The 288358-nt window shown below is 38.6% G+C and overlaps 2 protein-coding genes across 7 annotated transcripts; one reads left to right on the top strand and one right to left on the bottom strand.

Annotated features, from left to right (window-relative positions):
• Window positions 1–133194: 133194 nt before the first annotated feature.
• GDAP1 (ganglioside induced differentiation associated protein 1) lies at window positions 133195–165937 on the bottom strand. Of its 3 annotated transcripts, none has more exons than XM_051769043.1 (6): window positions 165850–165937; window positions 145950–146142; window positions 144572–144745; window positions 141920–142014; window positions 141341–141455; window positions 133195–136590 (listed from the first exon to the last, which is right to left on the bottom strand). In XM_051769043.1, the coding sequence occupies exons 2-6, from the start codon at window positions 146053–146055 to the stop codon at window positions 136208–136210; spliced, it is 873 nt and encodes a 290-aa protein (XP_051625003.1). In that variant the 5' UTR covers window positions 146056–146142; window positions 165850–165937; the 3' UTR covers window positions 133195–136207. The 3 variants fall into 3 exon arrangements, with proteins under 3 accessions (XP_051625003.1, XP_051625009.1, XP_051624997.1); XM_051769049.1 differs by lacking the exon at window positions 165850–165937 and adding an exon at window positions 165259–165463; XM_051769037.1 differs by lacking the exon at window positions 165850–165937 and adding an exon at window positions 146345–147527.
• JPH1 (junctophilin 1) lies at window positions 165547–248284 on the top strand. 4 transcript variants are annotated; one of them, XM_051768646.1, is made up of 6 exons: window positions 165557–166048; window positions 171778–172534; window positions 220710–220828; window positions 237675–238336; window positions 245618–245713; window positions 246268–248284. In XM_051768646.1, exons 1-5 carry the CDS (start codon window positions 165670–165672, stop codon window positions 245696–245698), a joined length of 1998 nt encoding a protein of 665 aa, XP_051624606.1. In that variant the 5' UTR covers window positions 165557–165669; the 3' UTR covers window positions 245699–245713; window positions 246268–248284. The 4 variants fall into 4 exon arrangements, with proteins under 4 accessions (XP_051624625.1, XP_051624606.1, XP_051624597.1 ...); XM_051768637.1 differs by having other exon boundaries at window positions 165558–166048; window positions 245879–248284; XM_051768657.1 differs by having other exon boundaries at window positions 165559–166048; window positions 247577–248284.
• The last annotated feature ends 40074 nt before the right edge of the window (window positions 248285–288358 follow it).

The following is a 288358-nucleotide window of genomic DNA, read 5'->3' as shown; positions in this document are numbered from 1 at the left end:
AAGGTAAGTGCATATTATTGCATTGTATAGCAACTCCCAGGAAAGAAAAAACAACTCAACAGCATTTAAAAATAAGTTGGCCGCCTTTTTCTCCTGAATCTGAACTGACAATACCCAAAATTAATGCACTTCTATTTTCTCTGTTACTAATTACTTACTAGGAGTGAAATGAAGACAACATTATAATACATTTCCCTTTAGCTGAAAAAAATTAATATTTCATGAACTTATAGATTTTTAAAATATTATTCCAGGTATATTTGCCTTATTTTTAAAAGTAAAATTTGTCGCTATCTGTTCAGTAAATGAAGGTTTATTAGATACCTACTTTAAAAAATACTTTACTGGAAACACTGTGTTTACAAAGAAAATATACTACACTTCTAAGAAGGTGTTCTCTTCAGAAGAAACCATGTTCTTTTGTGATGGTCTAAAAATTCTCCCAAGTAGGTGAACTCTATGTGCACAACACTTCTAAGAGGACATGTAGGCATTGAGCAAAATCCTCCAGAAGAATTTTGATCATGTTTGAATTAAACACATGAAGTGAGGGGAGTTTAAAGACCCTCTTGAATGGCCACTTAAATCACAGCATGGAATGTCCCTGAAGCTGTGGAGCTTAACCAAATTCATGCTAAGGCACTATGATGTAAATGAGACATAAATAACTAGATAACTGTTTTGAGAAGATCAGTTCTTTTCATCCTAATTAAACTCTTTTAAAAGCATTTTTTACAGAGTTCCAGGGCTCTTTAGTATCTTTAGGAAACTAAAGTCTGATCCAGGTCATTTTGGAGTCAAAGAAAACCTTGCATTAACTTTAGTAGAAATTAGACTCCTTAAGAAGCAGATGTGCTTACATTCCACTGTCAAAAATAGGAGCTAAGCATCTGCTCAAAGTTAATCACACACTTAAACACTGTCCAGGAGTAAGGTCATAGTTGCCAGGACCTGATCTTGCAGCACATACAAATCCAAATGATTAATTGTTTGGTTTACCTGCTGGATAAAACAAATGTAACAAGAAATAGAGTGTTTGGAGTTTTATGATTCATTTTTGTGCTACTTAATAAAATTTTGCAAAAAAAGAAATCTATCACAAATACACAGAGTTCTGTTGAGTTAGTGAAATAGTAATACAAATTACTATATATTCTCACTTATTTCAGTTTGAAAACCAAAGAATACTACTAACATAAACAAGATATAACAGAAAAGCATTGTGTAACAAATAGACATACAGACAAAGAACAAGTACGGTCTGTCAAGGAAATTGAGGTTACTTCTGAAAAGTACACATTGTGTCCTATAAACATAGATAAAACTTAGCACAGGGCAAATAAATGTTCTCCATATATAGATAGGACTTCATGAAAGATGATGAAATGAAAATTAAGACTGAGAGAAAATTTGGTAATATATGATCAACTGGTCATTTTAATTACTGGAACTCAGATAATCTGTCCTCTTCTAAGTACAAATTTATATAAATTAGAGGAAAGTAATGGAAAGAGGGAATTATGGGAAGCAAAGGGGGTGACGATGTAATGGAGATTGTGGAAGGAGGATGCAGGTGTGCAACTGAGAACAGGAAGGGGAAGCTACCTCAGATGTAGAACAACTATGTGCTGAAGGTGTACCAGGTGAGATTGATGCTTGTGACACAAAACAAAAAAATTATTGTCAAAATCTACAGGAAAAAGGGCCCAACCTTTAGCTTGTCTCAGGGAGACTGGAGAGGCACCTTCTGCTTTTACTTGCTATTATATTCATGCACAGTCCTATGAAAAATTATAAAATGATAAACTGGCAGCTAGTCACAAGGTTTTTCTTTAACCCAACAATATAGACACAACAATTCTACAGGTTCAGACAATACATCACCATTTTTACAGAAATCCCACCAATTTAATGTCTTTGACAGTAATCTAATGGGCTTTCAAGTAAATTAAGCCACAAATAATCTACAAACTTCAGAAAATGGATACTATTCATGCACATCAAGTCTCAAGCAAGGCTCATTCCAGAATTTGTAACTGAATTTTTGCAAAACCCTGCATTTATGTACATATTAGTCCATGAGAATTTGGGGGTTCGATTTCTTTTAAATGTAGCTTACCCACCTCAAAGATGTAGAATATATTATAAAACAGGCTATGACATCTTAAAAATTCAGGTTGCTAGTGAAAAGAACTAAAAATATTGCTATTATAATCTCATTCTTCAAAGTCAGTCTCATGATATCTGGATCATAGTGTATTCCAAAGGTTAAAGCTGTCATGCCTGATGTATCAGTTCCTTGTGTAAGCAATTTACAGTTGCTTAGTTGGTAAAAAACAAAAGACAAAAATCTAGTCCCACAGCTTTCACCTAAGAGAAAGAGTCTACATTTCACCTAAGCTGCTCTTGCTGGAGAACTGAAAGACTGTCCAGAACTCTGGGGATTGAAGCAATATGCTTTCAGGGTCTGCATCATGTGTTTCTATGAGAATATTCTTGTTGCAGCTGAATCTGATTCAAGGCAGGCCTTAAAGTATCAGGACCCAATCCACTAGCATCCGTTTCTACAGGCATCTTTTCATTCTTGCTCTGAAGGTATCTGATGTATGGCAACTGTGCAAAATTATTCTACTCCATTTTCTGCATCATTGGGCAGTTTCACATACATTATTTGTGCCTCTATCTAGCTCTTCCTTTTTGGGATAGCTTATTTTGCCCAAGTTTTATTTGAGTTGGTTTCTCTGGGCATTGGGCCCGGTTTTTGTTTAACTTTGCTCTTAAAAGTTGTACAACAGCCCAGATGTTCTTTCCAAAAAAAAAGGCAGCAGGGAGATTTATACATCCATTTTAAAAAATGATCTTGTTGTAAAGCAGCAGAAGGGATAATTTGTAAACCCGCTGAATGCATTTGTATGGTTTATAGCAAAATTAAACTCCATTACTGTTTGGGACTTGGGTTTACAAGGCTAACAAAAATGCTGACAAGGTGGAATAGAAAACACAAGAGCATACAAGAAATGTTTTGGTACTGGAACATTAATTTTAAATTATTACTAAGCAGAAAGTAAAAAACCTTTAGTAAAGATAGATCTAGCTTATGCCTATATCTAGCTATGTCAGAGACATACATTTATATTTACCTCCAAAGGTAAGGCTGATGAAACAATACAAATCAACAAGAGGTTCAGAAGCTTTTACTGGACCTAAAGTAAAAGTTTCAACTTAAAGTACAGATTTAAGAATCGGAACAGTACGACTCTGTATGGCAATGAGTAAGCAACTGTCAAAAGAGTGTTTCAAAAGAGGTGCCAGGAAAAATGGAATAGCAAAGCAGGAACTGTACCCAAAGGGAAGGGACAAAGCAACAAAAGTCAAAGAAACAACTGACCCCCATAAATTACTATCAAAGAGTGGTTACTCATGTATTTAGCTAGTGCCACAAGTGACATCATGAGCTGACATTACCAATAGGTTACTACTTTCCCAGTCAACAGTAGAAGAAAAAGTTCAAAAACATCTTTTATCAAAGGCTAGCGATAGCATATATGTTTTTTTGAAGCCAAATCCTCAGTTCTGAGAAAGAAGGCAAGATTTACCCATAACATGGGGTAAATGCCAAATACTGTAGAGACAGAAGGAAACTCATGAGAAATGCTAAGAAAGCAAGGTAGAATATAAGGAATATACAGGGTCATTACAGCACAGAATAGTTATTTGGTTTCTAATTAGTCCGGGCTCCCAGTGCTCTTCTTAACACCCCTTGAAAATGAGCTCTGCACAGAATCTCATCCGAAAATGATCCCTCTCTAAGCAAATTGAGAGCATCAAAAGAGGTGTTGAATCCTAGAAATGCTTTAAACACTCAAGGCAGTACACTACTCTAGTTTACAGATAGTTTGGCTATTCTGAATGTTGAAATCATGTAACATTAGCTTATAAATATTACTGCCAGTGTGTAAAACAAACCTAGGCTTCCTTGTGGTTTTTTTGAAACTTTCTTTATTACGTATACAATTTTGCTCCTTGGTTAATGATCACAGTATAGTCACATTGTCTGTGTTTGTCTGTAAATGACTGATTGCAAAACCCCATCACCACTGAAATTAAACAGAAGTCCTTACAACACCAACCATGACGGAAAAAAATATTACTTCCACAAAACTGTAAAACATTTAATTATTCAAAAGTACATATGTACAGTAGAAATATAATTTGTAATTTAAAATGTATCTCTCAGAGAGAGGGATTAAAAATCTTCTCCTTTCTTGGTGAAAAGATTGGAACCCTTCCCTTCCCACAGTGAGACCCAGAAAGCCCTGCCAAGGTTTTTCCCTCTTATGGGAATCACAACATTTTCTCATTGCTTTTCCTCTGAAGAAACCTGGGATCTTCTGAAACAATTTCTATTCTGCCAGTTTCCATGCACAGCTTTAAAACAGAAGTCCTTCCTAAAAACTCAGGAAAGAGATTAGGATTCAAGAGAAAATGAAGACTGACAGCAATATTACAGAAACTTGTGCAATAATGATGCGTAGAACAAGCTAGATCAAAGCCTTTGAAATGTTTATATTTTTTTTGTAAATAAGATAAGCAACCCCTATTGTGCCTCAGTCTAGTCAGGAATGAGTTCATATTTTCACTCTTACAAAGCCAACGTTAACAGTAACTGCTGTTAAGATCAGTGACAAAAAAATAAGCTAAATCTCCATAGTTGCAGTTGCAGTAACACTTTCATCTTTGGAGGAGTCTATCACCTTTTTTTTTCCTCTCTTAATAAAATCAGCCAATACATACAAAATCCATGTTTGTACAGACAATCATTCTATTAGACTAGTTCTTGAAAGGCAAACTTCAGATGGGAACAAAGGTTTTCTCTGCTGAGCTCCTGGTGAAGTTCTACTGAATTTTTCCTGGATTGACTTGGTTTGCCAAGAAAAGAACAATAGACCATGTGCACCAGTTTTTCATGTGTCACAGCACATAACCCACAGTTTCTCACACTGACTTGCCTCTAATTTAACAACATGAGCCGGCAACTGCTTCTTATTCACTATCATTGATAATACAGATATTTTTCTGGTTTTCATTCTTTTTGGCTTTTATTCCTAAAGTGGAACAAAAACCCGCCACCCACCAAATTCTTAAAACTGAGTCAGCTATACCTGTAGCTCACAAGTGGTAGTGTAGAAATTGGATGGTCAGATAACCAGGGTTCGGTTTTGCTACAACCTGTAGATTCATAAAATCTGTGCTGCCCATCAGGAAGATGGTCTCAGAAACGAAGAAACAAGATCTACCTCTCTTCCTGAACATGGTCTCCCCGAGACACCTGACATTTCCTAAAAGAATTTTGGCTGCAAGGCTGGTAGTCTGCCTGGGATGGAAGGGAGCACTCTCATGAGTAGCCAGGGGGTCCATCTAAGAGATTTCATACTTCATTTATTCTTAAAGACCTAAAATCTACTGCATTAAAAGACGGAAATGCATGATTATTGTCTCCCATGGGACACCATATCAGATTTGCAAGATTTAGAAGTGGATGATATTTCTGTATTATGTATTGTTTCCAGGAAAAAAGGCCTAATATTATACCTGAAAATCTTCTGTGTTGTTTCTGCCTTTCAACAGTAATAAAGGCTCATTTGTTAATAATTCTGATGACAGTACAAGAGGCAGATTACACTTTACAACTGAACCTCCTTTTACTTGCCTTTACAGCTTAATGATTCTTCTGAGGGACTGGGGGAAGAGGTGAGGTTTAATTTTTTGTCGTGAAGTCTGAGGCAAATAATCACTAGATCACATAGTCTGACAACTTGTATATGAGAACACATTTAATATCACTCTGTTACTATCCTAGTGAATCCAGTGTGCTGGATTAGACAAAAGCACTTTAGCTCTCAAGAGATTTATGTGTCAGGAACAGTAGGAACTAAAATATCTTCACACAATCACAGAACAGCTGAGGCTGGAAGGGACCTCTGGAGGGTATCTTGTCCAACTCCCTGCTCAAGCAGCGCCATTTAGAGCCAGATGCCGAGGACCATGTCCAGATGACTTTTGAATGTCTCTAGGAAGGGAGACTCCACAACCTCTCTGAGACTTCACTGGAGAAGACCCCTGAAGCACCAAGAAACTGGTTAAAAAGTTTCCAAGATGGCAGTTTCTTCTTTAGCCGGAGGTGAGTGTTTTGTCATCCTGAACTGCAAAAAACCCTCCTTATAAGACTATAGAACAATAGAATTTCATTTAAAAGGTGACTAATTCGTATATAACATTGTTAAAAGGTAATTTAGGCTTCAGTCAAAAGAAAACAAACAATCAAAGAATGTTTTGATGAACAGAGAAGTGCTGATTTTCTGCACTAACTTTCTGGTTGATGTAAAGTACACATTTCTTATCATCTCTGTAACTATTTGGCAGAGGGTTAGTTCTCTTATTCTTGCAAGTTTTCATGCACTTCAGAATAGCAACCATGTGTTTTTCTTAAGCTAAAGGGTTGGGGTTTTTTTTTTGAGAGAGAGAGAGAACAGTCATTTTGCTAAGGAAAATGTTAAGGTTTAATCCACTTCATCTCAGCACAAACTGAGATCCCATAAATTTAATTTCAGAGATAATCTAAAAGTCTAGAAAAGATACAAAGATGAGGACTGTTAGCATGATTAATATGCTGGCCTGGATAACAACATATCCTTAGTAATATTTCAAAATATCCATTGACCTTTTACAGAAGTCCTGATCTTTGCATGTTGGAAGTCTCCATCTGCAAAAGAGAGCTAACACCTTATTTATTCCATCCTTCATAATCAGAAGGTTATGGAAAAGATAGACTGTTCTTTGGTAACCTGCGTGGCAAGGCCAGATCTCAATTTTAGCTTGAAGCACAAGTAAGGCACAATTGTTCTTACTGTTCTGCTTTATATAAATATCAAATTTTTACAGAGCACAGACATTTACAGCAAATGAAGATTCATGTTGTTAAGAAGTACCTATGATATTTCCTGGCTTGTGTCTATCTTATTTTGTTCATGGTCCCTGTGTAAATGCAATGCCATATGCTACAACAGGAATGACTATGCAGCACTTTCTCTTACTGGAAGACCATACTTGAAGATAAAAGTTCTTCAAATTCTGTTTGGATGAATGCCCAGTTAATCAGCAGGAACATGTTGTTCTATTCCACAATTACGGAACATTACAACCTCCATCTCTTAATTCTTTGGATGACACCTCTGCTCAACAAAATGTCGTGTTGGCTTTCCAATTAGACACTTCAAGATTATGAAGCTAGAGAAGGAATATCTGATTCTGAATGCGAGGAAGAGATGTTGGTCCTTTCCACTTTACATTAATTATGTTAAGGGTTTTCAGTCTTTCATTCCAGACAATAATAACAAAACACAATCAACCCCATCAAAACATTTTTTTTTATTTTCATAAGCCCATTCTGTTTAAATATGAATTGAAGTATCAATAACTGGTTTCCTGAGATGTAACAAACAGCCTTGTGGATTCCTCCAAAGTCCAAAGAGAAAAAATGTTACCATAAACTCATTGTAATTATTAGTGATGTATCTTCTTTATCTAATATCTATTTTAAAAAAAAAGAAAAAAGAAAAGAAAAAAAAGAAAAAAAATTTGTGGAATTTTTTCTTCTATGTTTAAGTTGGTTGAAATTACCCAATGGGTTCAGATCTTACTGAGAAGGAGAGCTGGACAAATATAAATATAAAAAAAAGCCTTTTCCCTCTAAAAATCAAGATAAAAATGAATCAGTAGTAATAGAAGTAATTCTTTGTAAGGCATTTGGGTATGATGCTGCAAAAAATGTTCAGGCTTGAAGACTAAAGGTGTATAGAAAGTGGATGGTGAAATTTTTATATTTGACTGCAGTAATATTTTTAATAGAATAATTATTTTACAAATGTCCTTATCTCTCCATTATGATTGGGCAGAAGTACTGAAATAAAATGTCAGATTTTGCCATTTCAGAATTGTGAGGAATCAAATTGAGGCAGGAAGAAGCAAACTGTTTGTGAGAAAAGCACACAATTTGAGTTTCTGAAGTTTGTTTCCTGACTTCTGTTGGTAACATATCTACAAAAAGACCTTGGGAACAGTGAAGTTAACCATTCACACTGCACACAGGCAAAGAGATGCAGAGTGCATAGCTGGGCAGGGGCAAAAAGGCAGTCCATTATTTCCCTGAAAGCAGCTTTAAACCTTTTGCAGAACAGACAGGACCCTGGTTACAAATGCACAAACCAAAGCACTTCAGAGTGCTAAATTTTGCTGGCTTCACCCTTAACCATCATAATCTGTCATAATTCTATTAAACTCAGTGGAGATATACTGATCTACAGCATCAGACCAGTGACTTTACCTCTAGGTGCTGGAGTATGGTTTGGGTAATCTGGGAGTCTAGGTGTTTCATTAAGCCAAGTTCTCTGACGTTAAATTACCAAATCGAAAGGATCTGCTTTGTTTGATGGCCTTGGCTAAACCACCCATAGTTTGCATGTATATCAAGGAATTAAAGTTATAAAAGCATATACACCCTTCACCACATAAATATAGAGCATATGATATGTAAGTATTTTATAAGCATTAGTAGAAGATGGTAAAACCATATGTGAATAATACCTATCCAGAAGTCATCAGTTTATAAATATTACTCATAAGAAACCTATATATAAATACTACTCAGTGCACCAAGAACTGTGCTACGCATATCATCTATGTATGTGGGCAAGGAATTGAAATGTCTCAAAATGAATAGTAGAAAAATGGACACTGTGAAAATACTAAAAGAAAAATAATTATAAATATAAGAAATGGTGAGAAAGTTCTTTGAAGTAGAGAGCATAAAGAAAGAAGGACAGAGTACACGGAAAATTATATAACATAAAGTCATAGAAATCACATGTATAAATTCAGTAAATAGAACCTAGTAAAATGAAGCTGTCTAGTCAAATGACTACCCATCAATGACATGTTCAGGAACCATGTTATATAGCCTCTCTGGAAAATTTTTAAACAACCATTACAGTTTCTAGGAGAAGAGGCAGAGAAGCATGATAAAGCATAGAGTACAGTAAATGTTTCTCCTTTACAATGATAGCAGTTTCATGGTTGCTTCAATGCACGGGAAGTTATGACTGTTCTTTTAAAAAATTATCCATTCCCTCGATCATACAAATAGTTGTTCTTTATTTATATTGCATTTTAAATTCCAAATGACAGTTATTATAATAAAAACCACACAAATGAAATATTTTGCAAACTTCATTTAAAATACTTCAATTAGCAAATTCTCACATCATATTAGCCTATTTTCACAGTTTGCATCATGCACCTAGCTTTTGGTTGTCCAGGGATGTCAAGCTCCACCTTGGCTTTCAATTTTTATTTCCTACAACGGGGTTTAAAGCATGAGTTCCTCAGTAACTCCTAAGCATAGAATCATGTATTTTATACTGCAGGATATCGGATCAATTCCATTGCTCAAGTCTTCAAGGACATTAGGCTCTCTCAGAAATTCAGAGTTTGTTCACAGAGAGAGTGCTTCCTAGTTGTGCCTGATTAGCCTTTTCTTCAGCACATACTATTTAAGCCAAGAACATTGCAAGTTTTTAAAGAACTCTGAAGGGTTCTTTACCTCATATAATATATGCTTATAAAGAATATAAATTATGAAAGTCCGTTTCTCATTGATGACTCCACTTCTAATCTTCAGTTTCTCCAGTTTTGTCAGTAATTTCTTCTGTTATAACATATTAATTTTTTCACTGAAATTCAGATATGTTATTACTACATCTTTTCCTTTGTCTAGAATTCTGTGTTATCGCTCATTTGTTTAGTATGGCACAATCTAAATGGGGTAAATATATGCCATATATTGCCTCAATCCCTTTTTACTTGAATCATCTTAATTACTCATACCTTTAAAATAGCATTGAATACTATTGAAGACATACTAATAGAATTGGAATTATCAGATTATGTTCTTTCTTTATAGTTTAAGAACCTCCCTTGTTATTTTCTAGTTACATTGTCCTAATCCCTTGCCAATACATCTATTACCCCTTTTAGTTATTTGGTCTTTGGTTTCATATGCCTGTTTTGAGAATTCTGGAAACAGATATTCTCCAGGCCTCAAAATTGGATTATTTTAAGCATTTCATTTTCTTTCTATCTCAGCTGAAGCAAGTAATTGAATTAGTTTCCTATTTCATTTACTCCTAGTCTCAGTTCTTACCACAGTGCACAAGCATCAATTTCTTTCTTTATTTCTGCATTAGAAGAATTCTTTTCAACTTAAGTGAATATCTCTTACAAGTTAACACAGCTTGACTTTTGGCAGTCATATTTTATCCTTCCTGACCTTTAAGACAAATTTTCTTGACTGAGTAGTGTTATAGTCTTATATTATCCCCCTTTTTTTTTTTTTTGAGTTTCTGCTTGTTCTTAATATCCTTCTTAAGATTATTATGAAATTAGACCTGGAGACTTTCCTACCTGCCCCAGCGTAAAGCGATAAGTAAAACTGGCCCAGCTCACTTGTTAGGGTTCTGTGAGAAGTGAGTAAACATTACATAGAATAATCATTGAGTTACCTTGAGTTTTATTTGCTTTATTTTTTCTTTCCATTTAATAAGTAAACACTAAGCATCACCTATACTGTTCTCATTCATCACTCTCATCTAGTCATTATTCATCCAGTCTTGCCATGCCACTGTCCCGGTGTAAAAGGTTAACTTTTACAATAGCTTTGACCAAGTTTCTGGAAGGCCAAGTATCTTTTGAGTTCTTCTTCCACACTGGTGCTAACATAAGCCCAGTTTTAGGTGCAGGTATGTCGGCAGCTCTTTAGATTAAAGACTGTTGGAGGCTCCAGAAATGTAGAGACGAGGCATTTTGACCTTTGTTGATATTACCTATATCTTTTCAAGTAAAAACTGAAAAGGCAGTCTCTCCTGCTTGCACCCCTCTGATAGCACGGCAATGTCTTCTTTGTATTAGGAACCAAAACTGAAGACAGTATTTCATATACAGTCTCTCAAATAGAGGAAAATAATCAACCAGCTGAACATAATCAATGTGCTGTATGTATCCTTGACCAAGAGAACCCAGCGAGCCAGCATAAGGGCACATTGCCGCATCTTACCATCCCTGGGAGTATTTAAAATATTTGTATATGTGGCACTTAGAGACATGCTTGATAGGTAGACTTGGCAGTGAAGTTAATGGTTGAACTCGATGAGCTTAGAGGTCTTTTCCAACTTAAATTGTTCTGTAATTATCTCATATTCAGCTTGGACACCAAAACACCCAGATCCTTTTCTGTGGAATTGCTCTTTACAAGTCAGTGCCCTGTATGTATTTCTGCATGAGGTTATAACATCATGTCACATCAGGTGCAGGACACTGCATATCCTTTTGTGAACTTAATGAGACTTCTACCAGCTTGTTTCTCCAGCTGGTTGAGGTCCCTTCTGAATGGCAGCTGCATGTTCCAGCATGCTGACCACATTCCCAGTTTGTTATCATCCATGAAATTGCTGAAGGTGCACTCCTTTGCACTGTCCAGGTACTTAATAAGGACTTTAACTAGTATGAGGCCCCGCATTAACACCTAGGGAATGACACTAGTAATGGACCTCACATACAATTTGTCATTGCAACACTTTAACACTGACCCACCTGGTTCATATCTCTTCAGTTTGCTACGTGGGTACACTCTCCATGTTGAAAGCCTTGCTGAAGTCAATATAAGTGATATCCAGTTTAATTTGTAGTATTCATGATATGTAATTAAAAAAAAATGATAAAAAGACTCCATCAAAGTAACCCTACAGGAAGATCACCAGGAAGACTCAAAAAACCAAGGATAAAAAGGACAAATTGATTATTGAACTCAGTGTTTAGGATTGCCTAGGAGCAATGAATATGAACTACTAAAATGTATTCCATGCAATTAGGCTTTTCCACCTTTTTACCACTACGTGTTTCCTTTAGTACACAAATATATACTTACACAGGCAGACAGGGTATTTTATAAAGGCCAGTTCTAAAACCAAAAAATTATTCAGAGGTAAACTTTAAATGACAACATGTGGAAGCTAATTAAATTATCTTGAAACAATGCAGTTCTCTATTCATGAAGGAAGTCTAACTTACTATAAAAAAAAGCAAGGAAGCCTTTTTTCAGAACTGACAACATAACAGTTGTGCATTTGCAACTGATACTAAATCTGAAACAGAATATATGAGAATAGGTCTATATGAAAAATTTTGAAATACAGATAAGCCTGAAGGTGTAAATGAAAAAGTTACAAATAGTTGTACAACAGCAATAATAACTGAAATTTTCTATATGCATATATATTCTTTGAGAAATTCTGAATGCAGATTTTTAAGAAATCTGAGAATCCTTGTGTAGTTTCAGAAGGTTGGAGACAAAATATGGCTGAATCATGAGATCATGGGTGGTCATGAGTCCTTTCTACTTTTGAACCTATGCATTTTTCTTGAGTTATAATGGCTGGACTATGAAACAGGAGAACTTCATTTTCTGGAATAATTTAAGGAAAGAAGTTTGGGTTTGTTGGAGTTGGGTGTGGGGTTTGAGGTTTCACCTGGCAATTCTCCTCAAAAGGAGGAGAATATTTATATCTGCTATTAAATTTTGGCTCTTAGAACCTAGAGAACTCTCCATAGTCTTCGTTCTTGCTAAAGCATCATTCCTTATTGAAGCAAAAAATATTCACACTATGGTAACAATACCATTGCACGGACTAGAACTGTGCTAGGCTGAGCATAGAAAGAAAAGTGTTGCTTCTCCTGAAGGGTGAACTTTTTGCCCCTTGAGAGGTAATGTTATATCTTGTTATAATATCTCATTCAGATAAGATGAATCTGCCTCACATTACCAACATTATCAACAGGTAAAGCAATTTTTTATAGACTATTTCATGACAATCTTATAAGGTATGTAGTCAGAGAATATTTTTATCCTTAGAATATGGTACTGAAAAAAAAGAAAACTGATGAAATTTTTAAAAATCATAGCAGAAACAAACTAAAAGGAGGAATGTTTCCCCTCAATGGACATCCTGTTTGGGAAAAATGATCAACAAAACTCTGGGATGTTAAAACAACAAAAAAAATTACTTGTGCCCTTTGGCAGTACTATCTTCCTACAGTTTTATGTAACACATAAAAAAATACCTATATTTTGGGCCAAATCCTCCTCTGCCACAGTAAACCCCCTGGAACTGGAAAGTATCCACAAAAAACTCAGAGAACTCAGACCAGTGGCATGTTTGCGTGCTCCATGAACAAGCAAGAAATTCATCTAGCTAACAAGCAAGTTCAGGGGGACCATTTGCTGGGCAAACGTTACTCATTTGTAACCTTGACAAATTAGTCCACTCTTGGAATTTGTCCAAGAACTAGTTTTTAAGGAGACATTGCAGCCCAAGGATCACTCAAATTCTGCTCGCTGCAACTGTTTATTCGAGTAACTAGTATTTACTACCAAGTTTCCTGCACTCTGTGTCTTTCAGATAGAGACTGTTGTCTGTTTGGATGATCTAATATTTACCAGCTCTGAAAGCAGAAAGTAACTCAGCTGCAACCCTCACTTTTGTTCAAGAATTAATTTTCACTGCAAACTCTGATTCTACAAAAAATCATGTTGTGCAACTTTTCTTAAGCATACACAGGAAAGACATAAAAAGTGGTGCAAAAATTAAGACTGTTTGTAGCTATGTGGTCCACAGATAAATCATACAGTCACTACCACATTGTGTATGCAGCCACAGCAACACCACATCACCTCCCCGACTTTATCATTAATCCACTTAAGTCTGTTTCATTGATTTAGAGAACTCCTGTGGCAAAACCCATGAAAAGTTTAAAATTAGCCCTAATATTATATGCTGGGAAATGACAATTCCTGTTCAAGTAAAATAAAGATTTATAAAATAATCTAGAACTGTTGGGGGTTTTTTGAAAGACAGATAATGTTAAAGATAATGGTAGATGTTAGAAAACATCTTTGAAGGAATAAGTTCGTGACTGTGAAGATATACAGAATCACAGAATCATGGAATGTTTTGAGTTGGAAGGAACCTTAAAGATCATCTAATTGCAACCAATCTGCCATGGTCAGGAACACCTTCCACTAGACCAGGTTGCTGAAAGCCCCATCCAACCTGACCTTTAACTCTTCCAGCGGTGGGGCACCCACAGTTCTCTGGGAAACCTGAATACCTCTGAACAGAATCCGACTGACTGAAGCTGTGTTCGCATTGCTCAGGGAGCTACTCTGGTAGGCAACCTTCTACCCCTGGCAGCATCTTACAACAACCAAGTATATAGCAGAAATTCACACAGTTAATGAATGCACTTTGGTCTCACTACTTTCCTTCTGGCAGCCCTGCCGAGCAGACACTGTAGTTGATGACAAAGCTGTCCCTGTTCTCCAGCCATGCCTGAACCTCTGTCTCAAAGCTATTCCCCTGGCCTGTAGGATGTTGTCCTTCTTAACAGTCTTCCATGAAAATAACTAACATGGTTCCATGTGACTGGAACAGCTACAAAACAAAAAATAATGAAGTTGAATAGAACTATGTCTTGGGTGAAACAAGGATTTTATCGTGTAATCATGTTCCTGAAGCCTGGGGCAGGGCATGTCAACCTACTCAGCACAGATCTTGTAACTATATTGACTCAATGGGGCTTTGAGTATTGTTTTTTATTTTTATTTTACCTACTAAGTGCCACAGAAAAAAACCAATGAGTCGTCCAGTGTGGAAGGGTTTGGGGTAATGACAGGTAATGACAAATTTGACTGGAATGTGCCAGATGGAATTTATAGCCATCGTTGCTGTTCAGCTATTAATTGTCAGGCTCCTGTACTTACCATGGGGCTTGCTTGCCTGTGTATTAGAGTCTAGTGCTCATCAGTCACTGCTCTTTTTGCTTTCACTGCTGTCTGTATTGCTGTGCTGCTACACTGTTTATCGTCTTACTCTGCTGTGCCTGGGAACATTTTGATAACAACAATGGCAATGTGCCTGGACTGGCAGATGGCCAGGGCATCACTGGTCTCTCTGAGTTGCTGTACTGCAGAGTCTGGAAATCTAGTGTGAATTCAAGTTGAAAGAACTGTGACCTGTGAGCAGGACACCCCAAAGCATCTGTGGCCATGGATATGATTGTGCCTCAGCAGGTACACTTTGAAACATCAGTGGCTGTGCGTGAGGTCCTTCTGGAGCACTTGAAAGCATCCATGGATAAACTCATGACAGAACAGGTACACAGGGATGGCAGCTATGGGTAAGGCCATGTTGGATCATGTTTAATTCTGAAGGGACTGTGACTGTGAGTAAGGTCATGATGGAGCAGGTATCTCTGAAAGCATTGTGGCCCATGGAGAAGGCCATGCTGGAACAGGTGGACCTCAAAGCAACTGTGACTACAGATAAGTCCATGCTACAGCAGATATACCCCTGAAGAGACTGTGGCTCCTAGATAAGGCTCCACATGGAGCAGGTACTCTCTTAAGGAGCACCCAGGAAACTACAGGCCTGTAAGCCTGAACTCAGTGCCTGGCAAGATTATGGAGCAGATCATCCTAAGTGCAATCACACAACAGCTACAGAATGGAAAAGGGATCAGACGCAGCCAGCACAGGTTTAGGAAGGGCAGGTCCTGTCTGACCAACCTGATCTTTTATGATCAGGTGACCTGCCTGGTGGATGAGGGGAAGGCTGTGGATGTAGTCTATCTGGACTTCAGCAAAGCCCTTGTCACCGTCTCTCACAATATACCCCTGAAATAGCTGGCAGCCCACAGCTTGGACAGGGGCACTCTGTGCTGGGTTAGGAACTGGCTGGAGGGCCAGGCCCAGAGAGTGGTGGTGAATGGTGCTGCGTCCAGCTGGCAACCAGTCACTAGTGGTGTCCTCCAGGGATCAATGATGGGCCTAGTTCTGTTTAATATCTTTATTGATGATCTGGATAAGGGGATTGAATCCACCATTAGCAATTCTGCAGATGACACCAAGCTGGGGGGAGTGTTGATCTTCTGGAAGGCAGGAGGGCTCGTCAGAGGGACCTGGACAAACTGGAGAGATGGTCTGATTTCAACGGGATGAGGTTCAACAAGGCAAAGGGCTGGGTCCTGCACTTTGGCCACAACAACCCCATGCAGCACTACAGGCTGGGGACAGAGTGGCTGGAAAGCAAAGCAGCAGAAAGGGACCTGGGAGTTTGGATTGACAGGAAGTTGAACATGAGCCAACAGTGTGACCAGGTGGTCAAGAAGGCCAATGGCATCCGGGCCTGTATCAGGAACACTGTGGCCAGCAGGACCAGGGAAGTGATTCTTCCCCTGTACTCAGTGCTGGTGAGGCCAGACCTGGAGTACTGTGTCCAGTTCTGGGCCCCTCAGTTCAGGAAGGATATTAAGGTGCTGGAGCTGGTGAAGGGACTGGAACACAAGTCCTGTGAGGATAGGCTGAGGGAACTGGGGTTGTTTAACCTGGAGAAGAGGAGGCTCAGGGGAGACCTTATCACTCTCTACAACTATCTGAAAGGAGGTTGTAGCCAGGTGGGCATCAGTCTCTTCTCCTGGGCAACCAGCAGTAGGACAAGAGGGCGTGGTCTTAATGTCCGCCAGGGGAGAAATTTTTTACAGAGACAGTAATCAGACATTGGAATGGGTGCCCAGGGAGGTGGTGGATTCACCGTCCCTGGAGGTTTTTAAGATGATACTGGATGTGGCACTTAGTGCCATGGTCTAGTAACCATGGCAGTGTTGGATCAAGAGTTGGATCAACCCAGTTGATTCTATGATTCTATGATTCTATGATTCTAGTGGACTGCAGTCTGCAGATAAGTCCAGGCTGCAGAAGGTCAAGGGACAGAGTTCATTGCAATGTTAAACCCTATGATCTGGTCCAAAGGGAACAGGGATGGGGATTCTAATGGAAATACCTTTAAATTTTTGTAACTCAGGATTTGAGTTGCCTCAATATATAGCAGGAACAACCCAAACCAATGGAGGACAAGTCTTACAAGAAGTAGTGCAAGTTCAGCAATGACTAGACCTGAGTTGACTTTGGTGCCCAGTAACACACCACCTCTCCTATCCTGAGTGACCACTTTAACAGATGAAACCAAAGTCATGGACAGAATTAACTCCAGGGACATTTTCTGGATATTGGTGGATGTTTTATGGACATTTTACAGGGGTGGTCTGTAGATTAAGGGTCTGTAGACTAATATCTGTGTATTATGTCAAGGAATGGGAAGGGAGGTGGTGGTTAATGAGGTTGTATTGGATACTGTAGGACTTGAGCACGATGTAAATTGTGTGGAATAAGGGGAGGAGGATGTGCAGGTTTAAGTTGGGGTAGCATTAATTTTCTTCATAGTAGATGGTGAATAGTAGTGGGCTGTGTTTGGGATTTGGAAACAATGTTGATAATAAAGGGATGTTTTCCATGTTGCTGAGGAGCACTTACACAACATCAAGACTTTCTCTGCTCTTCACTGTACCCCACCAACATGCCAGGAAGCACATGGGAGGTTGGGAGATTGGGAGGGGACACAGCCAGGATGGCTGACCCCAACTGACCAAAGGGATATTCTATCCATATAACATCATGCTCAGCTTGCATACACAGCTTTTGCTTTATGTATTAAACTGTATTTATCTCAACCCACAAGTTCCCTAACTTTTACTCTTCCCATTCTCTTAAAAGTAACAAAATCTGGTGTAACTGAGCAGTTTAGGCACAAGAATTCAGTTTTATCAGGAAGTCAAAGGTTTGGAAGAAGAAATATGAAAAGGTACATAGCTTGGGTTGCAGTCAATCACAGTGCACAAGATACAATAAAACGTGTCCATGAAAGTGATGAACATAATTCACCCTGTAGAAAAATGCTTAAAGTTAAAAATGTACAACCTAAAAATGGCAATAAAATCAGAAAAGCATTTTCTAAAGCACTAAAAAAATAAAAGGACTAAAGTACTAGAATGAAGATAATTCCATTGGACTGTTATGGTGCATCCAAATATCTATAAAGAAAAGATATGTTTTTTCTGACAGTACAGCTCTATCTTTGAAAATAATTAATAGCCAAAGGTTAGAGAACAAATGAGCATTTTACAGTAGGGTTTGGTCTGCAATGAATTTGGAGTATATTGTTTTAGTGGAAATAAATTTGGGATTTTAATGGCATATTAGATTGAGGACATACTTGATGAAAGATATACAGGCACTTCTTTGTAAAGACCCTGGTCAAGGTGAATGTTTGACAGGAATGGTGTAAATCCGAGAGAGGTTTTTTTGTATTTTTTTTAATTTCTTCAAATTCCAAACAGTCTATAGGTTTTTGTCTTTAATCTCTTAGTAAAACTCAGAACTTTGTATGCTCTGTGTTTGGGCTCAAGAATAGAAAGTATAAAGATCATTTTTTTAATCATCTCTACAAACTGCAGCAGCTAGTAACTCTCATTACATAAATGACAATCATAAAATCCACAGTCAAAACATTCAAAATGTATTTCCTGCAATAGAACGTATTTTTATATTTTGTATTAATTCACATTCTTTTGATCCCTTAATAATTCTTAATGTTAACCTTTCTTTTCAGTTTTTGTAATCTTACTTTTTTTTTGGATGAAATCTTAAGAGAGTGAACATGACTGAAATAATGCATATATCACAGCTGTGCTTTTGGGAAGATGAGCAGCTGAGAGCGAGACTGCAAGCCAACATTATGCGTTCCAGCAAGACCTTGTTCAGTCAGAAATGCATAAGCCACTGCAATCAGGATCACTATCATCCTTAGGGTACCCTGTACCATCATAGACCACTCCACTTCTACAGATCAGGGACAACAGAAGTGTTGTAAAAGTTCCTATGAGGACAAAAAGTTCTTGTTTGTTCTTCTCAGTGAGGGAAGTCATTAATGGTTCTCTAAATACTATGAAGATTGCTAATGTTTTAGAGGATATCAGTTTTATTCTAATGATTGCTCCTCTCAAAGAAAGAAAAGGAAGGAGGGAGGAAGGAAAGAAGAAGAGGGAAGGAGAAGGAAAGTGGAAGGGGGCAAGAAAGTGAAGTGGGAATGAGAGAAGGGTGCAGAAAGGGAAGCAAAAACATGGAGGGAGGGAGGAAGGGAGGGAAGGAGGGAGGGAGGGAGGGAGGGAAGGAAGGAAGGAAGGAAGGAAGGAAGGAAGGAAGGAAGGAAGGAAGGAAGGAAGGAAGGAAGGAAGGAAGGAAGGAAGGAATCTCTTTCTGAAAGGATTCTGGTCATATTTTCCGTATGCTTTATGCTTGCTTGGAGTTTTAGTGAAAGAATAATAAATTGGTTCTTGATTAAACAACTGTGGAAACTGGAATCTTGACAGGATATATTGTAAGTTAAAACCAAAACAATTTGCAAGCCTCTTGACTCTGTATATAAATAAGATATTATGAGCTCCAAAACTTAATAATGATTTATGCCAATCAATCACCAGATGACAAGGGACTTTGCACAAAATAGAAAGATGGATTACTTCTCTGTTTTCAGCCAACAGTTACATAGGGGAAAAGCAAAAATTTTAGGTTGTTTTGGACATTTTTCATCCTATCTTGTCATTGAGAAACACACAAAATATAGTACATGTCAAATGAAATCTCAAATATTAAAAAATATATTACGATGTACTCGTCCTGTATCTTAAGCCAGCTTCATTTTCTCAGCTGAACTTTGAACAATTAAATTTGTGAATCTCAGTTTTGTAAGGCAAGCAATCCTTGGTTTAAAACTTACATAATGCTGACTTCTGCCAAAACTCTATTAAAACATAGACTCTCATGTTTTACACAGGGTACAAGCTAGCATTTGTTTATTCTGCTGCTTTAGGGAAATGGCAACAGTCTGATGTGAGCAATGTCATCATTGCTTTCAAGTTGGTTTCAAAAGTTTTCAATCTGCTTTCAGATTTTACAGAGACGCTGAACAAAGCAGCATTTCAAATTTATATTTCAACATATGTGACTTCTGAAAAGATTAGTATATGTTGCTTCTTAGTAAACAGCCTACCATTAACTGAAGTTGTTAAATTTATTTTCCTATATATGAATCTCTTAAATCCTAGTTTGGATTTTCATTAGTGATTACCATCGTTTGGCTGTTGCAGCTTCACTGATATTAACAGTATTTCCCAAAGTTTGGAACATAGCAATAAACTTCCTCTTCCTTTTTACTTTACCAGGATATTTTATTGACCATTGACCCAGAAGCACCAGTTTTCTGGTTCCACTCCATGTACACAAAGATAGTGCAGCTATGCCAGCAAAAATTTCTTTACTGTTGAATTTACCCCTGAGGCACAGGTAAAATTTTGCTGTATCACTAAGCTTGGCAAAGGGTATTTTCAGGATGTCAAACAGCTTATTGCCTCTTGAGAAACCCCTGTACACCTTCTATATGGTGTGAAACCGGCTTGAGTGTTGGTGTTGCTGCAGAACATCATAGAAGAGATAGCATCAGGATACGGTGCATATTCTTGATTAAATCAGTCTCAGACTTTCTATTCACTGAAAAACTTGTGTGTATGGAGGTATGCGATGAATTGCATCCAAAGAATATTTATACTTCGAATTTCTTGTTTAAAATCCAACCTCTATAACAAAAAAAACAGCTGCATGACCACCATATAAAATTTTATGTTCATTGTGTGTTATTCAGTAAAAAGTATTTGAAAACTCAGAGAAGTGACTTTCTAAAAAAAACCCTTTCTTGTAAAGATTGCTGAAAAGGTTCAGAAAGCTAGGAAAGGTTCAGAAAGGTTCAGAAAGTGAGGAAGTCTTTGGAGGAAAAGCTGACTACATTACTGGCATGCTAAGGTTAAAGAGTGATTGCTTTTGCATTTTCTCTTTAACTGATTTTGGTTTTCATGTAAATGTAACATAACATTCTTCCAGTTCCTTACAAATGATTCTGTAATAAAAAAAAATTGTTCTCCCAAAATATGCCCTTCATGGAAACTGTCCCCAGAAAAGTTAGAGAGGGTTGAGGGTTTTTTTTTAGATTAGCCTTGTGCTGACACTACCTTTTCATTTAGTGATGCCAAGACTTTGAACAATGGGCAAATTGATGTAAGCTGTGCTGCTCACAAGTTCTCCATTGCTTCAGACTGTTGACATATTTTATGGTGAGGCAAAGTGAGTAGAAAATGTTGTCAAATTGGAGTGATTTACACCTTTCTTGAGGTGTAGATGATTTAACAGATCCTTATCATCAAAAGCTATAGAAATGGTTATTGAGATGCAGAATGTGTAAAATCAAATAGATCTAAAGTAGTTAATCTTTGCAACATGGACAAGTATGAAAGTAGTCCAGTTACTTTAAAGTCATATATACAATATCTGGTTTTTTGAAGGAAAAAGGGTCAAAATATGTAGCTGGCTTGTAGTCCAGTGTGGTTTTTGAGAAAGTCCCAATTCATATCTGAAACTAGCTACAGCAGTAGTTCTTGCAGGGCTTCAGGCAAGAAGGGAAGATGCAAAGAGAAGCAATTGCCAGTGAGTTATTCAAGTTCTAAGATATGTTCTCCACCAGTAAGAAAGAGACAGTGGAACCCAGCAACACCATGCCATGTATTCTTTATACTTGTGCTTTACAAGTAGCCATGTTGTGCATAAACTATTATACATTTTCAAAATCAAAAGTGTATGTAATACAATAGATCTTGAGAAATCTCCAATGTAATCAAAATGTGTAAACTTAAAGAACGAGACTACGTGTTTTATGCTATTTGACTTTCAATCAGTTCCTTGGTTTCAACATGAACTTCAGCCTTGTAACTCTTGTATTTTTCTTTACCTATGAGGCAGCAGTGACATTAGTAACATTATCTGCTGACCAGCTAAGACAGTCTTCCTTTTCATTGTTATCTTGTTTGATCCATAATGACAGTGGAATTTGATGCAGTAAGAAGACCTAAATAGGGTATCTAGGGGAAGATGAAGTTATTTTGAGGTAGTGTCTCTCTCTTTTAGGTGGCTCCTTTTATATGCTTTCCCAGGAAATTTGTTTAACACATCATGAATAAATGAAGTATAGGATCAAAAGACCTCTACCTGAACACTTAATAAAGGGGTGATGTTATGTTTACATAAATTGAAAGAATGGCTCCAAATTTTTATTTTGCATAAATATTTTGCATGTATTATGACCCCACCAGTGGTCCCTTTCAACCTTAACCACTCTGTGATTCTTCATCTATATACATGCATACATAAAAAAGAGAAAAACTTTCCTTTGTACTTCAAGACATTTAGGCAACCATTTTTAAAGGCTTTACAAGCAAAGAGGTTGTTAACATAGAGGAAAGCTGTAAATGGCAAATTTACATTCTGTAAATTTATAGTTTCTGGGTAGTCTTAGAATACATGGAGCTAGTGCTGTATAAAAATGTGGAGATGTGCCTTAATTTACACTTTCCTCTGTCACAGAGAGGTGTTAATTTTGAGGCTGTAGGTGCCATACCTGTTCTAGGTAATGTACACTGTATGCAGAAAATTGCTGTCTGTGCTAAAGGCACACAGCTAAAACTGAGTCATCCTGAAAAAGCAGACATTTACTACATTGGTGTGTATCTTCAATACCTGGAGTTCAGATGTTTGATGTTATTGAAGTTATCATCATCTAATGAGTTTTCAAATGCAATTAAAACCAGTAGCAGAGATTCACTATGAGAATCAGACCATAACAGTGACAATAGTGATTGGATAATTCTCTCAAAGGGAGAGGTCCATGAAACCATATCTAAAACTGTTCTTTGTCTTTCATCTGATGCTTCTGCTAGTGTCAATTTCTTAAAATAATAATACACCACTTTCTACTGTTTTTATGTTCCTTTTTTTTTTTTTAAAAAAAAGGGTCCTTTGGTATAAGAGATATTTATTTGGGGTTAAAAATGTTTATGTCTTTAATATTTTCTCATATTCCTATATAAAAACTAAAAAAACCCCTTATTCACAGTTAAACTCCTCATTTAACATTTGATCTCCTGCAACTTCTAGAAGTGTACTTTCATTATCTCTAACCCAACCTACTGGCTTTCTTTGAAATCAGAAATAAGGTTTTGATTAGAGTATTTGGATAGCCAATTACAACATAAATCCTAGCTCAAAAGGCCACATAAATTTAAGAAACAGATTTTACTTTCTCACCTTATGGTTTCTGCTTCAACACATCACCACTTTTATTGTTTCATATGACACAGAGCCAAAATAACTGAAGTATTATAGTGAGAGTGGTTTGAAAATAGATTTGACCATTTGAACCAAAAAAATCCTGAGCTACTTATACCTTGCTCTTATTTTTTGTGTAGTGATAGTTTTGGAATGGCTTTGGCTTATTTGATTTGCTTATCCTTGAATCTTTTTAGTCTGTACATAAAATATTTGCTAAAAATATTGCTAAAATATTATATCACATCTTTACATGGCAAACACATGATAATATCAGTAGAAATTCAGAAACAGAACTTTAAAATTTAAAAAATATCAGAATTTCACTGTTTGTTTTTCCAATGTACCCACTAACGATGTATATAGAATGCAACTAGACAGAACATTTTGGATTTATTACTTTTAGTTATTTGCATCTATTTGTACAAGTTCAAACAGGGCTCTAGTCAAACACACGGTGGGTTATAACTATATTACAACTCACACAAACTGACAATATAACCCAAATAAAAATTACAGTCAGTTTAGTTATAAAAATATCGGAGAGAAGGCAAGGCATTTGTAAAGAGGACTCATTATTATTATACTTAAGCTGATTTATGTCAATAGGGAAGCAGTTTGAAAATAAAAGTGTATCTCCCATTTAAATAATTACCAATTCAATAAATGTCTGCTTTTTGCATCTTCCATGATAGAATTGTTCATGGGCTAAACAGGAGCTGTGAGATAGAATGGATGTAAACCATAGAATCGCAGAAACAGTACAGTTGGAGAAGTCTTCATCTTTTTCTGCCTGTCAGTGGCAGTTTTTTTGGTTCTTTTGAAGGCCTCCAATTACATATTTCACAATCTCCCCAGGGAATCTGTTCCGAGGCTTGGATAACCTCAATGTTAGAAAGTGTTTTCTACTGTCTAGGCTCTTTTTCTGCAATTTAACTTTTTAGCCTATCCACTGTAACTCTGAAAAACAGTGGTTTCCCTTCTTTGAGAATTTTGCAAGACTATAATCGTGTCCCCTTTCAACTTTTTCTTCCCCAGGTTGACAAGCCTTGGTTTTTAATTTCTTCCTCATGTCACATCCTCTTGAGTCTTGTCTTGGCTCTTACACTCTACCAAACTGCCCTCAACTGAACTGAGTTGTTCCCAGGCTGCACTGTCTCAAGCTTGATACACAATCCCAGCTAAGGCTTTCAAGTACACAGTTTTTAGGGGTCACTTTAGGTAGCTTTCAGGTTATCAGTTACCTCAGTATTTTTTTTCATCTGCATGTTATTACAAATATTCAATTAGCATGTGATCCACTCTTTCCTTCAGATTGTTTCCTGAACACCTATTGACCTTCCAGGTTCTCAATACAGTATGTAATTTTCTTGTTATTTCTGAGTAAAAGTAGATCAGTTCCTTTCTGAGAGTTCTTTCATGGTAGTGCCGTGGTCTAGTAACCACGGTGGTGTTGGATCAAGGGTTGGACTTGATGATCTCAGAGGTCTTTTCCAACCCAGTTGATTCTATGATTCTATGATAACAAGCAGTCTATGCTGACTTACATATTTGGTGTTCAAGACAGAATATGAAGAATACTTATTAAGTAGGATGTGCTCAAGCATCCTTCTTGTTCTCTGAATGTCTTTCAATGTCTCTGAATGTGTTTGAATGTCTTTCACTGAACACATCTCAATTTATCATTCCTCTGAATATCTCTTGTAGTATAGCACTTCCTCTCTTTGTCCTAGTGCTGTGTTGGTATTGTCTTCCTTCATCATTTCATTCATTCTCTACTTCCTAAGTACTTTCTTGTTATGCTTCAGATCCTGTGTATGTTTATGATTCAGGAAGTTTATTACTGAAACTGTTCTTTGGTTAAAATCAGCACATCAGTTTGATCCTGACAGAAGCTAGAGACGACAACAGACACACAAAGAGGATCTCCTTCCTAAATTGGTCATTCTACATAATTTTTTTCAGGTAGTATAAAGTAAATGTATCAGCACATGCATTGCTACATCCAGTCTGATGTGAAGCAGCTATAAATCTCTAAAGGAAGGTCTGAGTATGAAAGAGAACAGCCAGCCAAAAGTGCTCACAGACATCACTTTCTATCTGGAATTCCAAAAGCCTTGGGAAAATTCACAGAACTGTTGCCAACCCTAAGTGTTACCAGCATATCTGACAGTCACATAATGTGCCTTTTATTCTCAATCTCCTTACAACCTTCAAGAATTTTAATTTAATTAACAGTCATCTGAAATATCATACAAAGTAAATTTAATAAGGTAAACATTAAACTATCCTTGTATTTTCTAAAACATTATGAGAAATAAGTTTTCATAACTGGTCACCTCCTCAGTGAAAGGTGATGCATATAATCAACAAAGAGAGTAAGCTGGAACACATTGGAACAGATGGAAAGGCAAGACAAGTTTAAAAGCAAAGTGCCTGCCCATGATGTTCCTCAATAAGCAGTGCAGATAAAATTTTAAACTCAACTACCCTTCCTTCCTCCCTTTCTTACAGGAATCACTGTCCCTCTTCCACCTTCTCACTTAAAAGCTAGGATAGACACACACACACACACAGGTGTGTGTGTTCATGCACACACACTTCACACTTATAGTACTTTTGTCATTTTTGAAATTGAAACACACAACACTTAATGCTACCAGCTGATGATGTGGATCTCAGATCTTATGGTACATACATTTCTTATGCAATTAAATATAAGAAGATATAAACCCGGATTTACCACTACTGTAAGATTATTTATTTCAGCAGAGTTAGACTCTAAGTGGGTGAAGATCAGATGACCATTACTGAAGTCTGAGATGATAACATCAGCTATTTAAATTAAGCTCTAAGACAGCCTTTTTCCTTCTTTGAATCTCTTACAGTTCAAGAGAGTTTTTTGTGGATGGGTTTCAATTTATAAAATCTAAATTAAAAATAGTTATGAGCATTATTTGGATGCTAATTTAGAGAAACTGCCAAGTCTTACGAGAGTTAAGATTCTTTCTAGTCATAGACCATAGTTTGTTTTTTTTTATCTTTTTTCCTGATAACAATAGTATATATATATATATATAGCTAACTCATTATCCAAGAAGAAAGTGTATTGGTCAAAGCTTTCTGAGGGATACCCGTTTTGAGCCTTTTTTTATTAGAGCTTAACCAACTATCTCCAAGTACTACTCTTAATTTCTTGCCTTTATGCTCCTGTTTGCAATTTTTGGGGTTTTTTTAAGTGTTCAACCCCTGAAATTTTTATTTGCTGTGAAAGTTTGTATGGAGAATTCATAAATCTTTAGTCTCTACAAAAACACTCCAGCTACATTAGCTCCAAAGAAAATTTAACATTGTAACCTAATATGGGTTCCAAAGTGCAAACACAAGGTAGGGCAGCTAGCAGAGTTAGGAAGTAGTGGAGGAGTGCATCCAGAGTTTAAGAGCCTTGCTTACAAAAATTTTAGAAAAAGGCAGTTTGTAACTGATTTCACAGCTTGGATGGAGGCACTTTGAAAAGATGACCTGTACAGAGCCAGGGCCAAAAAAGAGATGTTATTTTAACAGGAAAGAAACTAAACAACTAAAAATAATATCTTGAGACAGTAATGAATCTGTATTATATATAAAAAAATATATCACTGACGGTACTAAAAAAAAATACATAACTTACATAAAGATGTGGAATCACAGAGCTCTGAACATCAGACAAAATGTAATTTGATTTCTTAGGCAGAAACAGGGCACTAGTTAAGGATGTCATTCTACCTAAGTTCTTCTAACCTGATATACAAATTTAGTTAAAATTTAGCCAACCTAGATGCCCCTCAGAATTCAATTACATGCTTTGCCCTGTGTCTGAGAAGTGCTTTAACTATATTTTCTGTGATCAAAATGTTACCAGCGTTAATGTAATTGCAACTAAAAGAACAAACAAACCAAGAAAAAGCATGCTAAAAGGAGTGCAAAAATGTTTGACATATCTGAATCACTGAGAGCACAAACTGTGAAGTACCTGCTTTAGAATTGTGTCCTTGGAGAATGTCAGAGGAATCAAAGTATGGACTTTTCTTAATAGAGAGAAAAAAGGAAAACATAAAGTCATAGAGTAGAAGCACATCTTCTTAAAATACTCAAGTAAAGTCATCTTTCAAAAATTATGCTTTCAAAGATCTTGCTTCCACATGATTTTCAAAATCAAAGCAAAACCAATTAAAATACTCTTTAAATAGAAAAAATTGAAAAATTTAACAGAAAAAAAACCCAAACAACAAAACTCCTGAAAATCCCTTACACTGGCAAAACCTGTAGGTTTTGGGTCACTACCACAGCTCAAGATTTCCTTCTGCATTCTTGTAGTTTTTCAAAAAATACGTGAGTCCATACTTGCTGCCAGATACTTTCTTCACAAATATATGGTACTACTTCACTGTGGGCCTGTGAAGTTTAGTGGAAAGAGAGTCTTCCGACTCCTGAAGAACCAAAATTGATGAGTGAGGTGCAGGAGCACTCAGAATGAGAGGGGTGACCTTATGCCTAGAATTTCATGAAGAGTGGAGGGATACTCAAGTTGCCTAAAGCCAGATTAAATATTAGAAAATTTAAAGACAAAAAAAAATTATTACTATATCTTTTTATAAATAAAAAAGTACTTGTTAAAAGACAAGAGGTACTGAAGAAAGAACAAAAATAAAGCAGTGAAAATCAAGACTGTGCTTGGTAATCAAGTTCTTCCTTAGCTGCATCACAAACATCTGAGACCTTTCCCAGCTGGAGTACATTATTTCACCCTCCATCATGGCTGGTGCACCCTGAAAACTTCTTAAAATTCTTGTCTGCTCCTTCTGCTAGCTCTTTCTTTTTCTTCCCTTCCTCATCCTATGAAAATAAAAGGCTTTGCTCTTTTATATATATACCTACTGAAGTCAGAATATCCACTTTTGTGTATAGCTATTCCACGCAGAATCACTTCCAATGACATGTTGGTAGGACATTGCACAGTAACACAGATAATAAATATTTTCTTCCCTATTTCTTCTTAAAGGTTCTTAATTAGCATCACATTTTTAGCTTTATTAACACATCTTCTTATATATACATTACAACCTTCTAAAGCCATAGCAGCAAAACTTCATAAATCTTGTATTTTGAGAATCAACTGTGTTGGTGGGCTCATAGCATCCACTCCAATTGAGCTCTATATAAAAGAAATTAACACAGTGCCACACACTGTGAACATGGGTTTGGGAGCTTGGTTGCATGAGTTACATCAACCCTCATAGGGAATCCTTTTTTGAGAGTATGTGCCAATAAATGTTTCATTGGATCTTTCACCTTCATTCAAACCCATTTTAAAAATAAGAAATGCAATCTAATTCTGAAAGGTTTATCATTTTGATTCATTATGTTAGTCCACACTCATCATCATCCTTGAAAAGTCATCTAGGAGCAAAGTTTGGCCCATCTGAAACTCATACTTTTGGGTTCGTATGAATTTCAGACCAGTATAATTTGTAGCGTTATTACTGAAGTTTTAGATGAAGCTTCAGTGTTAGAAGCCACTAACCATAGCAGTTAGCCCACCTTCAATTAGCTACCTTCTGTTAGAGTTTGGCAGTTAAACTCTCTAAAAGATCTCCGTGCTGTGTGCATAATCCAAAACCCCAGAGCTTTCCTGATCTTTCCTTTTCTTGGAAAGAGAGACCCTCTGGTGATAGAAAGAGAAACTAAAGATATTGAGATTTGTTCATGACTTTAAATGTTCTCCCTTTGGCCAGGTAGTTAATGTAAGAAGAGGAGTCATGTTGACCATCATGCTGCAGTTGTGAAAAGTTGGTTGCCAACAGGTATAGAAGTGCAGACATGAGGAAAAAATGAACATATAACATAATGGTTCAGCCCCTTTTTTATATATATTTTAGTTTCTTAGGCAGAACACTATTTCTTGTATTTTCCAGCTTTTAGTTCTCCTGGCCTTTGCAGCTGTAGTATTCTCTTAGCATCTTTTCTTTGCATGTTTTAAACACTTAGCACAAACTTCTCTGAACTTATATCAGTCAGATCCAATCCACTCCAAATGGGTGGACTGTGATTTAGTGGAAGCTCAGTGGCATAATATCTACACATGGACATAGGCTAATTAAAACATATCCTGCATAAGACAGGAAAAGGCTGAAAACGAGAAGGGGAGAACACATAACTAAGCTGCGATTTTTTTGCTTCTTTTGAACAACTTTCCAGCACATACTAAGTAAATGAACCAACATACTGCACGGATCAGCAGTGGCTCATCTGCAGCTGTGCATGTCTGCCACGTGTCTGCTGGGGTTGCTGTTCCTGGCACAAGTACTGCTACTATAGCAGTTGCCGTTAATGCAGCTATGAGGGTTTCCTGTGTCTCTTTGGCAACTTGAGATGTTCCAGAAGTGCAGACTTATACATCAAGTAGAGTAGAGATGGGTGTCAAATGGTAACAAATAAGGTGAAAGAATAGCATGAAATTAATAGTTTGCAAATTCGACAATTTCCACTGTTACACCTCAAATCCACCCTCCCGACATTGTCTGATGCATCTTGGGTTTGGTAGGATTTCAGGTCTGCTCCCAAAATGTACAGTAGGTTATGGTGACATCATGGCACAGCAGTCGGTCCTGGCTAATAGTTGTCTGACCCTGGTACCTCAAAATCTTTGTAATGTTCTCCCTCAATTAGTTTCAAAATCTGTATCAACAAGTTTTATAGTAAATTTATTTTGTTCAAAGAAGTGTACTTGCTAGTACTTGGGTTACAATTTTTACATTAACCAGAGCTGTAGCCATCTCTTCCCTCTTTGCAGGACAGAGTGGTGCATGAGTGCCCCTACTCAAATAATATGGTACCAGTCTCATCGTTGCAAGTTCCTACTATCACTTTGCAGCTGCAGCTCTCCAAATAAAATTTTCTGTCACTCACCTGAGTCACTTGCATAGGGTTGTTCAAAAATGAGCTAAAAGCACAAGATTTTAGCCTTGCCAAAAGACATTCTCTGCAATGTATTTAATCTATGCAGCTCAGTTTTCTTATTTTTAAATAGAGTTGTTTCATTCCATCTGCCTACTGTTGATAGTAGAGGACTCATGCTTTAACTTCACTTAGAGATCTTCAAGGGGAAACCTTGTGAAAATGCAGAATATAAATTCACACTGTAAGGATAAGCCAATATATAACATTCATACTTTCTTGGCAAAAAATAAATTAAGGTACATCTTTATAGAAGACATAGTAACCTAAAATAAAAACAGCATGAACCAGCAGTAGTCTTTCACAGAGAGAAATCTTGGTTATTTTTTTCATGTAAGTTGATGGTTGCCTGATTTTTGACAGATTGGATGTTGTTAATGTATTTCAGCACTGTCAGGTCAGTGTAGTCAGATGTTTACTGGAAAGTATCAGGTGTGCACAAACTCCGTCCTTTATGGCAGAGACTAATTTGATATCTATATTGATATATGTGGTTCTCCATAGCTGAAAGATTGATGGGACAGTAGATTCCAAGAATAACAAAAAGTGATGTCTTTTCAAGACCTCTACATGTATCCTGATGAGTTCTGTAATGCAATTCTCTGTACAGTAATGAAAGAGAATTTGAAAGGGTCTCAGTTGTTTATGCCTGAATCATGCTATTCTTTCCCTCTGCTGAGGATTACCTTCTCCTTTGCATTGATTCAAGAAAATATTTTAAGAGTAACTAATAAGAAACATGCTTATATAAATAGATCAGGAAAAGTTTTAAATATTAAAGACTTATGTAAACCAAAAACATGGTAATACAATCATATATATCAATTCCTCTGCATAAATCTTAGTCCAAACAGTTGAGCTATTCATAGTATATTGAGTTTATATTATTACTCTTTCAGGCAGTAATGGAGACAGTTGAAACTTCAGGGGTATCTATGGCCATATATAAGTCATTTAATGAAAAGAGAAAGGGAATCAAAAATTCTTTAGGCTACCAGCAAAACTTAGTAACAAACTGCAATGGGAAATCAACAATGACAACTGATTCTGAATGAAATATTCATGTGCTTCAGGGACTGCAAACTGGTTTTTCAACTCTTTAAGGTCATCTGGAATTTTGAAAAATTAAGGGGAAAAAATGAGATAGCATTCAACATACATAAAAAGGGATGTATAGCACACTAGCAAATTAACGCTCAGTATTGGTGGGACCCAAGTTCAAGTAGGTTCCCTCTGTAGCTAATAAAAAGAAGAATATTCCCGTAAAAGTTGCCTTAGAGTGAGACTAACGTAGCTCCATTCTTCTTACAAGCTACAGAGAAAAGGTAAAAAGTCTTACTTAACAAAAGTAAATCCTTAGGAATACCTTGCAAGACTACTATTTTAACACTAAAAACCTTATCTTCACTCTCATCCTTTATCCTATGTCTCTATTTCTATATAACCATGAAATCCATTTGCAGTAATTTCTGTTAATCCTCTGAGAATCCTTATAATCCTTTAAGCAGAGTGTGTTTGGATTCTTGGATAGAGTCTCTGGCCCAATGGCTCCTTTCCTGAATTAGTTTTCATTGAAACATCTAAGGAGTACGGAAGTATTAATAAATAAAACAGCAAAAATATCATCAGCGTGTTTTTGATTACAGCTACCTCTTAAATCTTTGACTGGTTCTTGACAGCCAAATTCAGAATGAACAGGAACATATATCAGTTATAGGTGTTTCTGCAGAAAGTTATTTCTCTTTGTAACTAAACAAGCCATCCCTTAGCTTCAGCTGGTATTTTTGTGACTAAACATGACAATGCCTCCCAAAGTGGCCTACTCTTGGTCATCCTCTTCATTGTTCAAGGGTTACCTACGTCATCTCTCTTTTCTTCTCATTAACAATGTAGCCCCCATAAATGCACACCAAATAGCAGTAAAGGACAGAGGAAAGGACATTAAAATAGGTCTGTGTTATAATTTAGTTCTTACATTAACTGCCTGGACAACTGTTGCTTAAGACAATTTCTGAATTTTTGACTTATTATTACATTTTTCATCCACTCTTAGAGCGGCTGGAATGACAAGATTGCAACTTAAAACACAAACAAGACTGTGACCCACCAAAATAACAACATTTATTCAATTAGTTCAGAGGTTCACTATGGCCCCTGGTTTAACTCCGTCATGGTATGGATCAGTAGTCACTCTAATCTACAGTGAATAAATGCTAGAAAAAGTTAGCCCACCTATTTTATGGACTAAATGCAACATCACAGTTGTAGTATATTACAGATGTTAGCATTAGGAAAGGAATTACCACAGCTGGGTATCATTTGAGCTTCTGAATTCTATTGTGAAAATAAATCATGTTCATTGTCTTCACAATATGGAAATAGGCCTGCCAAGGAACTATCATGATGCACATCCTTGAAGCATGATGCACATTTTGATATTGCTGTATACTATGGGCAGTCTGCCTGATTGTTAAAAGTCAGAGAAGGAGCCAGAGATACTGTACCACACCCTAAAGTCAAGACAACATAATGACAAACATGGCCCAGGAGACCTCCAGTTAATTTCTTCCCTTTCCTCCCACTTCAGATTAAACCCATCTTTCCCACCTGACAGAAGTCCAGAATTCATATGCAGAAATAATTTCTATACACATTCTTTTAATATTATGGCTTAAAAAAATGTCATTGATCAATTCAGGTCTGTATCTTAATGTCCCAGCTGTAAAATGGAGATACCAACATCTCTCTGGATCACAGAGCAATATTAAGATGACTGGCTATAGCATACATCAATTATCAGCTCCTGAAGAAAGCCTACAAGAAAGATAGGGAGAGACTTTTTGCAAGAGCATATAGTAACAGGACAAAGGAGGAATGACTTCAAACTGAAAGATTTAGATTAGATATTAGAGAGAAATTCGTTATTGCAAAGGTAATGAGGCACTGGAACAGGTTGCCCAGAGAATTGTGGATACCCTGTCCCTGGAAGTGTTCAAGGCCAGGTTGGATGGGGCTTGGAGCTCAGATGTCCCTGAGCACAGCATGGAGGTTGGAACTAGATGATTTTTAAGCTCCCTTCCAACCCAGACCATTTTATGATTCTATGATTCTCTGATCATGGCAGATGTAAAGACGAGAGAGAATATTGCAAACAGAAGGAAGTATCAGATCTAGACAGCCGTACCTCAAATCCCTACTCTCCAAACATACAGCATGCGTAACAATTTTGTTCAATGAGAAAAATAAAATCTGAAATGAAATTACTAACATTTGAACTGACTTTCTCCATAGACATTATATCTCACATCCTTTGGCTGTGCTGTTTAATATGTCCATATGCATTGGCCATTTCCCAAGGGTTTGGAAAGCATCTGATGTAATGTTCAGCTAAACCTTGGCATTTAAGCAAACCAAAATCCTATTTCTTCCAAAAGTAAAGAAACTAATAAAAACATGAGATAATTAAAATACCCCAAAATATGCTGGACAGCTAGACAACTGGGCTGGTTAATGGTTTGCAAATATCAAGGTAATATGTTAATTTACAAGTTACTCAAACTTACCTTCTCCTCTGTATATAATATGCAAATAACACTCAGAAGCAATGTGTACCGGCATATTTTTAGCTTTCCAAAACAAGCTTCTCCACTTCAGTTTATTTGAAATCCAGAGTCTGAGGCCCTTTTCCTCTGTTTTTCCATTGTACAAGACAACAGAAACTGGGTTCCAGACCAGAAAAATTTCAAGCAGCAGAAAACATGGCAATGACAGAACCCAGACAATACCCATGTCCAACAAATTACTTTTCTAGTCCAACAGGAAAAACTAAGAGTAAGGTTCTTGGCCAGAAGTATGCAGCTTGACCTACATGGGATTTTCCCCTTTGGTTTTCTGTCTTCATATGAAGCATGGTGGGATGTTGCAGCATTTCCAAACCAAGACTGAATTCTAAGATTGTTATCTAAGTTATTTAAGATGTTTGGAGTAGACATCAGGGTTTTGCTCTTGATTTACACAGCCTCTAATAAAATGAATTTCCATCAGTTTCTGTGCTACTAGGAGCTAATATAGTTACAAAGAAATGAAACAAACAACAATACCACATAAGTAAGTGATACCTGAACCTGATGACCCATTAAAGAGTTGGACTGGAATCAAAGATAGTTTTAAAACAGTGAGAGCATTGCTATCAACTGTGATGCTATGGAGGTATCATTCATAACCAAAAGTAAAACAGTTGCTACACTTACAGAAAGAAATCCAAACCCTTCATTCCAACATATCAGAGACAGCATGATACAGTGCTTTTTAGGGGTACTATACTGCTGAAAATGAACATATATTTACCTTAAGTAAATATAAAATAAAACACATAAATCACTAACATGCAATCGGAACTCTGACGATGCAGATGTAACTTCCAGATTTAAAAGTTGAAGATACATCTCAAGCAGATTATCCGGGTCTGTCAAATCAGTACTCAGAGATGCAGATGGTTTTTATTTCCAAAATATTAATCTTGTAGACACTAAATTGCTCTTAACAAAATATTTTCTTGTGCCCTGTAGATTTTGACAGACTTGTGTTATCTCCAGTGTAAAAAATGTGGAGGCCACTAGAAAGGCCAACTTCAATATTAAATCTTGCAATTACTCTTCTCCAAAATTCTTGAAGTTGTGCAGAATGTGACTGCATTTCCACCTCCTGCCCCATAAGTAAAAATAAAAAAAAAACCTATAAAAATTTTGGATTACTATCCTAACCATTGTATTTTCTCTCCCATGGGATAGAAATGTTTTCTATTACATGGTCTGACATTGCATGCCATCAATCACTGATTATGTTCCTTTTGCCTCTATCTCCTTTCAAATTTGTGTTCAAATGTTTTGTCATCAAAAATATACTAACAGCACCCAAGAATTCATTAGCACTTTAGACAAAAGAATCCTTACCCCAGCTGTCAAATACTGCAGAGTCTGCAATCAGAAGCCTTTTAAATACTAGATCTCACATGTACAAAGGCTCTGCAGAACTGATCCATACGAAAAAACAGTTCTGAGTTATTCCCTCCAACAACGTGAGATGAGCTCTGGGATGAGTTGCCTTTGATGAAACAGTATCTGACATCTCTATGTGGAACATAACATCTTGTACACCTTCCTAAAGTCCTGACTTGCTGTAAAACCCATGTTCTCACACTTTTGAGATGTAGGGTCCCTTCTAACTGTTTTAAGGTTTCGGTTCAGAAATAATTCTACAGCCTGATAAGTGTTAAGACATCACATGTGACACATTGCCTTACTGGAGGCTCACTGTCCAGCCCACACTAGCCATAGTTTCCCAAACAGATCTGGGAAAAGATAGTGAGCCTGCAACACACACTAGAGCTGCAGCTCCCTCCTTCCATAGTGGTGGGAAGGATGAGTGGAGACATATGAACCATTTCAGTGCCAAACGCTTTATCATCATGTCTGCCAGCTGCTTCCTCTGTGATAAGGGATGGTCTCCACTGACTGTGAAACTAGTAAAAATCGCCAATTTGACTTCTGCTTATCTTCAGTAGCTAGAAACACACATGCAAGTACTCTCCATTTTGCCCTGTAACTAGACATGAACTGAGAGTACAATATTATAATGACTGTGCTTACATGATCTATGGACTATTAGATGCTACAAAGCACTGTAAGGAAGTGACAGTGGGACTCACATTCTCTTCTCTTGGGGAGCTAAGCACAAAACCTGCCCAGACATTCTTGATGCCTCACTGAGAAGTAAAGAGCTTAAAATAAGAATCCTCATGGCTTTAGCTTGTGAGCAGTTGAAACACGGCCAGCACAGTTCTTCAAAATCATTATTTAAAAATAGTCTGTGGGAAAGCCCCAAACAAAATAAATATTTTTTATTTGTAATATCTGTTGTTTGGAACAGAGAGAATAGCAGCTGGTACAGAAAGTGCCTCAGAGGCACTGAATTACAGATTACATCCTAATAACACAGTTTCGAAAGCTGTGTTCCATGGGGCTGGAAAACAAATAGGTAAGGCAACAATATTTACTTAGGACGAGATTCTGTCTTTCTAACTCCCATTTACTAATACCTTCACATTTCCTCTGGAGCAAAGGTTTATAGGCTGCATCAGTCGCTTCAGTGCTCTTGCCACAAATAAGGTGTAGGTTTCTCACTGTACTCCTACTAGGCAGGTTGGCTGGTCCAGAGGAGATCACACTAATAGACTTTTCTCTTGCAGATTTTGAGAAGAATAGTGCTGCTGCCTCAGAACCAGTTCTGTGCAGTCTGCCTGTTGGCAGGGGCACAGGGGGAGGGAAAGATTTTGGCATACTCTTATTTTGAGCCATTTCCTGCAGCTCACTTCTTTTTTTGGCCACTCAGTCCCACAGTTACATTAAAACTGTATATCCCATCCTCTTTAGGCAGAGCTGAACACATACTTTACAAACAAGAGGTTTCAGATGGTGTTTGGCACCAGCAGGATAGGCTCCTTATATTTTCATCTGGTCTTCCTCTCTGAAATACACCACAAAATCTTCCAAATTAATTTAGTGAGCTGCGATTAGAAACAGCAAAGCACTTACACATCTGTTTCCGCATGGGTATCAGCAGTGCCAATAAGGCAAGTATTTTATACTTTTAGGCAAACTGAAGCAGATATAACAATTGTCTTACTCCTAAAGTCAATATTCAGAGCAATAATGAACTCAGAACAAAATTAACTCTACGTCACATATAGCTAAACTACATATTTTTGCGTTGGAGAGATTGTAATGAAGGGAGTGAGCTGGGCAGGAGGATAGAGGTAAAAAAACAAGGAAAGAGGTGTTAAGCTCTGATGGCCTTCATCAGTAAAATAGTTCCCTAAAGAGATAGTTTGCTCAAGCATTAAATCTGAAATATTTTACTCTAAAAGACTGGAATCCTCTAGAGCCAAAAGGTTCAAAATGGCAGACAACTTGTTACACCATTCTTTGCCTTTGATGTACCTGGCGTTGATCTGCTGCACATGAGGAGCTGGACTTAGATCTGCAGACTACTGTGACTCTACAGTGCTGTTTCTTTTTCCTGGAAAAATCACATGAAAACTAATCTTGAAGCCAGCAATCTCTCTGCTAACACAGTGAACTCCAAGGCAGGACTTGCACATATGTAGTGGATTGTGAGATTATTGAAACGGAAAACAGCAACTTGGTTTTGGAGAATCACTCATTTTTCTGGCTCTATCTCTATCTCTGACTTTGGTGGATATTCTGCGTTTAAATGTTAATTTTTCTCAACTTAGTTCATGCTAGAGTTTATTTCAAACACAAAATAATTTTAACTCCAATGGAGTTGTCAGAGGAAATTATTTGATAAAGCGTCTGTCTCATGGTTTCTTTGTTATCCATTGGATTATTGCAGTTTGATATTCAGTTCTATTTGTGGTACAATATTTAACTGAAAATACATTCTTTTCCTGTTCAATCTATTTTTCATATATTTACACCAAGCTTTTGCCATCAATAGAAACACATCATTCAGGTGAGAGGGGAGGGTGAGTCAAAGAAGATCATATTTTATGAAGTATTTTTTTATTACCCACAACTTTGAACCAACAGTTCATGGGTAGCATTCAAACTACTTTATTTTGAATGGGGCGAGATATTTTGGTATAGTTGTATTTGTCTGGCACCACAGGCCATAACTGGATGCCCCAAGCAGTATGCATTATTTTCCTCAGGATAACCAGTAGGAGGTATCTGCTGATGACAACTCAAACTTTTCCTATTTGTGCATTCAGACACCAACTCTACAAGAAAATGAATGTCAAAGACTACTTAATCTAGTTGACTATGGTCAGGCACCTAGATTTCATATTAAGGTAATGGCTATTCTTATTAGTCTAACAGTGTCAGGACTGTCTTTTCACATGTGCTTTACGTGACTACTCTATTCTGTCCATCACATGAGGTATCAAAACATGTGAACTCAGAAACACCCATAGTGGGTCATACCACTGGTTCATCTTCTCCGCTATCTCCAGCAACAGCCAGGAAAGACAAGAACAGACTGTGAAAAGGTTGAGTGCTCTCCTCATAGATTGGGAGTTTCAAAAAATCAATGAGTTAAATACTTTTAAATACTTACATATCGGAGGACAGGCATTGTGCATTTACTAAAGGTTTAGTGGCCTCTGCCGGATTATTTGCCTAATCCTTTCTATTGAGGCCCATCACAGTATCTTCCACAATTTCTGTTTCATATAAATATAAATCTTAATTTGTACAAAGCCTTTAAATGGTAATTTTGTTAAATATTCTTCTGTTCTTAAACTGTAAAACATAATGAATTTACTTTCTGCTTTTCATTCAAGACTTATAGATAGCAATATTTTATGCTCCTCTTGGTTTTCCTTCCTTCAACACAAAGAAAACCTAATCTATTTAACCATGGCTCTGATCTTTCTTTTCATCCTTCTTTGTACCTTTTTCAGTTCCACTGTTTCTGCAGAAACAGTACTAAATATTCACAACTTGCTCTGATCATGATATGGTACTAAATATTCAATAACTCTGAAAATCCTGGGTTTTAGCCATGGAGATTAATAAAATCAATAAAGGATTAAAAAAAAACTATGTATGGTTCAGTTTCAGCTAAACTCCACCTTGATTTTCAGTTATTTCACAGTTCCCTAAATTGTATCTTTTTCTTTTTTAAAATAACTTCACAAATAGGACTTTTTCTGAGCCATTACCATGATAGTTTCTCCATAGAAACATGTTTATCTGATCTTATTCACCTTTCACCATTTGCCAATGTTCCATTAAAAAAGGCAATAAGTAAACAGGATAAAATCATTTCAGATGAAATTTAATTCAGAGGTAAGGTTAAGACCTCTAAAAAATCAGTGAGAAACGGGTGCTTGATCAGTCTATATTTCTACAATAGTTTCTATTGATAGAAGAGTTTTAGCCTTATGAGTTTTACCTTCAGTCTAACCAGGTTGGTTTTGATCTCCATCTTTTTATCACTTTGTTTCCAGAAATATATGAGACATGGGGTGCTTTTTCATACTTACTTTGAGAGCTATTTACAGTCTATGTTAAGGCCTGGTTTTAACCAGGCTGTAAAAGCTCTTCATTTTCATATCATGGTTTCCTATATGGTTAGACTTATCTTTCAGAGAGCTTTTCTCCATTAACCTACAGGCACCAGGACCACACTGTGTTCTTATCAGCAGCTCCTTTGTGTGAATCCCTGTGGGAAGGCTTTCAGCTCTGGGGTTCACTGGCTTTCCTGCAACCACAAATAACAGACAGTACATGGTAAAAAACGTTATTTCTCTTAATACTTTTGGGTCCAGTGGTGGAAGTAGAGAGCCTTGAAAATAAGATGATTGATAAATTCTGGTGAGATCTCTCTGTTTACATCAATTATAGTTTTACAGAAAACTGAAATCCAGTTACTATTTGATCATTTTCATAAGATTATTCACCATATATCTCATGTTATGAAAAAGCTTTTGCCATTGGCATGTCATTATCACATTGCTCCTTCTGGTGGCTTCCTTCAAGCCACCTAATCCTGCACATTGTTGGAGGTAAAACCTAGACTTATAGTGTGCTGTTCCAGTTCTCATGAGCTGCTGTCTTTTTAAAAAAGTGGTTCTGATTTCAGAAATATGTTGTATTCCTCCAGAGGGTGAAAACCTTTCTTGTATAATGATACCATTTACAATAGTACTATCAAAAAATAAAGAAATAAAACAATCCCAAGAACCAAATTTTATTCGTCACTACAACTTCCTAGTATTTCTTGGTATTTTGTAAATGGGTAAATTCAACTATTCAAATATGGTTATCCTTACTGGAACTACAAAATAAGTCAGAAGGACACACAATTGGCAGGTGAACCAGAGGCTAACAATTCCTTTCTAGATGCATCTTGCAAACCTTTCGAGTGCCATGAAAGCAGCAGAAACAAACCCTGATCTCTTGCTGGAAGACTGGCTACAGGCTTCCCGTTACTCAGAACTACTTTTCTTAGAAGCTATTGTCCAAAAGATTGTAAAAAAATCAGTCCTAGAGGTTCTGATGTTCTCAATTGCATCATATATTTTGGAGACCCATTAAAAAACTGCAATTACAAAGTGCTTTAGATCTTCTAAGATCTTGGTAACGCATTAGTTCTGAGCCTGGACTATCTTTTCACTGGAGGGACAAAAAAACATTCATCAGTAGACTATATAAAAGGGAAAAACAAAGAGATTAATGCTTTTTTACATATAATATTTTAAACATGATATTTAGAGAAAACCGTACGAGTTCAGTTTGGTTGCCCAGCCAATTTTATAGATAGACCTAGGCTCCATTTTATTAACTGACTACAAAAGAGTTTCATTTAAGTACCATTGCCATATGTGAGTACATAGTCCTTGTGATTAATAAAGCAACAGAGCATGCAGCTTTATCCTTCATCTTTGTTTTTGCCTGAGAAAACACAGTGATTACTGAGAGCACGGTAGCTTGTGACTGCTTTTCACCCATGCTTTCCAAAGATTTCTGTAAGGTATCCATCAATGTGGTGTCAAGTAGTTATTCAGTGGTAAAATATTGCTCCCAGTTCATTGTATCATTTCATCCAACTGTATTCTCTAGAGAATGTCTAGTGTTTGAAGACATGATTTTCACCTGTGCTCCTCAGATACTTAAGACCAAGGCAAGAGTATGTGATTTTTTCTTCTTCGGTAAGCTGCACTGAATCAAGCTGAGTAGGCATACTCATACACTCATCTCAGGTTTAACCATCTAAAGGATTAACAGAGATTTGATTAGGTTACTGATGAAAAATTTAGTGCTTTAGATTACCAACTTAGGTATTTCTGAATATTGGTAGATTTTTCAGGACAGTAGTTTTGATGTCATGGATCAAAAAAAAAAAGATATGCAGGAATGATATTATCACCCAACTAAAGTCTTGGGGATTGGGTTTTCAGATGTTTTCTGTTTGGTCTTTTTTGTCCTAAACCTGATCTCTGTCACTGCAAGGAAGTACACCTGGAAAATCCATATTTTGGATTGCTACGGGCTCCAGTATGTCATAGAAGATTATAACACTTCGATAACACCTTCAGAGTGTTATCAACCTTCATAGTAATCAAGCATGTAATTGACAAAATCTCTGAAGGGTTTTTTTAGGTTTTCTGTTTCTAGAAACAAGAGAACAGGATCTTACGAACAATGAGAAAATGCTATAATTCTTGATTTCTGAGGTCACCAAATTCTTAGGTAGGCTACTCCTTAAAAACAGGGTAGTGGATTTTTTTTTCCTTGGTTGAAAACTGCACAAAACAGCTTCCTATCTCCTCATTTAATGTGTATTTTGGAGTACATGTTCTTCTGAGTGTTCTTCAAAAGATGATGCTCACAGAATATGGGGTTTATTGGTAATAATAGTAGTGTCTTGAATACATATAGACAATATGAAAGCCTAATTCCCTCACAATAAACTAAACCTTGTGTTACATACAAGATGGAATCTGACACCTCTAAACCTGTTGCTGATCTTTTTGCTTAGCTGTCATCAAGAAAAATTAAATACTATTTTGCTCTTAAAGTGTTTTGGGCTTTTTTTTTGTTAGCATTTCACATCCTAGACAAATACTTAGAAAAGACAGAGATGACATACACATTTTACAGAAACTTCCCCTAATAAAAAGAAAATATGCCACAAACATCTCAATGCAACATGCATTCAAAAGACCTGGAGTCAATAATGCTCATTCTCAGGTCTGGTATGAAGCAAAGGTGTTAACTGTGGTGAAGACAAAAGCATGTAGGGATACAAGGGGTCTCTGAGACGTGAATGACCACTGTAAGACCTGCTTTTAGAGGAACAAATTTGCTGTGGACCAGACAGAGGTTATGACAGAGGTCCTGGCTGTACTTGGATCAATAAGCTTTGTCTCAGTCCGCACTGGGAGTTCTTAGCTGATAAAGCATTTTGCAGGCAGACAGGGCAACAGAGCATCTCAAGCTTCTCTAGAATTTGGATTTGGTTAGTACTTTAGTTCACCTGGGTTTGCTTAAAAATTACAAAAGCAAATCTGTCAGAGCAAAGAGGCTTACTCTTTTCATGGCACTGACCTCTAGTATTAAAATTGTGAGCGTAATGCTGAAAGGGCACTGCTTGAAAGAATCAGGGTGAATGGTTTACTGGTAGTAACCTCTAAATTTAATGCTTTAAGTGGTTTTACAATGTTTCTTAATGGAGGTATTGAATGCAGTTATAAAACTATCAGAGACTTACAGAGAGGTTAGAAATTTCTTTTTGAAAGATAAGAGCACTGAAGTGAACAGATTTATACTGTGTCAGCCACAGACATTGTGTCACAGTTTACAGAAAAACAACAAAAAAAAGCAGGCTATAGGAGTATTGCTAAGGCTATTGACTGTGGGAAGACAGGAAGCCTCCGAAGAAAATATATGTTCATTGCTTTCCTTAAACCAGTGATGTTTAGAATCTAGTCCATCCAAACAGTTTGGTTCTGAAAATTTACTTACTTTGCATAGGGGAAAGAAGTGCAGGCAATTGAAAAATTGAAGAATGCTATCACAAAAAAGGAAAAAAAAAAAGATTTCCAAGATTCCATGTTCCTCATTAATCCGTAAAAACGTATTCTGTAAAGCACAACCTGACCTGACCTCTTCTTTTCATTAAGTGGATTGATTCCCTGAGTGGTCTACATCTATTTCTGGAAAGTACATAAAAAATTAGACAAAAGTAAAAGAAACATGATGGGGCAGGGGAGAGAAAATATGGAAGACTGGTTGAAAATCAGTAAGAAATATTGCACACTGAAAACTAGATCCTTTGGCTGGCCACCAAGGGCTCCTTTGGAGTGCTGTTTGAACACAATTGTGAGTTATTTTCCACTGATCTACTACACTTGGTATTCTATGAAATATATATTTTCTTTCACCTCAGTTTGCAGTGGAGATTTACAGCTGAAAATAACTGGTTTCTGTTTTAGTAAAACCTAGATGGGTGCCACGTGGTTTCAATTGAAATCTTCTCCCTAGTTCCTATGCCTGTTATTACAGTGATTTTATTTTTTTAAATGTAAATATAATGTCAGGTGATGTTAATAATGTTATTTAGAGTGCCAGGACTGGAAGTGATGACCTCTGAACTTACACATTTTATTAAATTATGTAAAATACTTTGTATAGAATACTTTAACAGTGTTGGATTTACAGGAGTCCAGCACAACACGACGATGCATAGTAACATTTCATTTTTCACTCTTTTATTTCATGAGAACACTAACTATTCACTCTGAATGTCAGAGTTACTTGAAGGTACACAAATTCCTTTACCTGTGAAAAGACACAGTTGTTAGGCTTCCCCATGCTTCAGCCTTTTTCTTTGTATCTCAACGCTTAGCTGCAAATAAAAGCATTCTCCAGATTCCGATTTTGTTTGTGTCTTGTTATTAGAATATTTGCAAGCATAATGTGTTTTGCAATTTCTGAATGCTTACATTTGCTGTTGGAACAAACCTGACCAAGTCATTCAACTAGGCTACTGAACAGTTAGGTTGTAATTACAACATTTTTGCTATAAAGTAGCAATTCCTGATGTCACCAGGTCAACATCAAATTGCCAGACAATGTAACTGTCCTGACCTAAAAATCAATTGATCAAATAAAATTACCTATTTCCATTTTTTCCACAGTAATAAACCACTAGATTTAGAAAAACCCACAATAATCCATGGTCAGATAAGTATATCATGGTTTTGGTGGCTGTATTACTATATTTCAAATGTTTGGGGTTTAGATTAACTGCCTGTGACTGCCTTGAGCAATGGTTATTTTCTAGTAGGCCAATCTGCTGCTTGAGCCCAACACGCTACTGGACAGTGCCTTGAACATCACAGTTGACATTTATGTTTCAACAAATCTTCATAGTCACCATAATAAGATTACAACAGCTATGGAAATTTATGGTTCAAATAAAAAATTTTTTCTCTTTTTTTCCCCCTTTTTTTTTGTTTTGTTTTGGACTCAAAAATGCAGCCTCCAAGCATATTATTTTCCTTCTCCTGAACTGACCTGCCAGTAAGTAGCTTGGCAGTATACTGAGGCCAAAAAATCTGCGTGCATCTTGGTAGTTTATGAGTCTTGTACCAATGATAACATTTCTTCCTCTTACCAGCAAATGCTGACAGCTGACACTGAAATAGGTGTCATATGTCTGTCTCTTTCCATGCCAGATTGTCACTGGGTTTTTTTCATTTTTTGGTAGCCTTTTTTTGCCTTTGTAAATTGTGTATTTTAAGAATCTTCAGTTTGAGAAAGACCATTCAGGCTTTGCCTAACAGTCAATCTTATTTTGATAAAGATTGGAACATGCTGATAAAGTGTAGAATTTCCTATTTACTGTATGGGTGTCTAGGCAGACATGTTGATGAGAAATAAATGGATTGATTTATTAATTTGCAAAAAAAAGATTTTTTTCGTTGATATATAGTTACTACAAGTCTGACCAGTCAAGTATTTGGATGGTCAGCCCTCATCGTCAAGACATTAAGTACATGCACAGCCCCTGAGCAGCAACGTGGGGTTTGACACTACAGGATTAAAGAGGCTTTTTAAGCTGAAATCTGCTATTTAAAAACCACTTTTTATTTCTTTTTCTTTATGGGGTGAAATTACCTATTTTTCCTCTCCCATTTTAACACTATTTTGGTGGGATTGTGACTGCATGTCACCTTGAATAAACAGAGGTATGGATGGTACTTCTTTAGGTAATTGAACATTAAATCATGTATGAGTTGCTCAACCATCATGTTTACTTCTGGATAAACACTCTATCCTGTAAGGAAAAATACTGTAGTATTGTATATTACAAAGGTTGTAATTAAGGAGTCAGCATTTAGGGGTTTCTGTATAACCTACCACAATAATATATAAGTGCAAGAGTATATAAATGTTATTCCAAAGTAAAATAATTTTTTCTAAAATGATTGATGGATTTTATTCTATTCTTTGAGTAAATCTTGTAAACAAAGTTATGAGGTCTGAAACTTGGTATTTTTAAGAATGAATAGTCTGATAAACTTTTGATTTGACTATTGCTGTATTCATTTGATGTTTTGACTAGAACTGAATTAATAAACCAACAATGCTTTGAATAAATCTACCTTAATTTGCTAAATACTCTGCATGTTCTAAGACCATGAGAAAAAAAAGTGGGTATTTTTCCATATTTACAGTAGGTCACAGGCTTGAAAGGACATGACTTGGCACTATCCCTTAATTGCAGTCTTTGATCCTTTCAGCAATTAACTTCATAGGAAACTGGAGGTTTTGCTTTCATGTGTAGATATGTATATACCAACGTGCATATTTCCATGTAGGCAATTGCTAGACTATGTTGTGGTCCAAGGCCATTTCTTTGGATATCTGTAATAAATAGAGGCTTTATGTAATAATCCACAAATATCAAAAAAGGTTCTGCTAAAAGCCAAAGTTGTTCAGCTCCAGGAGAATGCTGTGCATTTTTGTGGAATCAGGCTAGCCTATACAAGAAGGGAGTTATTAGAATTTTTTCCTTCCTTCTCTCTTTTTTTTTTTTTTCATATTTTTTTGGTAAAACCAGCAGTTAAAAAAATTTCTGAAATACTTTCAGCTGCACGAAAGGTTGGAAAAAGTTGTAACTGCTGCTGGAATTCATTCACAGAATGTTTGTAATTCACTTAATTCTTGGCTAATAAGTATCCTGAATTTGCTAATGACACTATTCCTTTCTCATGTGTTCTCTTTTCTTCTACATTTTCATTCCCTTTGCATTGATTTCCTTGATTTTGCTCAGTTTACTTTGGTCCTGCTGCCTACCCAAGTGTTTTATTTACTACTCCTCAGTACAGGTTCTTACTTCACAAAGTGCTGACAGAAATAAGCTGAAACGCCATCTCATTTTCACTCTACGACTCCATGTCAGCTCATGTACTTTAGCTTTAAACTCCTTCTCCTCTCCATCCACTCTCTGCTCCTGCATTGGTCCCGGGAACAGAGTTATGTATTTATTCTATTCTGACATGATTGGTAATAAGTTCAATTACTTTCCCCAGGTCGAATCTGTTTTGCCCAGGACTGTAATTGGTGAGTGATCTCTCCCTGTCCTTATGTCAACCATTAACTTTTTATTTTCTCTCTCCTATCCAGCTGAGGAGGGGAGTGATAGAGCAGCTTTGATGAACACCTGGCAGCCAGACAGGGTCAACCCACCTCAAGTCTTTTTCTGTCTGTGACCCAGCAGTTGAATCAATCTGGTTATCCCTCTGTTTACTGTGGGCCGATTCCCCAGCTTTGCCTCCTTCCAGAGGGGTATATATATGTGTGCATTTGTGTGTGTGTGTAGCATACATAAGTTATGTATCTCCCTTCTTTAATGCTTTTGGTAGTTTAATGCTCTAGATCTTTCCTCTAATGAGCATCTGTTAGCATCTACACTTATTAAAATGTTTTATGATAATCTGCTGTTACACATTTCTCCTATTAACTGTCCTCCCCCCTTTCAACAAGTGATAGTACAAGACATTCCAAACAACGTCGTTGGAGCCTGTAGATTAGGAATGTGGAAGGTATTATGTGCCAAAACCAGTGAAGAATATGTTCCAAATATCAGCAATAGAGTCACTTGTTTAGAATTTAGATTTCTAGTTTTGTATATGTTGTGGACAATGACATTTCTGATTCTTCTTTTTTAACTGAACCTATCAGTAAAAAAAGAATGCTTAGCAATAGAAAAGCTATTTCAATCTTCTTGTATCAGACCATGTCTAAACCCCTTTAATCCCTTTCCCCCTATGTAATCTTGGTTGAGGGAAATATTTAACCCATTGGGCAACGGTAGTAAAAACTTGTGTAATTCCCTAATTAACATAGCTCGTCCTCCTCATTAATATGTCCAGCCCCAGATGCCTTTAAAATAGTGTTCTCGTGTTCAATAAACTATTCCAGTTCCCCCATACTGGAACCGTGTCTAGCTTTTATTTTTCAGACTGCCATTCTTCTGAATATGCTGCTTTAGATATATTATCTCTTACCAAACACACTTCCTGAGGTAATTCAAAAAGAAAATTTACATGTTATTGTTACAAGGTTCAGATGGGATCCCTCAGATTTTATTCACTTGTGACAGGTCATGTCTTGTGCTCATTATGCAAGTTTGGAGCACAAATAACCCTCCCAGGTATGAATTAGAACTTTATAAATTTGTCTCATCCTCCCAGTGTCTGAGTTGATTCTTTTCTTATTCGTCCAAGAAAGAAAAGATAAGGTTGAAGAAATCCAGCCAGCAGTGTAAGCATAAAGTCCATATCTGATTAAACTCTAACTCAGGCTTTCAAAAGACATTACAGTCCCAAATTTAAGACTAAAATCCTTTCAAAAGTGGTAACCTTTAGTATCTGGATCACTTCCAAGCAGCACTTGGCATATCTGATACCTTTGATATGTCACAAAGGATATTGGTAAAGTGTTGCCTCAATTTGTGCACCTTGGTGGGGGCTGTGGCTTATCTTCTCTGGTTTGTGTTATGCAGGAGTAATGTCAAGCAGAAAAGTGGAAGGTATATCCTGTTTAGTGGCTTACTGACTCATCTTGACACATGCATAACAGATATTATATCTTATCTTACATTGATATGGGAGCTATTTTATAACAAAGTTTGAGCAAATCAGTTTCCATTTCTTGGTTTTTGCGCACTGAATCTTACTCACAATGTAAACTAAGAAATGTCTCTGTTGAACCTAGAAACGTGGTTGGTGGCATTCCTGAACCACTGAGTTGTTCAAAGTTTATCAAGTGAAAGTTTCCTCCTGTGAAAGCCATGGGAAACACCTCTGGGAGGGGGAAGATCAGTAGCAGATTGATGAGCTCTGCCTGGCAGTGAGATCATTTGACACCTTCCTTTTTCTCACAGAGCTCTGAAAGACATAGAAGTGGGGATTGTGGTTGGTAAGAAAAGAGAAAATAGAAAGAGTACTGCCTAATACAATTTGAAAAAATGTTAACTCTGTACCCTTCACAAGATGAATGATAGTTCATGAGAATCTACACACTACATCATATTCCTGCTCTCTCCTTGACGCCAGCCCTTAGAGAACAGCTGGCCTTAAATTTCTTGTCATTACTTCAAGTGAAGAAAAAAAATATATGAGAAAGGCTAGGAGGAGTTTCCCAGTCATTTATCAGACAGGGTTGTCCTCTGTGCCAGTAAAGCTGCTATTTATATTTTTCATCTCTTTACTTGATCACAGTCCTGACAATCTCACTTACTGCTTCTCTTCCTCACTTAATCTGGTGTTCCTAGACTTAAGATTCAAGCTTATTATAAAAGATACAGGTGAATTCAAACAGGCATAGTCAACTTTGTCAGACATTTACACCAGTCAGGTAGAAATCCATGGAATTCCTAAGTGTTACCCCTAACTGAGTATAAATTTTTTTTCCAGCAGTCGATTCAGTTCAGTCTTCTGAATACTTCTGTCTTTCCTAGTTTACAAAGATGGCAGGTCTTCTCAGAACCTGTGTCTTTTTTTGTCCCTCTGGACATCTAGCAACTAAACCACCCACAGATCTACTGCTTAACAGCTTCCTGACCTAAATCTAACGTCACAGGGACAACAGCAATTGATTCTTACATGTAACAAATGTCCTACTCCTTGAAAAACTCACTCCAGTTTTAGCAGACCTAACTGTGGTTTCTTATGACACAACCAGTTTCCAAAAACACCCTGGTAAAATTGGAAGCTCCATTATCAACAACCTTTCTAGCTGGATAAATGAGTCCCTGTCAAGCTCATTATCAGCACAACAATCCTAAGTTTGACCATAGCTACATATTAAATATAAATCCTTTACCCATTCAGAGATTAGTATAGACCAACAAAGTATTTCTACTCAGATAAAAAATCAGGTAAAAGGATTATATTCCAGCAATCAACAACTGCAGAGGCAGCATGCCACATCATTTTATACAGCTTACTACTGACCTATCTAAAGAGTTGTCTACTTTATTATGGACCTAGTCTACTTGGCAATGACCATAGTGCTTGGAAATCTACAATAGCCTTCTTTGGACAGGGTTAGTAAATCATTATCATGAGGATGAACTAAGGCACGAAATCGCCCTTTCCTTATGGCATTGAAGACGGTCAGAGCCCTCCTAGTTACCTGGCTTTTTCCCTAGCCAAGGCTGGTGCCTACTTCATTGCCTCAACAAACTACCAGCTGATGTTGCCAGTGTTCTGTACCCAGCTGCACCAGCTCATGGTATATATGAGGCACAGGCAATTCATCTCAGACAGCGTTATTCATCCACTGCTCCTCTTAATATCACTCTATCCTTCTTCACCTTTCAACATGAAATGATGCATACACCAACTTCTTTGTCTTCTACTAACTTGTTGAGTAACCCAAGATGCTCTCAAAATAGTGTACAATAAATCTGTCTTTAAAGATAATTCCTTCCTTCTTCCAGCTATATAATTTGGGCAAAATATCTGGATAATTGAAAATTGTCTCAGTGGTTGCTAGCTATCCATCCCTCACTCCTTCCAGAAATTATCTCAACCAGTGCCATCTAGCTCATCAGTAAAAGGAGAAGCCATCTAGGTGCTCCAAATTATGTAATTGATAAATGGAATATTTCAGCATGGGATGTACCTGTTCTGGGCTGAATCAATTCAACGGTAAATAAGATTACTGTTCAGGGAGATTTGCAGAGGCTAAACTACAATGGGAATGAAGCTAAGGCAAAACCATGTATGAACGAAAGAGGAGTCAGCTAAATGTTGCAGCAGGTGATCCAGGCTGAGGATAGAACTGAGACTGGCCAGACAAAGAGATTGCAGCAAGATAAAAGTGTATGAGTGAGTTGGATTGCTTGAGGATTTTGCAGCAGGGTTAAATATGGACAAATGCATATGGTTAAATATGGTTAAATGCAGTGGAAATACCAGGACAATTTCAGACTCTTCTGAGGCTGAACCTGAAACCAACCCCAGAACCCCAGTATGTCATTTCTGCTCTTGTCAAATATATATGTGGCCCAGTGCTTCCCTGCAAGAATTGATTACTCATAGCTCAGTCAGCAGATATTAAGGGAACAGACCTACCCTCTGAAAAATATCTGGGAAATTTCAGCTTCCAACAGCTTCAGCTCTGTGATGAGATTGTGTAAACTGTGTGTCCACAAAGGCTTGTAAATATATCAGTGGTGGGTGGACTTTCATAGGTAGATTTAAAAGTACATTCTTTACACAAGGGCCATCATTCCTCCAAACCTCAAATCACTTCTGTAGAGCAAACAATGTAAGAACTTTTCTAAGAGAAGACGATCAAAATAATTTCAAAATCTTGAAACACTTTTTTTAACACAATTCTTGGAAATTGCTGGCAATTTTTGGCAGAAATTTTAAAAAAAGGTTCCAGTTTGGAAAACTTCCACCTAAATGGTCAAATTTTGGCAAAGTCATTATGTCATTATAAAACAGCCTCCAGCTATTCATGAGAAAGTGTCAGACAACCTTAATAATAGGCATTGTTATCAGCTGGGCTATAATATACATAGTTGTGTGCACATATGCTGATATAGCTAACTATAGAAGACATTTCTGTTTATAAAAGGATTTACCCTTCCCACACAGATGTAAAGTGAATGTATGATGGTCTGTAGCACTAGGAAAGTTTTTATTGGCAAGTGTATGATATGACTGCATTACCTACATGTGGCAAAGCCATGACTGATTTAAAAACATCATACCAAGACAAATGCTGAGCCAGAAAATACCGCTGTGTGTTTTGTCTCTATCATATAGTTTAGAAATTGTTTAGACAGTTTAATTTTTGTTGTTGTTTTTATTAATACTCTATTTCATGTCTTCCCTTTCCGTAACTGCTTTCAGTGAAGGAAAGGTAAGTTGATCCTTAGACAGATGAATATCAAACAAAATGTATACTTTTATTTGAATCAAAAATATGCTCATTTTAAGATCTGAATTCTATTGCTTACTAGAATCCAGAACAAACACTGTTTATGAACTCTGTTCATGGGATCCTGAAGTCTGTAGCTATGGTGATCCTTCAGCTTCCTATCTATTTAAAAAGAGACTCACTTCTCTCTGATGCACTGGCAAAAGAAAGTGAAAGGTAATATGTTTGAAGCAAGAAAACAAGAAAATTCTGTACCTATGTAATATGCTTGCATATTATGTGATTATAAGGGTAAAATATCCTTGTATATTCTCATCTAGATAGTAGGAGGAAATAAATAGCTATGAATGTATTGGTGAGGGAGTTGTGCAACAGCAGTCTTACTGCCCGGTACTCTTATTACCTGTGAGAAGTTGCAGTGCAATTAGGCCCCATCACATCAGACTGTCAAGAATTTTTTAGACTTTTGTCTGAGAAAAACAATCCCTGAGCATAAGATTTCAATGCACATCTCACCCAAACTGATTAAGCAGTACTGGAGAAACACACAGAGGTCATCACAGAGGCAGGCTGGTTTTTGCAGAGGCACATCAACAGATACACCCAGAGGCAGGGATCTTTTTGGTTTTAAAATATCTCGAAAATTAACTAGATATTAAAAAAAATTAAGAGAAACAGATTATTGATGTAATGTCAGCTACAGTGTGATTTTTCCATTTTAGGTATTGTATTTAAATTTTCTATGCAACTAGCCTGTGAAATGTTTATCTAAACATCTTAATTAGAGTAAAAATATTCAGACAGTCAGAATGTCCTGTCCATGATGCTGAAATTACTTTCCTTCTCCCCTCTTGTCATCTACTAGCTCCAAAGTAATTTGTAGAATCATAGAATGGTTTTGGTTGGAAGGGACCTTAAAGATCATCTGGTTCCAACCCTCTTGCTGTGGGAACACCTTTCACTAGACCAGGTTTCTCAAAGCCCCATCTAACCTGACCTTGGAAACTTCCAGGGATGGGGTATCCACAACTTCCCTGGGCAACCTGTGCCTCACCAACCTCACAGGAAAGAATTTCTTCCTAACATCTAATCCAGATCTACCCTCTTTCAGTTTAAAGCTATTACCCTTTGTCCTATCACTACATGCCCTTGCAAAAAATCATCGCTAGTCTCCACCTGGGCATCGAGCTGTTGACTTCAACTCTGAGTGAGGGTCTTCCTTTTTTCCCTTTTTAAAAATGGGAGTTATATTTCTTTTGGGGTCAGTGGAAAGTTCACTGCCGCTTCTCAAATATGGACAGTGGCTTAGTCACTTCATCCACTAATTCCCTCAAGACCTGTGAGTGCACTCATCAGGTCCCATGGATTTGTGGACCTTCAGGTTCCTTTTATGGTCTTGAACCTAATCTTCCATTACAGTGGGCAGTTCATTCTCCCAGTCCTTGTTTTTGCCTTCTGCGACTGGTGTGGCTGGAGTAGATGGTGAAGACTGAGGCAAAAGAGTTGTTGAGTACTTCAGCCCTCTTCATATCCTTGGTAACCAGGTCTCACATTTTCTCCTAGAGATGGCACACATTTTCCCTTGTCTTCCTTTTATCACCAGTGCACCTACAGAAGTTTTTCTTCTTGTTCACACTTGAATGTCCTGCTTGGCATTTTTTTTTTCTCTACACATGAATTTCAGGCTTTTAAACACAGTTCTATACTTAAAAACTTGATGTTCGTTGTCTAGGTCATCTTAATTGAAGCTGAAACTTGATGTTCGTTGTTTAGGTCATCTTAATTGAAGTTGTTCTTGAAAAAATAATTTTTGTCCAAGATATTCTCTGTGTTCTATGATACTTTAATTTATTTTTTATTTATTTTATTTATTATTGTGACTTGCTTTCTTGAGCATTGCCTTGAGTGCCTTGGAGGGGTTGAAAGTTGGTGGCTAAGTAAATAAACTTAGCATTGTTCGAGATGTTTGTTTCATTTGAGGGCCAAATTCTGCTCACAATCCTGAGGAAATCCTGCTGTCTTCAGTGTGATTGCCAAGGAAAAAGGAAAGCAGGCACTGGCCCCGAATCTCTTTTATAGTATTTTTTTTTTTTTATCTCACAGCTTTACCATTTTTTATGTAAGACAGCCCTTTAATTTGTAGATGGTCTCCTAAATTTTCTTTAGTGGAAGGAATTATCTATCTTCTCTCAAGACTCTATTCTACCTCTGCACAGATGTCCTGTTAATCCTTTCCGTTATGGACATTTAGCAAAACTTAAGTTCCTACATCAGGCACCCAAGACATGCTGTACCAAGACAGAGGAAAAATTCTGCTCCAAATCTGAAGAGCAGGTAGCAAAGATATACAGAGAATGCTAGAGGAGATGAAGTAACACTAAAAGACTTACTGTAAGCCATTTTGTAAAATTCTTTACAAGTTGAATCCTCAGCAGTTATTCACTTCTTTCACACAGTATCAGTATGAAAGTTCTATTCATTTGCTTATTCTGTGGTTTCTGTTTTCATTTAAATTATTTTAAAAGCAGACATTTAAAGTACTTTCTCCCCTAAATAAGAGCCTTAAATTTTGAGTACCCAGCTCAGGTGTTGGACGGGTGCCATCCATGCCATTCTTCTCACTGGGAGGATTGACAGGCTCTGAGAACATGCACCAAGCAGACAAATGTACAACTCACTAAAAAGTTTTAAAAACTGCAGAACACACATTTTGATCTCTTTAGTGCAGCAACATTGACTCTATACCTCTATAGTAACTGAAAAGGTGTTATTGCTATCTAAATAGTAGTACTGGATATTCAGATCCAAAAAATAAATGCTCTAAAGTGGAAAATGCCTGTCACATAAGACTCTTGCCAAGAGGCAAATACTCAAAACAGATGGGAAACAAAATCCATGATTTCTTGCATAGTGTATAAAATTATTACATATTAAATGAAAAATAAGAGCAATATTGCTACCATTCACATGATAGTTTATGAAAAGGTAGTTTTCTGCCATCAAAAGCTACATAACAATTATAAAAATAATTCCAGTACCAGTTTTAAAATAAGTTTGTCAAACTATTTTGATCCTTTTCAAAAGGACTCCATTATATCTACCAACAGTTTTTACTCTGTTTTGTCCAAAAGTTATATTAAGTGGGAAAAGAAGAGTCCTTTCAACAGACTTTCGGTAAAAAAAGGCTTTTGGTTTGACATAGACTTTGTGGATGCTGAATGTTTTCCAGGGTCCAAAAAGTGCTTATAAAAAGTTATGAAGAAAATACCCACAAAAGTGGTTAAAACACTTTTATGACACCATATCTATCTCAACTGGTCCCTATGACCAAAATTTTCGGAAGCTGGGAGATTATACCAAGTGAGTATGCTTTTATTAGCTGGTCATCTTGTCCTCCATCAGTGACAGACAGATATCCGACATGAGGCCAGTGAGAACTTTGGTTTGATTTGGTAGGTCATTCTGAGAAACACTGTATCTTGAAAAAAAAAAGAGATTTAAACTAGGCAAATGTAGTTGAAATCTGAGATTGCAATATGCAAAACTTTTTGATCAAGTACTTAGCTGGAGTACCTTACCCTCCTTCTCAATGTCTCCTTGTCCCAAACCTCAGCTTCACTTTGACTCATAGTTTAATATGTAATGTATAACATTTCTTACATCTCAAAGAGATTGTCCTTCTTTTCAATGATCACTGTGTTTTGCTTACTGAGTGTATAAGCGAAGCTTCTGAAACTTAAAACTCAGCCAATGGTATTTAAGATAACAACTAGAGCTGTCAGGGAACCAACAACAGGGCATATTAACATGTCACTCAGTAAAGCATTATCTGCTAATTAAATGGATAAATAAATAAATAAATGGAACATACTACGAACAAGGTGTCTAGCAGAAAGCCTTTGCACACAGAGTAAATCACTGATTTGGGGTTACATACGAAAATATTTGCATAACAGAAGACCTGAACTGTGCCCTGAGCAGAGCTCTGCCAAGTTACACTGTGTAGCTGAGGAGAGCAGTGACTGCCACAATTGTCATACGTGATTTAGACAATGGTGTATCTGTCTGTATACCACTTGGGTAAGATCACTAACACTCCTGTAGTACCAGCAACAAATATCAGAATTTGAAAATAAATTTTCAGGTAATTTGAAGGTAGGGGTCCAGTAATCTCTTTTTGTCATGAGGGGTGACAGCCACAGAGGGAGCAAATTCAAAGGAAAACAATTATAGGAAGGTGGCTTTGTGGTATATCTTTTTCCCTTTGCCTCAAACAGAAAACTACTCTAGAGGATAATCAGCAGCTTATACATATGAAAATGTTGGTTTTGTAGCTACACCCACCAGAACTTCAATGTCTTGTCCTCTCTAACAGAAAAATGAGAGAAGCAGCAAACAGAAGAGATGGCAAAAGCAGGTTCACAGGAGAAAATACGAGGAGGAACTTAGTGTGTTTATTTAGTATGTCTCTACATATCAGTTTACTTATGATCATTAGCTCTTTTAAAAACATTTTCTAAATAACAAGAGGATAGAAGAAAAATTAAGCAAGTCTTAGAAAGCAACTTTACGGCTACAGTACAACCTACCTCTTGTAAAGCTATTGTCCCTTAAATATCCCATCACTCTGCATAAGCTTACAAGAGGCAAGTGCACATGTTTCCCTTTTGAGGTTAATTACACAAAATTAAAGCTGCTCCATGACCATAGGAACTAACATTTGGTCTTCAGTGGCTTTGTGTCTTGTGGCTGGCTAAATGTTTCACTGAACCATAACAAGGCTCTCTAGTAGAGAGCAATTTTGACTAACAAGTGGGTTTGTCTGGTGTCTGGTAAAGTTCAAACTCACAGTTCACTCTTTCCCTATATATTGGTCATTCAAAGGTCTCTCTCCATTTATTCCTGGCTCATCTTGTTACTAGTCTGAACACAACTACTATTATGAATGATTCTGCCTGGTTTTCCGCAAATGTAAATGGCAGGATTGCTAACAATTGTGAATTACCCCACAAACCAAATTAATGGTTATAAGACACACTCTTTTCAGATCCAGCCATTTACTGAAAATTAATTTCTCTGCCCGAGTCACTACAAGGGAAATAGCATCCACATCCAAGCAAGACCTGAAGTGTTGTGACTAGGAGATACTGCCAATATTGAAAGTCCTTTCATTTTTATGCACATATTGCACATTACAGGTAGAAAAGCAAAATGACACCAAATGACTTTGCATGGGAAAGAAACCTGGCATAATACCAGTTAGAATATCTGCCAAAATATTACTTTGTTTAAATTGGCCTAATGCTTTTCAGACCCTGATATCTTTGACTGATGTCCATGCCAAGAAGATTATGAAGTGCTGAGTTGTTTAAAAACTCTGCATCTTGATTTGCATTGGTAGCTTTGCCTTTCAAAATGTGGTAAAACTTTCTAATGTTAGAATAAGCATATAACCATGACAATCATATAGGTACAAAAAAGAGAATTCACAATTGTTCCTTGAGTCAGTCATCATAAAGGCTTGGACAGCTTAAGATAGGCTCTAATGAGAAAGATAAATTAGGTTTATTCTTTTCCTCTCTTTGGTAAATATTCAGTCAAAAGAAAATCCCATACTTTCTCCTTGTAAACATTGTAACAGAATTGCCCTACATTAATGCAAAAAAATATGCTCTAATAAACTTGAAAATTGTTCAAGTCAGAAAGGCTTCCGTGAATATAAATGTGTATTTTGAAAATCTTGTCTAATTCCTTTTTGTCTGGAGTTTGGAGACCAACCTGTAGTACTAATTTCTAGATTTCAAACACAAAGTAGATTTTTTTCCTTTTAATTTATTCTAACTAATCTTTAATCTCTATTATCAAATTGTCTGTAATTCATACTGCAATTATATTAGTGCTAATGCTTGTAACTCCCCTAAAATCTCACACTTTATGTGTGTTTACCACAACTGAAAATTCTATCCTATTTGTAACCGGGAAACTTGATTTGTAGGTAAGTTTCATGCATCAACCAGTCAAGGAGTAATACAGTTACTCATGACAGTGAATGGGAATTTTTGGATTGAAATACCACACCACATATAATCTGCTTCTAGTAATATTTTTAAAGGGATGTGTGAGAAAATGAGAATCAGATATGGTCATATGACTATGCTTTGAGATATATCCTGACTTTTTTGTTTTCGCAATTGAAATTGGGATTTTACTTTTCTGTGTTCAGTTACATAGAAAGATTCAATTAAATTATGTCAAATACATTTTTAGTGTAAGTATCTAATATTTTTATTATTTATCCAGAAAGGAACTTCAAGGAATGTTTTTGACAAATCTTGCTGAGATCTTTTACCCTTTGCGATCAAAAGAAATAACATCTGTGACATCTAATAGGATTTGAAAAGCATCTGTACTCAAAAGAGAGATGTAGTTAGCCTGCAAACCACATAAAATCACCATATTTGTTCAGATCTCCTCATCTGATAGTAAAAAGGATTAACCAGCCCCTCCATGATGTCAATAATGAAATCTATGTATTTTTAAATAACAAATACTGAGTGTTTCTAGTACCCATTGATGAGAAGTCTGCAAACAGAATGAGTGCTGAATACAAGCAGTTGACTGGAAACATATTTTCTCAGATATAATGCCACACTATAATTAATTACAATTTTGTTAACTATAGTCCTGTAATGTAATCGATTATGTTAAATATATTAATGTATAACAATTATTTAAGACAATTTCAGATTTCAAATTCCACTTCCACAGACAAATGTTCCAGCTACAGGAAATCTCAATTACTACATTTTGATGGTTAGCATCAAGTTTTTTAACATTTAGAAATTTTATGAAATAAATTTATTAAGGAGCATTTCTGCTAAAAGGGTGAAAAAATCACTTGAATCTCAGGTTGAAGAATTGCATCTACAATGTGCAGCGCCCAGTGAGAGTTATTGTGGGGCTGCCGTACAGGAGGGGGAGTTGTGGAGTGAGCACATTTCAACACAAAATAGTGCAGACAACCTCAATCTAGGCAACAGCACACAACTCTAAGAACCATTAGAATCATAAAAGTTCTTCTAGAAAAGAAAGGCTGCTACAAAACATAACTGACAGAAGGTAAAGCAACCTTGGTAAGTACTAAACATCTCCAAGAAGGCAGGAAACAAAAGACAAAGTTTTAGAATGGTGGGCAGGGAATAGATGAACCAGAATGAGTTAATAAAGGCTGTTGTGTAAGAGGTCTTTTCAAAGATTTGACACGCTTTTCAAAGGAATGTATTTCTCTAGCACACACTGGTAATGAACAAGGTATGCCATTTAGCTTTTGAATATATGTCTTCCAAACTTTTGGAACTTAATTCAGCCAGATTTTTCTGAAATCTCCCTAATTATGTGACAAGATTTTTATAGTAAAAGTGAGATATTAAAAATATCCATCACTTCCAAAATATATGCCTCCAACAGTGTTTTTGGCCCATAAGACAGAATACTAGATACCCACTAGTAAACATGCATATGCCTTATTTAACCTAACAAACTACAGAGAAGCTGACACTTTCCAAGGTATCTTGAGAATTTTTAAGTTTTCACTACAATTACCGCTAGGCCCTATCTAAAGAATGAGAAAGGGATTATTATTTTGTCTTGTCTGATTTTAAACTTGTGTGATTAAAATATGATTTGGAAAGAAATTCGGGGATTTTTTTTTTATTTCTGACATCATAAGCCTCTAATTCAGCAAATTCCATAAGCACGTACTTTCTTTGAGGTCTATCAGTAGTCCCACTATTCAGGAGCTTAAAATTAAAGACACTCCTAAATTCTATTTTGCCTGAGACCTTAAATTAAGGCTAATTCCAGTTAAGTGATTAAAGTCACACTAAGCTAGTAAGAACAGAGACAGACTCTTGTTTAAGCTTTCTGAGCCCTGTTGAACGGAGACTCTGATGTTTCTTGGTATTAGATTCAAAGCTGGCATAGGAAATCTAACTTAGTTTTGCTCCTAGCTTCTAGTTCAAAGGCATCATTCTTCTGTCTCTTTTTTAAATACTTCAAAAGCATGCAGACTTCGCTTAATCAAATTAAAATATGGCAATGCCATGTAAAAGGCACTTTCTGAGAATTATTCCTGTCATCAAACACTAACATTACAACACTAGTATTACACTCCGTATTATACAGAGGAATGTGAGTCCTGAAGGGTCAAATTCTATTTGTAATCACATTTAACATGGGGCTTGAAGGAAAGGTAATGTTCTGGGATTCCACAAAATGGCTGCGTAAAAGAACATTTGGGTTTTATTTTGTCACAGTTTGATATTTTGTACAACTGTAAATTTGGTTTCTGCTGCTGAATTCAAACTTTTTTAACTTTAGTATCCAAAGTAATGTATAACTAAAGTTTATCTCTAAAGAAGTACAACATAGGAAGTTATAATTGTATTTAAACAACAAGGTTTTGATGCACGTGAACAACTGTTGCAGCCTAACCACATATCTACACACAAAAATTTCTAGTTTCAAGATGGAAAAAGAGTAAATAGCACATGTAAATGCACAAAGTGTTGTGCAGAGACCACTCACCCAAATTTCTCAAAACACGGTCTCAGAAGACAAATGAAGGAAAAGGTTTTCAATCTGTCTTTCCCAAGTTAAGAGTTCTGTTTCCCTAGCTGAAGACAGTGCAGCCAAAAAAAGCAATTCACAGTGTCTTGGTTTAGCTGTTTGTCAGGGAATACTGTGTTTGCTTTATGATAGTTGATAATAGTCACAATATTCAAGTTGTTGCAACTCTGGAAAAAAGCAGTAATGAAAAAACATTTGGTCTGAAGGCTAAATACAAGATACTGACTATTTTAAACAATACCTCAGAAGTCCTGCAAAACTTTAATATTTTTCCTCAAGTATCTGTCAGTCTACTCAACTCCAACCATTGAAAGGTCAGAACTTAAATATTTTCATCTTAGGCCAGGATGAAAGGTGAAATGCCAAATTTCTAGCAAGAAAAACTTCAAAAATTTTCGTTCAGAAATTCCTCTATGACTTGGTTTTTTTATTTGACGGATTTAACAGTTTCATGATTAAGTTTTTGAAGTGATCTGACATATTCAGTTAGTTTAACACTCAACAAATATGTGTTTTATGATAAATCTGACAGAAACCAATCCAGAATCAAGATTCCATCACTTTACACATTGAACCAACAGGGTAATAACATCTTCCAAACAGGACTTACAATCAGGATTAAACAGTTAAGTAAAATACACAAATAAAAGAAAGTGGGGTGGGAGGGGTGAGGAGGAGTGGCAGGTGGGGATGTGTGGAGAGAGAATGTTAGCAGAATGAAATAATACAAATTTTAAAAAGTTCAAAAGCCTTGGCTTTCCTACATAGCAACCTTTACAATGCAAATCTTGTACTTAAGGAGCCTTCACTAGCAAGAAGTAATTTTTCTCTTTTTAAACTAAAAGCAAACATCACCAAGCCCCAACATTTTTACACTGCAGCATCAGCTAATTTTCAAGTCCATCAGACATTTAGGCTTGAGGCTAAGACTAAGGCTAACACACAATGTAAACCTCTCACACACACTTTAAGACAAAATCTATATAAGTAATTCTTAAAATAACATGCAAATCACAGTTATCTCAAGAATACTGTAAGAACAAAAACAAAACCCCTCCTGAAAATGAGCCAAACTACATTCATTGATCTCTTTGGTCTGTTAGTAACGGAGTTTTTCTCCTCTCCACATTTATCCCCACATTTAAGCAGCTCATTGTGAAGAACAAGTTAAGCCAGCTGCACCTGTGTTCAGTTAATTAGGCTCAAAAAGGAGTGTTTTAGCCTTGACTGATGTTTTGACAAAGAGTGCTGTATTCTCAAAGTGGGAAACTGCTTAAAGGTCTGCATGGTTTGCCGTGGCTGAAAACAGCCACAAAATGATAGTGTGATTGTGTGAAGTCAAAACCTTGGATCTGCAAAAATCCCGGGAATTCTAGTCAACTGAATGACAACACCAGCTGCTGTTTACCAAATCATGCTAATAAAAGGAAAACGCGGAGAGAGATCTGGAGAGAAATCCCGAAAACTGAACTGTGTGTGTGCAGTCCCATTCAACCATCGTCAATAGCTCATCCCATTCATGCAAGCAATATCTGGTCCATCTGTGAGATTTAACATTTTCTACTGCTCTGTGCCTTTTGTGTGGCTGCCGAAAGTACTACTGCACTATTCCTTAAACACCAGCAATGCGAGCGAAATATCAGCTACGGCCAATGCATATGCTAGAATAACAACAAACTTCTGGGTTTTGTAATGTATTTCTGTTTAATATCTTATCTTCAATATTATTTTGCTCTATAGATGTTAGGGAAAAAAAGATGAGAGAATCAAGTAGATTTCTTTTCGATCTGCTTGGCAGAAACTTTTACTTTAAAAAAAAAAGTAGAAACATATGGCTGAAGAAGACCATATTTCTGATCACAACTTCTCCAGCTGCAACCACTCCACAAGTAGTTTGTCCATCAGAGACCAAAGGGACATAAGGGACTCTGTACTCATGACCGTTTTCTTGGGTCATGAATGAATCATTAGAAACCATAAGCAGCATCTGCCAAACTCATTGGGCTGACCTTCTAAAGCCTCTTAATACATAAGAATTATGTAAAGTGTGCTTCCAAATTTTTCAAGCCACCATATCAAATGTTCAGTCTCAAAAATACAAGTTTAGTTGTTGGCTTTTTTCCAAGTAAATAATGTGAGCATTAAAAGAACAAGAATCGCCAAATGTTCTCTATCTTTCTCACTTCTTCACTCTTCTCCCTCTTTGCTTCCTTCTCCCTCTACCTTTTCTTTTACTAAATGTGTTGTTAAAAAGAATAATAGAGGAATTAATTCATAACTTTCTCAGACAAAGAAGAGAAAAAATATGAAAGGGAAAGTAAAACTGGCTATTAAAGAAATGAATAATCAGTCCAGGTTAACTCTAGAGTCTGACTAAAAGACAAAGGCTAAACAGTATAAGTCATAAAAGCAATTATTAAAACACATGTCAGTGTTAGTTATCGAAGGTATAAAATAATGCTTTCATGGATCACATGCATTTCTCCTACAGTTCCTTACATTTCAGTGACAGATGGCTGGATTTATTACAGAAACCAAGCTAAAACCCTCCATATATTGCAGAAAAGGTGCAACTGTGTAAATAGTTTACATTAGTGCTTTCCTACCCAAAATGAAAGGGGGAAAAAAGACGCACAGATAGACACATATATAACAATTGAATACCCTTGGTTAAACACCTCCCATTTTATCAATTTGTGTTGGAAGCTAGTCACAGCAAGGTCTGCCTCACAGTCTGCTACAACACTGTGTTTGAGACAGTGGACCCACAATATTATTTAGTTGGACTACATGTACAGAAACTATCCAAGAGAAGAGAAACCTGGGATGCTGTACACCCCAGTCCCAGTATGGTGGTTCAGCTCCATCTGTCTATGATGTGCAGTCTATGCCAAGAGAAAGGGAGTACATACTACACCAGTGTTGTAGTCTTTTATAGTCACGTGAGCATATGGAACAAAAACTTCCTGAACAACCTCTGACATTGTTAAAATACCCATGTTAAGGAAAGGTAGTCGGAAGGACAGGATTCATAGGACAAAAAAAAATGGTGAAAATTACATTAACAAGGATTAATATGCTGCCGTGGATGTGGAGACTTCTCTGAGTAATGCCAGGAAGTCTGGATATTTTCCCATCCAGAGTTCCTCAGAACTGCAAATCTTTTAAGCACAACTCCCTGAGGAATAAGGCACATGAGATAACAGGTAGAATAACAGTGAGAAAAAGAACACTATATTTCCAAGTACTGGAAATAGAATTGCCATTAATATTTGCCATCCTTTTATTATGTCAAGCTTATACTTCGTTCCCTGATCTTACTAAGAATTGAGTGAAGAATGGTTGTATTTGATCTGTTGACTGCTGTGTAAGACTAAGATAAACAATGAACTGTTCAATTTGTTCTATTCCTCTTTTAACTTTCCCATGCCTGCCCTCTATGCTGCCTATATAATTTGCACTACAAACTAAAAAATTCAAGAAAGTTTACTAAAAAAAAAAAATCAAACCAAACTAAACAGAAAAAAAACCCAAGAAGAACAAAAACAATAGAGGTGAGTTGACACTTAATTCCAACAACAGAATTTCAAGGCTTGCAGTTAAGGTACAGGTCACCACAAGCTGAAAGACTCAAGATATAGAGGAAATGTTTACTGCTGAAATCAATGTAGTGTGCTTTCTCATATCATGTGGGAAGAATAGCCACGCAGGGAAAACCTCCCTGTGGTGAGGCTTAAGGAGTCAATATGATCATATGAACTCTCCCTCCATTAGAAAGCCAATGGTCCTGTTCTGAGATTTGGAGGGGGAAATGAGAGCATGGGAGAGGGGGAAGGGTACTTTACACTCTTATGTTCTACTTTTCTTGTTATTTTTTTCTCTTTTTCTCATACTCCTTGCATCTTTGGCAACTGTGATGTAAAACAAACAAAAGACAGCCGAAAGCAGGTAGTGAAATCAACGCTGACAAATGCCTCCACATCCCTAGCTGCACTATTAGAACATAGGCTGCATTTGAGGGCCTCTGTTCATGAATGTCTGAGTCAGCACCTCAGGCAGATGTTCCATTTTCTGGCTTGTTTCTCTTTCCTGACCCCTTCTTTGAACATTTTCTTCTATGGTCCTTCAGGAAACAGGAGTAGAGTGAGTAGCAACAGAAAACCAAGAAAGTCCAAACCAGCTCAACTATCTTCTGTTTTATCCCAGAAAAATGAATACTGGTTTTCACATAATCTAAAGGACAGTCAAAGAAGGGAATTTCCCTATAAAGCTCTCTGCAGATAAAAGGGAGAGGGATAATGTTTAACTGCAAGTTTTACTTAATATTGCAAGCAATTTACCATTTTCCCTTGAGTCTGTAATCGAAGGATAGATTTGGAATAGCAGTTATTACAATGAGAGTTTGCCAGCAATAACTTGAAACGAAACCCCAGACCATGCTTCACTGTTTATGTTGTAACTGTGAACATGGGTTATGTTAACATCATATCTTTGTTGGGCCCCACACACCCTACCTTCAATGCAATACTTAGCCTACAATTGCTAAGTAAAAATAGAACTGGTTTGTGCTTTTTATAGTTTAATGTCACCATATAAGAGCACATCCTCACTGCTTATACTTTTGATGAGTTTTAACCATTTTCTTATTTGAATAATTCCCTGTTGTGTATACCTCAGAGACTTTTGCTGGGGAAAGTGTCAGCTAAGGCCTTCAGTCACTTCCAAGAAATATATTTCCAAGAATTTTGATTAAAAAGTGTTGAGACAAGAAGTGAAGCAAGATGTGATACTGAGATGACTGGACAAGAGCCCATGGGGCACAGAGCCTGCGCAAAGAAGGATAAGCAATTACATTATTTATCATAATGCACACTCATAAGGAAATTGAATTAAGGTAGTAAAGTGAACTTGCAATTCTTGGGCTTCATAGTTTATAAATACTTGACTTGCAATGTTAATATTGTTATTTTAATGTGCTGTTTTGGTATACATCATTTTCTAAGACATTGCTGTTACAGGAAGAAACAATATACTTCTCTTCGTTGTGAAAATGAACCATTTAGGAGGTTGTGAATCTTTACCTAGAATTCAATTTTTATCTGACAGTGCTACGTGCGCATACTCGTTTGCTGTACTGAAAATGCATGCATGGTTAGCATTCTACTTAGAAGTGCAGTGCCACTTGTAAGCAATCCCAGATATACAGTATTTCTGATCTACTGTCTCCAGAATAGGGGATCACTCTTGGATACATCTTTAAATAAAATTAAATAAATTTAAAATAAAAAATTTTTAAAGAAAAATGAGGCTTTAATTTTTGCATGGATAAAAAAAATCTTATATGAATATTTGTAAATTATGTCCTTACTTAAGTAAACTTTTGACAGATCTAGGCAATTTGTCATGTTTTTGGTTATAAAATACAACTTAAATAAATTTAAAAAATAAAATAGAAAAGCTTCCTATGTTTTTATAATTATATGGTGAAACAAAAAGACGATTTTTTGAGTGTTGATTCATTTATTTCATAATCTACTTACACTACAGAGAACAAAAAGAGAACAATATTTTTGTGTCTAAAACCAAAGAACACAGTCCCCATAAGACTGAGCTTCTTCAATTTCCACTCCTAGCAGGGGACTTAGCACCTCAAAAGAGTAAATATAAAAAGAAGGTCATGGCATTTTCAGGAAAAAAGTATGAAAGCAACATCTTTATTCCAATTCTCTTAAATGGTTCATTTTCACTATGGACAGAGTGTTTTGTTTCTGTACCAATATGCTTTGTATTAAAAACAGAGAGATGCAAGCTGTTCTCTAAAAAAGAAATTCAAATCTCTGAGGAAATGGTGTTCAAAATGTGAATTATCAGTGTAAGTGGGAGGGAAAAATCTAGGGCAGTGTTTTATGACAGGAACAACAATGCAAATGCATTTCCATTCAACCACATCAGATCCACTGACTTCGGTGGGTTGTAATTTCACAGTTCTGAGATCTTTTTTTAAAAATCATTTTCACTGAGTGGGTATGTGTAATACTCTCATCCATAGGAGTGCATTATTAAATAATTGTCCAGTAATAGGATAGCATAACTGTTAGGTGTTTGGCAAAGAACAGAATTAAAAACAGCAAGTCCAACACTGATAAATAACTGACTACTTTGACTGGTTGATTTTTACTGTACTAAATAGTTTGAAGAAGCTGCAGAATAATGAATTTAGTTCTGTACACCTTGGGCCAGGCATCTGAAATAAATATTTGCAGAAATACGAACCCAGCGTAACTATACTAAGCTTCTTTTTCTGTCCAGAAAGAAGTTCTGAGGAAGGTCTGATGTATGTATTTTCCCTTTTCTGTAACTTTATGCATGTATTTGTCAGAGTGCAGAAGCTGCTGTCCTGTTAATCCAACAGCAACAGCTGCAAGTGTTCCTCAATACATACCTTGGTGAGATGAACAGGAGTCTGTTCCTATTTGTCCTATGTAAGTATTTATTACTTTTTGTGCTGCTCTGTCCTCTTCTCATCTCTGTCTCTAGGACTGGAGAAATCAGAGAAATGCTCTCTTACCAGTCCTCCAAGAAATGAGTCCACCAAGTAGGTCACAAAAACAGCTTTACCTAACAAGCCAAAAAGAAAGAGCATTAGTTTCTCAAGAGGGCCAAGTTCAGGACTTCTCCATAGTTCCCATGCATGAATTAAAGCAGTAATGGCCAAATGAACATAGGGTGATGACCAATCAGTGAGCCAAATGCAATAAACAGCTGCCAGTAACATAAGAAGTTGTGAAATGAATAAAAAGAAAACCGAAGAGAAGTAAATCTTCTGTGGTTTCCAGTGGTCATAGTTCAGAGTGCTACTGCAAGAAGGACATGCTTGTTGTTTTTTACCTTCTTAAAGACCCTGAGGCCTCCCAGTTATACCACCCCTTTCCACAAAAGCCACCTGAGTTGGTACAGTTTGGCCCTAAAATGGCTAAAGTAGAAGTACCATAAGCTTCATTTTTTCCCAAAGCACCTTGGTTTTCAGATGACTAGGATTCTTGCAAGACAACCAGGAACACTGAACTGCTGTCTGACATTATATTACTGCCACAACTAACACAACACATTATTTCACAGTATATGTGCACAGGAAATCTAAATGCCATTGTGCCTGTAACTTTCTTGCTACACTGAGTGCTTTCTGTTATTCCGTAGTATTGCAGGTTGTTATTGCCCATGAACGTCTTAGAGCCTTTAGTGTGCAAACTATCTCAAAGGCATGTGGTCTTATTTTCCTGTGTCTATTGCAAGCTGAAAGATAACTTATATAGCTCAGTCTCAAATATCTACAGTCATTTGAGCTGACCAGTTTATCCCACCTGGCCTCCAGCTTCAGCTGGAAAAGGGTATGGGTCCCATATCATATCAGTCAGTGCCATTTGGATGTCTGAGATACCAAAGGGAAACTCAAATGCTACATGAGTAACTGAATCCATCCTTAACTGAGTCTTAGAAATATGAACATTAAAATGCGTGTCATTAATGAGATTAATTTTTCTTTTGTTTTGGCCTTACTCCTGTGTTCTACACTTCCATTTGTCCTGCCTCTTCTTCAAATGGCTTTTCCCTCATACTTAGGTCCTCTCTTCCAGCAACTGGCTTCCAGTTCAAGTTAACGTGAACTGCTACCCCAAATCATGCCATCCATTTGTGAGTCTCTCTTTGGGTACCATTGAAATGCTGAATTACTCTGTGAAGGCCTGTAGGAGAGTTACACATTCATGCTACCTCACAGAGTTCAGTGCAGGCATGAACCAAAGTCTCTACCTGCTCTGTCTGGTGGAGTACGGCATGAGAGCAGGGTAAAGCATAGGTCTTATTGGGTACACTGAGAATGGCTTACAGATACTGACCCAAGGCTAACCAGACCTCTGCTGTCTTGATTATAAGCCCTTTCTGCTTTTGATAATACCCTGGAAGGGGCCAACAGCTCAAATTTCTTGCCTAACATCACTAGAATATTTCTTTTTCAGAAGACAGATTTTGTTTCTATGATTCTTTTTTCAAAAGTAAAAATCTCTTCATTCTTTAAGTCCATAATGATCTCTATAGTTTAAGGAATGACTGACTGACTTCCAAAAATACAATACATTAGTTTGGCTAGTTATTTACCATTATTTTATACTGTTACATCAGCGAATCACCCAGCAGACTGATAGAAAGTAGTAGTCTTAAATGTAAGTAAGTAAATGGGAACAGTATCTTCAGCTGATGAAGGAAAGGAAGTTATTTCAAAAGATGTTTTCAATGCAACATCACAGAGCTTCCTGAATTAGCATGTATTTAGATTTAATTACTGGAGAGACTATTTAAGAGGTGGTTTCAAGACAGTTGGCTACAAAGTGGTTCCAGATGTTGTCAGTTACACAGTGTGTTTATTAAGCCTTCTTTTATTTTCCATTTCAGTGTGTGCTAAACTGCTGGTTTGTTTTATCCTCTTATTCTGATGTCAAAAGGGTTCAATGGTAACAGAGACAATGGAAATAAAAACAGATTATAAAGACAACCACTATCCAAAAGGGCCTTTAATTTTATTACAGAAATTTCATCCATTCAGTCAACAAGTCATAAAACCTACTGGACCAGACCTTAAAAGATGTGCCTAGGTATAATGCCCTTGCAGATATACCAATTTATAACAGCAGATGGTCAATCCTCTGTTTGTGCTGCAAGGGATGTTCACTCACATAAATGTTCATCCTCACAGCCCAGGATATCCATAGATCTCTTAATTAACTACTTGGATTTCACATGCAGAGGACATGCAGGCTGTGAATGAGCAGTTGTGGAGGCAGTGTAAATTAAGGTTGCCTCTCTGGAGCCACAAAAAAGATATGCAGAAGATTGGATCCAATGTATCTCATTGATATATGTCACATATGCTCTGCAGGTGCAAATGATTGTTCCTACAAAATCATGGCTCAATGACTGTATTTTAAAATGTGCCAGAAAAAAGGCTGAACTAATAAAGATACATTAATTCTAATCACGGTTAGATGCAAAGAGAAGGAAACATGATATATTCATTCCTCCTTTAAAAAAAAATCCCTGAATTTCCATGACCTAGGGAATTTTTAATCTTTTTAGCAGCTAATACCACCAGTTAACTTTTATACTTTTCTCCTAAACAAACGAACAAACAAAGCCAAGAAAAAACCTCCAAATGAACAAAAAACAAACAAAAAACCCCCAAATGTAGTGGTTTAAACCAAGTTTTTCCCCTGAAGCTAAGAAAGTGGTAACCCCCAAGGGGTGGGAACCCCTGGAAGTTTTGAAGTTTTGTCCAGTGGGCGCTCCTGCGAAATGTAAACATACCACAAGCAAATGGAAGAGAAGAGTTGTAGTTTGGTTGTTGTAGGAGAGGTGGCCATGTTGTAGAGCCACGAGGAAGGGACTCGGAGCCCCTTGGAGGGCCCTGCCCTCTCCCAGCCCCGGCTGGGGGGACTGCAGAGACTTGGAACAGTGTCAGACTGGGTTAAGTGTCTGTAGTTGAACCTGAAGATGTTTCTCCACTGGAGCAGCAGCAGCAGCAACAGTGGCAGACCTGCACTGACCGGAGTGGTGGCAGAGAGCCAGGAAAGATAAGATGTGGCAGAGGCATTACAGCCAAGCAGGAGAGACACAGTGTTGTCCGAAGAAAGAGAGCTAGCAGCAGAGAGACAGAGTTTGGGGTAAGAACCGAACTAGACCCCCAAACTCCTTTGAGACCCCTCTTGGAAAGGAGGGAGATGGACTCCTCCTATTAAGGAGAGGAGTTTTAGACATGCAGCACCAGAGAGAGAGGAGCTAAGAAGCTCAAGAGTGTCCTGGGAAGCTGGACCGGGACGGAGAGGAATGCGGGGGGAGTTGACCTTGGCCCCCCTCGCTGCTGCTGACAAGCCTGGCAGCCTGAGACGGAACACAGGAGCTCTGGTAGAACTCTTGAGGCAAAGGCTTGCAACTGAATGCTGCCCAAGATGTTCTGACTCAGGGGTGAATCCCCTGAGGAAGGGACTTTCACGAAGATGCCCCTGCATTTCGTGATATCCCTGTGGTGATGCGAGTCTTGTCCCTGCTGGCAGTCCACAGGTGAGGCCTTCGCTTGGACCGAAGGAGAGCCGAGGGGCTTGGAGACCCCCCTGTGTATATTGAAAAGGGATCCAGCTACAACAATCCAGTTGCAACTGCTGCATGCATGAGATGAGGAGAACCCACTGCCTTAGAAGATACTCCTGCTTAGAGACTGGAAGGGATCTGTCCTTCTTTCTCTCCTGGACTTTTATTTGGAGGGGAGAAGAGATTTGATCCATTGTAAATACTATATGTCATGGTAGAGATAGTTGTGATCGTGTGTATAATGTGCTATAATATTTATTTGTACAGTCATTGTAATATATTCCCTTTCCCCCATTCTGAGTCTGGTGTGTTTTGTCTGGAAAAACCCATCTCACATTAGGTTGAGATGGGGGAGGGGGCTAGGACTAGGGAATTTAGATTTTGGGGCTATCTCAAACCATGACACCAAACAAACTTGCTATTTAAAGATTTCATAAATTTTCATGGCACAGGCTGCTAAAAGCCAGGAAGTATTAATACTGCATCCTCAAACACGTGGAATGTATGAGACTGTGACCTTTGTTTTAAGACGCAGACACTCTTGTGACTAAACCAAGTCTGCTGCTCCCCATGTGCAAATTTTAGGCAACACATACATCATTTGCAACATCTTGCAACAATGTTTACACACCTTGTAGCATTTTTTTCTGTGGTGGATTAGTATTCAAACAGTAAAATCCACTTATGGAATTTTCATGCATGAGAGAGTTGACTTTCTGGGTTTCATCCTTTCTGTAGAATTGGAGTAAGGTTGACTCTAGTTTTAGTTTCAGAAGGATTAAGTTTGAACTCTTTGGACACAAAGTTTTGTCTCAAACCAGCACTTAATTTTCATATATTCTGTCCAGCTTTAATCACACAATTTACCAACAGAAAAAAATCAGGTAGGTATTTTAAGCACTTGACTCCCACTGAAAATCTTTGTTACTCTGCACCTCTAAATAACCATTTTTCTACTCACTCCCAGAGATAGAAAAGTAGGTGAATAGTTCATACAAAGTTTGGTGATGGAACACTGTTCTTGAACCAGTTGTTTGTCCTAGAAAAATTGAACATTTCCAAAACCTAAAAATAGCATAGTCAAATAAATGCACACTGATTGTTATACAGTTTTACCTATTCTTTCTGAGAAGTTTTGAAGACTAGTCTAGTTATGGTTGACACATGAAGCAACAGGCCTCGTATTTAGTTTTTTCCCATATTCCTAGAGGAAATATCCCTTTTAGGTTTTTGTCATGAATAATAGAAGCTCATTAGTGGATTGAGAGAAAAGACAGTAAAGAGAAGCTACTGACCACAAATATGGTCTTTCCTAAAAGGGTTAATGAGCCATAAAACAGACAAATAAATGCATATGTAGAAAAAACTAAGAGAATGTAATTGCGCAATAGCCACAAGTAAATGTACCATGTAAAGAAACCAGGACTGAAATAACACAGAACTGGGAAAACTGCAGGAGTAACGTAATTTCAGAGCAAAAGTAACCCTTTTTTGGAGGTCACTTAGAGGTTTCTCTGTGTGGTTTCACTCTCCTCCTTATTCTGCACTACTTGGGGCATAAACCTACTAAGTGTTACATCGACTTAGCTCTGGGAGTTAGCAATGTCCAATACTTGGTTTCGAAATACTCTCCACCTGACAGTTTCATCTGTAGTAGGTAAACATGCTTAGCATTTTCCACTTTGTTCTGTTGAACTATCAGACTACTTTCTTGCATATTTGTATCCCTTTGTGGAATCTGAATTTGTGATGATTATGCAATTCTCCTGCTAAAAATCCCAGCAGCTCTTAGCTTCCTTCAACAAAGAATCATTGCTGACACATACTCAAATTGCCATTGACTGGGACCCCTGGATCCCTTTCCATGGCACTGCTTTCCAGTATCTCGTTCCCCAGTCTGCACGTACATCTGAGGTTCTTCCATCCCAGATGCAGAATCCAGCACTTTCCCTTGTTGAACTTCATATGGTTGGTGATTAGCCAGTCCTCTCATCTGTTAAGGTCTCTCTGCAGGGCCTCCCTGTCTTCGAGGGAGTCAACAGCTCCTCCTAGTTTTGTGTGGTCTGTAAACTTGTTTAGTATCCCTTCTAGTCCTGTGTCCAAGTCATTTATGAAGATGTTGAAGAGCACAGGGCTGCACTGTGCCCTGACAGCCGTGTTCTGGGGCACATCAGGCAAATCATTCTCAGCCAGTCAAGGGAGAGGATTGTATCACTCTACTCTGCACTGATGCGGCCTCATCTTGAATATCATGTGCAGTTTTGGTCACCACAATATAAAAACATATTAAGCTATCAGAGAGCATCCAAAGGAGGACAATGAAGATGGTGAAGGGCCTTGAGGGGAAGCCGTATGAGGAGCAGCTGAGGTCACTTGGTCTGTTCATCCTAGAGAAGAGGAGACTGAGGGGAGACCTCATTAAGTTACAACTTCCTTGTGAGGGGAAGAGGAGCAGGCACTGATCTCTTCTCTGTGGTGACCAGTAACAGGACCTGAGGGAACAGCCTGAAGTTGTGTCAGGGGAGGTTTAGGTTGGATATTAGAAAAAGGTTCTTCAGCCAGAGGGTGGATGGGTGCTGGAACAGGGAAGTGATCACAGCACCAAACCTGACAGAGTTCAAGAAGCATTTGGATGATACTCTCAGGCACCTGGTGTGACTCTTGGGTATGGTCCTGTGCAGGGCTAAGGGTTGGACTTGATGATCCTTTCCAACTCAGCATATTCTGTAATTCTTTAATCCTTGCAGCATTACCAATACAAAGCCTTCACTAATATGTACCTATATATTTTTCAAAGCCCATGTAGCTTCTCTATGAAGAGTAGAACTCACTGCATCCCTGCTACCATTGATGCTTCCCAGCCATGTTTTTGTGAAATTGGAATCTTAGAAAAATAGATCCAAAAGAGAATTGAAGAATTCATCCAGTCTATACCACTGATCTCCTCTCTTTCTTTCATGTACAGCTCAGGAAATTACAGAAAAATCACCCTCTCAGTACACTCATGAGAAGAATCTGTTCTATAAAGACCACAAGCCCTGCAATGGTAGCCTTTGGAAAAAAGCAGACAGACAACCTGCCCATACTCTTTCGGATTTGAGACAGTCTCAGGAAAGAGTTAGATATTCACATTTGGCTCTGGTGAGAAGCTAGCGGCAAAGGGCCCAAATGCTACGGTCAAATTATGAGTTTGCCCATGAAAGTGAAGACCTTATAGAAGCAAGATGGATACTCTGCCCAGGAATACTGGGAACTTGTATAACTGAAGAGAAAGGTAGCCTTAACATCACCAAAAGGGGATTTCTTCAAAATATCACATAAAGAAAATTAGTTACAGGAGTATGAAAAAGGCATTTCATGACATATTCCTATTTCACCATTTCCCTTCCTTGGTTTTATCACCGAGAGGGACGGATTTGGCTTGTTATACTGCAGCCAAAAGTTTTGACTGCCATTTAAATTGCTTACTGCTCTTCATCATAAAAAAGTTTTTAAAAGCTCTCTTCAAACACATACTTCCTCCTCTCAGAACACAATTCCTGTAGAGTCTTGTAACTGTCTTGTTACTATTTCTCAAGTCTTCACAGTCAAACTCTTTAATCATATTACGGATTCATGAAAATAAAGTATGCAAAGCCCACTTTTAAACATTCTAAACTATGATGTTAATAAACTTTTCCTTGATCTCTCTCCCATCAGTCTTACTGCACCGTTATTCTCAATTCCTTCTCTACTTGACCTCCGTCTGTACTAAAATGCTCAGTTAATCCCACAGCTGTGACATCTCACACAGACAAAAACAACTGAAGCACAAAAATCTTAATCCTATTACAGAATTGTAGAAGATAGATGCTATATTCCATAATTAACTAATTTTCTTTAGAAATACTGCACTTTGAGTTTGGTCTTCCGCATTCTTCTAAATAATTCCTCTATAAATACAGGACCATGGCAAATCAAAGTAGCTTTCAAAGCATGTCTTCCTTCGTGACCTATATTCTCCTCATCGTTGGTAAAATTCTACCAATTTTTGCGTTTCAAAAACTCCAAAAAAGCAAGCAAGTCTCAAGGACAATATAATATCTTGAATTGCCCTAATACATCAGGATGTTTGAAAAGGGAATCCCTAATTTGCCTAAGAAATATTGAGCTGCATTTATTTCCAGTATGAATTGGAAAATAATCTCTATCATTAACTAATATAGTGAGATAAATGGAATTTTATTACATAATTCAAGTTAGGCTTAACAACTTGGCTATAAATAGTGAGCATTACAGTGTCTCTGGCATACTTACACTCCATGACTTCACTATAAATGATTAGAAGGTCATACTAAGTTAAAACCCAACTCTGATGCCTCGTTTATTATTATACTTTTGCGAAATTTAACCTCATTTTGAAGCCTCTAAAAACATCTCTGTTTACTTCTCATTCAGAAAGAAACATGCCCATTGTGATAATTTTATTGTATTGGATGTCATTAATGACAAGATGTTAATTTGTTGCAAGCAAAAGGTGGTTTTTTCTTTGAAGAAGGCATAGCAGAACTGTTGAAGTTCTGCTATGAACTTCAAGAATACATAAAAGCATTTATATTCTTCCTTCTGAAGTGAGACAGGAACAAAACTCTCTGTAAATATGAAAAAAAAATTTAAAAAGTACAATATAGTGTAATCGGGGAAAGAAACAGTCATTGGAATTTCCAAGTGCTTTATTCATCATTGATTACAAGTTTTCACCATATCCTTTCCCCTGGTTCAATCCTGGACTTGTATCAATATTATTTGAAATGTGTTCACCAAACACAAGCATAAATATAAACCATAACAGTGACTAGACTCAAGACTCAGACAAAATTTCATTTCGCTGTTTTCCAAGTTAGTCAGACAAAGATATTTCAAAAGACTAGTAAACAGACCCATTGTGGCCATATATAGCACCAAATGATTACAATAACATATGGATTTCCCTTTGATTTTTCCAGTTTTGTGGGTGCATTTTTGACTAGTGCTCAAATGCCCTTTCTAACATACAGTAGCCTGTGAAGAACATAGAGCAAAACTGCAGACAAATATACAAATTTTCACTTTCTGGATTTGAAACAGAATAGGTTCTGCAGTTTGACTCCATGTCAGCAATGTTTACGAGATGCTTTGGTTTTATGGTACTCAGTAATGATTAGTGAAAACTGTCTGCTAGTATTACAGTTATGAATAGTCTTTAAGAGCATCAAGGTTTGCAAATATTAGAATAAGAAGGTTGTGAGGTAAGGCAAAGAAATGCATCTTTTCCCCAGACAGACAGTTGACCCCAACTTACCCTAACAACAATTGCATTGAACTAGATTGTTCCGGAGGGTTTACATCCTTAGAGTCTCTGACTCTTTTACTTTTCATCTACAATAAATCATAGGGTGGTGTCTTACTAGCTAAAGAGAGAGAAATGCTGTTAATAGTTTCCAAACAGACAGAAGATTTACTGGAATTCATGGGTCACAAAATCCAAACACAGAAAGTAAAATCGTTATTATTTTGGCTTTGAACACTACTATCACATCATTGATAAACGTTGATACACCATACAAACTCATTTGGATACATTAACAGAAACACCTCCATTAGTAAAAGTGGACCACGTGCAACCTGCACTTGGACTTCTATTTAGAGAACTGATGTGTTTTCTACCAACATAAACTCAAGCACAGATAAACCACCAGTAAAAAAGGTTTTTGTGCATCATCAGGATCCTTGGTTGTTCTCGGCTGTGCACTAATGTGCAAGTTTTGTCCACAACTTTTTCATTTTGTCTCAACAACATTGGTATAAAAGCAATGTTGAACACATCAGCAAATAAATGAGTCCTATTTTTTAATCCACTATGTAGTTTTTGAATAATTAATTACATAACTCTAAGAATGGGTGTTTTCCGCAAATATTTCTTCTTTAACCACACATATGGCATGTGCCTTTGCATTTCATAATATTGATTTCACTCTTTCATAATTGAGTACAGTTCTGTCCCTACCACTATGCCAGAAAGGCAACAACAGCAACAAAAACATACAAAAATCACTCTGTAAAAGAATGTGATTGCAAGCTGTTTCTCTTGGAAATAGACACAACTTCAGGATTTTTCCAGTTTTCTGTAAAAAGTTCACCTACTAGCAATCTTAAATGAAATCTGTACAAAAAGAGTGCCTTCTTTACATGAAGACATAATACCTGTGGTGATGATAAATACTGAACAGAATGTAGTCCATTATGAGAATATCACATTTCCAAGAGTTTTTCATCAGAATGAAGTTTTGTTGAAGGTTTTCCAATATTTTAAATGTGATCTCCAGGTGCTTTGCTAATTTTAAACTTATTCCTGGAATTTTTAACCTTTTTTATATTTTTTATTGAAAGACAATTGATTTCAGTTCTTCTTTTTCTGAAAGAAATGAATTTTCTTTCCTCTTCTTTTATCTTACATTTATTCATATATCTAATTTATAAACTTCTGTTTCCAGTGTAACTTTAGTAATTCCAGTGAATATCACTAAACTTGTGAGGTAAATGTTCTCAGGGCACAAGCCTGAGCATAAGTACACAGTTCTCCATGTTGCATAGCTGTTAGCATTGAGCCCAGCCCACTGACACAATTTTGGCTCATGCCAGAAGGAGCCAGAAGGCTCAAGAGTGGTTTGTGGAATACTGTGAGCTGAGGACAGGACGAGTGCACCATGGTCTGATGACAGCCTTGTCCTACCTCTTGGGCTCAGAGGCAGAGAATGGATTTTTCCCCATTTTATTTACCAGAATACAGGGAGCCAGGGAATCATCTGAGTTTCTAAGCATAAGCGAGCACAGTCATATTTGCTGCAGAGGGCACTGGGGTCTTATCCTCTGGGAAGTTTACACGAGCTGAAAAGAAACCTGCAACCTCTGAACAGAAAAATCTCCCAGGACAACCCTAAATGCCACCATCAAGGAGGCAGCTTAGAAGATCTGAACCAGCTCTAAACATGCTGAAGCCACACATTACTTATGTGCTGTGAAATGCGATTTTCATCCCCATGGCTAGCTATTGCTTTGGACCACGTGCTGAGAAGTGCCAGATCCCAGCAGTGATACAGCACCAGGGATACCCGACCCCATACTGCTGTGCTTCCCCAGTTCAGACACAGTCAGGGGGCAGCTCAGTCGACAGGATGGAGCTCTCACTTTGGAAGGGTTTCACATGATGCCTACACCCATGTAAATATTCTACTTGTAACAAAATGCCTGAAAAGGGTCAATGCAGGAGCAAGCTAGAGCCTGTGTTTAAAAGATGTTGTTCACACAGCCTAAAGTGCTATGTGTGCTTTCCCTAATATTAGTCCTTAATCTTGTTCCAGGCAGTCTGAAACAGAAAAAAAAATGGCCTTCTAGAACTGAAACCATGAGCCTTTACACCAAGGTCCACACATTACACAATAATTTCTAAAAGGCAGAGCAATGTCTCTAGGCTATTGGGGAAATGTGAGCGGTCATCTGGGACAAAAATAAAGGCATTTTTTTACAAAGGAGCAGTGAGTAGGATGGGAATGCAGCTCCCACTGAAAGTCAATGGGAGTAGAGACTTGAAGTAATTCTGAACCCTTTGAAATTCTCAGTTTATTTCAGCAACCCAAAACCACTTAATAAATCACAAGACCAATGAGGGAAAGGGAAAAAAGGGAAAACCTATCCCATATAAAACTGTAATTTCTACTAATTCCTATGTAGGAAAATTTACTAGTAGTCACTTCTTCTGTGAAAAGAAAAATCCTTCTATTAAAACAAAAAGAAATCACACTTTTTTTGGCATTTATAGTTTAAAATATTGGTAATTCAATCTCCATATTTTAGTTACAAATGTCATCTCCACCCTAGAAAACAAAGCAGGGAACCAGATTCTCACCAAATACATCAGGATTAAAAGTATTCACTCTAGAATAAAGGCAACATGGGAGAGGACAGCTAATTCATCTGAGGATTATATTTAACATTCATTTCTCAGTAGGAAGGTAGAAATAAAAGCTAAACCACTTTTGTGAGCTGGTTTGACCCATTTTGTATCATTTTCAAATGCCAAGTCCTGAGAAGTTGCAACCAGTCCTTACACTAGCTTTTGCAGCTGACACATGAAGTCTACTCAAGAAAAGGAATTTTCAATCTCAACAGACTGATAAAACAACCTCTGCTCTAGAAAAGTTTATCTAGACTAACAGATGAACTCTTTTTATTGCTGGCATTGAGAAACCAGACAGTCTCCCTGAAACTAACTCACTGAACAACTGGCCTAGATAACTAAAAAGACATTCAGTAGCAGGATAAGTTTTGATATTTCTTCTGCTTGTTGGACCATTTACAAGACAGAGCTATGATATGACAGGATATTTGGGGGAAATCTTGATAAAGTAGAAAAAACCAATGTCTTCCTTTGCTTCTCTGAACTTCCAAGTAGACTGTTGCTGACTTCCCTTTCTGTCCTAAAGAAAGATTTTACAACACTACACTCAGGTTCTGGTCTGACAAAAAGCTCTTTCTCTGGCCTTTTACCCATCCATGATCAAACTTCTTCTCCTCCCTCACCGTTTTTTTTCCAGAGGCTTTCCTGTCTGACTCTAACAGCTGTTTGTCCTTTACAGGCTCTGTCTTCCCACAGCTCACAGCTGCACTAACAGATTTTTCCAGCTATCTGCCCAGTCTCTGAGTCTTTCTTTTGGCTCTCCAGCAAATTCTGAATCTCCACCTGCATCTCTGGGTTATCCCCAACACTGAGTGGGATCTTGCTTTAATTTTACTGGCACCAATTTTTAATAACAATGCTCACTCTTTTTTTTTCTTTCTTTGTCTTCACCAGACCAAAGGAAAAGCTAAGACAAATACAAGATGAAACAAGGATGTTTTACTATCAAACAAATGATGAATATAAGTCACAGAATCACAGAAATTAAATCTGGAAAAGACCCACCCGCTTTTTGGTCATCTTGTCTGTCCCCGTCATTGTAGGACTGTTCACCACGGTACTTTTAAGGGCAATAAAGCACTAAAATTAATGGTTATTTGACCTTTTACTATGGTTCATAATGATGTTACTGTATTGCTTTCCAGTCTATTTTTTCCTGTGTACACCAAATTAGCTTCATTACTTCCCTTTTCACCACCACCCAGAAATGTTGTCTCCCTCTGTAACAACACTGATTTGTAACAAGTGAACCCAGATCTTCTGGAGTGTGAAATTCTTTTCTCTGATCTTGACTTGATCTGTCTACTACAAAAGAAACACAAACATCAAATTCTAGAATACAAAGCACTTATAAAGATCAGGACCAATGGTGCTCAGTTAAAGGAGAACTCCTTGTTCTTTGTTTGCTGATCCCTTTGCTCTCTTAGAACCATGGAGTCAGAGAACAACTGTGCTTGGAAAGGACCTCTGGACATCAACTGATACAAACTACCACCCAAGGTAAGCCCAGATCTAAACAGCATCAAGCTGTTCGGAGCTTTGTATGGTTGAGCTCCAAGGATGGAGAGTCAATGATCTGCTTTGACAATCTGTTCCATCAAACCACCACTCTCACTGGGGAGAATTTTTTCTTTCTATCTGATTGTAATTTCCTGTCTAGCAGCTGCAAGAGCAGGGTTGTTCCCCAAAGAAAGGCAAAACAAGCAGTTCCCCAAGGAAAGGCAACCTTCCTTTCTGCAAGAAAAGGCAGAACAGGAATTTTCAAATGACAGTTTCAGACAAGATAGTGAGTGTCTTCCAGGGTCCATGTAGAATCAACAGAAGACAAGAGAAAAATCTACCTACAGTGTAGGTCTGGAGTCCATCCTGGAGAACCAGGCAATAAGCTGGGACAGCAGGAAACAGTCCTGTAGCTATAACGCAGCTCAGGCAAAGCCTGAGGGTCTACACCTGTCCTTAAATGAAGTCTCCAGGCAGGTTGTGTGGATGGAGGCCTTAGTAAAGATGGCCAGGACCATTGAGGTATATCAGTGCATTGACAATGCTGTCATTTCCCTTGCTGTTCCTTACATCTACTGGTTCTCTTCTTGTCACTGTGGTCCTCTGAGCAGAGTCTACCTTTATCTTCTCTGCAATCACTCACTCACTGATTAGTCTTCTTTTCTTAGCCAAAATACAGTTCCTTCAGGATTTCATACACCATGTGCTTCAGGTGTTAACCATTCTGGTGGCTCTCCACTGGACTTTCTTCTGTGTGTCAATATCTTTCTTGTCTTCAAAAACTGGACAGTGTACTGCAGATGTGGTCTTCCAAGTACAAACAAGAAGAACCCTTACACCTGCTGGTTATCCTCCCTAGACATCGCCCTGCACGACACCTACTACGTAGTTGCACACTTCCACTATGTACTATCTATGGGGGCAGTATTCGCCATTCTAGCTGGCTTCACACATTGATTCCCACTGTTCACCGGCTACACCCTTCACTCCACATGAGCTAAGGCCCACTTTGGAGTAATATTCTTTGGAGTCAACCTAACATTTTTCCCACAACATTTCCTAGGCCTAGCTGGTATACCACGACGATACTCAGATTACCCAGATGCTTATACCCTATGAAATACCCTATCCTCCATTGGCTCCCTCATCTCCATAGTAGCTGTAATTATACTAATGTTCATTATCTGAGAAGCCTTCGCATCCAAACGGAAAGTAGTACAACCAGAACTTACCTCTACAAACATCGAATGAATTCACGGCTGCCCTCCTCCCTACCATACCTTCGAAGAACCAGCCTTTGTCAAAGTACAAGAAAGGAAGGAATCGAACCCTCATAAGCTGGTTTCAAGCCAACCGCATCAAACCACTCATGCTTCTTTCTTATGGGTTGTTAGTAAAATCATTACATAGCCTTGTCAAGACTAAATAACAGGTGAAAACCCAGTACATCCCATTCCAACTCCATGGCCAACCACTCTCAATTTGGTTTTCAAGACGCTTCATCCCCTATTATAGAAGAACTTATTGAATTTCACGACCACGCCCTAATAGTCGCTCTAGCCATCTGTAGCCTAGTCCTATATTTACTAGCTCTTATACTTATAGAAAAACTATCCTCTAATACCGTCGACGCACAAGAAGTAGAACTTGTCTGAACAATCCTACCCGCCATTGTCCTAATCATGTTAGCCCTCCCATCCCTTCAAATCCTCTATATAATAGACGAAATCGATGAGCCTGACCTCACCCTCAAAGCCATTGGCCACCAATGATACTGATCCTATGAGTACACAGACTTTAAAGACTTATCTTTTGACTCTTACATACTACCAACTACAGATCTACCACTCGGCCATTTCCGCCTCCTAGAAGTTGATAACCGCATCGTCATTCCAATAGAATCCCCAATTCGAATTATTGTTACAGCTGATGACGTTCTCCACTCCTGAGCTGTTCCTAGCCTTGGTGTAAAAACCGATGCAATTCCAGGACGACTAAACCAAACTTCCTTTATCACAACCCGCCCTGGAATCTTCTATGGTCAGTGCTCAGAAATCTGCGGAGCCAACCACAGCTTCATACCTATTGTAGTAGAATCAGCCCCTCTAACACACTTCGAAAACTGATCTTCACTTCTAACATCCTAATCATTAAGAAGCTATGAACCAGCACTAGCCTTTTAAGCTAGAGAAAGAGGATTATTCATCCTCCTTAATGACATGCCCCAACTAAACCCCGCACCTTGACTTTTTATCATACTTACTTCGTGACTCACTTTTTCTCTTATCCTGCAGCCCAAACTCCTACTATTTATCCCAACCAACCCTCCCTCCAACAAAACACTACTCACTACAAAACCCCACTCCTGAAACTGACCATGAACCTAAGCTTCTTTGATCAATTCATAAGCCCAACCCTCCTCGGAATCCCTCTTATCCTCATCTCACTGCTATTTCCAACCCTATTACTTCCTTCTCCTGGCAATCGATGAATTACAAATCGTCTCTCAACTCTTCAGCTCTGATTCCTCCACTTAATCACAAAACAACTAATAACCCCATTAAACAAAAAAGGCCATAAATGAGCCCTAATCTTATCATCACTCATAATTATACTTCTAGCTATTAACCTATTAGGCCTCCTACCTTACACATTCACACCTACCACCCAACTATCAATAAACCTAGCCCTCGCCTTCCCTCTATGACTTGCCACCCTGCTAACAGGCCTACGAAACCAACCCTCAGCTTCTCTTGGACACCTTCTACCAGAAGGCACCCCAACACCTCTAATTCCTGCTCTCATCATAATTGAAACAACAAGCCTTCTCATTCGTCCTCTGGCCTTAGGAGTTCGCCTCACAGCCAACCTCACAGCTGGACACCTACTCATCCAACTCATTTCAACAGCCACTACCGTCCTCCTTCCCATCATGCCCACCGTGTCTCTTCTAACTATAACTATTCTACTCCTCTTAACAATTCTAGAAGTAGCCGTAGCAATAATCCAAGCATATGTCTTTGTACTTCTTCTAAGCCTTTACTTACAAGAAAACATTTAACCCTTAATGACACACCAAGCCCACTCATTTCACATAGTAGACCCAAGCCCTTGACCCATTTTTGGAGCAGCGGCCGCCCTCCTCACCACCTCTGGACTAGCCATATGATTTCACCACAGCTCTATCCAACTCTTGCTCCTAGGCCTACTCTCTATAGTTCTAGTGATACTCCAATGATGACGTGACATCGTACGAGAAAGCACATTCCAAGGCCACCATACCCCCACAGTCCAAAAGGGCTTACGTTACGGGATAATTCTATTTATTACATCCGAAGCATTCTTCTTCCTAGGATTCTTCTGAGCATTCTTCCACTCCAGCTTAGTTCCCACCCCAGAACTCGGAGGGCAATGACCCCCTATGGGGATCAAACCTCTAAACCCAATAGAAGTTCCCCTACTAAATACTGCTATCCTCCTAGCTTCAGGAGTCACTGTTACATGAGCACATCACAGCATCACAGAGGGTAATCGAAACCAAGCTACCCAAGCTCTACTTATAACCGTACTATTAGGATTCTACTTTACAGCACTTCAAGCAATAGAATATTATGAAGCCCCATTCTCAATTGCCGACGGAGTCTATGGGTCTACCTACCATACGTAGTATGGTTCTCTTCATAGCTACTGAGACTTGAGTAGATCGATTTTTATATAGTTTTGTAAAAATAGCAAGACATCCCAGACAGGGTCTTCAGATGGTTCTAATCAGCATCACTCCAAAGAGTTCAAGAAACTCTACTAATATAGACCATCTGAGAATCTGGTCCCCTTTATGCTAGAAGAGAAGGAAAGTAATTTTTCTTGGTTTTTCTTTGGTTCTTTAATATGTGAAAAAAGAAGTATATTCACTCTGTGTGAAATTCATCCTGCCTCAAAAGCAGCTTGTGTCAACCTGTGCACCAATGGCATATGTCTTAAGGAATTTATATTCTTGCAGGCAAAGATTGCTTTATTCTATATCTTAGTGAATCCCTTCACAGGTGTAGAAAAGCCAAAATTCATATGAGTTTGGATGGGCAGCTACGAAAACAATGGTGGGCCACTGACCTTTCCAAATTCATTCCCTAATCCCATAAATAATGGAGACTGGAGGAAGGTCCCTGAATTTAAACTTTACAATTGAATGTAAAGCCACAGCAGGGTATGTCAGTCAGAAGGTTGTGTTTCAGGCAGGTAGCTGCAAGCTTTGTCCTTGCTTGGAGCAGGTCAACCATGTGATAGCAGTAGCATGTCCATGCACCCAAGCCCCACAGTGAGGTACAGTGTATTACATTAATCGAAGTCACCTTTTCTGGGTCAGAGCAAGTTCTTGTCACACCACTTTAGAGTTCAGGAGAGTAAAACTACATTTGCTTACAACATGCAAAGGCACGTACCCAGTTATCCGTGATCCTACTGTGTATTCATGGAACAGGGAAGTAAGGATCTAGCCCAACAAAACATTCAAGCCCAAGACTAATTTTCAGAATATGAGAAGTCAGTAAGACTATGCACCTGCTTTCAGTGAAGTGCATAATTAAGTGCTTTGCTGGCCCATGGTCTCACATCATGGTGCACTGGCCATATTCCAGGCTGAGTCACGGCTACTACATTCTGCCTATGTAAAATTCTACTGCCATTCCATATTTCCCTTCCTCTGAATCAATAACAGGTTAAGTGATTGGGGCAGAGCAGTTCTGCTGCACAGCTGACTCCATTCTGGTAATTGTAAAAGAATCTCTGTGCATCTGAGCTGGAAAGCCTTGCATGCATTTGTTGCTATATTCAACTGGTAACGTAATGTAGTGAGCATATGTGTGAGGAAAGGAAAGGGCAAGTGGGTCTCACAGATGGTAGAACAATTTTGTTTCTTTTTAAGGAACTCAGAGAAGAGCTGCCAAGTTCCAGCCACAGAGCTGAAGCAGCTTTGTTCATAGCAAGAAAAAAAATATTGGACAGCTGACTGTACAGTGGTTGCTTTCTCTGTCCTTTATTGTCCATCCCTCCCTGTCCATAACTGCTCTGTGACTTGTGTTGATGACCAGTGCAAATGAGAAGCAATTATTAGGGAGTAATGCCTTGACAATGCACTGCAAGTAGGATGTGCGTGGGCAAGGCTGTTGTATATTGAATGTGGACTGCTGATCCATGTTTTTTGCTCATCTCTACCATGTCATTGGGGTATCTTTTGGTATCTCTGCTGACAGCAAAAGAAGCTCACCTCCTTTTTCTGGTATTGAAATCCAGTTATGGTCTATAAATGGAAAATATTAGGAAGGCTGGTGTGTCTCTACTGCTGGTGTATCCCTGCTGCAACAGGGACAAATTTGCCCAACACGGAACAGAGCTAGCTGTGAGTCTCACGAATCAGCCTTCCTGATGGCAGCTGAGTACTACTCCCAGCTTAAAAAAGGGCTAAAGAGGCATATGAACAGGAAAAGAAACAAACCAAAAGTTTAACTAAACAACTTAGTACATCAGGGGAAAAAAAGGAAAGATAGAGAAAGATCTTGATTTGAGTTCAGGGTAAAAGTTCATGTAGTTCTTGCTGTAACTAAGCCATTTCACACAAACCATCTGCAACTGCTCTAACGGTCTCCTTATACTTTGTCATTAAAATATCTTCAAGTGAGTAAAAATCTGATTTTTATTCAGGTAAACTACACTGTTTTGGACAAAAATCTCTTAAATCTTTTCCCACCCAATCATTCCCATTTTTATAGCCAAGAGACTGAAGCCCTTGGATGGATGTTCAAGAGCTAAATTGACAAAGTAACGTAAGCACTGCTAAAGCACTATAATACAACTCTCCATTTGTGGGGAGGATTATCAACCACAAGCCAAAAGTCTAAGCTTCTTACATAATGGGTTGGGCACTTCCAGATAGTATTGAAAAGGCAGCACATGAGGGAAAATATCTCATGCAGCCAGCTAGAAATGCCAGCTTGGTATAGTAAATCAGGAAGAGAAAGGAAATAAACTTATGTCTTCCAAAGCCTAGAAGAGTGTGCTAGCCATGAGCGGCATACTAAAAAACCAAAACGAAACAAAACGGAAAATGGAGACGATACTCACTGAGTCACTACCTCCACCACTGCCTATTTGTTGAAGAACCAGGGGTGTTTAGTGTTTTCAGTCTGCACCCAGGATTTTGGTTTTCTTGGGTTACACAGTCAGAGGAACAAAATACTTGACTATTTGTCAGGCACCCCACTACAGGTGACAGTCAAAGTTAAGGCCTTTCTGGGTGCAGTTCATAAAAGAAACATAAACTTGTATGGAATGTGAAAGTTGAAGGCAGTGGTGCCTACAGATTTCAGCTGCCTACAAGACGGAAATTGCTCAAGAGGAATTTGAGGATCAGAACTTTTCACTTTGCCATCTGCTGATGGGGTTAGATTAGTTAAACTCCAGATCGTTGGGAGATTTAGATCTGAGAGCTCTCTCTGTAATCTTTCAGTCAAGTAGAAGAGCATAGATATTCTTTCACATCAACATTTCCATTTTCTCTCATCTTTTTTGTTAGCTGTGTGCTTTCTCCTTGGTCTTTCTCAACAGATCCAACTACACAGTCATTCCCTGAGGTAGAAATGCTGTCAGATTCCATACAGAGCTCATGTTTGCTGGCACTGTCTGCACCAGAAGCTGTGCATGGAGATGGTATGTTTTCCAAAGCTGGAAACAGCTTTTGCATGCAGACTATTACCCTACAGTAACATTTCTATGCAAATGTCCATGGAAGAGAATTTATTTCATTGGTTTTATCGTCCAGAATCATCTGGAAAATCCCATGTTTAATCCTGTTTAATCTAATAATTACTAAGTTAGCCAGATAGTTTGCTATAATGGAAATAATTTTTTTTCTGTATAGCCCACCATTAGAAACAATCCAGTCCTCTAGGACTGAAGGCCTTCAGCTCCTACCAATACAGGGTGTGAAGAATAAAGTCAAACTTCCCCTTTATTGGAGACATTCTTTGCTTTGCCATTTTTACTTCTGGTTGTGCTTAGGTTCAATCAGAAACTTTAAAGGACATTTTCATAATGGCATATTGATATTTTCATAATGGCTAAGGCAGTGGCTCAAATGGAAAAGATTTTTTGACAGGATAGCAAATGACGTAAAGAACACACAGTCATGGAAAAGAGACAGAAAAGAAATCCAGACAATGGAAGCATGTGCAGACTCAATGTGTTAGTGTTGCCTTGAGTACAAGATGATAGACAGGATGGATGAAATCCATGGGTAGCTTTAAAAACAAAGAGGTCTGATTCTCCTTTTTTTTTAATTGCAGTCAATTCTAATAAAGCCAGTGAGTTAACGCAGGTCTAAATCTGATGTGATGAAAAAAGAATCAGCCCTCAGGAATGTAACTTACATTTTAATTTGATGATGGAAAGGAAGCTAGTGAAGGGGATACAGGACAGAGGTGAAAAAAATTCTGAAGAAAAGAGAAATCTAGCCACAACATTCTGAGTGCTCTGTACTTTAGAGAACAAGCATTTAAATGGGGACATGAAAAAAAAAGAAAGGATCTGAAATAGTAAAGAGAACAAGTCGTTAAAACTTCAGTAAAAGTTTTAGCTGAGAAATCTAGTTCCTCGTCAAAAGTTAGACGCTTATAATGAGTACAATGAGGCAATCATTGTTTCCATCACTAAATGGGGGACGTTCAGTTGAATGATACTTTTCTTTGCACAACTTTGCACAACAGATGAGCTGTTGCCTTCTGCTGGTGGCCATGACTGCAGTTCCATCACATCTCATGCCTTCAGTAGGAGATTTGCTCCTTTGCCTCCTTCTTCTCTGCTTCCCCTTCGTGCTCTGAGGAACTTCTCATATCTCAATCCAATCTGTACAGTCTCTGTGGGAACACCTGTGGTAGAGGTAACTTGCAGGCTCACCCTGTGATCTGCTGCCTGTGCCAGGACCAATGGAGAAATGAAAAGCCATGGCTCTCATATACATTTGGACTATTCTACAGATCTGAGGTGCTGCCAGAAGATATGTTCAATTCAGGTCCAATCTAATGCTGTGGCTTATTCTACTTAGTCAGAGAAAGCTTACAAAATATTCAGTCCTCCCTCTAATACTTAGAGTTTCCTACAGTTGCATCTCAAATAGTCTTCCAATTGAGTGTATATAAATAACCTTCTTGGAACCTGGAATAATTTTTATCTTTATGTATCCCCCACCCAACACAGCCTTAACTGCTGTCACACTGGTAGCTTGCTTCTTACAGTATTCTGTGTTCTGCTTCAACCTATCTTTCTTTAAAGGCTTTATTGCATACATGACACACTAGCATGACATTGTAGAAGTTCCTGTAGACAGATAGTATGATATTGCAGTCAGCTTTTTACCATGAATACCTGAATGAGAGAATTAGACCTTTCCTCTTATCCCGCCATCATTGGTACCACTAGTTTTGCAGTCCAATTAACCCATTCTCATTGTTGTCTTTCACTATACATATTTGACACTATGTGAGGGCAGGGGCCAAAGAAGCTCCAGAGCTCTGCTAAAATGCATAAGTGAGCCCTTAGCAGCCTCCATTAGCTGCCACCAGCAACAATATACTGTTGTGATGAGTTTGGGGTGAAACTTTGTGGATGCTGACAGTCATAATTCAATGAGGAAAGATGAGAAGTTCTTACTGAAGTTCAGAGCAGTAAACTGTGGGAGCCACCACCTAAACGCAGCCCATTTGCAAGACCCATGACACAATAAGCTAATGACTCATAGGATGTTTCAGTGGGTGTTATTTAATGAATTACATGAAATACAGAAACAGATGGAAGCCATTGTGAGAGAGCCCAACAAAAGGTCAAGCAAACAGTGAGAAAATTGCTAAAAAAATTGGCCCTGGGAAAAAAAGAGAAAGAGTCTGAGCACTTCTTGGGCAGGATACTCTCAGGAAAGAGTGTTTGAAATTGTACTGCAAGAATTTATCTTCTATTGTTTGACTTAAACTGTATTCCAGGATCAAGGCGGTCATGCGCTTATGCCCTTGAAGACAGAATAGCAATGAAACATGATGAAGCCTAACTCTTCTCAGCCCTAATTCTATTGACTCTTCTGTGGATAAATGTATCACAGAAGTCACCTTTACTTTTGCAAGTAGGAATTAAATATCCATTTTGTCAGAAGACCTTCAAAATATCCCCCCCTTTCAAAGAGGGGTGAATTGGGCAGTTTTCTGAGTGACCTGTTTTCTTTCAGTGAAAATCTTCCTGGCAGGAAAGATGATCTAATATAAATCTTACTTTTCCCAAGACATTTTGGATTTTGTCACTCTTTTAAAACAGAAGAATATTATCCATGTTTTTCAGCTACCAGAAATTAAGTTTTGTAAGGCAAAACTCCTTTTCTTAAGAAATTGAAAATGGTGAGAAAAACCACATATACTTATAACCATAACCATTCCATTTGAAAGACAAAACAAAAAAATAGGAGGTTGGCATATCTATTCACATAATTTAAAATATACCAGGAAAAGGCTGGCTGTTTCCCACTAGCATGATTTTCCATTCCCTATACCTATCTCTGTATTGAATAGAAAATGTATTTGAATGATAAACTCTACAAACAAGCCAAGTTCTTTTCTCTCTTAAGACACAGTAAATCAGGAATTAGTTGACTTTTTGTTATATATTCAAGATTCGAACCAATGAAAATCTGAGCAGAATTTGGCTGCGTGTCTCAGGTGTAGTTTTATTTATTATTGGTAACGTGGTAATAATGAAAAAAAGCCAACGAAGATTTCCTAGATGTGAATTGTGCTTCCCTGACAGAGAGGGACAAAATGACATATTTTTTCTCTTAGTTGTCAGTGTTATAAATTTATGGGAATGACAAAATCTTTTCTTGAGTGGAGTAGGATAGGCTGGAAAAGATTAGTGAAGTGCCAGTTGGAGCAAGGTAGAGGATATCAGTGACATAGAGGGGCTGGGAGGTATCTGCAAGGAATTAGAGGTTGAGGTTCTCTCTCTGCACCATTTGCTTCTCTACCACCCAGTGCTTCCAGCCAGTCTGAACTTCCTTGAGTGGGTAAAGAGAATCTGGTGCCATAAGAATATAACTCTATGAGGATCAGGACAGGGTAGGGTTCTGGACCAAATATCTGACTGCAGCTAGTTTTGTTTTAAGTATGTGAGAGATGCAGCACTTCTGTCTACCCAGCCCCTCACAGCACTCCCAGACTTTACCTCTCTCCCCACCAACATGGAGAGCGTAGGCCTGTTCAGGAGACAGGGAAGAAATGAAGAGAGAAGGACAGGAGGAGAAAAGTGAGGCATTTGCACAGAATCACAGCACAGAATCACACAATCACAGAATGGCTGAGGTGGGAAGGGACTGCTGGAGGGCATCTGGTCCAATTCATTCCTCAAGTAGGACCACCTAGAGCCAGTTGCCTAGAGCCATGTCCAGGCTGTTTTTTAATATCTCTAAGGATGGAGATTCCACAACTCCCCTGGGAAACTTGTAACAGTGCATGGCCGTCTCTACAGTGAAAAAGTGTTTCCTGGTGTTTGAAGGATACCTGCTGTGTTTCAGTGTGTGTACATTGCCCCTGGCCCTGGTACTACACACTGATGAAATGAGCCTGGCTCTGTCCTCTTTGACTCTCCCTTCAGATATTTAGATACATTGATAAGACCCTTACGAGTCTTCTCTTCTCCACATTGAACAGCCCCAACTCTCTCAACCTTTCTTCGTAGGAGGGGTGTTCCAGTTTTTTCATCATCTCCATTGTCCTTCATTGGAGTCTGTCCAGTATGTCCATATCTCTACTAAACTGACAAGCCCAGAACTGAACCCAGTACTCCAGCTGTGACCTCAACAGTGCTGAGGAGATGGGAAGGTTCACATCTCTCAACCTGCGGGTAACACCCCTCCTAATACAGCCCAGGACATCATTAGCCTTCTTTGCCTCAAGGGCACACTGCTGGCTCACGTTCAACTTGGTGTCTACCAGGATCTCTAAGGTCTATCCTGCAAAGCTTCCCTCCAGGGTATTCCCCAGCCTCTACTGGTGCACAGGGTTGTTTCTCCCTAGGTGGAAGATGTGGCACTTCCCCTTGATGAACTTCTCGAGGTTCCTTTCACCCAATTTCTGCAGTCTGTTGAGGTCCCTGTGAATGATGGCATGATCCTCACAAGTCATCTGCAAACTTGCTGAAGCACACTCTGCTCCATTATCTGTGTAACTAATGAAGTTGTTAAATAGTCCTGGACCCAGTATCGGCCGCTTGGATATACTTCTAGTTACTAGCCACTGGTGGGATACACTACTAGTTACTTTTTTTTGTAAAGCCTCCAAATCCCAGCAACGTGGAAGCAAATAAAGTAAGGCAGAGTATGTACATGCATCTCCTTTCACACTTACAGCATATTCTCATCACCAACAGGGGGGAAAGGAGCTGAGGGACAGGAGGAGGCCAGTAGGAGCTATGCAAGCAGAAGAGCTGTTAGAGCTGCTCTCATAGCTCTAAATGAAGCCTGATGTACTGTTAGGCAATTATTCCTATAAGCTTTGCTAATGTTTTGCCCCGGTGTCACATTATGAGTGACGTCAGTAAGGCGTTATCTAGCAACTAAACTACGATTGCACTCTGCAACATGCAATTTTACTGCATAATCTGTGAGTCATAACTATGTTCTCTGCAGCTGTTCTCCCACTATTCAAAAGTATAACCCCTTGACTGCTGCTGAATGTACTCATATTCCCACATCAAGCCAAGACGACATATTAAACACCACAATGATGCATAAAAAAGTCTGGTACAGTATTTCCTGTCTTTATGGCCATAACAGAGGATTACCAAACAGGGTAATGTCCATTCTGCTCCAAAACACTGACCTCCAGTGGCCAAACCAGATGTTGTAAAATACAGCCTCTGCTTTAAGACAGATGTGTAATCCATATAAGTGTTTCTCTTTCCACTACTACATGTTGTGTGATGTAAATATTTTCATAAATGAGTTGAGCACAGGGCAATCACCTTACATCCTGGGGCTGTCTCAAAGCACAGTGCTGGCTGGAGCACGTTTTACAAGATGGCATGGGGGTTTCTTTTGTTTACACAGTGAATGCTCGTAACCAACAGATGGACTAAGTTGCTCACAAATCTTGCAGAAAAGACTGCAGCTAAAAGGAGTAGATTTTCAAAAACACTAATGATCTAAATTCACACTAGCATTTCTTTTACTGTCCTGAAGGCACTTGCCCATGTGTTTGAACTGTTTGCCTCCGGAGCCCTTTATGGTTTCCAGAAAAATACCACTGGGACAGTCCTGATTTTCTGTGGTCTGTCCTACTGGTCCAGTAAAAAACTAGAAGCCCCTTAAAACAGCAAGATTTCAGAAGCAACTATGATGTTTTACACTGGGTAGATTTTACAATTACATTTAACAAGTAATTGTTGCAGCTAGGGGTATGAATTGAACAAAGCCATGGATGTGCTCACAGATGTTTAAGCAAACCTCGCTTTGTTTCGCTTTACGTTTAAGTGCTAATTCCACACCAAAAATAAAATGTGGTAGCTCAGCTCATCCAGCACAAGGAAAATCTAGTGGAATTCTTCCATCACCTCATAAGCTAACAAACAAGCTCACACTCAGTCTTTCAAGAGATGTGTAACGATTAAAGTCCCCTTTGCATTCCTCTTTCCAGGGCTCAAGTTGGGTCAACCAATCCTGATGTGTGTTTCCTACAGACATGGGGCAAACCCAGGGCTAGAGCACTAATCTAGAAAGGAATTGTGAAATTTAAAAGCCTAACCCCCATACACTCCTTTAGGTATCTTCATTTAACTGAGAAACAGTGAACTTTAAGTTTTTGTTTGATTTTGAACTTTAGAAAATGCTGTCTAGACACATTAAAGATTAGAAAAATGTTAGTCTTTTCCAGATTTTAATCACAAGTAGTCAACTGAAGGAGAAATGGCAAAAACTCCATTAGTTTCTGTTACTGCTTAACTCATTTTAAATACTTTGCATTTAAATACCATAAGTAGGTGGGAAGTTATGGTTCTTGGTAAACAAATGAGAATATGGTTTTACTTCACCCTAAATTTTAATATGTAAAATTTTTTGTGAGGTACATGTACAAAGAGCAGTTTCATACAGTGCAAAGGCACCTGAGCTCACCAGACCTCTGTAAAGAGAGGCACCTGTGTCAGAAGCAGTACAGTAGTACCAGTACTCAGCATCCCCAGAGGTATCAAACTTGTTTCCAGTTCATAGCAGGCTCAGCAACAATGCTTTCCTGAGATGTACTCCACAACAACGTCTAGGAGTGCCAAAAGACCCATTTCCTTGCAGGGCTATCTGTGTTTTTACACACCAGGAGAGAACAGAATATGCAGCAAGATGGGAGAAAGTGTAGTTGAAAGACTCTCATCCATACATGCAAACCCCAGGCATGAGAGAGTAAGTATATCCTTGGTGATTGCGTGTGTGCGTGTGTGTGTGCATGTGTGTATGTACATGTGTGCAAATATAGGCAAGGACCCGAACTTGACCATTGCTGCTTCTCCACCAAAATGGCTGCAGTACTGCAGCAGGCTGCCTTGAAAATCTTATGCTGAAACAAGGAATATGATTAGTTCAGACTGGAAATGCCAGCCCTGAGCAGCTTTTGAAGTGGAACATGTGCAAAGGCGTATGTATGCTAAGCATCCTTGTTCTCTTTCTCTGTATAGATGCATAGATGAGATAGACACTAAATTTAGTAGTTGCTATAGTAGAAAGTGTATTATTGTTTTAAAATCAGGAAGTAACACATTCTCTCTGTCATTCAGTATTTACTTTTATGGATTCTAATGTATGTTCAAAAACCAGGTTTCAGACAGGAGCACTGTCAATGATTACAGGGCTTTTTCCCTTTTTCCTAGAATTGTCTTCCATGTAATGCCTTCCAGACTAGCTCAGCTTTTCATAAACAGTATAGTAAAACTATAATAGCATTGCTGCAGGTTTATTGAGGGTAAAGCCGTATCAACTCTGATTGGCTGTTGGCTTGACAAAATTTGCCATCTGTATGATGCAAAGTCACTTTTTCTTTCTTTTTTCTTTTTCTTTTTTTTCCCCCCAGCACCATCCAAATCTCCTTCTCTTTTCCAGAGTATTTATCATTTGCCAATGTTTTTTTTCCAGTGCACTTAGTATAATATATCCCTGAAGCAGAGAAACAGCTATATTTTGACATTTGGCAAAAACAAAGCGCAGAGAATAATGACTCAAAACCAAAGTAAGACAATCAGACTTGTCTTCTGAAAGGTGCACAAAGAATGAATACTCATGACTGCAGGCCAAGATTTTCAAATCTGGAGGCCCAAAATGAAGCACTGAATGAAGAGTGGCCCTTTTCTGCCTCACCATATAAAACATTCTGAGAGTAAGACCACATTCCTGAGGAATATCTAGAAAAGAAGCATTCAGCTTTACAGTTTACTCTGTCTTTTTGTGTTTTTTAAATAATTCAGTCAAAAGTAAATAGTCTCCTTAAAGGAGAGAAGGCATTTCTAGCTAAAGAGTTGTTCTTTAAATATCATATATAATCTCACAACAAAATAAACTCCTTGGCATTCTTACAGTTTCTTAATGCATTCCAAGCGTCATCATAGCCAGCAGAAAGGAAAGGTAGAAAGAGTCTCGGGTTCTGGAAACCAGAGGGACAACACTAAAGCACAGACTTCCAATTTAATTAAAGGCTAGGAAGCCTTTTGTTGGTAGATGAGTACTTGAATTAATGAGTTCACAAATAGAGCTGGCCAGGGAGATGAATTTCCATTCTGCGATAATTTCCAAATTACCAGAATACTTCTCATCCTGCTTTGGGACGAAAAGCCAAACACTGGAAAATTTTCACAGAACTGAAGTCCAGCCATATTTAGTTTCAGAAATTCTTAAACACAAGGTGTTTCCAAAATGAAATGTGTTTCCTAAGATCCTTGGCAGTCACCAGCTGGATTGAACACATTTATTGTTAATAGTAACAGTAACAGCTGTGCATTACTGAATACTAGTCTAAAGCAAGTTAGTGTAGGGTTTCTGCATAACCAGTATACTATTACTGTGCTAACTGCAGTTTGCACTGGCCAGGGTTCCTCCAACATCAGCCCCAGAGCAGCTCAAACAGAGCTGTGGAACTCAGAGGGCTTGGAACCTTTAACCTGAGGTCATTCATGCAGTAGAACTTGTTCAGAGACATGGCACTTGGAAACCATCACACAGTTCCCATCTTCAGGCCACAGAGATCCCTGCACCCAGGATAGGTAGTTTCTCCAGCTAACTGGAAACCCTGGGACTCTCCGGTCCTCAGTTCATCCTTTAGGTGCCTCCCAAGGAGGCAGGAAAGGGACTGACTGGGAAAGCTGGCAAGTTTCTAACCAAAGCCTGCCCAGCATTTAAAGTTCAATTTCTACCTGTCATCCACCAACATGTCGGAAAAGTCTGTCCAGCTGCTTCCCCACACTCTTTGCCACTCTCCCTTTGTAGGAAGCACTGCATTAAGGCTGTGTGCAGTTCAATTGCTCTGGCAGCCTGCTCTGGCTGTGTTGGAAAGGATACTTCCTCAGAGCATGCCCTTGTGCAACATTGTTCCACAGAAATAAAACCTTACGTGACCCAAACACTTTGAAGTCTACAACATGAAACCAGAAACGTCATACATCTTACTTTACAAAATAAGCGGTAGCAAATACTATTCTTACCAAAGAACCTATTCTGTTTCCTGTATTTTAAACTTACTCTACCAGTGGGTCAGCTGATGTCTACACCATTAGACTCTTCATCCTCTGCCAAAATGATAGTCTCACTGCTGACTGTAAAATCTCACAAATCAAAAAAAAAAAAAAAAAAAAAAAAATAAAAAAAATTACTTATGGATCGTTTGTCACCCCTTTGGTATCTGTGGGTCATTCAGTTCCAGCCTGCTCATTTTTTCTCACTTTTTGAAAAGGACAGACTCACTGCTGAATCTAAAATCTGAGCAACTGGTCATTTCAAGCAAGCACAATTTCTGTGAAAGACAGTGGAGATAACCTGTGTCAGCTCTAACATCATCTGTGAGGATAAGATGGACATTTCCTCGGCAGACTTACATAGCATGATTGTTAACAGCTTTCCATATTAGAAGCCTTGAGTTTCCCTAAAACACAAGTCCAACTACCTCTATCTGTTGTCTTGCAATGAGTTGACCCTGCCTGGATGTCAGGTACTCAGCAAAGTTGCTCTATCACTCCCCTCCTCAGCTGGACAGGGGAGAGAAAATAGAACTAAAACCTCATGGGTCAAGATAAGGACAGGGAGAGATCACTCACCAATTACAGTCTTGGGCAGAGCAGACAGCACTTGGGGAAATTATTTAATTAGTTAGCAATCAAATTGGAGTAGGATAATGGGGGGGGGGGGGACCAAAACCAAAATAAATCTTAAAAACACCTTACCTCCCCTACTTCTTCCTGGGCTTTACTTTTGTCATGGTTTAACCCCAACTGGCAACTAAAAACTATAGCCACTCTCTTACTTACCCCTGGGGAATGGGGGAGAGAATTGAAAGGGTAAAACTGAGAAAAGGTGAGGGTTGAGATAAAGACAGTTTAATCGGGAAATCAAAAGCCATGCATACAAGCAAAGCAAAACAAAGAATTCATTCAGTACTTCCCATTGGCAGGCAGGTGTTCAGCCATCTCCAGGAAAGCAGGGTTCCATCACATGTAATGGTTACTTGAGCAGATGATGCCATCACTCTCAATCTGCTCCACTGTGGATTTACATGGGCTGCAGAGGGACAGTCTGTCTCACCATGATCTCCACCATGGGCTGTAGGTAATATCTTCTCTGGTGCCTAGAGTGTGTCTTCCTCCTCTACCCTCACTGACCTGGGAGTCTGCAGAGTTGTTTCTATCACGTTCTCATTCCTCTCTTCTCTGGTTGCAGTTGCACCATTCCCTTCCCACCCCCTACCCCACTTCTTTGATATGTTATCTCAGAGGCACTACCACCATTGCTGATGGGCTTGACCTTGGCTAGCAGTGGGTCCATCTTGGAGCCAGCTGGCATTGGCTCCATCACACATATGGGAAGTTTCTGGCAGCTTCTCACAGAAGCCACCCTTGCAGGCTCCTGCTGCCAAAACCTTGCAAATCCCATACATGACTCTCTATTTTTCCAATAGAGGCACGTGGCCTCTCTACAAACGTGCTGCTTTCCTGGCTCTTTCAAAAAGTCTCCACTCTCTTTCAGGCAGAAATTCCACTCCCTTACTGTTTCCCATACTACTCTCAGTAAGTTGTTCTTAACTTTTGGCAATGTTGTTTCTTACTGTCTATTCTATCCAGACCACAAGCAGTTTATTTCTTCACCTGGAGACTCCTCCAACATCACAAAGTTGCAGAAAGATGGTAGAAAGCTCCATCTCCAGCTATCTTTAAGAATTAATTAGGTGTACAACCTTTGATCATGGACCATCCTGGCAAGACTTTGTTGCCAGATGTACCGCATAGTCAGTTAGGCATGACTTAGAAGCTTAGGACATAAGACTGGGAGGAGCATCAAATCCAGTTTCCTTTTACTTAAGGAAACAATTTACTATAATTCCAGTCCCGCAATTACCATGTAATTCAATTTCTTTTCAGGCTTCATTTTGGTAGGCTAAACAAACAAAACTATCTTGGAGTTTGTCTACATCTGAGTCACAGTGCCAACCTGGGCAGCCACAAGTCAGGTCTGACTCAGGAGTCATGTCAAAGCCTTCACACGCACTGTGCCGGAGTCAATATGCCCTGCTGAGAGGCTGGGCATGTTGTCTTGGACACAATTCTGTGCTAATGCTACTCTACGGCTGTTCAGAATGTTCCTGGGGAGATTTGTAATGAGACCACCTCACGAGATGATGCCCTGCCAGGAGTTTAAGACCTGCTAAACATGTACCCAGTGATGGGCAAGGGAGGAGCTGATATCCTGGTGAGCTGATATCCTGGTGAGACGAGAGATGGCTTCTGCTTCACTGAAAAAACATGCAAGCCTATGGCCAGCTGTTTTGCACATGCCAGACTTTTCTTGGGAAAGGTAGCGTCACCTGGATGGAAGCCAGATTGGTTCTTCTGAAAGACAATGTGTGGTTCTAAATCATGGAGAATCACAGTTCTGGGTCATCAACGGGTACTCTGAAACATGATTATTTTTCTCAGTCAACGATTTCTACCAAAAATATTAAGTAAGTTTGGTCCAACATAGATCTTTTAGTGACTTCCTGTCAGCCTCAGAGTTCCCTTTTAAGCAAAATCCATGAAGTTTTCTTTTTAGCCAAGTCTTTACTCACCTTGCAGTTTTTCTTCTAATTCCCATTTATTTCAGTTTAACTAGTAATTTCCTATGTGGCAGCATATCAAACGCTTTACTGAAATCCAGATAGATATACTGTATTTCTCTAGTCTAAAAATCCATTTTTATTAAAGAATAATATTGGGCTAAACTTCAAGATCAGTGTCTGGTAACCTAAGATTGCATTTTATCCTATTTTCCTTTTACCTCCACGTGCTTAATTATTTTTTCTTTAAAATTAGTTCCTGGTTTTTTAATACATTTCAGGCCGTGTTAATATGTTTGACATTACCGAGAACTTTCCCCCCTCTTTTCTGTTCTCCATTTCCACAATACTACCAATTAGCTCAACTTATTAAATATCATTGTTAGTTGGTTTTGAAATGCCAGTACCTTCACAGTTTAGGCTAAAACTTAAGCCCAATGAGTTTTGCTTCCTCAAGTGCCTTAGATTCCATTTTTGCCTTTTCAGACATTAGTTGTGCTGTGTTCAGACCCATGCGCTGCATCACTGCCTTTACTAAAAACCAAGACTTCTTGTTTCATGAATTGTGATGGGCTCTGGTCCAGTCCCTGCTAGCCCCAGGTCTGTGCAACCACAAAGCCATCTTATAATGTCAGCTCAGAGTGATTTTGTTCTGTGAGATGACACATCTTGCTGTGCAGGAGTTTACTTGCTGTTTATAGATGTGTTACTGGGATTGTTTATTCAGAACATTGTAGACTTCTGGTGTGTGACACATATTGGGTTGTTGAGAGCACTATATTTCTCACTATTTTAAAATCACAAATAATTTAGAGTTGTCTGCACTCATAAAAGTGTGAGTACGCAGGAAAAGTTGACCTCTCCTGAAGCTGTGTGTAGGTCTTGGAATAATCTGCAACACTACAGCATTAATTTTGATGTTTTAAATATCAGATTGATAACAGAATTCCTAAGAAAGCACAGTACCACAACTTTATGGCAGCCATATGACTAAATCACATGTGAACTTGTTGTTCTTGAAAAGGCCAAAGAGCTCTTAAATTCTGGATTTCTTTCCAAATAAGAAACAAAAACCAAAACAAATCTCCTTGTTCTTTGTTCCTTATTGACTAGACAATAGGAGGTTACTTTGAAATGGCTTTGCACTGTTATTATTATTGGAAGGCTGTTTTCTACAGCACAGTCTTCAGAGTCTGTGAAACAGCCTAGGAGTTCTCAGCCTTTTATACTGCAAATAGGATTTCTTGAAAAAGAAACCAAAATTAATGCCAAGATCAAAGAAGCCTTCATTAACTTTTTGGCCCATATTTTTCTAAAGCACCTGCAGTGATACAGGAAGAAAAAAATAAAAATCAACTCCTTCAGAGGATTTTCAATACAGGCTGTTAGTGAGCCTTTGTGAAAAATGCAGACAAACACAGAAATACACACACACCTACAAACACAAACATACACAGACACACACACGTCAAGTAAGAGGAGCCAAAGGAGCAAGTTACCCTGACAATAAAGTGATGTTAGCCAAATGTGACCTAATTTCTCCACAGAATTATCCAGGCAGAATTGCTTCCAAGGGATTTGCTTACACAGAGAAAAATCCTCTTTTTGGTATCTTCTTCATGCTGATTTTTTAGGGGGAGGGAGGTGATTGTTTATTTTAGTTTTTTGAAATTGGCACCCCAAACGTTAACCCCTTTTTCAATAAGTTATAATGTAGTTGCTTACCCATTTTTCCAAACTACCTTAGTTTGACCATGAAAGTCTGTATTTACTCAGAAAAAGTGTCCTAAGGCTCTACTCACATTAAAGTTCTTTTGTTCCAGGAACCATGCAACACATGTGAAAGCATGGACTTTCCCCTAAATCACGGGCAATTAGTAAAAAATCCAGTCAAGATAAATCTGGATCAGAGCATGCAAAGAAATAGTAAAGAAGAGGATGGAATCTTGGCTACATCTGTGTACGTTAGAATGATTTATCGGCCCATTTTTTCACTCTGAAATGTAGAAATAAATTAAATGCGCAGGAGATAGCTAGGAGATGGCAAGTTGACAGTCTCCTCAAGCTGTCATTTTACTAGCTTGGCAAATAATAGAAAGCAAGATTCTGGGGAAAATTCTTAAGTTCTAAGAGGTCATTTGGATGATTCTAGAAGGGGTAATTTCCCATGTAGATAAAATATCTGCTACACTGCACCAGTACGAGTGCTGACCTTTGGGTAAGATACTAAAAACTCAGATTTACTTTTTATTTTATCTCCATAAGATGATTTTATAAAATAGTTATTTACAATCATTTGAGAATCCATAAAGTGTCTGGGACATCTTCACAAAATGGGAAAATTATAACATACAGAAGAAACAGGAGACCGAAACCAACATGTGGGTGGCAGACAACATACTCTAATAGTACTAGATGATTCTGATTGGACAAGCAAACTCAGCTCAAATCTTTTTGTAGACTGGAGTAGAATGTGGTTTCGAAGAGCTGCAGGTGTCTTGAAAATTTAACTTTGCCTCATTAAGCCTTCATACTTAACGAAGCTAGAGTTCATAAAACAAATAAGGATATATAAAACATTCTGCTGGGAATGAACAGTTTCTCTTCCCAACACCTATCCACAAATACCCATTGGTGGAACTGCTCTGTGATGTAGTCATTCAACACCATTACTTCTTCCATTCTCTGAGCCCTGGTAAGCCTCAATTGCAAGTAATGATCCAATCTAGTCTTACCTTACTTTACATTTCAGTACTTTGTCCCTTCCTTTCCTTTCAGAATAAAATAATTGCTTCTACATATTGTAACTCATCTTGTTAACTAAACTATTGATTTTTTTTTTTATTCTTTGGCAAATTCACTTGGTCCTTACTGTCTCTTTCATATTTTTTCACACATTCCACCATGCATCGTGAAGATGGGGTTTGGACAGCTTAAATGTACCTTAGGCACTGTTTATTTGTCAGGTTTTCCTTCTCTATGTAAAGGGTTACCTGATTGCTATTTGGCTTTAAGATCACGGAGAAAGTTCAAGATGCTAATCCTCCCTCAAACAGCCCTCTGCCACTCAGTATCTCGTCGGGTATCCAACCTGCATCTTATTTCTCGTGTCCAGACAAGCTATTCAGTTCAAAGTCCAAGACATGTAGGTACATACCATCTTTGCAGCACTTCAGCACTGTTACATGTCAGGAGATGATTGTGATCCCAGTTATGTGAGCCAAGGTTTAGGACTGATCCAAACTATGCCTCTGCTACTTCAAAGTCCAAACAAATAAGCAGTAACAGAACAAGTGTCACCATGGAGATATTTCCTTCCTTTTTCCATGCTGTCTCACACTAGGAGCTCTGTAAATTAAAGCTCAGTAGCATTGAGAGATTCTGTCTATACTGATAAAACTAACAGAGAATACAATGGATCACAGTGAAGGCCCACTGACAGCAAAATCCACTGATATTGGGCCAGGTCTCCTACAGTGTTAAGGGCAAAAGAGTCCACACTGTAAATGTTAGACAGACAGGTCATTGATCCATTTTTTTTCCCAGTGATTTTCCCAGGCTTAATGCCTTCTCCACTCTTCCTGACTACACCCATTATCTGTTCCAGCAAATGACCTACCACACAAGATGGATTTTATGTGACATAAGCCTTTGGTGTATCAGATATTTTCCCATAAATATTCAGTTTTTCCACCTAGAATTTCTCAAGGCAGACTATTGCTACAAAGCAGAAAGATATTGAAGTCATTATGGGCTCCACATTTCACAATGGCAGAGAATTTGCTTTTAAATATTTTGGTTTCACAGAATGAAACTGAGCCTCTTTTGTTTGCCTATACTCATTTGTTTGAAATGAGATCTCTCTTGCACACTGTGTCTCAACAAAATGATCTTTAAATGTTTCATGCAGCTTGCTTCATTCTAGGATACTGGCACTCACCTCTGGTTTATGTTGGGAATTCTTGTCTTTTTTTGGCATCTTAAAGCACATGCTGCATCCCACTGTAGATGGACTAACTCCAGTACATTTCAAACACTGTTGTCTTATTTTCAGGTATTTCTGAGGTTTGGTAAAGTCCTTGTATCTCCCTTCTAACCTAGGAAGTATTTTAATACAGAGATAGGTATTTTTCTTTCATAAGATTTTTAAGTGGCAAAAGACAAGGGAGGAAGAAGTTGGCAAGCAACTGGCTTCCTAAAAATTAATCTGAGATTCAACTGGACTTTATGTATATTTCAAAAGGATGGTTTCAAGCCATGTATTTTGTCCCTCTTTTCAAATCTACATTCTGCCATGCTCCCTATGTGGCTGTATCTAATATTTTGACCAGACATGACTGCAATTTAACAGAATTCAATAATTGACTGTTCGTTAGGAATTATTAGAAAGTCAGCAGTTTTGGCCAAGACCAAGGACAGCATTTAGGAGTCCCAGGAGGCTTCATTTTTCAGGCAAAGCAGGTCTACAGATATGTGGCCCATAGATCAGAAACGGATAGATGAGAAGGAAAGCTTAAAGCTACTGTTACTGCTACTTAAATATTGATTGATAGCACTCTTATGACATTTGTTAAAGAGAAGAAAGTGCTTAGCTCTCCATTTATCAAATGCCATTCAACCATCTGCTATAAGCATTCCCCCAAGCAGGGCTGTCACGCAGATACCTTGGCTGAACTACCTTGCCTTGAATGCTGTAACAGATACAGTGGGCTGCAGTGAAGTGCTCTGAAAGGATATCCTATCACACGCATTAACAATTTTTCTTAACTTGAAAACTTAGTTCAATCCTTGTTGGTCATGGTCAATCTAAGTTGACAGGGTTGGTTTGTTTGAAGTTTTTTAATATGCTAAGCAAGAAGGATCAGTTTTATGGATAAGATCTGGCAGTTTCATGGACTTGGGAAGAATTCTCACCACCTTTCTGACCTTTTGCTTAGAAGCTATGGTTACATTTTAAATATCTCACTCTAAATTATTTCCAGTTTTCTGAATTTATTTATTGAACCATCGCATTCCAGAAATTCTAGTTCCTTGGCATTTAAGCCATGGGATAACTTTAGAGAAAAAGTTTCTATAGATTGTAGACACTTTTGTCCACAAAATCTCACATTAAAATCAGGGTGAGTGGAAAGTAGCAAAAATATTTTTGCAGATTTAAAGCCTGCACACTTGACAAAGCTCTTTCATTTCCCAGTTCTACAGAAATTCCTCTGCCTTACTTGTGCTGATGAAAGGACTTATGTGATAGTGTTTTCTATGGTAACAAGTGACAATTACTGGCTCATGGGAACCCTTACTATAATCTTCTTTACCACAACTCCCTACATTGATACTTCTTAGCCCAGAAAGACTGGGGCAGTTACAATGGCTATGGAAAGCCTTAGGGTTTTTGCTCAGCTAGGCACAGATTTCTTCTTACTTCCAGCTTTTGACTTTTTCCCTCCTGCACAGTTGTGCATGAATAATATGTACATCATGAGGGTGTGTTTCAAAGGAAATGCACTACTTGGCAATCAAGGAGGAAGTACATACTGTGCTTAATGAGTAGCTGGCATTTAACCACACATAAATCTATTATAGGATTAAAAATCTATCACAACATAAATTTTTTATGGGATTGAAAATCTATTACAATGCCAACCATGGGAAAAGAAATACACACCTGCAGAGAATACTTGGTGTGTGTATATACAGCCCCATCCACTCTTGCTGTGATTACAGATACATGATCAATGTCCTGAGGCAGTCTCTGAGAAAATGAGGAACAAATGTTTAATTCTTGATTATATTTGCAAACAGAGGTTAAGGAAATACCAGAAGCAAAACTTTAGGATAAGTAATAATAAACAGTTTGGTCAATAAGTACAATTAGGCATTAAAAGTACTTTTCCTTGCATTTCTCACACACACAGAAAAGTGGCTGATGGTCTGCCAGTCTGAGAGACTGAACCACCCACAGCTGACTGTCTCTTTTATCCCCAGTTAAACTTCTTCCTTAGCCTTTATTCTATTTATAAGTTTTCATTTTAGATAATTTATTTTTAAATCTGACATCTAGGTCACTGTGGAAAGAGTTAGCACTGTATTTTCTTTTTTGACTTGTTGGTTTGGGGGAGGATGTTTCATGATACAAAAACTTTTCTGCTGTTCACAAATAATTTCCTGAAGTAAATCTGACCAGCTTAAATGCATCTGTGTGATTATTTCTGCATTCATATACATACAGTTCTATATGTTTGAAATTGTTTGTATTCGTGTTTAAAGGTATATGAGGTATATAAAAAGTTCTATGACATATTTAAAAAGTTATATGTTACAGATGATCTGAATGAATCACAAAATCATTGAGTTTGGAAGGATTGTTGACTTCCTTTGCTGCAGAGGCACGTTACTGGCAATAAGAGATTCAAATGTCCCTTGTGCCACTACTTCCCTTTACCACTAAAGAAAAGGATAACTTTCAGCATCCTCTCTCCAGTCTGATCATTAGCAAATACCTGTCCTGAGTTAAAAAGGGTTTTCCCCTAGAGTTGGAAAGTGGTTTGTTGATGGAAGGGTATGGACAGATTGCTCCAGGATCAATATGATCAGGCAAATGTCGGATTTATTAGGAGAAAGACAGATTATATAGTGCTCATGACGCTCAGCTTCTTGTTCACACAACATTGGTTACATAAGGAAAACATGCTCTGCTGTTCCCTGCTAATTGGACCACAACAGGTGGTCATAGGAGATGAGAAAACTTTATTCACCTCCCAAAACTCCTCCTAGGTATCTTGGCACAAGGCCTGCAGCCATATTAGTGGCGCAGCATTTTTTACTATCTGCACCCAGCCATGCCAAGGTGAAACACACAGAAATGTAAAGAAAATTGCTCACACAATTTTTGCCTTACGACAGTGGTTAACCCCGGGGGGGGTGTTCTTGGTGTAGAGCCAATCAGAAGCTACAATTTGCCCCTGTGAAATTAACATATTACAACAGACCAGAAAAGGAGACTGGATTACATAGTTGGAAGAGAGGCAGCCATGGTTTGAGATGCCACATGTTTGAGGGGGGGCCAGTGAGCCCTGCTGGGGGGCCAAGGCCCCCAGCCCCCAGTTGGGGCTGCGGAAACCCAGAACAGTGTTAAAACTGGATCGGGTGCCGTGGCCAAGGGCTGGGGGAGTTTCTCCACTGTGAGTGGGCAGCAGAAGACGGAAAAATGGTGGCAGAGACAGTGCCGAGTGGAGACCTGTGGCTGAAAGCCAAGAAGATAGCCAGCAACCAGCAACATGGCACATAGCCAGGCTGAGAGATGCAGAGATGTCCTGCAAGGAGGGAGAGCTGGCAATAGAGCAGAGAAAACTCAGCAGAGACTGTTTTGGGTAAGACTAGATTACCTTCCCAAAACCCAGAGACCTCTGAAGAGGAGGGGTGGGCTTCCAAACTTTTAGGGAGTCCCAAAATGCAGCAGCAGCTAGAGAGAGAGAGAAGAGCTGAGAACTCAGAGACGTCCTGTGAGTTGGACCAGAACGAAATGCAGGGGTAGTGACCTTCCTCCCCACACCCCCTGCCACACTGGCAACTGAGATGGAGCAAAGAACTCTGTTAGAATGCTCGAGGCAAAAAACTGAACTGAGAGCCCTAAACTGTTCTGACTCAAGGGAACTTGACCCCTCGAGGAAGAGACTTTCATGGGATGCCTTGCACCCTGTGATATGACCGTAGTAAGGTGAGTTTTGTCCCTGCTTTGCAGCCCACGGGAGAGACCTTCGGTTGGAGTTGAAGGGCCAAGAGGGGTGAGAAAAAAACCCTGTATTGTAATGGAGATAGAGAGACACATATTTTCCAGCTACGACAAATCCAGCTACGACTGCCGCCTTGAAGAGGAGAGAGACTGCTGCCCTGAGAGTGGAAAAGACCTTTTCTTCTTTCCTTCTGAACTTTTATTGGAGGGAAAGGAGGGATTTGATCTATGTAAATATATTGCTTTACCATAGGAGAGATAGTTAGAATTGTTGTATGTAAATGTATTATAGTATTTATTGTGTTAGTAATAATTTTTTATATAATTTCCTCATGCTAGTAGATGTGTTATGTCTGAAAACCCCTCTCACATTGAGGCAAAGTGTGAGGGGCTTAGAAATTGGATTTTTGAGGGTCTCAAACCATGACAATACTGCAACTGTGTTCTGCATCTTACAGGATAAGACTGCTATTCCACCAGTAGCAAAACATTTACTTCCCAGTTCCAAGTAAGGCTCCTCAGAAACATTCAGCTTCAGCTTCAATCCCAATTTCCATACTTCCGTCTTGGAGCAGGCTTGTACCCCTTCCGGCTCTAGCAGCAGGGTTCAAGATTTCTACCAGCCTTCACTTCAAGGCATGCTACATTTTTTTCTTCTCTGGTAGGAACCACTTCAGGTGAGGTTTTAGGGGTTTGGGGGATTTTATTTTGCTTGTGGTTTTTTAACACCTGTGTTGTATTGTGACTTCCCTGTTCACCTGGCAAGACAGAAAAACAGAAGTCTACTTCCAACCAGCAACTGAAACCTACAGGTAAAGGTCCTGTTGTGGCTCTGTAAAAGATTGCAGATTGTCAGCCTGGTGAGTTACAAGCCTCTCTGATGAAGAAGGGATAAGCAGATTTATGTCTCAACAATGAAGACTAGACAAAATGACAGCGAAGACAAAGGTCTTTGTCCTTCTTCCAATCCTTCTGATGGAGTAGAATGAACATGGGAGGCAGGACACAGAAATGTCTCGTGCTAAATTTATTACACTGGTTTTGCACACATTATTATATAGCAGGAAAGATTTTATATGGGTACTTCATAGTTAAAATCAGTATTATCAAAACTGTATTATTTCCTCAATAATAATGTGAGCTAAAGCACATCTTTCCTCTGAATACTTCATATTATAGGATAAGATTGCATTGCAAGTACAATAGTTACACTGCATTTGGCATAGTATCCATAATAACTCATGTTGCAGACAATTATCTCTCAAGAGACTATTGCTTATTTAGCTGAAGTTTTGCGGGTGGGATCCAAACATATGGTTGGCACTCCAAAAACTGTTGTTGAAGTGTAAAAGACTTGACAGGCTGAATGGGGTGCCCATACGGGCACCCTGACAAGAATTCTACAGGTTCAAGCTGACAAGAGAATAATAAATTGCAAACCGAATTGCCAGGAGCATCATGCCCTCTTTTTCTTTTTTTTTTTAACTCTTGCATGCAGGTTTCACTGTTGTTTCCCAAGAATTCTAGAACGTTAGCAGAAAGAATTTGCTGGTTCAAGTTCCTTGATAACAATTCACTTTGGTGAGAACTGTTTACCTTGGCAAGAGGTTTTCAATTTTCCAGCTATCACGAACACGTGCGGCCAAATTCTGAACCAACAGATACTTTATATTTTAATGGTGCCAAAGAAAATAAACAAATATGTACAAACGATTTTTGCTCTAAAAAACAGTTCACAATACATGGTCCCATTGATTTGCATCAACAGATACACACATAAAGTGTTTAGTCCCATAAGAAGCAGCAAAATTCTCTTTTCATCCATCAAATGGAAGTACATTTAGCTGCAATTATTGCAAATTATTTCTCTTTATTTAATGTTACACTGGAGAAATTGGACAGTTTTGAAGAGACAAAAAGCAAATGGAAAGCAAGCTGATGCAGTCCTTGTAGAAGCCTCTCCTTGTCTGTCAATGATGCCAAATGATTTGCAACACTGATTGAATGAAAATTATGCTACATGAAGAGAAATCAAAAAACATCATAACAGCTAACTGAAGATCAATTGAACTCAGATAAGTGCAGTTTGAAATATCTTGATTAGTCTACTTGGAATTTTTACAATGTGTCTCCTTACAGAGGACAGTTTTGCACTCACTCCATAGCCATCAATATTGAAAAAGAGCCTTTTAGTGTTCAGCAGTTTTGTGGAATCAACAAAGAAGTCCAAAAAGAGTACAAGGAGAAGAAACCATAAAAGTAGAGCAAAGCAACTTCAGCGATTTATTTTAAATATTTCTTATTTTAATCATACAATAGTTTAGATTGGAATAGACCTCAGAGATCCAACTGTTAACCCAGCACTGCTGATTCCACTACTAAACCATGTCTCTAAATGCCACAACTGCACTTCTTTTAAATACCTCCAGAGCTGAAGACTCAACCACCTCCCTGGGCAGCCTGTTGCAGTGCTTAGTCACCCTTTCCACAAAGAAGTATTTCCTAATATGCAATCTAAAGGTCCCCTGGTGCAACTTGAGGCCACTTCCTCTCATCCTATCGCTTGTTACATGGGAAAAGAGATCAACCCCTGACTCACTATTGCCTCCTTTCAGATAGTTGTAGAGACAAATAAAGCCTCCATTTCTCCAGGCTAAACACCCCCAGCTCCCTCAGCTGCTCCTCAGACTTGTCCTTCAGACCCTTCACCAGCTTCATTGACCTTCACTGGACTCACTGAAGCACCTTAATATCTTTCTTGTCTTAAAAGGCCTGAAACTGAATACAGCTGAAAAGATGGATACTCATCTTCAGTACAACAATTGTCAGATAATGGTTTATTACAGCTTCAGTTACCAATACTGCACTTCAATACAAAAATATTTCCTTTTTTTTTTTACCTGAAAATAAAAGATTCTTGTTAAGCAAATTAAAAAAGGCGCTTTTTAAATTTTAATTCTTCTTAACATTAGAAGTCATAGAATCACAGAATCGTAGAATAGTTTGGATTGGAGGGAACCTTAAAGTCCCATTTAGTCCAATCCCCCTGTGAAGAGCAGGGACATCTTCAACTAGATCACGTTGCTCAGAGCCCCATCCAACCTGATCTTGAAGGTTTCCAGGGGTGGGGCATCCACCATCTGCCTGGGCAACATATTCCAGCGTTTCACCACCTCACTGTAAAAAATCCTTCCATATATCTAATCTAAATCGACCCTTCTTCGAGTGTAATCACTGAGATCTGAGGACGCAAAGACTTTTTGTGGTAATTGCCTCTATTAACCAAGACTCATTCCGAAAGAGTCCTTTCTTATGGATATCTCTCGTTAAATTATTAGTTGCACTAGAGCAGTGAAGCACCAGAGGGAGCTCCGAGACAGGCTCACAGCCAGAGATACCCAAAAAGCAGAGGCTCAGGTTGGCCATAACTAAGCACAAACCGGTATGGCTGCGAGGGCTTTATTGACCTTCAGTGCTGTCTCTCATTATCATCACGGTTTATTATTCTGAAGTTGATAATACTGTAATTTGCAATAGGTACCAGATTTTCTAGTGATAATACAACTGTCCCTTGCTGCCTCTCCAGTACTTTGGCAGAAGAAAGCTGCTATGGCATGAAGATGGGTCTTCCTTATTGGGAGCTTGGATGATTGAATGATTAAAGATTATTTTGCACATATGCACAGGAGGCAAATTAAGGCTGCACAAACTGTCTTAATTCATGGGTTTTTTTATTTTTTATTTACTTCAAAAGGCTTGATTCTTCAATGTTAACTTACTAGATGCAATACTTTATTGTACTCAAAAGAATCTGATAGAGCATTAGACTCATTTAGAAAATGAACAGGTGTTTTGTGTGCCAAAAGAGATGATGAACTCCCAGAACAGATACTGCAAAATATTAGGAAACAACTGGACTGTTACAGCAACATATCACCTGAAGAAAGCAAGCAGATCAACATAAAGACTTGGTTTGGTTGCTCTAAAATTATGAGGAGCAATGCATGAGTGGAAAGCCCTATTTTTGGAATTCAGTCTCTTTAGAAGTACTCCCAGGAGCTTTCAGGTTACAGAATCAGGATTGTTTCCTTTTCTTTTTTTTTGGATGTGTTTTATGAGGTTCTTTGTACAAAGACTTTATCTTATTTGTACTGCAAATAAAAATGTTATAACAGTTAGAGTTTATGGGGAGATGCTATACAGCAAAATGAAAGAAATAATTCATCTGCAGATGCAATATCTGTACAAGTTTGTCCTCAGAGACTACTGGATCAGGTGATATGATTTTGCAGGAAAGTAGCAACTAGCAAATTTTTTAGGCAAAGAGAATTATCACAAGTAGCCTTGACAGCCTTCAGGTGAGACTCTGACATAACTCAGAAGGAACTATCTTACTACAGCTTATCTCTGTCAGTGGTCAGTACTATAGACTGCAATGTAAAGGCTCCTAAAAGGTATTCATGATGTGAACTTCCTCTAGAGAACTTTTTCCACAAGTTAACAGTTGGTCCTCTAAACCATAAGAATTTATAGTGTTTAGCCTATAGAATTTTAGCTCAGCACTAAACAGAGAAACTGGCATTAACAGATCCTGAATTCTTTTCAAATATTTTATATATAACAGAACTTTTCTAATAACATCTGGAGGGGTCGGGATAGGTATTTCTCAGTGTTTCCAGTTTTCATCCAATCATCTCTCAACTCTGTTAGAACTTTTTCAGGGAAAAGCACCTGAAAGTCAACAAGAAGAATACAGAAGGAACTCACGGTTCACCATTCTGCTTTCTAGTGGTTCTTACCCCTAAATTTAACAGTTCCAAATTTACTACTACAGCATTCAGAGACAAGTATCTGAAAAAGATTTTAATAAGGCCTGCCTCTCTTATCTTTGCCCAGGTTTTTAGACTCTTCCTCAGAAAAGAAACTTGCTTTCAAATTTCCCTCTGATCCTTTTGCTATATGTTCTGCCTGATCACTTTCTCCTCATCTGAGCTTCTGTGTAAAAAGTGTGTTGCTCTGTAACAGCCACTCATTGGATAATGACACTCTGCCAGTTTTATGAATAACACTTTCAACCAAGCCCTCACCACAAAATCAACTACTTTCTCCAAGTTCAAAGTTTCCATTTGAAATCATATCTTTAAAATAAAATTATATTCACAACTAGACAGACCTCCAAGCTAAACGAGCTGTTTTCCCTTTCTTGTAATATCTCCCAGGTGGTGTTACTGTTTTTCCTTCTCTGTGCCTCTACAGGCATACCATAGCATTCTCCTACATTGCTTCATTTTATTTGTCATTCACTGTAGGAAGTGTAGGATAAGCCTTTCAGTCCAGTCTCCATCTAGGTCTTTGGAGATGACTGCTGATCTACAGCGCTGTATAAGCATACCTTGAACTGTGAATACATAATGTGAATTCCAACATCCTCTTCTTCATTAAATCCACATTAAATTCATAAAATCATTGATTTCAATAGACACTAGAATCCTAGCATAATAATAATAAAAAAAAATTCTGATTTCTCTATTCTCAGATGTCTATCTCAGAGCTTCAATTAAGTTTGAAAGCATCATTGTGGTTCCTTCAGATACTACAAATGCTCAAAAAAATAAATCTACTAATCTATATTTAATTTTGGGGTTTTTTTCCAAGTACCATGCTGAGGTTTTTACTCCCAAATGACTGTTGCTGCTATCATACGATATTTGATTATTAGACCTTGTAAGGGCTAAGAATATAAAATAAATATTTCTCATAACAAAATAACAAAATATTGTCAACAGTAAGACCCAGGATTTCATTATGTATTAGGGAGAGGTTTGGAACATACTGAATCTGAAACCATGACACCATTGGAAGCTCAACAAAACTGATATTTATTACCAAGAGGTGGCCAACAAAATGAACAAACCCAAAAGGGAGGAAGGAAGAGAGAAATAAGCCCCCAGCACGATCTCCCCAGTCACCCAGCTGTTGCCCATAAAGTTAACTTACCAACCTAGCATGCCTGTAATTACCAATAGCAGAAGCTGCATCCTTGGAAAGTCAGTAAGTTCACAAATTGGCAGGTGTTCCTGCCAAAAGGCAACGTTGTCCTTGATGTGAAGCTTGCTAGCTTCCAAAGAAGAGCTAACTGCTTTTATACAGTTAACTGATCATGTCTATCTAGGCAGGTGTGGGCAGCACCGCCTCACCAGAGGTTCTCAGTCCCACCGCCCCGGTTACGCAAGTGCATCCCTTCAGCGCATGTGTGAGTAATTTGGAATTTCCCTTCTACATGCGCAGTATGCTTCAAGGGTCTTTTTTTAATTGAGTCTGAGGGCGTTACTTCATCATCTCCTCTTCGGTCTCTCCTTCAAACATCCTTGACAGACGATGAGCCAATCACAGAACACCAATTAAAACAGTTTATGCAAGAAACTCTCCCTCCAAGGACGAAATACCCGTTTATCAGTGCTTGTTTTCTCATAACTTGGCAGGGAAAGAACAAAACTTTTACACGTGACTGGGCCAAACACAGACCAGAAGTATCAGCGTAAATTTACCCTGATACACATTAACTTCAAAATTAAAAATAATAAGAAGAAACATTTCAAGATGAATTACAGTTATTTGGAACAAATTCTGATCTGCTGATTCTTCAGGCATACAGCAAAAATACAGCAATCCAGGAATAATACACTTCAGACAGTGCATGTTGGTATGATTACTGCACACCTCAGGTAATATTATAAAACCTAAAGTGAGTTTTTAACTTGAACCACCCAAGAAGAAGAACTACTCCATCAGCATTGCCTGGAAAGTCAGCATGCTGCTGTGGAGAAATTAAAGCAGACCTGTGTATGCACTTAGATCTAGGAAGCTTAGGAAATATTGCTTCTTTTTTTTTTCTTTCTTTTTTTTGTGAAGGAGAGTCATAAAACACACATTTGCATAAAACAAGGTGTTGGTAAGACACAGCAACTTCAAATTATCTGTTTAAGAAAAGAAAGAAAGAATCAGGAAGATCTTGAATGTCCAGGATGGAATTTCTAATGTGAGAGGTCACTCCAATGTACTCCAACTGTGAGCTGATAGTAATCTCCAACTGAACAAATCCGAGTCTGGCTCACTTCTGGAAAAGGTTTCAGGAAAGCTCTCTCAGGAGTTCACCTGAACTCCTGCTTAATCTTGAGTAGAAAAAATGGCCTCCATTCTTTCAGGAATAAAATCGAAAACTCTGTTACCTAAGTGGATCTCAAATGGCAGTAAACATTCATGTGTATAGTGTTAATCCACACTTGCCTTCAGAGACTTTTCTCTCAGTTCTCTGTTTTGACTTTTAGATTAAAGAAAGGAATGATGATAAGATAGAAAGGAGAGACACAACGAAGCTTAGAAACCCCTGTTGACCCCCAGGGTCATCTCCTGCTCCTTCCAGATTGCTCTGAGCACTTCCAACTACTCTCTCCTGATTTTAGTTCTCAACAGTTGTAGGGAAGAACAGAAGAGACTTCATGTGCAAGTTGGGAGCAAAAACAAAAGAAAAGAATTCATTTGTCACAGAGTCAAAGTAGCTCTTGATACTATTGGGTACAACTGCATTGCACCAGAAGTAGTGTAACAAATACAACAGCACTTCCCATTCATCAGAACCTATCAATTTAATAAAATAATAGAAAAATGGCTGTAGTCCCTGCAAATCTATGTATTCATTGTGGGTTAATGAAAGTTGAATAATGGGTTTGCTGAACTAAACTCAACCATCAAGTGCACAAGTCTATCCTGGCCTGGCCAGGATTTTCAGCATTACTTGGTCTTCTGTTCTCTTTGGCACAAATCACAGTTTCTTTCACTTCAATCTGCAATTATGTTTCACATGATGAGCTTCAAATAGAATAAAGCAAAATGAATCTATTAGATGTTAGTATAAAAATAAATCTTAGTCATCACAATATTTAATTAGATTTGCAACTCAACTTGTAAACCTAAGTCATAACCTTACTCAGCCTTCACTTCCCTGAAGAACTCATTCCAATATTTGACAACCCTTTCAGTGAAGCAATTTTTCATAATATCCAATTTAAACCTCCCCAGGCACAACTTGACACCATTTTCTCCTAGAGGCTGATACCCACCTTGCTGCAACCTCCTTTCAGGTAATTGTAGAGAGTAATAAGCCTTTTTTCTCTAGGATAAACAATTCCAGGTCCCTCAGTTGTTCCTCATAGGACTTATGTTCCAGATCCTTCATCATCTTCATTGCCCATCTCTGGACTCACTCCAGCATCATAATGTCTTTTTTGTAGTAATGGGCCCCAGACTGGACAGAGGATTCAAGGTGTGGCCTCACCAGTGCCGAGTACAGCAGGACAATCACTTCCCTAGCCCTGCTGTCCACACTATTCCTGACACAAGCCAAGATGTCACTGGCATTCTTGGCCACCTGGGCACACTGCTGGCTTATGATTAGCTGGCTGTCAACCAGCACTCCCAGGTCCTTTTCCTCCAGGCCGCTTTCCAGCCACTCTGCCCCAACCCCTGCATGATGTTGTTGTGACCCAAGTGCAAGATCTGCAACTTGGCCTTATCGAATCTCATAGAATTTATCTGAGCCCCCTCATCCTACCCTCCAGCAGATCCACATTCCCACCAAAATCCTACAGAATATAACTCCATTCACCACCACTCTCTGGGCCCAGCCATCCAGCTAGTTTTTTGCCCAGCAAACAGTGCACCCATCCATGCCATGAGCAGCCAGTTTCTCCAGGAGATGGTGACAAATGCTTTACTGAAGTACAGGTAGATGACATCCACAGCCTTTCCTTCACACACTAAGTGGGTCACCTTGTCATAGAAGGACATCAAGCTGTTCAAGCAGGACCTGCCTTTCATAAACCCATGCTAGCTGGTCCCAATCCCCTTGTTGTCCTGTACATGCTATGTGATGACACTCAAGACAATTCGCTCCATGATCTTCCTGGGCACTAAGGTCAGACTGACAGCACCCTGGTTCTTCATTACAGTCCTTCTTGTAGATGGGTGTTGCATTTGTTAACTTCCAGCCACCTGGGAACTCCCCAGTTAGCCAGGACTGATGGCAAATGATTGCCTATTTTGAAAATTTGACCTTAATACAGGGACATTAGACAAACCAATTTACAGCAGAATGATTTGGAGGGAAGCATTAAAATTTATACTGTTTTTTAACTTTCTTAAAAACACTGTCTAAGCAAGCCAAGCTCTCGCACAACAAAATAATTAAACGCCAACTTTCATTCTTTTTATGTGTCACCAGTACCATGCTAACCTTAATTGTATGCTCAGGGCCACAGCCAAGGATGTAGGGATGCTTAAAGGATGTGTAAAGGGGCAACAAAAAGGTGTTATTGCTTATTGTTGTATTATTTACAGCAAGAGAAATGTGAACCCTACCTGGGATCCTCATGCTTTCATGTAATATTGGATGGAAAAAGAGTGGTTGGATTTGTATTTTCCTTTCTTCATCAAATAAAAGATTCTAGCCTCTTCAGCTCCATGCAGTTACTTTATTAATTTTTCAGGTAACAAAATTGTGCATTACATTTTTAGCATCCACATTCATGTTCCCTTTGATGCACTAATTCAGGATCCAAAATTTCACAGGTGTATCAGAGAACAGGCAGCAACTTGAATCTAAATACCTACATGCAGCTACATACACATCAAACAGATACTGTATTTTCTTACCTGAGCTGTGTAGAGTACATCAAAGTAACAAACTGACTACTTCAAGTATTGATTTCATTCCATAGTACAGCACAAATCTAGGCCTAATAAAGTCAATAAAGACAAAATGAAGTCTTTTGCCTAGTTAGTTCTTTCCTGAACTAATATTGGCCCATAAGACTTGTTGCCCCACAAGACTTCTAACAAAAGGGTGATTTAACAAATAGCAACACATAAAAGAATGAAATTCAAATCTGTCACAAATAAGCCAATTGCTATAAAATATCACACAACAAGTTAACATTACACACAAAGAAATAAGAAATCATCTTCAACTGTCCACAAGCATGCTTATCAGAAATTGGATAACAGCCATGTTATGGAGGAGTTCAAATGCATGTTTACATCTGTCCTCTAAAATTATGTTCTTTGGTACCATTCAAATAACATGAACCACAAAAAGACTGATGTAATTGCCCTGATGGTATATACAAATTGTATTTCCTCCTGGGAGACTGCTATCTGTTACTGATGATCTGCTGAGAAAATCTGCCATTGCCAGCATGATAGTTTCATCAGAGGGCAGGACACAAAGGGACATGCAGTACTGCAGAGCCTTTCATTAAATGATAAGAAAATAACAGAAGTTTCAAAGTTTTTTTGAGAAGGATGAATAAATGGAAATGCTGATGCAAACACTGTGTGGATTAACAAATGCACTAGTCAGAAATGTCCTCAGCTCACCCCTCATCATATTAGGTACTCTGACAAGTAAGAAAGTCTGCTGGGGAAAAAACTGGGTTTTTCTTATTTCATCTGACTCACTTTCTTCATCGTAAGACTCCAGTATCAGGTTCAGTTACCAGGTTTCAGTAAAATACAGGGCCTCAGCTGAGCTGCAGGAACAGGACAGGAACAACTTTCAAACTCTATCTTGCAGCAGTTAAAATGTATTCGCTTGAACATCTTTCATTACCATTTGAGAGCATTTTTCAGTTTGCATTTGCAGTGGGCTAGGAGTGGTCCCCAAAATGGTTACTGCTGTTCAGCTGATGCAAACCACTGTAACTCCATCCATCTTGAGTACTGGAAGCTCTAGGACACTATTATCACTCAGTTGGCTGCAAAAACCCCAGCAAATAACGATTACTGAACTTAAAGGATATAGGAAAAGAAAATTACAAATGCCAAGAAAACCAGAGGAAATCTCAATGGGTATGTAAAGCAATAATATGATAAGCTAAAAAAAAATGTATTCAGATCATCTAGTTCTTGTACAGCAGCATCCCAAGGAGATGCCCACTTCCACATCTCAGATTAAGGATGCCAAACTAGTGTCAATACCCTTGAGTTTTGAATAGAGAGAGGTGTTTCCTCCTAACAGAAAACAGATTTAGACAAAGGTAAGAATCAAGTCTTCTAATGCTCCTTCCCCATCCTATCAGTGACCTGCTGTGCACTTTTTATCACACTTGGGGAAAATTGAGAAATAATACAATTGCATGTCTGTAACTGCCATGATTCAGCCTATTTGCAGCTGGATAAACACCAGGTCATCCCAACAGTTATATGTTACAAATTCTAATTTGTGATGATTAAACTAGGGGATGGTACAAGAGACGCCAAGATCTAGCGCCAGTGAAACCATTAGGAAAAGATTTCAATACTGAATCTTGTGAAAGAGGAATAGACTCTATACTAAAAGAATAGAGGAAAGAATATGCTAAAAAAAAAAAAAAACAAACAAAAAACCAAAAAAAAACCCCCAAACAAACAAAAAACCCCAACAAACCAAGGTTTTTTTTAGCTAACCTCTCAATACTTGGGTATTATGGGCTGCCTTACTTCTTTAATTGCATAAAAGGCACTTGTCATTGTGACCTAGTGCTTGCAATTCAGCAGTCTGACTTTTTTTTATGACAGAAACACTGATAAATACAACTGTTCAGTTTTCCCTCAAAATATGTCCTGAAGAGCTAGTGTAGAGGAAGACAACACTTTTTTTAAACTCTGAAAATATTTATTAGAACATAAATCTTCTTAATATAGATGGTTTCAACTCTCCTTTCAATCACTCAACCATTTCCAGCAGCAAAAATTGCCACGCTTCATGTCTACTCCAGCACATCGGCTCATTGGCTACATTAGACGTGCCCCTCTCTGAGCATAACGAAAGCCAAAAAATAGCCTAGACTCCCTGAAATGAGAAACAAAACAAAGGAAAGTTTTATTTCACTGTTTATCGGTTGTGTTTTCCACTCTGAAAGTTCAGGAGGGATTCAGAAAGTACCCTGGGCATCACCAGGGAGCATTATGGAAGCAGAAAGAGCACACTGAGTGATGCTGTTCCCACAGCCACGTTGCCTCCATCCCTAGGGTGTTTTCTCCCAGTTTTTCTCCCTACCCTCACTCTTCATCTCCTCCAGACTCCTTGGAGAGCATGTGCCAGCTGAAAAGCTCATGCAGTGGGAAGCTGTGTGGGTATGAACTAGCAGGAGGAGAACTGGCACAGAGCACCAGCAGGGTCACCTGACTGAGGCATAGCAAAGTATGAGGACACGGGAATTGGGATATATTGTGCACACAGATGGGGAGGAGATGGCTTGTCTCTCTCCAGGCAAGATGGCACAACTAAGGAAATGAACCTGAATGAGCCTCAGCGGCTACAAAGATGATGTTTGAGGAGGTGGAGGCTTGAAAGCTTTATAGTGATAATCACAGGTTTATTTTCTCCTTTCCTTTTAACTTCTCTATTCCTGTCTACATCTCTGTTGTTCATCCCTCTCCCTTCTGCTGAAGCATAAAATCAAGCACATATCTTTACTGCAACATAGCGTAGCTACTCAACCTTCAAACCAAATCACAAGGCACATGAAGCTCAGATCTGTTTGTTCTCTTCAACACAAATGCCTTTTAACCTACTGTGGTAGTATATTATTTAAAAAAGTGTAGAAGAGCATATTGAGCATGAAAGGATGCTGTGCTTTACATTCACACCTCAGGTCATTTCACTGCATGGAAAAAACACCACATTTAAAGGAAACAGAGTGAGCTGTTTGCAAATAGTTGGAATTTAAATGCAGAATTAGGAAGAGAAGTGCTAATATTTATGACTAACCAGAGCACATGAGGCAAACCAGTCTGCAATACTTTTCATGTCTTCCACCACATAGCCTAAGTTCTCCTTCAATTTTTAGCTCTGTCCCCAAATCAAGGTCATGACTGTTTACATCCAGATAAGTTTGATGTTTTCACTAAGATTTTTACTAAACTGTTAAATTTCCATGCAGGATTAGTGACAATTAAGTGAAAATTTTCAACAAGGTCTGCCTCAGTCATTTATACCATATCAGTTAAGATGCCATCATACCCAAAAAGCCCTTTAGAATATCTGGCTATAACTCAATAGCTCTTACTAGAACAGTTTTACAGAATATTCTTTGACACATTCCTACCATAAATGTAAATACGGTATTTATGCTTCATGGCATAATCTTCAAAGATACATCCCAATTAGTCCAGGGTTTCTGCATTATAGATACCAGAAAACTGAATTTTCTTAGATATCAAGAATGGAAAGAGAGACTGAGATGGATACCAGCAAAATAGAGAAGAGTACTTTGCCCAGAGGGAAAGTAAGCGTTTCGTGCAGTAGATACATGTTTTAAATGAAACAAAAAATGACACCTTAGACAGGATTATAGTGGCCTGGGTATAAAAAATGCTGAGCAGCACACTGGTCCTCCAAGGGAGAGATTTTAGGAAACTGATATCTCCAGTATGTAGGTAGAAAATGTAAAGAGTCAATACTGAACTAAGGAATTAACTGAGAAAATCCCTCATCTATTGACTCCTTCTTTTTCACCATTGTTTTCTTATACATTGCAAGATTATAGAGTTGCAAGCCTTTTGCTGTAATGAATTTAATTACAATGCTGGTCTGAAATAATTTAGCTGTACTATTGTCATCTTGCAATTACTCCGTTAACTATGTTAACTAACCACAGATGTTTCCCTTGGCTCATCAGTGATTCTTTCTGCACTTATATTCATCTTTGGAGAGCTGAACCCTTCCTGGAAGGAGTGCAGAATTTTCATTTATCTTGTTTCTCTCCAAGAAAGTGTAGCTGTTGATAAGTATCAGAGAACTTGACTGCTTTCGAACACCAAATGTTCCTGCCCTCTGCTCTGAAGTTATGTGTTTTTCTAACCCAAAACTTGGTTTCATCGAGGATAACTTCAATTCAAAAACATGATCTAAGCTAACAAAGATTGCACTGCAAAGATAAGTATTCCATAGCTTCTCATAGCATCTTTCAGATCAGGATCTCAGACTTTAGAACATTTAAGCTTACTTAAACTTTACCCTCTGTGAGAGAAAAACCGTCTCAAACATGAATAAGTGGAGACAGAAAACATTTACTGTCCATGGCGTATGTACTGCTTGAAAGGAAATTTAGTGAGACTGTAAAAATTTTGGGAAAAATATCTCTCTTTAAATGTGTAATGCTGGACTTACAGCATTTATCAAGGCCACTTCATTCCTAACGTGATACTTGCTTTTAATCACACGCTGGTTTCAACTCAGAAACAGTCAATGCCCAGCTTAAGAAAAGGATTTCTTAAAAAGCATTCTTAAAAGAAATGCATCACTTGCAGCTTAACTTGTTTGCCTTATTCCTTAGTTGATCAGAGATCAAAGACAAAGGATTCTTCAGACTGAAAAGGAAGAAGGAGGAAATGGAAGAAAAAAGGTTAAAGAACTATTTGCAGTCACCCACATCCACAGCAAACTGGCTTTTTCCCATGTCACCTTAAACTTTTGATATATTGATATATTTTGATACTGCTTAGAAATTCACATATCCCCACAAAAGCTACAGAGAGTAAAAGTAAAATAATTTTTCAATTTAACAGCAAGAGCTGAGCATTAGTGACCATTACCATCATGTGCAGTCAAGTCTATCATTAACTATCTTCAAGGAAATGTAAGCATTCACTTTATTGCCAGCTGTTGGTGTTACTTACTATCAAGTTGACTAAAGCAAATCAAATGCCAATGAACTCACCAGAGAATAGCAAAAGAACAAGAGTCATATCTTCCTTTTCCTTTAAATAAGTTATGTCAATGAGAAAAAAAAAAACAACAAAATATCCACATCACCCATCTGAGAAAGGGAGAAGAGTTTGAAGCATAATGTTATTCTATCATGCCACGGCAGAAATCATTACTACAGCACTGTGATTATTTTTTTGTGGTGTCAGAATACAGTGGGAGCATGTCTCAGCAATTTGCAATAGAGTATACATTCTTAAATTTCTACTGAAAATCCAACTATCATTCCATTCATAAGCACTGGCAGAAAACGGGATAAAGGCAACACATGCTCATAAAACAGTGTCATGTTACACTAGTGTATTTTCCAAAGCATGGAGGAAGTTGCACTTTATAATAAAGTATATCTTGGCTTTTGTTAGTTATTTGTTGAGTTATAATGTCAACATTCATTCATGGAGAAATACAATTCAGTGAAATTATTATGTGTTACATTGACTTGTTCAGGCTGTCATGGGAAATCAGAACCTATATGGATTTGTTTGTAAGGGCTAAAGGTATCACCCACAAAATAAAGAAGGAACCATTTCCTTATAAATAGCATAGGACTTGATTGCTTCAACTGGCAGAGGCAGGTGGTATTAGAGAGTATGAGAACTTAGTCTAAAACTAGTGTAATGGGGTGTCAGATCTTTATTGCAAACAGAAGTTGTAACTGCTGTCTGAATACCTGACTAATCAGCCTGTTAAATGATTCCATAGTTTGAAAAGAGCTCTTAGAAAATTCTCTCTGATGAAAGATTAAGGTAAGGTGATACCTTGACACAAGATTAAAAGAATGTGAGTGAATTCAACTGACAACACCAATTCAGTTTTCCTAGTGGAAGTTTGGACTTCACTGAGTTTTGAAAAGTCATATTCACTTAACCGAGATCCGCTGCCTGCCTACCCACGACTTAGGGGGCATGTCCTAAGAAGGTAAGCAGTCCATTATTTTTATCAGTCACTGACACCGTAAACCATTGGCTTCAAATAATATCAGAGATGAGTTTAAAATTGCACTTTAGTAATAGAAACAAATAGTAAATAGTGAGAATTCTTTCTCCATTGCCATTATTAACGAGAATTTTTTCTTTTAATCTACAGGTGACGATATCTTGATAGGGGTTCATGAAAGAACCCATTTTCAGCTTTCTCCAGTCCAAATGCTTCTTGAAGAATGGTTGTCAAAGCGTCTGTCTCTTGAAGGTATCTCAATGGGTGTCTCTACCCAACATTACATTATTTTGTATACCAGTTAAGGCCTACTTATCAGTAAGACTCACTTGATACAAAACCTGGAGCTCTGTCTTTTACCTGAGTACCTGCATAGAGCCTGGAGGCCCTCAGAAGGACAGAAATACTTGTTTGAAGTAATTTTCAGTATTTGAAGTCACTGTCAATAAATGCTGAAACATTTTTTCACTGCTTTTTCCCTAGCAAGTGTGAAGGACATTCAAATCAAACCAACAAGGGGGAGATTCAAAGAGACAGTTTATACACATCATGTATAAGCTATGAAACTCCTGGACAGAGGATAGTGACTATCAGAAGTGTATATAGGTTTAAGACACTAACAAATACGTTGACAAGAAATACACAGGGGGATTAAACACACAGAAACCATTTCTACCTCAGGATGTCCCTGTGCCACAAACCATTGTCAGATGGGACTTTTATCAGAGCAATTGTCATTGTATGATTCCTCTAATCTTAACTTCTTTCCTAGGCATTTTTTTAGGCCATTGCTCAAGACAAGAGAGTGACCTAATACATCTTATCAGTTCTGTGGATCAAGTGAAATACCTTCTAAGTCCAGACTCTTTTCAGTTTCTGGGCTTTCTTTCCTTAGAAGGAGCTAAGAGGGAGGTCAAGCCCTGGTTCTCTCTTGGTTGTGTAATCGTCTTTAAATGTTTACCCATCTATGGCTTATCTCTGACTACTTTTTTTTCGTTTGCTTTTCTTACAGCCCAGTGTTTAATTAAACAAATAGCCCAACAGTCATCCCAACGGTCATGTCAACATAGTGTGTTCATTAACTATTTTTGCAGCTCCTCATCCATCACTGTGGATATTAGAGCTTGACCTGGACATGGAAACCATTGTCTTTAAGAACAAGTATCTGCATGGTTTAATGTTCAGTCAGCTGAGTGTGTTTGAAGTGATGATAAGCACAGCTGGTCTTATCTAAATGTGGAAGAATATAATCTAAACCACACTTCAAATGCATAGATTCAGGTCTTCATTTTTAAGAAGGTCAATTAACTACTATAATAGGCTAACAAAGGAAGTTTGTTTCCTGGCACCTTTATGCCAGGAATGTTTTAGTCAAACATGTTATTCAGTGAGAGGCAAGTGTGACTTGGAGCAAAGAGATGAAGGGGGTAAGAATATTGATGGTTTATATTATACTACACTACATGTGACATTAAAATGATCCTTTCTGGCCTATATAAGACATCCTGATGTCAAAATCATGTTCTAGTGGTGCATTCTTCCCTCTGGTTTAAATCCATTTAAACATGATGACTTGGATCATTCATAGATCTTGTTAAATCTTCCATCAGATTACATAAATTGGTAAGATCAGATGTAAAATAAGAGAGAAGGTAGGATTGCCTTTCCATTTTGCCTTTACTTATCTCTTTCATAGTTCTTTTTATCTCCTGTTAAATAACTGATTGATAACAGATTTACCACTTAAAAAGTAGTGTCTGATCTACCTTTTATTCATGACTCCAAAGATTTTTCTTTTTCAGCTGCCATAATGATGTTTTAAAATATTTTCTAGTGATTTTGTATTTACTTGCCCTGCAGTTCTTCATTCAAACACTTCAGTGTTTATGAATTTTCAAGCAGCAGCTGTAACTATACTTGACACCAGAAACAATACATCTTATTTACATGTACTTTTTCCCAACAAAATCCCTCTTTTCTACCTGTCAAGTTCAATAAAATAACTGAAATTCTGGAGATAATTCCTCATGTAATGATTGGGGTTTTCCAACTGTTTTTATTTTCCTTGCATTGTGGAGTTGTCTGTAACTGCTGCTGTCAAATGCAGTTTTGAAACACGATAAAAAGGCACATTTTCTTAATTTTATAAGTAAAAACATTGTTTGCAGCTGCAACACTGTTCAGTACTTGATCTTTAAACCTTAGTGAGAGGAGGTAGATCATCCTTCCTCCGTGAAGGGAGTGCTCCAGGTATAACCCAACTAGAACTAACATTGCACTGGGCTGGCGGGGAGTAGCTCTGTATCCCAGTGCCTGGTGTCTTCCAGGCACCCAGGACCGGACAGGAGGAGAGGCAAGTCATGTGCAAACCAGCAGAAAAATTTGAGGAGAAAGAGTTAAAAATCACAGGGGGTAAAAAACTCAAAATGGCACCATATGCAGTAATAAATAGTGCATAATGGAAATGGAGGCATAAGCTGGATTTTAATAGCAGGTTATGAGATTTAATTATATGTCACTAAAATGAAATATTATTTTTCTTTTTGAAGAGAAGGATTATATGTATGATTACAGTTCTAAAAACCAAAAAGAAAATAAAATTGACACACTTATTAAAGCACAGTATCCAAAGGAATCCCAACCCAAAGACTATTTTTTTACTTTGTCTTGTTAACTATATCATACATTTTTCTAAAACAAAGTTCCACAGTGTCCATAGTGGAAAATACTTCATGAGAATAGGTCCTTGAAGTACAATCTAATTCAGTGGCAGATATTCCAAAACAGTCATACATTGCAAAATGTATTTATACCTACTCTGTAATGCTGTACAGAAAATAAATGTCTGACCTGTGTTTTTTAACCCACTGCACTAAATTCAATCCTGAGCAAAGCTCATAGGCATGTGCATCAACATGTTGGGGTTTGATTTGCTTGCTCTAAAGGCAGCATTTCTGATCCATTGGCCCAAACAGCGCTCTCCATTGAAGCAAGCAACTCAGCCACAGCTAGTTCCCTGGTCAGCACACACAGCACGAGGTCAGGGGAGACTGGGACAAGGTGATCCTCGACTGGTGTGTCACCACAGATGCAGTGCCACTGGCTGCAGGGATTACACACATTAGTCACCATGCACAGCGTCTGCAGGGCTGTGGAAAAAGAAAGGCCCTCAGCAGAGAGAAACATACCTATGGCCTCCTGTAGAGCTCTGTTATGCTGATGGTTGTCACTCAGGAGTGTCCCTTCTTCAGTGGTGGCCTGCTGCCACAGTCCCTTAGGAGTGTGTGTATACTCTCTCACAGCAGTACTCAATTCTGATTCCTAAATACATCTGAGGGGCCCATGGGCTCCTCTAACAGCTCAAAATTGTGGTGCACACTAGGGTGCTCATGCCAGTCCCAGAAGCATCTGTGGCTGGCACAGGGCAGTTCATGGAGCCCAGACTCCTGCTGCCCACACCCTGCCATTCATGGCCAGCAAAGCACATGTCAAACGGCTGAATTGAAGAGCAAAAGAAAAATGACACTTCTTCAATGGAGGGATCAAGCAAAGGGATGTGGTTCTCCCAGTCACCCAGCCTCTGCTCTGTTTTTGAAGGGACTCTCCATAGCCTGTGCTCCAAGGCTCCTGAGCAGCCCAGGCTTATGCAGTGGTCCCAGCTGATGCCCTGTGGGAGGGGTTGCCATGTTAATGTTAATGGGGGGACTTGTTATTGCTTTTGGTAATTAGAATGGTACTAGAATTTACTCTTAAACTAGGACTGAAACTATTTTGTCATGTCTGGTGTACAATACTCCAAAGCCAACAGTGTCACTCATACACGATGTCATCTTGGCAAGAGGGAAGCTTTCAAAAGTAGACTCTGACATGACAATTTTTATTTAAATAATTCATGACAGTTTTCTTCATGGTCAAGAATCCCTTTTGTGAATTATCACATCAAGGGATAATTAGAAAATATAAAACAAGTGGAATGAGTAAATGTTCTTTTCTAATGAAAATCAGAATTGAACAAGGAGTATTCTTTTGTGACTGGGTTTCTACATACAGCAAGGGTGCTTATAGCAGTACAGATGGCTTGTGATTCAACCTTAATTTAAGTTTCTGGCTGGATTGTACTCTGTATCTACAGGAATTATAATTTTAATACCAGTCTTGTGTTTTATTCCAAAACTGTTGGAGTTGTGTATTTGTTTACATATTTTGATCCAAGATAAAATCTCAATGACAGTAAATAAACAGTGTCATGAAATCACTATTTATTTACCACTGCTAACAGAATTCATTTGGACTGAACAGTTTTTCCAAAAGGGTTTTTAAGGGTTTTGTGGGTTGGTTTTATTTGGTTTTCTGTTGACATTTTTTTAGCAAGTGTTTAACTTTATTACTGTGCTACTGAAAATGCTGTCTTTGCACTGAATACTGCTTTCACTTGTTGTGTCCTTCTGTGTAACAGAATTTTAGTTAGCAAACACACTTTGAAAGTAGGTGTTCCAAGTACTGTTATTTGCTTATAATCTCACCTTTGGGGAAAATATTTATTGGGGTAGGGCATCCTGTGGAAATTTTCTCCTTCTGTAAAATACAACATTTTAATAGTTTTTACTCTACTATTTTGTTCTGTTATTTTTATAGGCTTATTATTGCATATAGTTACATTACCGGAATATATACCAGGAAGAAGGAAAACTTGCTTAACCGGTAACATTACTGGTACCCAAGGACAATTGGGTATGACTGGAAATAAGGAAATAAGGTTAGGTTCACACAAACTGACAGAAAAGTTTGAAAAACAGAAAAGTTTTCTTGGAGGAGGAGGAGACATGGTTTTACACGATGAATGAAATGGGGTTTTTCCATGGTGGCAGTTTTTAACTAACCTGTGAAAAGGGCCAGGACTGTTCTGAGTATGAACTCGGAGGCTGTCTTCAAACCCTTATATCTTTGATATCCACACTCAAATGAGGACTTGGGGATGACCTTGAAATGGACTTTTTCAAAAGTTTAGTAAAACTGAACAATAACAATGAAGGTTGTTTCTTAGGAGAAGAGGAAAGGAAAACACAAAGATGGGAATTTAAGGAAGCACATTTCAGTACTTTCATAGTCTGTGTTATATTTTCCCTGCAAATTACTGTAGGAAAAAGAGGAGTTGAAAAAAACTGACAGTCTTAAACTGTCTCCGCTAATAATGTCAACTATTGTAATGAGGAAGAAGAAAAAAAAAGTATCAAGATATCTCTAAGCAGATTAAAAGCTCTCTAATATCTTCAAAATACAAGAAAGTATCTGAATAAGGCCAAATTGATACAAGTATTAAATAATAGCTTAAGTATATAAGCCCAATTCATGGAATAAAATGTCTCTTGCTCTTGTTAGTGATGTCAGAAGTTATCAGAAGATAGTGTTAGCTGAAATTATGAAGCAGAGGCTATTCATTCATCATTGTCTGTTGTGCTCCTTCTGTTACAAGTCTGGAAAAGAGATTTTCAGAAATCATACCTCCTCTTCCTTTATATACACCATATCATTCAGACTCCTAAGACTAAAGGAAAAATAATTTATCACATATAAAAGCTTCCTGTTTTACACATGGCCATCAAGGTCCATATTCAAACAGAGGTACTACAATTTGGAAAATCATCTAACGTTTTCTTAAAGCTACTTAGGCAAACAGTATGGAGTCATTGCCACTTGAGAAAATTATGCAAATGTCTTACCCAAACACTACTGACCATAAACCATGTACTTGTACTGAACTCCTTTCGATGAAGCACTTCATTAGCAAAAATTAAACTGTAGGCATGTAAACCCTGTAAACATTTGGCATGTCTGGGCTAGAAAGGAAAATTCCACCATTTGCACTCATGTGAAATGTAGCTGCCTCCCATGTAGCACAAAGGAAAATACTAAATAATACATGTAGGTACTTACTGGCCTTTTCTCCAGCTTGGGGAAGGAGTCAATTTATGTTCCCAAACAGCTAACTAGCTCTTTTTTTTTTTAATAGTCCATGCTGTGTTCAATATTTCTTCGTAAGTACAGGAGTGAAAAGTCCTGATGTACAAAGTATAGAAGTAAGCACTTGCACTTCTGTTCAGCTTTCTACCTGCTGATTTTCTGGAACAGTGGTAGTATGACTGAAATGCTATGTATTTTAAAATACTTCTTCAGAAGTCTCATTGAACCTAATTAGACCATTCAAATGAGTTGAGTGAATAAGAAATTTTCAGTTGGTACCCAATGAATTACCTGGCAAAGGTGCAATCTCATTTTTAGATTGTCTGAATATGAGTCTCAAAAGATAAACCACAGAAAATGTTAGCGCACTATAAAAGAAATAAAATTCTATACAAATTTTTGTGAAGTGAAACATCTGCCTTTGGATAAATAGCCAATCTACCAGTCTGACCACTGTCATTTTGTGCTATCTCAGATATGCCCATATATGCAATCGGTTTAAGGAATTTTACATTTGAAAAGGACCTGCTTCTAAACCTTACCTGCCTACAGAGACCACATTACATGTAATAATATGGACATCAACTGTGGACCTGATTCAGACATTCTAACTGCGCACAGTCCTATTGAATTAGGTGGGAGCTGTAAGTTCTTAGAGGTTCTGAAAAGTAGACTGATAAATTCCTACCGGCAGTCTCAAAAAGATAACTGTGCTACAGATGAAGTATTGCTGATATTAAATGTATCTCTGTCATTTAAGGTTTGGAAAATTGGCATTATCTTTAGCAGATTACCACACAAAACATGCAGTTATATTTACAAGTGGTGGAATTAGAGCACAAAGTGTTGAAATAAGTTCATAATACGCATATATTTTCCTCATAGAAAGCTAGACAATACCAAAAGTATGTCATAGCAATTACAGCTAATACCAAGAAGCTATTAATACCAACACCCATGATTAGGGCATATAAAGCTTGATAAATTCCTTGTTTTTTAAGTTCAACAAGCAAGCAAGGTGGGTAAGAATGCCAATGGCATCCTGGCTTGTATCAGAAATCGTGTGGCCAGCAGGACTAGGGAAGTGACTGTCCCTCTTTACTCAGCACTGGTGAGGCTGCACCTTGAATCCTGTGTCAAGTTCTGGGACCCTCACTACAAGAAGGACACTGAGGTGCTGGAGCATGTCCAGAGAAGAACAGTGAAGCTGATGAAGGGTCTGGAATAAAGTCTTATGAGGAGCGGCTGAGGGAGCTGGGGTTGTTCAGCCTGGAGGTTCAGGGGCGAACTTATTGCTCTCTACAACTGCCTGAAAGGGGGTCATAGCAAAGCAAGGTGGGGGTTGGTCTCTTCTCCCAGGTAACAACAATAGGATGAGAGGAAATGGCCTCAAGTTCCACCAGAGAAGGCTTAATTGGATATTAGGAAAAATTTCTTCATGGAAAGGGTGGTCAAGCACTGGAACACTGGAACAGGCTGCCTAGGGAAGTTGTTGAGTCACCATCCCTTTAGGTTTTTACAAGACATGTAGATGTGACACTTAGGGACCTGGTTTAGTGGCAGAATTGGCAGTGCTGGGTTAACAGTTGGACTCAATGATCTTAAAGGTTTTTTCCAACCTAAATGATTCTATGATTCTAAGATGCAACACTACACAAAGCGCCCACAGCCAGCAGGAGCCTGGGGAACTGCAGGTTATACAGCAAACAGCCCAGATTAGAACCAGTCCTGTACAAACAAACACAAGATGAAGGACTGCAGTGTGGCAGAACAAAACTACTTTTGAGGCAAGGTTGTGTAGTGAGATTAATTATAATACATGCAAAAGCAGAAAATTTGTTAATACCTAATAAATTAATAGAAGTAAACAGGGAAATCACTGCTATCTTGAATTAGCATTTTAAGTTGTGATTGAAGTACATTAAACAGAATCATTATTGAATGATTCAATGAACCATGCAATAATAAAGCTTGTTTCTTTGCATACTGCAACCCTAACAGAGGTGTTCAGATAAACCTTCACTCACAGTAAGTAAACTCTCTACTCGTTCATCAACAGACAACATCTTGTGATTGCATCTCCCTCATGACAGTAATGCACACCTTGCAGTGTAGCACTCTATCAGGTGTAGATTTATTTATTATTAAAAAGCCAACAAACTAACAAAACCAAACAAAGCCTAAACCTTAGGGTTATCAGCCTGTAAATGTAACTTACCATTTCAAGTCCTCCTTCTGAGTCTCCTCCACTATCTACCCTATCACTTTTCTCTCCAATGACACAATGGTGCTGAAGCGTGACAGTGTGATGCGTGAGGCTAAAGACTGCATTTCAGAACTAATTCTTGCTGAGACCAAGATATGAGCATGCTTTTCTTCATGAATATATTTTTAATCCATTTTCTACACAAATATAAGCACAAGATACAAACCTTTTCCTGATTCCAGAATTCAATATGTAAACTTTCTCCAGTACGTTACCCCTGCACTGCCAATTGATACAGATTAGTATCAGAAGCCTGTGTAAACACCAAGGTATTCTCTCATTCCACTTCATTAGATAGAGATGCTAGAGACATGTTAGGCATTCATCTGTGCAACCAGCTTGAGGGATTTCTGGCTTTAAGCACAGCCACTTGTGCTGGGTTCAAAACTTGGTTTCCTTCTCCTTCTTTCTCACAGAAGGCTGTTGGATTGCAATGAACTACTTTCAGTTGCTGCTGGACTTCCACTTCCATGGGTTGCTATGGATGTGGAACTGCAGTCTCAGCTGATATTGCCAGTGCTGCTGTTCTGCCAGCCACTTTGGAAATATTTTCATCTTTTCCTTTGCAGAAAAAAGACCCTGATAATTCTTATAACACACAAGAAGGGACAGAACTCTTATCTGGTATGATTTACCTAAGAAAATTAACTAAGCACAGTTATTTTCTGTTAATAAAATATATACATAAAAGAGAAACCTGTTATCTTTTTATCTGCTGGAGCTTCCTTGTATTGCAGTTACAGTTTGCTGTTAACAACAGAAAAATGAAGTCAGCTATAGCTTTTTGGCTCTCTTTCAAATCCAAAAAATAAAAAATTTATGATGCTGTTCTGGGATAAGTCCTAAACATACATTCTTGGACTTATTTTAAAAGAATTCTTTATTCCAAAAATAACTCCATATTCCATAATTTTTGATTCAGTATGTGCTGCCCATATTAAAAGCTTAAACAGTTTTTAAAAGTTCAAGTTCTGCATATATCCTTTGTTTCAGAAAGGTATTGTGCAGCTTTCATTGTCTCTGTAACAAATAGGTTGATCAAAACAAAACTTGTCAAGGCAAAGTCGTAAAATGTGATTCATGGCATAATGACTTTAAAATCAAATTCAGATCCAACATAAGTAGATGCACAACTACATTTTTTGTAACAATGACTCACATCAGATCTGAATCTGGCTCTCTATTAGAAACTGAAATCTGGATACCTCCATTACTGCAACATTGGCCAATTTTGTTTCCTCCGTAACTTCTATTGGATTCTACCTCTGTGTTTTAGAGTTGTCGATAATTCAGCACAATGGAAGTGTGCAGAATTCTTAAGGCGCAAGATTTGGACAAAAAGCGTCTGGTACAGACTCCCTGTGAGATCTTTGTCTCTGGAACTCTTTCTATTCAAAGACCTAAAAATTCAAACAATAGGTCTTTCTATTTTTACTGCCTCTGGCTCTGGGGTGCAATCCAGACCTCTAGTTTGAATTTTTCTCGTTTGGTGTCTACGCTTGTGACAAGGTGTTTGAGTAGAGTTACACAGTTCAAAACACATGCTTTTACAATACCTTTCTGAACAGTGGTCCAACTTAAATATCTGTATGAGGAAGCTGGCTTCATCATGTATTTAACAAAGACAGATATTCTTCCCTCCATTGATTTCAGTTAAATAGTTGAAGTGAGATATAACGAATATGTCCTGTGAAATAGCAACCCAAAAGCCTCTCTCCATCCACAGAAAAGCCACAGAGAGCTAGACCAGAAGAAATAGTGATGAAGCTTCTCTGGACAGTTTCTTCTCTGATTTATTGATACAGAATTCCTTCCCTTTCACCAAACCTGTGTTATGTACCCAAAGACATTCTTATCAAGAGTTCAGCATTTACTAACTGCTGGCTTTAAACATAGCTAGTAGAGGAAACTGTGTGGCAGGCCCTGGTCTCCATCAAGTTTCTGAATGACTGGCAGTCTCGGCCTTCCACATGTTCACACTACTTTTTGTCAAAAAAATGGCCTCTGATTTCTGCAAAGAGAGAAATGTTTTGTGCTGAGAAAAAGGAAACCTGACTCTGCAACCTACTGCATAGGGCACATATTTACAAGGGAGGAGTTTTTGTCTCCACTTCTGAGTTTTACCTATTTCAATACAAAGTGGGGGAGAAGGACTTCAATTTCTGTAAGGTCAATGCCTCAGCCAGTAGGGGAAACAACCAGCGGCGTCCTCTACAGCTTAACTATTTTATGGTGCAACATTTTTAACTTCACATTAAACAAAGCACCATGATTGTAATTTAGAAAGAAAAACAGAAATAAAAAGGCTATTGAAGTGCCACATGAGTGAGTTAGCAGTAGAGTGAGTTAACAGTATTGTAAGAACTCTGGCTTCTGGAATTTCCTGAGTTTTGAGTGCCTGACTTTATGACTTGGTACTGCACCAAAACTAAAAATTTCTTTATAAAGAAAGGAGGGAACAAAACCCAATATATTTTGTTTGGGATTTTTCTTCATGCTTTTGACTTCCTCAGCACATCTTATAAATTGCCTAAGCACAACCTTACACCTCTTTGTCTAACATCAGCTAAAGGGAGAGATAAAGTTAATAAGCAGGCCTCAGCAAATGTGTCATACACATTACTGCAGAGCACAGTGTGCTCCAGCTAGCTAGACCCACAACTTTTCACCTACTTTCCATCTACTGCTATCTCTATTCCTCACAAATTAGGGCACGACAATCTGGTCTCTAAACCTTAGTAGCTCCTTGCTCCCATAAAATTAAGACTTAAGTAAAAATTGCCTTCAAAAATGACACGTAAAAGTGGATGTATGGCTTTGCAAATCTAGACAAGGAATTTATACTTGCCGTATTTACCTTCCCACTCACTCTTGCTCTTCTTGTGTGTTTAGACACAAGCTTTTCACAGTAACAGTTCTGTGCACATTTCTGATCAAGGCTACTTCTAAATTGGTCCAGGTGTCATAATCTCATCAAACTCAAGCCCTATCAGCTGTCTACCTGACTCTAGCAGCTTTCTGGACTTTCAAAATACTGAGAGGAAATGCATACAAGCCTCAAGTACTGTTGTTTATTCCTCTGCTTAACAAGAAGCGAATCCAATGCAGACTGCTACATTGCAAGGAAAAAAAAAGAAAGCTTTTTTTTTTTTAGTTTATGGCCACACAAACACTGGTAGGGTTACACCATCTGGTCTCATCACGGATAATGTCAGTGTGAACACAGATTATGTGCTTCTCATGCACCTTACAGAAAGGACCTTCAGCTGCTGCAGCTCAACGAGTCAGGGACACAATCAGAAGGGAACTGGCATTGTATTTTTTTTTTTATGGATTAATTAAGAGCACAAAACTGCTTGCCCTCCTTAATTACTTTTATATTTTTATTTTTTTACTTTATTAATGGCTTCCGTTGAACCTCATGCATATACAGCTCAGATAAACAAAGATAAAACATCATTTCAACTGCTGTTTCCATATACATGCAAGGCAAGCTGCATGTAAACCATTAAGCTGGTTTAAAAGGTGTTCGGAGGCTTCTCTCCTTGAATAGCATCAGACTCCTCACAGCAGTACTGTGTGATCCTTGAATGTGCTTTGTTTTACTGACACAGAAGACATAAGCCAGTCTAGAAAGTGGTCTTAGAATCTATGTTTATTGTGCAGGTCCCACATAAAGATATGAAATATACCTGATGCATGATATGAGAGCAAATAGGAAATGAAAACCAGAAGACTGCTTGTGTATCCAACTGAAAGAGTATACAGAGCTACCAGAGCAAACAAAATAAGCCAGCCTGAAAAGAAACTTTACAAGCACAAAAGCTATCCTGCACAAAGAGCCAAATACAGCATATGTGCTTCTAAATCTCATCCTATTTTGAGGAATTTAATCATGGATAAGCCTTTTGCTGCCACCTGTACAGAAACCAGTGTTGTATGGAGTACTTCAGGGCAGTGAAAATAAGTGGCATATGAAACATTTGAACTAACAGACATGAATCAAACCAGGAATCCCAACTTTTCTGCTGTGAAAGTTTTACTCGTTCATTCCTGCAGATGACACCTTTAATTGCTGTTCGGTAACATTCATTTTCAGGTGAAATATTATTTCAACTTTAGCCTCTTATTTACCCCCAGAGTACAAGCTACACAAGCGTAAGTGACAGGTATCAGAGAACCAACCTGTGGTAGACCAGAGCAGTTCTTTCAAGAGCTCTTGAGAGACTGCTAGTCTGATGGGGGTGCTCACATCCCTCTTATGCTGAGATCACAAACTTTTTGTTTGTAAAAACTAGTGCTTTCCTGCCTCAGAGGCGGCGGAGCAGAGCCCTGGAGGACCACTGACATCTGGTGGTCACTTCACTCCTTCCAACAGCACCTGCACCTCCCGGCAGGAAACAAGCACGAGCTGAAGTGCAGAAATCACTCAGGTTTGGGGAGAAGTAAAACGGCTTCCTCAGTAATTAGCCTGTATCACAGCGCACAGGTCTGCTAGTGTGAACTAAGCCAGCAACATAAGTGTTCTTATCTGCAATTAACACATTATAAAAATAAAAAGAGGAAAAGGAAAAAATAAAATATAAATTAATTCTAAAGAAAGCTAAGTCATACATACTTAATTTTACTGTGACTTGATCAAATTACATTTTCTAGGCGGCCTGACACAAATACATGTCAGGGAAGCATTAAGTTACAGGTCTTACGCTGTGTTTATTAATTTAGTGGAATTTGATGGTTACAAGTAAAGCAGATGAACTGCAATATGCAAACAACAAACTCAGTTAAAAGTGCCAGCAAATTAATAGTATTGTTGGATTAAACTCTCTCTAGAGATAATAAAGCTTTTCTAAATAGACCACATTTAATTCAACAAGTTCTTGAGAACAATTGGGTTGTGAAATAAAATTATATAAAACCACCTTTTTGACAAATAAAAATGCACATTTTTTCCTAGGTAAGATGTTACTTCTTACTGAAAGGGAGTAATGAGATTCAGGTCTACTTTTTCTAGACAAACTAGTACAATATTAAATAATAAGCAGAAGTATTCAACAATTTTATCCATATTGATACGTGTTTAATGGTGAGACTGTCCAGACAGAAATTGCCTCAGTTCTCTCCAGCAAACTTCAGAGGATCTTCCTGACAATTAAAAGTAATTGTGCAGAGAGACAAGAGCCACCAGCACTGGATCTAAAATGTACTTAGGCCTGTTAGCACTGGTTGATGATAGGTAAACACCAAAAGCTATGCTTTGTTTGTTGCAGCTATATACAACTTGTAAACAAAATTCTAAAGCTTTCAGACATTCATCCAGAACACAAAAATCTTACTAAATTGTCATGAAAATTTTCAGCCCTTCCCAACTGCTTTTTTTGTCATGGTTCAAAGTCTATTTTCAGGTAAATGTAAATTTCTCATTGAAACAGGAGCTCAGTTCAAAACTAATAAAATTCACAGCATCTGCTGAGCAGTGGGAAGTAATCAAAATGTTTTTCTACACCTTTCCTACATGCTACAAGAGTGCAGTTTTACAAAAAAATCCGCAGTAAAAATCATCTGTTTTCAATCTGACCTATATTTTTCATTTACCACCAACATGACACCTCTCCATAAGTAAAGAGATTGCTAAATTACAGCTTCACCTTCAATCTAGGCTACCTACCAGACTGATAGTGAACTATTTCAAATTACTTTTACAAAATGCATTGTTGTGCATACATTTTCCAGCCGGCTGTGGCACACTGGGGGTAAACATTTCATAGAGGCACATGCAAATGTTAATGTAGACAAGAAGTGTGCAAAAAATACCCAGTGCTCAGAGTGAAAAAGGAACACTCATACGGAGGCAATTATATCAAGCCACCCCAATGAAAGCAGCAAGCGTGCACCAAGATAGTTTGATTTGATTCTGCCAGAGTTTGCAGCTAAGCCCAAAAGGCTTTTGAAAGACAAGTGTCGGGTTTTTCACTCTCACCTGTATTTCAGCAAAAGTCCAGTACCTGTTGCCCAGTGATGCCCCTGGAGAATTTCACTCGTGTGGCTCACAACTCACTGATGTTCTTACCTGTCTTAAGTCTTTTCTTGTACTGCTGCATGAACATACAGTGACAAAAGTGGCTTCACTTTTGAACACATCATAAAGGTCCAATGGCAAATCAATAAACATTAATCAGTACAGAGAAACTAGCCCCTGTACACAACAGGCACAGAGCTGATGGTCCACTTAAATTCTACTCTGAGCATTTAAAGAGCTATTTTAACAATGCTGGTTTCTGCACAATAACGCATTTCACCTACAGTGAAAAGCTAGCACATTGCTGCATATCTATTAAATTAAAGCATTATAATTAGGTCAGCTACTGGGTAAAGGAGACGATAACCACTTCAACAAAGCACTGTCACAGTTATAGGTCCTTGGCTGAAAAGAAAGTCTCTTCTTTCCTTTGTTGTCCCCTCAACATACATTTCTGAAAAATATCTCAGCATTACCAACCCAATTATACAACTGCAGGAGATGATTAGAGTGTGAAAATGTTCTAATTCACAGGCATAATCTTTCATCTATATTTATATTTTATCGGGGGTATTTTCCTGGGGTGGAGAGATGCCTTCCACTCACCACCAGGGCCAGACAGGTCTAAAAATAATTTTGCCTGGTTCTAATCGGTAACATCATGTTGGCAAACCTCTTCCGAAGACACAGGAAAGCAAGATAACCCATTCCCGCCAGGAGGCTGACCAGCAGGGTGGTGCCAAGAACCCTCGGAGCCCTTTTCTTGGCCACACGGAACGCCGTTGGCAGAACAGCTGAGATTAATATATTGTTGACGTGTCCCAAAACTTTGTAAAATGCTTTTCTCTTCACAACACGCTCATAATAGGCTTCCAAGTTGGGCCGCTTTCCATTTCCCCAGTTTCTCCTTGCTAATCCCAGAAACTTCAGCCGATGTAATGTGACGGCAAGTGATACGTCTGCCAGACTGAAGAAATCACCACAGAGCCAAGGCTGATTTCCATCTTCTAAGCAGAGATAAAACATAAAGAATTAGGAGCTAATGGAATACAAGCACACATGGAAGCTTCCATGCACTAATATTTAGTTTAGTGTTATTTCAAATTCCGTCTAATAAACACCACCAACACTTCAGCTAAGATATGACTTTAATTGATGAACATTTTAGTAATCCCTGTCCATTGTTTGCACAATATTGTAGTCTTAGGCTCAGCAGCCGGGACTACATTTGTTAAGGAAAAAAAGAGTGACATTCCAGGTTCATAAATTAAAGCTCACAGTAAACAGTTATTTTCCTCAATACATTTCTCAAATCTGGATTAAATTAAACAGGACTGGAAAGGAGGAAGGCAGTTTAAATTTTAGTGAAAAGCTACCACTTGTCTGAAGAATTTATCATCTTGCCTATGTCACTCAGCTCTATGGCATTCACTCAAGAACTAAGTCCAGCTAAATTGCTGTAGGCTTTCAAGTCAAAACCAAACAGATCAGACGACTGATCTGCACCAAACACACCAGTTCAGTGAGAAGACAGAGCTTGTCTACCTCTCCTTCTTTTGTGACCATGGGGTTTTTACGATGAGATGTTTAAGAAGTGACAGATATTCACACTGCCCACCACTAGTCATGAGCACAGATAGAGACCCCAGCTTCCCTCTACAGTTGAAGGAAAGAGATGAATCTTCCTGGGATGGCTCAGAGCAGTGTCAGTGATCTGAACCACCACCACCACCACGTGAAAGGGCTGACCTGTATTGACTACACTGAGAGCTTTTGAAACCCAGGATATGAAAACTAATAGTTACCATAGCTGTCAGCATGAGTATTCTGCTCTAGCCTAGTTCTCAAATAGGACTATGCTGTTCCCTTCTCATTTGTATCCTTTCGCAGTTCTTCCCACACAACAGGCATGCAAAAATGCTGGCACAAACATTCAGCAGCACCTCTCTGGAAACAGAAAAATTTAGCCATCTCCTTTCCAACACATTTGCCACTAGAGGAAAGCAACAGTTTGGCACATGGCTGGTACCAGTCCATTTTGACCAGTCAAACAGGTCTGGAAGAAAGGCCTCTCTAGAGAACAAGGGTATCCTAGGTTGATGAAAGCATACCTGGGGATTCATCTAGTGCATTAAGTAAGTAAGAAGATGGAAAGGAAGACCAAAGAAGCTATCCTTCATGAAAGATACCTGCAGTGGCAGCAGCAGTAATTCAATGAGAGATTTGAGTAGTAGCAAGAGAAGCAGAAGCTACAAGTTTGACCAGGACCTGGAGAAGCACTGATCACAAAGCTCAAAAGTGGGAATACCTCAGACAAAATTCCAAGAGGCAGGCAACAGGCCCATGTTTTACAAAATTCTGTGATCCTGGCAGTTTTCATAAGGTCATCAAAATTGTAGCAGTTGAGTCCTTGGAAAGGCTACTTAGCAGAGAAAGCAAGGGGCTGTTGGCAATGGTGACAGATGTAGTTTGCTGAACAAAATCCTTTATGAGTAAAAATATTTTCTGTGACTCTTCCACTGTTGAGTCAGTAGAAAATTTAACCTAGATTTTCAATCACTGGTTCAAACTTATGGTTGTGATAGTAACCGGTAATTATTACAACAGCTCTTTACAGGACTAAATGCAAAAAGTTATTGATTTGAGCAGATGTAGTTGATATTGACTGATGCTTCATGCAGTTCCCAGTGAAGTCAGAGGAAGGACTCCTATTAGTACCACTGGGAGTTGAACCAGGCTCTGAATAAGCAGAAGACTAATCCCATTCAAACAGAATTTAGGATGATGACAAGGATGATGCCTGTGGGCAAAGAAGGTCATCAGGGTAGAAGTCCTGGTAGGAATGTTACAGACCTGCTAGCCATGATGAAATGGTAGAAGAGGCATTCTGCAGGAGGCTGGCAGAAGTCTCTCAATTTCCAACCCCTGTACACATAGGGGACTTCAGCTTGCCAGATGTCTGCTGGAAATACAGCAGAGAGAAGGCAGTCCAGGAGGTGCTCGGGGTGTGTGGAAGAGAACTTGCTCTCAACTGGTAGGTGAGCCTTCCAGGGGTGGTGCCCTGCTAGACCTGTTGTTTGTGAACAGAGAAGGACTCATGGGTGATGTGGTCAGTGGCTGTCTTGGGCACGGCGACCACAAAATGACAAGAGTTTTCAGTCTTGAGTGAAGTAAGGAGAGGTGCCAGCAGAACTGCCATCTTGGACTTCTGGCGGGCAGACTTTGGCCTATTTAGGAGATTAACTGACAGAGTCCTTTGCAAGTCAGTCCTGAAGGGCAAAGCAGCCCAGGAAGGATGGACATGCTTTAAGGAGGAAATCTTAAGGGTACAGGAACAGGCTGTCCCCCTATGCTGGCAGGGAAAAAGACTGGCTTAGTTAAACAAGGAACTTGGGCTGGAACTCAGGGTAACAAAGATCATGTATCACCTCTGCAAGGAGGGAGGAAACTACAAGGATGTTGTGAGGTTATGCACAAGAAAATTATAAGGAAAGCCAAACTAGAACTTTATTTGGATGCTGCAGTTAAAGACAACAAAAGCAGTTTCTGTAAATACATCGGCAGCAAAAGGAGGGCTAAGGAGAGTCTCCATCCTTTGCTCAATGCAGGGGAAAACAGTGTCAGGGGATGAGGAAAAGGCTGAGGTACTTAATGCCTTCTTTGCCTCAGCCTTTAATACAAAACAAGTTGTTCCCAGAACTGGAAGTTAGTGATGGGGAGCTAAGTGAAGCCCCTAAATCCAGCAGCAAATGGTTAGTGACCTGTTATGCCAGTTAGACACCCATGAGTCTATGGGCCCAGATGGGATGTGCCCAAGAGTAAGAAGGGAGCTGGCAAAAGTTTGTCAAACCACTTTCAACCTTTTACCAGCAGTTCTGGTTAACCAGAGAAGTCCCAGTTGACTGGAAATTAGTGACCCTTCATCTACAAGAAGGGTCAGAAGGAGGATCCAGGAAACTACAGACCTATCATCCTGTCCTTGGTACTAGGGAAGGTCATGGAGCAGATCATCCTGAGTGCCATTACATGGCATTTGCAGGACAACCAAGGGAACAGGCCCAGCCAGCATGGGTTTACAAAAGGCAAGTCCTTTTGTAAGGTTTGACTAACCTGATCTCCTTCTATGACAATGTGAAGCACACAGTGGATGAGGAAAAGGTTGTGGTTGTAGTCTACCTAGAAGTCAGTAAAGCCTTTGACACTCCCACAGTATTCTCCTGGAGAAACTGTCTGCTCATGGCTTGGATGGGTGCACTCTTCATTGAGTGAAAACTGGTTGGATGTCCAGGCTCAGAGAATGGAGGTGAATGGAGTTATATCCAGATAGCATCTGCTCACAAGTGGTGTTCTCCAGGGCTCAGTATTGGGGCTGGTCCTGTTTAACATCTTCATCAATGACCTGGATGAGGGGATCCAGTGCACCTTGAGTCAGTTTGCAGACGACACCAAGTTAGGCAGCAGTGTTCGTCTGCTGGAGGGTAGGAAGGCTCTACAGAGGGATCAGGACAAGCTGAATTGATGGGCTGAGGACAACTGCATGATATTCAACAAGCCCACTTGGGTCACAACAACCTCATGCAATGCTTCAGGCTTGGGGCAGAGTGGCATGAGAGCTGCTCAGCAGAAATGGCCTTGGGGTTCCTGGCTGATCATGAGCCAGCAGCGTGCCTAGGTGGCCAAGAAGGCCACCTGTATCTTGGCCTGTATCCAGAACAGGACTAGTGAAGCCATTGTCCTGTTGCACTTGGCACTTGTGAGGCTGCATCTTGAGTACTGTGTTCAGTTCTGGGCCTCTCACTACAAGAACGACATTGAGGTGCTAGAGTAAGTCCAGAGAAGGGCAATGAAGCTGGTGAAGGCTCCGGAGCACAATTCTTATGAGGAGCAACTGAGGGAGCTGTGGTTGTTTAGTCTGGAGGAGACTGAAAGGAGTGAGTTGGAGGTCGGTCTCTTCTGCCACGTCTCAAGTAAAAGGAGGAGAGGAAATGGTCTTAAGTTGCACCACAGGAGGTTCAGATTAGATATTAGAAACATTTTTTCACTGAGGGAGTGGTCAGGCATTGGAATAAGTTGCCCAGGACAGTGGTGGAGTTATTGTCTGTGGAAGTGTTCACGTAGCGTCAGGATGTGGCACTTGAGGATATGGTTTAGGAGTGATTATGGCAGTGCTACATTCACAGTTGGACTAGACGATCTTGAAGGTCTCTCTCAACCTTGATGATTCTGTGATTCTGTGAAAACTTGACTTTCATTTGGGTGGATGGCAGGTAAACAGGACTGCTTTCCAAGAGGGTAAGGGAAGGGGCTTGCCTAACAATTAAAGCAATTATCCAGATTGCTCATTCTGGATGTACCACAAATATCAGCAGAGTATTTACTCAAGATTGTAATAAATCTACATTAAACATTAAGGTTGTGGATCATTATAGTGATACTGAGGCCTACAATTACAACATCAACATTCTCTAGTTAAGTTTTTCTGATTTTTTTGATAGAATATTGAAAAATTGTGCAGCTAATTATACTCTGCTAAGAATGTGATCAAGCACTCTCACGAGACAGTGAGAACTCACTGACAGCAACAGTAAAGTAAGCTAGTATTTAAAACAGTATTGATCCCTTTTGTGATGTTAGATCAGTATATACTAAAAGTAACAAATCAGACACATTAAAAGCAGTTCTATAATGGTGCTGACAGGTTCACTCAGTCTCCTGAAACACAAGCATCAACAGGATTTAGCAACAATAATAGTTTACCTGGTGTTTCCTCATTTCGACGCTGCAATTCAGTCTCGACCTGATCCAAAACTTTTTCCAGTTCATCCAGAATTTTCTTTAGATATTTTATATTATCATGATCCAGCAGCTTAGACTAAATATATACACAAGTTAGTGTTTTAATCATCATACAGAGTTTGTATTTTTATCAGAGAATCTTTTACTTAAGATACTACAGCGTTTATTCATAAAATGCGATTATTTTCTCCACACAGTCAGCTGGATACCATTTGGATACTGGTGACAATTCAGATAACAGAAGAAAAACATTAGAAATGCTACATATCAAGGTTTGCCTCACCCTGCAGGGTGCTCAACAACCCAACATCAGCACTGATGTGTACTTACCTTTGAAGTCAGTAGGACCAGTCCAGTACTTCAGCACACACTTGAAGTGTGTAGCTGATCTGGGGGGCAGACTGCTTCATGCCTTGAAGGGCTAAACCACTGCATGACACTACTGGTAATGACAGGTGAAACAAATGTTTACATTGTGACAAAAAAATCTAACACTAACAAGCTCATAATAAAGTGTGGGAATACAAAGAGCTTCCTTACTTTAAGGCGCTTCTGTTTCGCAATATAGGCATCTTGAAGGTCTGGATTTTCTTCTGCAAGTTTCCTCAATTCTGATTCTGTGTTACTTATTTGGCCTGATTGGAAAACAAAACAAAACAAAACAAAAACAAAGAAACAAAAAAAAACAAACACAAAAAATACCACAAAAAACCCAAACCAAACAGAAAAAAGGAATGACAAATATTAGATATCCAAACATACTCACAATGCAATCCACAGGGACTGATCAATAGCCTGTGTACAAATATCATACTAAATGGGAAGTGGTACTTCAATACAGCATCAGCTCCAAGTCAGGACTTAAAAACATCATATTTTGGAAAACTTAACTGCTGCTTAAATTGATCCCACCACACCTTTAGCTCATGAATTTGCAATGTCCTCTATAGGTGCAAAAATGAGGAAATCTCGTTAATACTTTTCTCTTATTCAGAAAAAAGCATTTTGCCGCCAAAATATGTGCTAAATCCATAAAATTCTACTACAAATACATTAGGTCTCTGATGCTTTTGTACCTCAGTTCCTAACACACCTGTCATGCTGTGAAAGTGCAGCCAGGCCCGCACTGAGATTTATTGAAGGTCACTCCAGGTTGCATGCATAATTTCAAAGAAAAAGCCTAAATACCACTGAATATGGTGTTTTCAGTTAGCTAAAATATTATACCAAAGTATGTGATCCCTTTTGGAAATGTTCATTAAGGACTATGTGAATGTTCTAGAAAAACATTCATTACATGACTTAAAGAAGGAATGATGTGAAAAGTTTAAGATAATTTTACTGGTTTCTGCTACATGTGTATAGCCTTTTCTCTCCTTAAAATGGGACTTTGTTGGAAAATGCCATACTTACAGACCTAGATTACCAAAAGATAGTGAATAATAAGTCTTCTTCTAAAAATAAGTTTTTCTAGTAATAAACTGAGAACAAAAGAATAATTATAGAGCATGAATCACCTCTCACCGGTACTTGATAATTAAGTTTAGTTCCAATTAAGTCTTATAAATCAAACTGATAAAAATTCTTTCTAGAGAATAATGAACTCACTGTTTTATATATTCACTTCAACCTGATATGGCTGTGAGAGCCATCTTTCAGTATAGTATATGAAGAAATTGAAGGATGTAATCACACAACTAAGATCTTACATATGCGATTAATTATTTGCTTGGATTTGGTACGCATAAACATAATACAGAACTGGCTCATGGCTTATTACATCTAGCAGTCTGAAAAAGATTAGCTTTTCAAAACTGAAAACTAAACCATCAAGGAAAAGTTTGAACGTGCAAAGGAATTGTTCGGGAACATTCACAAGCTATAAAAAAATGCTTCAAATCAAAAAAGTAGGCTATGCTTTAAGTACAAAAAGGTAAGAAAACATCCCAATTTAGATGAGTGATAATTTTAGCTCTACCACTATGAACGTGTGCAAACTGACAACAATTTACACCAGCTAGAAGCTAGAGGGTAAGAATATATACAGTGAGAAATGCAGAAGACAATGTCATAAAGTGAACTACAATAAAAGCACTGACTATTAACATGTAAAACTAAAAAAAATATCAACAATGTCTATGAGTAAAGCACAATTGCTCAATAAACAGTTAGCATTCATATTTGGGGGAAAAAAAAACACTAAACCAGACAGTACACTGATGTAGGAGAATAATAAATTTCTTGGACAAATGGGAATGGATTTAAGCTGAAGGAGGGCAAATTTAGATTAGATATTAAGAAAAAATTCTTTACTGTGAAGGGGGTGAAGCACTGGAACAGGTTGCCCAGAGAACTTTGCATGTTCCATCCCTGGAAGTCTCCAAGGCCAGGCTGGATAGGCCTTGGAGCAGCCTGCTCTAGTGGACAGTGTCCCTGCCCATGGCAGCGGAGTTGTAACTAGATGATCTTTAAGGTCTCCCTTCCAACCCAGGCCATTCTATGATTCTGTGTTACTTCAGCTAAGTAATTCATGCAACTATATGGAAATTAACTGCCTGCCTTTACTTCTGACAACACAAAAGTGTGGCTAAGTTCTAATAAGAGAACTGACTTGCCAAAAATTTTAATGGGGAGGATAACACAATTTGTTGGAAATAGAATTTCTCAAACTAACACAGTATCACCTTTTATGATATCATGAATTTAGTAACAGTATAGTAGTATTGCATTTCAAAGTCTATGCAGTATTTGACTGTGTTCTACGGATGATTCTAAAATATCATACAAAAAATCAACACAATATAAACCACTGACACTCACAAAAAAATCAAAGATCTCAGGATATAACGTAAACAGGGAATCATCACCCAGCCATGTTGTCAGGATTTGATCCTTGTACTAGAACTACTTAGTTCGTTTGTAATACTTAGAAGGAAACATAAAAACAATATTTAGAAGTTTACCATAGCACAAAAATTAACTCCACAGACACCTCAAAAACGACACTTCCTCTTTCCCACTTTCAAATTATAAGAGACTACACAATCAATAAAAAGTATATGGACAAATCATCAATGACTGCAACCAAAATTCATAAGCTGTGCTCAATATCTTCTGCTTAAGGTGCATTTAAGAAGACAAATGTAATGCAAAAGTCTACTGATAGACAGTCAGAGCTATACCAGTACATACTACGAATTCTGCTGGTAGCATAGGCTGGAATCATGGAGTCCACTGTTAACTCCGGGTGCAGGATGCAGCCATGTGTGTAGGCATCCATAGGCAAGGAGTCTAAAAGCTCTCTATAGTGTTGCACCCTTGGATAATACATGCTCCCCTCTTCTGGCATTAATCTTGGTACTTCCTCTGCAATATAAAGTTAAAAATAAAGTTAAGAGAAGAAGAACCATGTAATTGACCAAAGTTCCTTCAGTGATGTTCAACTGGCACAGATGACACAGCCACAGTTAAGAAAGCTTCACTTGCTCCCCACCGTAACTCAATAGTGTTATTGCAGCTCAGAGAAATGTATATACACATACTTCATTCTCAAATGTTTTAATAATTCTAATTCCTATGCAGTAACCCACATAAACACATATTTAAGAGGTGTTCAAATCAGAAAACCGGATTCACATCTGTTATGTTCTTCTAGGAATGGGCAACCATGACACACAACCCTATAGTGCTCTAACAGCAGGGCACAGCTGAGGTTCCAGGAAATTGTTAAGGTTGAAACATTACTATTGTTGTAATGCTTGCAAAAATTACAGTATAGGAATCCTACTCAAAGCATGGTTAGAAATATTCCGCACACCACTGAGTTTTACCCTGCCCTCGATCTACCTCCTTTTTTGATTAAAGCCAGCATTAAATACAAATTATGTTCTCTCAACAATCAAGTTTTCTTCAGGCCTTAGAAATCGCAGCACTAAATCCCTGAAATACAAAATGCTGCCATCTTCACACCTATAAAAAATACAGCTTCCAAAATTGAAGTAGTTTGTGTTTTTTTGGCAATACAGACAAAAAGAAATTCAAAAACCTGCATGTGATCACTTCTGAGGTTTCTCTTCCTACTCTTTTACCTTTTCACTCCATTTTGGCTCCAAAAATAATTTGCTTATTTTACTTTCACTTTTCCACCCAAGATTATTCTGGAATTAAGCATGTTTCTTCTTATTTTACAGAGAATCTGGACCTGCCTGACAACCATAGTCATGTAGCCTTGTTCAACACTTTATTTTTCATGGCAGTGTCATCTCAGGGTTAGCACAGCACAGTGCTGCTGCCATTCCTGCCTTTCCATCCTTCCTGAAAGGTTAAGGATGACAGTGGTAGGTTTTACTTGAAAGGGTTGAGAAACTGCTGGAAGGCCTTCAGTTCATTTTAAAGGAACGTGTTTTCAGCCCCCACTGCCAACTATTAGGAGAGCCCATTTATTTGTGAGACTCTAAGCATTTCTGTCCTGAGTGAACCTCCCCGCAGCGATACAGAGCTGCCCCCAGCATTTGCTGGCACGCTACGGGGCGAGGGGAAGGATCTCACACCGAAATGCCTGCGGGATTACCATCTACAAACGTCGCTTCCAGGTAATCAATAATCTGCGTTGCCTCACAAATGATGTTTTCCCCGTGGATCAGGACAGGTACTTCTCCGGAGGAACTCAAGCGCATGAACCACGGCTCGTTGTGCTCGCTCAGCGGCAGGTTTACATCGTGCTCCTCGCACTTCAGCGCCTTCTCGGCTATTGCCAGCCGCACCTGCAAGGGCACCACGGCTCACCCCGGGGCCAGCAGCCCCCGCACGGCCGAACCCGGCTCGCCTCGGCCGCAGCCACGGGCGCTCCCTCCCTCCATCCCCCCTACCCGGCTCCCCCGCGGGCGGGCGGGGGCTCCCGGCACGGCGGGAGGGGCGATCCGGGGCCCGCAGGCCGCCGCCCCGCGCCCCCGCCGCCCCCCTCACCTTCTGCGAGGAGAAGGACTGCGTCCAGTGGTACAGCACCAGCGGCGCCATGATAGGGCCGGCTGGGCTCGGCTCGGCTCGGCTCGGCTCGGCTGGGCTCGGCTGGGCTCGGCTCGGCTCGGCCCGACCCGCGGCGCCGGGCGGGGCGGAGGCTGCGCGGGCAGGAGGGGCGGCCGGGCCCGCCCCGCGCCGATCCGCTCCTGGAAATCAACAGAAGGGAATGCCCTGGGGATGCGAAGGACACCCCCTCTTCCCCCGCCGCACTGCTCGGAGAACGACCCTTCCTAAGGGGAAACCGCCCGCAAAGCCGTCTACAGCATCCCCTAGGGAAGCGCAGGAAGATGGATGCGCGAGTGGAAAAGGTCACATGGGAGGATTTTCCCTTTTGTATTTATTTGTTTCTTTTCTTGAACGAGTGCTTCCACTATGAATTTCAGGGACATTGGTATCATGCGCTTGGGGAAGAAAAAAAATACTACCGGAAGACATACTGAATGGGACCCTGTGGGCATAGATCCTCTACTGGATAAGTCATAGCAAGAAGGAACACTAAACTAAACACTTAAGATTGAGAATAACGTCTTTTGCTTCCTGACGTGTTCTTTTAATCTCAAGAGAGAAGGTTTCTTAATTATTATTTTTTTATAGACAAAATGATAAAATTGAACAGTTTTGCAAGGCTTTTTTCATTTCCCCTGTGTGAAGGTCCTTTCTGAAAAGCATTTGATAACAATAGCTTCCATCATCAGAAAATGCTTCCTTTGTATCTTACACTGGAGATAGTTTAGAAGATGCAGTTGCTGATAGTGTATCCATTAGACGCTATCAGCATCATCAGGGAGATTTTAGCAAACTAGAAAGCATGGTGGGATTACAAACTCCAGAATATTGTTCTCTTCATTCTGACTACTCAATCCCCAGTAAAGGCAACTACTTAAGGCAAGCCTGATAACTCACTCCCACGTGCAATTTCTATGTAACCGATGAACCCCACCAGTAGTATCCCGAAGACATGACTTTAGTATGTTGAGAGAGACATCCCAATAACAAGGACATTTAAGTTTAAGGGAAATTTTTACTAACGTTAAGCAAGTGAAAGGATTTAAGTCACTGAAAGAGACAAGGTAATGGAAAAATCTTATAAATAAAAAAGAGAAGAAACAAAAAGCCAGCTTCCAGCCCTGCGCTGTTCATGTAAGTAGACCCAAGGGCAGCCCGATGCCTTCCCAGAGACTTCTCAGTGCTAGTCACAAACCAAAATAATCTCTTCAGAAGGTCAGGCATGACAAGAGGCTTCTCACAAATACCAGCTGACAGCAGTCAATGCGTTACTGATGGTAAATCCTACATTTTTGGGCATTTAATTTAATTGGAATTCTTCAGAAAGTTGGAGAATGTGCTTAGAATGGATAATAAGAATGCAGTTAATGGAATGAGATAAATACATTATAGCTGGATTTACTTCCCTTTAAGATACATGTCTAAGGTAAGAGTGCTGGAATATGCTCACATACACCAGGGCTTTAACCTGTGACTCACTGACACATGGATATTCTAATGGGTCCCTGCCTAGGTTCCTCACAGCTAGATCTTACAATAACTCAAGGCAAGAAACTGGGATTTATTTATTTATTTATTTATATGCACTAGACACTCTTTCAGGTTTCTGTTTTGCTATTTTTTCTTTAATTTTGCCTTTAAATCAAAATGTCATTTTATCAGTCACCACGTAGACCACTACTCCAATTCTCTTGTTCAGCTAATTAATTTAATATCACACATAGACTTCTGAATTATGTTTGGTTACCTGGTTTAGCTGCCTAGAAAGGCAATGAAAGGTATCTATATTATAGTACAATAAAGAAAAAAGGACCAATGCAAACAATATTTCCTACTTCAGACCTGTTCAGTAACAGAGCAGCTGCAATCATATTCAGATGTTTCTTCTTCCTGCAATCTAGTCATCTGTATTGCAATGAAATACAGAAAGGACACTGACCAATTGGAGCAGGTTCTGAAGAGGGCCACCAAGGCAATAAGGGTAATGGAGTACCTTTCCTACGAAGAAAGGCTAAGAGAATTGGGATTGTTCAGCCTGGAAAAGAGAAAGCTTAGGGGTGACCTAATTGCAGCCTTCAGTACCTGAAGGGAACCTACAAGAAGGAAGGAGAGGAACTTTTCACAAGAGCGTGTAAGACATTTTACAATAGCCTGTAAGACTTTTTACAAGAGCTAGACAAGGGGGAATGGATTCAAACTGAGAGTAGGTTTAGATTAGATATTACGAAAAAATTCCTTACTTTGAGGGTAGTCAGGCACTGGAACAGGCTGCCCAGAGAAGCTGTGGATGCCCCATCCCTGCAGGTGTTCAAGGACAGGCTGGATGGAGCTCTGAGCAACCTGGTCTAGTAGTGATGTCCCTGCTCACGTTAGTGGGGCTGGAACAAGATGATCTTTAAGGTCACTTCCAACCCAGGCTATTCTGTGATTCAGTGATAAATACCACCCGTATGCCCATGTTAATAGTCCTGGCTTGCTGTCAACAGCTCAGCTGAAGGAGGGAGCGCCTGCCGCCGGGCTCCCCCCAGCCAGGCAGGCAGCTGTTCTCAAGCCTGACCACATGAGGCCTCCCTTTTCCAAATATACGATGCAAAGAACCTTCTCATTCCAGAGATTATGAAGAAGAAAAGGGGCCGATTCCTTTTCGTTCAGGACAAGCACCCAGCCATCCCCCTATGTTTGTTCCCAAGCCCTTCTACCTCCTCATACCTGAAGAAAAGCAAGCAGAAGGGCCAACCTATGAAAAAGCTCACTGCACCCTGGACAACCTTGTTCCACATGCATTTACACAAAGCTTTACACAACTGAAATTAAAGTCTCCATAAAGGCACCTTTAATGTGTATGTGTCATGAATACAAAAGCAGCACACAGCTGCAAATCTGACTGGCATCTTGCACCTGCAAGCAGCCCCCTAGCCCTGCCTGATAAAACATTTTTCCAATCACACGGATGTTCTTGCCCTATTTCTCTACATGGCCTCTCTGGGGTTTCTACATGATTACAAAAATATATATATATACACAACCCTCTACAAGTGTCTTTTTAATTCACAAATTTTTACATCATGAAAAAAAATAACATTTACAGCTAATACTAATAACTAAACAGTACAAAAATCAACTTGATAAACAGTTGTATAAATTGGGTCAAACATCTGGAAATCAGTATTCTGGTAATCATTTTCCTTCTTTACTTCACCCTGCACTCCATGATATTGACAAGAAACATCTAGGCCAGATGTGTCATTAAAGTGATTGATGCAAGTAAAAAATTACTATTTATTTCTAAACAGATTTCGTTGTGCGTATTGAGAACCAAGTTTGATTAGATTACAGGGGCAAAAAAATCTTTTTGCTTTTTTCTATGCAGCCAGAACCATTATAGCTAAAAATTAACTGGATTCTGTTTATGCATCATTAACAGATGCATTGGTTCAGTTCCAAGTGCAGAACTGACCTAATTGACAGTGATGCAGGAGTTAATACTGGTTAGGAAAGTAAGATAGGTTCTGTTCTGGACCTTCTGTCATCAATAGTTATTGACTAAATTCCAGTGGCAGATGCTGCATTACTGTTGATGACATGAGTCAAAAGAACTTAGCATTGAATTCAGATACACAGCTGAGACTTAATATTGACAGAAGAACTGTCTTTAATGTGACTGATGAATTAGATATGCAACTACTTAGAAACAGTAAGAGCGAAGATACATCTTGATAGTCCCAGCTGAGACTGTCTGTGCCCTAATTTAACTGCATATAAAACCATGGAGGGATGGCAATTCTAGATAACTGATGCATATTCTCGAGAAATATAATTAATGAGCTACCATTTTACATCCAACAAAATCAACTTATAATAGAATTTATTTAGTCATTTTCAAAGTTACATAATGTATCATACTAGGTTTTATTCTGGGATTTCATCCCAAAATTCTTTCATGTTTTCTCTAAATACTATAGTCCAACCTGTTCCATGCAGGAGTTTCATATATAAACACTGCTTAATAATTAATTTTTCTACATAAAATTCTTAGAAGTTTTATAGTAAGTCTATTTCAAAATAGTTATTAGAGATTACAATATAACAAAAATATTCACTGTTCTAATGCTATATAAACTTTCATAGTTTTGATGACTGGAATGAATTTTCCTGAAATATAAGGCTTTTAAATCAAACACAGAAAGATACTTAATGTATTTACATAAGGTGAAAAATGTGTGATTTCTTAGCTGTCAACCTTAAAATCTATATATTTACATTAAAGCTTTATCCAATCTATCACTCCTCAAGCTTTTATAGAAACAACATCTTCATTATAAAATCTAACATATCAGCCTAATTCAAAAGAACTAAATCATGTTTTTATAAACTTATCCATGTCTGCTGTCTCTGTGCACAGGTGTAATATGCTGGCTCACGAACTCAGACCATTGCTGAGCTTTTAGGAACAATTCTGTATCATCATCTGTATCATCACTTCACATGCTTCATCTTCCCACGCATTAACTTAGATGAGCAACCCACATGACTGAAAATTCTATTAAAAGGTTCTCCTGTGCTCTGTACCTCTGTGCATAGCATCCAAGTGTTGATTTTTTTATACTGGTTTTAATCTAAGAGTGATGACATTTTGTTTGCACAGGACTGTCTGGCACACTGGGTTTTGGCTGCCCATTAGAATTCACATATTACCACAACACAAAAAATGAATGTTAAAAATAGTACCTTCCATTGCCTGTGGCCACAACCAGCGTGTACAACTTCGAGCTAGTAAAAAAGATTAGACAGATGCTGAAACAAAGTCCACCAAAGTTAGAGGGGTGATTTGTAGTGACTTCAGTGGGTCCTCTCTCAGTTCTTAAGCAGGTTCAAATTCTACATCACACTGCAAAATACAAATATCCAGTAACTGGGATGACAACCAAACACAGAAAGACTTAAGGAAATTTAAGGGGTTAAGTACAATTTTGTAAATGTCCTCTGAAGTCTCATGCAGTATTTTCTCTGACTGGAAAACAATTTTAAAAGATCCTTCCTGAAAAATTATAGAAATCAGATTCTTTCCATCCCTAAAACAAACCCAAAGTTTAATAATTTTCAAAAATTTCTAAAAATCTTTGAAAACTTTAAGTTAATTTGCAAGTAAGTTTAAACTAAACATTTAATCTTGTTCCAGCCAACTTTAAAGCATAATCATGCACTTCCAAACATTTTCATTGACAAGCAAAAAAAATAGCTGCCACTAAGGAAGCATTAATCACTAAGACAACACAGAAATATAGTTCTCATTTAAATAAGGAAATTGTTATTTCTTCAGCCTTAATTCTTGATATTTGCTCATTACCTTTCTGCAAGCTGGACTAAATAACCAAACACGAACAGGCAAAATATTTCAATTAGCTTCCCTGAAATCTCACTTCATGAGATAGTCAGAAAAATAAAAGTGCTTTGAAAAGCTTAGGTCAGCCCCTGTCCCAGAGCACCCTGTGCCAGCACAGCAGCAGGGATGAAGGTTGTTCTATCCTGGCCTATCTGCAGGCTCCACACCACCCCAGAAAAATCATGGGGACTGTCTTGGTAACCCGGCTCACATAGTCTCAGGGAGGGATGGGGGCCTTAAGTGTGAGTAGAATATTTTCTCCTGCTAACATCTTTTTCCCCAATCTAAATCACGTAATTTATGCATGAGTATTGCATTGTCTTTTCAAAGAATAGTACAGCAGAAACAAAAAGGATATATTTGATGTATCAGTTTATTGTATTTACTGAATTTTGAAAAACTGAAGAAATTTTCAATAAGTTCCACTTCTCACAACATCTGTATAAGCCAACTGGAATTTTCATTCCTCATATTTCCCAGTGGAGGGCCCTCCATATGCATGACTTCCTGTACCAGCTCTCATTTCGACGCTTCACAAAGGGAGACTCAGTGTTTCTGTTACACATCCTCTCCTGACAGACATCAGGATACTATTTTATTAGGTCTTCAGACAGATTTAAACAACTTCTCCTGCTTTTCTTCAAATTAACAAAATTGTGTTTGATTGATAATTGTTCTTTGAGTTTTCCAGCCTCTTGGCATGCATTGATGAAAAAGCCCAAAAGAATTGGACTGTTAGTTGACAACAATTCATAACTCCCTAATTTGAGTTCTGACCCAAAGAGACTCCACTTTAAATTACTACTTTATTCTCTACTCTTCTTTTTCAACCATGGTATAGGTGTTTAAGAGTAAATCACTATTTATGGTTTAGGTGTCCTGAATACCAAGAATGGTCAAACTCCCTTGTTTTGGAGAAAAAAGTATGTTGTGGCACCCAGGTATTTCAAATGAAGTTAACTCCAACACAAGTAATGAAAATTTAAGAAACTGAGATTCTTTGACTTGATTGTTACAAACTATCTGTGCCACTTAAAACCTTAAATTTTCAATGCTTGAAATAACAGTAGAATGTAAAACAGCTGCGCAAATTCATTATCAAATATCATGCAAACACAACATTCACCTAACTCCCCCTGTAAGCAAGACCTTCATTTGTGAAAGTATAAATAGGACAAGATACAGTTTTGGGCAGCAATAGATCTGGGCACCGAATTGCTGTCTATGTTCTTTTGGCACTGACTGAAACATGCTGGCATGATTTTTTCTCAACTGCATAACGTCACTCACAAATAGAGAACAAATTCCAGAGCTACTGCTCTGAAAGCATACTTCTCTCTTCACATTTAAAGAAATGTCAATGAGATTTTCTAAAGAAAAAGAGGCAGTATATTAGTGCCAGCTGAAGGCAGTAATACTTGCTATTTGACATTTACTGAGTTATCTGAGAAAAAAAAAAGCACTATACAGAGAAAGGGATGAATTTAAATCCCATGTGTGTAACTGATACAAATGAAAGTATGAAGTTGTCTCCATGCCCTGTGCAAGTGCAAGGGAGAAGTGAGGGCAGCAGGCGATGGTATGTGTCTGAAATAACAAACCCTTTCCACTAACACCCTGGCTAATGCACCGGTGTGGAGGCAAAGCCAGAGGAGAGAAGCTGCAGAAGCTGAAGTGAGCTTTTCAAATTTTACAGAGACGCGCAAACTGGAGTGGGAGTGGAGGAGGACGCAATGCCTTGGCTTAATTCCTGTAGCGTCCTGTCAAGTCCAGTGGTCAGAACACAAAAGCAGTATTTGACCGGTGTGTTACAGTCCTCAGAGCAAAATAAAAGCATTATAAAAGCTTAGAAGCTATATTAATACAAGTTAATATGAACAGAGCTTAGGGACAAGGAAGTGAGAACATTCTCTTGGCCCAGAGGGGATAATCTATCTTTTCAAGATGAAGAAATTAGCAGGGTTTTTTCTTGGCCTTGAATAATTAAATTTTTCCCTCTTACATGTTAGATAGGCCACTGCCACAGACCTTCAAGGCTATCTTACTTTATTTCAATATACTGCACAAAGTGAGAAATAACTGGAACTGGAAAAAAACTTTTTAAATCTCAGCCTCTCTCTGACTTCACTTTACAATACATTTGTATCTTGGTGCAGTGTTTTAATACTGTGATTAAATTTGTATTCCCCCTAAACTGCATTTTGTTTGAACTCCCTGGCTTGTGATCCTGTTTCCCCTGGTTTTCTTGATGTCAGCTTCTTCACTGCTGGCAGAAGATCCCTCCGAACCGCAGCTGCATTTGTAAATGTTTCATCAAAGGCTCTGAACGTCTGGTAACCAGCAGACCTGGTGGGTGCTACGAATGTGATCTGGGTCTATCTCGGGGAAGAACAGCATGACCATATTTACTGCTGATGCTATTCTGGGGGCTGTATGACGTGCTTCTCCCCTCTGGCTGAGCAACACTTGCCCATTTGTCTTTCAACACTCACTCCAAGCATGACAGGATAAAATAAAACAAAATTTACTGGTAGCAAGCTTACTTGCATATTGAAGACTTCCATTTTAACAACCTGATCACGCAAACACACAGTCTTATTTCAATAACCACATTAAACAATTTGTACTCTAGGTAGATCAGATTCCTAGGTTACATTAAAAGAAAATAAGATAAATAAAAACTACCTCATAAAATAATTCAAATTAGCATGGGGGCACAAGTTTATTTGTCCCCCTAAATGAAATCTTAACTAAGGATGGTGGCAACACAGTAGTTACAGATCTGCACAACACCTCCAAATGTGGACATCATCTGTTGTCTCCCAAAAACTGTGAAAATAGGTGGGAAAATACTGCACTTCTTGAAGCAATCATGCACATAGGATGACCTCTTCCAATATGAGGCAAGTAGTTTACAAACTGAAACTCACTCAGTAGCCAGCAGAATGAGCCAGGCACTTCCAGTGATTGATTAAACCCAACTTAGCACAAGATCTGTGCAAGACTTTGTAAGAAAAAGGAAAAAAAAAAAGAAAAAAAAATGAAAAACCCAACAAAATTTCAGATTAAAATCACATGCACAATTTCACACTTCAAGTGTAATCATTTTGCCAATATTAATATTTTTTTTTAAATCTATGTATATGCCACTGATACTGTATGGCACAGAAAAGATCACTTTTTTCTTCTATTAAGCCTATAAAAATAAATCTTCAGCACTAAAACTGGATACTGAAATTTTGAGTAGGAAAATCCTGATGTAATAAATTTTAAAAAATGGCTAACATTTTTTAAATATTTCATTTGGCTCAATCTTTCAAATATGCAACCAGCTGTTAAAGATTAAATCTGATTAAAAGTTTTATGAGACAAATAAACTGCAGTCTCAAACATACAAAACCAAAACCATATCCCTTTATATATGAAAACAAAACTGCAACCCCCAGCTTCTAACTTCAGTGTGTTGTATCACAGAAACACAGTCCTCCAGCTCTACTAAATTCTTGGTTTTATGGCAGAACCTCATAGAAGCAAAAATAGCAGACAGATAACTGTGTGTGAATTAATAAAATTTTTGCAGTGTTATCATATGAAACAAAGGAATTTCAAAATTAATTTTAGTTCTCAAATCAGCTGAAAAAAACTTTGTACCTAACATAGCCAAATATCATGCAGATTAATGCCACTGACAAATTTTAAAATTAATAACCTAAAACACAAACTAAGGCAATCTCCACAATGGACTTCACAGCACTGTTGATTTTAGGCATACCTACAAGTGAAAGATTTAGTGATAAATACATGCCTAACTAAATACAAATGATTATTCTGTAAGTCAATTATATTTTTTAGGCGTTCAGACATAAGAGAACATCATATAATAGTTTTCCAAATACACCGTATTATTAGGAAGTGTAGTGGGTTAACATACACTTTGTGATTACAGCAGACGCTGTCATAGAAGAGGTATTTTTATATTTGGTATGAATCTTAAATGCCACTGTTACATGCTGAACATACAGTATAGCTGGGTTACAAAAACTTAAATAATGGATACTTTTTCATACAGGACCTTTTGTACAAGATCATAAGCTTCTACATAAAGGGAATTTATTTACTATGAGAACTACAGTTACTAAAGGATGATACTTTGAAAAAGTGCACTAGGAAACCTGGGTTAGACTCCATACCTAAAATGACATGTTTTCTACTAAAAAAATACAAGATTACTTTTAAACAAAACTAAGGCTCAAAACTCTCCCAGTCACACAGTTTCTCTTTAGAAAAAAATAATGCAAATACTAATTTGTCCAGTGTCTTTCTTGTACTTGCCAGAAGCAGAGATATACATAATTTATTCACATGCAGAGCTGCAAACACAATTTCACATGACTTCACCAAAATAAGAGCATAAAAACTGTACTGCACCTGCAGAATACAGAGAGAATCACCCAAAATTCTGCACTGGTGGTTGTGCCTTCCAAAGAGCAGAATCTAATCTTTAAGCTGAAATAGAAAACTATTTTGCAGCAACATGATATTACATTAAGTGCATTTGCTAAGAAAGTCAGTTTTCAAGATGCAAAAGGGGCTGATACTGTAATCCACATGGTGAACGGGTTTCTTCATCATATAAAAATATCATGACATTATGTTATGAGCACTTAAAAAGCCAACAGAACAGAAGCAAGTCAAGAATAAATGAAATCTCATACCAGCTGGGAGGTTTAAATCATTTGTTAGGCTGATTATGATGCACTAACCCTTGCTATATTTTTTTCATGTAAAATTAAAATACATTCAGGTGTTTGACTTGTGTGTTAACTGTGGTGAGAACAATTTTCTTCCCTGGGACAAATATTCCCGGATAAGCATAAGAAACTTATCAATAGAAGAAACTTATCAATAGTGTGCACTTATTAACTCTGGCATAACAAGCATCTGTTTGTCTTTTACTGTTTTATCAAAAATCAGTTAGAGTAAGCCGCATTATCCTCACCAAAGTTTAAGCAGATTGAGGGAGTGGCTTTCTATTAATGGTCTTTGCAGTGTAGCCTACTTAGCCCCGTGGTAGTGTCCTCTAAAGCTCAATTACTCTATTGCAGACTTTGTTAATAGAAACCTATCTCAGAAGTGACTACACTGTGCATGAAAGCATCCATATTATATTCATCATCAAAGAGCAAAACCCTCAGCGTTTGCATCTCTGGTAACGTTTGCATCTCTGGTAGCATTTGCCTTTTCTACATCATCATCTGAAAGAAAACCCCAAAACATTGTCATAATTAGAATGATAATGATTTTCAATTAATTTCACGAATGGATTCACTCAGAAGAACAGTTAACCAATTTTGTGAGGTATAAGAAGCACCAACACTAATTCATTGGTGAAAGGCAACAGCTGCTTGTTCTGCTTCAGCACGGCAAAACAGGAGTGTGACAGCCATGGCCAGCAACATGTATTTTAAAATTATAAATATTATATCTATTTGCTATTTAAACATTAATTGATCATCTTTAAATTAAAAAAAAAAAAGCATTTCCATTTTTATAAGAAAAAAAAGAAGTCACAAGACAGACCTCATGTTAAGACAAAATTAGGTATGGATACAGACAGATATATGGCCTCATCCCTGTGTCTGATAAAATCTGCCAGATGAAATCAAGACAGATTATAAGGAACTGCAAGGTCCAGGGAGCAGCTGGAGAGGTGTGATCCCTATAGAAGTTAGCACAGATCTTGAGGTGCACTCACCATTGCAAAGGTATCCCGGTGTGACCACAGACCCCTGGTCTTCTTTACTGGAGTCAGGAGAGGGAAACAGTGGAGCTGGGACTGTCTGCCAGAGAAGGAATTCTCTCTGTGAAGGTCTGCAATCACTGGTGATGAAAATGCTAACTAATGAAGGAGGATTTTCAATGAATAGGTGGCCTAAAGCATGGCAAAAGGCCTAGATTTCTGGGAAGATATAAGTGGCTCTCAATAGAGGTATTCAGAAAAACAGCACCACGGTGAGCAGAAAGGCTGCTGAACTTCTTTTTCCTACGCTATTAAAGCAGCATGGATGAAAATTATTTAACCCACTGGCTAGTTTACATGAAAATTACCAGAGGAATTAAGATCTCAAAAGTATGACATTCCTACAATTTGAAACAAAGCCACAAAATACACATCCAGGCAGAAAAGAGATGCTTTGCACACCACTAAACAAATACTAAACAACCCCTATTCTTACCTGTTGTGAGAGCTAATACAAACCCTCCAAACAATTAGAAAAGCTTCAATCAGGTCTTAGACCTCCTCAGGCACCTGGAAAATCTGTAGGACACGGCAATGCAGGACTCTAGAGCTTTGGGTCCTGCTGCTAGTTAGTTCTTCAAAGCACAGAACAGGGTGAAGATGAGGGACTTCAACAACAAAGGGACCTGTTGGGAAGGTACTACAGGGTCATTACAGTATAGAAACATAGAATCATAGAGTGGTTTGGGTATTAAGGGGCCTCAAAATCATCTCATTCCAAGCACCCTGCCATGTGCAGGGGGACATCTTCCAGTAGACCAGATTGGTCATAGCCCAATCCAACCTGGCCTTGAACATTTCCAGGGACTGGGCATCCACAAACTCTTTGGGCAACCTGTTCTGGTGCCTCACCACCCTCAAAGTAAAGAATTTTTTCCTAATATCTAGTGTAAACCTACTCTCTTTCAGATTTCTTTGAAACCATTCCCCATTGTCCTGTCACTACATGCCCTTTTAAATAGTCTCTCTCCATGTTTCTTGTAGGTTCCCTTCAGGTACTGGAAGACCATTGTATAGGGAAAAGTTTTGTAACCAAGCAAATAAGTGACTACGTCAAATCTGGAATATCTTTTAGTTTTAATCAATGCGGGGTAAACTGACTGAAAACACAAGACTAAGGGCAACTTGGGTGAAAGATTATGAGAAAATATTACTTGTAATTCCTAGAAAAAGAGAATAGAATTAAAAACAAGAAAGGTGACCAGTAAAGCTGTCAGCTTTTCTGTCTGCTTTCAATTGCATTAAGGCAATTGTTTGTATAGATGCTCTGCAAACAGAGCAAAGGATTCAGCTTTAAGAGCAAAATAAAAATAAATCTTTTTGCTGGATTATTTTTAAGCTGGATTGGTTCCCTGATCCAAATCACAGCTCAATGAAGAAACAGTTGTGCTGGCAGTACGGACGGCTGGGGGCATGAGAATATCTCAAGCCAGTGTCAGCCAAGACTGCCCTGTAAAAACCACAAACTTAAGATTTGCTCTCCACTAGGTTATAATTTATTAAAAACTCCAAAGAGAGCAATCCATTTTCTTAAAGAAATAATGTGAAGGGTATAAACACAGACTACCTTGATAAGAAGAGAGAAAGAGTATCACAAGATAAACGACTAAATTGAGAGCTCTTCAATGATCCTGAAACACTAGAAGGAAGTATATGCAAGTAAAAAGTAGGTCAAATTACTAAAGGATGAATTTTAGGGAAGAGTGAAAGTATGTAGGAGCAAAATCAGAAAGGCCAAATCACAAAATGAATCTTGGTTAGGACCAGAAAAGGAAACTGAGACAGCCCTAAAGGAGGAGAACGAGGAGGGCAAAGGGAAGGGCTGTACCCCGGCTCAGCGGGGAGGGAAAGCTTTCAGATGCACCAGTGAGATCAGCTTTCACTAAAAGATACTATGTATTTTGATTTCAGCAAAGCTGCTGATGCTCATTAAAGGTGATCTAGGCAAAGCTGTAAGAGACTACACGTTGTTTACAGTTACTAAGTAATGTTAATAATTATTAAGTCCCACGCCTGAAGGATGTATGAAATGCTAAATCTGTACCAAAACCTTTAATATTCAATGCATTCATTAATAACTTTGATCCTGGAAGAGTTCAGTTATTGTATATGTGAATGTGCAAACTTAAAAATGCAGGACCTGCAACATGGGATTAAAATTAAAATTACCTTGAGAACAATCTATGGAGGGAAAAAGAGCGTGCTAGTGAAAACCTGCTGAGTGAAACTCAACTTCACTAATACAAAGGTGGAAGCAACTACATAAACAATATTCTGTGGGAAAGGATTAGGAAAACAGCAAATCATGCACTGAAGATGAGCTGTTACACATCATCTTGTGGTGTGGAGGAGATTAGAATCATCACACTGCTGATTCCTGGCACCAGTGTAGAAGAATAATGTCATTTGGGAGTCATACAAAATTATGCTACTTTAATATGACACAATATTAACCAAATAGTGTGTTTTGTTTTCGAAACCAGAAAAATTAGCAACTACATAATATAACTGGAGAAAGTCCAGACAACAGCAACTGTGACAATCATGAGGTCTAGGAGAAAATAATGAAAGACAGAACCTGCTTGGGCTAAAGAAAAAAACTCAAGTAAGACAACACAAACCATCTTCAGACTTCGGAATTTGCTGCAAAAAGGAAAGCCATAAACCTTTCCCATCTTCCCTGAGGAAGCAAGACTTGAGCTGCAGCAGCTGCAGAATTTCTATCATCATTTAGGAAAAACTTGCTGGGAATAAATCTGATTTTGTAGATCTTTTCCACCTGTATAATTTGAGTGCTAATTTAGGGCAATCATTATGATATGACACTTTTCTTCAAATCAAGTGTTATAAAATCAAACACATTTGGAGTTAGGTTTTTTTTTAAGTGAATTAAGGTATTGTGATGCACTTGTTTTTGTTTTGTAGACATATATAAAAAACCCAAAACAACCAACAACACAACTGTAAATGCTGACAAGATCCAGAAACAATATTTTTTATTTTTTTCACCATTATAAAATATCCTAATACCTTTATACATTAAAAAAACCATAATCATTCCAATACACTGTATTGTATTTGTATGGAGAGTATTGTCACTGTTAAAATTACTTCAGAGACAAAGGTGATCAACATAAATGCTACATTTCCTTAAAAAAAAAAAAAACCTGCATTTTTATTTAAAATCTAATTCAATTGCTTGGAACAATGCTGAAAATAGAAGTCTGGGTACAGAACATACTCATTTTGTTTGGAAGTTGGAAAAGTATCTGTATTTTTGTTTTTATAAGCTTTATCAGCACTTTTGGAAAGAAAATAATAACTGTATTCACTGAGTAAGCATAATATCTCTGGAATTAAATATACTGTCTTACTGGCTAGTTCCCAGCTTCAATTGTAAGGTAGAACTGACACTTACTGATGCATCTAGGAGAGTAGATTCATAGCACAACATATCTCAAATATTTAAGTAAATTTTTTGCAAAAGAAAAAAATCCCGTAGAATTATTATTTCCATATTTACACTACCTTATGTGGATTTACAGTATATCAGGAAAAAGTGTTATGTTCCTGTTCTGGAAGTCACACAACATTATCTGTGTTAAAGTTATACAGAACTATATTTATAAACTTTAATTTAGAATCCAGACATAAAAATAGGCATAAAAGTTGTGGCTGCTCATATGGAGCCAGGAAAGACCTATTTGCCTTTGAAATTCCTACACTGTGGCTTCTATACCACCTTTACTTCTCTATTTCTGCCTCCCACGCAGAAGTCCTGTTTATGAACTCCTCCAACACAATGTGTGCAGCTCATGGAGCTCATCAGTTAAGCATCCTGCCTCCATTCTGCAGAGTACTTGAGAACATTCTTCAGAGCTTGCTTTATTTGAGCAGAGATATCTTGCAGATGTTTAATTTAAAGCTCGTGTGTAGTCTCACTGAAGTAAATGGGATTACTGAAGTACTTAAAGTAATTCCCTGCTGAATCAGGCTTTTATGGGTAAGAATAAATGTGCCTAATTTTTATTCATGCATCAGATATCTATAGACTAATAGTTTAAACTCAGCAGTTTTGTATCCAGTTAATGTTAAATCTCTGGAGTTAGTGTGTCTTCACCTGCTGCATCTACCATCCCTATACCAAGGACCTTTTTACATAAAACCCCACAGCACAGTTTTTGCATACATACTGTCACCATGCACTCGTGTTTCATATATATACAGTGTTATCAGACCTAGTGCTGTGATTACTTCTTTGTAAATGATAAGTAATCTGCACCTGGCCCTCATATTTTCTGAGTGTTACATGTATGAGAGACTTCAGAAAAGAACTCTTATAATGTAGATTAAAAAAATAGCGGAAGCAATTCTATTTATTTTGGACAAAAGAGATAAACTCATTCATAGACCTATAACTGCTTACTTCCTGTATCTATGGAGTTGTAGAATAATTTTTAACTTAATTCTGGGCAGAAGGAAAGGAAACAAAATCCGTGGATCTAAGGTATTTAACACATACATGCTAAAGATTGCATATGAACAATACTTACACCGCAGCCAGAAGGAAACACATATGGGCACGAACTAAAGTTGAGGCTTGTCAATGCAAAATCTGTCAGAAAAAAAAAACACCAAAAAACCTCAAATAATAAATCTACAACCTTATCAGCAATGAGACACCTGTGATGTCTTACATCATCAAGACCTGGCTGACTGATGCTAAGAGTTCTCTGCAAAGCACTTCTATTCTCACATGGATCAAAATTTAAATTTTCAGCAGGGAATAAGAAAAGGCTGTCAGTGACGAATTCATCATCAAGTGTCAAGTTCATTTAAATTGATTACTTCATTTTAATGAATACACCTGAAAATATAAACCACATGCTAAATTACCACTGATTTTAGCATCATTTGCAGATCACTAAAAAAGGAGCCACTGACACACGTGTGATAACACAAGAAAAATAATACGATTCCCTCCTAAAATTTTCATTGTTTCATCTCTGGCCTATCTGATCTTGTTGATTCATCTAATCTAATATTAAAACCTGTAAAATTTAAACCAAGGGGGTAAAACAAAGGATTAATAGGTAGATGCCTATTTCATTTATGCAACGATACAACATCTTCTACTGTACAGATGTAGGGACTCAAGGCAGCCCCAATTAGTTAGAGTTTTGGGATACCATAATAGACATTAGATCAATAGCTTTAGGGATAAACAATTTATCGTCAAGTAACACTACAGTGACACATATGCATCAGGAGTGCAATTACCCAGGTCATTACAACAGCAAATCCAATTATTCACTAGTACAACTACTGAGGTGGAAATGACAGCAAATCCAGTAATTCACTGATACTCAGGTTGGCAAAGGACTTGCACAACCATGATTATTGTCCAGGCCATTAGGCAGCAGAACATGGCTGCTTCTTCAAAGAAGCAGCTCAGATCCACAGAGGGGCTAAGACAATCTCATACTCCCTCAAGAGGCTACCTCTTCCACTGCCAAGTTGCAGAAGCACTGTCTGGACTTGCTAACCTGTCATCACTCTCCACCTCTGCTCCCCTCTGTGCTGGTTGTGTCCCTGCTATGCACAGGGTGTCATGTAAGGCAATAGTGGCTTTACACCTCCGTTGTGCACACAGCACCCAGAAACACCATGTAAAGCAATAGTAGCCCCCCAACAGATAAACCCAATGCTCAACAGCTCCAGTTCAAGCGCGACAACTCATGTACTTCATAAAAACTTCTCATATAATAACACGCAGTTATAAACAGGAGACCTCAACAACTAGTTAATTGTTTACCAGTATCAGTTATTACGCATGCTGACTTCCAAAGGGTAGTTACCCACACCCATATAAAATATCTCACTCTTCCGAAATTCTGTTGGAATGTGACAGGGCTTTATCTTGTGTCAGAAGAAAAAAATCAGAAAAGAGATTATTAAAGTGAAAATAGTAAACTCCTCAAAGCATACGTGTCATGACAACTATTGCTTCCAATCTTTTTCTTGAGTAAGAAATGCAAGACATATAGGGCATAAAATCTGATGAGGTCAAGCAATACTCAGAGGATGCTGTACCACATCTTATTCAGCAATCCCACCCACTGCAACGTTTTCAGACTTCCCCTCCGTTCTCAATAATGGCTTTCCAAAACTCTCAAATTGCAGTGAAGGTCTCACTACTCAACTTCAGAACGCTATACAGCCTTGTTCAAAGATATGTTAAAGACTGCATGCCTGTGCTACAGAAACAACATTCCTGTATGGTTTTCTACACTCCAAAACTATGGAATAAAATTCCCCGGAGAAAAAAGGGGCACTGAAAGCTTCCCCATCATCTCATGGACAAGGCACAGGTCTTTGATGGTGTCTTTTTTTCTTTGTACATATGTGTCTAAATACATGTGCAGAGTCTTCTACCTATGCATGTTCAACCAGAATTAGAAATCCTCTTATTGGAACAGAAACAAGGCTTTATAGCACACACTTCTTCCTATGACAACAGACAACAGAGGCATCTATCAGTTATGGTGCTCAACTCTCCCCTAGAACGAGATACTTTGGCACTGAACTGTGTAAGCATGGCATAAAAATGTACACAGAACAATGTGCTGTGAAGGACAAAGCTTGAAAATTTTAACTTCAATGGATATGTTTAGTATGTGCAATATTTTAATTTCATTTAGGTTTATGTCAAAACTGCGTATAACTGGGCTGAATTCGGCATAGATTTCTGAAGCTTAACTGTTTCAACTTCCTATGCCTTTTGTTCAAATCCTTCATTTACAATTATGTTTCTGGTTTTACTCATTACTCCTAACATAGCTATTGCTATTTCTCCATGTTTCCAAATCATCTGTGTCCAGATAGTACCACTCTCCATGACTGACAAGGATGATTCATGCTTTTAACAAAACCCCCATTGAAGAGGAACATTTTATTTCAGATTTTCTTCCAGTCCTGGATTGTGAAAGAATAGAAAGCTAAGATGCCCTATGACAAGAGGTTTCAATCCCTTCTCCACTATTCTGTCTACTGTTTCTACTCTTCCATGTTTCTCCTGTCATTTGCTCTTATATTTCTATCTGATTATCAAATATCTGGCAAAGGAGGGCTTGGCAGGATTTAGCGCCCTTCAGTCACCCGTCGGCCGTGAGGCTGATAGTATAATGAGAGTGACTTATGAAGTTCACAGCAGCCTCGACACCATCCACGTTCCTTTTACCCCTCATTTCTCCACCCGTGGAACACGGTGAGCTCCACGTGTGGTTTGGAAAAGGGACAAACCACAACTCGGCTCTGAAAGCCAGTCTTCAAGCTCAGGGAAAGCGAAAAGTAAAAAAAAAAAAAAAAAAAAAGCAAATGAAGACTCACAAGTAGCACTCGAAAGCCCTTTCATTTTGCCTGCGTTGCAGGTGCAGCTGCAACCTGTTCGGGAACCCGCGGGGCGGGCAGCGCCGAGGCAGGGCAGGGCAGCGCAGGGCAGAGCAGGGCAGGGCAGGGCAGGGCAGGGCAGGGCAGGGCAGGGCAGGGCAGCGCAGCCGGAGCGCGGAGTCGCCGCTGCCCCCCGAGCACCGCGGGGGCCCCGGCGCGGTTTGCGCGCTCCCGGTCTCGCCCCGCCCCGGGACACGCGCGTCCCCGACCACCGGGGGGCACCTTTTCCCGGGAACGAAGGGCACTCGGAGACCTCCCCCGGGGGCAGCCGCCTTTGCCTGGTCGCTCCCGGGGGAAGAGCCCATCTCGGTGCGGCGGCAGCCAGCGTAGCCCGCGGCCCGCCCCAGGGGCGCGCACCTGCCCCGCGGCTGCGGCGGCGGCCACACCGGGGGCGGAACCGGGCGGGCGCGGAGGGGCGGGCGGGGAGGAGCGGGGGGCGGGCGCCGCTCGCCGCCGCGAGGCTGCGGCTGGGCTGGGCGCGGGCGGCCGGCCGGCGGAGCGCTCGCAGTCGCGGGGAGCGCCGGAGCTGTCGGCGGGCGGGAGGGGAAGGCAGGGCAGGGCAGGGCAGGCGGAGCAGGGAAGGGAAGGCGGGCAGGAGGCGGCGGCGGCGCCGCGCTCGCCCCGCTGCCCTGGATGACGGGCGGCCGGTTCGACTTCGACGATGGCGGCACCTATTGCGGCGGCTGGGAGGACGGGAAAGCCCACGGGCACGGCATCTGCACCGGGCCCAAGGGGCAGGGCGAGTACGCCGGCTCCTGGTCCCACGGCTTCGAGGTGGCGGGCGGCTACACCTGGCCCAGCGGCAACACCTACCTGGGCTACTGGGCGCAAGGCAAGCGCCACGGTCTGGGCGTGGAGACGAAGGGCAGGTGGATGTACCGCGGCGAGTGGTCTCACGGCTTCAAGGGGCGCTACGGGGTGCGGCAGAGCCTCAGCACGCCGGCCCGCTACGAGGGCACCTGGAGCAACGGGCTGCAGGACGGATACGGCGTAGAGACCTACGGGGACGGAGGTGGGCGCCGGCGGGGGGCGCCCCGCGCGCGGCCGCGCCGGGGGACGGGCGGGCAGGAATGGGGGGGGGGGGGGGGGCGGCTGCGTGGGCGCGCCGCGGGAACGGCCCCTCCTTCCACCCCCGCGCCCGCACCGGGGTCTCTCCCCCTTCCCTAGCCCGAGGCGGTGCGCCGTTCCCTATCCGCCCCCGAGGCCCGGCTGGCGGCCAGGGAGCGCCGCAGGTGCTTGGCGCCCGCCCCGCCCCGCTGCGTGAGGAGCCGCCCGGCCCCGGCTGCGCTCCGGGAGGGCTGTGCTGCCCAGGCTCGGCGCTTTCTCCCGGCTAGCTGGTAGAAATCCGTATTACGGCCGCCTGCAGACGGCTTTCCTTGCTCCCCGCCCGCGGTAGCGATGGCGGGGGCGGCCAGAGGCAGGCGAGCCCCGCCGCCTCGCTGTCTGCGCACCGTGGCCGTGGGGAAACGGCAAGAACTTAATAACAGAGCCCTTGTGCGGTGGTGCTGTGCGGGCAGGGGTGGCTTTGTGCGCTCAGCTGGTAAACAGGAGACTGAGGGTAATGGAGTGGGTACGCAGCTTGCGTAAAATCAATGAAACTTGGGTCCACCCTCATGTAATAACTACTGTTTTTACCGAAATACGGGATAGTTTAAAGCATACTGCTCAAAGCTCGAGGTGTGTAGTGAAGTTACACAGACCTGCCTCTCACACCCTTCACCACGACAAAGCAAATGTTCCGGGGCTGAGCTCTCGGTAGGCGTGCGGAGGGAACGGGGCGATCCGCCCTTCTGCTGAAGTCGGGAACGGTCAAGAAGTCAGGGTTCAGTAAGGTCACTGAGGACTGGACCTCACTGGAGCCCTCAGTTACAGTTATTGTACTTCTGTCACTTCATGCTTTGCACGCCAAATAAGCCTGATACTCTTTAATTCATCCTTTGCTGCTATAATGTCGTTGGCGTCAGTGGAAGTGCCACCTGCAACTTCTGTAGAGTTGCTCTTCAACTTGGAAAAATCTAACAGGTTTGGTAAGACTCATTTCATTCAGAAAACGAAAAGTACAATGGGTTTTGCACCTTTCTCTTGTTTATGCATATTTGTAGCTGTCTGAAAATTGTTTTCTGGTGTGGAAAGTTCTGATGTTCAAAGTCAGCTGAGATGTGTGTTTGTGGATTAAAAAAAAAAAAGGAAAACAGTACCAAAATCAAAGTATGAAAGAGATCAGGATTTTATTTTCACTTTCACTATGCAATACACTTTTTATTTTATTTGTTTTAGCTAATAAATTACACGCAGAAGAACAGCTGAATTTGCAGTGCCATCTTTTTTTTTTTATTTATTTAATTTTTAAATTTTTTTTCCTGGAAAAGTAAATTACCATTCCAGTAAATCTTCTAGAAATCACCTTTTCAAATTCAGGTTCTTATTAATAAGTTCTTTTTTCTTTAGACTTCTTGTGGATTTTTTAAAAATCTTAATATAATACTGATTATTGGAGGTAAATTCTCTAAATTTTTAGACTTGGAACAGCATATGAAGTGTGCGGTTTACACTGCAAGATTTTTAGCCCTGTTACCTGAAATCTGTTGTCATAGCCTCAGACTTTTGCATGTTGTAGTTCATACAAACAGAGGGTGAGAAGTCCCATTGATTTTAATGAAAGTACTCATGAATGAAGCCGAGCAGTACGTCATAGATGTTTGCAGATGTGTTTTTGTTTTTGTACTCTGGAAACAATAGCTGTACTTGCACACCAGAAGAATGCTTTTATAAGGGAACCAGATTTACGTATGTGTCTTTAATATACTTTCAAATATTTGCAGAAAAGCTCTCTTGATGACCCGAGAATACCAGCATAGGGAAATAACTCTTTAGACTCTGCCACTTGCCAGTTTGTTTTCAAACTTAGTGTACTCTAGGCCTCTTTGCTGCTATTTTTTTCTCTTTTTGTTTCTTTCCCTAGTATATTGTTTTAGAATGCACTGGTGGTATTAGGAGATGTGGTTTAGGGAGGGGAAAGGAAAATAAGCATTGACAGTGTTCCTCAGTGTTTCTACACACAACACTTCGCACAACATGAGTGATAAATATCATGCTGTGTTCAGATGCTTAAATTTGTCACTCAGTCTAATCTCTGGGGAAAACACTGTGAGTTATAAACCATGATCCTCCGTTCGTTGCATGTGATTATGTAGGGCCTTAAAGTGTCCTGTCAGACCGTTCCCGACGGCAGTCTGGATTTTTGTGCCTCCTTTAAACTCCCTAGGTTTGTTGAATCTGTGCGAATCTGCAAACCTACCAGAGCTTTTCTTATGCAGGGACTGTGGCCTAATTTGAAACTTCAGTATGTCTAAATGAGTTATTTATGGTCCTTCCAACAGTAGCAATAACTGGTTGTGTGGTCGTGTTCCACAGAGGGAGATCAGTGGCAAAAGCACCCTAAGCAGAGGTCATCAGTAGTACGTACGTTCATTGATTTCTGAGAGCTCTTCTTTCTAGGTCTGTACTTATCTAACATTTGAGTCTGAAAAGCATGCAAAAATCTTGATATAACAACAAATTTGTTAAAGCACAGAATATGTAAGTAAAGGATGAGAGCAAATGCAGTAGTTAAATGGGTCCTTGGCCTTTCAGTTTTTTTCACAGTGTAGTTTTAAATTTTAGCTGCAAGTGGGCAATGACATTTACAACTGTCAGATGCACCAAAGGTGTTTTAGAAGGGATAGCATAATGTAACTCTAAGGAGACAGGTTAGGAAATTGTATCTTGGAACAACTTGCCAACAAAAAGAAAAGGAAAAAAAATATACTTTTTAATATGTGTGAACACCTTCTCAAAGGAACCAGTTAAACACCAGATAGATGATCAGTAGAACTTGTGGCTGAATGTTTCAAGGGATAGCAAGCCTAGCTTTTGAAAAATCAGTGCTGAACAATGTTATTGTTTTATGGTCAAATAAAACTTTAAATTAGATCGATAATTACAGTGTTAAAATTAAAATTTTAACAGTTGACCCTTATAGGAACTGCTTTTGACAGTCAACTACAGTATAAAGTGAAACATGGTAAGGTGTGCTTGTTGATATATCATTCATATTTATATCTATATAGAGAGGTAAATAGTGCATATGTTTGTATCTTCATATATGGGAAAAACTTTTTATCGCGTCTTATACATTGTAGTATTTGATTATTTTGAAACATTGACATACTTTATCTTGCTCATTTAAAGATTTCTATTTTTTTTGTTGTTGAATAAGGTGATGCAGTTAAAGGCTGATATAGTCAGTCAAATTACTGTGCAAGTCTCTTGTATCTGCATTCTGAAAACTGCCCTCCATATGCCTTTAAAATACTTTCCTTTATTTTTCAACTTATATTTTAAAGGAAAAGCTTCTCTTTAGAAGAAGTTGGCATTGATTTTATTTCCCCAGTAGAAAGAAAAATTGGACTAGTGAATAGCAGCACATCAATTGTTCTTGTTCTAATGCCCTTATGAACAATAGTGATCACTTCCATTTCGTTATAGAGTAGGGAAAAATACAAGTCCTAAATTAGTTAAGTATTTTTGAGCTTTCCATGTTTATTAATTAAAATATTAATATGAAAAAGGCTGACCCTTTATGCTTTTATAAAATTCTATACTGAAATAAATTGATTCTGCTTCAAATAGCAGAATCTGACATTCAAATAGCAACATGGAGAGCCATAATTATGAGTTACTACTCTAACGTAATATTGTGGTATAATCAAAATTAGACTTAGATTTATTATTTCAAAATGAAATTAAATGGTGCAGAATGTTAGATTATTATATACAGCCATAAGTATGTGTAGCCAGATTCTTAGCTCCAGCATATCATTGGAATACTAAGGAGATCCCAGAAATAATTAGGGACAAAATGAAGTAATTTATGCTCATAAAATATTAATATATTTCTAGGAAATGTCTGTTTAATAAAACAAAAAAAAATTACAATGTGGCTGTATATTTGCAGTATTTACAGAATACGTCATACCAGTGCTTTGTGCTCATGTTTCTATTTGTTCTTCCCCATATGCTGAGTTTTTTAAAATAATCATGTTCCTAGATTCAGCACCCTTACAACCAGTGCAGCAGGAGGTATCCAGGATACAGAGAATGAGAAAGAAACTATGAAAGTTGTTTGTTTGTGTCAGCAGCCATCTGTTAAGACAAAAACCTTCCACTTGGTAGAATTTTCTACCAACACAAAATAGCTATGTTGTAGAACCTATCTAGTGTTATATAATAAAGAAAACAGACTTAGCAAATTGAAATAAAACTTAGAAGAAGAGATAATTCAGCAAAGCAGTACTTGATAGATGCACACAACCAAAACAGTATGCTTATACAAAAGAGATAGAATCTCAAAGCCAATGAGTCTTTAAGATACATCTAAAGCTGCAGATATTTGACAAATATTTTCACAAAAATTTTATCAATCACTTAATTTGACATTTGATGTTCAGTTCTCTGAATAGTTAATAGGTGCTCCAATTAAAGCAGAGCAAAATAAAAAAAGATATTTTAAAGATTGCTTATTCATCCCTCTGTAAGAATATTCAGATTTAAAATAGCTTTGTTTTAAAAAAAAAGAAGCAGCACTTGGTAGGCGAGAGGATTCATTTTGAGGAGCTTAAAGCAGTGTAATGGAAATTTGAGTGAAATTATACTAGAAAGTGATTATCTTGTATTTGCTAGTTGTGGGGTTCCTGCTACCTTCCTTTGGAACTTCTGGTACAAATGGCTTTCAGAGACCAGACACTGGCAAATGTCAAAATGAGAATGCCTTTTGAGAATATAAGAAAAAAATTGTTAGCAGTAGTAATCTGTTAAAGGTGGGGTTTGGTTCAAATGCAGCTTTGCGTGGATATCCATGACTTTTCATAACATATACCATGTTGCTCTTTCTTACTCTACTGTTTAAAAGTTTTTACAAAAATAGTTGTGGTTAAATATGTTTGATAGAATGTTGTGCAATATTCTGTTTGTTACTGCCTTCTCTTTCTTACATACTGCAGAGCAAATGAAAGGCAAAAAAAGGGCTAAAGGATTCATGCTTCTGATCACTGTCACAACATAATGCAGTGCATGTTTATGTACTGGGGATACCATAAAGTGTTGATATGAAGAGATTTATATGAGCAGATCCAAAGGCCCATCTGAAGACAGTTTAGTGTATTGTCATATAGGTCCTGACAAGGAGAGGTCTGTAGCCACCTTAAACCCAGGATAACAGGACGTTTACTTCTACTTGCCCTTTCTATGAGCAGCTGGAGGCAAGAGCCATAAGTGTCCTGCTGTCTCCATCCGTTTCTCCCTCCTCAGCTGACTGCATATAATGTGGATCTATTTCTGCTGACCACTTCCCATCAGTCCACCTTAAAAAAATGAAGAGAGAGTCCTGCTTTAGAAACTTCTCTTCAAGTTTTCCTGGACAGATCCATTAAAAAATGCTTATGATTATAGCTACTGTGTCTTAGTTGCCAAAATAAATTAGTTCAGCTGTGAGAGTGAAGCATTTGCGAAGCAGAAAAATAATTTATAAGAAAAACAAGTAACAAAAGTAGTTTATCTGCTGTGTCACGTGCTGTCGTTTTTCTGCGTTACTTCTTACCAGAACCAGAGCTGACAGTGTGGTATTGCCTGTAGCATACTGGATGTAGAGTGCTATGTCTGCTACAGCTTCCTGAATTTAACTTCTCCTTATTCCTTTAAAAGGTACGTACCAGGGGCAGTGGACAGGAGGGATGCGACATGGATACGGTGTGCGTCAGAGCGTACCCTATGGCATGGCCACTGTGATCCGCTCACCCCTCCGAACGTCTCTGGCTTCACTGCGGAGTGAGCAGAGCAACGGCACCGTTCTGCACGACGTCACCTCAGACAGCCCGGCTGGAACAAGAGGAGGTTTTGTGCTCAATTTTCACAGTGATCCAGAAGCCATGGGCATTAAGAAAAAAGGAGGCTTGTTCAGAAGAGGATCCCTTCTTGGTAGTATAAAACTTAGAAAATCAGAATCTAGGTCATCGATATCTAGCAAACGGAGCTCTGTCAGGAGTGATGCTACTATGAGCAGAATTAGTTCTAGCGATGCCAACTCTACAATTAGTTTTGGAGACGGTGACTGTGATTATAGCCCTATGGAAGACCATGTCGATGCCACCACTACAGAAGCCTATATGGGTGAATGGAAGAATGACAAGCGCAGTGGTTTTGGTATCAGCGAGCGTTCAAATGGTATGAAATATGAAGGAGAATGGCTGAATAACAGGAGGCATGGATATGGATGTACGATGTTTCCAGATGGCACCAAAGAAGAGGGAAAGTATAAAAATAACATTTTGGTCCGTGGAATAAGAAAGCAACTTATACCAATACGAAACACAAAAACTAGAGAAAAGGTGGATAGAGCAATAGAGGGTGCACAGCGAGCAGCTGCCATGGCAAGAACCAAAGTGGAAATTGCAACTTCAAGGTATGTTGTTAAATGCAAGGTTGTAAAAGTTGACTTCAGTGAGTACTTGCTTAGCATTACACATACAAAACTTAGAACTTCAGCTCCTTTGAGTAAAGATGTTTGTGTATGTTCCATGATATACTGTGAAAGTAAATTTCCATTCTCAATACATTTCTGTTTTCACTCAAGAGCTGCTGTGTTATGCCTTTAAACCTGTTTGGAAAATAAAACTGGTGAGGTAATGTAACAGATTATTTGGGAGACATGAAGCAAAGATTGAATATCTTTCCATAAGCATGTTCCAATTATGCTTATTGTATTGTTGATTTTTTTGGGTAGCATCTGAAAATCACTGAAGTTGCTCAATCTTGGGCATCTTAAGATGCATCTGTTTATCTGAGAGACGGTGGTATGAACAACATAAGAATAATGGTCAGTGCGTCTTAAGATGCATCTGTTTATCTGAGAGATGGTGGTATGAACAACATAAGAATAATGGTCAGTGCTGTTGTTCTTAGAGGCTGTTCATTTGGTTGCCAGGGCAGTATCTACCAGAAGAGTTCTGTATGAGGACTCTTCCATTTTGGAGAATGCTTCTCCAGCGTTGTCTGATCATAAGACCACCACTTCAAATAGTGGTGGTTTTCTTCTCCCTGTGCCTCTGCCAAGTGTTTGAGATGGGAGAAGTGTATAGGTATTAGCAGTGGGGAAAGATGTCATTTACACTTTGAACTCCTAAACAACAACCAAGCAAAGTTGTTTGAAATAGAATTGTTACAAATCAAATCAGTATAGACAATTTTAATGGGCTTTACTATTAAGTTAGAGAGCTTTTCAAAAAGCTATTTAATTTTTAATGCCTTCCAGTAACTTTCTGTGGTAGTTTCTCTGTTGTTGGTTTTAGTTTGTTTCCTCAGGCAGTCTTTTTTTGAAATATGCTTTGGATAAAAAAAAGAGTCCAGAAATGTGCATGAAAGAAAATCTTCATGCTATTTTAGAAAGAGGATGTCACATTACACTTAGAGCTGAACAACTGATTCCTGATTTAGTGTGGTCACTAGTGTGTCCTCAGTGACTATCCTTTTTCTGACAGTCATAAGGAATACGGAGAATACTAAAACGTGCATAAGTGGAAAAGCTTGAACATATAGATGGCTCACAGCAAAAAGTAATTGAGACACTAACGTGAAGAATTTAGCATACTGGTGAAGAACATTTCTGAGTACTGGTCACCTAAGTAACTAGAGGGTAGCATATACTCAGTTACTTCTATAAATATATGTAAGGTGAACCCATAGAGGCCATTCACTTCAGAGTTGGACTTGATGGAAAAAAGGGCTGGCTACTCAGGAAGAGTTTAGGAATATAGTTAGGTCATGCAGAAAGAAAATTAGAGAGACAAGGGCACAACTTGAATTTAATCTCACCACTTCTGTGAAGGATAACAAAAAGTCCTTCTACAGATACATCAATAGCAAAAGGGGGGGCAAGGAAAACCTCCATTCTTTACTGGACATGGGCAGGAATATAGTTATCAAAGATGAGGAAAAGGCTGAGGTATTTGACACCTTCTTTACCTCAGTTTTCAACAGTAAGACAGGTTGTCCTGAAGACAGCTGGCTTCTGGGGCTTGTAGAAAGAGATAAGAATCTGAACAGCCTCCCTGTAATCCAGAAGGAAACAGTTAGCGACCTGCTGAGCCACTTGGATCCCCACAAGTCTATGGGACCAGATGGGATCCACCCAAGGGTGATGAGGGAGCTGGCGGAAGAGCTCGCCAAGCCACTCTCCATCATCTTTAACAGTCCTGGCTCACTGGGGAGGTCCCAGATGATTGGACGTTGGCAAATGTCACGCCAATCCACAAAAAGGGCCGGAAGGAGGACCCAGGAAACTACAGGCCCGTCAGCCTGACCTCAGTGCCTGGCAAGGTTATGAAGCAGATCATCCTCAGTGCAATCACACAGCACCTACAGGATGGGCAAGGGATCAGACCCAGCCAGCACAGCTTTAGGAAGGGCAGGTCCTGTCTGACCAACCTGATCTCCTTTTATGATCAAGTGACCTGCCTGGTGGATGAGGGGAAGGCTGTGGATGCAGTCTATCTGGACTTTAGCAAAGCTTTTGACACCGTCTCCCACAGCATTCTCCTGAAAAAGCTGGCAACGCAAGGCTTGGACAGGGGCACCCTGTGCTGGGTTAGGAACTGGCTGGAGGGCCAGGCCCAGAGAGTGGTGGTGAACGGTGCTGCATCCAGTTGACGACCGGTCACCAGTGGTGTCCCCCAGGGATCAGTGTTGGGTCCAGTTCTGTTTAATATCTTTATTGACGATTTAGATGAGAGAATTGAGTCCACCATCAGTAAATTTGCAGATCACACTAAGCTGGGGGGGAGTGTCAATCAGCTGGAAGGCAGGAGGGCTCTGCAGAGGGACCTGGACAGGTTGGAGAGTTGGGCTGATTCCAACGGGATGAGGTTCAACAAAGCCAAGGGCCGGGTCCTCCACACTGACCACAACAACCGCATGAGAAGAGCAACGAGGCTGGTGAAGGGACTTGAACACAAGTCCTGTGAGGAGAGGCTGAGGGAGCTGGAGTTGTTTAGCCTGGAGAAGAGGAGGCTCAGGGGAGACCTCATCCCTCTCTATAACTACCTGAAAGGAGGTTGTAGCCAGGTGGGAGTTGGTCTCTTTTCCCAGGCAACTATGAGTAAGACAAGCAGGCATGGTCTTAAGCTCGGCCAGGGGAGGTTTAAGTTAGATATTAGGAAGAAATTCTTTACAGAGAGGGTAATCAGCCATTGGAATGGGCTGCCCAGGGAAGTGGTGGATTCTCCGTCCCTGGAGGTTTTTAAGATGAGATTGGCACTTAGTGCCATGGTCTAGTATCCATGGTGGTATTGGATCAAGAGTTGGACTTGATGATCTCGGAGGTCCCTTCCAACCCAGCTGATTCTATGATTCCATGATGATCCTTGTGGGAGGCTTCCAACTGAGAATATTCTGTGATTGTATGACAGCATACCATGTTAGCAAAGCAGATCAATAATAGGTAACTTGAAGAAAGTACTGACAGTTTAATGTTCTGTCGGTACATAATAAGTCCTAGTTCTGAAAAATGTGGGTTGATGTGATGCATGGAAAGGGGGAGTCAATGTAAAGCTATTAAGAAATTGTAGTCTGAGACCATTAGGTTCCAAGGCAACAGTGTATGCACTTCCTCTTTAAGAAGGGATATGTCTCTGAAGAGTTTTACTTGCTTTTCCTTCCCTTTGATTTTAGGTGGAGGACAGAGTTCAAATTGCTTCTTTTGGAACAATTCATGAAAACAGTGTTTATTTCTTGAAAATACGTTTTTGGAAGTGCAACAACAGAAGGCATCAGCTGTAGAGTGCAGTTGTGATCCTGGACTATCTATCTCTCCTTCTGCTTTCTTAACTGAGAGTCTCTTTGAAACAGACTCATGACTACCAGTATGGATAGCAAGATTGCAGATTGAGGTTTCCTGTCTTTTTAGTAGCCATTGCATTAACTATACTCGCACTGATTCAAAGGCCAAAGACCTGACACCAAGTCAGGCATTGTCAGGCACGAAGAATGCATTAACTTGACTTGTGAGTGCATGTTGGACTCCCCTAGTAAGAATGACACAACCCTTCCCATTTCTTGAGTTTTCAGAATTGCCTTTAGTAGCAATGAGTAGGAGCAAGGCCATGGCACTGTGTGAACTAAGGGACTGTCGTACTGGCAGAGTCAGTAGCACTGACTGTCTTAAGAGCCAGGTTATCTGGGAGACATTCTAGAGTAGCATTGAGGAAAAAGCTTCCAACAGTTGCTAAATTCTAGGTTGACTGGATTGGTGCACTTCATGATGAAAGAACTTCCGTCTCACTGAAACTTGAGGACCAATATTAGTGTGACTGCATTTTTTACCAAACTGGTATATTAATAGTACGTTAATCCTTCAGACAGTAGCATTCCTGCGATGTCTTCTCAGACGAATGTGAGGATGGTGGTCTTGTGTCTTTCTAATGATCACTACTACACAAAATGTCTGGAAGGAAGAGTACCTTTTATCATCTCTCTAATATGTAATACTAAGGTGGTTCTGCCCATATGGCATAACCTCATTGCACACTGGCCTGTAAAACGTTCTGTGTTTCAGACTGGGCAGGTGTCACCAGCAAGGTGTGCTTACTGTAGATTTCCATTACATTAGTGGAAGAACTCTCTAGATAGACCTTTTCTCACCCCCAAAATCATCTAATATCCAGGTTTTCATTCAAAAGGGCTAGAAACCTTGACTCTTATCCAGATAAGTGTCTTTTCAATGCAGCTTTGAGTTGCAAGCTGTTCTTCCTGTATTGTTTATTCCCAAAGTGTTTGCTGTGAAAACAGACCATACTCCTCTTCATAGCTCCCTGCTGGTCATGACAGCTTTGGCTGGTAGTTTGACCTATGACAGATGTCCACACAGTCGTCAATAAGACCAACCACTGTTTTGCTTTATATTCCTGATGCCTTTTTGTGTCTAAAAGTCCTCCTTAATAATCTGTGTACTCTTCCTTTATCTAAAATGGCAGTTTGGTGTATACAGAAAAATCTAAAAGTTGGGGTAAATAGTACTTCTCTGAACCTGAATTTACACTGGCTCTCCTAACTTAACCTTTGGATTTTTGAGACATTTGTACTGAGGTGTTTTGGAAAGCATAGCAGCATTTCTCAAAAGACACCAGATCACAAAATTGTGGGATGTATAAAAAGCTTCTGTATCAGGGAAATAATTAGCAGCCTCTGCTACACAGGTCTGAATTCAAAACAGATTATAAATTAACCATGAATAAAAATGCTTTTAAAATTATAGCACAGCTTAATAGTATTGATTGTGTATTAGACTTTTACTAGCTGTATTTAAGGAAAAATATCTCGATGCAAATATAAAAATCCCAGAATTTGAGAAACTTCAGAAGTATGTTCAATATTTTTTGCTTTCAAAATATTAAAAGTTGCTTTTTTAATATCATTATTATAGGCAGTAATTAGTTCAAATTTGTCTTTAACACATTGTGCAAAAAGCAGTCAGGTTTGTATGCCTTTATTGCGTTTTCCTTTCTAAAAAGAAAAGCTGCTTTCCAGAAACTTTTGATAAATTCTTTTCTATGCATGTGAAGTGCTTCAAATGCTGGAAGATGTATGTTTGGAAGAGCCCTTTGGAAGATATTTAAAAGTCCCAAATATCCATTTAACCAAGAGTCAAGTCGAAACTCATTTTGAAGCTGTCACGTAATTCTCACTTTAGAGGTTTTGAACTTCCATTTCATTACTGTCATATGTCTCATTCAAAGGAGATATCCCTCTGTAGTTCAATATAAATTGGAATTGTATTGGAGTACTTCTTTCTTAGTATGAAAATCACTTAAGTTCTCATTATAGTGTATTATATTAACTTTGTCTTCATCAGTACTTACGATGGTAAAAACTGTAATGTTTCTGGAATTAATTTTCAGAATTTGAATATAAACTTACCTTCAATACTCAGCATTGCTGGGTGGTTTTTAAAATACATTAGTCCTGTAAGTAAACATGTAGCACTGGAAGCAGAAGGAATGATGTTTGTTTACATACAACCCTTCATGTACCAAATTCTTTCAGAAAAGTCAATTTTATGGATTCAGAATTGAGCTCTCAGAGCCAGGCTCTTTTTTTTTTTCCCCCCTCCAGATTTTTTTCTAGGTAGTGTTCCCCTTAAAAGGTCTTCCCCTTTAAGTGTTGACTCTGAGAAAAAACAAACTTTGCAGGGACACAGAGGGACAAGATGCAAGTATAGCAAGGGTAAGAAATATGAACCAGAAGATAGTGTGTGGAGGAAAAGAGAGAAAAAAAATCAAAAGAAAAAATCTTTCCTTGTTGATATTTTCCTTATAGTTTATTGATCTTTGAGATCATAAAACAAGCAGATTAAAGAATGGTAATTTCTTTTTTATTCTCTTTTCCACAGAAGCTAAATACTTTTAATTACTTTAAAGTTTTCAGTAAGTTTTAAATAAGATGTATATACTGTAATAGTGTGCCACAAGAACTTCTGACCACCTTAAAAGTAATATTGTAATGGGCTCTCATTAAATGAGCACCTGAGGTTTGGTGAAGGATAATGGTGCCTTTGTGTTAGGCACTGCACAAACAAATCACACTGGCTAGAGACCTTGCAGTGTGGGAAAATGGCAGTGCTCAACAAATGGAAAGAAACTGGCAAAAGCCTGTGAAAGGATATGAGATCAAGATAACAGTAAAATCAATATCTTGCTACTAATAATATGAAGCAGTTCCTTGTTGTTAATTAGCTGTCTGTGCTCAGATAGCAGTGACTAGCAAGCCTCTAGTCAGGAAGACCTCTTAAGCGGAGCACTGAACTGCTGTGTTTTCTGCAGCGATTTCTTTTTCAGAGTACCCTTTTTAGACAGCTCAATTTTAAACATGTTTGTGTCCAAATCGACAGATGCTATGGCTAAGTTTCAACCTTTTTTTTTTTTTTAATAGAAACTACTGAAACTCTGTTTGTGATCTTGTCTCATGAGCAGGCTGCTTTGTTCTACATTGCTGTGAAGGCGTCTCAAATTGTTACAAGTGGATGCAGGAGGAAGGTGCAGCAGGATTTACTTGGTAGTGAAGACCCAGTGTACTGATTTCATTTGAGAGCAAACCCACTGCCACAGCGTGGACTTTCTTGGGTCCCTACTCTCCCTTGCTGTCATAGTGGCCTCCTGGAGCCATTAGCGGGCTTGTGTAATGTTTGGTGATGATGATGATTCAGAGGATGGCAATTTACCCAGCCTGGTGCTACCCCAGCCTGGGGCATTGGTGTCAAGTCAGTGGGCAGCCCCTGCTGCTGAACGGCAGGGTTCGGTTCTCCGCCTCAGAGCACCAGTGTCCATAGTACATCAGTTATTTAACAACCTCTGCTTCTGTTTTTCATCACCTTAATTCAGAGTAATTTTCAGTAAGCCAAAAACCCCACACTTGGTGGGGTTATATGAAGCGTGTGGAACTGTCAAGAAGGAGTACTAAATGGCTCCGTAGCCAGTTCATTTGTTGCATTCATTGCCCTGCGTGACCAGTGCGCTCAGCTTGACCTGAACAAACTGTGATTTCTAGGGAGAGCTGGAATTATATGCATGTGATAGTACAGTTTGTGTCCACACTGGAAGGCAGCTGCCAGTCATTCCAAATGGCACTGAATTATGTGCACCACACACAGCTTTCCATGATGGATTTAGCTGACTCTACCAATCTCACTTTACTCAAGAAACTAAACTGGTCACTTGCAAGGCTAGTGCCTCACACGCCTTGGAGATGCTTTACTTATTATAGCTGAAATATGAATATTGTATTTAGGAATAGGATCCAACAAATACCAGAGGCATTTATATAAGACCGGTTGCTTCAGTACAAAGAGCTGCCTTAGGTTCAAAATGAACTTTAATTACTTTGCTGCATAGTCCGTTTAAAGATAACAGATTAAATGCTATGGTAAGCATTTAATCTTAAAGTAAGTCTTGAGCTACTATGGATAATAATTTTAATGTTGATTCTGCATTCTTTAGAGGAAACCATATGTTACTTGAATCCTGTGGGAGTTATACCACTAACTTCAGTGGGGCACATTTTCACTCAGATTTCACAAACAACTCATTGGTAATATAATATAATCTTGGACTGTTCCTCAGTTATTTGCTGGTGAATGAATAATACATCTGTTTGAAATATATAAATCGTATAAACATTGCTACACAGATCTGATTTCTTTTCTTAGTAATGTAGTAAGATTACATGGCTGAAAATACGCAAAATTATTCCTGTACCATCCCTCAGCTTGAAATTTTAAAAAACTTTGGGTATTTACCTTTTTGATCAAAATACCTATATCCAAGTACACCTGCTTACAGCCATAATTCAAAGAGGGACTTATTTTTTTTAAAGCAGTTCTGATGTATATCCAATCTTACCTTGTGTTTGTATTACAAAAGGAATTGTTACTCGAGAGTTGCTTTTCTAAGTTCTTTAAGATCAGGAGATTGCTAATATAAGACTGAAAATGTTTTCTGCTTCCAGAAAATAAATGAAACAATGCCGCACCACTGCTTTTAAAATAACCTTCTAAGAAAGCCTTTTTTTAGTGTACAAACCTCCTTGAAATATTTCTTTGTACAGATTATAAATATTTTTTTCCAAGTTTCAGAATACTTAATTTAGGAGTTGAGAGAATCTTTGCAGTCAATAAATGTAGCTAGCAGATGTATATGACAACATTAATCCTTTTTTAATGATACTGAGATACATGAAAAGACTAATATTTTTCTGTAGTCACAGAAGATGAGCTGTTATGCAGATTCTTGCCTTAGTATTTACACAGCATCTCAGTTTTGATCTCTGTTACAGCAATTGTTCAGAAGCTAAGCTGCAAACAGCATCTGTCTCTACTGACTTTCCGGAGAGTTTCTGTGGTGGAAATAAATATCCATTTAAAAAATAAAAGCTGGATTGTTTGTACTGGTTAGTCACACACGAACTGTAGCGTAAAGTCATTAGACTTCAGTTATTGACTCCTATAAAAATATTCTCAAAACCAAAAAAGATCAATTTCTGGTGTATTTGGTACAGTTGCATACATATGACTAGTAGTACTAGTCAGAGCTTGAGTAATTTACTTGACGTTTTGCTCAAAGACTAAATCAATTTTTACAGAACCTTCCCAGCTTATTTCTTCAAAGAATAAGAAAACGTGCTATCATCTAACTGTAACATTGTTGATCATTATTCTACAGAGTAGGATGTTTCTCACTGAACAACTACAGCAGAAGAATAAGTAATTTAAATGATTTAGTTAATGCCCCATACATTGATCTAATTGTATATTTCCCAAATCATAAGGGATGAATTTTCTGAAAACTGGTGTAGTTCAGTGGATAGTGCTGTTTGAATACTAATTGATCAGTGATAACATGTTATGACTTATGTTCATTTTGTGATTATGTTCATATTATGTGATTAATACACACAGTGTATTTGCATACACTGACTTGCATTCTTTTGCCTATCTCACCACAATCTTCCTCTTTTAGTACTCCTCTGTTTGTGCTTCTTGTTTTCTACTTCTTCGTTCTTCTACGGTTCTTTACTCTCTTTGTCTGGGGAGGCAGAGGCACCGTCTCTGTGTGGCTAGTGTCCAGGAATAAATTTCTCTATACAAGTTTGTCTCTCCTCAAGCCCATGTAAGTGTTTAACATCTAAAACAACCTATTAATTATTCCTTTTGGCCACTTAAGATCTAGTTTTCCAGATGTGATGAACAGAAGTAGTCTCCCAAGAGCTCATTCATGAGGTCATCTCAAAGCCACTTACTTCATAAATAAAGTTAGGGTTCTTCTGCCTTGCACATCACTCTTACACTTAAATTGATCTTCATTTGCCGTTTAAGAGTGATCACTGAGTTTTGTGCAGCCTTCAGACTTCTCTAACACTGCCATTCACAAATTCTGCCACTTAGATGTTCACATCTTTTCCCCAACATTTATGAATGACATGGGTTCTCAGCCCTGAGCCCTGTGGGTATCCAGTGGTGAACCTTCTCAGTTGGGAAAATTAATCATTTAATCTGTCCCATTATATTCTGTATCTGAACTAATTTTTTGTTCACTTAAGCATTTCTTCTCTTTTTTTTAATCTTGATTTCCAAAGAATTTCTGATGAGGAATGCTATACTTTGGTCCTAGTCTACATTAAAACTAGGGATTGATGAGAAAAGATGATATTATTACTGTTTTGCACTTAAAAGCCAGAAATTTCCTTATTAGTATCTGATTCATATGAAATCAGTTAAATGTGAGGTCTCAGTTCTTTTGTTCTAGGAAGTTAAGAAGGAAGGTGTATCCTTTTATCACTCTGAATCAGGTAGGTAAGGCTTGTTTAGTTACCTTACTGCTATAGTGTAGCACCTCCACTTAGTGCTTGCCTCAATTTACTAGCATATATAAGATGAGGGAGAGGTCAATTTGCTACTGCTTTTACATTACTTTCTGATTTTGGGGTGAGTCATTTCAAGGATCTGTCTTTCTCTGAATTTTTAGACAACTTCATAAATAAAGGTGTTGGATCATGTCACTCTTACAGTTACGCAAAAGGCCTTAAAATCAAAATGTGAAAGCAAGCAAGACTCGAAAGCTTCTCACTGTTTAGATGGTCTGTCGGCAGATGTGGACATGCATCACGGTCCTGGTTTGCTCTTATTTGAAGCTGAGGTTTTGTACCTGTTCATGGATAGAAACTTGACTTCCATAAGGAAAAGAAGACTGAGAAATCTTGGTGATGGCTAAGGTGAAGTGACTTCATAGGAACTGAGTCTGTGTGTGTATTCAACCCAAGTTCACTTTTTAAGCTCCTTCACTTGCGTGAGTTTATGATGTCCATTGTATAAGCATCTTAGGAATACCCTGAAAACAAAGAAAATAATGTCAAGCACTAAGATATAAAATGTATTTCAGGAATAATAAGGGAACCATCCCTGGAGGTACTGAAAAGCCATGTAAATGTGGCACTCAGGAATGTGGTTTAGTAGTGGACTTGGCAGTGCTGGGTTAACTGTTGGAGTCAGTGATCATTTCCAACCTAAACAATTCTGTGATTCTATAACCAAAAGTTAAGAGTGTGAGCCAGCAGATACCAGTTGTCAGAATGCTTTGTGAAGATGCAGTAGTGAACCACCTTAAGCATTGGGTGTCTTTTCCTTATGTCTCCTGCTTGGAGACATGTCTTTACTAACATATCTTGACCAAGGGCTTATTTTCCCTTTTACGAAAAATCCAGTAACTATGCAGAGTCTGGAATGTTTGTAAATGTATTACCATTTATGACATTGTTTTGTGCTTCAGAGAACGGTACATTTTTGGAAATTGCAAATTAGCAACAAAGTTGGGAATGGCATCAGTTCTACAAATATCAACAGAGTAGATAAACTGGTGACGTTTTCTGATTTCAAAAATGTTTGATTTGTGCAAATCTCTTGAAGTAATAGTAGTTTCCAGTGAAGAGGCCTTCCCCTTCTTTCCATGAGGGCTAGATTCCTCGTGCAAAACTAATTCATGTTGGGAGGTCTAATGTTGCCAGGCATTTAAAATTTCTTAATAGTGCAGTGTGCAGGTAAAAATATTGTTTTATATTCTCGATAATGAATTATCAGAAAAAAATCTCATTGAATGTGTTACAATCCCAAGTGATCTTTGATAATGCATGCCGTATCTGTGAAGAGTGTGGTATTATTTCCTAATGCAGAGTTTATATATGTTTCAGAAACAACTCAAAGTCTGTATCTATGTCTGTGATATGAACAAATACGATGCATTTCTGATGGAAAAATTGTTGATGGAGCTCTGGGAATGAACCTTTGTTAGCAGAAAGATTAAAGTAGATAGCATTTAGCTTTTAGCTTTGCTGGGCTTGTGAACAATGACTGCAGAGAGCAATTAGTCAAAATTACAGTTCTGAATAAATTCCCCAAAGTGTTTGTGCTGAATTTGATTTGATGTTTTCTTCAAATTTTAGTTGATCATAATATGCTTTAAATGGCTTTTAACAGTACACTGATAAGTTCCAACACTGTAATGTAGTCCATACTGGATTTGAATTCATCTGCTCCTTGCACTTAAGATTAAAACATAGAAGTGGTCATGAAACCTGTATAACAGTTAAGTTGTGAGTTAGCTGCTGACATTATATGCTGCGTAATGTGATGAATTTTGGCTGTGGACCTTGGTAGTGGGTGAAAAGTATGAAAGAGCTGATATCTCTTTCAATGAACATGTAGATTTCTCCTGTTTCCAGCAAGGATTAAGGCAGACTGGAGTCTTTTTGATATAGAATATTATTAAATTTTGGACCATTATTTTAAAAAAAGTCCTCAGAAATGTTGAATTGTGCCCTGGTGTTTGAGTAGGGGTTGCACAGGTGTTGGTTTGGTGAAATCTATGAACTCATTTTCTTATAGCAAAAGTTCTCCCATTTATTTGCTATTTCACAGCATATTTAATCAGCCCTTTGTAATAATGAAGACATTCTTGGTCGGCAGTTCAAAGAACATACTGACTGAGTCTTCATAGGTCAGTCTGAGAAAACTCAGCTTAAGCTATCGTCAGAAACCTTGCTTTTTCTGTTATGCTTTCAGTGTATCTAATGTGATACTTGAAAAGATACTTTTCTTTGAAAAAGATAATTAATTTGCCTTGAATTTTCTGGTGCATGAAAACACATATTTGAGCAGATGTATAACATAGCCCTGCTTAATACATTCAAGGAAATAATTCTGGTTTTGCATAGAAATTTACTTTGCAGAATGAGAGTGACAGGTTCCTCTTGGATTACCTGCTTTTATACGCTCACTGTTAAAACCATTTCATATCATCTGTCTGACTCTGAAACAATTTATTGTCTTTCTGTTAGTAAAACAAACTTGCACCTTTGAGATCTTCTGATCTTTTCCTCTGTTCGTTGACACTGAGTTGTCTCATTTTACAAGTAAAAGTTTGAAGGGAGGCAGAAATTGAGCCTGCTTAGTTGCAAATCAGCTGAGGTAACATTTTGTACACAAGTTTGACATTTCCATCTATTAATAAATGAAACTTTAAAATAAATTAAGACCTTTTAACAGTTAAGTCCATTGTAGTTTGTTTCAGATTACAGCAAGCAGTGGTTTAACTCTTTTTTTTTCAAGAATATTTGCTGTTTGTAAAGATATTTTTGTTGTGCTTTCATCTTCCTGTACTTTCCATACTTACAGTTTAAATGTTTTGTTCCTCTCGAGATTAATTTGAAATAGAAAAGGGGAAAGAAATAGCAAAGTTCTGTTAATATCCCCATTGCATTGTAAACCCACATTTTCTTAGTTTTCATAGAGATATTTTTCTGTGGAAGATTTTAAATAAGACACCAAGAATGTATTACTTAATATAATAAGCATTTAACATTAATGCAACAACAGTAATGAAAAGGAATTGAGAGAACAAATGAAAGTCTTGAATTTTAGAGCTGTTATAGAAGTCTATTAGTATCCCTTTATGGTTGCTTTACTGTAATTTCTCCAAAAAGTACTCTTTTTTCAGAAAAAGTAGAAGTTGCTTCACACCTCCCAGATAGCATAAACTATATGCCACTCAGAATTTGCCTACACACTTAGTTTTATATTTTCTTTATTTTCTTGAAGTGTCATCAGCTTGGTTTGCATTATGAAATTGCTGTTTGAAGTGTTTCTGTGAAAGTTTTCCTTCTATGTTTTTCTTCTTCTCTACAATCTTCTATGTATAAGTGTCACCCATTCCCAGTCCCTGATAAACCTTGCTTAGGAATGGATGCCATTAAGAATAATTTGAGATACTTTTTTTTATTTTCTAGAAAATGTAAATTCCTTGTCAATATCCCCATGTTTTGACCCTGTTATTGCTATCAGTGTAATGCATTTTCTTCTCTTGGAAAGAAATGCATTAGATGGATTAGCAAAGCACTAAAAATATCTTTGCTTAACCACTAAATTATATAACCATCCGATTTCTGTTGGCTGCTGGTCTCATGCTGTGATACAGTTTAGAAATCTGCATTTTACAGCACATCAAGGGAAAAAAAGTTTTTGGGTAACATCTAATCTTCTTTCAGAGTTTCAAATATATCTTTTTTTTGTAAATATCATTCTTCATTCAAAAGGTTAAGAGTAGGGTTTACTGAAAGCTTCTGATAACTATTGTCACTTGAAAATGCTGGTACTTTTATATCATATAATCCTTCTATGTTTTGGTCACTTTGGGGTGGTATGTCTGATATTTTCTTTGGGTTTGTTGCTTGTTTTGGCAGGGTGGTTTTTTTTAATGAATAGTGATTTAGATCAGATGCACTGGCGAGGGCCATGGTAGTCTGAAATAGGATAAGTCATTTTTCTAGAAAGTTCTTTACATATTCACGAGAAGATTTGATCACCATGGCCCGCTGTAAAGCTAAATGTCACCATTTTTCTTCCTTGCTATATCATTTGTAATAAAGGATTTTCTAGAGTTAATCTATCCCAGAGACCTCTATAAGGAGGGAACGAGAGAGAAATTGTTAATCTTCCCTTAGGTTAATTAAATCTTTGTAATATTCCCAGTATTTATCTCTAATTTTACCATAAAGATCTGAAGTGATTTATCTTTTAGTGTGCTATTGCGGTATTTGACTGTACAAATAGGAGTAAGTTGATGCTATAACTCACTTCGCACTGGTGAATGAAGAAAAAAGAGGCTCAATTTAAACATGTAGATCATTGACTGAAATGCTCATCATAGATATTTATGATGAGATTACTTTGTAGACTGATGGCTGCATTTTATTTCTCTGTGTCAAAAAGATCATGTATTGCAGTGGAGCTGTTGCCTGTGGTCAAGTTCCCTGCAAAAGGGCTGAAAGACTTTGTGTGATAAGACAAGTCCACTTGTATCCTAAGGTCAACCAAGTGTCACCTTAGTCTGCAGTTACATCCTTTCCTGCTGTTTGTTTTTCTATTGTGTAGCTTTAATGAAAATAAAAAAACTTGAATGCCTGAAAAAAGGAAATGATGCCATTAGAGCAATCAATTTGCATGTAAGGGAAAAGACTCTACGTATAATCAACTGGCTAAAGGGCATGAGAACATCCTGAAAGGTAATTGGGCACCTTTTGTTGAAATACTCTGATATATCCCATTAACTTGTTCAGTCTTGCTCAGAAACAATGCCTATAGGCAGGGGCACAATACTGGGTCTTTGTTCAAAGCCAAAAACTGCAGTTGTCATAGTGTACAGCATAATGTGCAAGCTCTAGTACTGTTTAGATACTGTTTCTGGAAGAGCATGTACACAAAGTGTTCAAATTTTCCATGGACTGTATTTTTGGTTTTTCACCCATGATATTCTTTACAAGACAGTGGGAGAAGTGTATGGCTTTTTCAGATCCTTCTCGGAGTTCATCCCTGTAGTCATGTGTCTTGTAGAGTATGAGTAGAAAGCAGAAAACCCTACTAGTTGTTTCTGATTGCACAACTTACTATTGGTCTTCTATTTGCTCTCACTCCATTCTGTCTGGAATATTTGTCTCCACATGTTCCATCTCATCTTTTAAATTGTACAGACTTTGGCGCCTTTTCATCAAATGTGTTTTAAATTGCTGAAATGATGGAACCTTGTCTACTTGTCATCACGCAAGTATTAACAAAATATACTAATAATAAGAGGAGCAATGAGAAGATGATTTCCTGTGGGTTTTTTGGGGTTTTTTTTTGGTTTTTTTAGAATCCTGGTTTTTTCTTAAATTCAGTAAAATTGTCTTCAAAAGCACTGAGCTGGAAAGAATAAACAAGTTGTTTTCTTTCCCTCTCTCTCTTTTCCCTGTCACTTACCAGGAAAGAAATTACAGATTTCTAGTCTTCAAGTCTCTAGTTTCTTCTCAAAAAGAAATACCTAGTCTGCCCATGGATGTTGGGGTGTATGTAATTGCTGCTAGCCAGTAGAGATATGGAGGCATTATGTCGGTCTCTTCAGCCATTCTGCTGCTGAAATATGGTTTAATATTTATGCCAAAGAAAATAGTCACAGGTTTTATGACAAAAAACCCCAAACTTCGATGAGAGCATTATGTTAAATCTAGTGAATAAAGCAGGGACTTCAAGAGCAAGCATATTAAAGTGAAAGACCTGTGTTCTCCAATAGCAAGAAAAAGGAAAGATTGGCATGATTCAGATTCTGGTATTTCTAAGTGAAAGCAGGAGGATTTCAATAGGGGTGATCCTTGTCATACATGGGAGTAGATTAATAATATTAATATGAGAAAATTATTTTCTTATGAAATTGTTCTGAAATATAGAGTCAGAATGGAGATAACACTGTGTGATTTTAACATGAAAATATGCAAATGCTTTCATTTGATAATGCTTATAATTTGAAATAGCCTGCCCTTTCGTGACCCTGAAGGATACCTTAAAGTTCACTTGATTAATCCTAGAGGTCAGTTATGAAAAAAAATGATAGTGAGACTATAGTAGTACTGTCAGGTGTTTCTTTTACCTCTTTTTATGGTGCCTTTCATTCTCAAGGAATGAGCTGACTCTGATCAGCAACTCATCACTGCTGTTCCTTGGCAAATTATGAGATGAAGAAAAGCTGGAAAGGAACATACAGCTTGCTGCTCAGTGGGTGTAGAGGGAAAATTGTCAAGAGTTTTTAAAACACCTTTACTGTTGAAATATTTTCTATGATGTTACTTGTTTTTAGAAGCAGAGAAAACATCCCTTTCTAAAGTTCTAATCAAAGAACAAGATGACTAGCTTACAGTCCACTTACCCTATTGCTTTGGAGGATGAAAGTGTGAGCTGAACCTGGCTTTTAATTTATCCTTTATGTAGTCTGTTGGTGAAATATGAAATGTTGTCCATGCTGACATCAGCAGCAAAACTCCCACTGGTTCCAGTGATAGCAGGGTATCAGGGATGGAACAGTGTTCTTTGTGAGCTGCATGTTTTGTGGGAGTCACAGGCAGTTGAAAGGCCGAAGTTGAGATACTAGAAGTTCCCAGCTGGACAAAGAAAGGGGTAATCAAGTACAAAGACTGTTCAGTTAGCGCTGAAGGAACCCTTTAGGTTCTCAGTATGCTGTCTACTTTTCCAGAAAAACTAAAATTGAATTATTTTATGAATTGCAAAGGAACTAATAGTACCTTCTGAGATTGCCTTTTCCCATTGCGCACAATGAAGCTTCTGTAATGAATCCATATGTCACATTCTGTCTGCCATTACTTATGCTGAATGATATGCTGTTCTGCACATTGTCCCCAAACCTGAAATATGAATATGGTACAGCTCAATATGAATAAGGGTGACAGACAGAATTTATTCTAGAAGAATATGTCAGCTCAGTTGCTGAGAAAATCCATATTTCTGGAAGTCATGGTGAGGGTTTACTTTGAAAAGCTTAACTGAGAATATAATTTTGTGTTTTATAGCTCTACTAGTGAATCTGGTTTCTGCATTTACATACATGCAAGAAATATTACTAACAGATTCTGTGGTTTGCAGAGGAAATAACTGATTATAGAGGTTGCTGCTTCTTTCTTGTTTTTGCGGTGCAGCTGCTTTTGTGTTGCAAAGATCCTCAGTGTAATAGTTAACCAGATGAAAGCATCTTATCAATCATGATTTGTTTTCCTCAGCTTTGCTTGTTCAGCCCATGTTTCTGGAAGGTCATCTGGATAGCGGTGCCAAACTTCCCGGGCTAGATGCATGTATCATTTACCTAGAGGCAGGGAAAGCTACGTGGCTTTATTGCATGTGCAGTACAACACAGGCTTCCAAGGAAAAGAGGGTGCTGAAGCCATTCAGACAGCTGGCTCCCGGCTGTGCTTTTTCCCAAAGGATCTTCAGAAGCGGGTGTGGAATGTGCTGTGAAATTCTGGTAGCGGCAGCCAGACAGCCTTGTGGTGGAGGCAGCAGCTCTGGGAAAGACAGTGATCGCGAGTGGGCTGCTATTACTTCCAGAGTAATTCAGTCAGCAAATCATCTGTGTGTTGCATCTCCCCGGGCATTTGTCCATCCAAAAGCCAGCCCTGGGTTTGGTGAATTAGTCTAGTGAGCTGCATACAGTCTCAGGCATAGGCAGGAAGTTAGTCCAATGGATCTGGTGCACAGCAGAACTTGATTGTGTGAGTTTGCTTTCCAGGCATGCCATAAACTTCAATGTGACCTTTCAACAAATGAGTTATGGTGAGGCACCATGTTAGAAATACCTGACCTGGCTACAAGTACTCTCCTAAAGTTGTATGAAAGAGAGCAGGAGTATGTGGTGAGTGTACAAGCTCAGATTCTGTCTGAGGCTGTGACTCCCTTGTGCTTTCACTGTATTGTGGAAAACCAGTCTTACTTCTTATGACTGTTTGCATGAGAACTAGCTCAGGCCCAGGACTGTACTGCTACAACTACACAGTTTCCAGCTCTGGAGCAGACTTGGTTCAGTGGGTCGTGGTATGTACTCTTCAGTCAAGCTTGTGCACAAACTCTCTACATATACAAAGGGAAGTACTGCCTACTCTCTAGATGATGTGCTCTAAGAATAAAATCTGGTAAATACTGATGTACCTCTGCAGCACTAAAGGCCTCTACTAAAAAAAGTAGGATATGAACTGAGTGCTTTAGCTAACATGATTAATGGCATTGTGCAATACAGAGTGAGTTTTAATAGAACATATTATCATAATTCCAAAGGGAGCTAAATATGTGACATTCAGTGGATCCTTCTGTATTCAAGAGCTGGCCTTTTGGCAGTAGCTGTGAAATAACTTACAGCAGAATCTTGTTAATTCATGCTAATGACTTAAAAAACCCATCACGGATTACCTGATTTTACAACTTAGCGAGTAAGTGAAACATGAGGACAAAACTTCAGAGATGTTTCAGTAATTTGTCTTGCTAGTAGCAGTTACGCTGTAGACATATTTGTAGTAGATGAGTTAATGGACAGTAACATTTTTAATGAAAATATAGATTATTTCCTGAGATGATGCTTGAGAACAGCAGCCTGTTATTAAATATCTTCAGTGAAATAGGACTAATCTAATAGTTTTGTGAGTGTGGGACCACTGAAAGTAACAGATGTTGGTTTTTAATATTAGTAAAAATGTTCTCTTCTCATGTGTCTAATGTTATATAGAGTAAATGTAGCTAGAGTTACTTGGGAAAAGAGTTATCCTGACTATCATAGTAATAGTATACAGGTATATATGTAGGAAAAAAGTTCATGAAATTTTATCATCAGGCTGAGTTACTTCTAGAGAGCTAAACTGCTAGCTTATGCTCATTCTTAAAATTGTCATTCCAAACCTACAGGCTCATGGAACATCTCGTATGTTCCAGTAAATTCCATAGTCTTCAAAATACATAGTAAATATTCCATTATGAAAAAGCCTGTGATTTTTTATGACCATTTTATTTTAGTCTACATTTTGTTTCCACATTAAGTACTACTAAGAATGCAGTTTCATTACTGGCAGTGTGTTCTTAAATGAAAAAATAAGACTTTTTCAATATGCCTTAGAAAATTACACTGAGCCATTTAATATTTGTTATGCTCTGAGTAAAAGAAGGAGCTGCAGCCTCTCTATACTGGAATCATTATATGCGCTTGTTACTGTGCATTGGTGTGTCAGCAGAGAAGTCTGACTAAATAAGGCAATGCATGAGTAGAGCTTATCAGCGTTTGACAGGAATATAGTCCGCTAACAGCTGATACAGTAGCTCATCTCTTCTGTGCTATCATCGTCTCTCTACACTGCACACAAATGTACGTTTATCATCTGCTCAGTTGCTGATAGTGCTTAAAACTTAGCCCTTCACCTTTTCTTTTCAGCTACTTTATGCTGGAAGTAATGCAAGTGAGCTGAAACCCTTAGAAAGACAAATGTATTTGTATTTTTATTTCTATGATAATGTCATGACCATGGAGTGGTCAGCTTTCAAAGTTCAGGGGAGAAGTACACTGTCCCTTCTGTTTCTTCTCCCACCAGATAGTCTAGAGTGGGTGATTATTGTTTGATAATATAAATAAAAAACATGAAAATTCATGCATTTGTGTGCCGTTATGGTAGTACTGTGTGCTAAGCAATGCTTGTAAAAAGTATCCATAACTTCATGAAAGCAAGTCCTGACTGATGCTGCCTTCCTCATTCTGTGGGTCTGATACTGCTCAAATGAGTGGCTGAGGTCCAAAAGTGATCTTTCTGGGAATAGTATTACACCTTGCATATTTGTAGATGCTTCTGAAAAAAATCCAGAGTAACATACCCTTAATGTTGTTTCAGTATCAGTTTCCCTGAGTTTGGTTGTCAGACTTTGTCCCTGTGTTGTAAAAGAGTTTGGGATTTGACGATTTTATGAAGAAAGTTATTAGGCCAATAAATACATTTTAAGATTTCATGGCACCTGGCCTGCTACAGAATGTCCTTAAACAGTCAAACTACAAATATGTTTTGATACTGGAAGTGGATGTAAATGTCTGTTTTCCCATTTTCACAACAGCATCGTCATTGTTCACTCCCTGCTTGTCCTCTTGTATACAGGAAGCTTGCTGAGGAATGGAGAGTGCTTGGCATAGTTCTGAGAGCATTCAGAAGGTTCAAAGTTTGTTATGTGGAAACCTGACATTTTGTCTAAGTATTCAACGTATGGTATGCAAAATTATCAGAGAAAGACAAAAATTCCCATAGCAGTTTAGGGAAGAGTTTTCTGGTAACAGTCGTGGGAAAGTGGAACAGATAAATCTGAAAAGAACTACAGCGAGGCTTTTTGTTTTGGTTTGTTTTTTACCTTGTTCTTCCTGTTATTTCTTCCCTAAGCTTGGAATGAAGAATTAGGTTTCTTTCCTCCAAAATTTACTTTCTCAGGACAAAGAAGGGACTTCGAACTCAGTCATGGAGAAAATGCTTACCTCTGTACACTCTACCTAACTTAGTTTCTTGTACACGACTTAGTGTCACGAAATAATAGAGTATTCTATTTCCTGATTGGAAGTCAGGCTTGCAATCCTACTGGCACAGCATACTCTCTTTGCTTTTTCCAAAGTTAGTTGTTTTCAAAGTGTCTTTTCACCTTACCCTATGCAATGCTTAAAAAACCCAAGCTCTGCAATTTTATTTGAAAGATGCATCTTCTTCAATTCAGTAGCCTGGCTTAAATGTTCTAATGTGAATTCACAGCTCAGTAGGATTGTTGCATGCAATATATGTAACAGAGATGTCATTCTGTCCTCTGAGTCTGTCTCTGATAATGGTACTGAGAGAATAAGCAGTTCATTGGGCTGTTTGCCATGAGGGCGCATCGGGAGGGTTCACAGTAGATGCACTGTGAAATGGACTGTTCACCATGTGTGTAATAGCTCTTACACATGGCTTTATATCCAACTCCCCTCCAAAATAAGAGTACTTTTGCAGTGCAAATAGGGACACTTTCAGGCTGCCTTTTTGACACTTCTCTGGTGTGCCCAAAATACACTGTTAGTTTTCTGGAATGTGTCTGCGAACCCCCAGTACTGAGCTAGATGCTATATCATACATTTGTGTGATCTGCATGGAAAGCAATATGATGTGTCCACAGAGATAGGGAGGCTGTATAGCCCTGAATTTAAGTGCAGTGACTATGCAGGAAAGCATGGTAAAGCCATTAAAATTTTTTAGTCCTTCAGGACTGCTTTATTTTGAGGAATTTTATCAACTACTTTTATCTTTTTAATATCTGAAAATGCACTTTGAAAATACTTTAATTGTTGTGATCATATTAATTATGCAGACATAATTTCACATTTTCTAGTTATTGTGAAGATATTCTACTCTAAATATTTTATCATGGTTTCATAGCACAAAAATTAAAGAAGTATGTATCAGTTAAAAAAGAAATTAACCAATCCAAGGCTCTGCAAAATGGGCCTTGTAGCACCTGAACATGTTTCTATATAAAAGCAAGTGTTTGGTAAGCTATATTATTAATTATATATTATCATGAAAACTAAACCTTAATCAATAGTACTTGAACTTTGAAGAATAACATGTTCAATAGCAGTCTTTTAAATTGCTAAATGAGATGACTTGATCAGCTTTTCTAGAAGTTTAGTTAATGTCTACACTGAAGTTAAAAAATGCATCAGCATCATACATTCTACTGTGTAACTTCTAGTGAGTTATAAATTTAAACTTTTGTTAGGAGATTTTAACTTTACTGTTCATTAACTATGATTTATCTTTTGGATCATATTATACGTTAACGAAGTGAGTCCCACATGTGTAATAGATCATCCATTCAAAATTTCCTTCAGGAGGTTGCAGTGTTTACTGCTTATCCTGCAACTCCAGAAGCAGTATCTGTGATGTACAGATGTGACTTCACCTTCCTGAAATGAACGTTTTGAAAGCTTTCGTTATGAAATCTATTAAAAAATTGATTTATACTTTCAAAACATTAGTTCGCATTCCTTTATGTTTTTTGCATAGAACAAAACAAAGTTTGATGGGGGAAGAAAAATCTTTCAGTACATTTTACCAGCTGCTCAGGCACAATATTAGAATCATAGAACGATAGAATGGTTTGGGTTGGGAGGGACCTTAAAAATTGTCTAGTTCCAAGCCACCTACCATGGTCAGGGATGCCATTCACTGGGTCAGGTTGCTTAAGGCTCCGTCCAACCTGGGCTCAAACACTTTTAGGGGTGGGGCACCTGCAGCTTCCCTGGGCAACCTGTTTCAGTGCTTCACCATCCTGTAAGTAAAGAATGTCCTCTTAATATCCAATCTAAGCCTGCCCTCTAAGCATTCAAAGCCATTCTGCCTTGTCCTTATATAAAGTCCCTCTTTCTGCTTTTTATAAGCCTCTTTAAAGGTACTGGAAGGCTACAGTGAGGTCTCCCCAAAACCTTCTCTTCTACAGGCTGAACAGCCACAGCTCTCTCAGCTTGTCTTCGTAGCAGGGGTGCTCCATCCCTCTGATCATCTTCAAGGCCTGTTATTGTCTCTGATTAAATTTCTAAGCTTTTGAGGATGCAATTTTCAGCACAAATTCTGATTTGGGGCACCAAACCATTTCTTATAGGTGTCCAAGCGCTAGTTTGTCTAACTAGACCTGGGACTTGATGTTTAATATCCTGCTGCATATATTGCAGACTATGTCCCGTGGTAAATGGGAAGGACAGGTCCTGGGTGTATAGTTTGTGTAGTAAAGAGGCTGAGGTCTGTTTTCTCTGTGTAAATCTATATTTTTCTGAAGATGAAATTTCTCTAAAGATATAGTATATTGTTCTTCTTTCCTCCTACAAACTGGCTTAATTTGAAATATTTTATCTGTTTCTGCTGAAGCTGAAATTACCAGAAGAAATCCCATTGCTTTTGTGATAAAAATCACAAAATTATATAAATAATTGTGTTCTTTGGAGTAGTTTAAATTGTGGGCTAAATATTCCAGTATTTTCTGTAAGGGCTGTGAGGTAAAATTATTAAGAAACTTGGGTAGTTCTTTGGAACTCCTTGCGGGAGAGGTAGTCTCTCTGAAGAACCTATTGCTCCTAAGAGGAGGAACAGTATTCATCTCTCCTCCATTATGAAAAGTATGTGAGGTTTGTAAGGGTTGTCTGTAGTGTGCTAATATGGAGGGATACTTTTTCTCTCCCGTGCTCGAGTTACAATATACTAAGCAAATATTTATTAACAGACCTTTCTGAGGCAGTGCAGTGTCAGCAACTGCACTCACACATCCTGGGTAAGTAGGAAGCTTAGTTGCTTCCTGCCCCTTCACACCACCACCTTGGTTGCCTCACTGTACATTAGCTCTTTGCCTCCACTACCATTGAATAAGCCACAATTAAAGATACTGATATTCATAATCTGCCCCTTGTCTCTGATTCTTTCCCTGTGCCTCTGGGAAATTTTTTTAGCACTTGAAACAAATAGCTGCAGCACCATCTAGTAGTTAGACTTGTGGCTATGCTGGTTGCTTCTGGGTCTTGCTAAGTGTATAAAAAAATTATTGTAGGGGTTTTGTTTCTCTGTCCTGGTATTTCAGGCAAATGCAACAGTTTATTTATAATTATGTCTCTCCTATTGTTTAATCCAGTGCTTTTTCTACAACATAACATTTTCGAAAGTGACCTTTTCTTTATGGAGCCTTCCTTCCTCACCTGTCTGTTGTAGTCCCTCCCACTATTGCTATGTGGTGGCTGGCTATTTTGCAAGTTCTCTCCATTATAGAGGTTTTAAATAATCAGGGTAACTGGGGAGATGCTTGCTTATGTTTTCCTGAATTTTTTAATTTTTAAGGTTTCATTGCATTGTCATTCTATGTTTCTGTCACTAGTTCTGTTACCTTATTTGTAGACCCTGATAAGATTGGTACTGCAATGTGCACCTGTTCCTCTAAATCTTTCTCCTCTTTTGCATCTTGTCCTTTCTTGAAAATGCAGGGTGAGAAGGGGTGAGGGAAAGAAGATCTGCCAAAGGAATTTCTCTTTCAGGGTTGTATTTCACTTTCAAGTTTTTACCTTTGTCACTGTAAGATCATGCACCCTAAATCTTGGCAATGCAAAAGCCAGAAGTTGTTAAGAATATACTTGGGCGTGGGGGTGACCATTCAGCCTGTCTGCAGCTGGCTCCTCAGTGTCCTTGAACAAGAGGGCTTGAGAGTAGGCTGGATGGATTGTCTTGCTGACAGCAGCCCACTCCTGACTTCCAAGTGTTCTCAAACACAGCTGAGAGTGAGTAGGATGGCAATAATGCAGATGGGAAACATCAGATTGGATGACATACACATTTTACACTATCTCTGTGTATCCAGCAGAGCGGTGGAGTGAGGAACCACTACTGCCACGTGCCATGGTGACTCGGTCCCTGCTCTGCCACGGTGGGGCATTTAGGCACCATTATTCCATGGCATACACTGTTACTTAGGAGCAGTAGGAGAGCAGGGAAAACATTTTTCTACACTCTTCCATTCTCTGACTTCCTGAGTATCAAGTGATGAGCAGCAGGTTGTTGCCAGGCAGGAAGGAATTGTGTCTACACACATAGTCGAGGCCCTACCTCGACCGAGTGCCGTTCCATGGCTCAGCTGTGCCTGTCCTGATCTGCCCAAAACCAGGAATAACTAATGGGGCTGTGTTTATTCTGGAAGATCTCAATTGTTATGCTGCAGTCATATCTATATCTATGAGGTTCTGGATATTTGAGTGCTATGGAAGATAATGACTTATTTGCATACAGTTTTTTGTGTGACAGCATGAGCACTGTTGATCCCTTTTCCCCTGGGGTGCTTTCATGCAGCTGTGCTACTGACACTCATCAATGCTTTGTGTTTGCTCTTTTCTGTAGTGTTTTTTGTAGTGTTTTTTTTTAGCTTTTGAAAGTGATTAAACCCTTTGTACGTGAATATCCTCATTATGTTTCTGACATAGTAGTGCTAGCTAGCTTCTTTTTTTTCCCCTGCTTTTTCTTAAGGCACTTTGATCATCAGGACTAGTCTGGCACCTCCTTCTTGTGGGGAGATTGCTTTGAGATCTCCTTCACCATTTTTGCTGTACTTGGCTGCATCATTCCTTACTCCTTTGAGCTGTCTTCAGACTAACTAACCAACTCTGCACAAGTTTGCATTTTCTTGTAACTAACTTTAGACTTGTACTCCCTGTGTATTATAGGTAAAGTTTAAAGACTTCTTTGCTGGTTTTTGATAATTTTTTAGGTAAAGCCTCTTCTGTGAAAAGCTTTACTGTTCTGCACACACCCTCTGGAGTCTTCCTTATGCTGGCTATTTACCTAAAGCCACAGGGATGTGGTTCCGTGGTGGAGCTGGCAGCAATAGGTGAACAGTTGACCTCAGTGATCTTAGAGGTCTTCTCCAACCTGAGAAATTTGATTATTCTATTGCAGCACCATATGTTAAGCACAGTGCTGGGAATGTTTCTTCCACTGCTCTTGGTTTAGTCACATGTATGAGATATGGTATGTGGTGCAGTAAAAACTTGAAAAAAAGCTTAAGTGATCTTATGTAGATGTTAGTGCCCTGTGATGTAGCTTTGTGTAGGTCTTGCAATTTCTGTTGCAGCACTGGATTGGGGTTTCTTTACTGATTTCATTTGGGTTTTTTCCCCAAAAATTATGTACATTAATATAAACTGAAGTCACATTGCTCTCTCCCTTTCTTTTTGAACCAACTGTTTTTATAATCCTGGCAGGAGAGTGGCGCACCTTCAACCAAAGAGGTGAGCATTGATCTCCACAGGAGAACTCAGCAGTTTGGCAACTTGTTCTACTGACATGTAGGTAGAACAGATTGAAACTGGAAGCAGGCACACCCACAATTCAGGTTTCACACTTTCCGAGATGGTGTTCTAATTACCAAAAGAGAAACAAAAGATGTACAGGACTACAAACTCTGCCTTTGGCAGTGTTTTCTGAATACTGACCATAAACCAGTACTCGTCTGTATTTAAATGCATTAATTTAGAGCTTAGATTCTTGACACTTTCTGTGACCTGAAACTTATTATCACACTCACATAAGTACAGATGAGAGAATTTGTTTTGAATATGTCTCGGAGCATTTCCTTTAGGCAAGTTGAAGCTTCCTAATGTTTAAAGTACTGCCGAGTACCTAATCTGTACATCAGATTCTCTTCCATTCATTTTGAGAGGATCTAAGTATTATTTCTAAGCATTCAGATTTTTACTCCTCATATCTAAACACAGTATTGCTGAGCTTCATAATGTTTTACTTCTGATCCCTGTGTAGTGTAAAATGTGAGCAGTTTAAATATCCTATTTTTCCAAGGCACTTTGGGGATAAAGTGTACGTGCTGCAGAGATGGGGTAAAAGTATCCAGTTAAAATAATGAGTGGGTAGATGAGCTTAGTGCCTGCCTGAAAGGCTCAGTACCCAACACAGCTAATGAAGACTCCAGTGTCATTCAGTTTGCTTCAGTGGCTGCTGAACAGTTAGTTCCTGGCTGTGCTCTTTTTATCTCGATATATCTGAACTGTATGAACAATACTGAAGATGATTGAAGTAAACTTCAAGGTGATGAAAGTTACAGGTGTTGAGATGTTCTTGTATGCAAAGAGAGGAGAGGGGGGAGCAGACACAGGTTACATTGCATTGTATTTATACACATTCTTTCTCTGTCACACAACAAATAATGCCAAAGAAACTTAAGAAAGCACATTTAAATAATATTTTTTAAATTATTCAGAGCAGCGATAATGTTATGTTGGTACATCTGTAATCTTTATTTCTTTTATTAAAAGAAATACGTTAATAATATCATTTAGGTTTTCTTTTAACACATGAATTACATTACTGAAAACAAGCAATTTATATTTTCAATTCATTGTTATTTCACTGGGATGTTTTATTCCTCATTGAGACAAGATTTTCCGTGATAGGTTATGCTACTAAGGAGAATTTTTAATTAAAATCATCCCTTTTTTTTACGGGTACTGAATTTCTTGTCCTTGCCAATAGGACTAACATATGATGTTGAATGCAGTGCTGTAATACAAAGAAACACAATTTTTCACTGCATATTTTATTGAAAGAGCAGAATACATCACTGAATTTGAGAATTTTCAGCCGATACTGTTTACATGTGCAAATAGGAAGAGATGATGCACCCTTCCCCCTTTATTGTTGAGTGGTAAATTGTTGCTATGGTGATCGTTCTTTCCATCTCATCAGCTATAACCTGGTTTTCCACATCAACTGAATAGCTTCAAGCAAAGCATGATCTTTATTTTTTTTGTATATCAGTTAATATTGTTTTGCTACATAGTATTGTCTTGGGACTTAATGTCAACATCAAGAGGCAGTGAATATAAGCAAGATAGTTCTAATTCTGTTGCACATAAATCTGTTCACTCATTAAAACAATCTTCATGTAGCTGCCAAAAAGTTTCAAGTAGATTTATTAAAGGAAGCTTATTTTTGGTGGGTACGGTTGATTATTTTCCTTTCATTATTACAAAGACTATAAGCTTTTGTAGTAAATATGTGGAAAACTTGGTAAATCTCTGAATAATGTCTCAGTTAAGCGATATGTTGTTTGTTTTCTAAGGTGATGAAAACAGGGTAGTTCTAGTAAAATTTCACAGGGCAGTTTTATTTTCTTGCAGTGTAAATTGGTACACGTGGTTCAGATGAAGAGAGATGCCTGCATGGTGGTGAGAGTAAGCCAGGTGACCTGTTGTAGGGTCACCAAAGGGCAAAACAAATGAATGTGGTCTGGATGTGGTCCTATGCATATACACAATAGATTTGTGTCAAGAGAAAGGGCAGAATGAGCGTGTGGGCCATCAAAATATTGCCTTGAAGCAAGAGGTGCCTTCTCTTATCACCACCACCAGGTTTTTGAGGAAATGGACCAGGTGTAATGGCAAGCCTTGGAGACATAGGTGGGACACTGCTGTATAGCATGATAAACAGGGATTTTTGAATAACCTCTTTGAAACTTAAATTGATGCTTTTAAAAGACAGTGTTTATCTTAGCTCATTTATGTATTGTTCATTCCAATCAGTCTTTCCTATTCATCTAAGATGTGAAGCATTTAAAAACGTAACCATATTCAGTTCTGGTCTGGATTGCTAGACAGCATATGAGCAACTCTGTGTTTCTGGTTTCACTCATGTTTCAGTATATTTAATTTATTTTTTTTCCCTGGGAACTTTTTCTGTCTGCATTATTCATGCTGTTTTAAGTTGTGTGTCATGATCAATAAGGGAGCAAGACCATATCTGTCTGTTAATTACCAAGAAGACCTGAAGAATAGATAAGGTTTCTCAAAGACTGTTCAAGTCTATCATTTCATGTAAAAGCATCCTTAATTATCATATACACAAATGCAAATAATAGTTTCTCTGTTAGTAGTCTTTTTGGATTCTGTATAGGAAAGAGTGTTATTCATGTCTCAAATATTGTGCTGCCATGGGCAGACTTACTTTTAGATGTTTATGACCTATATTTGTAGTGAGGGATGTTTTGCTAAAGAATGTCAAAGATCATCTCTCAATAGAGCAGTTTCTTAAAGGATATGGTGAGAGTTATAGTATAAACATAAATGCACTATCTATGGAGGCAAACTAGGAATTGGATTGATATTTCAAGTAAGAAGAGTTTCTTTTCACATTGTAAGTCTAGGGGACAATATCTTGAATTACTCAGATCTCTTGGAAGTACTTACTGCATGACTACCAAAGTATTAATCCTTTTGGCTAAAACACAGTTCACTAAATAGCCTGACAGAAAGTACCACGTGGAAGTGAGGAATGCCATATTTCCTTCCAGCTGCAGAGGATGAGAAGTAAGTTACTGAGAAAGCATACTGTAAAGTTGCCTGAGCCAAAACAGCCATTACAGGGTTCTTGTAGTAACTGTTTGCTTTGCCCGACTTTATTAGGTAGTATGGTATTTCAGTTGTGAATCTGCTCATCTTAGTTTTAGGAGCTACCTCATTGCTTTATTTCGCCTCACCAAATCTGTGTGATAATGCAAACTGAGCACCTGCAAAAGACCCTCTGTGGCATGAAGTCCTTGCACATATTTCACAATCACATGGAGAGACCAGAGAAAGACATTGTTGTCATGTACTGATCCTTTTTTTGTTGGGGGAGGAATACAAACAATTTCAGCATTTGGAGCAAAAACTGTGGTGAAAGAGAAGCAGCTGCTCCATGTTTTGTTGTTGCATTTTCTTGAGCAATGTTTCCTACAAAACCAGAAATAATTCATCTCTGAACAGAAGCAGAATAACCCAAGGCTCAGTAGCCCCCAGACCCAAAAAAATGCTGAGTAGTCTTTATACTAAGCTCTTTATTTAGTCAAACTTCTCACTTCCTTACTTCTTTCCCAAAATCTGTGGTTTCAAGTATGTTTTTAGCCTGTAGTACCAGGAATCAGTACCAAGAATCAGCTGCAAACAGGAGACACAGACTGATCTGAGTGCAGGAATGACTGAGACTTCGGGAAGAGAAGACAGTTCCTTTCAGCTATGCTCTTCCTTAGATTTAAACATACATGAAACCATAGCCTTGCTTTACCTGAATTTTTTTTTCCTACTCAGTCCCTTAAAGGGATCTGGTGTGTTCCTTTGTTGTACGAGTGTAATCAGGAATTCGATGACCTGGAAAAATGTGTTCAGGCAAAATGCCAACCAGAGAAGAGAATCTTCTGAACAGTAGGACTGTGCACATGGGATCTGGTATTTCTTTCTGTATTATTTCCCTTTATAGAAGTAGCAGGGGTTTTTCTTAATTTTTCTTGCTATTGTTTCTGAAACCATGTCCACATTTATATATCACAAAAATAGTTCAATAAAAGGCAAACATAAAATCAAACCCACATTTGCCATGTAAAAGGCCATAAGATAACTGTTCTCCATTCCACTCAGATGTGTGAAAGTGTGCACCAGGTGCCCTGTTTAATTCTACTTGTTTCCTGTAGTCAATATTCTGTTTATTTAACGATTCGTTAATTCAAATAGCTAATTCTAAATTCTTCTGTATGTAGTGGTAAATAAGACTTCGTGGCTGATATGTAAAAAATATTACTTTTAACCTATTGCTTGGTGGTGTTGAAACAGATTCAAAAATACAGCTACAATAATAAACAAGTTCTATATATGAATTTGTTATTTGTGTAAAAAAAAAGTTAAAAAAAATTACAGTTTTGATCATCTTAAGGATGACTGTGCTGGCAAGGAGACAGTATTCTCTCATATAAGGAAAGACAGACAAAGAAACTGTTGATGCTTGACAGAGAATATCTATTTCTATAGATTGAAATGCATAGCTTCAAAAACAGTTTAAGATGGAAATTATGGTGTTTAAAAAAAACCAAACACTACCACCACCCCCAAAAAAACCCCCAAACACATACAAAAACCTCTTTCCTTCTGGAACCATTGAGAAGAATTGAATTTTGTCTTCTACCTTAAGTGTCAAGGATGCAGTGTTTTGTCTGCATGAATGTAGTTCTACCCCTGAACAGAGACTATCCTTAATGCTTTTCTTGCCTTCAGAATTCACAAGGAAAAAACCCAAAAATGTCCCATATAAAAGATCATATGGGTACCAAGGAGATTTCTAAGCTCTGTTGTTTATTGTTTATTTTTTTTATATTATTGGTAAAATTTATCTGATGATATGTTTTTCCGATTTGCAGTTTTTATTGTCTTCACCTTGACTCAGGTTTCTCTACAGATCTTCTGAAGTACTTCAATTTCTTCCATCTGTCTACTGTATAGCAGTTTGCTGTTTTCACAGCTTAATTACTGCTGAGCATGTTTTATTTCCTTACTAACCTGTTTGTCTTCTTGCCTTGTAACGTTTCTTTTCTCTGACAAAAGCCTGACACTGTTAAGAGGCAATACCATTGTTCAGGGAACTTGCTTAAACAACATATGCTTTGTTCCTTTTAAGCACTCTGAAAAAATGTTGTCTGAAGGATAACAGAGAGAAAAACTGTTAGACCTTTCATAAATATTTTCATCTGAGATTAATGGTACTGCTTCTGTGTTCCACAACCTTTCATCACAGCAAATTATAAGAGAGAAACATGATTTGCTCCATCCAAAAGCATTATAATAAGGGAAAGAAAAATAAGTGTTTTAATTTAAAAAAAAACACACCTGATTTAGAGTAAGTAAATCAACAGACAACATAGAGATTGTTCTCCTTAGCTAAATTACTTTTTAGCTATGTAAAATTTCCTATATATAAAATATTCTAGATTAATTATTCAGGATTCCCTCATACACTTCCAGGATAACAGTGCCTTTTCATAGTGTGGTTTGAAAGTCCTTGATGCAGAAGGCAGTTGGCTTCATAGATTTACGCAAACTAACTGTTATATTTTACATGTAAAATAAATCTTATTCTGGAATTATTTTTATGTGTAGAAAGAGACCACTGAAGAGAATAGATGGATAGCATTAGTACTGATTATTAGGTATTATGCTCTAGTAATTGACCCAAGTAAAATACCTTTTTTAATTTAGTTTAATTCAAGGACAGATGGATACCAAACATCTCTATGAAAAAAAAAAAAAAGTAAGGGTATTTAAGTTTCAAAATTCCAAACTTCACCTTGTCAAAGTTTTTATGGCTTGTGTTAGATGTAATTCATACTCTTCAATGAAGAGATATCGTAGGAGGAAAAGTAATTAGCTGGAGGTGGACTCTTCTTTGCTTAATTATCCCATCTCCAACAGGGCTAAATTCAGCTCTGACATAACACTGGCAAAAATCTCATTCACACAGCAGTGGCACTGCAATACATCATGCTCCACTCTCACCAGGTGGCATTTCTTCTTCAGGTGTGTGTCACTCAAGGTGTGTATTCACTTCTGACAGGCTAGACGAGGGGAGCTGTTTTGTTTGGTGTTAATTGCAGCATATTTTCTGCACTACACCCAGCTTAGCCTTTTTATTCCTCCATGTAGGATAGCAAAGTACAAGATGCATAAAGCTTCCATGTAAAAGGATAACATGAAGGGATGTCCTTGTTTCCCTCTCACTGTGAGAGAATGTGATGGGTATTAAAAATACTTGTTTTCAACTCAAACATTACCAAAACCTTTGAGAATATCCAGAATTCTAACTCTGCCCTGATCTATTATTCTCTTGTTCGGATGCCCACAACCAGATATTCATAAGCTTTAAATTTAGTCCACCTTGCAACTAACATGTTCTTCCGTGCACAAGATAAAAAAGTCAACATTTTTTTTGCGAGGGAAACTGCATGTTCAGATATTTGATATGGCTGCCCTTATCTGCTGTAATTCACAAAATGTGAGGTTGATGACTGAAACTCTGTCTTCTGCAGCAGCTCATGGCCTCATCAAACCTTAAGCAAGTTCCAGCATTTCTATCGCAAGCAATTAGTGTCCATTAAGCACACTACTGAGAAGACTAATGCCTGACTGCCATGGCAAAATGTCACAGAATAATAAGGCGTTAGCAACATACTGATGCTCTTATACCCTGCTGAGGTATAAAAATTTCAGAATGACAGCACCAGTGATGCTCTCAACATGGGAATCAGTAGCCATAGTTACTGCAGTATGGGTCTCATTATTGATCCCAGTTACAGGGAGATAGATGCACTTAATCTGAATTTGCTGGGTTTGATATAGCAGCTAGCTCAGATACAAAGTGTAGTACCAAGTGCACTTAAATCTATACAACATTCCTGGAAGAGGTTTGGTTCACTGGTCTTTGCCCTTCTTGCTCAATAGGGATCTGCTCCCCTGTCCTCAGTGTTCTACCCAACAGCAGCTTATTTGGCATCTTATGGGAGTGTCCTGTGAGTGATGCTCAGGACTGACTGAGAGGGGGCAGTTCAACTGTCCTCCAATCAACTGCTACCTCACTTTTTTCAGGCACTGTCTTTTAGGAATTGGTCTGCACCAATGACAGACAGGAGTCTTACCCTCTCATGATCTGAGGCTTTACCCTTGAGGAGTGTGTATGTGGAAGAACTGGGTCTCGTGGCACAGGATTAATGTGTCTGGAGATTCAAAAGACTGTGGCACACATGGACAGTTAACATCAGGGAAGTCATAGCATGTCAACTTCTTTTTCATGCAGGCTCATCTTGCACATTAATGAGTGACTTCTAAATTCCATGAGAGCACTGGAGTAGACACCAGCCAAAAAGATGAGATTTGTTGAGAGAGGCAAGAAAAAGAGCTTGAATATTTTTACAGTGACTCCAGTTGAGCCTCCTAAGTGGTATGAGTTGTACAGAGGGATTCTGTCAAGTAAAAGCACACCTAAGGAGAAAGACCCCGAGGCCTGTGAGGAAACTGTACCTCAGCTTTCCACAGCTGTTTGGCTGACTGCTACGTCTTGCTGGCAAGGAATCATCTTTTCATATAGGGTGGGATGACACCTTATTCTCACAACAACAAATAGGTCAATTTTAGTGAAACAGAAGTGTCCACTGTTAGCCAAGTAGCTTTGCAGGAAGAAATGGCCGTACTGGATATCCTGACCATTCGTGGTGTAACGGAATAGCACCTCCAGGTGCTCTGGGGGAAGGGAGACCTTTTTAGAGCTCATAGTTCTTCAGCATGGAGATTTGGTAGTGTATACTCACCAAAAGAACTGGGGCCTCTTACTCTGGGCAATGGGGGAGCAACACATTTGCTCTCTAACACAAGACTGTACAGTTGCCAAAAAGAGTTGTCCCAGCATTGCAAACAGAGCCTTATGGCAAATGTTTCTGGGGTGCTGCTGTGGAGTCAACCTTCCTTTTTCTTTGACATGATTCTTGTTTCTGAGACTACCTCATAGATTTAACAAGAAAGCAGATAACTGTTTTTAACCAACACTAGAAAATATGGTTTCTCAGACTCTTACTTTGCTCTGTTCCCTCGAGACTAATTGTTAGGGCCTCAGATGGCTCGGTCCTTAAATACAGTTTCTCCTGACTAGTCCACTCAGTTTCAATTTTCCATGCCAGAGACAGCTTTTATTTCTTTACCTTCTCCAAAGACTTTTTTTCTCTGTGAAGTCTTTTTCACACAAAATTGACCCCCTTGTTTCATGTAAGGTCTTTGAATGAGGGTCCTGCTTTCTTGGCACTGGGAACTGTGTATTTCCTCAAGGTAGATAAGAAAGGCGATTTCTTTCCTGTCCTTAAAAAATACAAAGTTCTCCCCGTACTATCTCACTCGTAAGCTGGTAATATTTTATTTGATTTTATCATACCATGTTTAAAGTAATAAGACTGATACACTGTTTCTGGCATTTTTACAGAGATAATGCATTATATACCTAAAATTATCAGTAAAGGGTGCTGCATCTGGAACTTTTCCATGATGTTCTCACTCTATAAAATATATGATGTGTTAAAAGAAGGAACCCACTTATGTTTTTACCCAATCAGCCAGATGATTAGAGAGAACTAATCATGCAGTGATTCATGTTGTGACCTGCATGCTTTCTGTCCAGATATTATGGACTTGAACACCACTGCCCTTTGAATTGTTATTCAAACCCATTAAACCTGAGCAAAGGGTATAATTTTTCTCCCCAGTGATCGCTCTTTTAATGTACTTACAGAGAGGTTGAATTTCTGCACATAGAAACTCTGATTAAAGTACATTAAAATCCTCGACCTAAGAATTCCTAAAAGCTTTCTTTGTATGTCTGCCCATTCTGTGCAATTCCACCTTGATCGTCAGGTAGAAATCTAGTTGCCATATTGACCCTTCTAAAAGAGGTCGTTTTGTATCCTATTTTCTCAGTATTTGAATAATCAGAACAGTACTTTGCTACTAGACAGGTCAGCCATTCACGAAAAAGTAAATTGCAAGACTTTATAGCTGGACTCAATTTCAAAAGAGTTAGAAAAAGAAACTGCTAAAAGCAAATTTCAACCTATGATGAAGGATGTCTGCGTAATTTCTTGCAAACTCACCCATTGCAGTACATCAGCAAGCGTTTTCAGCACTGTACTTTGTGGCAAAAGTTTCCTTTATCTCAGCAGGGCTTTCACTGTACATCAGTCTCACAGAGAATGAAATGTTATTTGTTTAATACAATTGCAGAGTAAGTCTCTACTTGTTATCAAATGACTTCTGCTTTCCAATGAGAAATCATATTCCATATACATCCACTTGCTGCCGGAGCATGCTCCTGAGGGAGCAGCAAGACTGCTTTATGGAACAGACCCTGACATTTTGTTAAATAGTATCATCTAAACATGATGGGAGGTCACATTCCTTGTTCAGTAGACATACACTTCATCAATAGATCTAGCTGAAATTCTGACAGTCGTTTGTTGAGGGAGAGATTTTTATTACTGTTATTATTTTGCTAATTGTGTAAGATGAGTTAATCTTGCAGTGATCATCTTGAATTATCAAATTCTTCAAGAAAGCATGTGTTTACTTTCCCTGTCCTTCCAGTGGCTCTTCAAGTATGTCCTCCATTCCTCCTTAAGCCCCCAGCAATGCAGGCTTCAGCATGACTGAAGCCTTCCCGGTTGATGACCTTTGTATTTCCCCATGGGATTCATAAAATAAGATATGTATTCAGGTGACGGTGGATCTGCATGGACACTTGGAAGGACCAGCTTGTCTTGGTATACAACCAAGCAAAATAAATTGGTTTTTGGGTATTTTAGCCCAGGGAAGAGAAGGCTTCAGGGAGACTTTCTAGCATCCTTCCAGTACCTAAAAGGGACCTACAGGAAAGATGGGATAAGGGACTCCTTATCGGGGAGTGTAGTGGGAAGATGAGGGGTTTCAAACTGAGATTTAGGTAGGGTATTTTTAGGATAGATTTAGGTTAGATATTAGGAAGAAATTCCTTACTGTGAGGGTGATCAGATGCAGTAACAGGTGGCCCAGAGAAGTTATGGATGTTCCCTTCCTGGAAGTATTCAAGGCCAGATTGAGTGGGGCTTTGAGCAACCTGCTCTAGTGGAAGGTGTCCCTTCCCATGGCAGGGGAATTGGAACTAAATGATCTTTAAGATCCTTTCCAACCTGAACCACTCTATGATTCCATGATTTAAGATAATTCATCCAGTCCACAAGGTTATTCCAGGACACTGGCTGTACCAGGATTTATCAGCCCTTTCCCTGCCAAGATGCATGACCTTGACACAGTGAGGCTTTTTTAATGTTCTCAAGAAAAATAGCAGATGAAAATATTTTCCTCTCACTCACTGGTGTTCAGACCCTTGCAGTTACCACTGGCTGGCAGCAACATTAATTGCTGTAGTAGCAGCAGTTACTCCTGTAGTGTTAATTTATTGAAGACATGAAGAGTGCAGAACTTAGATGGGTGTCTATTTAGTAATGCCCAACACTTCTGGAAGACACTGCCATGTGCATGCAGCACCATTATTCAGTGCAGGCAGAGCAGATCCGGTGCTTCTGGCAAGCTGTGGTATCCCTGCTATGCAAACAGAAGCAGCATTGGCCTTTCTCTGATACTCGTAAAAGCTCAGATACCTGCAGTTTAGAAAGGTAACTTATTTGTAATAGTTTACTAGGAGACTAATTTTTGAGGCTCAGGGATTGCTTGTCAATCCCGATCTCAAGCACCAGATCTCAAGACCGGGCCTTAGTAGGAATAGCTTTTTGGTGGGAGGGGGAGCACATGGTATTGCCTAATAGGAGATTCTTGTCTTAGCAGCTGCTCCAGTGTCACAGTCATGAGTGTCAGTAAAACCCATCAACCTTTAGATAGATGTGGAAAAAATCTGATAAATCTGTGTTTGTGCGAAGAGAGGACAAGGAGACATTAGAACTGATTATTTTGGGAGTTGTTTCCTCCTTCATAGCATGCAGTGGTATTTATGCTTAAATTCTGCTATTAGTGATGGAGAAAAGAGAGTACTTGATTTTTAGAGGAGACTGGGAGAGAATGTTAGGGCTTCAGACAAGGCCTGTAGTAAGGGGGGAAAAAAGGAGCAAATAGACCATGACCAGCTCTGTTCAGAGGGTCCCAAAACAGTAGACTTCATGAGTCTGCAGAAAGTTGTTGCCCTCGTGAATGGTTAGTGCTAAATATGTAATACAACAATGAATCCTCAACCTTACCATGCAGATCTGCATGACTTCAGCTGAACAAAGCAGTCAAGGACCGCTCTAAGCAGGAACAAATAGGCTGCTGTGAACACTCAGCAGTCTCTGGATGCCACAAAAGCCTTCTGGGCATCTAGGCAAGATCATCAGCCCTATGGCAACCAGCAGAGAGCAACATTCCTGGGTTTTCAATTTTTCTGGTGCTGATAGGACATGCTGGTTGTTTATTCAAAGTTTGTGTTATTGGCAGCCTTGTAGATAGCTACAGAGGGTAAATATATACATAGATGTTTAGTGGAGGGGGGTATGTATATGAAAGAAGGTTATTTTAAAGCTGTTAGCTGCATTTGTCATAAACCCAGGTTTTGCATTTCCTTCATGCTGGAGATAGCAAAACCTGTGAAATAGCTGTCAGCTGCCCTGTATCTGAAATGATCTGATGTTATTTTCAATCTGCAGTGCTCTTCAGTTAAGAGGAATTACATGTTTACAGATGGAAGGATCATCAAAGTCTTTCTTTGCTTGTTTAACCTGTTCAGTCTCTTGATGTTTAATGTATAATATGAACAACTGGATTCATGTCTGCCAGCCTGGAGAAAAGTCAAATCAGATACAATTATCCCTGCACTTGTCTTTCGTGGAGAGCTTACGCCCTTTGTTAATTAAGCTGTTCAATTATAAGGTATCGTTGTTTTCTGTTATTCAGGTATTTCTGTGAATTTTTATAACAGTTATCTTTACAAAACTGAAAATGGAAGAACTTATTCCAGAATGGTTTGCTAGACATTTTTCTATCGGTACTATTTTCTAGACATCTGGCACCTAATCAGGGAACAGAAACGAATCATGCAAAGAAAGGTAAGCCCAATTTAGTCTTGGCTCTAAGATTGCTGAGGATACAAAAAGTAAATTTAAACACACATTGTTAATGCCTTTAAAAGGCTGAAAATACTGCAGTATTGTTTCCCCACTAGATTTTAAGAACTGTGATTGAACTTTGTTCCATGGTCTGTGTATCCTTTCTGTTCTCATTAGTTTTGAAGATTTCAATTCCATACTGTTTCTACATTTCGAGAAAATGTCAGAAATAAATGTGTGTGTTACAGCTTTTGTAATAGAGAAAACCAAATAAGCACCAAGCCACTAAACGAGTAGTAGGGACTTTTTACTTAGTATATTTTCCTCCATCAAGCACAGTAATGAAGTCTTTGGGTTCAGGTGCTAAAACTACAATATAGTAAGTTACAGACTGCCAAAGTCACTTAGGAAAAGCATGAAGCATGGACCTTGAACTATTTATGAATGGGGAGTTCACCTTGCACTTTTTGAAGCCAGTAAAAACCACAGAATTTTAAATATTTTTCATGTTTTTCCTGTAATATTTGGTAATGTAGTTTTCATGCAGCAAATGTGTCGCAAGTTACATATATATTAGTATGTGAAAAGAGATCAGATGCTGGTTTCATATTACAAATTTTACTCTACAAAAACTTTGGTATTCTTTGCTAGAATATCTCTAACACTGTGGACTTGTCTTTGCTTGAAAATAAAAGAAATTCATAAAAAAACCCACATCAGCTCTGTATAGGGGAGAGATAAGAAATAGGCATTGTTGTGGATGACATTTGACATAATTTTCCTGAATAAGTTTATTGACTAATAGAGCTTCCAAAAGTTTTCTAAGTAGAACTAGTCTAACAAAAAAAATCTAAATAATGACATCTGATTTCATATTTTCTGATTTTTTTACCTTTTAAAGTAATTGAAAGTGGTAAAAATCAGAACACTGAAAAAATGAAGATAATGTTTTTAATGGAAAAAACAGTCCATTTTTATGCCAAAAAAAAAAAAATCCTAGTCTCTTCCTGTAAGCTGTTCTTATTTTTCATCTAGCTGTACTCCTGGGATGATGATTTGTTGTTGCTTTCTTATGCTTAGTGTAGAGTAGCTGCCAGATATTGATGTTGATGATAGCAGTCATCATACCTACCATTTTATTTCATTTGTCCCAGGTGGAGAACAGTTTTTTAAAAATATTTGTGCTGGGGGAAGAACAATGCACTAAACATACCTTAGAAATTATCTAAGCAAATGATCACAGTGGTCCATGTATTCCCATTTCGTTGAGCAGGATTGCCTTCTCTGTGCAGAATCCTTATTACATGGAGTTGTTTTTCCATGAAGCTTGTATTTTATGATGAACGGAAGAGAAACTTATTTAATTTCCTTTTTGTTTTCCTTTTCACTTCACTATGTCATCAGGAGCAGCTGAAGCTCAAGTGTACATCTACTTTTTTATGCTTCCAGCTAGATTCATTGTTTCTCTTCAGTGAAACAATATAATTGGCTTTAGTGATTGGAAACAACAAATTGTTTGCAGCTATTCCTTTAGCCCTTTCAAAAAGAAACCTCTCCTGTCTGCAGGAATTAATATTATGGGGCCAGGAAACTGGAAGAAAATATTGCTCACTAAGTAGACTTGGTAATAAAATAGGATAGAATATAGTCTGTCCTATGAAGCAAGATGGACAAATATCCATGTAGATTTATACTTTTCTCTAGATGTACTTGATATTTAAGAGGCATGAAAAAATACTGTCAGTGAATCACCATTGGCAAAAATGAGGGAAAAAGCCCTAAGAGCATAGTATACAGAAGTGTATTTTGTCCAAATGTAAATTTTCCCACAGGAAAACTTGCATTCTGCTTGAAGTGATGCTGCTCATCTTGCTGAAATTGAAGACTGTGCCATCTTTAAGATTTAACGAAGGCGGTGTCGATCTTTTCTCACACGTAACAAGCAATAAGACAAGAGGGAATGACCTCAAGTTGTGAAAGGGGAGGTTTAGACTGAATATTAGGAAAAATTTTCTCACCTAAAAGGTTACCAAGCATTGGAACAGGCTACTCAAGAAGTGGTTGAGTCACCATTCCTGGTGGTTTTTAAAAGACTTGTAGATGTGGCGCTCAGGGATGTGGTTTAGAGGTGGACTGGGAAGTACTGGGTTAATGGTTCAAGTTGATGATCTTAAAGGTCTTTTCCAGCCTGAATGATTCTATGATTTCTGTGCCAGTGCTATGGTCAAGTACAATCAATATGAAAGCAAAACTCATTCATTCAAACTACTGACAGAATGGTGATTAAAATTGAGTATATCACATGAAGAACCACATCCTTTATTCAGGGGCAGAATATCTGTCACGCACATAAATAATGCTAGGCTAGTGGGACACCTAAGGTTATGGAGAGTACCATGTAAAGCAACTTCTCTAGTGATGCTTAACAGCAATTTAAAACCACTGACAATTCAGACATCTCCATGTGACTCTTTTTCCAAAAAAGTGAACTGATGTGAGGGCCTGGAAGACAGACTAGGCTAGGGAGATCAAACTAATCTATCTCTGTTGTTAAAAGTGGATTTTCAGAAATACCTTCTTTTGAGTGTGCTGTCCTTCATTAACCTAAAGTCTTTCTGAACTGCTGTGAATATGTGTCTAGTATTACAGAAATCAATACCTTGGCACTCCTGAGTTGCTGAGCTGTTCTGGCTTTATTGATATGGACCACAGAGGTCTAAAGGAGAATGCAGACAGGTTCTGATTCTTGACATAAGAAGGCAGCTGATTCCTCAATAAACACATGGATTGGTGTTTGCCGTAAGAGGTTTCGTACATTTGTAGGTGCAGCAGGGAACATTCATGCTGACTGCTGCTGAAGTGTAACATCCACACAGTTCAGAAGTCCAAACTGTAAATAGTTCAAGTTACTTATTTTTAATGGAGTAATGGGTGTCTCCAATGAGATGATCCTTATGTCAGATGTCTAAAATACCTAATGTAAACAGCTCCTAAATCAGCTAATCTCACTTCCTGTAAACAAAGGACTATGTCATTCTTTTCTCAGAAAATGGATTAAAGGGGACATTTATTACAGTATAACTGCAAAGGCTAAAAAATGTCCATCTTTTTCTCTGTAGATTATACCTATAACATTTTAAGGTTGACTGTGCCCAAATTCAACTTCTAATTGTTGGACAAGATAAATCTTTATCTGAAACAATTCTCCCCATTATGTCTACCACATATTCCACTGTCAGATACCCATGTGTGCACAGTGGTAAGTGGCTTCTCAGTGTTTCTTCAATACGAGGCTCAAGAAGTTTAAGTCAAAAAGCTTGTCTTTTTAGAACCAAAATTATTCTGTGGTGCTGACATTTCTCTTTCCTTCTTGAGATGTAGATGAGCTGGGCATTGTTCCATTAGTGGTTTTATGGATGCTGGATTATGTAGTACAGCAAGAACAAATTCCTTAGTTTGTACTTGATTTTCATCTCTAAATGTATTAAGATCACATTAACCCTTCCTTTTGCATCAGTATGTGAGTTCAACCAGCATGATATTATATTCTTTCTGTGTTATTTTCCATTCCCATCTCCCATACTGCCTATATTTTTGTGTTTCCTAGTGTTCTGTTTTGGCGCACTTAAACACAGTGGGGTGTGGAGTTGTTATCATTGAACTTCGTGTTACAGTAAACTGTAGATTACAGTAACTTAAGGTTACAGTAAATTGTCCTTGAGGGTTTTTAAGAATTCAGAAGTTGTGTAATCTGCCCACTCTACCATAATATGTTTTAGCTTGTATTGAGACATTCTAAAAGTAAAATACTAAACAACCAAAAACTAACTCCTAATGTAAAATGCACATATCAACCCTTTTCTTTGATGTCTTCTGCATTAAGCTTTGAAATGTCTCAGAGAGTTAGCTTTTAATCCATTTTTATGTACTTTATTAATTCCATGTAATTTATGCTGTTGTTTAATTACATTGCCATAGGGTGCAAAATCAGAAGCCTTGAAAATAGTCCAAGTATGTTAAATCAAGGCAAACTAGATAAGGTATAGGACCCATAATCTTTACATGTGTATGAAGTGTCTGGCAAAATACTTTGTTAAAGCATGATGCCTGGCACAATATACTGTTAGCCTGTAAATCTTTATGGATGAAGACCCAGTTTATTTATGCAGTTATTTATGCCTAAGACTAATATATTACTTACCAGTCATTATCCCCGGGTCATTTTTTCAAGTACTTAAAACAGGTTGGCCATTTGCCGGTTGTACGAAATTTCCTCAGTTTTTCAGGAGTTGTTAATTGAAGGTTAGTATTTTTTCAGTTCTTGTAATATGAGTTAAGACTGAAAAATATGAGAAATGGATTTAGGCTGTGAAGGAGGAGTTTTCAGAAGCAAAATCCATTAGGCAAGATGATGCGGATCGATGTGCCAGCAGTGTGTTTGCATAATAGATCTGCTTATGCTTCACTACATCAGACTTCACTGGTAGTACCAAGGTAGTCCAGTTCCTGAGTGAAGTCAGTTCATGAAGAAGGAGTGGCTGGTTGAGATTAAAATTTAGCAAAGCACAAAGAAGATTGATGAAGTAAAGCACTTAAAATTGAGTTCGGACTCCTTAATTGAGGACATATATCTCATTTTGTTATTTCAGTCTGTAGTTTAGGAGGACTTTAGGTTTCTCACTGACATGAAGTTCTTGTATTGCATTATCTGTAAGTCCCTCTTTTTCCTCTCTGTTTCTCTCAGAGATTCCCATTTCTTGCTGGTATTCAGTGACCTATCCTCAATTCTGAACTATATTACAACAATGAGTTGTTGAGAGTGATGAAGCCAAGACTTCCTAGGTAGCTCTACATAGTTATGCATGTATGTATTTTTATTCCTACCAAAGCAGAATATTGTTTTTCATGCAGTATTATCACTGAAATAAGCTGAGGAGGATGGTTAGCACACTTGATAAATGACACTCTCTCTTGCAATATTAAAAAGTGCAGAGATGCTAGATAATTACTGAACATTCATTATTGATATATAATATTAGAAGAATATGGAAATAAAATGGGGACAAGGAGAAAATTAAACTACCAAAGAACTTTGCTTAAAGTTTTCCTCTTCCTCTCAGCTCCTCTTTTCATGGAAATGGTATGGATCTCTGTACTAATTTTACCAGAACTTGGTTTTGCAGAATTGAGCCTCTGACAGATAGAAACAAATATAAAAATGTTGGAAAGTTTCATACCTGGAAAAAAAACCCCAACAGTGTGTTCTCTGCTTTCTGGAAAAATCACTGCATTTTAGAGTTTAGGAAGGTGGGATTGTGTTTAGAGAATTCCAGTTTCAAAAGGGATGATAATGGGTAGTAACCCACAATAGTTAATGTTAACAGACAAACCTGATAGCTGTCATTAATAAAATATATCTCTGAGAACTTCTTGTAGGTTTGGCCTTTGCTGATTTTTTTTTTTGCTTTACAATATGGAAATCTGTTCATAAGTAACATTTTAAATATTAATGGTTTAGGATAATTTGATAGTATAATTTGGTTTCATATACTGAGCAAATAGAAAGCAAAATTATTTTTATAATTTTGAGAAATAGGAAACGAGCTCCTGGAAAGCTTTATGCTGGAATCACTATGTTTGATAAAATCTGAAAAATGAAACAGAGTAAACATATGTTGCTTACATTTTTAGTTGACTCTGAATGAGGCATCATTACAAGTGCATTGAAGGATACCATGGAAATACAGAATAATCTGGAGGGTAATGGACAGTTCTAAATGGGTTTTAAATTTAGATAAACATTACATAATGCATTCCAGGCACATGGCATTATATATAAGCATTGTTGCTGCAGAATGGGAGATAATACTGCTTAAGCTCTTCAGCCCTCAGTACTCCTCCTTCAAGTCATTTTTCGCATATAAGTAGATAGAAATCTGATCACAGTATTGCTGGAAGGGGAGACTGCTTGTAGGGAGCCTCGGGCTCTGTGCTTGTAATTTTTGAGTGTAATTAAGATGATGTGTCCGTGTTTACCTACCCAACCAAGCACAGAAAAGAAAGGTCTCAGTAAAGAACAGTTGTCCCACAGTCAGAAAGCTTAAGCTTCTTTCAGAATCAGACCCTGATACGAGTCTGAATACAGTTTCTCACAATACCAAAGTTACTCAGTTAGCCATTGGTCCTCCAGCCCTCCATCACTGACAACAGAGAATGATAAATATAGGGACTCCACATGCTGCCACATGGTATTAAGACTCTGCATGAGCTATAGGTACATGTTCCTCCTTAATGTAAATACGGTTTGATTGCTGACACACGTAACACTTAATTTTGCCCCTGCCTTGATTGAATTTACCACCACTGTGGACTCATTACTGAAGTGATAGGTTGTCCCTCCAAATATGAATTTGTTTTGGTAAATAATTTTTATATTGATTTATTTGAAAGCTTTCAAACATGTGCTTGAGACATCACGTGGAATGTTAATGGTATGATGACACTTTCAAGTAGAAATACATGGAAAACCACATGGTAATTCACAAGTTAGTAGTGTGTATTCGCTATTACAGTTACTAAGAATGAATTTTACAAAGAACTGCCTGTTCACCTGAAAGAAAAAAATTCGTTAAAGGTCCTTTGCTGTGGATTAGAACCTGAATGAAGCATTGCAAAGCAAGTCACTTGTTTTCCTGTACTGCTTTGCAGTCTGCTTTGCTGCCCACTTTCCTGCATAATTTCTGTTTTGCTGCTGAAACTTCAGATCGATCCTTCCTGGAAAATGTGTGGAACAAGATGAAAAGCCTGCTGCAATCTTTTTCTTGGCTGGGGGAGAGGAAAGGAGACATTTTGAGTTTTGCTTTCAAAAGTTCTCTTAAAGATCTCTTGTCTCGGCAAATGACATAGAGTTCTCTGGGGAAAAAAAGTAGAAGGTGGTCATTCAAACGTGGGTCATTTTTACATGATATATCATAGACTTAAATTTCCGTGAATAATTGCTGATAACAAACAAAACTTCAAGACTTTACAGTGACAAAATTGCTCCAGAAATGAAAGGTAAAGAAGGTTTTCCCAAACTGTGTGAAGCATAAATGGAGCAAATGGATTCAATTTCTGCTTTGATAGTTCTCCTTTATAAACATTGTCATTCAAAACTAATATATTTCTTCATAGTTTCTGATAATAAAAGTCTGATAGTGTGGTGGTCAGTGCAAGGCAAAATAAAGCAAGTACAAACAAAATGTAGTGTCAAGCAGCAGTAATTGTAAGCAAGTAATTTGAAAAACATACAGAGAAATCAAGTGTGGAAGTCAGAATAAAAAGACTCAGGAAATTAAATAGCAACAGAAAAATTATTTAAGTCTGACACTTAAAAGTAAGTGTGCAGGAAATGAGAAAAAATGTCTGAAGATACAGTTGCAAATTGAGATGATAAAGGACAGACACATTGCTGAAGTTAGCCAGTAAAGCATCCAAATGCCAAGGTGATAACTAGCAAGCAATGCAAATAATGAAGAGCCTGCATTCACAGGCAAAGCACATTGCTGCTGTTCTGTGGAAAAGGATCATCTCTGCTGCTTTCTCCTGTTCTTTCACTTTTGCCATTTGTCATCGACAGATGCTTGTTGAAGAGGCTATTGGGAAAGTGTCTCCGCACTGCCATGTGCACACACTCCTGTTTGGCTGGTTGAAGGCCTGCTCAGGAGCATAAACGTTGTTCTTGTGCCTTACCCTCCTGTGCCTGGCTAGTTCCTCTTGCTGCGTCATCTCTCAGCACAGCACTGAGACTGCTCCAGTGTGTCGCTGGGACATGCCTTGGCAGTGTTCACTTCTGAACAGTCGCTCCTGTTCTGGTCTGCTGGAACTCCTGACTGTGAGGACAAAAGGGGCAGAATAGCAGGAAGTGCAAGTTGAAAAAAAGAGGTGTGAGAGAAGGCAGCCAAGGAAAGCCATGCTCATTTACCTTCTGTTCCCTTGGCTTCATCCTGTTGCGACTTGCTTTGCCCAGCTTCATGTAACAAAGTTACATGAGCTTTTTACTCATGTCACCATTTAATTCCTTTACTAATTCATACTGTATACTGGAACAGGATGTGTGATTTGCTTCTTGGATATAATAATATAGAAAATTCACAGACATCAGTAAATAAATGTATTATCCTGGCAGTATGTCTTCCTGGTACTGGTCATTTAGTATATGAGGTTTTAAAATGTCTGTTGTAGCAGTAGCAGTAGTGTTAGACTATTTTTATATGGGAGTAGTCTGGTTGTTCTTTCATCACAAAAAGATGAGCAGTGTCTAGTTTATCTATGTGCAGACTACATTATTGTCTCACAAAACAATGTCCCAGTGCTAGGATTGCTTCATTAAGTTTATGCTACATAGACATAATTATGCAGGAGCTAAGAATAGCTCATCTAATTGAAAATAATGATTATAGAGAAAGAACGGGTTTGATAGCTGTTACTAAGCAAGCACATACCATACACCCATTCATGAACTGCACAGAACACATATGGGATTATACGGTGTGTTTGTTATTATTAACAGTTTCTTTCCCCCATCCTAAGTACAAATTGAAGGTGTTACAGCTTATTTGTTCATTATCTTTTTTTCTCACAGACCGAGAGGGACCCGCAAGAAGGCAGCATAAGCTGATATTTATCCAGTAAATTATGACAAGCTAAGCTTTGAAATAACATTCAACATTTATCCCCACACACATTTTAGGAAGGATGTAACTTAAATAAATCTTCTCCAGGCACCACAGATGAAACTGTCTATGTGGTTTTTTTATGACTGTGTTTATACTAGTACCCTAAGGGATTAAACATCCTTTTAGAAATGCAAAGTCTGCCGTTCTGTTAATCTCTTGATGCTCATTCTGGTTAATGCTAACTTTTAATTCTTACTTTGTCTAAAACACATAGAACTCTTCTTTATTCCTTGAAAATAAAACTGAATTTTTATGATGAAGTTGTTGAAAGTTTTAATTTATTTGATTGCTGTTGATTATTATCACCAGGCACACAGGATAAAAGTTGGCGCTACTGTTGTTCTCTTAAATAATTATTTTCTTACTTCAGTGTCAGTTTTCTACTAGAATGTTACGAGAAAAGGGATGAGATCATGAAATTTAATGTATCTGGTTTAGGAAGGTTATTAATATCTCTAGAGTCTCAAAAAATTCTGCTAGTTTGCCGTGTTTAGCTTTCCCTCTGTTTTAACGAACCATTTCATAGCTCTAGGCTGTGTGCTAATGTTGTGGAGGCACAGAGAGATCACTGTCATCAGGAATTTTTAAACAGATGACTGTTTGGAAAATGAAGTGGTGAGAGAAGATGGGACAAACCTAGATGCAAACCTGCAGTAACACAACTATCGGTTTGCACAGTCTGGAATCAGAGGCCTTTGCACAAGCTGTTCTTGAGGCTTTTTAAGAAATAGTGAAAGGAAAAAAATGGAAGCAAATGGCAGATTACTTTACCAGAGTATTCCAAACTGTTGTCTTGACTTCTGAAAAGTTACCTTTTCAGATTGTTTTTGGATTTAAAATTCGGTGAGTTACAAGAATTTAAAACTGCTAATAAACTGTTGTTTATACAAATGCCTATTGAAGTGTCAAACACATTTTCTGTGCTATTTCTTTGCAACGTGGTCTGATTGTAGAAGACATTTCCCATATTTTTGGGCTGACATAACTGAATTTTGCCCTTCAAAAGTTTTTATATGGCACCCAGCACTGAGCATTAACTTTGAAATGTTGTAAGGGTAGTAGCATTTGAACACCATGTATCCTGGTCTCACAAAAACCTGTTTAGGAGTCAGTGTGGTGGCTCAGTCTGACCTTCTGTACACTTTTGTGCACATTGTGGTAACATGAAATTAAATCCTAACCCCAGATTTCTGTCAGATACTATATTTTTTTTGTAATTTTAATTATAAGCTTGGGCTGTAATTGTGTTCCTGCAAGTAAGTGTGATTTCGAGGATGAGCAGGACTGAAGAGCTGAGAGGAACAGTGGTTTGATTCTGAAATACTTTGCTGATTCGCAGTTACTCACAAGTGGGCACAAGAGCACACTATACAGGATAGTGTATGGTAGCTGAGGTCCTTTACTCTCACATTCTTGATGCAACTGATAAAAGACTACTTTGCATAAAAACTGTTTTCTACTTTGTACAGAACCGCACATGCAAGAGCTAAAGCTGATGCTGCGGATCAGGCTGCTCAGGCTGCTCGACAGGAATGTGATATTGCAAGAGCAGTTGCCAGAGAACTTTCACCAAATTTCTACCAACCAGGTAATTGTAGATTGGGGTTTTTTGTGGCTAATTGCTTTATTGCAGTGAAAAGATTTTGTGTTAAGTTAAAAGTGTTGATTTCATTTTGAATGTTATCATTTAAATGGAAATAACAGTCATCTCAGTCATGAGAAGTGTACATTGCTAAAGGAGATTTTGCTTTCAGTTTTTAATAATTTGCTAACTATAGCTTTGTATGAAAACAGTTGTGTGTTGAAAAGTACCAAGGATATAACTTCACCTCAGATTAATGGTTTATTCAGTATGGTGTCAAAGACAGACTTTAGAGAACATAAATCCACAGAAATTTTGGTTAATTTTATAATGCATTTATTAGTGGAAAGATCCTTAGCTTTTTTACTGTCCAGTGGAATTCTTGACGATCTGGGTTAGCTAAGGGCTGAATTTTGGTGAATGCTTGACCATTAGACATACATAATCTGTGGGGGAATCTTTCTCTGTTATGCCTGTGGTGCTCTGTGAAACATTAGTCCCCTATTGAAGATATAATAGAATTAGGTCTATCTCACTTTTATCAGCGTTGCAGCTCATTTTAATCTGTCACGTGGTTTGAAAAGTTGTTATAGAAAGAAGCAAAGCTGATTTTGCTTTGTTTTTCTGCTCTCTTTCCATGAAGCTAATATTTTTGAGTACTGCTCTTTAGCTTAAGATTGAATAGATAAAATGGAACTCCATTTGCCAATTTAATGTCTTTTCATGTCTGCCCTTTCTTTCACCTGTCAAATTGAGTTGAGTCATATCTTGTTATTACTTTTCAAGGACCTGCCAGCACTCATATGCTAATATAGATTATAGCTCTGAGATTCATTTTCACTTACTGTCATCTTCTGCATATCTTTGTTTCAGACATAACCTGCTTATTCTTAAATGTACCCATATAGTGAATGGAGGCTAATATCATGACCCACAAAATAAACACACAACAACATTCTTCAGCATTTTCTAAAAGTGCACCTATTCCCTTCAATTTTTATTTTAAATGACTACTGTATATAACTTGTTACTAAATCTTTACTGTCAGAAAGTTTAAAGAATACTCGTTTTTTTCTTTGTTCCTAAGTACTTGTTTGTATTTTGGGGCTGAGAGAGTTGGGGCGCTCTTTTTTTATTCATTTAGTGCATAAGTCAAGGGTTGACCACCTGATTAGAACCTCCATTCCCCTCGCCAGTCTTGCAAACTTTCTTAGTACACATCCTGATGTAAATTCATCTTTCTTGAACATGGCAGTCCAGAACTGTAGGCAAAGTTCAAAAGAACTATTTCCAGTATTAGCTTTAAAACAGTATAAATATGTACCTTTCACTGTTGGAAATTACCTCAATACTACCTCCCCTGTGGATGTATATTAGTGGCCCATACTTCTATAATAATCAAGTCTTTTTCTTTTTTCATTATTTCATTCTTCTCTCAGCTGAAGAAATTCTGATTTATAGCAGCAGGTCATCTTTCCAGCCATAAGTTAAGAAGTCATAGGTGTAGCCATGCAAAGAATTGAAGCATTTGGAAAGAAAGTATTTGAAAGCTGCCAAACCCTTGAAATAAAGAAATGGCTGGAGCACTCGAGTGAAAATGCAAACATCCGATGGTGTGAAATTTGACACCAAGAAATTGCCCAAATCAAGAATTTCTCAGATGTCTTTTTTTACTTCCTGCCACAGGAAATGAAGTAGCATTGCTGACAAATTGGCTGAGATTTGGGGAGAGAAGGTGTGGGATCTTATTTTCCTCTCATTTGAAACTTTTATTCCAATTACAGAAGAGAAGAATTTGTATCACCTCTGCAAATGCAGCTGGATATGTGTGCAGTGATGTAACAAAGCATTTCTTAAAGTTTACTTACTCTGTTCTTTGTATGGAAACATCTCTCAGTTACTTAGCTACCTATCAAAAGATAAATACCTCTTCTTGAGTCTAAATTTTGAGTTTCCTAATTATTTTCAAGATAGCATGTTTGTATACACTTGAAAAAAATTGCTATTCCCATTGCTTAGGTAAATTGCAAAATGCCAAGATATAAAGATATATATAAAGATATATATATATATATATATATATATATATATGTATAAATATAAAGATATAAAGATATAAATGCCAAATAAGCTGCAGCAAACCACCGGGTTCACACATCATTGTGATAATTTCAAATACTATCATGTCTAAGATGTTTTCCAGACTCAGTGTACATGATACCTTTTTCAGATACATTTCTTCTGTGTGGTACTCGTTAACCCTGAGACTGACTTGTCCACGCATTTGTTTATGGATTTCCCAAGTCATGCCAAGACTTACTGGACAGTGTTATCATTAGCTTTTACCATTTATGGTAATAAAATAGATAAGTATTTTTAATTATTTACATTCACTCACACAAACAACAGTAAATAGCTGTTTCATTCATGTGTTTGAATGAAAACAAGATAACCGTTATTGCTTCCTAATAGCAACTTCTTGGTTTTCCTCTGTTTCTTGAGCTTTATATTTTTTACAGTATCTTTATAAGTCTCTGTAAGTGGTACTAAAAGGTAATGGTAAGTTTTGTGTCTCAGTCTCTCAAGCTATAGTTAAGTGAAAGCTTTCCATTGTACTAAATAGTCTTGAAAATAAGTTATGAGACAGTGTAATTTTTCTCTTATTTATTTAACTGCTTAGTATTTCAAGCATGCTGTGAGCAGTAAATGTATGTAGTATATCAACAAGCCTCTTCAAACAAAGAGACAAAAAAAGTCAAATACAAATACCTCTCTGTAAACAACTGTGAATTTTTTTTTTCTGTCTTAATGAGTGATCTCTGAATTACTTGCAGCCTAAGTCCATTGATAAAGCTCTTAAATTTTAGATTCTTAAAAAGCAACCTTCTGGGCCATATAGCCTAGTATTACACACAAATTGTAGTTACAGTGAATATTCGTAAGTCATTGTACCATGATAATTCATACTTTCCAATTACTTTCTCTCACATTTCACTTTTATGTTCATTAAGACATTCATCAGAAGCTGCCAAGATGTTCTAGCTTTGTAATGTAGTTAAAAGGAGACTAAAAGGAGAACAAAGCAGTAGAAAGTAAAGTGGCATCCAACATTTAAGCATAATAATGTCAGTAATTAGGTACCGTAGAAATCTTGAGATTCAGGTTTCTCAGTGATTGATTGCCTTAGTGTTTGCATATGAGTAAAGCCAAGTATGATTGAAAAGGTCAGAGCCATGGTATAAGGAGTTATAAGGCTACAGGGAGATGTTTTCCCTGAGTTTGTTCATGCTAGTCTCAGGCAAGACCCTGCTTCTACTTTTGTTGTACAGAGATTTGTCCTAGTGTTTAATAATTATGAGGATTCGTATCTTTTCAGAGCCCTATGCACAAGGCTATACATTTTGTAGATTTAACAAATGTTGCAGTCTTTACAGAGGCCATATTTTACAGGCCTTTTTATCAACAAATAAAATGAATTTTGAGAAATCCCAGCTCTGACCTGTTTGTTTTCTCCAGGCATCACAAAACTTGTAGATGTGTCAAAAGAGAGCATACCAGGACAGAAACAAATGAAACCTGAGTCATAGCCTCATTCAAGGGAGTCATCCAGGGACAGTTTGAGATTTGTTTTTGCTTAGAGAAAAAATAAATGCTGTTTTGTGTCTCTTGTTAAAATGTAGAGAATACCAAATTACTAATGGGAGTGCTGTATCAAAGGTCTAACAGAAAAGAAAGGATTTTGTACACCCAGTAAAAAGGAGTATTGTTCTAGTATTGCACAAGGTTAGAAGATGTTTTGACTTACACATTCATTCTAAATTCCACAGACCATCTCTCAGATATAGTCTTGTAAACACACTATCAGGAGGTAAACTGAAGTATGAACTGTACAGACTGGACAGCTAAACCATAATTATCTGTGTGCATGTATATCCTGCAGCAAATGGATACTGCTCTTTCATTCAGTTTGAATGAATAACATTTGATTAAATGAAAGAAGGGTGAAACTACTTTGCTGCAGGGTAAGAGCAGTCTGGGCACTTTACCACAGAGGAATTAAGGTCTGGAAATTCAGATTTGAATTATTTTCTGGCAGATTATTTGTCAGGCTAGCCAGCTGCCAGATGAACATACATGGATCACCAAAACAATTCATCCAGCTTTTGATCTCCTAAACAAGGCATGAGAGAAATCAAGGAGCAGTTTATCAAACTAAAGCTGTCTAAAGAGATGGACAGAATTTTTTCAGGTGAAATACATAGCAAATATTTTCTAATGATAAGAATAAGAATTTAGCAGGTTTTACCATTATTTTTTATTATAATGTTTGGTTACTCTTAAAGCATCACTATTAACATGCTGAACATTTCTAGTTTCAGAAATAAGCATTTTAAGTTTATGATAAGGCCATTTCTAATGGCCTCTGATGCCTCAAAGAGCAACTGTGGTTTACATTCTCTTTTGACCAGTGGTGGATGTCTGTAGCCTCAGAAAAAAACACATCCTTCCCATCTTCCTCCTCTCTGTCATCTCCACCTCCTCCAGTTCTCAAAATGCAAACTCCATATGGACAGCAAAGAGAGATTTCTGGCTGATGCTAATTAACTAGAATGTCCTGGCTAAATGCATATGGGCCAGACCAGATATTTGTATTTACAAAACCAATTACAATGAGCATTTTGCCTGAAAAGTTACCAGCCATGCCATCAGTTTGTGCCTTAGAGCATACGCTCACTACTCTTAGTCATACAAAAGCCTGTTCATTTTCTGAATTTAGTCTACATATGACTTCATCATCCGCACACAACTGTTGTTGCAATTCTTGCTATGCCGTTTTTTCTCTACAATTTATTGCTTCCATTCTCTTTCTGCAGAACTCTGGAGAAACCATAGCCCATAGACATATCCTGATACACTTCTGTTGTATCCAGTAATAAAGAAAGAAGGTGCCTTGAAAGAAAAGATGTCGATTTCAAGCTTTATTCTTGTTCTCCCCTTTCTTTTTATAACCCTTGTCATACCAGTCTTTACAGCTTGCCTGCCAGATTTATCACCAGTCTCACCAAGCTCTACGTACAGATGGTCCCACCCTTTCCTCTTGCCCAGTGTGAGGTCCATCCAGCTTGCTGGCAGTTTGCACCCATCCTGCCACATTGCTGGTTCGACCCACTCCACAGCATTCCTGCATGCATCTGGAACAAGAAAGCGTGCCTGGGAGAAGGCAAGGCAAAGAGAGTTTGCAAAGGCTTACTCTTAATTCTTCAGGATGCTTTCTCAATCTCTCCAAGATACTTCTGAGTCACATAATCAAATGATTTGCTTAGGAAAAAATGTGCATAATTAGTTTTGAGCAAATTAACTTTTAAACCTAATAACAGAGAACCAGTTTCCTGTAGAGAGATAAAGCTGCTACAATCACTGTAATTTTCACAGGCTTGCATTAAGTACTGAGCTAGTTAATTTGCATCTAGATGAAATTTGTTGCCTAGTAAAGGCTACAGCATCTGTCTGTGAAAGCTGTCTAGAAGCCTGGACTAACTTCAGTGCTGTCTTGGGTATGTTGCTGTCTTGAAGTAACTTCTGGAATTCTAGCCTAGGTATACCTATCTAATGTGACACCACGAGTGTGTTAATTACAGGTGTAATCTGGGAGAAAGAAGTCAGTGCTACCTTAGAGTTTTAAGTACCTCCTTTCTCCTGTTAAAAATTATTCATTTGCTCTGAAAAAGAACCAGGACATAGAACCTGCCCACTGTTGGCCTGCTCCAGTGAATTTCTATATTGGTCTGTCACGGTGTCCAGCCAAGGACAAGATGAAGTAGGGTCTATCACGTGGGACTATTATCACAGTGTCAACATTTCCATTATAAATCCTATTTATAACTGTGTCATAAATATTTGTTCCGTGTTGAAATTCAGCTAACAAAGTCTGTACTGAGAACTTTCCTTACAGTGCTAATTTTCACTAAAGTATGCTGATCTATTCTGAAAGGATTTTATTATACTAGTGAAGGTTTAAATTATGTTACAAAAGACTAGGTTTCTCCTGTTATGTTTTTAACACGATGTGGACCATTAGAGAAAAATAATCTTTGCAGCTGCATTCTGTGTTTGTCAGGGCCACAGAAATCTTTTATTCCAAGAAAGTGTGCAAAATTTAAGAATTACTTGAAAGTAGAGAGATGTAGAGATCTGAAAAAGAAAGATCTTATTCATATTATAGACATGAGTAATGTAATGTAGTATTGTTCAGTATGACATAGAAGACCATGCTGAGAATTTAGAGAATATGAAGATTTCTACCTACTAGTTTTGTAGCAGTTATTCACTCAGATCATAATTTGAACAGGAGTCAAACCTGGAACTGAAACACAACCAGCATGGAATTGGTAGTTGAATTTTTTTGTATGGTGAGATTAAACGGGATAAAGATTGTAAAAAGACAAGGTAGAGAGACGAAGAACAGAATAATGGGAGATTATTTTCCTTGAAAGTATAGTTTAAAAATGAAAGAAAAATAAGGGTCAAGTAAAAGAATAAATCACAGATGTTAACAGGGGAGAATTGTTCCAGAAGAGGAGAATGCCCATCTGTGTCAAAGGAGTATGAGAATAGAGCACTGATACTGAGATGTGACTAAGAAAATCACGGAGGCTCCTCAAAAGTATCAGATGAAGAGCAGAAAGTATTTTGTCAGAGGCAGTTGCCAAACTGTGAAGATAGATTTGAAGAAGAGGAACAGTAAATGGATATCGCAAATTTAGACTTTAGAAATGAAAACTTACAGTGCAGATGTGAAGGGGAAGACATGACACTGTGTGAGGTCAGAATAGTAAGTGGCATGATGATTTGGGTTTCTCTTAAAATACGAAGGATCAAGAATGTATTGGAAAGAAGCCTCAATAGGATGCAAGACTAAGCAGCTCACATATCCTAGTTCTACCAGAATTAAATTGATTGTTGTATTTCTGTAGTTCTGACATTTGAAATGCCAGAATGACAGTCACTCTGCTAGCCCACTTCAGTCTCCTAGGCTTTAAAATTAATTTCAGTGCTAGATATAAGAAATTAATTTTCCTGGAAGTGTGGTGCAGCTTAGTGAGTACTCTCTCTGAAAAATACTGGGTTGATTCTCAACCCTCCAAGAAAATTCATAAAGCCATATATTTTAAAAGCAGTACATTTTGAGTGTCTTTAATTTACTCCTGGTTTTGCATCTTTCAGGTTCATAATTTCAAGTGTTTTTTCTATAAACACAGGTATAAAGGAAACTTCTAAAAAAATTGTATGACGTTATCATATAATCATGAATCCCTTTGAAATGTGTAGAGTTTAGGTAAAGACAGTAATGCCTCTCCAAATCTGTTTGTAGAATCAGTGAAGTCTGAAACGGTCTAGTTATTTCCATGTTATTTTGTCCATCTAAATCACTCAAATGTAAGTTTGGTTGTTTGGTGACATACTTATCTTTCATGTCTTCCCGGTATTGAGCCTTATTGGCACGTATTCGACATGCTTAAGAAGTGCTGACATAGCATGTCCTAGGCTCTGCTTTTTTCTGTAGTGGAAGAGTAGAAGGGTGTTCAGAGAAAAAAAACAGTGCAGGCACTGCCTCCTTATGAAATAAGGATTTTAAAAGAGACATTTCAAAGATGTGTAGATGTGGCACTCAGGGACATGGATTAGTGGTGGACTTGGCAGTGCTGGGTTAACAGTTGGAGTCGATGATGTTTTCCAATCTGAATGATTCTGAGATTCTATGAAAAATAAAGTTGTCAATAACATTCCACAGAGAGCTCAAAGTGGGTGCTACCATTTGCAGCAGTACTTACTGACCAAACACAAGCTAGTTTGCAGGCATAGTATTTAAGCTGAAGACAGTGACTGGCTCCTCAAAAGTGCTATGAGAAGGTCTTCAGAAGGGGTGACAGACTTGGCCAGTTGAGAGGAGATGTGAACCTGCTCCTGTTGAGTTGCCAAACTCCCACTGAGCAGGGTGATAGCCACGCACTTGAAACGTGATATGGTGAGAGTAATAGCCAATACCCTTTCAGAAGCACGTCATGGAGAAGAAGGGTAGTGGTCTCTTATCTGCAGTATCCCAGTGACACTTGAGTGTATAACTTTGAGAATCATCATATCAGAAAGATGTGGACGTATCAGAAGAAGTGTAAAGAAATTTAAATTCTACTGAGTAAAGACCGCTATTATGCCACATTAACAGTTTCTCTGTATATTTAAAATTCACCTTCTCAGAGAATATGCAGTTGTGATGAGAATAGGATTACTGCCTTTCACTTCTGCCCATCCTTTAGGAGCTTAAAGAACTGCAGCAGTTAACTACCCCAGTGCAGCTCAAATGAAGAGGTCTCTAGGTTTTTTGTGAAAAAGCTAAAACCTTACTTTCTCAGTTATCGCCTATGAAACAGCCTGTAGGCTCAGGAGCATTCAAGTAGCTTATATTACATGTGTTATTTAGCCAGGATCATTCACATTAAATACAATTTGTGTATATTATCTAACCTGGAAAAATGAGGCCTTTCCTAGATTCAGGAGTCATATGCATCACCAGGTAATCTTGACAGATATTTTTTTGAAGTTCTGTCAGTATTCATTAACAGAGAGGTAGGGTAAGTAAAGCAAGCCATAACTAAGATTGCTGGTCATAAGCAATCTCTGTGTCCATAAGCTGATGTCCCACTGAGGTGTTAGAGATAACTGTGCTGCACTCATAGTGCCATCTATCAGGTAGGATAAACTTGTTACATTTTTCTGATGGTACTGAACCCAGAAGTATAAGGGCCTACACACTGTAACCTGCTATGCAGATAACAGTTAGAAATTTTGCCCTATTTTGGAAATACCACAGCTACTTCAGTCACCTACTAAAGCAGTAACAGAAGTGGAGCAGAGATTGAATTTATAGTCAGAATAAATTCATTGTTCTTGGTGCTGCCTCTAGGCAGTTTTTGAGATTCATTAGTGTAGTCTTTCCTGACTTCAGATCTTTCAGTGTGTATATGTCTGCTCTGTAATGGTGTATTTAAAAACCTTTTGAGGAAGAAGATCTTACTTTAAGGGATTCCTTTATCCTTAATTATTCTGGAGTTATTGGATAATACAAAAATGCAAATTACAAGAGTACTGTTTAGGTTCTGTGTGCGGGTGTGTTAGTGGCAGGATAACTGAAATGAATTTGAGATTTAGAGGAAGTGACAGGGACAGAAGAGGCTGTCTGGCTTTCATACAGATAGAAATTGCATTAGCATCTCTGTTTCATCATCCTACTGCTAGACTTACAAGTTTGTGATGTTGCTTGTGATGTGAATTGTTTGGTGGAAGTCCATTTTCTGTTGTCATTGCTGTCACTAACAACTCAAGTTCGTGTTCTTGAGCATACATTTTGATATATTCAAGAAGCATTGTGCGATAACTTTTTTTATATACTTACATATGTGAGTGTCATATACTTTTCAACAAAGACCTGTGTGAAATGCAGAGAGACTAATGTGGTAGTCAGTTCACAGGTCACACCAAGAGCTGTCTTGTGCTGTGTAAATATCAGAGCAAACACAGAAGCGTAAGAACTAGCTTTGGGTTTGGCCAAAGTATATGTGTGTCTCTGTATGTGTGGCTAGTAAATAAGTAACTCAAGGACTTTTGATCTTAGTCTAGTCTGTGACTGGAAGCATTTGATGTGAGTTTTGAGAAGGCCCCGTTGCTTTCATCGATGTCAAATTCAGGAAAGTAAAGCACTGACAGATATTTTAAAGATGGTAGATATGTATTCTAGCAAAACTACAGAGGAGCTGGTTATGATACTGCATGAAACTGTGCAGTTATACCTGTTTCCTGAGCAGGTATAAAGATACGTAAGAATTTGTGTGTTTGGGGTTCTTCCAGACAAGACACTTGATTTCTACCAGTGGATACCTATTGTAGGTCTTTACTTGGCAAGAAGGAGAGGTTGCCTTTAAAGCTGCTTTGAAACCTGCTTGTATTCAGTGATGCTACCTCCCAAAGTTTGTCCTAGATAACAGATTTGTGTATTTTAACTTTTACATCACTGAATGATGATGTGGCTTTGTCAGGTTGTGGCAATAGTATAATATCACATTGTATGCCATCTCTGTGTCATATTTTTTGGTCATGTTGGTAGTACATGGTCTGAAGGACAGCAGGCTGCCAGATCAAATCACAACAGTTCCATAAAATAAAATAAACAAAAACCCCACCTTATTTAATAAAATAAAGTGTAGGCATCATTCTCCATGACGTTCATGGATTTAGTGAGTGAGTAGCTGTTGGCACATGCTAGTTTCAGTGTTGCTGCTGGTGCAGCAGGAGAAGGAAGACTAGCAGTAGTACTGCTTAAGGGAGCAGCAGTGCTAACAGGAGATTGAGAAGCCCTAGAAGTGCAAGCTGGAAAAAACTTCAGCAAAGGGAAGGTATTTTCAAGGAAGGAGGAAGAGGAAATGAGGAGTTGCGAGTAAGAGTGAATTAAGAAAGATTCCAAATAGTAAACGTTATATTTTAGAGTATTTTTTGGATTATGCAGGGAAAAAAGAGCTCTTCTTCACCTTGTTTACATTGTAATTTGCTCTTCTAGGCAGCCGTGGTACTTCCATACTGGTGGTATTAGGTCTAGGGAAAAAAAAAAGTATTGTAAGGCAACCAAGTGGAATTTTAAAATTGATCTGGGCAAGACTTTTTATTTGCCCCTAGCTAGGGAAATTGCTTTTAAAATATTGACCATACCTCACCAAAATGCAGTTGCCATCAGAGGATAAAAGTTAGATCAGCCATCCAGATTTGGGTTTCTTCTACATCTCCCCAGATAATGTCAACAATCCCTTCTGTTTCATTTCTTTTTTCTCTTTTGTGTCATGCTTTGTTTTTAAAATTTGCCAAATGTTGTTTTTTATTCTCCAAAGCATTCTGAAGTACAGTTAAAGAGAGCCATTATTCCAGCTGACATAACCAACTTTACATGCAGCTGAAGCAGAGCAGCAGGGCCTACATATGTGATTTTGAATTAAGGAGTTATTAAGTAACATAGATATGCATCACTAGGAGTAAGACATTTCTTGCCTTTCTGCACATTGACTGAACCATGAAGGACCTACACCATTCCATGCCCTATTGCTGGGTCCCTGTATCTACCAAAAGGGTCCTGCAAACCTCTGGAATGATAACCTCTTAAAATACCATTAGGAATTCTTTCTCCAGCAGGAGGGTGGTCAAACACTGGAACAAGGTTTTCTAGAGAGGTGATTGATGCCCCAAGCCAGTCAGTGTTCAAGCGGCATTTGGACAATGGCCTTAATAACAGGCTTTAACTTTTACTCAGCCCTGAATTAGTCAGGCAGTTGAAGGAGGTGACCGTTGTTGGTCCCTTTCAGCTGCAATATTCTGTTCATATCTAAGTCAGGAAGAAGTCTGCTCTCAGAGCCCTGTGGCTCTTTAAGCACCTTGCCTTATATCCATCAATTTCTCTATGGCAATAATCCTTACCCTTAATTTACAGCCCTACTCTGTCCCAATGCAGTCTGCCAAGGATTACTAAAACCATAACTATATCTCTGCTCTGCTGAGTTCATCAACACATTTTACACATGGCATTGCACAGCCCTGCATTCAGTTGGTCTGAATTCAAGCCAGCAGTCTAGCAGTTCAGAGATCTTTTTTTTGGTACACTGTTACCACTATAACCTTCAGAAAAATAAGAATAAAACATAGTAAGTATTAATGATATTAATTATAGTTTTCCACCCTCCCTTCACATCTCCCCAATGAAGAAATAATGATAAATCCTATCTTTCTAAAATTTGCTGAATAATTTGCACTTTCATAATTATTCATCAAATTACTTCTTTTAGGAGACTGATAGATGATCATTTTTATTTCCTTCATCTAGAGTTACCATGCTGAATGTTGAGGAATTCTTCTAAAATGGATGTTCTATACCGAAAAATCCTAATATAAGGAAAAAAGATCCTATATTTATTGATCCCCCAGTCAATCACCTGGCTTTGCCAAGTTTTATTAAGTTCATCAGTGTAGCAAATAAATCTTACTGTGAGAGCATAAATATTATTGCCAACAGTGATACATTAGAAAAGCATCGAAAACATCAGAAGACAACAAACCAGGTGGTTTTCACTGGCTTATGTAATGAACAGTATATATCAACCTGCAGCACCCACATCAAACTATATATTTTCCTTTTTTAGTACAGTTCATTTAAATACAAAAGACTTCAGCTTTTGCTTCATCCATATCATGCACTGGATTTGTATTATGAAACAATGTGGAGTAAGAGACTTACTCATCATTTACTATTTCCTTCTCTTGATCTTTGGATTTGGATTCAGTGGACAGTTCTCAGCTTTTTCAGGAAGATGACATTTATGACAATAGGTCACAAACTTATGGCCAAGGTGCTGCGTCAGCTTTTGATTACTCAAGAGACTTAAACTCCAGTCCTAGTTTTGACAAAGGCTACCTGTGCATCTTTAGGCTTGCCAAAGATTTTGCAAAGCTTTCGGCATGTTGATACTTTGTTGACAGCTGATCACTGAACTGAGAAGGGTTATTCAGATGAAGCACATGCTTTGGGTCATGATTTCCCTTTGGTTTAGCTTCCCTATCAGTAAAATGCGCTATTGGTATAACCTTTCCTATTGTACTTACTGATTCTGAACCTTTCAATCAGGAAATCTCCCTTTTTGTTATGGAAGTGTTCAGAAGTGTAGTAAAGGGGGCCTCTAATCTTGGAAGGTTTGCATATAGACTGCAGAGTTCTGGATGAGCAAATAACTTTGATTGCGTCACCATTACCCCAGAGACAATCATTAAACCTTACAGTGAAGGTGGAGTGACTTTCCACTAATAGTTCATACATATAAACAAAATTAGGAAGTATCTGCTTCATGGGTGGAATTTGTCTAGAAGTGCAACATAAATTTTCTTATAATCATGAAATTACAACGTCATTTCTTACTTGGGTTATTCTTTATAGCCCTATCTATTTGTTAACTCTTTATGCAGCACTAAAGGTAGTTAGGTTACATCACATAATGTGTAGTGTAGTTTAAAAAGCAGAAATAAGTGCATGCTTACCTAATAAGTACTTCTAATATACCTTGAAGTTGAATCACATCATTTCAGCATCAACAGTACTTTAAATATTACATGCTTTAGAGATTATATTCTAGAGCCTGAATTAATGGCATTACTGTCTTTTTTTGCTTTCCGTAGACTAATAAAATGGTAATACGGAATGCTTGTTTTTCCTGAATTGTAAGAATGGCAAGACTGGGGACAAAAGAGTGGAAGAAGTATCGTGAAGAAATTATAAGATGTATATAAATTTATAAAGTTGCATATATGTGTTTTTCTTCACTATCTTAGGTGTATTCTGCAATCTCTCTCAAGCTTCAGATTTATTTTGATCTGATGAGGCACAACGTCTCAGCCTTCTTGGGAAACAGTGTCTGAGTTTACAGTGTCCTGCAAGATGACGTTTTCAGACACTCCTTGAGCCACAATCCTGCAACAGACCTATGCTGCCTCACTAGACCATGGGGAAAAGCATGTGTCTGTCACCTCTTTAGAATGCTGTGGCAGAACCAGGGCATCCTTCTCTTCGCATTTACAGGGCTGGCCATGCTGTCACATCACTTACTGGAGCCCTTCCAGGAGGAAGGACATAGTACACAAGAGCTTCACAAGAAATTCTAGATTTAGAACAACCACGAGTGTCTTCAACCAAACCGAAACTTCCCTCACAGCCATCAATGAAATGCTGTTCAAGCAGAGCATCAGACTATATGAGACTCTATGTGCATACATTGCACACATCTGCACAATCCTTTGGCTTTCAGAGGCTATTCCCCCTGAATACTGGCTAACTCACACTTTAATAGTGCCATCAAGTTTCTGGCATCACGACAGCTGTGTGCGCCAAACCCACCCCATGGCTTTAACCTGCAAAAGTGCATCAATTTTGTTCTCATGGCAGCACAGCCAGCATGTCACTGTAAGGAAACACACAGGGTCATCCACAAAGAAAGCTTATCTTTACTTTGTTAGATAACATTTCTTGGTTCAGCTTTCCAGACCAGGTTCTCCTTAGACACTGAGATGTATCATGTCTAGGACTAAATCTGCTTGTTGCATGAACCGTGAAGAACCAGAGCTCTGTGTTTATTTCCTAGACAAATAATTCCACTTTGCCTTCTTCCCACCCTCAAATTCTATTCTCTTTCTCATTAAGATCAACCAACTGTGAAATCTTACAGTGACTCTCTTTCAAAATTTCCTTGGCCCCCGTTCCTTTAAACTTGTGCTGTAGATTGCTCTTATGCTAAAGAAAAGGACCCCCTTACCCATGTCTGTAGTGTTAGATAATGCCTTTAACAAAGGGGAAAAGATAAGTTCTGACAATTCTTAGTTCTCAGAAGAGAGAGAGAACTGAGTTCTTGGAGTCAGTGGCTCAGGCAGGTGCATAATCCGATTGTGTTGGATACAGTGAACAGATGTTTAAAAAGTATTTGGACAATCTCCAAAGCTAACTTCTCATAGAGCCAAGAATTTCAATGTTGGAAAGACCTGTCTGGCAAGATTGGAGGCAAAGGATGTATCTCTAATATCCATATGTGGTGTACTGGGGGGTGGGAGGGAGGGCTGCTGTGCTCTGTTACAGCAATTGAAGAATGTCTGGTCAGACACCCTCAGATGTTCGTAGGAAGCGGGTGGAGAGGGATGACATCTGTGAGGTCCAGATGTTTCCTTATGAAAGTGTCTTCAGTTCATCAAGTGCTGTCAAATATTAGTAAAAGTAAAATCTTTACATATATGGGGCGGTGCAGAGCTGTCACAGGATGTGAATTTTCAGGAACTGATCAGATGCCATTTAAGCATCATTGTAAGACTGAAGATATATTATTCCAATTGGATGCTTGGCCACAGCAATCAGAAATAGCAAGCTGATGTGAATATAGATCTTTCCATAATAAATAATTATTGCAATTTAACAGTTCTGTGGCTTAAAGATTAGTCAGAACTCTTTTGGCTATCCTTTTCTCTTTATGCCCCTAATTATATCTAATGTGAAAAGATAAGGAAACCAAAGTTCATGTATGTTAAATCCTCAGCATTACCTTACATATCTCTGCAAAGATGGAAGGAAATCCCCTACATGCCAGAGAATTTTTTGAATGGTGACCATACCTGTAACTTTATAAATGGAAACTTTTAATTTGTGTTGTGCTGCCTTTCCCTTTTACCAGGAAGATTATAAAAAGCCATAAGAACCAAGCCTCTAGTTCTCTCCCTCGGTACAGGCTTAACTCTTCAAAACTTCCTCCTCAAATGTCACTTAAGAACAAATCCTGGCTTGTCTACATCTAGCTTCTTTCTTAACAGCTCCCTATTTCCACCCCTGGTTTTCAGAGATGCCAAAAATGTTGTGATTTTCCTGCTCAAAAGACCTTGCATGCCGAGTAATTCTTCTCAGCAATGCTTACTTACTGGATGACTCAGTAACTTCCAAAAGCTTCATGCTGCTCTTCCTTCCTCTCATCTTCGCACTGCGTAGTGATGCATATGCTTCTGGTGTCTGTAAAAACACTGTATCTGCCTAACACAGCTAGAGCTTCCTTTAAACTCAAAAGCAGAAAAATGTGTGCAGACGTTCTTCTCTGGGCACAGGATTTCTCTATGACATAAAGCACAGATAAGCCTCACAGAAAAAAAATTAAAGGAAAGTAGTGCTAGTAGGGATAGAAGTGGAGAAACAGTTGCAATGCATTTGTCAGAAGCCATTTTTGAACATACAGAAAGATTGTTGCAGTTCTTTATTCACAGAGCTCCTCAATTTGTGACTTCTTTGGGAAACTGATCCTGGAGTCTGGGATGTGACCTCTAGGAAGTAAAACAGAAAATGCTGCCCACAATACATACAGATTTACAGCAATTCTGTTTCTTAAACAATGTTTGCTCACATCGTACCATTAAACAATTAAATCAGGCAACCAAAACCTGGATCACAGCATCTCAGCCAGCTTGTGTTTATGTTAACAGCTGTATAGAAATACACCTTGTAAGTGAGTCCTAGCAGTGAATGTGCACGAGGGTGTTTAGGTAGGATTTGAATAGAGGATGTTCTTCACACTGGCTGATCTGTAAGTATTTCCCTAGTGAATATGAGAGAACTTGTCTTCCTACGTCCTAAGTAGGCATTGTGTTACCAACTAGAGAGGTTAACCTGGGTCTCTGTGTGGTGAGGAAGACAAAGCCAGTGTGTGAGAGTTCAAGGCACATGTACATAAGACAAGCTGACATTCACAGAAAGAGAAAAAAAAAGTGGTTCAAGCCCTATTTCCTGTAGCATATAAGAGATGTTTCATTCTGATGGTTAATTACTTCCATATCAAACAGATACTATGATCATGAGGGTAGAAGTTAAACTGATTAGGGTAATTAAGCAAAACATACCTCAAAACATGCCTCTCAGAAAAAGAATGATAGACAGGTAGGGTTAGTCAGTCGTCATTCACTCAGACTTCACTCAGAGACAGTTTACATCTTGTGACCCATTGCAAAGCTGAAGACATAAAGTGACTGAGCCAAGTTAATAAGTAGTCCCAACAATTACCAGAAAAAGTACACTAGCTTCAACAACTTAGCAATTTAGAGTAAAACACTATGGATGTCAATGAACTGTTGGTAACATATACTCCTGTCAGCATTTTAGCAAGGCAGTCCAGTCTGACATCCCAATGCAATAGTTCTATTGTGAAGTCTTTTTTGGTTTTAATCTTAATATTTCTATTACACTATTTTTCAGGCCCTGATTATATCAAACAAAAATTTCAAGAAGGAATGGATGTAAAAGAAAAATCCGAAGAAAAAGATCAGGAAAACCCACCTACCCCAAAAGAGTCACCTCACTTTTATCGAAAAGGTACTACACCCCCTCAGACCCCAGAAGCAAGTCCAAGGCATAGTCCTCTTCTTTCTTCTGACACTTCTCCTTCAAAACAACTGAAAAGGCAAAGCTCCAATTCTGGGGCAAGACTCAGTCAAGAAAAAAAGCTTTTAGCCACTGAGAATATAACACCCACAACTAACAAGCCTTTATATTCAAAAGCACCAGTGAAGGAAGAAGTAGGTGTGAAACACCAGCCAAAGTTTTCAGCCCAGCACAATCCCATCAACACAGAGAATGGGGAGCTGCATGGTCACTACCACGGCTATTATGTAAAAATGAATCCACCAGTGCTTCCACAGGAGCTCAGGGAAGAAGATGAATATGCCAACCCATCGCCATCAACACTTGCACGAATACCACCCTCTCAGAAGCCAAGTCCTGCTAGATCTGGGGGTAAGCCAGATGCCAAAGAAAACAAACCTGACACAAAAATTAAGAAACCAGAATTTGCTGCACCAAAGAATCCAGCTAATAATGAGTCACATTCAGCAGTGGAAAAAGAAGTAGGAAACAGCTCGGTAAGTACTACAAGAAACATTTTCGCTTTCACTGCCCATTTGCCTCTGAGTGCTGAGCTTTGCAACCTGAAGACAGGCAAAGCTCACTTCTGTCAAATCTTCATCTGGATACATTCTGCTAGCTAAAACCCACGGCACCAGACTGGAGTGAGGAACAAATATTCCAGTCCTTTATGTTATCTCTTTTGTAAACTGGGAAGGGATAGTTGATAGCCAGATGCTGACAGACTTCTGAACCATGAGATCCTATTGCATCCATAAACACAAAAGTGTGTTGCTGTGTGTGTGTATATACATAGAGGTGCGATTTGCACCTGTGTAGATACATAGTCACAGATACACATTTTTATATAGAGAGAGATATATAGATATATTCCTCCCCAGAAAAGAAGTCCCACAGTGTTAATTGTACTTCTGTGGATATTTGTACAGTACTGGAAGTTAGACACACACTTTTCCCCAAAGGTCTGCTTTTGACTGCTGTTGGAGACAGGATGCTGGCCTGTGGTCTGGCCCAGTCCAGACGATCTCCCATTTTCATCTTCTGCTCCACGTTGATTTTGGGTTCTATATACTGTTTTCAAATGCATACTTTGTAACAATGCTTGTGTTTTACAGTGACATGAAAAATTTTACTTTTCGTCAGGAAACGGAGAAGGAGTTTTAAAATTATGCATCCAGATCAGTGTGAATCTTAATTTCATTCTTATTTAAAAATAGTAAAATTATCAATAGCTATGCAGAAAAGGAGTGATTACTAGTAGCATTTCTATTCCGTGTTAGAAGAAACCTGGTTATGAAATTCGGAATCTCTGATTATGATTCTATGATTTCTGGGCCAAGAGAAACTCGGAAAACCCTTAGTTGTAGAACCTAAAGCTAACCTTTAAAACTGACTGATGATTCTCAAAGTAATTAAAAAGCATCAGTTATTTGGTATTATTCTGGTGAGGTCATTCTTACATTAATCCTACTATTCTTATTTTATTCACATTCTTATTAATGACATGCAAGAAGATGTAAGAGTATTGCTTGGGAAGTTCATAGAAGACACAGAGACCAGGAAACTGGTAAATAATGAAGACCAATACAAACTGATCCAAATCAACTGTTAAGAAGGGTGCAAGTATAATTATCCATGGGTAGCACAGCAAAATATAGTGTTATGTATGAAAAACAATTAATAGAGCCTGACCATGCAGGATCAGAACTGGAAAAGGTTGGTGGATCAGGAGCAAGAGAGGCAACTGAACATGAGCTCCCAGTCTGCTGCTGTTGTTCAGAGATGTTAATATAATCCTTAGATTTATCAGCAGAAGAGATTAAGCAAGAGTACATGGGAGTCTGCTCTATCTGCTTTTGGCACGGGTGCAACCACTTCTGGAGTAAAATACTTTGTCCATAAATCGGGGATTTAAAATGAAAAAAACCTTAAGGGGAAGTCCCACAAAGAACTGCAAGAATGATTAAAACATGTCTTACAATGAAAGATTCAAGGTAAAAAAAACCCTGACATATTAAATCATTTCCTCTAAGTACGCTTTATAAAATGGTTTTCCAGGCTAACAAGCAAATGTGTAAGAAGATTCAACAGATTCAGATAAAAGTCTTGGTTTAAGTTGCTTTTTATGATATTAATTAAATGTGACATTAGTTTTCCGATGCTGAGGTTTTGGACCCATCGCTGAATATTTCAATAATGAGCATTTTGCCAAGATGATATTCTCTAGTTCTGCAGGAAGCTTGTATTCTGTTTTGTGCGGATCAAAGTAGATGTTCACAGAGGTTTTGTAATCTGCAAATCTGTATTACAGCTGATATCAGCCCTTTAACCTTTCAAATCTCACAGATATGACTCTTATGTAGGGTAACACAAAGCTGTCGGGCTTGTAAATGTTAAGCAAGCATGTACAGAATTTTAACCTGAATTGGAATTGTTTGTTCAGCTCTGGTAAAAATAAGTGAGTAGAATTAGTGCTTATTTTTCCTGCATTTCAAATAATGTTTTGGAGCTGAGCAAGTCCTCGTCTTAACAAGTAGGGCACCTGAACAGCAGTTTATTGACCTTCTAGAATAATCAGGATAAGGACCATGAACCCACAGCCTGTTATCAAGAAAGGTGTAAAAGTGATGAGATATTGTGCATTAGCTACTGTTTGTTTACTGATATTACAGTTCATCTGGGAACTGTCCCTCTATTTCATTTGGAGCACCCTAATTGCACTATTCCTGTTACCAGCATGTCAATAAGGAAGGGAGGTAGATTTTAGGAATTCATTTTTAATATAAAAGTATTCTAAGATATATGTAGATGTGATGTATGTGGGTGATTTCAAAGATGTCTTCCATATGTGTTTATAAATTTATTCTTATAGAATAAATTTCCTACACACTTATTTCTTTAAATTGCTGAAATGAGTAAAAATGCTAAAACGATTAAAGCGGAAAAGAGTAGCCTACTGGCCTAGCAGTTTGAGGGAGAAACAGTACAGAATGACTTAAAATTGCCTGGAGACTTCTAATTTTTAGTATTACCTTTCAGCTTCAAAAAACACTAGCCTGTTCTGCAGTGCTCCTGGACTGAGCTCAGTAGTGTGCTGGAATTATGCAGTGACTAACCTAAGAGTGCACAGTTATTGAGGAGAAGCCATATTCATAGAATCATGGAATAGTTCGGGTCGAAAGGGACCTTAAGGATCATCTCGTTCCAGCCCCACTGCTGTGGGCAAGGACACCTTCCACTAGACCAGGTTGCTCAGAGATCCCTCCAACCTGGCCTTGAACACTTCCAGGGATGAGGCTTCCACAGCTTTTCCAGACAACCTGTTCCAGTGCCTCACCACCTCACAGTAAAGAATTTTTTCCTAATACCTAGTCTAAACCTACTTTCTTTTAGTTTGAATCCATTCCCCCTTGTCCTGTCAGTTTGAATCCATTCCCCCTTGTCCTGCTTAATGTTCTTCTCTTTATCTCAAACACTTCTGAATGTTGAGAGACTTCAGAACTCTAGAGGGGAATTATTTTATTTTAGTAAGAAATTGCAATTGCTTTTTAGTCATCCTGACAAATGATTTCGTTATGCTTTGAAATGTATTTTTTAAGGAATATAAAGTGAAAAGAACCCTCACTCTCATGAAAAGGGAATGGTAAAACATGTTTTTGGAATCCAAAAATGAATCTATAACATTTATTGAGCACTTTCATTAGGTTATCTGAAAGTGCTGTGTCAAAGTGCTGTACTTTTTCCAAGTTTCTGGTAATAATGCATTAAGAACATAGATACAGAAGGGAAGATTTTCAAATCTTCCTTCCATGTATCTAAATCAAAACCATATCTCACTTCTGAATGAAACATCAACTTTAATTTGGATTAAGATCATTAAACAACTTTATTTGCAGCAAAGCTTGCAGCAGCTGTTTTAGTAATCAAATTCATGTTTTATATTTTCTGTGAGTCTGTTACATCCTGAAGAATGTCATTGAGTATCATCTGTGCAATAAATAGTCATAGAACAGTACTGATTCTCTAGATATCCCCTTTTCTACCATTATACTTGAAAAATATCAGCACATACTTCTTATGCCACACATTTAAGTGTGTTTCTCTACGTACTTACTCTGTGATGTTCAAAAATCAAAGTTTAAAATAATTTTGGAACTCATAAGATAAGAGTCAGTTTTATCAAGGTAAAATCATGGATAAAGCACAATGACAAAGTCACTGTTCATCAGCTGCTCAAAAACAGCTGTCTGTTTGCAGGAATTACCTGTCATTTATGAGAGATAAATCATCCTTGTTTCACTGAGAACTAGGCCAATTGTATAATTAGGTAAATTGTATTTACCACAGTGTGAAGGTTGTACAGAGACACTTGACCATAAACCAGTACTGTTGTTTCTAACTGCTCGTTAGCAGCCTCTGGCTCCAGTTTCAGTTTGCATGCTGCTATCCCACCTTGAATATGAGCTAATTTGAGATTTTCTTGGATTTGGGTGAAAAATAGGATTGAATTTCACAAAACACCATTGTAGTGTACATTCATGAATACACATTTTGTTTGCCCATGCGTGACCGTGTGCTGCCCTAGGACAGATCCAGGCCAGGCACAAGTGTTTTACTGCATTGTAATTTTTTTCGTCTTGCAGGTAAGGATTTTTAAACCACACTGACTGTTTAGCCTGGTTTTTATCTGTATCTAAAAGCTATGTTTTGCTGAACGTTACCCAGTGTGCTTCTACTCCCATCTTTTTGTTCAACTCTCATGTCTTTGTTAACTTAACATCCATTTAGTAAGGGCTATAACTACCGTGATATTAAAAAAATAGATCAGTATTTGCCTGATCCTAAATAAAACCTCTGAGCAGGAACTTTATGCTAAATTTAATGGACATTCCTAATGCAGTGGAGTTACAAGACTAGTCTTAATACTTCCTGGCATTACATTTTAGGAAAATATCTAACTTTCCTCCCCAGATGAAAACTAATTGTATGGTTATATTTTTAACTACATAAGTGTCTGACTTATGAGAAGCTGAAAGGGCAATTTTTAAGCAGGACTGAAGATTTTCTACTACAACTTCTTTAGTGCACCTGTTCTAATCACTCTTAGACTGTTCAAACTAATTGTGGCTTTTGCTATTTTAAGCCCTTGCAGGACATTAAAGTCTTATTTGTGGTATTTGTCTTAAAGCATTAAATGCTTGTTTCATAGGTGTCTACAAAAAGGTGGTAGTTCATTGCATAAGAACCATGTGCTGCACAAATATTGTTTGATCATTTTTTAGTGTATCAGGATATCCTGCTTGGGGCTGAAGGGCGTAGTTGTCAGAAGAGGAAACAAAGTGCACATAGCAGACCAAAGTAGATGAGATTTATGTCTTCGTATAAGGCATAGACTCATTATCATAAAGACACATTTTTCTGTGATCATCATGTAAAATCAACATGGTTTTACAACAGCCCAGTTCTCAAGCTGTCACTTGCTTCTGTCTTTGTAGATGAGATTTCTTGATTCAAGCCGTAGCCCCTAGGGGTTTTAGCCTAATTTATCTAATGTTATTCTGGTGAGATTGTTATACCTAACCTGACTGACAGATGCATCAAAAGAGAAGTCCCCTCCCCCTCCAACAAGCTTAATTTTGTGAGACTGTGCACTTATGATACTGAGCTGCTGTTGGAGCTGCAGTCCCTGTTTGTCAATCAGCCAGAATCTGTCTTGCGGCTACCAGGATGCTTTTCCACAATATATTTCAGGTAATGAATGAGTTCCTGGCTCCTGTTAAGTCCCCATAGGTTCAAATTTTTTTTTAAGTCATAATAAATCAATGTGATTTCCACAGATGTTATTTTCAAGTATGCAGAGTCGTAGGTGGCCAAATCCCAGTGAATTTTAATGGTATTTGGCAAGGATCTCCTTCACATTTGCTTGCAATTCCTTGTGCAGTATAACTGTAAAATCTTTAGTTGAGATTCCAACCCATAAGGGAACTATTGACCAACCTAAGGGAACTATTTTGATCACATAGGGAGTCCCTATTTGAATCATAGGATCATGGAACCGTAAAATGGTTTGGGTTGGAAGGGGCATTTAAAGATCACCTAGTTCCAACTCCCTTGCCATGGATAGGGACACCTTCCATTAGACCAGTTTACTCAAAGCCCCATCCAACCTGACTGATTACTTCCAGTGATGGGACATCCACAACTTCTCTGGGCAGCCTGTTCCAGTCTCTCAACAGCAGAAAGAAAGATGATGCTGAATCCACATCTTAGTGGAAATTAATAGTGTAATCAAATCACACTTCCTGTAGAGGACTTTGTAATATTAGTATGTTTGTCATGAGATTCTGGGAATTTTTTTGCAAAAGAAGCAGTCATTAAGTGGAAGGTTCACTCACTCCTAAGGGTGTTTACACTAACATTCCAATACAGCAAAACTGAGATATTCTCAAAGTAGCTTTTGTTTCAAGTCAAACATGTCTTATTGCTCCAAGTCTTCCAGTATGGTTTTCCTGCATAAATCTCACAATTGCCAAGTGCATTTGGTGGGAATCCTGATGGGAACTTGGATTTCCTTCACAGTAGAAAAGCACAGAAGTACCCAACCTAATGTAATTATGACCGTACCAGGAAGAGAAAGATGTTAACCTTGAGTTACACAGCGAGGCTCCTTACAGTGCTGTGCTCAGAAATGTAACCATATCTGGAGCTGTGCTTTGCTTTTATGCCTATTCTCTGTCACCAAGTGTCTCATATTCTTTGGCACATGGTGAGTCACTTGCACTAAGGAGGAAGGAACATGGTTCCACTTCTGTTCTGTGACCTGATGGTTAAGGCATACTACTGGTAAGTGGGAACTTGTTACTCAAAATTACTTTGACTAAGGTATCATTGAACCTTGTTTTCAGTTTCCTAGTCGATATTTTAGACATTAAGCAAAATGTGAATACTGCTGCCAGTACTGTTATCCCTCTGGCAACATTTAACTGGCATCCTGGTAATCTTAATCATTGTTTGAACTTGAACACCTAGTTCCTCAACATGTGAAAAAATACCTCTGAATTGTTGCAAATGGATAGACCTGCTGATTTGGTTTAGACTCGCCAGAGATTTAAGCAGTACTTGACATAACATATTTTGTGACTTACTCAAGAACTTAGCAGTCCACATCTGGCCTGCCATCTGATGTACTGTGTGAGGGTGTGTTCTGGTAGAAGGCGTTTAATGAGACTGTTTCAGAAGGAGAGCATGTGATATAATAATGACACAAGTACTACTCAATAGCTTCCCAGTTAAGTAAGTAACATTTTCTCCCGCTTTGGTTGTCAAAAAAAAGGTATTCTTTTCATAAAACACGTTTGTTTTGTCTGTTTTGAAATGAGTTGGAATTGGAGAAGGAACACGCTGTAAAGATGACGAGCGCTCTGGCTTCCATAAAGTAGTTCTCATTCTTTGTTTTGCTCTGTTTTAAGCTGACATTGCTTTTGTGTTGATAGGTTTGTTTTCATTTGTTTATATGGTCATATTTGTCAGGTGGTTTAATCTCAGTATGATTAAGAGCAGCATGATAATATACTCTCACTTGTATTTATGAAGCTCATTTTCACAAAGATGATACTTAGCTCAACTGAATATCAAGGGTAGTAGCTATTTTTCAGGAGCAAGGTCTGTATCCTTCAGATCAAGGTCAAAACCAATAGAAATTGTAAAATCGGGTCATGATCATTGCTGTGCATGTGTGGAAAGCTGCATTAATTCTCATATCTTTATTTTATTTTCAGGGCCCTAACTCAGTCATGATCGCCCTGGTAATGCTGTTGAATATTGGTTTAGCCATTCTTTTTGTCCATTTTCTAACTTGATTGGAATTAGGAAAGGTAAGAAAGGTCTTGTTTTCGTATAAAATCACCATATCCACCCCACCTCAAATGATAAAGATTTAATTTCTTTGCATACTTTTAATGTTCCCCACTTTAATTATAGCTATGCCTGAATGTGATTCAACATAGTTATTTAATATTGTAACTGTTTTGACCCTTCAGTGAAGTCATGACAACTAGTGGTGTTAGCCCACAGTTCTCTGCAGTTGTGTCATCAGCCTTTTAAATGGCACCTGTCATACTCAGACACAGGGAAGGAGGCTTGGAATTAGGATGGGACGCAAGAGAGATGAAACTTGGAAAATTCAGCCAGGGGCTCAAATCAGTTTCTCTGCTGATGGCTCGTGGCTTTGGGGTCTTCTGAAAGCTGAAGCAAGCAGCCATGTTGGAAAACAAACAAAATAATCTGCTGAAGCAGCCCCGCCACTGAAGTGCGTTGGCTTCTCCATCTGTTCCAGCAGAGTGTGACTAAACTGGAAATGTACGGAGCTGCACTTTTTGTTGATGGAAGCTAACAGCTGCCTTACTATTTTACCGTCTGATGTTTTTAGTGGGGAGATGGGAAAACGACTGCCAGAGGAATGTGGTCAGAGGATTCTGTTGCTGTGGAAGTGATTCCAGCGTTCACTCCTATCTCATTAGAAGAAATAGTTAGCAGCATCAGTCACCAGTCTTATTCCATTACCTGCTGCTTTTAACATCTCCTGCAGTGTTCTGGGAGATCGAATTTCATTTGCCTTTGCATGATTCTGTTCATTTGTTGTTTATGAAATTTGATGTATAGCCATAACGTAGTGTTTGGTCCAGCCTGGAGAAAGCTACCAGTTCTGCCTAGCAGCAGAAGCAGAAAATCAAATATCTTTTCCTAGTCCAAAGATAAAATTCTTAAATTCATTTTCCTAAACCTGAAGAGTCATTTTGCTTTAAGGTTTAGAAAGTAATATACCATTACTGTTAAATTTAAAGACGTTGATATCTTCCTAAAAATGCTTCCAAAATGCTTCCAAAGCAAGCAAAATTTTTCATAATAAAAGAATAAAAATCTTATGCTGGTATCAGCACATTCTAAACAGGAGGTGGAATATCAGAGTAAGCCAAGAAAGATGAGCTATAGGGTTTGCATGCTAACTTTTTTTTCTTTTTTCTTTTTCTTAATTCTGGTGCTGTGGTAATTGGTGATTTCAATTATTATGTATCAACACTGAGGTATTTTACCAGTGTTTAAAATAAAGTCTTGTCTGGGTGCACATTAACGCCAATGACAGTTAAGCTAGCTAATGCTCATATTAAATCATCATAATTTTAAAATACTAGATTTGTGTTGAATACATTCAGGTAGAGCGTTTAAAAATGTTAAATGATTGTTTATCGATTTGATGCCTTCAGTGTCTTTAAAATCCATATATGATTTTACCTCAGCATTAAAAAAGCCTCAAAATTTTTCATTTGGAAGGTTTGTCTTAAGTAGTTTCATAGCCCTTTGTTCAAACGATGTGATCATGTTTCTTTTTATGTGCCATTATACTGTAATTATTGTACCCTATATTAATCAAATGCATGCTTATTTACTGAATATGTGGTGTGATCATTTGGCAAGTAAATATTTTAATTTAAAGCTGCAAAAAGCAAAGGGCTTGTATTACGTTTTATTTTAGCTCTATTAGAAAATCTTTCATACGGTATAGTTTTTGAACCTGTTTGTAAACTTTCTAAGTTTTTGCATGGTTTAATGGGCAACATTCTTACAAAATACATTAGCTATTTTTTGATTCAGCATATTAAAGTACCATAGGTATGGACCGAATATTGTGCAGCGAAGCAGCTCTGAGCAGGGCAGTAACACCGTGGTGTTTTTTACAGAAGTATGTTGAGAATCCTGTGTTTTGACCAGTGTGGATAAAGAAGAAAGCAGAAAGAGAGCAAATGAAAATAAAACTTGTATATTTATTTTTTAAAAAAAAAGTTTAAATTGTGTTTTAAATTTAGGAAAGTAATTTTTAAATAAGAACAAAATTTTAAAAGTTACTGTGTAAGCCTTGACTTAATGGATGAAGTGTTCCATCCCACAGTTAAATCACCCTGTGTCTCCTGACATGAGGAGGTAATTTTGTAACTGACATATTTAATTCCTATTAAATGTTTATTTAAAATACTTTATGCTCTGGAAATAATGGGTAACAAAGCTTATGAAAAATGTTTATAAATTTAAGTAAGCATGTTAGTACCATTTATAAATATGTATGATTTATAAGCTTTTTTAAAACAAAGCTCAGACAAATCGTTGGTATTTTTCTAAAATGTGCACAGTTGTATTTTACATGAAAGGCTATTTATAATTGGTTGTTATACTGTACACTACATTTTGGACAGCACAATGAAGCCTACCAATGTACTTAATAATGTCATTTTGTCTATTTAAAGTTTCTTGCTGTCAAAGAATGAACTCTTTATCTATGGGTTTCTCTATTTATAATAAATTCTTGACCCAAAATGTACAATGTACAGTTTTCACAACTGTATTTGCTCTAATAAAAATAAGTTGGTTATTAATAAAGTTTCAGACTACTTTTTCCTGTTTGTGAATTACTTTGTTCACTCTCTGGAAGCAATTTTTCTAACAAATTCAATAAACGAGGAGTGAAGCAGGAAAATGGGTGAAGTCCTGGTCCCTTTGAAATCATTGTGAGTTACTGTTTTCAACAAAAGTGATTCTGGGAAACAATTAAAAATAAATAATTAAAAAAAAAAGTCAAGCTTCCTTTTGTGTCTTTTTACACTTTCACTACAAGACTGTTTAATCAATTTTGTTTTAATCAGTGAGTCCATTAACAGTGAATTAACTTTTTTAAACTTCACTCCTCCTTGGGGTCTTCATAGATTCAAAATTAACATGAAGTCTGTGAGCTAGTGTTACACAGAGAAAAATTGCCATTACAACTGTCTTAAAGCCACCACATTTGCTGAACTACTCAATCAGCTGAAAATTTTATTTTCTGTCATTCTAGTTCAGATTACTAGCCAACTGTACTGAAATCCTAATGTTTAGTTGAAGAGGACAGCAAGTTTTATTTGTAGTTCCTGTATAATGGAAACATATTTTTACGGACTAGTTATTACTGACTTGTTCTTTAAAATAATTCTACCAGCATGAAGCTTAACTCTCAGAATTTTTATTTTCTACAAAATAGCCTGCTCCCTGAAGAAAATTTTTGGCTCTTCAAGCAGAGAAAAATATATTTTCAAGAAAAATAAACAGCAGTAGCTACAAAGCAGAAAATTTTTAACCGCAACAAGCAAAGGATTTGTGCGGAAATAAAAGGGAAAAAAAGTTTTCATAATTAGCAGATGGTCATTTTGCATCTGAGATGTTTTTACCAGTGGTTTATATCACTAGTAAACTTACAAATGAGGTTATGTAGGAATGCTTCTGCTATGCCTAAGGGGAAAAAAGTCCCCAAAAGATGGACACACAGTGCAACTTAATGCTTCAGGATTTGATCTAGCATGGAAAACTTTACCCCACTTCAAATGCAAGGAAAGTTTTTCTTAGGCAAAGTAGTTTCTCCTGGCATAGTTGTGTGTTTGCCCACAGATGCCAGTAAACAGTGAGCTCTCATCTTTGAATTTGACATCTGGTTTCTTGGACAGCTCCATGGTTAAAATGGTTAAATATAAATATAAATATATGGTTAAACCATATATATAATGTACGCAGAAAAACAGCAAGTGAACGATGGTGAGGTGCCAAAGGCTGAAGAAAAAAAGAATTGTCTGTCATCATAGCTTTTTACTCTATCTAGTTCTTTCTTTAGTGCATATATATATGTTTATAGATATATATAAAATCTTAGTATATATTACTTTGCCTTCCCATCAGAAAAGCAATAAGCAACACAAAGAGCAAGGAATCGTTTGCGTTTGCTTTCTAAAAGGAGAGGTTTGCTTTGAAGGCAGAAATTTTGTGACATATGGCTACAACTTACCTTTCAGATACAGACGTATGTTAAAAAAAATCATTAATACAACCTAGTGCTGACTTTAAAAGATGTAAACACCTCTTTATGGGTGCTTAATTAAAAATCTTGAAATAGTTATTTACGTAACTTTTAATGGCGTGTTATGTGATTACATATCTATTAAAAGCTCTGTTGAGATACAGTTACACAATGTTAAAAGATTCTGACAATAATGCAGATGCAATGATAAAAACCTGCAGAAATTCACTGCGTACTGAGCTACAGTAGCATTCTCAGTTGTTATTAATAAAACATGGTTGTGAGTTGTATCTAAATGGTTTTACTCATAGTTCATTTGAACCATTTAGTCAGGGGAGACTAAATAGTCTATAGACCATTCTCCTATGGAAATGGAATTCAGTAAACAAAGCAAATCAAGAGAAGGGAGATTAAATAAGCCTTTCAAATGAAGTGGTTTTCTCTCATTTAATATTCACTGAAACAGGAAAAAATAGAAATCATGTCAAGCCTGAGCAAGAAGCCATGAATGCACACATGCCGTAGCTAGGCCATCTACAGTATCCATTTCCATTTTTTTTCTACTGGACACAGAAACTTTAAGAGACATTACACCGCCTCCCATTGTAGGAGGTAAATATAATTTCTGTAATAACATTTTTAAGAAAAGCTTCCTATGTCAGTGGCTTTAAACTAGGAGAAAAAAAGCCACTTCATCTGTCTAAACAGTTTATGTTGTGACCATTACTGTAGCAGCTGAACAAATCCCTCACCCCCATAAAACCAATAGCAAAAATGAAGTTGGTAACAGAATTTGTTAAAATCTCTCATGTTTCTTCCTTCCAGTTGCTAAAAAGAGGAGACGGGGGGAACAGGGAACAGACAGCTTCTTTTAACCTTATAATCTAAATTTCATCATGTCAATACATCCTTCCTTCAGCCAATGTTTTTCACAGTCACTTGGGACTGGTTATCTAGGAGGTTTTAGGTGCAAACTGGCAGTATATTGAATGTTGATTTTTTTTCTCAGTAATAAAAAAACCCAGGATTTTTGCTATCACCTGTGAAATGGTTTTGGTTGTAGTTTTTCTGTGCTTCTACTATTTTTCTAATTATCTTCTATCCTTTAGTGCCCACCCACCCTCCAGCTCCAGCAAATTCAACGTAATCACCTTTCCCCACACATGGTCATTGCCCCAACACTTCAGCAACTCACTCCAAGAACTCTCATGTTTTCTGTGGGGCACTTGTTTAAGCAGCAAGTTTAGGTCTCTCTGGCTGTGGAAGGCCTCTCCCCTGCAGTTTGCCCTACACCAAGTTGCAGGTGTCATATATGACAGTTTCCATTCGGTCCGTTTTCTGCATACTATTAATGCTGGCTTATGCAACTGCATTATAATTTCAAATCTATTCTCACTGTCTCGAGTGTCAGGACAGTGATATAAATACAGTATGTGGGAACTGAAAAGAAAATTACTGAAAGTGATGCTATACACAGAGCTAATGGCTCTTTGCAATTCATAGAAACCAAGGTAATGCTGACATCATTGAGAAAAAGTCTGGTATCAACTGGATTAGGAACTCTACTACAAATGTCCACATTAAGATTGTGAAAAAGACTGGCCATACAACTGAAGCTGATTCTCAAGTCAGAAGATGGAGTCCTCTTGAGGTTTGTGATTTACGGTATGAGGAGTTCTGGACTTGATATAGCTACATGTGGATTGTTGGACAGAATGAAAACGTCCTCTGTTGAAGATCTAGGATTGGTCACCTGCCTGAGCTTTCTTATGTCTTCCTTCGTGTGTTATACTGATTAATCAGAGAGCTCTGTGAAAATTTGGGCACATACATTTAGACAAGGACTAGATTTTACGTTTATAAGTGCTTTCAATACTAATTAAGTAAAGAAAAATAAATGATAGGTGAATCATAGGCTTTAAACCATAGATTTTGAACTCTTTTTTTTTTAATGTTGATTTATAGAAATTGGAAGAAAATACAGAGTATAGTCAAAGAGTAGAATTTCAGGTGTTATCTTTCACAGTAGTAATATGTGTTAATCCACTACAGTACCTGAATTCCTTTGAGATCAATGCATTAATTTGAGAGAGATATATATCTTTCTTGACTTTCCAGACTGTGATTCACTGAATAGCAGCTTGACAGAGACACTGTAGTAGACCACAAAAGACAAATCTTCACCAAGAGTTTTGAAAATGGCTGCCTATACTTAAATTTCTTAGTCTACACTTAATGACCCAAGTTTAAATACATCCCGGCTCCTGAACACCTCATGGTTACTATTCAAAGACAATTTTGGGGAGGGAAAGGGGAGAGGTCAGATATTACACTGAAAACTGAAGTCTGCAAAAATGTTAAATTTGGCCTACAAATATGCCAGAGGTTGAAAATATTTTGATCTGGGTTTTGAGTCAGCTGTTGGAGCTACAGGCTCTGATTTTGGGATTGCAGTCAGAATCCAAATCCAGATCTGATTCCCAAGGCATACAGGTGAAGTGCTTGAACCACGAGTGCTTTTAAGAAAGGGGCTGGGGGGAGAGGGAGTTAGTTAAAATCAGGCTGCTGTAACTCTGGGTTAATTAAAGCATTACATTCCGTGCTTCTGGAACAGTGTCATTAACTTTATTTAACATTGCAATTTTACTATATTCAGGACATGTTCCACAGAGTACTTCTGAAAGTATCATAGTTTAAGGTGATGGTGCTTAATTACTTATCCAATTTTAGCTGCAAAGTACTTTTATCATGTAATACCACCCAGACTTCAAAAATACTGTAAACTGTCTTCCATTTAATTATGACAGTTCTAGATTTTGTTTAGGCCACTGATGAGAAAGTCACAAAAGGATGGGATCAGCTACCATGGAAACAGTGAAGGCAGAAGTGCACCAGCAGCCTTTCACAGGGGCTGGGACTAAAAAAGACATTCTGCAAAGAGAAGGTAATTGAAAGACATTTACATCACATCAGATGGCTTTCATGCATTCCTGCCATACCAAGACAACACATTCCTACATTTGCTACAAGCCTCCACATGCAACAATGATATACAGCAGAACAGGCATTGTCAGAAAAATTGGAAATGAACCTTCAGAAAAAAGGAGGTACAGACATGTTGAAATCAAAACTAGAAGAAGCAGAAAGTAGGGGGGAGAGGAAGAAAGTGAGGGGAAAGGAGAAGCCTTGGGAACCTGTATGTGTTAAACAGAGGGAAAAGACTGTTTATAGGAGAAAAATATGAAGAAAATAAACTATATTGGACACAGAAAAAAGTAACATTGGTTAGATAGGAATATGAGTGGGATAGAAGACTGAGAAGTAACTGTCCTCAGTACACAAACAGCTGCTCTAGAAAGCTGCTTTCCAGGCCCCTGGGAATTAAAAAAAAAAACAGACAGATTTAAATTGTATGAAAATTGAGATCCAAGTTAGACATAAAGAAAAATTCTGTAATTGTAAGAATAATATCTCTGAATTAGATTACCACAGAAATTAGAAGATTTCATATTTTTACTCTGGACAAGATTTCAGATTGAAAGATTGCTGGGTGTCCCTTAATGGCCTATTTTCTGTGATTCTATGGTAATTATTATTATTATATGGTAATTATTGTGGAATGTGAACATTAGACAGGTGTGGTGGGAACAAACTGGGGGACAGGGGAAGGAGCCCTTCTCTACTTATAAAAGAAACTTAAAAGAGAGTGTACTGCAAGAATAAAGTAGGAGGATGTTTGTACAAGACAGATGGTAGGAACAAGAAAATATGAGCAGTAGGGAGTCAAGAAGAGAGTCAAGATTTTGACAGAAGCCACACGTGAGCGAAGGGGATAATTGGCCTGCACTGCAACCCTGTTGCAGTGTACAGGAGTACAGGCAAGAAGTGGGCTGGGAAACCTTAGGCAGTCCTGCAAGAACACCACATTGAAGCACAGCAAAGATGGCTTAGGAGTCAGAACACCCACGTGCCAAGGAAGCATCAGGTCTTCAGCCACACCACAGGTGTCCATCTCCTTCATTTTCTGAGCTGAAGATACTGGTGGACTTTCATACAATTTTTAAATTGTGGGAATAATTGAAGTTATCAGGAGGTCTCCTTTTATTAAATGTTCAAGGAAACATCTGTGCCCAAAACCTGCAGAAAACAACAGCTTACTGTTACAGCAGGCTGCCTTGAGTTCCACTGAAAAGAGTCAGTATTGCAGACATGGTAGCAATACATTTTATTAACTCCTTGTGTAAAGTTGCTCCAAGAAAAGTACTTTATACAGTGGAATTTTCCTGCTGTTAATAAACCAAGCAAAAAAATTAAACCACTATATAATCATACAAGGTCCCCATTTGAAATGAACATTAATGCAAATTTGCAGGTTTACAGTCTCTGCGAGCATCTCAGACTACAAAAATGTTGTTGGTATTTACACTGATCTGCTGCTGTACCAAATGTTGCATATGCTCTGTGGACTGTGGTGGTGTGAGTCACGCAAGAATTACGTAACATTTGGAAATACATTCAGTCATCCGTTTGCTGCAGAAATACTGCTAACAGATTCTTCACTCTCTTTTATCCCTACAGTCTTTATCACCCTTGTTAAATGCTATTTTCATGCAACTTCCTCGGGGGAGATGACTCAGCTGGAGAGTAAACTCTAGTGCTCCATTGACACCAATGGCCATATGTGCTGGTAATCAGGTGCTGCCATCCCCTCATCCTTGACAAAGCTCTGTTCCATCAGTTTTTAATTGCATCCAGAGTAATATTCCATACTACATACTAGTGCAAATGTTACCATGAACAGAGTGAATGGCTACAAAACATAATCAATAAAAGGCACAATTCATAATGCAACCCTTCTTCCAAACAAATGTCAGTTCTCCAAAGAATCAGTGTTCCCTCTTGGCCATGCAGCTTTTGGCTTGTCTCCTGCCTGTCCACGCTGAGAGGAAAGATGGGCTTTTTCCTAAAGATGAAAAAATGCAGGATCAAGGCCAACCTTTAGCCATGGACCCCTTCCAGTAAGCCAGACTACTCAATCTCATCTGATTTACCTGAGTGCTAATTGGTTTGTGTCAGGTCCTCAAAAGGCAGCTGCACGCCTTGGAGGGTTTAGGGCTTCATCCAAACCCTACTTCTTTGATGGAAGGTGGAGGTGGGCAGCAGGGGAGTGGGGGGAGTTGGGGTTTGTTGGTTTTCACACACACATGCACACACACGTGTGGGCACACGTTGTTGTCCAGTGTCCTTTCTTCTCAAGCAGCAAGAAACAGCAGTTTTACTATTTCCTGCAAGTTACTGGCCATTTCTGTGAATCAATCAGCCTGAAGGCAGCAGAGATGTTTCAGACACTCAGCATGGACATGTGAACTTCATACTTTGCCCAGGAGACTGAGCACTTCTGTAGCCTGTTGCTGCCAGATGTGTAAAAACACTGGATGCATAGATCATATAGCCAGCTGTAAAGTCTGTCATTAGTGCTTCTGACCACTTTTACAAACTTTTTTTTAATTTTATTTTAAGCATCAGGGTGTCTTTTATGGTTGTTTGAATTGCAGTTCTGTAGTGGTTGACATAAAAAATGTCAGTCACTGGCTTTGGCTGCCAGAGATACATACTGCTAAATGTTCAGACGGGTGAGATGTCATCTCATGAAGAAAAAGAAGGAAAAATATTTTCAATTCACCTTATGACTACTAGCTAATTGGCTGACATTTCAAAACCCTGTGTTCACCTATCTCACATTCTTCATAGTAAATGAGAGAAACTGAAGAAAATGTATTTTCGGGTAAAGGAATTTTCAGGCATCATTTGAATTTATTTTGAATGGAAATGAAAAGTGCTTTTTGATTATGAGTCAGAGAACCTCAAAGACTATTTGTATACAGTTGTATTATGTACAGTGAAGCCAAGCCTAGGTCTCAAATGCCGGCTAGACAAGCTGTACACAAATACCCTACTGAGGTCACCCTCTGTGTGGAGACAAGGCTTCTTTCAGTTCACTCTCCAGATGGTATTACAGCTGCCAGCCGGCTGTAGGTATGAGCTTTAGGGTAGATGTGACCTACAACTGGAAAGCAGGAAGTGGTGGAGCAGCACCCTGGGGTCGGCTGCCAGCAGACAAAGGCCTCCTGACATCTACACTTGCCCCACCAGCACTGGGTCTGGAGCACTCCCTGTATCCTGGAGAGGGCAGTGGTGAATAATGGCACCTACAAAAAGACCTGCACACATGCCTGGCTCCCACAGCTGTGCCAGCCCCTCAAAGCCAGGTACTTATAGCGTGCCATTAATAGTTTGCATATTACAGCAGGAACCAATTGATGCATCTGGGCACCTATGGAACACCTACCAGTATTCCAAAAATGCTTCTATAAAATCCCCGTCAAAATACTTGGAAATACTGATGGCAGAGTAAAATAAACAGGAAGGAGAGCAGAAAAAGTTGCCACTTGCAAGACAAAAACAGAAACAAGAGGCGCTTCCGTCCTTACAGTTTGTGCACGTGGCTTGGGAATAAGGCTGATGGCCAAAACTGCCTGATTGTGCCTATCAAGTGTCCCTGTGTTGGGAGGGAATGTCCTGAGGAGCTGGCTGGCCACTGACATTTGGAAAATGAATGTATTGTGCTTGCCAGGTGCTTGGGAACAACTTTTGGCATGAAATAGCTGGCATGACATGAGCTTGCAGTGTTATTATTTCCTATTCTTCTAGACTTCCCATTGTATCAGGGCACTAAACAGAAGCCTGTTTCAGAGCACATCAAGTATTCCGAGGGTATAGTTACAGATGTATTTACAGTATATTAATTTTATTAACATAGTTAACTAGAGTAGAATTGTGTATGGAATATTATCCCAAATAATAATAGCAGTGGAGACCTGAAATGGATCTGAAACGTACGCTTTGGAGACAGTGGGAAAAGTCAAGATAAGAAAATGTGAAGAGTGGCATTTTGTTGTCCATGGTGGCTGAGCCAGGCTAACATTTGGACTCTATGTTCTTAGAGGTCCTGTCCAACCTAAATGATTCTATGATTATGTGATTCATACTTCAGTATTTCTCGTACTGCAAGAGCCTAACAAATAAAATGCATTAGTCACATTTCATAGGAGGAATCCATTTGAGGTAACTATTATTTCCAGAATTTATGAAACGGGTGAATGAGTTTTGCAGACCTGAGCTACTGCTGTTGTTTAGAGACCATCTTTAAGTAGGAACATTAAAGCCCTGCTCTCCTCCACCCTTAACTGTTCCTGTTTGTGGTTTTTTTAAATGCCATTCCAGTATTTCTAACCTTAATACTCACCACAGCAGAAGTAATCGAAGTCAAGCATAAGATCAGATCTAATACAACAGTCTGTCACACATTGCTCCAGAATGACCTTTAAATCCTTAGCAATCTGTGTCTTTTAAAGAAGACAGTGGCTTTGTTCCTGGAAGCTACAGGTGCTGCTTGTGGCACATCTACACAGAAAGACACAGAGAGACACCGTTTTAACCTGCCATTGTTGTATTACTCAAATCATATAAGGTAGAAAGTTAATATACTAATTCAGTGGTAATGGTGGTTAAGCTGTATCTTTTATAAACAGTAGAAAATTCAATTGCATTAAACAGATCTACTGTATAGCTGGAGAGGAGCTCTTACAAGCTGATTTGCTTTCTTTACTTGATCTTGAAAGAATGTTGACTAGTGGCTTTGGATGAATGATGTAAGTAGAAAAGCCAGGCAAGAAACATGAGCTACTTATTTCCTCCTGACATGTTCAGGTCTACCTGTCTCACCTGAGTTTTTCCATGTTCTTCAGAGATTCACACAATTTGGCTCCTGGTCTTAAAAACAAAGGTGAATCAGCAATGCAAATTTTAACATTTTATTACTGAATATATAAGAGGCTCCACTGTATGCTGATTTTCATTTTTCTTACTCAGAGACAAATTCACTCAGGACATGGGTGTAAAATGTGCTGTGCTGTCACAGCTCCAAAGAGAGGCGGCAGAACGGTTTGATAGTAAACATTCACACCGTTCAGCCTGGGAGACTTCAAAGGTCTACATTTTCATCCTACTTTCAAATTAGTGATTCGAAAGTTACAAATTATAGTTTTAACCTTAGCCTTTCCTTAATCTCCCTCTGGCTCACCAATAAATCTCTGATATTTTCTGAAATGTACAGTTTGTTTAGGGACAGAGGGATGCTGAGTGTTGTTTCTCATTGACTTCAGAGACACGATTCTTGTCGGGATTTTATGACTTCAGAATGAGTACTATCCACTTGAAAAGTTCATGTAGATCAAAATATTAGGTTACTTACATTTTCTCACTGACAAATTTACAGTTTTCAACCACAAGGAGTAGGAAATTTAAGCTTTTATACCGTGTAAATAAAATCAGAGTATCATTAGGATATAAATAATCACTTGGAATCTAATAAATAGATAGGTGATCATTTATTACGTCAATTCAATTGCATTAAGAATGTAATTAACATCTGCTAAATTATACTGTTACTGCAACAAGCGAATAAACAACCATTCATCTAAATGCAGGAATGCTGTCTTTTGGGGAGAAAGGGACATATGCAGGACATCACAGAGAGACAGAGAGCTCAGACCAATGCTGCCAGTGAGTCAGACCTCTCTCCTCCAGCCCAAGATGTGGTGAGCATTCCAGCCATTTGCCCATCTAAATCTAATGACTCGCTACCCAAAGCAGTGGAGTTGCCTAAAATATCAGATAATTTTTTTGATGGGACAGAGATTTCACTTAATTATTAACAGAATATCAAGTCAACAGATCTCAGTTCTCAAACCACTGTCTTGCAATGGCCACATCCCCTTCACCTACAAAACCACTACAATGGAACGGACAAAAATGCTTGAAAGTAGCAACCAGTCAAAGACACCAGGATAACAAACGCAGGGATCAGTCCAGGCTATACCTACAAGTATGCCTATCACATTCAAATGGATCTGGGTCTAATTTATAAGCCATTGTACAAATTCAGATTTTCACTTAGTGCCCATTTTGTTTAAAACTGCCAATATCTTAGGCATCAAATGTGTCTGCTTGCTCTTTGATTAAGTGAAAAAGTAAATTAGAGGAACAATTAACTTCCTTTAGTCTTTTAAATAGATGAGTACATTTCTGTCGTACTCTTTGGCTTATTGTACTGACTTGTCTTATTGCTTAAGTTTGATATTCATATGACATTCCATACCTCCAAGTCTTTTCATCTGTCTTCAGCTCCCTTGCTTCTACGGTATCCATTTTTATTTAGTATTATCACTGCTGACCAGGTTATATTAACCATCAGTATGATCAAGACCATTCTCTATCCCTTTCCTGTTGAAGACCATTCTCCTTTTTGACCTGTATTACACCTCCCAGTGATCTGACTTACTCTAATGTCATCCTCCACACCAGCTTTCATTTCTCATCAGAAACGTGCCTTTCACATGTGCTGCTCACTATACACATGTGCTCAGCTCCCTGTGTCCCCAAAGCCTCCTCCAGATACATTTCACTGAGTTAACTGCAACATCTGACTCCTGGATTTCCCCTTTTTAGCTGTGAATTGACAGAATTTTGAGTCAATTAAACCATTCTGGGTCAATTAAACCATTTTGAGCTGCAGGGCCTCAAGACTCCATCTTCAAACCTCTGTGGGACCAGTGTCCATCCACTTATACATCTTGATATTGATCTTCGTCTGGTCTTCCAAGAATAGAGATTTCATCAAAAAGTCTGTGAGAAAAATAAGGACAATAATGCTCTCTCTCACATCTGTATATATGCAGAACTAATATATATGTACAGTTATGAACCTCAAGAAAATAACAGGCAACAAGACTTACAAAAATGCTCTCTTTTTTGTGAAAGGATGACAAGCTGACATTTGGCTGACGTGGATCACTTGTTGCAGACCTTCAGGGAGGTCCACGCAGCTCAGGAAGTGGTTTGTGGAAGTCAGGCCTTGGGCCTGCCTAGTCTCCATCTTATGCCAGAAACAAAAATAGGCTTATGGTGGAAGCCAGAGACTGAGGCAGCACATGTTGTCATTGCATGTTAGGATGAGGTGGAAGAGCAACCAGGGGCTTTCTTGTGTGACACAGGCTGTGGTGCTCATTCTTGGGGCTCCAGAAAGTTGGGGCTCACATGCCTGTATTTTGGAAGTGCAAGCCACACAAGTCAGGAGGCACATCAGCATGGGCTGGTCAGACCTGCAGTAATTGGTGGTCAAGGCACGATACTACTACAGAACCTCAAAGCACTGGAGTTCACGTGGCATATCCCATGCTCAGGAGCCCTCTCTGCTTGCAGCTTCCATACTTAGCACTTTAGATCACTTTGTGAGCCCTGCCACTTGCACTGAAGCTGAGCCAAGAAAGTCCTGTATCCAGCACCCAGAGCACAGTAACAGAACAGGACCATCTGTGCAAAGGAACCAGTCAAAGAGTCCATAACCTCTGTGGAGGGAAGGGGGCACAATGGGCAGCTTTGGCCATCAACCTCAGAGGCCAGCTAAAATCAGCAGCTGTGACAGCAACCAAAACTGCATAAAACTGCTGCCTAGAAGGTCTCACACCACAACTATGCCTCCATCCTGCAAGGGTTTGTCAATGCCATCCATGGTAGTGGAAGGAATACCCCATCACACACACAACTGTGCTTCAGCCTTTAAATGAAGACTTCATGCTGAGGCTCCTTCCAGCTGAGATGAGCTAAAGCTATCAAAACCAAACTTCAGACACTTCACTTTAGTTAGGCATAGGCCATCCTGACCAATGCCCCCTGCCAGCATGACAGGAGGGCACTGAACAGGTCTGCTCCGTGGTTACTTTCACAGATGACTGCGCTCTTTGCATGGTCATGTTGCTGAGACCTTCAAATTTATTTCACATAGCCAGCGCTCATCTATTTTCCATAGTATTTTGAAACTACCTGGCATCAAAATTCTTACTATTTATAGTTTTATGTGCAACTTAATATTTACTTCAACCTCCAATAGGGGTGTTTATTGTAAATGTCAGTGGTTTATTTACTATGGCAAATTAATTAGTTGTGTAATGATTCTTTTTAGGGAGGAGAGACTGTTAATACTTGTTGGATTACTTGGGCATTACGACCCTTTGAAGTTCTTCAGCATTTTTGGATATTTAGTTCAGGACCATGCAACTTTAAAGCAACCAGTGCAAATAATATCCCAGAGCTCAGGCATAAAGAGAATTGTTTTGTTTAACTCAGGTATTAACAGTACTTTGTCTCAAATGAACATGTCAGTTGTGCTAAATTACAATGAAGTTCCAGTTGAAGCATATAGGATTGGAACATTTCATGAATTTGTTTTGATGAATGCTATTATGGTGACTATCTGCTGTGTTAATAATGATAGGACAACTGAAATAATGTATCACCAGCTGTTACTAACCAACTAAACAACAGTAATTTTTTCTCCTTGTGCCCTAAAATAAATTTTAAGAAGAGAAGGATGAATACCAAAAGATAGAAAGTCACATTGATTTGTACTTTAACTCCCTTTGATGTGTTTGGAGTGTAGTTACTTTTATTTGAACAAGAGAAATGCATATGCAAATTAACGATTGCTAGAAAACACGTAACAATATAAAACAATGCAGTTCCCTGTGAAATATGACAGGTTACATGCTCACAGCTAGCACCACAATTAGAAAAAAAATATTAAAAATGAGCAACAAAAGCCAGGTGCTTGCTAGGCTGGCACAGGCAGAATAGATTATCAGGTGCGAAGTGCTAAGTTTTTATAAATGACAGTGTGGAGACCTTACTGAAATTTTGAAACTGGAGGCCACACTAGGCAGCCAGATATGCAGAGAAGTAGTGGAGACAAGTTCTTTGGAATGTGATGAGATGGGACTGACTTAATACTTTTATTTTGTACAGCATATACTGCGCTTGTAGAGCTCACAAGTAAATAATATCCACTTCTCTGTTGTCATCATTTAGCATCTATTTGGAGAGGCAATTTTTCCTTTCCAGTGTAATTTTACTTTATCCCTTTCCAATTGGCAAACAAAGAATTCATATTTTTGTTAGCAGATTTTGCCAGTCCACTCTACTTTTAAAAACACCTCAAGATCAAGAAGGATAGGAAGCTGTCAGGAAACAGATCCAAACCCTCTTCTTCTGCAAAGCAAGGCTGAGCTAAAGCAAACACATCTGAAGCAGCTCTCCCCAGTGGGGATGGTTGGGGCAGATCTAATGACCAGCCCAGAAGAGCACGCAAGCAGGAAATTGGGGAAACAGATGGAGCCATGAGACGGTGAGAGGGAAGGGTGTAAAGTTGGTGAGCTAAGCAAACGGGTACCATTGTTTCCAAACCCAAGAAGCTCTTCTACCGGAAAGATTACAGATTGAAATTAGCATTCAAGCTCTTTGGTGTCCTGAAATTGCTGCACTCAGGGGTCCCATTGAGGGATCTGGAAGCACAACTTCCCTTCTTAGAAATAATGGAAGTTGCAAGGATATTTTTGCCACTAGATTTATCTGTCTGAAAAAATGTACTTAGTATACCCAAAAGACCTTATATGAGTTTCCATCTGGGGGCAGAGATGTGTCCTGGCAGATCCCCTGTCTGCAGTTTCTCAGGTTCCCCTACGAGGGTGCTGTACATTGAATATCCAACTCAGAAACAGACTCTAGTCCCATTTGAAGATCTGTTTGATTTGAATTCAGTTCTTCTGCAGGAATGGTAGGAACATGACGAATATCTTCCGCCTGAGGCCCTACAAGATGACAGGATATCCATACCAGAGTTGTAAGTTCACTGATTATATGTTTGGACTATACTTGTTCAGAGTCATCATTGCTCAGAGTTACATCAGCATCAACACGGTTCTAGTAGGAAGGAAAAAATAATTGGCACTGTCTGGTTGCATTCTGGTTTGCATTCAGCAAAATAGCTGTCTAATACTGGGAATAATTAGTGAATTTAAATCACTATTTCAATTATCATTACTTCATTGATACTCCTTGTTAACTTCAAGGCATCCTGAGGGTCAGGCAGAGTGTAGCACTGTTCAGGAAAACAAACAAACCATAGGCAGCTCTGTGAAGCCAATTTTTCATCTCAAGTCTATTAAGGACTTCAGAGAAGTTGCATCCCCATTACTGAGATGAGAAATTGGATCATCAGCTGATCTGGTTGATGTGATTGGACATGGTCCTTCTTCTCATAGCAAGTCTGTATCTAGCTGTGGAAAGCGAATCCTAAGAGATATGCAAAGACCAGCTTGGAAATTAACAGTAAAAGCTTTAGAGTCTATAATGATACTGTAAGTACTTGGACTAAGCTTATCATGCAAAAAAAAATGGCCAAGTTCATAATTCTAAGACCAAATCGTATATTCTGCATTCTGGATTTTTAAATATACCTGAATAGATCTGAGTTCCTACCAAAGTGTTTAAAGTATGGGCTATTCTCTGGTGTCTCTGTGTTATATGGTTCTGACATACCAGCATAATTTAAACTGAGATGTGAATGAACCATGTCACATATGTACTCAGCAAGAAAGAAGCATGTAACTCAGCTCATGCTGCTAGCAGAAGAGAGAAAGGATATCAGTGCATTTTAAATACAATATTTAGCAAATTATGCCATGAAAGCAAAAATTGCTAAGAACCACTCTGTAGTGGGTAAATAAATTTTCAATCCCTTCAAGACTTAAAAAAATCATTCCTCTTGATTGTATTACCAGCAAATGACATCCAAGATCAGAGGAATGTAAAACTCCTTATTATTTTGACCATTTCATCAAACGTATTTAAGTTAATATCTATTTGTTCTCTCCCTAAATGACAGCTAATCAACCTGAACATAATTTAGAAAGTTCTTCAGTATCAGCTTAAAAACTGCAATCCCTACACATTAATTATTTTAGAAGTCATATGTATTGGCCTGAAGTAAATAAAAGATGCTACATGAATAAAATAGCAAATTTTTATTCTAGCCACAGAAATGATTGGGTCCTAGGTGAACTATCCCTGATTATGTGGTTCATCCATGGCAGATGGCATTGTCACAAAGAATTATGAGTTTTGTAGTTTGAATGGTCCTGCAAATCAATCTAGGATGGAATGTAATTAGACTTGCAGCCAGCACAGGTGCCTTTACCCTCAGCTTCCCCTTGCAAACATGGAGAACCCAGGACAGGCTCTGCTGAAAGCTACTGTCTCTTAGCTGATCAAAGTGATGCCATCACACAGAAAAAAACAGTTTGCAAAGGATCTTGAGGGGTAAGCTCAGAAGGTTCATGCCCCTACCTTGCAGCTACAAAAACACTGTACCAGCAGCACCTACACTGCTTCCAATGCATCTGCTCACCAAACCTCCCCAGGGTCACAAATTCCCCTACCTCATCAGGCAGCCTGTTCAGAAAGTCCTGTTTGGGAAAAAAATGTTTGTAATGTCTAAATGCATGAATGTTCACACATTTCAAATGAGATTACTTTAAATTCAGTGGAACGAGCACTCAAGCAGAGTAAGTCTCAGAAAATTCGACCAGTGCAACATGAAAGATGGTTTAAATACATCCTGTAAACAGACCTGTGCTTACAAGATGGGTTTAAAAAGCCCTGTCTTATGATGATGCTTTTTAGCAGGTCACATAGTGCAGTGAGCAGGAGGTTCTTGTCAAAAGGTCACTTCTATTATCTCTTCTGTACCTTGTGACAGAGCCCCTGATAAAGAAATCTTGCAAACTGTTGATCAAAATTCGTTCTGGGCTTGTGATTTGAGAAATTTACTTTCCCCTAAGGGGTTCAACTTCTGAACATTTTCCTTCTTATTCCTCCAGTTATTCTATATAATGCAAAAAGAGAGCTCCTTAATAAAATACTTCAGATCTTCATGTCTTATTCTGAATGAAAATACTGCATATGAAGAAAAGGTAACAGGTGCTGCAGATAGAAAATCTCAGTCAATCCCAGCTGAAGACTGGCAGTTGTCATCAATATAGATCTCATGATGCTACTCCCAAAAATGGAGAGTAAATATGTTAACCAAAATTTTTCTGTACATAGCATTAATGTTATTCTTGCAGCAGTTTTCACTTGATGTGATATTTGGTACTTTCTGACAGAGATTGTTATGTAGGCTGCTCTGAGCTCTCAATCTGTTGATACATTTCATTCTGGAAGTGAGTATATTTAAGTGATAAGTGTAAGGTATAGACAAACAGAGGCAAAAATCTGAATAAATCAGTCTCATAACTGAGCAGCACTGCATGCCCAGTGGAAAGTCTTTATGTACACTCGAAATCACAGACATGCTCTTCCCACAAAATGTGGCACGTTGTTACTGTTATGTTTAACCCCAGCCAGGAGCTAAGCCCGACACAGCCACTTGCTCACACCCCCATCAGCAGGATCAGGGAGAGAATCAGAAGAGTAAAAGTAGAAAAAATCTTGTGGGTTGAGATAAAGACAATTTAATAGGTAAAGCAAAACAAGGAATTAATTCACTTCTTCCCATCATCAGGCAGGTGTTCAACCACCTCTAGGAAAACAGGACTCCATCACACTTAATGGTGATTCGGGAAGACAAACACCATCATGCACAAGATCTTCCCTTCCTTCTTCCCATCTCTATATGCTGAGTGTGATGCCATGGAATATCCCTTTGGTCAGATTGGGTCAGCTGTGTCTCCTCCAAACTCTTTGTGCACCCCCAGCCTTTTTGCCAGTAGAGTGCTGTGAGAAGCAGAAAAGGCCTTGGCACTGTGTAAGCACCAGTCAGAAATAGGGAAATCATCTCTGTGTTATCATCTCGACACTGTTTCCAGCGAAAATCCATAACACAGCCCCAAACCAGCTACTGTGAAGAAAATTAACTCTACCTCAGCCAAACCCAACACAGTCTCTTCACAACTGGCCTACAATAAAATGTGCACTCCTTGTTCAGCAGCACAAGCAGTTGATCACTAAACATCCACAAGGAATCAAAATCTCAATATTGCCAGGCTGGTGCTTTCATGTTCAAAATACCACCAGAGAAATGAAGTCGGCATTGTTAACTGGCATCAGCAAAGTGTCCTCTTTGGCAGAGTGAGTATTTATACTGAACCTTTTTCTAGGCCTTTTTCTAGGCCTGTCTTTGGTAGTACAGTTTATTTAGTAAGAAACAGTGCATCCTCTCAAAGCTATTTATTTCTAGTCTCCTTCACAAATAATATTAGAAATTTATCTCTATTTATGTCTAGAAAAGAAACTTCTACAAAAGTCACATCTACTAGACAGTCATCCTAGAGAAACTGTAACACACCCTGGACATATGAGTGTGAACACAACCATTAAACAACCCAGTTTACCACAGCCCTTCCCATAGTCACTTTGGAAGTTGTGTTGCTGAGCCACATTAACAGTCTGAGTGGGACAACACATAAACATGCTACTGCTTTATAGCACTGTGATCAGACCTGCAGGTCTGTTCAGTGCTCTGGGACTTGATAATTGGCTGATGTTGGGGTCTGACAGGATCATATGATGGGATTTTCATATCTTTTTTCATGCCCACCAAACAAAAATTAATAGAGAATGAACATTGTTTGGGACAGTAAATCAATGTCAGATTGATTTCCCAGTGCACGCTTTCAGCTTTCTACCAAATTCTACATTACTGGCTTTCTGGAAGCTAACAGGAATAATTCAACAGAAATGAGAGCTTTTTCTCAAACTAATTCCAAAAGGCACAGTCTCCCAGAGACAGCAAAATCAGTGTTCATCTTTGAATCCCAAAACCTAGAGAAGAGTGGGACCAGCTTGCTTTATTCTAGGCTTGGGGAAAAGTATGAAAATTTAGGGGGGAAAGCAGTACCTAACCTTTCCAGGTCCAGTCACAACCTGGACACCACAACCCAAACAGTCAAGGCCAAGTGAGGTGCCAGTATTACTTCAGTAGACATGAAGGAGAAGAGAGAGGATTCTCCATTAGGGATCTCATTCAAAGAATTCAAAACACCTTTCTCTGGATGTGGTGAAACACTCTCTGGCTGCATCTCTAGCATTAGTTTGTACTTAAATGCAGTTAATCTCTCTGGAAATGTCCATCTACAGTGAAATATAAACCATGGCTTTCTCCTGACTGCGTACATTGAAAAAAACCAGCATTTAGGATCACGAAATCATAGAATGCACTGAGTTGGAAGGAACCCTTCGGGATCTTCAAGTCCTGCACAGAACACTCCAAGAATCACACAACGTGCTTGACAGCTTTCTCCAAACACATCTTGAACTCGGAGAGGTTGGTGCTGTCCCCACTCCCCTGGGGAGCCTACTCCAGTGCTCAACCACACTCTGGGTGAAAAACTTTTTCCTGATATCCAACCTAGACCTCCCCCAACTCAGCTTCATGCCGTTTCCATGAGTCCTGTCACTGGTCACAAGAGTGAAGAGATCTGTACTTGAAGATATAAATCCTCATCATCGTTTACTATTGTAGGAACAATTTTCTAGAGTTAAATATGAACTTTTAGGAGAAATTTGAAGGAGAATAGCTAGGCAGCATGGTGGGCTAATAGCCACTAATGGAGCAATCGGCACCATGTTTTTAGGAGCTCATACCCTGAGCCTTGCCTGGAGATGGCTGGAGAAGTCCAGCTCTCAAACCCCACATCAACCTCCAGACACAGCCCTGAGGGTAGGGCTTTGGACTCCTGCCTTCTTTATACACTACCTGTATGTCAACCATCCAGCTGTGAGCTCACATTTTCCTATCGCAAGTCTTGGGATATTTCATATTCACAGCTCTTTCATTCATATCTGCTAGCACCAGGCACCAGACAGTGAGACTCAACTCCTGAAGCCACTGAATTGCATTTAAAAAAAAAAAAAAAATGTTGATCTCTTGTGGTTACAAAGAAAAGACAGAAAATATGGCATTTTCAAGCTCAAAATCCAGGAAGAAAAAAAAAATCATTATTTTGATGTTCTGATTCATGCATTTTGAATGTCCAGGGCTGGCAGTTCTGTAATATAAATACAAACTTTTAGCTTAGAGGCTGTACAGCTGAAAGAAAACCAATTTAATCAGCTTAAAGAACACTTAATATGTTTCTTTAAAAAATGTGGAAACAGTGTCTCAGTTCATATTTTGCTGACAGACCAACTCTGACATAAACAAGGAGTACACCCTGAATTCACCTTTTGGTTCTTTATTCATTATTCTTTATTCATGTCTCATAACTTCTTACCAGTACTTAAAATGCCAAATACTGTATTTATTGCTTAATCCTAGTGTCTTATTGTTTATAAGGCTGAAGTAGAATTCCCACAGACGTCAGTAAGACCAGCAAAAACCAAAGTGGTTTCACAACTGGGCTCAAGTGCTTAAATTTCCCCTTTTCTTTTTTTTTTCTTTTAAAGAAGACTGTAATATTTTTTTGAGAAAGATTATGATCCACTTCAAACACTAAAAGCCGCAACTTCTTTTTTCCAAAAAGAGACATTTTTTTCTATATTACAGTTTCCCCAAGCATTGAAATAAATTGATACTTAATCTGGAGATTTCAAAGTCAATATGTTTAAAAAGTCAGGTTTCTAATAACATTTCAAAGGACTTAATTTGGTTTTCTCCTTGCAGAGCTCCCAAGAATACACCAATGTCCTGAACTTTATTTGCATCCCCAGCACTATAAAACAGAGTTCTGCAACTTAGTAATGAAAATAATGAAAACAATCTGGTCTCTTGATAGTGCTTCCAAGACCTCTGATAATCTGTGTATCTGTTGCATCACCACTGAGTCCTGTGAGCTGACACTTTGCAAGATCACAGCAGCTCCCCCTAAATCGCTTTGTGGTAGATTATGCAAGTTTGACACATGGGAGGTAGATGAACTTGTGAATGTTTTGCCCTTATCAGCACTCAGTCTCATCTGCCTTTTTTGACTTGCTTCTGTGAGATCTGACTGTAGCTCTTCATAATAAATTGTGTTAGAATATTCTGGATAATTTTGTATCTTTTGCTATCATTGTCACTGTTATTCTCTCCATTTGCTTGTAAATATAAGAATATATTGAGATCCTACTGATGTTCCACCAGCTAGTTGCCTCCACTGTATAAGCTGATCATGTGCATAATCTCTGCATCCCAGTTGATTTATTTTTTCTTTTATAAATAACCCAAAAGAGAGTAACAAGTTCCTTACAAGTAAACTACTGAAGTTGTGGTGCTCTCTTTGGTCTGTTGATCTGCCCATTTCCCAAATCCATGGTAACTGCCAAGCTTGAGCCCATCAGTGACTGTGGTAGCACCGCTGGGGTAACAGATTTAAGATGAGGAAAAAGCTACTGCACAGAAGCAATTGCAGCCAGAGAAGAAAGGAGAAATAATATGTGAGAGAAACAATTCTGCAGATACCAAGGTCAGCAGAGAAGAAGGGGGAAGAGGTGCTCCAGGCACTGGAGCAGAGATTCCCCTGCAGGCCGTGGTGCAGACCATGGTGAAGCAGCTGTGCCCTTGTGGCCCATGGAGGTCCATGGTGGAGCAGAGATCCACCTGCAGCCCCTGGAGGACCCCACACTGGAGCAGGTGGGTGTCTGAAACAGGTTGTGACTCTGTGGGAAGCCCAAACTGGAGTGGGCTCCTGGCAGCACCCATGGCCCCATGAAGAGAGGAGTCCACCCTGAAACAGTTTGCTGGCAGGACTTGTGACCCCGTGGGAAGGACTCACGCTGGAAGGACTGGAGGACTGTCACGCTGGAGGACTGTCTCCTCTGGTAGGAATCCCACACTGGAGCAGAGGAAGAGTGTGAGGAGTCCTCCCCTGAGGAGGAAGGACTGGCAGAGACAATGTGCTATGAACTGTGACTGTAAACCCCCTTCCCTATCCCCCTGCAACACTGAGGGTAGGAGGTAGAGATTTTGTAAGTAAAGCCTGTGAAGAAGGAAGGGATGGAGGGAAGGTGTTGTAAGATTTTATTTCTTAGTTTTCTGCTCTGATTTGATTGGTAATAAATTAAACTAATTTCCCCAAGTCAAGTGTTTTGTCCATGACAGTAATTGGTGAGTGATCTCTCCCTGTCCTTATTTCAATCCATGGGCCTTTTGTTATTTTTCTGTCCCCTGTCCAGCTGAGAAGAGGGGGGAGATAGGGCAGCTTTGGTAGGCACCTTGCAACTAGTGAAGTTTTGAAACTGAGAAGAATTAAAGGACAAAAAGCCTGGTGTTGCTGTAAATTTCAGGATTTTTCCTGTTCACAAAAAAATATTTTTCTGCTCTGTCTCATTTATATGCACAAACTTGCAAATGCTTCTGTTTAGATATTATCACCAGAATCCAGAGTTCTCAAAGAGACATGAAACAGCTCTGCCTGTATTTATAGGAAGATTTAAAGAGAAAAATATTGGAATTTCCTTTACCATGGGGCTCATAACATTAACAAGCCCAAGGGCTCACCAAGTATAATTGGGTTTTTTAACTTGCTGTCCCCAGGGAGCTCAAAGACTGTTGCCAAATGGTCTGAAAGAATTATCTTCAGTAGTGTTTACTCTATGAGTCTGACCTAACACTGGGAAATTTCAAAGGGATATAAATAATATAGATTTATTTAGAGGCCCTTATATACAGCATAAATCAGAAGACGGGTAGAATAAAGGCCTAGGATTTCTATTCAACCTTAGAAATAACTAGAGGTAGCAATGAGCAGATAAGTTTATGTAGATAAGGAGAAACCTGTGGAATAGAAGAGAAGTTCTCATTTTACTTAAGATTCAGCTCTGGCATTGCACTGCTTGAACTGTCAGAGGCGGCAACAAGAACAAGTAAACCCACGTGAGGGATAGAGCTTTGTGGTAACTTGCAAAATGGCAGAGATGAAAGGAGACATCACACTCCCAGTCTCTCTTTCAGTACTTTCCAAATCCTTCATTTCCTGCGTTTTCCTATTTTTCAAGACCGCACATAGGAACCCAGGGGGCATCACTCTTGGAACAACCCATTGCTGAGCTTTAGTTGCTGCCTGATACCTCTGCTGTACCTGGTCTGTTCGCCAGCATCCTGCCTGTCAGCCACAGAGAAAACCAAGCAAAGAAGAAAAATAACTTTAAAGAGGAGAGGGGGGATGGAGAGGACGACTAAGATAATTTTTTTTGGTCTAGAGTAAGACAGCTATTCTTTGGAAACTGTTCTTTATAATCCATGAGAAATATAGAGTGACATGTAAGATGCAAATGATTTTGAAAGCTACATTATAAGAAAGTACAATTAATTTATGCTGCTTCAATTGGAATTGGAGTTTAGTCCTTCTCTTTAGCTGTGAAAGCAAGAAAGCCCAACCCCTAATTACTACATGCTGTCTCTGCCACAAGAAATACCATGTATTTTTACAAAAATAATTGATAGTTTTGTCAGTCATGTAATTTAAGACTTCATCCAGTCTATGAATCAATTGTTCAATTAAGTTGTCTCCTGGCTTCCCAAGCTTGTCAGTTAAGCAAAAACATGCTTGGCTTCTCCCCCGTTCACAATGGGGGCTTACACTTATTTTTGTTTCCAATGCCTGGAGATACATGTTGTAGGAAGAAGGCTATGCTTTGCAGTTCACTTAATCCAGTGGAATTTGATTTCATCATATGAGTCAGAGAACTGGAAATCATTGATGAACTGACTGTATTAAATTAGCATTGTAATAAACACATTTCTGTGTGAAAAAATAAGCCAATGCTCTCTAGTTAGGCTTAGAATATAGGAGAAAATATCTTCCTGAGAAGTTAACACCATAAATTTGAGAAAAAAATAGATGTAACTAGAGTTGTGCTGAGCCTTTAGAAGAACAGACAAATTGACCTTTCAGTCACTTCTGAATGTCACCACTATTTTACAGAGTAAGCATTGTAATTTAGCAGTTATTAGATGGTGTGGCTCTGATCACAGCAGTCCAGCCATGAGCCGGACCTGCACCACATGGGGCAAGAGCGCAGTGTGGGAGAAAAGGTGAGACCTGGGGATGAGAGGCCAGAGCAGGTTTTGGGCACCACTGTGCGCATGAGTCCTACCCTGCCCTCCAGCTCTGGCAGGACCACAGCCTGGCATACGAGTTCACCAGGCCACTGGCTTGACCTCCTAAAAGAAGACGGGTCCCCAAAATTTGATGTCCCTTGTTCACATGGACTGACACCAGACTGAGTGGATGCACAGAAAACACCTTGGGGGTCAAGACACTTCTCTTCTTCATCCCCCACACAATGTCTACTGATTCTCTCAGCAGAGAATAAACCAGCCAGTCTTGATGGTAGGATATTTCCACAATGAGAGCTAATTGCTGAGGACGAGAAGGAAGAGCTCAACTGATGTGTTGACTAATACCAGCCCAGGATCTGGCTCAGAGAATCTTGTCTTAACATTTTCTCTCAGTCAGGAAAGAAGGAGCTTTTTGTACTCATCACTTCATGGCACAAGGAGAAGTAACATAATTTAAAGCAGTGCTGGTGTGCTGCTAGGTGCCAATAGCAGGAGGAGTGCTCTTCAGAGAGTACTGCTTGAAGAAAGTCCTGCTCACCCTACTGCTAGGGTGGCAGAGATTCTTGACTGTTTGATGGAATTTCTTCTCTGTCATGTGTTGAAGGAGCAGTGGGCAGGGATCATGACTTGGCACTAAAGTACAATATCGCATATGAAGGTAATTGTATTGACAGTTTGCAGACAATTGGAGGGAGATGTTATACAATTCCACAAGGGTGAAACAGAAGCCAGAGTCTTATATAGAACAAAGGCACTGCCCAGTTTCTGCCCTCCCTCTGCATGCATGGATCATACTCCATGCAAATTAGAAATAAAGGGAGAACAAAGAATCTCTTCAATATCAAGTTTTGTGCCTCAAAGTGACTCTATTTTAAGTTTTTCCCAAATATCAAAAGATGCCCATATGGCACAAAAACAATCTAAAAGTGGTACAGAAAAATGAGAATCAGATTCACTGCAGCAAAATAATGGTAGCAGTTCAGAAACTAACAGATGTCTCTGGCTCAGTATTTTGAAATTTGTTACTCTGTCACAATGACATTTACAGTATGGTAACAATAATTCTATGATTTGATCAACTTGAATTACTTTTATTTTTAGCATTTTTAATGTATTCAATCTTACCAAAAACACTTTTGATCCATACCTGGTAAGTACTTCTTTACCAAAATACCAAATTATGTATCGTAAAAAAAAAAAAAAAATCAGTATATGTGATTCGAAAATATGTGGCAAAAATTTTCTCCAAAAAAAAAATATAGGAAACTAGTGATTCATCACAGAAATGATGGGTCTGCCATGACCATAGTATCATGGCAGTGTTGCCAGATCTTCTCTTTATCTGAACCTCTAAATTTTAGGATATGTCTCTCTTTTTTATTTTTTTCTCTAAGACACTAACTTTTCCAGAGACATTTCTGAATAGCACAGCTTGTCTCTGCAGTCATTTACCAAATAAAGATTTAAAGACACATATAAAAGGGGTATCACTGTTCATGTGTTTTAAACACTGAACTAGTTCTCTAGCCCAAATCCTTTAATCTACAGTCTTTTTTGCCTGCTTTCAGTGTAGTCACTCATTAAGTAAATTAATTTAAAACAAACCCAAGAATTAGCTAGGCCTGCCCAGTAACTGTAATTGATTAATAATTTTTCTAAGATGTCTAAAGAAGTCATCTTTTTACATACTTAAATCATTCTAACTTAGGCTATTCCATCTGTACATTTGTCTCCTAGACTAGCTATCCCCTAATCACATATTATTATTCTATTGTTCTGTCACTTCAGAGTTTCCAAATCATCAACTCAGCTTCTCTTGCAGAGATGAAGGCCTATGGGGCTTGGGGTTGCTCACTTCAAGCAAAACAACAGAGACTTCCAAACAGCAAAGGTAGTCAGGAAGATGACAGAGGATGTAAATCATCATTACTCACTGAACTTATGTTTTGCTATATCCATACAGATTTGTTTTCAAAAGCACCAAGTACCTCCCTCTTTCACCAATTTTACCAACATTCATGAGGAAACTTTAAAAACTAGACTATTTTTTGAAGGAATTGCAGATATGAAAAGATGCTGGTTTGATTTATTGGAGAGTTGATGCTGGTTTTATATAACATTTTCCAAGCAGCCAACATTTTGGCTGCAGATTTAATTTATATTGGCTTCTTATCTGCATTTAAATATACACATTTGGATGACTAAATTCAAACTCCTCAATTTAAGACCCATTTCAGCCATTTCAGCATGACCTGAACTCCCAGACCCCTTTATCCCAGCACCACAGATGCTGGTGTTCTTGAACAGAAATAGCAGTAGCAAATGCAAACCCAGCAGCAACACAAGTCCCCTTGCAGAATAGTGGCAGAAGGACACAGGGTCTCATCTCTCCCCCGTCTCCAGTGCTCCTTTTCATAGGGTGCTTCCAATTGCTGCTGAGCCCCAGGCAGTGTCAGATTCCCCAGCTGTGGTCAGGACATTGTATTTCCTACCTAACCACTAAATCTGACCTGGCAATGACCTGCTGTACCCACTTACCTTTCCCCATCCAGCTGCTTTCTACATGATGGGAAAAAGTGTTGGAACAATGATTCCCCTTTTTGCACAAGGACTTGATGTCCCTCATGCTGAGACTTTAATTGGAGGTGGATTTCCCATCAGGGTTCCAAAAAAGTTTTCTTTCACGTGTACCTGGATTGGTTTATTACCAATTTATTATAGAAATGCAACAGAAATATTTCAGTACCCTATAGTTTCTCCACTCTGTTGAAAACCCACGCTATGTGCCATGTTTTTTTAATTGTTCTTATTCATAATTATGCCGGCAAAGCTTCATTAAAAGGAGGATAAAGCATTGTCTGCTGCTTCCTCCTCTCCTTCCTTAACCTCACACACCCTCCTTTTGTCTAAATTGTGTCAGCAGGCTCACAAAGGGACAGTTTTGCATTGCCATCAAAGCATCCCAATGCAGAAGGGCACCTGAGGTCACCCCAGCCTTCAAGAAGTGCCGCCAGCTTCCTGGACACTCACAGCAGCAACAGCATCACCCACAGTGATGTCTTATTATTATTATCTTTCTCTTACCACCATCATTCCCAGTTTAAATGGTGAGCCTGGCCAGGGCTTTGGGCGTGTAAAACCAGGCTACATTATCAGCTGTGCCCAAGCCCAGCCAATGCTGCTTCCCATCACCCCCACACCACCACCAGTTACGTGGTTTCTCATGGTGCCAGAGCAAGGATTTCCCTCCTTAGGATAACACAATCACATCTGACATTTGGCAACCAGAGAAGGAGGAGTGGGCAGCGGAGAAAGCAAAGGGAAAGCTCAGTCTTCTCTTCCCAGCTGGGAATCTCAGGATGGCATTCAAAACAAAGCAGGACAAAGTGCATGGAAATTGTGGGCAGCATCTGATGAAGAGGTTGTTAATTCAGAAGAAGGTAATACATTTGGTAATGGTCTATTTATGCCATTGTAGGTTCTTTCTGAGAAACAACATAAAGAGAGAAAAAAAATTGTGTCAGAAGGGACAGCAAGGGCCAGTCGGAGAAAAAGCTGGGGAAATAAGGCAGATGGTGATAAATAAACAACCATGTTACAAAATACAACATGTGCACCAGGAGGGAAGTTTCCCCTATTTCAGCCCCTTTCTAGCAAGAAGTGTCACTGAAAGCCCCCTGTACACCCTAAAACAAAAGCTCTTCTCTTTGCATATTTATTTAACTACTTTAAATTCAAAAAGAAAGGAGAAAAAAAAAAGCAAAAATTACTTTCAACCCTAATTTACCCCTTTGAAATACACAGGGACACTATCACAGAATTTTTCCACGCTCATTATTGTCAGCACACATTTACAGTTCCAGAGAGGGAATATTAAGTACTCCTCCTGACCCAGGCTGCTTTCCACAGGCTCCCATGAAACAACAGGAGGCGAAGGGCCCCCAGGCGCTGCCATCCCCTTGCAAGGACTATCAGTTTGCATTAGTCACAACAAACCTCCTCCCATCTTTTGCTTGGGAACAGTTGCTGGGTTGAGGCTGCTTTGCTCTTATCTTTTAGGGTGCCAACAAAGGAAATTACAGGTGACTGACAGGCAGCACCATACTCCATACGGTTTGAGGTTTTTTGTAAGACTGTTTGTCCTCTGGAACAGCAGCCATCAAGCTTTAGCCTACAGATTCCAGACACATGGAGGGCAGTTTCTAAATCTGAAAGGCAAGCATAAAAGCTTGATTATGAGAAGTGGAGGTTTTTTTCAAATTTCCTGACCTTGAAAGCTATTTCTTAGGAGTCTGCAGGGAATACAGCTTAAACTTTGTGCCTTATACTTTAAAACTGAGAGTTTAAAAAATTGAGGGTTTTTTCTTTTTTTCTTTTGCAAAAAAAAAAAAAAGAGAAAGGGAAATAGTAGTAATGATAAGATCCGTACATATTTTCTAAGTGGTGCCTTTTCCAAAAGTAAGTTTTGCTGCTTATATGTTTAAAAGCACTCAGCTGGACTATTTTGAGAGGTTCCCAGAGCACAGAACTTCTGTAGCTGGTTCCTGAGTGCATCACCTTTCCCCACCTTGCTCAGGCCTGTGCTTTCTATTTAGTTTATTTCAAAGCCTGTTATTTCCAAGTACACAACCTTTTTGCTGTGGTGGGTACGGTCACACTGAGAAGGCTGGTCACGTTTTAGCAGATGTTAGTTAACACCCATTCCTGTAAATTCTGACTTAGGTCAGACACTCACATTTGTTCTTAACTGTATTTAAATTTAAGATAAAGAAAACGGTGCTATTTTATAAATCAGGATTTATATCACTTATCCTAACCAGTAAATATTAAAACATGTTCCTAAGAGTCGTCTCAGAATAAGTACAGGGTGACGACAAAGACAGAATGTGATGTTTGTTTGTGGTGTGATTTTTTTTTTTTTTAACCAAATAATGAGATCTAGGAAGATGATGTCTCTTTTTCCAAGACAGTAGCAGTGTTTCAGTCTATCCTGGGAGATGATTACCTCATCAACTCCAAAATGTATATATTTGTGTATATGTGTAAGAGGAAATACCTTAGTATCCTTACATAGTGTATTCTGATATTGATTCAAAGCACTAACATTTTGACAGGTTTACGTCTTGCCATGGATAAAAGAAGCCTGGACAACTAAGTTAATGATAGCCAGAAAAACATAAGAAACAGAAAAAAACACAGCAGAGAGCCCATAAATAGCATGGGCAAGGAGATGGGGGAAAAAAAGGAGGGGTAAAACCCTCCAAATTCATAGTAATTTCTGTTGTGTAGAATCACAGAATGGCTCGGTTGGAAAGGAACCTTAAAGATTATCTAGTTCCAACCTTCCTGTCATGGGCAGGGACACCTTTCGCTAGACCATCCAACCTGTCCTTGAACACTTCCAGGGATGGGGCCTCCGCAGCTTCTCTGGGCAACCTGCTCCAGAGCCTCACCAACGTCACAGTAAAAAATTTTCTCCTACTATCTAAGCTAAACCTACCTACCATTTTAAAGCCATTCCCCCTTGTCCTGTCGCTGATAAAGAGCACCTCCCCATATTTCCTGTAGGCCCCTTTTCAGTGATGAAAGGTTGCTACGCAATCACCCTGAATATATATATGTATAAAGCATATATTTTTATATGTATCCTTTATAAAGTATATATTTCTAAAATAATTGCCTCCATATAGAAATTGAAGGAACTACCTAAGAATTACCAAGTTCAGAAAAAGCACTGAGCAAAAGGCAGAGAAAAGGGAGGAGGAAGCACATTAAAAAACAGCCTGCTGGTGCAAGCTCTGCTTCAAGACATTTGCAGCTTCAGGCTCAAGTGAGGCCCATGTACAGATAGCACAGGAAGGAAAAATCTGAGAAGCAGAGCCTTGGCAGCATGAAATCACCACTGACGTGCTTAATCCTCATCCCTGTGCCTACCTGAGCAATTGTTTAGACTTGCAGCAGCAGTGATCAAGCTTTTTGATTTGCAAGATGCTACTGTGTCCCCAGTGGTTTGGTTATGGTTTCCAGTCTCACAGACTTAAACCTCCCCACAATAGCCTCACTTCCAGCAGTTGCTTTTGGCTGACCTCTTTGAGGAAGATGAGTCACAGACCACAGGCTGAGACTGCCTGCTGTAGGCTATGTCTCCAGGCACAGAGAAGGGTAGGATGGGCAGCTGAGACATCCATCAAGGATTAGCAAAGCCACATTAATTCACACATAACGTTGCTAAATCACTCATCACTACCATGCAGATGGGCATATTTCCTGCATTGATTTTAGTGGAAAAATATGTCAATTCCTATAGCACTGACATTTCTAGATAACCGTGATTTTACCCAGTAATCATATATATTCCCACAACTTCTTTTTCAAACAAAGAGAATTCCAGGGCAAGAATGTGTCTGTTGACCATCTCTCTCCTCACAATTAGTGAACCATTACTGTCCGTATAATGCATGGTGCAGAAGGATCACATGAGCTTAGTATTATATATTTTGCCCTATTTCCTACTTCTGTCGTGTTACATTATGCTTGCTGTATTACCTTCATTTACATTTAGAGGATGATAAATTAAATGAATCAGAGCACTACACTGACACCTCCTGAGGAAATACAGGCTGTTCTTATGTAAGGGTTTAACTGCTGGCTTAAATATCATCCAAACCCTCCCTTTCTTTTCCCTGGATGAGGAGTGTAAGAATATGATGCAAGGAAAATCACTGATATGGTCAGACCACAATGTGTGAACTTGTCTGCTGCTTCCTTGTCCTCCTCCACCTGAAGCCACTCATTTTCTCATCCTGTGTAAAGGGTGGGAAGTCCCCTCCCAGCAGGTGTACAGCTCTCAGCACAGCTTGGTCCTGCCCCAGAGCTGCAGCTCCTGGTCAATAACAAAACCAATACATTTGTCCTCACAGCACGTCAAGAAATACAGTCCTATTTACTTTGTATAGAAACACCTTCTTTTGAATATCTGTAAGCAAACAAAGCAGCTGCCTGCAGAGGGGTAGCCAGAAAACCTTGACATGTTCATCTAGCACCTCTCTCTTGCAGCAGGACCCTTGTGCCTCTTGCACTGTGGGCGATACCCAGCCTTGCTTTTGAAACACCTCACCCAAACCTCCACATGCTCTAGGGACTTGGAGTATCATAATACTGACTGTGTGAAAAACTGTGAGCTTGCACTTCGAAAGCTCGTCTTACTGATACTTTATCCCCTCTGTAAAGCCAAGGGGGATGAATTTGCTGCACTCCTCATGAACACCCTTTTCCACCATCTCCCCTACCTGCTAAGTCATTACCAGCAGCTCCGTTCCACGAAAACTGGACAAGTAGCCAAAATTGGGCTCTTTTTTCCCCATGCCTTGCTCAAGTCTATGAATCTGGAAGTCTAAGAAGACCTCACTAAATCATATTGCTCAGTTCTTCAGCATGCAACTTTATCTGGCAATGCTGCAAATGATCTGCTGCTGGTCTAACAAGTCAGTATAAAAACAACTGCCTGCCTTCCTTGCAAAGCCATTTCTCTAACTAAGGTCCAGGCCTTTCGGGTGGTTATCAGATCCATTTTTAACTCCTGTTAGCCACCTGAAATGTCTGGACCTTAGAGAAATGGCTTTGCATTAAGATACCAGGTACCTAAACAGCTCATTTTCTAGGAGTGAAAATTTTCACTCAGCTAAGCAGGACAAACTGCAACGAAGAGAACTTTGGAATCTGAGAATGTCTTGAGCACTTTCATCAAATTTTCCTTCAGTGCAGTGTCTGACTCTGAGCCCCCCTGTGACAAAGCCCATGCACCCACCTCCCCACGGCAAAGCCAGCCTGCAGGGCACATCAAAGCCCATGGAGCACCTGAGGTACAGGGGGTACTCTATTCTGGCTTCTCCACACATCCTCAAAAAGGGGCTCTGGCAACCTGCTAGCATGCAGCCTAGCTCTGCTTCTCTTTCATTCACAAAGTACCACTCACTGCAGTTTGGCTTCTCCTAGTCATTGGTAATAACTGCATTTCAAAAAACTGCACATGCAAAATACTGAAAGATTGTGAAAGCTGTTTTCCACTGATTCCACTGTGTAGCTTCTCACATAAATCTTGTGTGACTCCCTGTAATCCGGGTGAGTCTGTGGATCTGTCAGTGTGGACAGGCTGAGATGTCAGTCCTTGGGCAACAGATGGCCTGCTCAGCTAGAGAAGGCATCCCAGGAAGACCATTGCATATTTTAGAAAGGAAAAAGAGTATCACACACAATTAAAGGACCACAAGAGGTAGCACCAACAGAGAGTCATATCAAGTGGCAAAAAACTCATTTAAGTATGCCAGCCCCTCTAGCTAAACTCCTTTTGTTAGTGCTGGACTGTGCATTTTGCTATCCCACTGCAGTTCCCACACAATAAGCCCTGCCCTTGAGATATCCTATCCCCAAATCAATAACCACTGGCACCAGCTTGCTCTGGCTTCTCCCAAGCTGCTTTGCAGGAATCCATTCCTGATGCAGTAGCACGTATTGCTGCTTCCATTACTTTCTCTGACCACATAAATCTGCATTGCTTTAATTACCTTCATCTGATATTAAGGGATACACAAGAGGCCACCAAATTCCCTGAGCTAAGCAGCACCAGAGGGAGTAGGACATTCACTCTCTCCAGGTATCAGGCCTCTTACACATCTGACAAAGTTACAGAGAAAATGGAAGAGTGAATATGCTTTCCAGGAAGGCTTTTAAAAGCTCTCCTTTCTCTGCTCTGCTTCAAAGTCTCTTTTTTTTCCCCATCAGAGGTAAACATCCTATCTGCCATCAGAGGTAAACATCCACACTTTTTGCTACTGGACTGTTTATCCATTTCTAGCTTATACTATTGATATTCCTCAAACAGTATGCCAAGGCTTTCATAATGCACTTGTAACTTGAACTTGTAAGCCCTTATTCTTCTACACACTTCGGAGATATTTTTCAAGCAAAAATCTAGCTCTAAGTACCTTGATTCTATCGATGGAACAGTTTGATAAATATAATACTTAAACATTCTTACTTTTTCCCTAGGGTCAAGACAACGATTTATAAGGCTATTTTTAGACTTTATTACGTTCTTTTTTTTCCTTTGGATGTTTCCCTGCATGTTCAGACCAGTATAGGTTTTATCCTTTTTGAAAGAATATTTTCACTTTCAGATTTTTTTCCAGTGAATAGAGCTATATTCATATATTTATAATTTCGTATTTATACAAATATATTTATGTTCATATTCACGTGCTCATTTTATACTCAGTTTAATCCTTTTCATATATGCTTAAATTCTTTGTTAACTTGAGATCAAAAAGAAGAAGTTTTCTATGTCTTGTCTGGGTTATGAAGACTAAGAACAATCTCTTCCTAAATAATCATGTTACATTTTTTCCTCATCTTTGAAGGAATTTGGAGATATTTCAAAGATTTTATTACCCAATTAAAATTTATTTTGTGTTTTAAAAGATTCTTAACTATTACTGGAATTTTAGGAATTATAAGACTAACTCTAAAGTACTGAAAAGCATTGATAATTTAACTGCCAATCTGAATTGCTTCCAATATACAGAATCAAATTTAACACCTGTTAATTAAAAAAATCTTTTTAATGTTAAAAGATACAGTGGTGAATATCTTTTCTTGTTTTTCAAATACACTGCTTTCTTTATACAGCGAGAATTCATCTTTAAACATATTACTGGAAAGATTTTAATATTGTCTCTATTTTTTCTGTTGGATTTGTTGCAATTCATCCACTGCAAGATGGTCATATACCCAGAGAGCAGTATTTTAAGTTATCTGCAGGCCAATTACTTTGTGGACTTACATTCTCAGAGTATTAGGTCAAATTCTGCTTTATCGTTGGATTTACTTCTCTGGTTGAGCTGTTTGTCGGGTTTAATAATCCTACTAATAAAGGATTAAGGACTTGAAGATTAAAGACACTAAGTGTGTTTAAAAAACCCAAACAAACAAACAAAACAAAATCACTAAGAAATAAGAAAAAATACAATAATTTCAAAGACCAGAAAAGATGATTTATTTCTCTAGAGTTGGAGGCAATCACTAACTCCATATGGTATCAAAAGTTCTGAGACTTTTCAATACTGGATAAAAATACACCACGCAAATGCTCATTTGTACAGTACTGATGCAAGGACAGATGGCAATTGCAGTCCCAGTGCTACTCTTCTCTCCACGGGGTCTGGGAAAGGCTTACATTTCACTCCTGAGGCTTGCTTGGATTTCATGCCAAAGGGTAAGACATGGTACAGAGATGAGGAAAAGAGTTCTGTTCAAAAACACCCATATCAGGAAAATCCCCTCCTAGCCTGGCAGAAGGCACAGAGACCTCTTGGGATTCTGCCCAGGAAGGTGAAGGCTTAAGCCTGAGCATCTCACATGAGCGCACTACAGGACTTGCTACCCGCCCACAAAACCTCTTCTTCTGCCCTCAGGAACAGCCTACGGCTGAAGCACAGAGAGAGGGCCAGTGACTGCAGAGCACTTATTTTTGTCCTCAAGCCTGGACACAACCAGCCTCTGAACTTTTGCTCACCTGGATGTTAAGAGGTTGCTCAAGCCCAACAAGTGGTCTCATGTTTCCTTCACTTCTACACAGTGATTCTCTTTGACTCGACCAAGCTCTCCTGCTTTGGTTGTGTTATATGAACCTAGGATTTTTTGGAGTGACATCATAAAATCTATCACCACATATTTCTGTATAAAATAAACTCCTGTCAAAAGTGTCTGTATATGATAGTTAACCACAGCTAAAGGCATTTTTCCTTTTCCTGTTTGCTAAACATAATAGTAGAAAGGATCTGTTCAGTCCCAGGATATAACAGGCAACCACATCACATAATCCCTTTCATCAGCTGAGGGAATACCCTGCTAGCATTCATATTTCAATCCTTAAACTGTTTGGATAACTATTACAGAATCTCATTTCTCCAACATATAGGGGTGTGGGGAAAATACTGAAAAAAAGTTCAGCAAGAAAGAGTGCAGACACTGGTTATAGTTCACCAGAAAAAAACTGTCTGCACACCTTGGGAGAAGGAACATTGAGGGAGCTGGGTGTACTGCCCTGAGACAGACATGGAAAAAAGGATGGAGTGGCACAGAGGTGTTGCAGTCATGCCCTGTTTGAACAATGCAGCCAACAGGAACTAAGCCAAAGGAATAACCCAAATGGTGACTGAAAGTTGGCCTTTGTTTCGTTAACTCAAAAATGCGTATTTCTTCTCATGCCCCGGCATATGCTAATGAAGTAAAACCCATACATGCTTTACATGTATGACTAAAGTCACTCAAACTCCACCTAAACATGAAATAACATCAACTGTAATTTTACATTTTCCCCTCTCTCAAAGAAAACAATATAAATATAGCTTAAGTGGGGGGGGAGGTCAGAGGAGATTACACCTTCGTGTCCTGGGATGGTCAGCTGTGGCTGTACCCATCTCCTCCCCCATAAGAACATCCATTGGTAATACTCAAACATTTAGCTATACCAAATGCTTCCTTGGGAAATTCAGAAAGCAGGCTTGGTGATCATACTTTTAGCACTATATAGTCATCTCTCAATTTAGTGTATTTGTTGGTGGATTATTACTCATATTTCGTATATTCACATGTGTTTCTGCAGACAGTGTATTTATGACCTGTATTTCTGTTGCTTAATAGATTACACTATTTTGCACCTGGCCATGAGAGTTATTGAACATGACCAGACTTCTAATCCAGGTATGAGAGTTCATTTGGCATGACCAGACTCACACTGTATTGCACAATTTGTGAATCAGTAATCATGGTAGTTCTTAGTGAATGTAACAGGACTTATAGCACCATTTGGCTCTGCATTTCTGTTGCCTAGTGCTCAGAATCTAAGCCCAGCCACCCCCGGCCCCTCTGATATCTGAGGACCAGCTGGAATGCAAGGAGGTTTATTTTCTGCCAAATCTCCTTCCTCTTAATGCAACAGAAAAATTTACCTTACTCTTAACATGACAAGAAGTCATCTAGTTTCAAGCCTACAGTCTCAGAATACTGGTTTTTAGAATTTATTATTTATAAAAGAAAAATGAAGGGAGCTATCTTTAAATCTTTGAACAATGCCAAAACAACATAACATAAAAACATAGCCAAATATGTGCCAAACACAACATAAAAACATAGCCCTTGTACCAGTAGCTGGTACAAGGCATCCCCTAGACCCAGGCCTGCATTAACAAACAAGCCTGAATGTATAAGTCTGGTACTGTGGGAACTGTCTGTGCATAGGAAGACAGACCTGTCATTGAGGAACTTTACTGAACTGTGTCACTTTGTAACGAAGGTGTTTGTCATTTATGAATTAAGGATGATAAAAGAATGCTAGGAAATTTTGGTCCTATATAAAGATCATGGGGAAGTCAGTCACTTACGTGACACATTTTCATTACTGTGAAGTTTCCCAGTTAGTTCCTTTATAACAGCAAATGTGAAGGTACCAAAGGGCTGAAAAAGTCCAATACACGTCAGATGTTTCATACATGAGTTGTTGGAGATCCACAATGTTTCAGTACTAAGCACCGTTTGCTGTGGAGGACATGGACAGAGAGAAAAGTTCATCAGTCTATGGTTGGTGCAATGTTTTTCATTGGGTACTCAGCATAAATGAGGTGAATGCCACTGCCCTTTGAGTCCCAGAGAGGAAGAAAATCCAGATAACCTGGAAACAGAGTATGTGCTAATGTTCTGGCTGCCTCAAATACCTCAGAGGCATGGGGGGTTCAGCCTGGGTGTCTGGGTACTCAGAGTACCCATCAGCCTGCCTCACTACCAGAGCGTGAGTGACATGGAGATACAGAAAACATACACATAAATACTTGAATTTAGTTTTGGCACCAGACTTTATCAACATAAAATCAAATCTGACAAAGGGAGAGTAAGGGGACAGGAAAAGATAAAATACATTCCCTATCTCATAAGCATCACTGTCTTTCATTAATTATTGCAAATATCTTTGAAGACATGTGTGAGTGACCAAGACAGGTGAACAGTGGCCAGACAGGGAGTAAGTACAGTGGCAGCTAGTGATCCCGTTGGAGGAGAAAGAGGAAGGAAGGAAGAAAAGCAGCAGAATGTTGCCTCTGACCCAGGGACTGGGGTAACAGGTCTGGCTTTCTTAATAAAGCCTGTGTTGAAAGATGTAGGTTTAAATGAGAGGAAGTGTAATTATAAGCTTCCCTTTGATGGTGATTCAGGTCTGAGCCACTCCCAGCACCTTCAAAATCCACAGAGAAAGAAGATTTTCAAGTGTGAAACTGCATTGTGCATGTTACAATACCATGACTAGAAAATCACAATGGAGCCAACCAGTGAGTCACTCTTACGGGATAGAATATGAACTTCACCAGAGAGGTGGAACAGAGGAGCAGAGGTGTCACCTGAGAGATGACCAAAACAGCTATAAAATGTAGTTCTCCTTGTAACAGCAAGAGTGTCTCTTACTTCCAACGACTGAATCAGCATGTGCAGCCCAGATGGTGCAATGTGGAGGGTTGCAATGCCTGAGAACAAATGAGAAAGGGAAGGAGATATTTATCAGGAAGGAGGAAACCACAGCCTAGGAGATCCAAGGCTTATTCTTGGTAAAAGAGCCGTCCAACTCTCTGGCTAATGAGAACAGTCTTTTCCATTTCCTGGGAAGCTGCAGTTATTCTGGATTCTTAACAGAGCAAATAAAACAACATAGCCACAAAATATTGCAAAGAGAAATGTCTCTTCTGCATCAGGGCTTACTGATTTTTTGCATTCTGACTAACTCAATAAATTCCTCAGGACAAAAGAAAGATGGAATCAAAGCAAAGCAAAGCAAACTCTTTCTTTCCCAATATAGAGATCTCTCTGGTGGTGTAATAGCTCATCTGCACATGGTATTACTGCTAACAGCAAAATTAGTGAGCAGATACGATGTATGAGAGACAAGCTGCAACAGCAGGATTCTTACTAAGAGCAAGAACGTTCATTCTGTTTTACCCTGGTACTGAGGAATGCGGATGATCCCTAGCAGAACAAAAATGTCAGAGAAGGAATAGAAGAAAAGTGTTATTAAAGGCTTTTTGGGTCCTGCACATTTTTTCAAGTTTACCTGGGGTGAAAAGCATATTTTTCAAAGCTTCATAACACACACACAAGTGTGACTGCTTTGCACTGTCTACATGGCACCAATGCTCTCACAGCAGGCTGTGGTAAACCAGAGCCTCAGCCACTCAGGCATTTGAAATAATACTCAGGTTATCATAAAGCACATTTCCCTGCAGAGCTTTACAATCACTTAAAGGTCTTAAGAAAAAATAAAATAATAGCATAAATCAGCTGGCCTATTCCTGGGTCAGCACATAATCCTTGCTCCACCTTTCACCTGAACTTCCCGTGCCCTTTCTAGACGTTCCTTAATTAACCCTTACTTTATCTTACAACTATCAAATGTAAATTAATAGTCATGTAGGGTCATCTTTCCAAGGTTATGCTGGATGGCCTTCACCTGCTCCTGCCTGTCAGAATTAAATGTGGACAGTGCTGAGTTGCTCCATAATCTGCGTCATTTGAAGATACAGCTTTTCACCTATACAGCAAAGTGCAATCTTAATTTGGGCTTTGTGATGTGAGCAACAAAGTCCCAGGAAGAAATACCCTCTTTACAAAACTTTTTTTTACTTTAGGGAGGAAAAAATAATAAATACCTATTTTGAGATTTTATAGCCTTGCTTAACTCTCTTTTTTTTTTAATGCATGGTGGGTTTATTTTAAAACAGCTTTCATTAATAAGGAACAGAATTCCCTTAACTGACCTTAAACATATGCAGCCTCACAGATGGGAAGAAAGGGTGCTTTAGGCTACATAAGCAAGTGATGTATAGAGTATAAGCCGAGGAGAATTCTGCTCCCATTCTCAGGCAGCACAGTGGTAACAGACAGTGAGTTACCAGTACACAGCATCACAACTCTTGTGAAAGAGGTTTTATTCCCCTTGACTCACTGCAAATGGCAAACACAGCCATTCACATGTAAAACATTTTCAAATGAGTTCATATTATGCTGATCATTCCATTAGAATAGATGTGCCTTGTGTTTGCTTGGAAAAACTCTGAGGGATAAATTTTCTATTTGGAAATATTGAAATTTGAGGCAGCTGCAGGTTTTTATTAACTGGTTTCTTAGCTTAGCACTGTGAAACATATTGAGTGCTATTACACAGTGGTAGATGGAGTAAACTGTATTTACACAGTCACCCCGCCACTAATCACGGTTGACAACCAAGGAAAATAAATACTTTAGAGTGAATAATTTTAGCAAATATGACATTTCCCAGTACAAAATTTTACCCTTTGGTCCTGCAAAAAAGTATAATAATTGAAATGAAATTGCTATATATCTTCTCTTTCACTCTATTCAAGTTTTTAAACTTTTTTTTTAACTCTAAAATATAAAAGAAAAAACAAGTAAAAGAAACAAAAAAAAAAAAAGCAATGGAACAAGCCTTAAAAGAAATCCTGTAATTTCAAAGAGCTTACAATTGTATTTTGCTTTCCACTTCTAGAACAAGTTCTCTGTTAAAAAAAATGTACACAATGCCTTGTAAACTCTGTCTTGCAGTGTCCATATGCAGTGTCCATAAGACATCTCCCTACATATAAAAACTTCATAAGCTGCAACACTAACACAGAGTTCTTAAGACTTCAAGACTCATCCAGTAAATCTTTGCCAATGGGCTACATAAATGAATCTTTCCCAAAGTCTTTGATCTAGTAATTAATAATGCCATCTGTCTTACAATCCTAGAATGGTTTGGGTTGGAAGGCACTTTAAAGGTCATCTAGTTCCAACCCCTCTGCCATAAGCAGGGACAATTTCCACTAGACCAGGTTGCTCAAAGCCCCGTCTAACCTGGCTTTATCTTGTACAAGTTCTCTTTATTATCAATAATTATCTGAATAATAATTATTCATCCTAAACTGTTAAATTATCTATGTACCTGTTAGTTACTTATAATGTCCAAAATTAAAAGTATTTTCATTACTTCTCGCAGGCGACATTCTTCATGAAGGTAAAGTTGCTTAAACTTTTTCTATCAGAATAAAAAAATAAGAAGAATATATTGACAAGACTACTTGTAAGAAGTACCTCAAGTCATGCCAATCAAACCTCAAAACAATCCAAAATAGAGCAATTTCTACACCACAATAGCTTCCCTTTTCCTTCCACACATGACCACATAGTGTGCATGTACTCTTTCAGCCACACTGATAACATTACATCTGACCTCAGGAAAACTGAGCAGTATTGGAACAGGTATTTGTCTGTACTGTTCCTTAATAGCCCCTGTTTGGAAGCGAAGTCTGTGTCTTTAGTAGGTAGATTAATATGCTTGTTGGCCAGAAATGGGGCATTCAGTGAAGCCTTTGAGCCAAAAGACATCTGAGTGTATGGCCTTCTTACTTTTCCATTGATGTCTTAAACCTGCTTGTTTGGCTGAATTCATCTACTGATATAGTATTTGCGTAATTAATTACTAGTAAATACTTTTTAAATCAAACAAAATTGTTGAAAAGGTCAGTACACACACACACTCTCACACTCAGGTGCATACAC

Source organism: Manacus candei, unplaced genomic scaffold (assembly GCF_025592945.1).
Source record: "Manacus candei isolate 608988 ecotype Guabito, Panama unplaced genomic scaffold, ASM2559294v1 h1tg000008l, whole genome shotgun sequence".
Lineage (NCBI taxonomy): Eukaryota > Metazoa > Chordata > Aves > Passeriformes > Pipridae > Manacus > Manacus candei.
This window is presented reverse-complemented; position numbering and strand designations above follow the sequence as displayed.

Excerpts from the sequence above, each read along its gene's own strand:
- GDAP1 (XM_051769037.1), bottom strand. The coding sequence starts at position 146,395 with ATGGCGCCGCTGGTGCTGTACCACTGGACGCAGTCCTTCTCCTCGCAG. Across the intron at positions 146,143-146,344 it reads AGTCCTTCTCCTCGCAGAAG|GTGCGGCTGGCAATAGCCGA; the intron begins GTGAGGGGGGCG and ends GTGCCCTTGCAG. Across the intron at positions 144,746-145,949 it reads GGAAGCGACGTTTGTAGATG|AGGAAGTACCAAGATTAATG; the intron begins GTAATCCCGCAG and ends TTTATATTGCAG.
- JPH1 (XM_051768646.1), top strand. The coding sequence starts at position 165,670 with ATGACGGGCGGCCGGTTCGACTTCGACGATGGCGGCACCTATTGCGGC. Across the intron at positions 220,829-237,674 it reads ACCAAATTTCTACCAACCAG|GCCCTGATTATATCAAACAA; the intron begins GTAATTGTAGAT and ends ACTATTTTTCAG. Across the intron at positions 238,337-245,617 it reads AAGAAGTAGGAAACAGCTCG|GGCCCTAACTCAGTCATGAT; the intron begins GTAAGTACTACA and ends TTTTATTTTCAG.